The 268,777-nt window shown below is 39.4% G+C and overlaps 1 protein-coding gene across 3 annotated transcripts; it reads left to right on the forward strand.

Moving 5' to 3' along the window:
- Positions 1–10,164: 10,164 nt before the first annotated feature.
- On the forward strand, positions 10,165–243,058 carry ORY (Occludin-Related Y). Of its 3 annotated transcripts, XM_070210994.1 has the most exons (4): positions 10,165–10,403; positions 10,478–10,827; positions 242,007–242,630; positions 242,680–243,058. In XM_070210994.1, the coding sequence occupies exons 1-4, from the start codon at positions 10,251–10,253 to the stop codon at positions 243,041–243,043; spliced, it is 1,491 nt and encodes a 496-aa protein (XP_070067095.1). In that variant the 5' UTR covers positions 10,165–10,250; the 3' UTR covers positions 243,044–243,058. The 3 variants fall into 3 exon arrangements, with proteins under 3 accessions (XP_070067095.1, XP_032289243.1, XP_015023623.1); XM_032433352.2 differs by lacking the exons at positions 242,007–242,630; positions 242,680–243,058 and adding an exon at positions 22,898–23,036 and having other exon boundaries at positions 10,178–10,403; XM_015168137.3 differs by lacking the exons at positions 242,007–242,630; positions 242,680–243,058 and adding an exon at positions 10,891–11,389 and having other exon boundaries at positions 10,182–10,403.
- The last annotated feature ends 25,719 nt before the right edge of the window (positions 243,059–268,777 follow it).

Below are 268,777 nucleotides of genomic sequence, written 5' to 3' on the forward strand. Positions count from 1 at the left end.
AATTACTAAAACATGACTATTTGTTGCATGTTAATTCTGATAATATCACATATTCCTCGAAAAATAATAAAAGCCCGGTATTCGAAATAATTCCATACCCAGATGATAATAATAATATATTGACAGAAATAGCTTATAAAAAATATTTTACCCAAGACAAAAAAGTTTACAGCTAAGAACAAAATTGATAATGAATGTTTGACAGGAATTTTAAACCAAATAACATCAGAATATAGTCATACTACAACTTTGAAAAATTCAAATCAGCCATGTAGAACCAAATAAATTTTGGAATTTACCAAAATATATATTATACCACAATTGTATAAATAACGAATTAAAAATAGACGGAAACAATATAATAAAAATCTTTAATTGTTCACTGCAAATTAATGAAGTATCAATTTCAAACTATATGTAAGATTATACCGAAAGCATTTACGTAAGCAATGATGTTATAAAATTAGAACCACTTTCGTTTGTACAAACTAATCAAATTATAAATGAACACACAAAATTTAACAATGTATTCCAGATAATTACAATAACCATATTTGTAATCATATCAATAAGTTTAACACTGTATTTAAAATATAAGTTCATACATAAGAAATTAATTGAAAAATATAAAAAAAAATATTAAAATGTAGAAAAAACACATACAATAATAGAAGATACACCAATTGTAATAGAAGAAAATGTTACTCTATACCCAAACTTAAACACCCGAGGACAGGTACTTTTCTAATGGTTGCGGGAGTGAGATATCCATAGTCGCACCCACCCTTTAATATAACTTAGCACATGAGCGTAAGTATAAACATTTCTAATCTTGTAAACAAAGAGCCTGGTGATAACATCGACATTGGCCAAGTTCAAACTGTCCACCTTTGGTAGACATAAACGATTCACCCTAAGTATCACGCCACTCTCAATGATCCCATCAGACAATTTTCCCACGCATAATTGCTGACGCAGCTCAAACTTCACTTAATTTTGAATCAAGCTCTCTCAAAGCGAACTTTGCTAAGCGACCGCAACAGTTAGATAAATCAGTTCATATTCGGGAAAATAATAAATTGAAATATATTTTTTTAAAGTAACTAAACGTGTAAAACTTTATTATATATATGTTGATTTGAAGTAAATAAAATTTGAATTCAATAAACAATGCTACGGTTTCTTTGAATGTTTCAAACTGAACTGAATATCTTCTTATTGTTCGAGCTTCCGTAAAGCTAAATGTATACTACTACTAAATGGTTTTCTTAAAAGCTAGCATGTCAGCGTGGTCAGCATTGAAACATACTGTCACAATGCTGTGTTACCGCCGACGTTTCTCGGCGGCTTGTCTGATGGAACCGAATCGTATATACCCTATATTGTGTACTGGTAACTCCTTCATGTGTTCTACGTTTAAGTTTTTGTAAATGTTATATTTATAATTTGCAATGAAATTATTAATTATACCCTGTTCTTGGTTAATATGTTCGGTAATGTTTTGAAGGTTTAAAATAGCTTCTTGATTATTGATTTGCTTATTGACATTTTCAGTAATTTTATTTTCGTTTTCTTTAATAACATTGAATTTATCAGCAATAGATTTTGGGTGTTGATTTCGTATAAAAGGTGTTTATATGATTTTATGACTTTTGCGGTCCCCAGTTTTTTTTTTGCGAGTGTGTCGTGCACCCCCAGCTGTTGTACTTTAATAATCTGTTCTGTCGCACAGAATCTTTTCTAAGAATTGTGACGCCATTATTGTGGGTTTCTGGGGGATCTCAGTTTTCGTTTAGTTTTGTTATTCTATTTTTCGTTTTATTGTCTATGCTCTCCTTTATCTCCGGGTAGATGATATTTCGGATTTCGTTAAATTTTGGATATAGGGGGATCTCTGTTTTCGTTTAGTTTTGTTATTTTATTTTTCGCTTTATTGTCTATGCTCTCCTTTATCTCGGGGTAGATGATATTTCAGATTTCGTTAAATTTTGGATATAACCGTGTTCGTTATTTCGGGAAGCGTTTTGCGATAGTATGTGCAGACTTCCGTGGAAGATCTCATACGGTACATATTTTGTCGTTGAATGGATAAAGTTATTGTATGTTGTCAGTGTCAAGGAAAATGTCTTCATGGTCGCAGTTGACTTTTTCTGTTTTTCTTTTGGTTAAAATTTTTCTGTATATCTCTTTTAGAGAAGAATGGAGTCTTTCCACTGGGAAGTTACTCGAAGATTATTGAAATTAAGTAAAATGCACTAATATGTTATATTTTTTCGGGATCCCGAGTGTAGAGAGGAAATTCCTCATTGATTTAACTTTGTTTAAACTATCTCTGGTTGGAATTGTAAAGTCTGAAGCAAATTTTGAGAATTCGTCAATGATAGTCAAAATGGATTTTCCGATAATTGTATAAATTTCTGTGTGTATTATCTGCATAGGGCATGACGGGATTTCAGAATATTCTAGTTTCTGTGGTTGCTTTTTGTACTTGAGTGTTTGGCAGATATCGCATTCATTATTAATATGTGAAGTTTTGGTCTTTAATAATGGGAAGAATATGGATCCTTTTAGGTAAGCTACCGTCTCGTCTATTCCCCTGTGGTTGTTTGCCACGTGGTATTGGCGTATTTCTAGTTCTTGTTCGCTTGTGTTGGTTATGTCTCTTAGTAGTGTGACACACCTAATGATATTATATAACTTAGTTGGTTGGAAGAAGTCTTTTAAGGTTTCCTCGATAGTTTTAAAAATATTGTCAGGTGTTTAGGAATCTTTTTAAAAAAATTATTCGAATTGTTTTTATCGTACTATGTTTTTGATATCGTTCTTCTGATTTTGTTTTTGAAAGGTGCGGAAGTCAAGATTTCACCATGTTTTCCCACTTTGAATACAGTCTGTAGATTGAATTCGGTTAAAGGCTTGGAAATAGGAATCATATTAATGTTATTCTTGCCTATGGGGAGAACAACGTCGTTAACATTTACGTCGTCAGTGACGCGGCTAAGGGCGTCGGCTACTACGTTTTGAGGTTCTTTCTTTTATATTATATCGTAGTCGAATAGCTGCAGTTTCCATCGAACCAATTTTAATTTGGTTCCTTGAAGTTCATAAGCCAAGTCAATAGCCTATGATCCGTAACTATTTTGAATTTTTGTCGGTATAAATTGGGGCGAAAACGTTTTGTAGCCCAGATTAAAGCTAACATTTCTTTTTCTACACTTGAATAATTTACCTCTGTGTAGTCGTATATTCCTCACTTATTTCATTCTGTGGCTTTGCCCTTATATTGTTGTGACACTACACTGATTGCTTCGAAATCCCAGTCCTAGAAAGGATTTGATTTATCGTATGGTTTTTGGTATAGGGAATGCTTTAGTGGCAATTAACTTGTTGGAGTTAGGTTTTATACCAGAATCGGTTACTAAGTGTCCTAGGTACTCGATTTCTTTTCTGAAAAATTCAGATTTTTCTGGTCTAAGCTTTAAATTTGCTCTATTTAACCTGTCGAATACTTACTTTAGTTCTAATGCCGTAAAGTGTTTGGATCTACCTATCCTGCCACGAACATCGTTGATGTTTGGCGTGAGGTACTTATCTTTCACGGTTTTTTCGTTTAGTTTTCTATAGTCACTAATCTTCATTTCTTATTTTTGAAACTAGGAAAATTGGTGCGCTCCATGGGAAGTGACTGTGTCTGATTATGTCTTGTTCTAAAAGTTTTGTGATTTGTCTCTGAATTTCTTTTCTTTCTATAAGGCCGTATCGGAATGGTTTTGTATGCAATGAAATTTCCTCTGAAGTCTGTATTCTATGTTTGACCAGGTTAGTGAAGGTGAGGTTGTCTCCCTATCGAAAGTTAAGGGAATTTTTGGCAAGGTCCTTTAGCGCTGTTAAGTCTTCAGCGCTTAGATGGTCTGTCCGCCGTTGGGTAAGTATGTTAATACCGTCCTTTGGTTTTTTATTAATAATTTCGGATATGGCATTTACCTCAATGTAATTGTTCTCGATGTATTCATTGACTTGTAATTCTGAGTCGAGGCATAATTTCTGTTTGAATTGTGATTAATTGATTACTTCCATAAGACTGAAATTGTTCTTGGCTAGTCCTAGTGACATCTTCGGAAATCTATGTGGTTTCGCACCAAAATGCGCCTTTAGCGATGCTGTCTGGTAGTTTTACTATATTCTTGGACGATTCTTCCAAAATGTGAAGTTCTGAAGTTGTATGTTCTCCATGTGCATCTTAATATTGAAAAGTTGAGTCTTTAGTAATAATTTGGAAATATTGTCTACCGCTTTTAACTGTTGTAAAATATCGATTCCAATTAATCCGTCGAAGTATGGGTGGAATTGAAATAAGATTAGTTGATAATGTGTATTATCTGAAAATTCCATAAACAGAGGCAGAATTGTTTTTTGATTGGTATGTACGTTAAGTACTGTTTTGATTGAAATTGGGTTTGTTAGAGTGATTTGGTCTGGATCAGTGACGATCAGTGACCTGGATTTTAAGCGGATTACAATTTATAGTAAAGGTAAACTTGGTTTTTTTTAACTAATTAAATGATTGTTAATGGTTAGATATTTCTTTCTCGAGGCATTTTGTTGAAAAATTGAGTCCTCATCTATATTGTCTAGTCGAGTACTATGCGCATAATCCGTAGAAGTCAGTTCCATGTTATATACGGTACCTCTAGTTCTGTTCGAGTTGGAGTTTTCATGTTTTCTCTGTTCGTTCTGGTGGTCTCTTGGCATTATTGCCGGTACGTTATTTTTTTAATGTTGGTAATTGTCCTTTTCATTCGGGGCGTACTGTCGATTGTCCCTCTTCCGTGCTTTTGGTTTGTAACCGTTACTTTGGTTGCCCTGGTATCCCTTTTGCTGTCCGTCAGATTGTCTATTCTGTTTTCTGTTTCTAGTTTCTTGCTTCAACCTATTTTCTTCGAAATAAATGTCCCTTTCTTTAATAGCCCATTCGAAGTCTTCCAGAAGGTTAGTGGGTCTCATCGATCTTGCCTTTAGTCCTAGTGGACTTCTGAGTCTAAGAACTTATTTAAACAAGTGTTTGCGAACAATTCTTTCTTTGTTTTAATCAATATTTATTCGCATTCTTTTGTATCTGTCAATTTAAAACGGGCTGTTCTAATATCGCAAATTTTAAAATAATTCGAACATTAAAGCATCTTTGATCTCATTTCAATTAAGGCCGGCTCCAGATGTGTGGACCGCATCATCACCCTTGCTTCGATTTTCTGCCTAATTGGCCTTAGGAGCATTTGAACATATGGGGAGATGGATTTCTCCTACAATATTTATAAAATCGCTTTGTTTTTTAGGATTACCGCCAAAAGGAGGTAGGAAGCGGATGACGTCCGGGATTCTAAGGGACGAAACTAAGTTCAAATGGTTTGCTGTTATAGCACCTTGGTTGCGTGGAGCGGAACTTGAAGTCGACGTCACTGACGCTGTTGAGTGTATTCTTGTTACAGTTAGTAGTTGTTTGTCTGGATCTTCTCCAATGTCCGATTAACCAATGCTAATCCTGATCCTACTACTGGTGCTTGGGATAATGCCCACCATATTGCAGTGTATACAATATGTAAAGTGGTCATATGCCCAATCTCAAAGTTAGAGTATCAAGCGCATTGTTTACATAATACAAATACCGCCAAGTGCTATAATATGATCAGCCACTTATATGTGGACTGGCCTGCAGCGGGAGATCTGCAGCGTAAGCACTATGACGTTTTGACCGTTCGCTCCCAAGCGCATTTCAATGTATATGCCTTCTGCATGTACATATAACAAGAGATATATACAAATACATATGGCATGCTATATACTCCAGTTCTGTCGCTCAAAGCTCTATTATGTTCTTTAGGCTACGTCCATTTTAAATAAAGAGAGACGAATTCATTCTGAAAACTAAAGTCAAACGGCACAGACGTGCCAGTGTATTCAATTAAATTGTATATCGGTAACGACATTACATGGCAACCGTGACAATGGTCTCACTAACCTGCAGTGAATTAAATTTGAAGTGAATACCATACCAAAAACTATTGGAAAGGCAGTCAAGAGGGCTGACAATAAACAACAACAAACATCAACAAAAACAACAGCAACAGCAAATGACATTTACTACAATTGGCAACAAATAAAAAGACAGCAGCGATGGAGGGAAAGCTGTGGACGATAAATAAATATCTGAGCGAGTAGAGTGCGGATGAATAAAACAAAGAAACAGAAAAAGCGCGGCGGGGTCAAACAAAGTCTGACGTCTGAAATTGACCGTCTCAGCCAAGACTTGAACGATCAAGATCACCCGCAAGCATAGAACGATTCTATTTCCATGCATGAAAAGCGGTCGTTTCGTGAAGTACAACTAGTGCAATTAATAAACAAAATGCATCCGTCTCCTTTCTGAGTTTGATGGATTATTTAAGTGCCTCAATAAAAGTGCACTAACATCAAACCGAACAAAAATAAAACATGTTCAAGTTCTAGTAGAATCATACAACAAAGTCTTTGACATTGTAAATAACAATGAATGTAGGTTAAGCGATTTACATTTAACACAATCAATTGACGTGCTTAAAAGGCTGCGTGAAAATATTAGACATATTTCGGAAAGACACAATTTTCAAATAATTGTTCCGAATGCGCTAAATACACCAGTAGCATTCGAAATCACTGATTTAATGGAATCAGTAGAGGGAGAACTTGGACAAAAGAAAGACATATCGAAATAGTCCACATGGCCAAACACCAGTAGATTTTCTTAAGTTAGCCTCATCGCTCTTAGCAGAGTTTGATGGCAAGGCAGAAAATTTCAAAAGGTTTATAGATGCTTTGAATCTGGTAGATTCTCTAAAAGAAACACACGAAGCACTTGCTGTAAGTCTTATTAAGACAAAATTATAAGGACATGACAGGATAAGTGAAGAGAACACTATAGCAGCTTTCATATCGAAAATATCAGACAAAGTAAAAGGATAGTCAGTAGAAGTTATTTCTGCTAAACTTCTAAACTTACAACAAAATGTAAGGCAGGCAGGCAGGTACATTCAGTAACATGAATGTACCATTTCAAAGTTTGTTAACAATTGAACAGAAGCAACTGGTCAAACAAACACTGTTTTACACTACCGACAACGACAAAATTACTATAATAATAGTCGTGGTCGTTGTCGTGTCGGTAATAAACGCGGTAGAGGTTATTACCAAAGTTACAATAACAGAGGCCAATATAATAATAATAACCGAGGAGGTTATAGATCTTACGGTCAAAATAGGCCGAACCAACCGAAATCAAAATAAATATAATAATGTGAGAGTAGCACAAAACAGTTCGGAAAACTCTCAAAACCCTTTAAGTACCACACAATAATCAATAAAACATACTCAATAAATTTTAATCTCAATATCTTTGTAAAATTTTGTAACAATGTTACAAAAACAATTCTAACATTTTTAATCGACATTGGTGCAGACATATCAATTCTTAAGATTAATTCTGATCACATCGATACAATTTCTGAAGATAAAACTATAAACATTCAAGGAATAGGACAAGGGTCTGATGTTAATTAACGAAATTTTGTGTTGTTAAAAGAAATTAAGTTATTTAACTTAATTCGACTTAACGACACATATATATAGTTGTGTGTGTAATGTGGTAAGTGTATATTGTAAAGCTTATTTATATAAATGTGTGTGTGTGGAGTATTGTAGCTGTGAACGCTTCTTTTCCTTGGTGTTGTGTAATTGTGTATTAATATCTGTAATTATTTGTGATAGTATTAATTTTTTTATAAATTTTGTAACAATATTTATAAGTTCTGTTTCGGCTGTTGTACAATATTTAATAGCATCGTTTGAATTTGAAAAATAGAAAATGTGCATATGTATTTGGGTTATTTCTTTATTTGCCTTATTAATTTATTTCATTTTTTGGAGAAAATTTGTTTTTTTTTTTTTATTTAGTTGCCCAAATAATATTGGTAGTACTGATTGTGTGGCGTAGCTATGCGCTTAACCGTACGCTTCAGTGACCTATTCGAAACAGTCTAAGTTGCGTGCACTGTGTCGATGCATATGATCGACATGCCTCAGTTACCTATTTAACATGAACTTCTCCGCGTCCAGCGTTTCGATGTAGCTCGCACCTGTCATTTATTTCAATTATTTATATTCATTTTCTTTTTTTTCTGTTATTTGTTTTTTATACCCTTGCAGAGGGTATTATACTTTTGTCGTGAAATGTGTAACGCATTGAAGGAGACATCTCCGACCCCATACAGTATATATATTCTATAACCATGTCCGTCTGTCTGCTGCTATGCCAACTAGCCTCTCAGTTTTAAAGCCATCTTAATGAATCTTTGCAGAAGTCCCTTTTTCTGTTGCACGCAGGACATATGTCAAATCCAACGGGATCGGACCACTATATCATATAACCGCCATAGGAACGATTGATCGAAAATTTAATTGTTGTATGAAAAAACATTTTGTTTTTCAAGATATATTGACCAAACTCGACATTTATTAGTTTAACTTTACTCCTCATATACATGCAAATCCTATTCAGATCGGACCACTATATCATATAGATGCTCTAGGAACGATCGGTAGAAAATTTAATTGTTTGAAAAAACAATTTGAGTATTACCGAACGCTTCAGCGACCTGTTCGGACCACTATATATATATGATAATTTATATATATATATGTTGATTTCATGTAAAAGAAATTTGATTTTAATGAACGCTGCAACGTTTTCTTTGAATGTTTCAAACTGAACTGAAAATCTTTTTATTGTTCGAGCATCATAAGGCTAAATGTATACAATGATTTTCTAAAAAGCTAGCAACATGTATCTGCCGTCTGCCGAACGAGAACTGTCGCAACCAACATCCTGTTAAAGTGCTGGATCATCATTGCAACATATCGTTACAATGCTATGCTGCCGGCGGCTTGGGGGCTGAAACCGATTCATATATACCCTGTATGGTATATTCGGCGCACAACAAAGCGACGTTTGTTTAATGTGGTGCATAAGACGTTTTTGAAAAGTTAGTTTTTTTTTAAATTGTTATTTGTTTTTTATTTTCCATGTAAAGCTGATTGTCACTTGTTCATTATGAACTACACACAAACGACGGCGAATGACAACGTCCTGTCACGGTCGCCATGTAAGCTCGTATGGTTCTTGTATTTAAAACAGTGTGGTGATGTAGCGTCTGCTCCATTTGACTTATGTCTTTGTTCTGAATTCTTATTTACACATGTTATGAGCTTAAGCTAAATATATATTATGTTCTTATTCTATGTAGTCGGTATATGTGTTTATGCAGAAGGCATAAACATAATATATACGTATAGCGCAACCATTGTCGCTGTCAAGATGCATGCTCAGCGTTTCTCATACGCCTGCATCGGTATGCTGTTCGAGTTACAAGAGCGCTGAAGTGCTAATATGTTTATGTGTGGTTAGCTTTATATATATTTATTAATGCATATTGCGAGTATACATACTGCAATAGCACATATAATTTTTAGCTGCTTTCACATATAAGCCCTTCTAAATATTAATTATGCAAACCAATAAAAATTTCTAACTAAAACCCTTAGAGGCCCGAAAATAAATTCTTGGTAACATTAATAATTTTGGCGAGGGACCAAGTATTCGCACAATCGTTATTCCCACCTAATTGCCAAAGCAGCTTAAATTCAGGATGTGAGAATATTCCCAAATAAAGACGAACAATGGAAACATTTTCCAAATTGAGAAAGCTTCTTATCTTAAAAGTCCACCTCAGCGTCGACCTCAGTTTTCGAGATTGAGTTTTACTGACGCGCTTGAACTACCAAGTCAGATATAATCTGTTTTAAGTCCTCCGTTAAGTTATGTCTTTCGGGTGAAATTTCACACTTTTATAGGAAAGAATTCCACCTTTGGTTATATGAAAGTTTTTTGTTTTCTGTCCGTTTCAAGATAATTTTTGAGGATTTGAGACTTTATTTTATTCGAGTCAAGGGCTAGGCCGGGGACGATCCGCTGGTTTTATAAAAGAACCATATCAAAACTAATTGCAAGTTAATGCATGTTCTAGAATCTAGGATGCCTCTGCTATTAATGTCAAGCAATAAGATGGGATGCTGAAATATACAATATAATATATATACAATCGACATATTTACAATTTATTTTGACGAGCAAGTATATTTTTGAAACCCATAAAATTATTGAAATGCCGCCGAAAAAGGGAAAGAAATTGAAAAAGGTTAAGCAATGGGAAAAGAAATCAGAATTAATATTCGAGGAAGGGACAGATGAAACTGATGTTCTAGAACTTAACTTATATACGGATATAAATGATAACTTCTTTAACGAGGCCAGCCGGGTAAGCATTTATATTTTGATGTTATGAATCTGTATTTTAATTAAATGTTTTTATTACCACATTGTGTTTTAAAGATTGTTCAGTTCTTAATGGAGGCTGAGCGGTTTTTCGAGGCATCCCGTATTAAGCGGTATGCTGATATAATATTTAATTTACACCGTCGTTATGTGGAGGAAGTAAATGACAATGAAGTGCTGCGTCCTCAAATAATTTCTACCGAAAACAAATTGCGTCTGGCACTTGATTTGACCGCAACATCTGAAGAGGCTTTACAAAAACTAAGGGATACCCTTGGCGACGCCTGGAAAGAGTCTGACGCTGCCGCACTTCGAGAACAGTTGGTGCAAGAGAAACTTCAAGAAGTTTTAATAAAATGTGAAGGGCTCGGCGATCGAGACACTGGCAAAACGGATGACGCAGCAGAGTAAGTATAAAACAAGAAAGTTTTCCTTCGGCATACCCTTGTACAGATAAGTTGTTTTTTTAGCTTTGTTTCTTATATATTGAATCCAACACTAGAAAAGAGTTGTTTCGGAAAAGAAAATAGCTATTAAATCGAGCTACACTAATGATCCAATTCAACACGTGAACTTAAAGTGGAGAGTGTACCAATCGTTAGGTTTTATTATTTGACACTTTGAGGAGTGCAAGATCGATTTCCGTCTAATTGCGTGCAAGAATAAATAAACCAATCCTAACGAAGGAGGGGAGAACTACATGATGATTCACACCGTCATTATAAGATGCATTATTTAAGTGCACATCTTAGATTATATAGTATACAAGAGTCGAGATATCCAAGTTGGTTTATTTCGTGAATGCTGTAAAGGTGAGGATAGGAAATTTGTCTCGGTAGTCTGTAAGCTACCTATATTCTTAATAAGCTGTAGTATTTTAATCTAAGACTGTTTGAAAGCTGCTATATTTCAAGCTAAATAAAATGTTTTGTAAATTGCAAGTTGGCTTGACAGAACTATGCTTAACATAAATACAGAAAGCGAAAGTGTGCTTACTTTATATGTACGAGTGGCCGGTTATATATTTGATCGAAGGGGTGACATTTGAGTATTTCTGATTTTAACAGTTGCAATATGTACACGACATTCATGTAAATACCTTTACAGATTATTTGTTGTGTACCCTTGCAGATGCTATCATATTTGTCGTGAAATATGTGTGCTCCTCATATACAGTTGCCATAGGATAGATTGTTCGAAAATTAATTTTTATATGTATTTTTGTTTATCAAGATATCTTTTAGTGTGTACTGTGGTGAAGTTAGTCTAGCAATACAGTTTTGGACCTACGACGACGGCGGTGTTTAGCCAATCCACTAAATAATTTGAGAAGTATTCACGGAGACTCCTGCGAGTTGAGTTAGCACGGCAGATCGGAATCCTCTAGTTCCCTAGCTCTTTCGGATGGGGAGGGGTTCTTTTTGCGATGTCTCGACCCGCATATACAATTTTATTTTAGGTTCCCTTCAGAACCTAAATTTAGGTGCTATACTCCGAGGAAACAAAAATCTGAAACAGGCACAGGCACAACTAACCAAAACAATGTTTCATCAGCGGCATGTATATTCCGTAAACACGTGGCCTAAGATGTAAGCTGTCATGATCTTCAGTGTTGAAAAAATAGCTTAGCAATCCATTTTCAAAAACATTATTTAATGAGTTTTTATCCTTCATTTTTTTTTTTTTGGCGTGCCCAATAAATGCACATTGAGAACTTTTGGAAGTCAGTCAAGTTAATATAGTCGTAGCTCTATTTTATGCTACTTATCTAAACCTTATTTCGTATTAAGTATTTGTCTATAATAAATACAAGGCCTAAGATATATTTAAAATACATGAGCCTCCTTGGTGACCTACAAGTTCATATTAACAGTATTAAAAAGGAGAGGAAGCCAAGTGATTTTTTTTTTTTTTAATTTATCTTTATTCAGGGCAAGCTATGCAACGCGTTGTGAACTGAGGCACACTTTGCATAGAAAGTCGCCGTAAGAGTTCACCATCATCCAAGATTGAACCAAGTTACAATTAAAACAATTAAATACAGTAGTGAATGAGTTTAAACGTAGAACATATTCGTAAATGTTGTGATGTCATATGAGTAAATTTATATAAAGAGAGAGAGCAATGTAAAGTGTCAGTGAGACAGCATCAGACCCTCAGTAACAGCGTAGTTCCAAGAAAAATAATTATGGTGAGATCTGGTCCTTGTGTGTATGCATTGTTTAAAGCGACGCAGACAGAAGGAAAGAGAAGATAGGATCAGAGTTGGCGTATTGCGGTTAAGCAAGTGGATGAAAGCAGCTGGTCATCTATCAGGGCCAGTTGGCCAAGGCATGAAATTGACAGCAGCTATTTCTTGTTTCGCAAGCATGATGATCGTTAATGGTTAGGCAGTCAGATGAGCCAGTGCAAATAATGTTTCGAATAAGTGTTTAACGTTTCAATCGTGCGGTGAGCTACAGCTACATGCAGAAGTAAATTATTTATTTTTGCGCCGAAATTAGAGAGTGGTGTGTTTTACGTAAAAATCATATATTACAATTAGCCGTAAAATTCTATAAAGAAGAGGTCGTCCTTCGGCATTGTTGGACTTAAACTACAAAAGCGAGCAAACGCTGCGCCTTTGATAGTCTACTCTATTGCTTACTCTACGAGATGTTGAGAGTTGCGTGTATAAATTTAATATAAATTTAATTCGAGTAATATTGAACAGAGGCTTAATAATTTAGGATACAGATTTATAACTGTACATTCGATTTGTAGCGATTTATAGTTATTTGCCAAAAAGTTGCTTGAGGTTGCTGCTAAATCTTACATATGTAGCTAGTGGGGTATTATTAACTAGGCAGTGCTAAAAAACGAATTGAAAAATAAATTTGAGGGAATAATATCATCAGCAGAAGCTCAAAGACGTTTGGTAGAACGCCCATAGACGTTTGGGAGAACGGCAGCAGATGTGAGTTGATGGAAATAAAAAAAAAAAGTAAAATTGCAAAAAATATTTAATAGAAGGTATACCAAATTCTAAAGAAAACAAGTCGCTGTTGGTTCTTGGTCATCAAGTCCAGTCCAGTAAATCTGGATCGACAGTTGTTATGAAAGGTTCTGCTGTAGAAAGTTAACCAGATATTTTAACGGGTAGATGATAGCCACATTCTGACTCGGAGGCTTTATTATACTCGTCAAGACTGATAATTATTCAAATGAAAGTCGAGTTTCATTTACTAGATGGGGACATAAGTATTGAAGCAATTCTTTACTGAACCATTTTAAATTAGGGTAACTTGCAAGTGACCAAAAGGGGGACGGCATAATCCTTGTGTAGAAAATAAAATCTACTTTCGAACTATTTAAGGAGCTTAAACTTGCTCGTTAACTTTGGAACATACTATCGATTTTGGAATAAGTTGCAGCAAAAATATATTGGGCAACTGGTACATGCTTATAAATCAATTAGAAATCCTACAATACTCAATTGAGTACATCAGAGATGTAAAGTTTTCAGAGTTGTATAGCTCAGGTAACCCGTTTCCATCTGCAAGGGAGGGCCGTAGGGATCGCTCCGCAGTGGTGTAGATTAGATCAAGTTGGGCTGTTTTACTGGAAGGGATAAATAAACAGGAAAATTTGATGAAGGGTGCGATAGTAGTCCCAGTAGAGCCCGTACCTGCTCTCATCCCAGATATCCAAACTGCCTCAGCTCCGTCAGCTCCTGACCGCAATGGTAGACCTGCGCGTCATCTTGCCCAAAATTGTTAAAAACAATCATGGCTCCTCTTTAGCACCTCGAAACTCCTGTATTTCCTGCAGCCCCATCAGCGCCTACTTTGACGGTTGTTGCCCCTCGTAGGCAAGTTTTTGTATCTCGACTTTCGTCGGACACCACTTCTGAGTCATTGGCAGCCTATATTGCTAGCAAATCTTCTGCTAGCGTGTCAATAACGAAGTTTAATTTCTCCACCCCTCGTGAAATAACATCATTCAAAATAAATGTTTCACATGATATGTTCCCAATCATTTGTGATCCCAAATTTTGACTTCCACACATGATTGTTCACGAGTTCAAGCCTAAAAATCGTAACCGGCCTGACACCCTTCCAGTCCCTTCAATACAGGGTACTATTATGCCTTAGCCTTAGCTTAGCATTTTCAGAAACACGGTTAAATTCAACCACATCTGACTGAGGTTTAATCGAATAATTTTGTTTTGCATAGAAATGATCGGCCGACTCGAGGTGGGGTGTTAATTGCCGTTAAAGCCACTCTCCAGTCTGAACTCTTCTGTTTTAGTACGATTACTGACGCTGAGATTGTCTCAGTTAAGGTGTCTTTCCTACACAGAATATCTATATTACATGCGCCTATGTCCCTCCTTCTTCTGATATTCAAGTTTATATGAAACATACTACTTCGATTTTCCTATTCCTATTTATGGTGTTGGGTGATTTTAATTTACCGAACATCTTAGTCATTATTCACTGTCGAAAATTATCTAGTGCCCTCACAAATGCATGATTTTATAGACTGCATGCTTGATCTTGCGTTGTTTCAAATCAATTCAATTTCTAATAGAACACTTGACCTTGTATTTATAAACGATTACCTTATTTCTAATGTGTCTAGGTCATCCCCGTTATCTCTTCCTGAGGATGTATATTATCCTACTCTAGATATTGCAATGCTCAATTGTAATCGTTTTCTTTTTATATGACTCGGTTAATATAAATACTGATATTAAATTTTTTTTATATCACCCTAAACTCCCTCTTAGATGTGTGTATTTCCAAGTCAATTCCTCCAACTACTTTTTCAAAACCACCTTGGTTTACTCCCAGATTATCACATCTAAAAAATAAAAACCTCGATATTTTACTTTTTAAACTTGACCGAATAGGTTTCCCTCCATTTCTTTTGCTTTGGATTAATTCTTATTTAAAAGATAGGACCCAAAGAGTAATGCTGAGGCTGACTACCTCTAAACAAGTTCACGTTACTTCTGGTGTTCCTCAAGGTAGTCATATTGGACCTTAACTCTACTCTTTTTATAAATGATCTCCACTTTGTTATATCATATGCTCGTGTACTCATGTATGCGTACGATGTGAAACTTTTTCCATCATACACTAATTTCCCACATCATTCTCGTCTACAAGGCGATTTAAACGCTATGCAGCTTTGGTGTTCGGCCATTCAATTGCATCTGAATTGTATCTTTTGACTCTTAATCGTACAACACCTTATCTCCCATCGTTATACAATCAAAAATATTCCTTAGCAACGTATACTAGCAGTTAAGGATCAAGGCGTTATTTTTGATTCTAAAGTTTCCGCAGTGTAACATAAGCCAGGATCGCATTGAATCTGTTCAAAAGCAATTTCTGCCATCCTACTCCAGCAGGCTTCTTCTTCTTAACCTTCCGTCGTTAACCAACCATAGAACAATTTTCGGTGTTGTCCTTCAACATAAGTGGATTAGGGCGTCTTCAATTCTCTGTTCCGGCTAGACAAACCAGAAATTATCGCCCCTTATTCCTATCTACGTACACAACAGACTACGCTATGCACAAATCTACTGACAAAATTAGCTGTGAAAAGGGGCACAGCTGGCCGGACTGGCAATAAAAACACCTCCATCGGTCGGTGATGCTATTTAGAAAATTTAGTTCTTTCACTAGGCTTTTAGCATTTAATTACATTATCTATTGTATAATTATTGAATAATGGGGAAGACACTAGTTTTGTCGACCATTAATAAATAAATAAAATAAAATAAAACGAGAACGGCACGCAGAAGATCTAATACCCTTGCAGACCCAACCTTTTGATAATACTTATAGTGCTTTGCCCGTATCTAAGAAGCACAGGAAAAATAGTTAATGTCGAGTTTGGGCAAGATATCTTGATAAACAAAAAAGATTTTTAATCAAAAACCTCCTATGGTAGATATACGATATAGTAGTCCGAGTTAAACAAGATTTTGCAAAAATGAAGGGAGAATAGTGACATCTTTAAATGCCGTGTTTAATTTTCGACTGATGGTTTCTATGGCATATATATGATATAGTTGCCTATATATGAGGAGTATGTAAAACTAATAATTGACGAGTTTGGTCAATATATCTTTAAAAAGAAAATGTTTTTTCATACAACTTAATTTTCAACCGATCGTTCCTATGGCAGCTATATGATAGTGGTCCATTCTTAATATGGTTTGCCTATATATGCCGAGTTTGACTAAGATATCTTGAAAAACAAAATGTTTTTTCATACAATTAAATTTTCTACCGATCTTACCTGTGGCAACTATCTGAAGACGATTTTGCATGTATATGAGGAGTAAAGTAAAACTAGTAAATGTCGAGTTTGTTCAAGATATCTGAAAAACAGTCTGTTTTTTCATACAACAATTAAATTTTCGATCGATCGTGCCTATTGCAGTTATATGATATAGTGGCTTTTGACATATGTGCTTCGTGCAACAAAAAAAAAACAAGTAAGAGGTTCTAGTCGGGAGCTTCCGATTGGGGGATACCCTGAACCCTCTTATTCCAACACCAAATAAATTAATAAAGAAAAGTTCATGTCAGAGCTCGAATTTGCAACTAACCGCATTACTTACTGTCGACTCTACTCAACAGCCACACCTGCAAAAAAAAATAATACTTTCCCCGGTAGGGCTCGAAATCGCGACAGACTGCACCACTTGCTATGCCTCTACTCAGCAGCCACACCAACAATTAAGTACTTATGATAAAAAAGGAACTTAAATAACATTACAAAAAAAAGATGCAATTACCATGCTGTTAGAATGCGAAGCAGACGCGCATGAATGTGTGTGTGTACATGTATACAGAAATTCTTAAAGCTGCTGCCCCATTCAATTGCGCAGTTGTATATAACTTTGGTTTTTCTTAACCGATCTTTATGAAATTTTCTACAGTATATCTCATTGTACCATATAATATTTGTGTGTTCTGAAAAGTCAATTGCATTTAACTTGTGGTTTAAATTGGTTGGCAATAAAAGTTGGGTTATTAACTTGGTCTATAGCTCTCTAACTTGTGGTTTAAATTGGTTGGCAATAAAAGTTGGGTTATTAACTTGATCTATAGCTCTGGGGTGGTAGCGGGGAGGTGGCGATAGGTATGAAATGAAAGATACTTGAAATATCTATAATATTATAGAAGCAACATATCATGTTTGGTGGCTCTAGCTCTTATTATTTACCCAATTTGCTAAAAAAAAAAAACAGGATGTCGATATCGATATTTTTATCGTTTGCTTGGAAACGGAGTAAGTTATCGATTATCGGAAACAAACTCGATCTGCGCGGGAACTAGGAGCATCTACATCTAAAATTTCAAGTCTCTAGCTCTTATAGGTTCTGAGATCCTTGAGCTCATACATACGGACGGACAGACGGATATGGCTAGATCGACTCGGCTATTGATGCTGATCAAGAATATATATACTTTATGGGGTCGGAGATGCTTCCTTCTGCCTGTTACATACATTAGGATTTTGCACAAATACAATATACCCTTATACCCATTTTTAATGGCTGTGACTCAACTTCGCATCGGTTGTTTTCTGTTTTCTTTCTAATCTTTTTAGCCCAGATCCGATCCAAGTATAAAAAAAATATAACAACTTCAGCTCATGACTCGGTTTGACTAATAGGTCTGGTAATCGCTAACACTAATATTTTCTTGCAGCAGATATGGATGGAACTGCTTTATTGGGACCCGGAAGGGAACCTACACATGATAAGCACGAGCTTGGTATGTTTTGCGTAAATAGTGCGCTTCAAAACCTTCATTCGCAGATATGATCGCTATCATTTTTCGTCTATCCCTCAACAAAAGTTTTATTTCCGTCCGTTATTTTTTGGTCTCCACTTTGTTATTTATACGTCTGTTGTTGCGCCACTTGCCGGACTGCACGTGTGGATTGGCTGCCGACACCGCAGTAGGGTTCTAACTCTTCCTTTTTCCGATGCAACAATCATCAAACTTTTAAGCAGCTGCTGCGTTCTAGCCTAAATGTACTCTGGTGTAACTCTCGTGGGTCTTAAGGTCATGTTAGTGCCACGACTTTCTAAACCTCGTATGCGTGCTTCACAACAATGTTGCCTAATTAAAGGATAAAGAAAGCCGCAGCGGTCGCTCCGCCGTGGTGTTGGCTAAAGTTAGCGGTCGTGATGGGTTCTGGTGGCATCTCTTCTCCATAGCTGAACGATCAAACAAAAACTAAAAGCAATTTTTAATTGTATTCTATTGCTATAAGTCTTTTCCAAACTTTGTAAACGCGGCCTAGCTTTCCTAATTTTTACTGTGGCGGTTCGTACGTCCGCTTCCGATTTTTGTTTTTACTTTCATTAAATTTTGAATTTTAATCGATTTATATTTAAATTTAAAGCATCCTCTATGTCTTTAGTCTAATTATTAATGATTAGCTTAGTTCTAGTTTCTCGACATACCTCCGCTCGACTCCATTTCTCGTTTTTTGAAAAATAGTATTTATATATGTTTTTTAATGTGACAGTTATTCTTTCATATTTATTTCTTTATTGTTGCACTATTGTGACCCTACGTCTTATTCCTCGACCTCCCTTCCCAAGGCGGGATCTAAGGTCCTGGGAGCCAGTAGTGGTGGCGAGTCGCCCAATATGATGTCGAAGGTTTTAGGGACCAGTCGGTCGAAACGAGTCGCTAAATCTTGAGTCGGAATCGTCATTTTCCGTTGCGACCTCGACGAGCTCCTGTTGTGGCCCCAAAGCAACACATCGGAATCGCTACCGACCTCTCACTCCATCAGGTCGCCGCTTCTTTTTCTGGAGTTGTCCATTGCACCTGTAGAGATATTGATAATTGCTGTTCGGAAAATTCGGAAAATTTCATTCCCACCAATAATGCCCATCAGCTCTGTTTTAAATCATTTACTCGACTGACAAATCAACTCGACAATATCAAAATATATTTAAGCAAAAATACTCAATAGCCCTGATATCGTTAGTTAATATTATGTTAGCTCCCCGCCTTGGAAGCTCCTTCCAATATACCAATATTATTGTGGACTCCTGTGGCAACGGACAGATTCTATGTACATTCAGCTTAAGAAACCCCGTCTTGGACTTCATTCTGACACTTTTGGTAGTAGCCATTGTCCAGGGTGCGTTGTCTTCCATTATGAGTTTTCTTGCATCAAGGTTTCCAAGTTTTCCAACGACAAAAAAAACCTATTGGGTATGTGATCAGGAGTGGGTGCTTCCTAGTCAATTGGATAAGATGATAAAGGTTACAACGGTCTCGGATTCGTCCCCACTTCCACCTGCGATAGATCCTCGTAGTTGAGTGCCGTGCTGTTTGCCCTCTTGCCCTCGTCGACTGCAAGTTAGATGGGCGCTTCCCTCGAACGCTAAAATGAATTCGCATTGATTCGGCGAAGTCTAGTTCTGCCTTTCTGTCAGCGGTCCCATTACTTGATTGCCCAAGACAGTTCGAAGCCGAAAGCAGATAATGCTACTTAATACCGCATTGCTAGACTATTTTCTGCAATTGATGATCAAATGATTGATTGATGCCACAAGAAGTCGCATAACGATTGATCCTCGGCATGTACATTGCTCCGATGTGTGTAATTAATTAGTGCATTAATGTCAGTTGGTAGATCGGCTTTTAGCAATTTAGCATTCTTCCTCTACGGCACCTATAAACGTAGCTAAGCACGCGCTGAAGTTTCAAAAGTTGTTCGTAAATTTACATTCCACGATAAAGTGTGTTTAAAAAAGTACCCTTCAACTCTTCAGGTGTTGCTTAGAAGCTTTAGCGCCATTGCGAGTTATCTCAATCATCTACTGAAAGCCTCAAAAAATCTGGGTCCGTCTACGATAAGGTTGCATTGTTTTAGTCCGTTAGACACAATTCTCTGGATACAATAGAAGATTGTTTAACTTTTCTATTTCAGCCACCCGGTTGGTTACGAAAGTCGACATCGGCTTGCATGTGACAACAACCAATAAGGAAGCTACTCTGACGGGAGACACCTTGGACTTGAGATTTACTGGGTGCAGTGAAACCGCTCCGACATTATTAGGCACACGAGCATAAATTACTCCACCGTAAGCTGAAAGAGAACGTGACGAGAATCTGTTACTAAAACTTTGTTATACATCTTGGATAAATTGGTTGTTAGGGCAAACATATGAGCGAAATCTCAAAGATCGGGCTGCAAGGTCGGCCCAACAAGTAGTGTATTGTTCAGTGAGACTCCATTACTAGATTTGGACGATCCCAATTTGGCCTTCAAACTGTCCGGCTTGAGAACAGGATAATGGGGCATAAAGTACAAGTGCCCTTTACCCTTTAATGTCCCTGACCACTAATATTTCCAAATGGCACGGAACTGATTTTTATAGAAGGATCGCGATTCAACTGCTAAAAATCTAATAAGGCCAATCTGGTATATATCCCCTAGTACTATCTTTTGACTCGGATAATATATGTGCTAATTTACTTCGCTGATCATGGCGCAAAAGCAAATACATTATTGGCACGCGTCTGACGCGCGCCTTTCTTTTTTATGATTTTGATGAATGAAATTTGTGTTAAAATAAAAATCTTTAAAATATTAAAATATACCAAATTAAAAAAAAAGGAGCGATTATATATTTATAGTTTTAATAATTTAGGTGATCAGTAACTTGACCTCCATATGAAGGTACTTGCCAAAAGTTGACCCATTCGGCCCAACGGGCTGCTGCAAGTAATAAGGGGTCAACATTCATTCATGAAAATCTTGAACAAGAAGGGCGCGCGTAAGACGCGTGCCAATAATGTATTTTCTTTTGCGCCCATGATCAGCCCATTCACAGACATTTGTATGTGTGTGTCTGTGTGTAGAGGTCGAAAATCAGAAATCCTAAACTCTTGTTAAATTTGCATCCGGGACAGGCAGGCAGGCAAGCAACAGGCACACAAGCGCATAAATGCCTCTAATCATATACAAAATATGCAAGTATGCGTGAATAGCGAGTCCAAAATATTTTAAATGCACACATGGCAACGCTTGGGTACCCTTACCAACGATAGCGAGCTAAAATGCAAAAATTTCGCATCGACGTGGCAAACCCTTTCTCTATTTCATATTAGCCGTACCTTCAAAAGGGTAGAAATGCCTCAGCACTTGAGAAAAATTGAATTTGTGCGCAGTGTGGTTGTAGGTCACATACACACACAAACACATTTAAACGATTCCTAAACATAGAGAGAGCATTGAGAGCTGAGAGCAAGTGCGAGCGAGATAATAGTTAACAGCGTTGCCGTTCTATCGCATAAATCATATGGAAGAGAGTGCGCCAAGCACTTTCCTGTTGAGTAAGCGGTTCAAAAATACATCATATGTATATCTTACTCCCTTACTCGCGATTTTGGACCAGATGCTTCCAATACTTTTTGTGACAACGTTGTTTGTATGTGATGTCCAGTCTATATTATGTTTGGTTAGTGCTGTGATTGGACCCTATCATCTACGCTATCCCAGACATTACGAGGAAAAAATTCATGATAAGGTTTGTTGCATATGGCTCAGCGTAAGCTATTGCAAGCTAACTCGTCGAAAACGTCTTGCTCACAGCCGAGAGACAACTGCGAATTTACTTTGTCTACAAGTACTCTGAGAGCCTTCGAGTAAATACTTGATACGTTTCAGATTAAAAGGCTCATTTATTGTAGATTGATCGGTAATTACCTTGTTCTCATAATTGTGCTTCTTAGTCTTCATGTGTGTCATTCAAGCATTATATATCTCAATATAATTTTTGTTGCGCATAACGGAATTGAATAATTGAATAGCAGCTGCTGCGTTCTAGCCTTAAATGTACTCTGGTGTAACTCTCGTGGGTCTTAAGGCAACCTTAGTGCCACGCCTTTGTATGCCTCGTACCCTCTCTACACAACAATGTAGCCCAATTAGAGGATAGAGAAAGTCAAAGGGGGGTCGTAGTGAAGGCTATGGTTAGTAGTCGATATGGGTACTGGTGTGGCATTGCTTCTACATAGCCGAACGATCAACGAAAAATGATATCCACTGTTTTAAAATGCGTTATTGCTATGCATGATAATGATACTTCGTATTCTCAGGAATGCCCCCTAGCACCCCTAATTTGTACTGTGTCTGTTCTCACGTCCTCAACTTCTGATGTCGTTTCCATAATTACAATATGAATGCTATCCAGCAATATGGTAAAAACATTTATCTTAAACATACTCATCTGCCCTTACTGTTACAATAGTAGGGAGTCAGACTTGCCTCTAAGCTTAAAAATTTATTCGACTTTCTATATAAATTCAAAACAACCTCTCTTCTAATTTGGTTTTAACATTACATATGGCGTTTCTTAACTTCATTAGTATTCATTATTTTCTCTTAATTATTTCTGTTGATGTTATTATTATCTTAACCCATTTCCATTCACAGCAAATCGATAATTAGGCGAAGAAGTATTGAGTTAAGCACAACTAGAGAAAATCCAGTAAGCCAATAAAGGACCACGGACGCTTCTTAAGAATCTAAGATACAACCAAATCTTTGAAGTTAACACATTAAACTATTCTATCATTTACTTATGTTTGTATAAGCGTATCTTACTTTAGAAAAAATGCAAAGAATTCTGGATGAGAAGTTTGCTGTGGGATATGTTCCCAAAGGTTTAAGTGACAAAGATTACTGCAAGCTGGGATAAGTTCTCCTGATCTTAACGTCATACTGTTTAATACGTACGTTTTCTGCAGCATCGGAGTATATATAACCATTGAATTTCACAACACACATTGCGATTGCTGTGGCGGAGACGCGATTGACAAAAGAGTTGGCATCATTATGTACGAAAGCTTCGAGAACAAAAATTAAAAAACAAAATAACAATTTTGGAAATATGCAATGGGTTTGATCAGCTAAAATTCCTGTTGTGACAGCGACAAAGCTATGGGGAAGAGGGAGGGGAGGATCACTTTATCAGCTACAAAATGAAATAGAAGGATTAAGTAAAATTTATAAGCACGCAATGCGCTAGTGTTAGTGGACAAATTTTGAGTTCGCAACCGCAACAACTTGGTGCAAGATACAGAAAGCGAGGTGGATGATGAGTATCAACAAAGCACAGCCACATGTCAAGCTTCGGTCAAGAAAATTGCTAACACGTTGCCCGAGATTAGAATGCCATTTCGGTCAATCAGTTTATTGATCGTGTCTACAAAGTAGTTGAGGCATATCACTGGAACAAGGGCTTGAGAAAAATTCAAAGCCAATGAACCCAAATGCAACACGCAAATGTTTTTATTGCAACGAGTTTGATTCCAAGTTTGCTAAGCTTCTTTCTAATTTTAAGTACGAAGCTGATAAATAGCTAATGCACACATTATTGGGTAAGTACTCTGATGTGTTTTCAAGTGGTCAGAATTACCCTTGAGGGAGGACATATTGTTTCTCAAGCATCTAACGCATAATTGAACCGAAGCGAGATATTGTCACCGCCATGATTGATGAACTCTTGCAAAAAGATATAATCGCAATGTCAACATCTGAATATGCCAGTCCTATTGTACTAATCAAGAACTGCTTCTTGGAGCTGAAAGAAAAACTCTCCAGTTCCCAACATGGAAGAGCGTTTACAAGAAGCCAAACGTTTTAAATGTTTCTCATCGTTAAATTCAAATAGCGGTTATTATCAGGTTGAAATAGCCCCTGATAATCAAAAGTCGTTTATTACCACAGATGGACTTTTTCAATTCAAACGCATGCCATTTGGATTGAAGAACTCGCCAGCTGTGTTCGTAAAGGTGATATGCTACACTATATGGATAACATTCGTATTGGAAGCAACTCATTGGACGATATGCATGAAAAGCTTGCGCGTGGTTACACGTTTTAAAAAAATATGCGGCTTCACACTGAATATCGACAAGTGTGGGTTATATAAGCAGACAATAACATTTTTAGGACATCAGATACATCCAAAAGGTATCAGTCCAGGTGACATAAAGACCAATCTCTATGTTTGCTAAGCCAAGTAACGTGAATAAATTAAGAAAGTTTTTGGGTCTCAGTGGATATTTTCGAAAATTTGTAGCAGGTTATGCTATATCTGAGCCCGTTACTTATGCTACTAAGTAAAAATCAGCAATTAATGTGGAATCAACAACAGAAGGGTGCATTCAACGAATTGAAGCAATGCCCCGTATCTAAACCAGTACTTGCAAGTGATACTTTCATGTCTATGAACTTGAAGCATTAGCAGTGGTCGAATGTTTGAGAGATTTTTTTTTTACTGATTGTAATTTAAGAACATCAATGGAAAAACAGGAGCTTATACCATAAATTGCACGATGATGGTTGCGTTTTCAAGAGTTCGATATCGAACTAATTCACAGCTCAGGCTCTAGAATGGAACAGGTCGATACCTTAAACCGTGCCATCATATGGAGCACGTGAGATGGAAACAACTAGCTTAAAGATATCCAAAACAATCATGGATAAAGCGGATCGATATACAACTTCAAGATGAAAAGATCCAAGACATATTATTCTTGTACTCATCCGTTTCGGCGCTCTCACTGGTACCGTAGACACGCTCTTATTGCCCGAACGCGCCTCTGGAATTCTCTCCGCTTGGCAGATTTTTTCACCTTCCCGAACGTTTGTCATCGCTTGCGGGTCCTCCAACTTTTGCCCCTTTCTGAGTTTTCTCCCTCCCAAGGATCACCTTGTCTTATGAAGCATAGGGTCGCGCCGCTGTCTATCTTCGCAGCATAATAGTCCTCACCGGTCATTGTTGTTGCGATAATACCCTGTTGACTTTGTGGACTTCGCTGGCGTTGCCACCCACTAACTGTCCGGGTAGCGCCTCTATCCTTTTCCCTGAGCCGCATTGCACACAGATTACTGATTACAGATTAATTACCTGGGCAGTCGAATATTCTCCTCTAGTCGAATATTCTCCCATTTGCAAGCAATCGACGACGCTTGACCGGTGTCTCCTGTTGTAAGCCGATCATCCTGTTGACTGCTTTTCCGCGTTGCATCCTACACTCCACTATTGTTGGACGTGGTTACTGAAACTTCTTGGAGTGGTGCTGTGTTTGCAATCTACGTTGTTAACTGTTGCTCACTGTATTTCTGCATTTCTTCCCGTTACGCAAACAAAAACATTTTGGGTTTATTTCACTCCACAATTCTCACTTCGTTTAATTGGTATATTCAATTTCTTCTGTTTATAGACAAGCACAACAAAATTTGTATAATATAATCCTCCTATTCTATATCTTCCATTGTCTATTGCGTCATCCTCGCTAATCAAAAGACACCAACATTTATTTTTCCAGCATAATTGATAAATTTGAATAAATGTTTAGAAATTCATATCGATACCCACATGATCTTAATAAATATGCTTCATATTCCTTATTATTCCTATTAAGTTGATCTTGATTGAACAATATTATTAAAATTGGCATCGCGCACAAGATGCTTTGGTATACGTGTATATGTTTGACATAAACAAAATGTGTCCATGTTTTTATATCGACCAATACAAAAGTATGAACGTATATTATCTTGTTTTTCACATGCTAAATCATCAAATATCATTATCGAGCTATCCTTAGCTTTCTCAGGTTGTATAACACCTTCGTTCATAGAAAACGTGAAATATCACTAGATTTTTTAAGTATTCATATTTTGGTTGAAATAATGATTTTGCGTATAAGTAAATAGTTTTAAATTTTAATCCGTTTGGATTCTCTATTAAGCTGATCATTAGATAGACCTACAATCGACGACGCTTGACCGGTGTCTCCTGTTGTAAGCCGATCATCCTGTTGACTGCTTTTCCGCGTTGCATCCTACACTCCACTATTGTTGGACGTGGTTACTGAAACTTCTTGGAGTGGTGCTGTGTTTGCAATCTACGTTGTTAACTGTTGCTCACTGTATTTCTGCATTTCTTCCCGTTACGCAAATAAAAACATTTTGGGTTTATTTCACTCCACAATTCTCACTTCGTTTAATTGGTATATTCAATTTCTTCTGTTTATAGACAAGCACAACAAAATTTGTATAATATAATCCTCCTATTCTATATCTTCCATTGTCTATTGCGTCATCCTCGCTAATCAAAAGACACCAACATTTATTTTTCCAGCATAATTGATAAATTTGAATGAATGTTTAGAAATTCATATCGATACCCACATGATCTTAATAAATATGCTTCATATTCCTTATTATTCCTATTAAGTTGATCTTGATTGAACAATATTATTACAATTGGCATCGCGCACAAGATTCTTTGGTATACGTGTATATGTTTGACATAAACAAAATGTGTCCATGTTTTTATATCGACCAATACAAAAGTATGAACGTATATTATCTTGTTTTTCACATGCTAAATCATCAAATAACATTATCGAGCTATCCTTAGCTTTCTCAGGTTGTATAACACCTTCGTTCATAGAAAACGTGAAATATCACTAGATTTTTTAAGTATTCATATTTTGGTTGAAATAATGATTTTGCGTATAAGTAAATAGTTTTAAATTTTAATCCGTTTGGACTCTCTATTAAGCTGATCATTAGATAGACCTACAATTAATCCTCTAATGAATTTATCATATCCTGTTCTAAATCTTCCATTCTCTATTGCGTCATCCTTGCTAATCAAAGCGAGCCCATAATTATTTTTCCGGGATAATTGACAAATTTGTAGAAATGTTTCGAAATTCATATCGACACCTACATGATCTTGATAAATGTGGTTTATATTAAGTTGATTTTGATGAAAAATTATTATTTTATTTATTTATTAATAGTTGACAAAACGAGTTTCTTTCTAATTGTTCATTACAATATTTATATATTAAAATTTAATGCTTAAAGCCTAGTTAAATTACACCATAAAGAACACAGTTTTCTAACAGTATCAACGACCGATGGAAACGTTTTATTTGAACGTCCGGTTACCTATTCCCCTTTTCACAGCCAATTTATCAGTGACCCTATTAGAGACGACTACAGCCACTACGCGGCTGTCCTGGCGGACAGTTCGCCTTGGCTTGACAAATAGCCATGGTTTCATGAACTCTCCACTATTAACGTTTTTCACGGGTCTTCTGTACCTACCGTTTTTTCTATCTCATACCTTTACTGATACCTTCCTACTTGAGCTTTAAGCCTGTACCATATGGGTTGGTACTATAACAAGCTTTCTGTTTGGGTCCTTAAACCAAACTTATTTTCTATGTAATATTCTTCATATGCTCTCTGTTCAACAAGACTACGTATAGTTTTCACCCATTTGTCCGATAATTGCGCTTCTCTTAACCGGTGTACGATAGTGCTAGTCAGCATATATCACGAAACATGGCTTAGAGCCTTATCTTTGAACCAGATCGATAGATAGTCCTGCAGGTGCATTGCCCAGCGCGCTACCCTCAGTGGACTTTATAACTTCAAAACAGGTTGGCTAGTCAAAGCAACCTTTAACTGCTCAAATGCAACCTGATATTGATCATTGAATTCAAACTTGGAGTCCTTCCGTAACAAGTCGGATAATGACTTAGCAATAACAGCATAGCCCTCAATAAATTTTCGGAAAAATGATGTAACTCCAAAAAATCGATGAATAGCTTTTTTGTCCCTTGGTATAGGAACATTAGCTACTGCCTCAGTCATTTCGTTAATTAGCCTAATTGAGCTGTCTACTACTTTTGTCTGCAACAACTGGCACTTGGTTCAGTTTATCCGCATTCCATTTTTAGCAGCCATTATGAAAACTTTTAGTTACTAGACTCCCTCGTTTATATTCTTACTTGGAATGATAACGTCATCCATGTATTAAACTGCGTCATAACTCTTAACTAAGTCGCGAAAAAAAGGCATTATCAATCGTCTAAATACTGCTGGTCAGTTTGAAATTCCAAGCGGTACATACAAAAATTCATATTGACCGGTCTAAGTAACAAAGGTAGTGTATTTTTGCAAGTCTGCATTTACTGGGACGTGAAAGAAACCATTGCTTAAATTAGTCGAATGGAAAATTATCTCAAACAATTTTTCGCTAAGCTTCCTATAGTCAAAACAATCATTGCTGCCCATTTTTCTTTGCAACCAAAACCGAATTCTATCAATTTAATCAATTTTAACGTTATTGTTTGATTCAACGAACAAACTGCGTTCCGTTTTTAGTGACCTGCATGTCAATATGTTAAAAGGTTAGATCTTCCCGAAATTGTTCCAAACATAATGTCCTCATCTGGAATAACGAGGAAATCCATCTGCATTTCAATCATGTCAATGGTTACAGGAATGGTAATTCTTGCAAATGCTAGAGCTTGACTTTCCCCCATGCCAGGTAAACGTTTTGAAAAGCCACTTACTCTTAAATTTACATGTTTTAGGAATACGCTTCTGTGAAGTAAACACAAATCGGCACCTGTATCCACAAGACCTTTGAATTTTACATCTACATCCGCACCTTTAAGCTCAAGTCCTGTTGAAGTAAAACTGCTATTAGGCTATTTTCATGTCTTATCGCAATTTTAACTTTGCAGCTTGCGGGAAATCCCCTGGCTGTCCGCACTTAAAGCAATTAATAGAAACTTTTTTGCAGTCTTTTTTAGAATAAGAATCGTCTCCGACCATTAATACAATTATTTCATCCACCTGCATCGTTACAATATTTTAAATATTAAGTTAAAATTTTCAGATCTTAATGCAATAAAATTATCAGTAGCTTATTTCTAACATCCAAAATACAACTGCATGCGTTTATCGGATAATATTTATATAGCTTTTAAGTGTTAATTCAGATAAATCGAACAGATTCTGTTTCTGCTAACCTCGACTTTCTCTCGTTGATTTTCCGCGGTGTCGACTATCGAACGCTTCTCCCGTCTTTAACACTAATTTGCTTTAACTCACAGCTCCGCGGTGCATAAACCTTCGTCGTTTCTGCCGTTTGCGCTGGAGTTATTTCGCATTCATTATCCGTTCGGAGAGAAAAAGAGGGTTTTGATTGAATTGCCTTTTGCAACGATTAAGAAAATAAATAAAAAGACAGCCACGTCAAGACTCGAACCAAAATTAGACTTAATATTTTATTTGGTTGAAAAGTGAACCAGGGAAGTTTTGAAGAATCAATTGATAAAGCAAGGAATAGTAGTTTCCTTTGCGAAAGTAACGGCGGTATAATTGGTAGCTGATGAATGCGAAATGAGACGATTCTAATTGAATGTTGCAACCCCTAAAATAGGATGATATACATCCTCAGGCAGATTTAATGGAGGTAGTCGTTGACAAATAAAAGATCAAGAGTTTTATTTAAATTATTAGAAAATGAATTGATTTGAAACAAACAAGGGTATCCAATCTATGAAGTAGTGCTGGTCTGAGGGTACTAGTTAAATTTTATCAGTGATTAATGACCGATGTTTGCTAAATTAAAATCACTAAACACTATAAACAGCATCAGTAGGCGGTGTAAAACAGAAAGTTTCTGACTGGAAAGTCGATTAAAAAGATTTTTAAGCTTTGAAATGAGCCTTTGACATTCTGAAAATGAATGTAAAATTGGTTGGAAGACGAAGTATGGGAAGGGTGATAAGGAAAGGCTGGTTTCGCTTTTTTTTGCTTAAACTCGTGAAGTGTTGGATCACAAATGATTAAGAACAGATCCTGTAAAGCATTAATTTTGATGCTATATAAAAGGGGTGAAGAAATTAAATTTGGTTATTCACACGCCTATTGAATGTTTGCTAGCAATATACGCTGCTAATGACTCACAAGTGGTGTCAGACAAAATTTGAGACACAAAAACTTGCATACGATTTTTTTGAGGTTTTTGGACACACGGACACACGGGCATCTACAAAAATTAGGGCTCTAATCGTCGATTGGGTGGAGACTCGAATTTATATTTAATAAGCAGCTGAAAACTCGAGAGCTGCAAAATCAAGAACCTACTTGAAAGTGCACAAAAAGAGATCAGCGAATCGCTCAAATCGCTAAAACAAAATAATCAAAACTGACTATACCAATACGGAAATACGCCGCCTTCAATAAGTGCAATAATTAACACTTACGCTGCAGATGTGCGTAGTGTTTGCCTAGTCCCTGTGGCTCACCGTTTGTCTTGTACTGCCCTAGCCGTTGAGCCGGCTAAAGATATCTACCGGAGTATAGAAGACTTCAGGGGTCGTGCCCTTGTGGTCTGAACTGCTTAAGCTCCTCGGATGGGGGTTGGATTTTTTCCTTGTCACACAATATATATATAAAAACTGTGAAATTGATTATAATAAATTCCTTATTTCATTGCAAGTCAAACCGTGATTTGATATCATTGTCAATTGATTATAGCAAAAGAGCAAAGAGAGCTTTCGTACCGTAGCGGTTGCGCAGGACGGCATCAAGTAAGAGCTTGTAGGTCTCACCCTTCAAGTTACGTGTACGTGTTCATCTCACTGAATCCGTGGCTCTTCCAGATAAAACAAGTAAGAGGTTCTAGTCGGGAGCTCCCGACTAGGGGATGCCCTGAACCCTCTTCTCCCAACATGGGACCGAATAAACCGAATACTACAGAATAAGTCTCAAATATAGATTTAGCGACAGTGTTTTTTATTTGGGATCGGAGTGGCAACTAGGTATTTTGCTAAATCACTAATCATTGCAACTGCATACTTCTCTGATCTTGGTAATGGACCTATAGTGTCAACAATTACCCTGTCGAAATCGTTTGTTGGTGTCTTAGTGTGCTTTGTTGTTTAACTTTTTGACATTTCGGACAGTTAGGTACCTACTTTGTTATATTTTTCCAATGTCATATTTTTCCAATAGTAACGTCTTTATATTTTTGATATCGTTTTTGAAATGCCTGTGTGACCACCATGAATAGGATCATCGTGGAATGTAGACATTATTGCTTCTTTTTCTGTTTCTTTATTTATTTGGGTTACCGGCTTGAGTAGCGCTACCCTTAAGTTCTTTAAATATATATTGTCCATATTTTTGAAAGTATCTATTGAAGTGTTTTCAAAGATTTTTGCGCTCGGTACCACTTTGAGTTGGCTGATTCCTAATATACCGCCTCCTTTTTCAAGCCTTTGGAAAAATTGACCTAAGTCGATAGTTCCGTTAGTATAAAGGTCGCTAATCTTAATTCTTGCAACAACCTTTTTACCAGGTTTTTAAATATATAGCGTATTTGTTATGTGCAATGTCACTAATTTTCGCATATCGTCGTTTTTAATGATGTCGTATACGTTGGGCTTAGAATCTTTATCAAGATTTTGCCTTAGCAAACTTTCTTGTTCTTTTCGTGCGCAGGATATGTTTTGTCTATATTGTAGTCTTGTAGTGACTTTCAAAACATTTTTATTAGTACTTTTTAATTCTTGGATGGTTATTCTTGATAATGCATCTGCAATGAAAATATTTTCTACCTTAAGGTGTTCTACAGTAAAGTCATACTCTTCTAAATCTAGTCTCTTTGTCGTTAATTACGAAGTTGGATTTACCGTTGAAAGCAGATATGTCAATAGTCTATGGTCTGTTTTAATTGTGAAATATTGGCCATATACGTATGGTCGAAAATGCGTTATTGACCAGTGGATTACTGCCAACTCTTGATCGGTTGTACTTTTATTGCATTCTCCTTTTGTAAATGAACGAGAAGCATATGCTACGGGCAATTGTTTATTTCCATACGTTTGAGTCAAAGCTGCTCCGCAGGCCAGTTTACTGGCATCTGTTATGATGCAAAATTCTTTGCTAAGATCTGGGTATTTTAGTAAAGTAGGCTTCATAAGAGCCTTTTTACACATTCGAAAGCTTTTTGGCATTCATCGGACCACTCAAACTTGACAGTCTTTTTATATAATCTTGTTACGTGACGTGAATAATATGCAAGGTTTTTATAAAACGTCTCTAATATTTGCATAATGCATCGAATCTTCGAGCGCTATCAGCGTCCAAAATACAAAATAACTTGATCAGTACACTTATGTTCTAGAAAAGTCACTCCGTGCATGAAAAATGAACATTTTTCTGGATGTAATTTAAGGTTGTGTTGCCTACACAAGTCAAACCAAACATAAGATCATGTAGAATAGAATTCCTCAGCATCAGTAGGCGGTGTAAAACAGAAAGTTTCTGACTGGAAAGTCGATTTTACGGTGATTCATACCCCACCTCCTCGAGTCGGTTGCTCGAAAAATCTTTAAAATCAGATATGGTTGAATTTAAGCATATTTCTGAAAATGCTTTTATATCTGAATCGAAGGAAGTGACAGCCTTAAAAAGATTTTTTAGCTTTGAAATGAGCCTTTGACATTCTGAAAATGAATGTAAAATTGGTTGGAAGACGAAGTATGGGTTGGTGCTGTTATGGTACCTTGTATCGAGGGGACCGGAAGGGTGATAAGGAAAGGCTGGTTTCGCTTTTTTTTGCTTAAACTCGTGAAGTGTTGGATCACAAATTATTAAGAACAGATCCTGTAAAGCATTAATTTTGATGCTATATAAAAGGGGTGAAGAAATTAAATTTGGTTATTCACACGCCTATTGAATGTTTGCTACCAATATACGCTGCTAATGACTCACAAGTGGTGTCAGACAAAATTTGAGACACAAAAACTTGCATACGATTTTTTTGAGGTTTTTGGACACACGGACACACGGGCATCTACAAAAATTAAGGCTCTAATCGTCGATTGGGTGGAGACTCGAATTTATATTTAATAAGCAGCTGAAAACAAGAGAGCTGCTAAATCAAGAACCTACTTGAAAGTGCACAAAAAGAGATCAGCGAATCGCTCAAATCGCTAAATCAAAATAATCAAAACTGACTATACCAATACGGAAATACGCCGCGTTCAATAAGTGCAATAATTAACACTTACGCTGCAGATGTGCGTAGGGTTTGCCTAGTCCCTGTGGCTCACCGTTCGTCTTGTACTGCCCTAGCCGTTGAGCCGGCTAAAGATATCTACCGGAGTATAGAGGACTTCAGGGGTCGTGCCCTTGTGGTCTGAACTGCTTAAGCTCCTCGGATGGGGGTTGGATTTTTTCCTTGTCACACAATATATATATAAAAACTGTGAAATTGATTGAGCTTGTAGGTCTCACCCTTCGAGTTACGTGTACGTGCACATCTCACTGAATCCGTGGCTCTTCCAGATAAAACAAGTAAGAGGTTCTAGTCGGGAGCTCCCGACTAGGGGATGCCCTGAACCCTCTTCTCCCAACATAGGACCGAATAAACCGAATACTACAGAATAAAAGTCTCAAATATAGCTTTAGCGACAGTGTTTTTTATTTGGGATCGGAGTGGCAACTAGGTATTTTGCTAAATCACTAATCATTGCAACTGCATACTTCTCTGATCTTGGTAATGGACCTATAGTGTCAACAATTACCCTGTCGAAATCGTTTGTTGGTGTCTTAGTGTGCTTTGTTGTTTAACTTTTTGATATTTCGGACAGCTAGGTACCTACTTTGTTATATTTTTCCAATGTCATATTTTTCCAATAGTAATGTCTTTATATTTTTTTGATAGCGTTTTTGAAATGCCTGTGTGACCACCTTGAATTGGATCATCATGGAATGTAGACATTATTGCTTCTTTTTCTGTTTCTTTATTTATTTGGGTTACCGGCTTGAGTAGCGCTACCCTTAAGTTCTTTAAATATATATTGTCCATATTTTTGAAAGTATCTATTGAAGTGTTTTCAAAGATTTTTGCGCTCAGTACCACTTTGAGTTGGCTGATTCCTAATATACCGCCTCCTTTTTCAAGCCTTTGGAGAAATTGACCTAAGTCGATAGTTCCGTTAGTATAAAGGTCGCTAATCTTAATTCTTGCAACAACCTTTTTACCAGGTTTTTAAATATATAGCGTATTTGTTATGTGCAATGTCACTAATTTTCGCACATCGTCGTTTTTAATGATGTCGTATACGTTGGGCTTAGAATCTTTATCAAGATTTTGCCTTGGCAAAATTTCTTGTTCTTTTCGTGCGCAGGATATGTTTTGTCTATATTGTAGTCTTGTAGTGACTTTCAAAACATTTTTATTAGTACTTTTTAATTCTTGGATGGTTATTCTTGATAACGCATCTGCAATGAAAATATTTTCTACCTTAAGGTGTTCTACAGTAAAGTCATACTCTTCTAAATCTAGTCTCTTTCTCGTTAATTACGAAGTTGGATTTACCGTTGAAAGCAGATATGTCAATAGTCTATGGTCTGTTTTAATTGTTAAATGTTGGCCATATACGTATGGTCGAAAATGCGTTATTGACCAGTGGATTACTGCCAACTCTTGATCGGTTGTACTTTTATTGCTTTCTCCTTTTATAAATGAACGAGAAGCATATGCTACGGGCAATTGTTTATCTCCATACGTTTGAGTCAAAGCTGCTCCGCAGGCCAGTTTACTGGCATCTGTTATGCAAAATTCTTTGCTAAGATCTGGGTATTTTAGTAAAGTAGGCTTCATAAGAGCCTTTTTACATATTCGAAAGCTTTTTGGCATTCATCGGACCACTCAAACTTGACAGTCTTTTTATATAATCTTGTTACGTGACGTGAATAATATGCAAGGTTTTTTATAAAACGTCTCTAATATTTGCATAATGCATCGAATCTTCGAGCGCTATCAGCGTCCAAAATACAAAATACCTTGATCAGTACACTTATGTTCTAGAAAAGTCACTCCATGCATGAAAAATGAACATTTTGCTGGATGTTATTTAAGGTTGTGTTGCCTACACAAGTCAAACCAAACATAAGATCATGTAGAATAGAATTCCTCAGCATCAGTAGGCGGTGTAAAACAGAAAGTTTCTGACTGGAAAGTCGATTTTACGGTGATTCATACCCCACCTCCTCGAGTCGGTTGCTCGAAAAATCTTTAAAATCAGATATGGTTGAATTTAAGCATATTTCTGAAAATGCTTTTATATCTGAATCGAAGGAAGTGACAGCCTTAAAAAGATTTTTTAGCTTTGAAATGAGCCTTTGACATTCTGAAAATGAATGTAAAATTGGTTGGAAGACGAAGTATGGGTTGGTGCTGTTATGGTACCTTGTATCGAGGGGACCGGAAGGGTGATAAGGAAAGGCTGGTTTCGCTTTTTTTTGCTTAAACTCGTGAAGTGTTGGATCACAAATTATTAAGAACAGATCCTGTAAAGCATTAATTTTGATGCTATATAAAAGGGGTGAAGAAATTAAATTTGGTTATTCACACGCCTATTGAATGTTTGCTAGCAATATACGCTGCTAATGACTCACAAGTGGTGTCAGACAAAATTTGAGACACAAAAACTTGCATACGATTTTTTTGAGGTTTTTGGACACACGGACACACGGGCATCTACAAAAATTAAGGCTCTAATCGTCGATTGGGTGGAGACTCGAATTTATATTTAATAAGCAGCTGAAAACAAGAGAGCTGCAAAATCAAGAACCTACTTGAAAGTGCACAAAAAGAGATCAGCGAATCGCTCAAATCGCTAAAACAAAATAATCAAAACTGACTATACCAATACGGAAATACGCCGCGTTCAACAAGTGCAATAATTAACACTTACGCTGCAGATGTGCGTAGGGTTTGCCTAGTCCCTGTGGCTCACCGTTTGTCTTGTACTGCCCTAGCCGTTGAGCCGGCTAAAGATATCTACCGGAGTATAGAGGACTTCAGGGGTCGTGCCCTTGTGGTCTGAACTGCTTAAGCTCCTCGGATGGGGGTTGGATTTTTTCCTTGTCACACAATATATATATAAAAACTGTGAAATTGATTGAGCTTGTAGGTCTCAGCCTTCGAGTTACGTGTACGTGCACATCTCACTGAATCCGTGGCTCTTCCAGATAAAACAAGTAAGAGGTTCTAGTCGGGAGCTCCCGACTAGGGGATGCCCTGAACCCTCTTCTCCCAACATAGGACCGAATAAACCGAATACTACAGAATAAAAGTCTCAAATATAGCTTTAGCGACAGTGTTTTTTATTTGGGATCGGAGTGGCAACTAGGTATTTTGCTAAATCACTAATCATTGCAACTGCATACTTCTCTGATCTTGGTAATGGACCTATAGTGTCAACAATTACCCTGTCGAAATCGTTTGTTGGTGTCTTAGTGTGCTTTGTTGTTTAACTTTTTGATATTTCGGACAGCTAGGTACCTACTTTGTTATATTTTTCCAATGTCATATTTTTCCAATAGTAATGTCTTTATATTTTTTTGATAGCGTTTTTGAAATGCCTGTGTGACCACCTTGAATTGGATCATCATGGAATGTAGACATTATTGCTTCTTTTTCTGTTTCTTTATTTATTTGGGTTACCGGCTTGAGTAGCGCTACCCTTAAGTTCTTTAAATATATATTGTCCATATTTTTGAAAGTATCTATTGAAGTGTTTTCAAAGATTTATGCGCTCAGTACCACTTTGAGTTGGCTGATTCCTAATATACCGCCTCCTTTTTCAAGCCTTTGGAGAAATTGACCTAAGTCGATAGTTCCGTTAGTATAAAGGTCGCTAATCTTAATTCTTGCAACAACCTTTTTACCAGGTTTTTAAATATATAGCGTATTTGTTATGTGCAATGTCACTAATTTTCGCACATCGTCGTTTTTAATGATGTCGTATACGTTGGGCTTAGAATCTTTATCAAGATTTTGCCTTGGCAAAATTTCTTGTTCTTTTCGTGCGCAGGATATGTTTTGTCTATATTGTAGTCTTGTAGTGACTTTCAAAACATTTTTATTAGTACTTTTTAATTCTTGGATGGTTATTCTTGATAACGCATCTGCAATGAAAATATTTTCTACCTTAAGGTGTTCTACAGTAAAGTCATACTCTTCTAAATCTAGTCTCTTTCTCGTTAATTACGAAGTTGGATTTACCGTTGAAAGCAGATATGTCAATAGTCTATGGTCTGTTTTAATTGTTAAATGTTGGCCATATACGTATGGTCGAAAATGCGTTATTGACCAGTGGATTACTGCCAACTCTTGATCGGTTGTACTTTTATTGCTTTCTCCTTTTATAAATGAACGAGAAGCATATGCTACGGGCAATTGTTTATCTCCATACGTTTGAGTCAAAGCTGCTCCGCAGGCCAGTTTACTGGCATCTGTTATGATGCAAAATTCTTTGCTAAGATCTGGGTATTTTAGTAAAGTAGGCTTCATAAGAGCCTTTTTACATATTCGAAAGCATTCATCGGACCACTCAAACTTGACAGTCTTTTTATATAATCTTGTTACGTGACGTGAATAATATGCAAGGTTTTTTATAAAACGTCTCTAATATTTGCATAATGCATCGAATCTTCGAGCGCTATCAGCGTCCAAAATACAAAATACCTTGATCAGTACACTTATGTTCTAGAAAAGTCACTCCATGCATGAAAAATGAACATTTTGCTGGATGTTATTTAAGGTTGTGTTGCCTACACAAGTCAAAACCTTTTGTTGAGTTTTTGATCGTGTGGTTTTCGGAACAACCGATGACGACTAAGTCGTCCATGTACATGTATTTGGTGAAAACCGCACATTAAATCTAAGCATGAGGAATATTTTGCTCTGCCTAATTGGTTAAGAATATCATCTATTCTTGGTAGCGGAAATTAGTCTGACAAGAGCTTTTTGTTGATTTCACGATAATCTATAACTAATAGCCCTCTCTTAGTATCGCACCCTGGTATATATTATTATATTCTGATAAAGAGGGCTCTAATATTTTATCTAGAATGAGTTTTTCTGTATGTTAGTTCGGTTTCGAGTCCGAAAGTCTGTAGTTGGTGCTGAGGTCATTAAATTGTATTTTAAACAATGAGAATTCACCGATTATGTGAAAGTCATGTGGAATGACATATTTTCTGGTAGATAATTCTACAGATGGGATATTTGGGTTGATATGATTAGATTAACATTTGAAAATATATAAACATTTTCTTTTAATAGGGATATGTCTGCACCAGTATCCAGCAATAGAAAAAATGCCTTGCCACTTTCATTATAAATTTTAATAAGCTGCTGCTTTTCTTTTTGGTTTGATATTAAACAGCTTCGCCCTTAGAACGTCCGGGAATTCACCTTTTACGTTACCCTTCAATTACTGGATTGTAGCAGATATTGTTCTTTTATCTTGTAATTTGTACAAAATTGGACCAGTTATCTTTAATTTCATTAATTAGACGGCTAGGTCTTCTTGATCACCTTTTGTTCTTTTAACTATGCGCGATGCTGTTCAAAAAAAAAAAACGATTTAGTAACTGTTTGAACCGACACATTTCAGTTACATATTGCCCTGCGAGGCAAGCAAGCAACTATTTTGTTTTGTTTGGCGCTTCTCGCATGTCATAAAACAGCTAAATATTATTTGTTGTTAACTATCTAGCTCTTATCGCTTTGCGCTCATCGTAGTTTCTGCTATCGCGCTCTTACCTTTTGCACTTTGTCTTAAGCGGGTAGCGCATCAATGCTAGCGACGCCGCAATGCACAAGTATAAGGAGTCGTTTTTTAAATTTAAATTTCGAGAGCTGCAAAATCAACAACCTACTTGAAAGTGCACAAAAAGCGATCAGCGAATCGCTCAAATCGCTAAAACAAAATAATCAAAACTGACTATACCAATACGGAAATAAGTTCAATAAGTGCAATAATTAACACTTACGCTGCAGATGTGCGTAGTGTTGCCTAGTCCCTGTGGCTCACCGTTTGTCTTGTACTGCCCTAGCCGTTGAGCCGGCTAAAGATATCTACCGGAGTATAGAGGACTTCAGGGGTCGTGCCCTTGTGGTCTGAACTGCTTAAGCTCCTCGGATGGGGGTTGGATTTTTTCCTTGTCACACAATATATATATAAAAACTGTGAAATTGATTATAATAAATTCCTTATTTCATTGCAAGTCAAACCGTGATTTGATATCATTGTCAATTGATTATAGCAAAAGAGCAAAGAGAGCTTTCGTACCGTAGCGGTTGCGCAGGACGGCATCAAGTAGGAGCTTGTAGCTCTCATCCTTCGAGTTACGTGTACGTGTTCATCTCACTGAATCCGTGGCTCTTCCAGATAAAACAAGTAAGAGGTTCTAGTCGGGAGCTCCCGACTAGGGGATGCCCTGAACCCTCTTCTCCCAACATGGGACCGAATAAACCGAATACTACAGAATAAAAGTCTCAAATATAGATTTAGCGACTGGTTTTTTATTTGGGATCGGAGTGGCAACTAGGTATTTTGCTAAATCACTAATCATTGCAACTGCATACTTCTCTGATCTTGGTAATGGACCTATAGTGTCAACAATTACCCTGTCGAAATCGTTTGTTGGTGTCTTAGTGTGCTTTGTTGTTTAACTTTTTGACATTTCGGACAGTTAGGTACCTACTTTGTTATATTTTTCCAATGTCATATTTTCCAATAGTAATGTCTTTATATTTTTGATAGCGTTTTTGAAATGCCTGTGTGACCACCTTGAATAGGATCATCATGGAATGTAGACATTATTGCTTCTTTTTCTGTTTCTTTATTTATTTGGGTTACCGGCTTGAGTAGCGCTACCCTTAAGTTCTTTAAATATATATTGTCCATATTTTTGAAAGTATCTATTGAAGTGTTTTCAAAGATTTTTGCGCTCGGTACCACTTTGAGTTGGCTGATTCCTAATATACCGCCTCCTTTTTCAAGCCTTTGGAAAAATTGACCTAAGTCAATAGTTCCGTTGCTAATCTTAAATCTTGCAACAACCTTTTTACAAGGTTTTAAATATATAGCGTATTTGTTATGTGCAATGTCACTAATTTTCGCATATCGTCGTTTTTAATGATGTCGTATACGTTGGGCTTAGAATCTTTATCAAGATTTTGCCTTGGCAAAATTTCTTGTTCTTTTCGTGCGCAGGATATGTTTTGTCTATATTGTAGTCTTGTAGTGACTTTCAAAACATTTTTATTAGTACTTTTTAATTCTTGGATGGTTATTCTTGATAACGCATCTGCAATGAAAATATTTTCTACCTTAAGGTGTTCTACAGTAAAGTCATACTCTTCTAAATCTAGTCTCTTTCTCGTTAATTACGAAGTTGGATTTACCGTTGAAAGCATATATGTCAATAGTCTATGGTCTGTTTTAATTGTGAAATGTTGGCCATATACGTATGGTCGAAAATGCGTTATTGACCAGTGGATTACTGCCAACTCTTGATCGGTTGTACTTTTATTGCTTTCTCCTTTTATAAATGAACGAGAAGCATATGCTACGGGCAATTGTTTATCTCCATACGTTTGAGTCAAAGCTGCTCCGCAGGCCAGTTTACTGGCATCTGTTATGATGCAAAATTCTTTGCTAAGATCTGGGTATTTTAGTAAAGTAGGCTTCATAAGAGCCTTTTTACATATTCGAAAGCTTTTTGGCATTCATCGGACCACTCAAACTTGACAGTCTTTTTATATAATCTTGTTACGTGACGTGAATAATATGCAAGGTTTTTTATAAAACGTCTCTAATATTTGCATAATGCATCGAATCTTCGAGCGCTATCAGCGTCCAAAATACAAAATACCTTGATCAGTATACTTATTTTCTAGAAAAGTCACTCCATGCATGAAAAATGAACATTTTGCTGGATGTAATTTAAGGTTGTGTTGCCTACACAAGTCAAAACCTTTTGTTGAGTTTTTGATCGTGTGGTTTTCGGAACAACCGATGACGACTAAGTCGTCCATGTACATGTATTTGGTGAAAACCGCACATTAAATCTAATCATGAGGAATATTTTGCTCTGCCTAATTGGTTAAGAATATCATCTATTCTTGGTAGCGGAAATTTGTCTGACAAGAGCTTTTTGTTGATTTCACGATAATCTATAACTTATAGCCCTCTCTTAGTATCGCACCCTGGTATATATTATTATATTCTGATAAAGAGGGCTCTAATATTTTATCTAGAATGAGTTTTTCTGTATGTTAGTTCGGTTTCGAGTCCGAAAGTCTGTAGTTGGTGCTGAGGTCATTAAATTGTATTTTAAACAATGAGAATTCACCGATTATGTGAAAGTCATGTGGAATGACATATTTTCTGGTAGATAATTCTACAGATGGGATATTTGGGTTGATATGATTAGATTAACATTTGAAAATATATAAACATTTTCTTTTAATAGGGATATGTCTGCACCAGTATCCAGCAATAGAAAAAATGCCTTGCCACTTTCATTATAAATTTTAATAAGCTGCTGCTTTTCTTTTTGGTTTGATATTAAACAGCTTCGCCCTTAGAACGTCCGGGAATTCACCTTTTACGTTACCCTTCAATTACTGGATTGTAGCAGATATTGTTCTTTTATCTTGTAATTTGTACAAAATTGGACCAGTTATCTTTAATTTCATTAATTAGACGGCTAGGTCTTCTTGATCACCTTTTGTTCTTTTAACTATGCGCGATGCTGTTCAAAAAAAAAAAAACGATTTAGTAACTGTTTGAACCGACACATTTCAGTTACATATTGCCCTGCGAGGCAAGCAAGCAACTATTTTGTTTTGTTTGGCGCTTCTCGCATGTCATAAAACAGCTAAATATTATTTGTTGTTAACTATCTAGCTCTTATCGCTTTGCGCTCATCGTAGTTTCTGCTATCGCGCTCTTACCTTTTGCACTTTGTCTAAAGCGGGTAGCGCATCAATGCTAGCGACGCCGCAATGCACATGTATAAGGAGTCGTTTTTTAAATTTAGCGATGGAAGCGACATTACCAAAACCTTGGGCCTTGCGTGGGATAAATTAATGTTTTCTCTCACAGCTGCCAATCAGACACTTAAACCTTGAGATCTGTTCTGTTCGCCATAGCTTGTTTTTACGATCCACTATGAATTATTGGACCAGTCATCGTTAAGGCCAAAATCTTTATGCAGCTTCTTTGAAAGGAAAAATTGGATTGTGATGAGTCTTCCAATTTCTCTAAGTACTGCCTTACAGAAAAGACTTTCAGGTATGTCCAATTATCCACTTCTCCCCGGTTGGTTGGCAATACAATGTGCGACACTAGCATCACCACGTACGGAGCTTGTATTAAGTGGTTTCAAAGGGACATCATTCATCACGGCTATTCTGTCCTAAATCCGCTCCACTTTAAAATCTTACGGTATCAAAACTCGAGCTTTGTCGCGCACTTTTGGTAGCCTAATTGACGCAGGAAGAAGCTAAAATGAATACCGGTACATTCCATTGTTGGTCAGATTCATCAATATGTCTTTCATGGATCCGAGATGAATCGTCGAAGTTCAACGTGTTCGTTGCAAATCGGATTTTCATACTTTTACGTAACGTTCAAAAGGGCTCTCTTTGGGATGATATAAAGAACGTGCAATCAAAGGGGTTAGTCGCTCGTTCCAGTATACTTTCATAATTGTTGCCCTTTCAGGATGAATTTGGTATTCTTCGAGTTGGTGGGTGCCTCGAAAAGTCAACCCTTCCTTATGAGGCCCGTCATCCTATTATACTGGCTAGACAACATCCAGTTACCATCGCCATTGTCACTCACTTTCATGAGCGGAATCTCCATGCTGGACCACGAGCCTTCTTGGGAGCAATTTGTCTGCAATATTAGCCGGTTGGCGGCCGCAGAACAGTTTCCAGCATTGTAAACAAATCAGATGTTTCCGGAGCAAGCACGTAATGGCTTATTTTCCAAAGGAGCGATTTGTTGAAACTCGAGCGTTTGATATAACTGGTGTGGACGTTTGCCGATCATTCTTCTCCAAACCTGACACTCGAAAAAGGCTCCTATAAAATGCTACATCAGTGTATTTATTTACTTCGCCACGAAAACCATTTATTTGGAGTTGGTCAAGGATTTATTTACGTGTGCATTTCTCAATGCTCTAAAGCGCTTTATATGCACGCGTGGCAAGCCACGTCAGATTTGGTCTCACAATGCCATCAACATTGTTGGCGCCAAAACGAGCGATTGGAGCAAAAAAAATTTCTGCCTGAGTAGCTGTTTTCAAAAGGCTATGCTTTTGCTTGGCGGACACAATTAACTGGCGCTCCCCTCACTTTGGTGGCCTTTGGGAGGCGGCGGTAAAACTGCAAAACATCACTTCTATCGGGTTGTGGGGTCAACTGGGATTCGAAGAGCTTCGTACCCTTGTGTGCCACATAACGGCCGTCATTAATTCTAGACCACTGCTTCCCATTTGAGAAGATCCAGAAGACCTTGATGTTCTTACGCCGGCTCATTTTTTGGCTGATAGTCCACAAGCCACGTTCACAGAACCAGATGTGTCAGTGCTCAATTTTAATCGTCAAGATAGCAGGCAGCAAGTGCCCATCAGTGTGGAACAGCGTTCCAATTGGCGGACTCCCAAACCAGGTGTGGCTCTCAATGACATCGTTCTTGTCAAAGACAAGAACTTACCTCATTTGAAATGGCCACTGGCTTGATTGGTTGAATTGGTCAAAGGAACTGATGACATCACACTCGTTGGAGACCTCAAGAGAGTTAGTGGAATCATAAAGCGAGCAACCAATAAGCTGTGTCGGCTTCCCCTTAACGATCCTGTTCGGCTAAGCAGCTAAAAATTAAAATTGTATTATGTTAGCATAATATTTCAGTTACATATTGCCCTGCGAGGCAAGCAATGTCACTATTTAATTTTGTTTGGCGCTTCTCGCATGTCATAAAACAGCTCAATATTATTTGCTGTTAACTATCTAGCTCTAATAGCTTTGCGCTCATCGTAGTTTCTGATATCGCGCTCTTTTACCTTTTGCACTTTGTCTTAAGCGGGTAGCACATCAATGCTAGCAATGCATTTCTTATCTCGTATGTTTGCTATATCAGATCTCTTATCGATCGCTTCGCTAAAAATTGTACATTTTCGCATATTGTCAATACTTTTGCTATAAGCATATGAATAAATCAACCCGTTGCATGAACTTATAAGAAAACGTGGAGTTTTTATAACATCCTTAAATTCTCGCTATTAAGTGCTAATAAAAAAGCTTGTTAGCCCAACAGATTTTTATTTTTATTTTTGTGTATTTTTTACCCTTGCAGAGGGTATTACAATTTTGTCGTGAAATGTGTAACGCATAGAAGGAGACATCTCCGACTCCATAAAGTTTATATATTCTTGATTAGCATCAACAGCCGAGTCGATAGAGCCATGTCCGTCTGTCCGTCTGTCCAGACGTCCGTCTTTCCGTCTGTCTGTTTCTATGCGAACTAGTCTCTTCTTTTTAAAGCTATCTTAATGAAATTTTGCAGAAGCTCGCAGCACATATGTGAAAACCAGCTGGATCGGACTACTATATCATATAGCTGCCATAGGAACGATCGGTCAAAAATTAAGTATTAATATGAAAAAACATTTTGTTTATCAAGATATATTGACCAAATTCGGTATTTATTAGTTTTACTTTACTCCTCATACATATGAAAAATTATATTAAGATCGAACTACTATATCATATAGCTGCCATAGGAACGATCGGTCGAAAATTAAGTTGTTGTATGAAAAAACATTTTGTTTTTCAAGATATCTTGACTAAACTCGGCATTTATTAGTTTTACTATGCTCCCCATATATATGCAAAATCCTACTAAGATCGGACCACTATATCATATAGCTGCTGTAGGAACGATCGGTCGAAAATTAAGTTGTATGAAAAAACAATTTGTTTATCAAGACATCTTGACCAAACTCGGCATTTATTAGTTATACTATTCTTCCTCATATATATGCAAAATCATATTAAGATCGCACCACTATATCATATAGCTGCCATAGGAACGATCAGTCGAAAATTAAGTTGTTGTATGAAAAAACTTTTTTTTTTCAAGATATCTTGACCAAACTCGGCATTTATTAGTTTTACTATACTCCTCATATATAGGCAAAATCATATTAAGATCGGACCACTATATCATAAAGCTGCAATAGGATCGATCGGATGTGAATTAACTAGTTGCTTAAAAAAGAAAATGTTTTTCAAGTTATCTTGACCAAAGTCGAAATTTATTAGTTTTACCTTACTCCTCATATGCACTCAAAATCCTATTCAGATCTGACCACTATATCATATAGCTGCATTAGAAACGATCGGTAAAAAATTTAATTGTTGTATGAAAAAACATTTGTTTTTCAAGATTTCTCATATATAGGCAAAATCATATTAAGATCGGACCACAATGTCATATTTTTATTAAAAACCTTTTTTGCTTATCAAGATTTCTTGCCCAAACTCGGCATTAACTATCTTTCCTGTGCTTCTTTGATACTGGCAAAGCACTATAAGCATTATGAAAAGGTTGGGTCAGCAAGGGTATTAGAAGATGGCCTTTCTTTCTCGTTTGTACTTTTTTTCGTGTTGGAATAAGAGTGTTCAGGGTATTCCCTATGCCGAAGCTCTTGACTAGAACTTCATACTTGTTTTAAATTTATTTAATTACACAATTTCGAAAATTTGTTCACTTGGGGACACCTATAATTAAGCAATTTTATATATTCCGAGTCTTAAATTAAGCCATTGATAAAATTGAAGTAGAATTCGTTTTTCTCTTTTAAGTAAACAATTTAATTTACGGAATCTTAGTTTCACAAATTTCTTTTCATCGTTATTACTAACGACTTCATAGACATTGGGTTCTCCTAGATCTCTTGATTGTTTTGTATTTTTTTTTTTTGTCTGTTGCGCAGATGTTTTTTTTTCTTTTTGATGATGTTGTTTGAGCCATTTATAATTTCCTATTTATGTCAATATGGATTCACATGTTTATCCGGGATAATGCATCCTCTACATGGTTATCATTCCCCTTGAAGGATTACCGTGAATTGGTATTCTTCTAGTCTCATCCTGGTTAATTTTTATGTGATTTTTAATAGAAAATAAATAAGTTAGGGGTCTATGGTCTGTTTTAACTAAAGGCTTACCATAAACATAAATAAATGTAAAGCATCTAGTTCTTGTTCTTAGTTGATTTATTGCTTCCCTCTGTCTGAAAGCTCGGGATGCGTATGGAATTGGCAATTACGCACCGTTGTACTCATGGGATAGTACAGCACCACATGCATGTTCATTTGCATCTGTGGTTATGCAAAGTTCTTTGCTGATTTCAGGGTATTGCAAATATATTGGTTTTAATAATGCCTATTTTAAATATTTAAATGCATCTTCGTATTCTTGTGTCCATTCGAATTGCACATTCTTTCTGCACAATCTAGTCAAATGACGCGAATAGTGTGCGAAGTTGATTATAACTCTTCTGAAGTGATTACTGAAAGCGACTATGCGCGTCAGTAGGGGTTGGATAGTTTTTTATAACATCATACTTTTTGTCATCTGGAAGGATGCTATGGTCTGTACACCTATGCTCGAGGAATGTTACCTCGTGCATGAAGAACACACATTTCTCTTGGTTTAATTTTTAATTATGTTTTCGACAAACATCAAGTATGCTTGTAAAGTTTGGTGCCATACTTGATATTTATCTGCTAAAAGCTTTTTGTTAATTTGGCGATAATCAACTACTAATCGCCATTTTTATCCTTTGAATTTGGGAGAGATTTCTTGGGTACCAATAGAAGTAGGCTATTATATTCTGAGAGATGGTTCTACTATACCATCTTTTATTAGTTTTTCGACCTGCCTGTTAATTTCTGGCTTTTCTTTTTCTGCATTTCTGTAGTTTTTAATATATACGGCTGTTGTTTTGTCTGCTAATCTTAATTTTTGTTTCTAAACATAATGACTTGCAATGTCTTCTGTTTCTAGACCAAATATGTCACTGTATTTGTCACATGAATCAGTAAGCTTTTTTTAAATTTATCAGGGAATTTTAATTTATTTATGACCATTTGTTCTCTTGCTGGTAATAAAGTTTTTTATTTTGATTTCATATTCTTGTAGTGACTAAAATTTAATTTTGGGATTTTGAATTTTAATGTTTTTACTAGTTATATTTAAAATACGGACTACATCGCCATTACTTGTTACGATTCTGTTTGCTTTTATTACCCCAGTATGTATTTCTTGGTTTGGTATAAGAACTGTATCTTCATTTGTTAGAAAAGAAGTTTTTTCCTTTCATTACCTCTAATCTAGCTGGTAGTACGATTGAGTTATTAATATCATTATATAATAGCGGTTCATGGTTTCATGATGAATTCATCATGTTGGTAAGGTATGGGAATTTTATTGTGGACTATTTGGAAATTGTGACTGATGACGAAGTAATCGAAAAGTAGATCAACTGTGGATTGTCCAATTGACTTTATTGTTCCCTGTCCGATTCGTTTGATACTTGTTTTAGAGTCTTGATTTATATTTGAATCTGTTTTATTGTTCTTTAAAATAGACACATTTACTCCTGTGTCTACTAGCAGAGTTAATGATATATTATTTTGCCCATTGTGTATTTTAATAAAACTACTGAGACTCAGATTTATATGCAACATTTTTATTTTTCGTTGCGTTGGGGGTTTATTGGGTTTCCCAGTTGCCTTATGTAACTCCGATCTGGTCTTGCTGTCTGGGTCCTCTGTTTGGTTGCCTCGAGGATTGCCTCTATTATAATTGTTTCTATTGCCATTATTGTTGTTATTTCTGTAGGCGTCTCTGTTGTATTGTCGGCCTCTATAATTACCTTATAATTACCTCTGCCGCGATAGAAAAGACACTTTAATGGAGATAATCTCAGCGTCAGTAGGCGTGCTAAAACAGAAAAGTCCTGACTGGAGAGTGGCTTTAACGGCAATTAATACCCCACCACCTCGAGTCGATCGAGCCTGTCTATGCAAAATAAAATTGTTGGAAAAAACCTCAAAATGATATGGTTGAGTTTAACCATGTTTCTGAAAATGCGATTATATCCGAATCGAAGGAAATACTGTCCATGAAAAAATTTGTAAGTTTAGAACTGAGGCCTCTAAGATTGGCCTTCATGGCCCTTACAGCTTGGGCTGTGGTACATTTGGTGGCTAAGTCTGTATTTAAGTCGTCGTTAATTTATAAGTGTTGGCGTTTTTGCTCTTTTGCTGTAGGCTTAGGAATTTTGCTGATAGTACTTCAACTGATTCTCTTTTTACCGTTCTATAAGTCTAAGAATCAAAGCAGCTTCGAAGCTTCAAACTCTGGTAAGAGCGATGAGGCTAGTTAGTTATAGCTGTTTAGGCCACTGAGTTGTCAATTGCTTGGATATTTACTTTAGGATCGGATAGTATAGTATAGATAATATAGCTTCTCGTCGTATGACGCTGAAGTGTTAAGAGAATTTGTAATTTCGTTTAATATTTTCTGTTAACTTTGTGTCGTTTATAATCGGTACACTTTTGTTAAGTGCCTTAACGATTTATCAAACTTCTCACGTTGTTCCCTAAGAATGTTTAAAATCTGCGTCCATTCCATTTATAGGCATTTTTAATTTATCTGTGTCTTAGGTCCTAAAATTGAATGTTCAAATTGTTTTTTTTTTTCTTAATACTATAAAATATTTAATCTATGTATTAGAAGTGAGTGATGAAGATTGAAAGCATGCATATATAGATACATAAGTTCTTATAAACTTATTGGAGTTGCAGTTACTAATTACTGAACTCTCTCTCCCTAAAATAAGGATCTCGTAAATAAACTTCAGCTATCGCTTTGTTCGTAGGCATTGAGTTTATTTAGGTGAGATCAAATATAAAAGGATATTATCGTTTTTATACCCTGAACCCATGAAAATTAGGTAAAAAGGGTATATTGTAATGCAAATGTATGTAACAGACAGAAGGGAAGCATCTCCGACCCCGTAAAGTATATATATTCTTGATCAGCATCAATAGCTGAGTCGAAATGCTGGCCATGAACAAATTTGTAAGTTTAAGTTTCAAGTAGAAATGAAGCCTCTGACATTCTGATAATGAATATAGACTTGGTCAGAAGACGAAGTTAGTTTTTGGGGCAGAAGTAGTAACTTGTATTGAAGGGACTGGAAGGGTGACAGGGTGCTTACGTTTTTTTGCCTTGAACTCGGGAACAATCATATGCGGAGTCCAAAATTTGGAATCACAAATGATTGGGAACATATCATGTGAAACATTTATATTGAATGATGATATTTCACGAGGGGTGAAGAAATAAGCTTTGGTTATTGACACGCTAACAGAAGATTTGCTAGCGAGATACGCTTCCAATGTCTCATAAGTGGTGTTCCACGAAAGTCGAGACACATAAACTTGCCTACGAGGGGCAACAGCCGTTAGAGTAGGCGCTGATGGGGCTGCAGGAAATACAGGAGTTGGAGGAGCTAATGCGGCACAATGATTGTTTTTAACAATCTGGGCAAGATAGCGAGCAGGTCTACCTTTGCGGACAGGAGCTGACGGAGCTGAGGCAGTTTGGGTAACTGGGACAGAATCAGGTATGGGCTTTACTGGGACTTGCTACAGGGGTTGAAACAGGGATAATTGTCACAGGCAGTCGCTCGGAGAAGGTGACATTGGAGATAAATCCAATTTGCCAGGTAGGGACTTGTCCCTTTCTCGAAAGGCGTGGGTGTCTGAACAGACATAGAGGGCAATTTCAAAAGTTGAGGCTCCAACCGGAAACTCAAAACTCGAGTCAAAATTACTCGAGAGCTGGCTTAGCCACATTATTCAATTATAAGAATTGATTTCTTACAGACACTTTGTGGAGAAATCAATTAGCTTGTCAGTGCAATCTGGGCACGACCAACGCAAGCCGCCACAGCCCTTCTTGGCAATTGCAGCGATCTTGTCACGCCCAATGAGATCTGCACGTTTACCATGCATCATATTCTCACTCAGCCAGCTATTAGCAAATTGCCGCAGTGCATAATTACAGCACGACATAATTATTATAAGCGTAGGAAAGTTGCGAGAGCGCAGAGCAAAACGAAAACAGTGAGAAAGTCAACACTCAAAAAACAATTATTCATACACAAATAAATTGTTTGGAGCGAAAAGCAATAGCAAAAATTTGCTGAAGCGCGATGCATAAGCAGATATATATGCACCGGAGAACACACGCACAAACATGTATATGCACAGAAGAGCACCAAAGCAAAGGAATCAACAATATATATATGTCATCTTTCATTTTATACCTATCGATACTTCGCTTGCTAGCGAGCCTTGCGCTTGCCTCGGCCGCTCAATTTGGCCGCGAGCTTTCGCAGCCTCGCATCGGAGCTATCGCTCTTCGCCGCCGAATTCAAGCTGCGCTCTCGCGTGTTGAGCAACCGACCATCAACGCATTAGGGACAATAGAACGAAGTCATCGAACAATTAATGAATACATTCGTTTTTACATCTCTGCAGACAAAAACAAAAGATAAAGTACTTATAAGAAACGAAACAGGGCACAAATTAGACTAAGTATATTTAGGACCATATATAGTAAAGAAAATAAAAAATAATGACAACATTTTTATTAAAGATAGTAAAGATAAGAAACAAAAAGTACATAAGGATATTAGGCTAAAACATTTTGTTTTTAAGATATCTTGGCCGAACTCGATATTTATTAGTTTTACTTTACTCCTCATATTAATGCAAAATCCTATTAAGATCGGTGCACTATATATATGATAATATATAATAATATCGCCGATATAGGCACGATCGGTCGAAAATTAAGTTGTATAGTAAACTTTTTGTCATTCAAGATATTTTGATGAAACACGGCATTTAAAGATTTTACTATGCTCCCTTCATTTTTGCAAAATCGTATTTACATCGGACTACTATTATATCATAAATCCGCCATTGGAACGATCGGTCGAAAACTAGGTTTATGATTAAGAATCTGTTTTGCTTATCAAGATATCTTGCCGTCTAGTGTCTATTTCAAACGGCGTTTCACGATTAAGTTTGTTATTTTATGAAGTTTTTTTACTTGAGTATTATTTTCGGGGGTTCCGGCATATATAAAAATCGGCTAGTGTTCTGCCAGTTGTATTATGTTTTGTCTTATGATTATACGTATAAAGTATCGTTTCAAATTATGTTAATTCATTTTCCGGATAAGACCCGCTGTTAATTATTCTTAGCTTTTTTAACTGTTTTATGAAATCTCTTAATATCAGAGATTACATTTTTGCTAGTGGTTATAGGTGCTTGGACCTTTTCGTACTGTAACCATAATTGGACTCCTGCGCACAATATTGCTGAATCCTTATCTGCTTTGATTTCTATTGGTTTACCCATAAGGCTGAAAATTTGGAGGATTGCTCGTTTTGTTTCGAGTCTATGCAAGATATATAAACTGTCTATTGTCAATGATATAAAAATCCATGACGCATTTCTCTCGGGGGTTACACGTTTCTGGAGTCGTTTGAAAAGGAAGTTTAGTATTTCTATATTCTGTTTTGGATATATTGCATGTTTCGCTTTCGTTTGTGATAATTTGTATCAACTTTAGGTGGTCAGGGTAACAGTATTATAAAAAGGTCTGTGACCTTTTCTATACCTGGATGCAATAAGTCCTTATGACATTTAAGGATGATTTCCTTGATAATCTTCATATATATATATGTTTTTCACTTGGGAAATTTTAAGAATTTCTGCCGTCCAATTCGGAGTATATCCCTTCTCAAAGATATGTTTGTACTTGCTAATGCAATATTTTTTTTTTTACTGCAGACTGAATCGTTCAACTATGGAGGCTTTTAACACATTATATGTTGAGTAATGAGTAATAATAAATTTATTCATTAAATGCTTAAAGTTCTTGTTTAAAAATTCCTTTTCATCATCCGTTTTCAAATTTTTATTATGGGGTCGGAGATGCTTCCTTCTGCCTGTTACATACATTTGCATTTTGCACAAATACAATATACCCTTATACCCAGTTTATTTCCGATAATCGATAACTTACTCCGTTTCCAAGCAATCGATAAAAATCGATATCAATATCCTGATTTTTGGGCAATTTTGGTAAATAATAAGAGCTAGAGTCAACGAACTAGACATTTAGCTTCTAAAATAGAACATATATATGCATTTGATGTTGGTAGAAGAGGGTTCAGGGTATCCCCTAGTCGGGAGCTCCCGACTAGAAACTCTTACTTGTTTTTATTTTAAAGCTTTTATCTGTGGAAATGTTCGAATTGTTCAGCTTCCTAATTATTTTGTTATAAGTTTGTTCTGTTTTAGCTATATTAACAGATAATGGTATTCGTAGTTTACGGGTAAAAGTGTATTACTCCTGTCTTAAAGATTAAGTAGCCATTTTTAGATTGGGTTAGATTGATTTCTAAGCTTTGTGGTTGGACTTCTCGGATGATGGTGCTTATTAGGAAAAACAGTAAATATGCTGTCAGTTTAAGTTTGGTTTTCTTAGCCAGTTGATCTGAAATTATCGTATTTCCTAATATTAATTTTCTTTTTAAATCTTTTAAATTTAAATAGATTTGTAATGTATAATTTTTCTACCACTATTAGTTTCTACGTAATGCTTATCATCTATTTGTTTGAGGTTTCCTGTTTTCTTGAATGGGGTTGTAGTTTTAGATCTTACTAGGGGTGATTCCTTAAATCTAGTGTCTATTTCAAACTCTTGGCGTTTTTCATTTAAATTTATTATTTTATTATGTTTATTTTATTGGGTATTATATGCGGGTTTTCCGGCATATATGAAGGTATCGGCCGGTGTTCTGCCAGTTGTATTATGTTTTGTCTTATGATTATACGTATAAAGTATCGTTTCAAAATTTGTTAATTTATTTTCTGGATCGGATTCGCTGTTAATTATTATTAACTTCTCGTTAACTGTTTTGCGAAATCTCTCAATATCAGAAAGTCAATTTTTACTAGTAGTTATAGTTATTTGGAACTTTTCGGAGTGTAACCATAGTTGGAGTGCTGCGCACAATAATGCTGAATCCTTATCTGCTTTGATAACTATTGGTTGAACCATTAGGTTGAAAATTTGGAGGATTGCTCGTTTTGTTTCGAGCCAATCTCTGCTGTTTAACTCTATTAATGCTGCGTAAATGTCTATGCCAGATATATAAACTGTCTATTGTCAATGATATAAAAATCCATGACGCATTTCTCTCGGGGGTTACACGTTTCTGGAGTCGTTTGAAAAGGAAGTTTAGTATTTCTATATTCTGTTTTAGATATATTGCATGTTTCGCTTTCGTTTGTGATATTTTGTATCAACTTAAGGTGGTCAGGGTAACACTATTTTTCTTTAAAAAGGGCTGTGACCTTTTCTATACCTGGATTCAAAAGGTCGTTATGACTTTTAAGGATGATATCCTTGAGGTTTGCATAGGTTTGGACATCTATAACTTGTTTAGTTGATTTCATCACTTTTCTTAAGTTATTGGGGTTGATAGTTTCAACATAGGCTTTTTGGAAAATAATGAAGTAAATTACACTTTTCTTAATGCATAGATATTCTTTAATAATTTCTTTAGCGTATTCATTGGTCATTTCCTGATAAATTTTAATTTTATTTTTGTGAAAGTCGTGTATAGTTTCTACTGTGTTAATATTAGCTTTTATGAACTCCAGTTGCCTGTTATAATAATTAATAGGTCTTTCTGTGATAGGAATATGGTTTTCATTGTCTTCCTGTTCACTGTGTATGGTTGCGGCTATGTAATCTGAAGTTTCGCCTAATAAATTTTACTCTATTTCAATACGTGAAAAAACGTCTGCTATATGATTTTCTTTTCCGGGGGCATATTTGATATGGTAAGCAAACTCATTTAGCTTGATTTTACACCTTTGTAGCTTCATATTTGGTTCTTTCATGTTATTTAACCAAACTAGGGGCTTGTGATCCTGTATTTGGTGGCCCAGTCAATAGATAAAAGTTCTTTTCCTATTGCAGAATAAGAAATTTCGTGTTCGTTTAGTGTTCTATGCAAGATAGCAGATCGGTTTGTGCTGTTGTGATAATAATGCTCCTATAGCAATTTATTACAATTTCTGGCATCTGTGGTTTGTAAAAATAGTTTCTCGAAATTGGGATACACAAGCATCACATTGGACACTATAAGTAATTTGAACTTCTCGAATGATTCGATGTATGGTTTATCTTTTGTGTTTATGACTGCACCCCTTTTTAGTTTAGCTGTCAATAGTGTTTTTATTTTCGCAAAATTTGGTATGAACTCTCGGTAATATCCGCAAAGACATAAAAATGATTTGATACCCTTCGTTGTCTTCGGTATTGGGAATTTTTGAATCGCCTCAATTTTGGCTGGGTTAGGTTTTATACCTTTGGTTGTTAATGTATGGCCTAGGAATTCGGTTATTTCCGATGTTTAGTACAAATATGACCGCCCAAGAATATAACGATCAGCATTTCTCTTCATCACTTTGATTGTATCCACCTTATTACTAGTTTTCTTAACTTATACCCTCCTGGGGCTTCTAAGCTAAGGCCCTGCCGACCTGCCTTGGAACCCCAGCGCTCCGCTGTACACCTCACTGTTATCACTCGCGTTCCTTTTCTCGACACGTCTACTCAACCTGATCGTTCTCCAAAAAGTGCCAGCTTGCTAGCTAGCGAGCCGTGCTCTTGCCTCGGCCGGTCAACTTCGCTGCAAGCTTTCACAATTTCGCCTCGGAGCTTTCGCTTTTTCCGCCGAATTAAAGTTGTATACTCGTAGGCGGTGATCAGCAACGCACGGTTGCAACGACGGCCGGCGGTTAAATTCAAATTATGAAAGGCTACTTGCCATAACTATGTACTTATTTAAATAATACACAGATTATGCGGTTAACGGCTCCTTGCCCCTTGCCTTGCCCCCGTTATTTAAATAATACACAGACTATGCGGCTAACGGCTCCTTGCTCCTTGCTCCTTTAATGTTACTTTAACTTAATTAATTAATCGACGGCTTCTTGCCTGTTATAAATCTATTACCGTATACTACTACATTTGATGCTTATAAACTATAAGAATTATCAAAAAATACTGCTTAGAAACGGAGTAGGTTATCGATTATCGGTAAACTCGATCTGCGCAGGCACAAGGAGCAAGGAGTTCTGGGATCCTTGCGTTCTTACATACGACAGACGGACAGACAACAGACGGACATGGCTAAATCGTATAGGCTATTGGTGCTGATCTAGAATATATTTACCTTATGGGGTCGGAGATGCTTCCTTCTGCCTGTTTGGATTTGGATTTTGCACAAATACAATATACCCTTATACCCATTTTAATGGGTTCAGGGTATAAATATAATTTTATTTCAACACGATGCAACTTGACGGCTTAACGTCATCAGCAAAACCACTAACCATTAAATGTATAGTCCAAATGGCCCTATTTATCGAAACAAAAAAAAATCGAAACGAGGCGACCCCAAGGGTACCTGCGAAGTGCGATCCACCTATTTCTTGCAAGTGCATCGTAGGCATCCCAAAAAAAAACAATGACGTGCCAGTCGCCCAAATGTACTCACCCATTGATTGTCATTGTCATTGGTTTTGCTATTTTCGCAAAATTTGGTTTAAAGTTTCGGCAATATCCGCAGTCCTAAAAATGATTTGATTCCCTTCGTTGACTTAGGTATTGGGAATTATTGAATTGCCTCAATTTTGGCTGGGTAAGGTTTTATACCTTCGGTTGTTATTATATGACCTCGGAATTCAAATTGTTATACCCTTGCCGAGAGTATTATAATTTTGTCGTGAAATATGTAACGCACAGAAGACAGAGACATCTCCGAACCCGTCAACTATATATATTCTTGATCAGCATCAACAGCCGAGTCGATATAGCTATGTCCATCTGTCCGTCTGTCCGTCTGTCTGTTTCTATGCAAACTAGTCCCTCAGTTTTAAAGCTATTTTAATGAAACTATGCAGAAGTCCCACTTTCTGTTGCACGCAGGACCACTATATCATATAGGTGCCATAGGAACGATCGGTCGAAAACTAAGTTGTTGTATAAACAAACATTTTTTTTCGAGATATTCTGACCAAACTCGACATCAAATAATTTTACTATACTCCTCATATATAGGCAGAATCATATAAAGATCGGACCACTATATCATAAAGCTGCCATAGGAACGATCGGTCAAAAATTAAGTTGTATGATAAAATATTTTGTTTTTCAAGATATCTTGACCAAACTCGACATTTATGAGTTTTACTATGCTCTTCATATAAATGCAAAATCCTATTAAGATCGATACACTATACCATGTAGCTGATAGGCACGATCGGTCAAAAATTAAGTTGTATGGAAAACTTTTTTGTCATTCAAGATATTTTGATTAAATACGGCATTAAAAGATTTCACTATGCTCCCTTCATTTTTGCAAAATCTTAATTACATCGGACTACTATATCATATATCTGCCATAGGAACGATGGGTCGAAAACTCAGTTTTTGATTAAAAACCTTTTTTGTTTTTTAAGATATTTTGTCCAAACTCGGCAATAACTATTTTCAATATGATTCTTATATATAGGCAAAGCACTATAAGCAGTAGGTTGGGTCTACAAGGGTATTAGATCTTCGGCGTGCCGAAAATAGCCTTTCTTTCTCGTTTTTTCATGAATCCATATTTTTCTAGCTTTAATTTTAGATTTCCTTCCCTTAATATAAAAAGGGTCTTCATGTTTGGTATTGGATATCCGTCACTCCAGGCGGAATTCGTTGAGTTCTAAGAGTTCGTTGTTGATGGCGAACACAAATTGTTCGTCATCTGATGGGGGCGGTATGAGATACTAGATTTTTGACTCATTCACTGGCAATTCTAGTTTCGAATGCTTTTGCATGGTAAACGTATATTCATTCATCCGTATGATTTTATCTTTGTAGATTATTAGGGCTTGAGTACTCTAAAAAAATTATGTAAATACAATTTCTGATGAGTGCGGCAAAGTTTACTGGGTTTCAGCGAATTATTTTTATTTACTACTATTGTACCATTAATTGTTTGAATTTGTTTCTTTTATTGTTTTCTTTCATTAAGTTAATCGACGACCCCGTATCTATTCCACATTTTAGAATTTTATTGTTAATGGTTAGTTTGATAAATGGGTTGGTTCTTCTTCGGTTTCCGAGGAAATTTAAAGAAAATTTACGCTCGTGTGTATTACCGCTTTCGCGGTGCCTTTTTGTTGGCGGATGGGGGGCGGATGAATGTTTTTGCGGATTTTGGTAATTAAGAGAGTTTTGTGCCCTGTCTTTGATTAGATTTTGATTAAACTCTAAATTGATCTGTGGACTAAAGTCGACTTGGGATTTTGGTTTTCGTGTAGTATTACTATAAGTTGATTGTTTGACTGTAATTTTGAGTTTTCCCCTTTTCATTGTTAATTTGATTTTTATTGGAATTAGCTGGATTGTTTTGTTTTTAGTTCTATCGAACAATCCTAAATCATAGATGCCTTCTCTTTGAGCTTCCTGTTTTAACTTTCAAACTGTTGTGATCAATAATCTGTCGGGCAACTTCCTCACAATAACGTCTTTAACTGTGTTCTTGTATGCATTTGTATACAACATGGTATACATCTGACTGTCTCCTAGTATTAACTTTTTGGATATGACAAATTACTTATATTCTAGTTCTTCTACAAGCTTACGAATACTTCCGGCAAATGGCGTATTGAGCTCTTCGCTCTTCCTTCTTAAGAGCTCTTCGCATGACCTCAAATCGGTCCAGGTGTTGGCAGCGGATAGCGGGCCCTCTGCGCGTCTCGTCCTATTTGCATTTCGATGGCTCCGAACAGTCTTATGCGGGCGCTTAGCTCCTCGCTGGATCCATAAAACGTTGGCACTTGCCTTATTTGGCCTGGTGATTGTGAAAGGTGTTGCTCACTAATTTGCAATACTGGCTCATTTGCTTGTGCCCTGATGTTCACTTTCACTTTATTTGTTGTTATTATTCTTGATGTAGTCTTCTTGTTTGTAGTAGTCTTCTTGCTCGTTACCACTGGTTGTCACTTTCAGGAATCAAAGGATATTCAAGACCAAGGGCACACTCACTGTTGTGTAGTGAATAAAATTCACTATCTAGTAACTCTGATTGATGAAATTGTAATGTCGGGTTTTTGTTTGACTTGGGATATTTTAGTCCGTGAAGGGTCAATAGGCATTCGCGGCAAGTTTCGCGGGTGTCCTTTTGTGGATCCGATCTTCGAATGATTGTGCGTTCGCGTCGATCACCAGCGCCGACTACGATTGCTTTTAAAACCTGGGACAGCGGTTGTCCTCTAATGGTCTTATATCGCGTATCCTACCGGCTGCGCCAATTACATAAGCCAAGACGCGTAGTTTAAATATATATTACTTTATTTAGACCAGCGTGGCTGATTGGAATTTGTGCACGATGCAACTTGACGGTTCAACGACTTCAGTAAAACTCCACTTCTATAATTTTGTCAACGCTTGGCCTAATCAGCCAAAACAAAAAAATAAAATATAAACAAGTTTTTATATATTTTTTAGACTTTCACACTTTCAAAAAAATAAACAATCAATTAAAAATAACTACATTATAATAAGTTATGGAGGTCAAGTGTGTATATGCCTTAAAGTGTGCGCCACTTTGTCGCATACAATAACAATTATACATTAAACAAGCACAGACCCACTTTATATATTGTCTATGGATCAAATTACGCAGCGTGGTTACTAGACTACGCTGCACATCCCATGCTCCGTCTAAGCGCATTTTAAAAGCAACCAGCTAGTGTAGCTGGTGCGAGGCTACTGCCCGCTAGAATGGTAGTACAGGGCTGTGACCTAGTGGAGTAGTTGTTGTAGACATAGAGAGAGAGGTCGAATTTGGTCGATACGTCAGTGGTCGATACGTGCGCGCGCCAGACGGGCGACAGCCGTCGTGTACCGAGACGCGCGCCGCAGCCGACGTTGGCGTCGAAGGGCCGTTAAGGTGTTTCGACAGAGGCTGTACAGTGGGACGAATTAAACTCGCTTACGGTGAAAAGTTGAATACGTCAGTACATCCAGGGCAAGCAATGAGAACGGGAGTGTTTAAAACTGAACAAAAACGAAGTGAACTATAAAATAATGAAGTATGAGACAAGCAGGACAGGGAGTCAGGTGGTCGCGGGCTCAAGTAGCGTCGAGTGGGAAAGGACGGTACAGCCCCTGGGGAGACACCTTAACCCATTCCGGTCTACTCCCATCGGATCCGGCGCGATCGTTGTGGATCGACAAGCCTCCGCCCCGCCGGCGGAAGTGGTCCACCGAATGATGAACCAAGAGGCTGAAACCGGGTATGATCCGCGACGAGCATGTCGTAGGTGCGCACAGGAGATGCATTTTGCCAGGGAATGTCCCAACGCGCCCCCCTTATTTTGGGTATGTGGGCACCGTTCCCAGGATTAATCACATCCTTGAACGGTTGTATCACGCCCGGCTCATTTCCACTCTGGATTTTAAGCCGGGTACTGGCAGATACCGATGGCACCCGATAGTCGGGAATGTACGGCATTCACGGACCACGGAAGAGGTCTTTTCCAATGGCGGGTGATGCTTCCAGCGAGCCTTAGACACAGTCATAAGGCCGCAAATGGAGCCTCATGCGTTCGCCTACCTAGACGACATCGTGGTAATAGGGGCAAAAGAGCAACATATAGAGAACTTGAGGGAGGTGTTCCACCGTTTAAGCCAAATGCGCTTCTGTTCAACGCCACAGAACGAATTAGCACTGAACGAATTCTTCAGCGCTGGTGAGATGATCGATCAGCTTTGACGAGGCCGATCTGATGGTGCGTATGGAATCTGCGGAGAGCATGAAGGCCGAGTTTGATATCAGCCAAAGGCTAGAAAAATTAGATTTGCTCGAACTTTCAACGGACGCACGCTCAGACTTCGAGAAGGTTTACTAGAAGATCAAATCCAATCTCGCTCCTCAAATGGATGTAGTCACTAAGGGACGGTTGACTGACGCCAATTCAACAACTATCCCACGCTTTACTGAAAGTACGCACACATTTGCTCACTTGTTCAACCGTAAGTCTCGCCTACCGGAATTGCAGCTGCCCAGGTTCAGCGGCTCCTACGAGGATTGTCCGGATTTTTACGCCATGTACAAGACTGTCATTGGCAGCAATGAGAACCTAAGATTATGAAATTGCAACATTTACGTGCGTGCTTGGATGGTGCTGCTTTCAATACAATCAAATCGTTAGAGCCTGTCGGCGTGCTGGATATAGTCGGACTGCCAGGTGTTGAAAAGGGATCAGCAGAGGCGTTGCGTGAGTTGAGTGACTAAATTTACTCGCATCTTCGGGCGCTTAGCAACATGTCAACAACTGAGGAGCTGGTTGACGGATTACATACACACAATATCGCACAAGCTCGATCACCACACCCAGGAAAAGTGGCAGGAGGCGCTTGCAACGGATAAGCTACCCAGGTGGACGGATATGTCGGCGTTCTTAGAGAAGAGATGCCGCATGATGGAAAACTTGAAAGGCGCTACGGCACCTACGCCTAGAAATGTACAAAAATTGAATCGTAACACATTCATTGCATCCTCATCTAACAATTACCAGCAAAATTGTAATTTTTGCGACTCAACAGATAATTTTCTTGTTAAATACCCGTTGTTTTTGAATCTGTCCCCAAGTTTGCGCCACATGGAGGCCAAGCGATTGCATCTTTGCCTAAACTGCTTGCGCAAAGGCCATGGCTTGCAGCAATGTCGCTCAGGTCACTGCAGGCATTGTCAACAAAAACATCATTCGTTGCTGCACATGAGCCCCATCACAACTCAATCATCATGCGGTGGCATCGCATCCAGATCAATTCCTGCAATGCATCTTATGGCGTGATCACCAAAATGAAAGCATAAGGACGTATACCCTGGATACAGGTACGTATGGAGCCAAACCCGCTGCGTTTCACTTGGTTTAGCTTGGAGCCCTAGATCTGAGAGCCTGCTTTTCAACTTTGCGGAGATCGTACCCGAAGGATCAGTCACAAAGCGGAGCATATTATCAATGATAAAGGTATTTCTCCAAGCACTGTGGAAGGAAAGGGTCAATTGGGACGAATGCCTGTCGCAGTCGCTGCACTTCGAATGGATCAATCTCATATCGCAACTTTCATTTGTCAGTAGCTTGAAATTCTCCCGTTTTGTGTTGATGCCGCTGGCTACGAATGAGCTGCATGGATTTTTCGACTCCAGCACAGCCGCTTATGGTGCTTGCGTATTTGTCAAATCCGAAATGCAAGGGGTATTTTCATCACATTTGCTATGCTCTAAATCAAGGGTCGCCCCATTAAAGACGTTGACAATCCCAAAGCTTGAACTGGCAGCTGCACTTTTATTATCAGAGCTCATAGGCATCATTGCCACGTGCATTCAGTTCGAATGCAGATATCATTGCTGGACCGACTCAACAGTAGCGCTTGCATGGATTCGTGATTTACCTTCAAAGTTTAACGTCTTTGTATCCAACAGGATACAGGAGCGGACCAAGGGCATGACCTGGCATTATGAACCCTGCGGACATGGTATCACGTCGATGCATAATGGACCCCCATTCATACAGGCCGCTAGCTCGACTTGGCCTCAAAACGTCGCCTATTCCTTTGAACTTCCAGATCGACGACAGAAAGTGCTGATAGTATCAACGAAGACGGACGTATCGGCATCTTGTAAGTTCAACAACACATTTGCCAAGTTACAGCGCACTTTCGCAAAGGTCGACACACTCCAGATGATATTAAGTGCGGAATTCAACATTCAACTTACGCACTTTGCGGAAGACTACAAAGCCCAAAGCTTAAGAAGGCCGCTTCCAACAAGACGAAAACTTCGTTCATTGTGCCCACTGTTGGACGCTACGGCACTCTTGGGCATCGGCGGGCGCCTTGAGAACTCAAACTTGGAATATGATGCAAGGCATCCGTTATTGTTGCCTAAACGCCACCCAGTCACCGCAGCTATGATCACATATCATTTGGAATTTCTTCATGCTGGTCCGCAATTCCTACTAGCAACACTCCGCCAGCGATACTGGCCCAACGGAGGTCTCAAGGCTGTCTCAAATATCATCAAAAGGTGCGTGCGCTGCTTTCGAATGCGACCTAAATTTCTGGAGCTAGTCAAGGCCCCGCTACCAGCTGAGCGTGTGCAGCCAAGTCCAGTTCACGTAACTGGCATCGACTTTTGCGGTCCTTTGTACGTCAAATCAACAAAATGCTACATCTCAATTTTTATAGTTTTTATAGAGTTGGTAAAGGACCTGTCCACGTCATCGCTTATCGCTGCCTTGAAGAGATTCATCAGCCTTCGAGGGAAACCGCATACAATATGGACAGACAACGCCACAAATTTCGTGGGTGCTCGAAATGAGCCGAATGACTTGAAGATACTCACGCCTGAGCACTTCATCTGGGGCAAAGCCAATGCTACTATCGACGAGCCAGACATAACTCACCTAAGCATAGGTCGCCTCAGCCGTTGGCAGCGAATATGTCACATGCAGCAATAATTTTGGAAGAAATGGAGTACATCGTATTTGTCGTTGCTCCAAGAGCGCGGGAAACGGTGATTGTGCTGCTCAAGGAGTAGAATACACCACCACTCAGGTGGCCGCTTGGTCGAGTCGACAGCGTCATCACTGGTGACGACGGCATTGTGAGAGTAGCAGTCATTAGTACACAAACGGACTCTTTTGTTTTGCTGCAAGAGTTTCTGTTATTGCCTAAGATTTTGCTGAGTCGGCTTGCCGACCATAACATTGTGGCGTGATGCGAGTTTTGGCTTAGCTTAAGTAAAACTTTCTGTGCATTAAGTTTCTTTAGTTTTGAATTCAGCGCTCTTCCAAAAAGTCGCTTCAATATTCACTCTGGCACTTGGCCGTTAAATAATTTGTTTTATTGTCTGAGCCCGAGGCCAGCAATAAGAGGCACAGTCGCCTCTCAACCTAATCTTCAGCCACTACAGGACTGAAGGATGTTAATTGGCACCCAACTAGTGGTCGGACTCCACAACCAAAACAAGTAAATCAGCAGCACAGGAGCTGCAACAACCAACAACAATAAAGACAGCAGCGCGGGAGCTGCGAGTGACCAATTTTATAAAGAAAATTTTTTTTGTTTTAATTGAATCATGTAAATGGATACTCTAGCCAAAATCTTTCTTCAAACACAAAATTTTTTTTTATTTTAGTTAGTACTAGTGTGTATTTTATATTGCAACAGATCATATAAAATTTTTTTTTTAAATAATAATAATCAGAACCAAGTTTCTGAAACACGTGAGAGTGACTGCTTTGAGAATTTTAGTATCTATGTGTCTAAAATTGTGCCATAACAATACATACAGTTCTCGTGGTTCAGTGCCGCGACGTAATTCGACCCATCTTTTGACGACCCGTTTTATTTTTCGCGGCCACTGGCCTGCGCATGTCACGGTTCATAGAAACCCTCGTAAGCAGTCTAGCGACTCAGATTCCGACTGTGACATTCGCATCAGAGTCCCGGCTACAAGACTTCTCCCTGCAGTACCCACACCATCAGGTAAAATGGATCCAGATCAGCTTAGGGAAGTAGTAAGGACGGCTATCAGCAATGCCTTAGCCGAACAGGCCGCTGCAAACCAGCAGAGGGAGCAAGCGTTGACTCAAACAATTAATGAGTTAGCTGAACAAATAGGAGCAGCAAACGTTGCCGCCCCACAATAAGTAGCATATGCTGCTATAGGAATTAGAAACGACATTCGCTGTGACGAGCCGCTAGATGCCGTCAAGTGCTTACCTGTGTTTGCAGGAGTACAGGAATCTTATGTATCTTGGAGGCAGGCAGCATTAGCCGCTTACGAGATCTTCAGACCACATAATGGCAGTTCTCGTCATTATCAGGCTGTTATCATCATAAGAACAAGAAGCAAGGGGCCGCGCAGACGCGGTGCTGGCTTCATTTGGTACTGTATTGAATTTTGATGCGATAATAAATCGCCTAGATTTCACATACAGTGACAAGAGACCAATTCATGTCATTGAACAGGAATTAGGTAACTTGAGGCAGGGTGGCCTGTCCCTGCTTCAATATTACCATGAGGTAGAGAAGAAACTCACTCTTCTCACTAACAAAGTTAACATGTCATATGAGCCGGCTTTAGCAAAGGGCCTATGTGAAAAATTCCCAGAGATTTGCCTTCAGCGCTAGCTCCCGCGCAAGAAGTCGGGCAAATCATGAAAGGTACGCATTCGCGGCTAATTTCGCAAGAAGTCTATAAGACAAAGAGCGCAAGCCGCATGCAAAAGCGCAGGTTCACCAACAGGAGAGGCATTCGCAACAAGCCGAAGCAGAAGCTAGCGGTACAAAGAATCCGCACTTTAGCAAGCAAAGCGAGGCCCCAGTGCAGACTGACCAACGAAGCAGCAGGCAGCACAATAATAATGGCGCACCGGTGCCCATGGAGGTCGATCGTTCCTTCTCAAGGGTCTTGCAGCCCACTCAGGTCCCTGCTTACGCGAATAGGAAGCACCCCGCATCTGACCGCACAGGCGGTCAGAGAAATCAGCAGAGGTTTAATCACGTCACGCAAGACGCGGGACAGGGGGCAGAGGCGTATGCTGATGCCGCCTCCAGCGCAGCGGCACAAATCAATGACGATGCTAGTTATGACTCTGATGCCCTCAATTTTTTAGGAGCAAATCCCTGCTACCTGTCATCAGACGAAGAGTAGTAGGGACTCACATGCGATTCCTCATAGGCACGGGCGCGGCCAAGAATTTCATTCGGCCATATGAAGGGTTGACCGCCCGCTCGGTAGAGTCCCCCTTCAAAATTCATTCCATTCACGGCGAGACACAAATTACACACAAATGCTTTGTTTCAATGTTTGGGTTAAAGGCAACCTTTTTTATTCTGCCGGACTTGTCAACTTTTGATGGGATTGTAGGCCTTGACCTGCTAAAGCAGGCAGCTGCTTCGCTTTGTCTAGCTTCAGGACAACTTAAGTGGGGTACGGAGGTCGAACAAATCACCTTCCACACGTGCAAAAATGTAAATTTCATAAATGTAGACTGCGCACAGGCATCCCCATTAGCTAGAAGTTCTTTTTTGAAAATGCTGAAGACCAGACAAAAGGCCTTTGCAGACCCAGACGAGGCGTTGCCGTATAACACATCAGTCGTGGCTACCATTAGGACCACAGATGAGCAACCGATCTATGCCAAGCTTTACCCATATCCAATGGGAGCAGCTGATTTCGTTAACAAAGAAATCAAGGATCTGCTATAATGCAAAAGTCCGTCTCTCCCTACAATAACCCAATATGGGTAGTAGACAAGAAGGACACTGATGAAGCAGGCAATAGAAAAATGAGGTTGGTAATGGACTTTCGTAAACTTAACGAAAGAACCGTGCCTGACAAATACCCTATGCCAAATATATCAATGATATTGGGGAATTTGGGGAGAGCCAAATTCTTTTCAAAATTAGACCTCAAGTCTGGTTATCACAAGATCATACTCGCTGAACGCGACCGTGAAAAACCTCTTTCTCTGTGAACGGGGGGAAATACGAGTTCAAAAGACTCCCCTTTGTATTAAAGAATGCAGCAAGCATCTTCCAAAGAACCATCGACGACATACTGCGAGAGCAGATTGGCAAATTTTGCTATGTTTATGTCGATGACGTAATCATCTTTTCAGAAGATGAGGAATCCCACATTAAACACGTGGGGTCCTAAAAAGCTTACACGAAGCAAACATGAGGGTCTCAGTCGAAAAGTCACGTTTTTTAAGAAAAGCGTGAACTTTCTTGGTTTCATAGTCACCAGCACTGGCGCCACGACGGATCCTGAAAAGGTCAGGGCAATACAGGAGTATCCAGAACCTAAAACACTGTTCGAGGTCAGATCATTTCTAGGCCTCGCAAGTTATTACAGATGTTTCATTAGGGACTTCGCCGCAATAGCAAGACCCATCTCGAATATCTTGAAAAGTGAAAATGGAAAAGTCAGTAAGCATAGGCCCAGAAATATAAAGGTTCAATTCTCTGAAGTGCAGCAAAGGGCGTTTCAGAAGTTGCGCGATATTTTGTCATCCGAGAATGTAATGCTCGGGTACCCCGATTTTAAGAAGCCATTCGATCTAACGACCGATGCTTCGGCTCACGGCATAGGTGCAGTTTTGTCTCAACAGGGTCGTCCTATAACAATGATTTCAAGAACATTGAAGGACAGCGAGGTTAACTATGCAACAAATGAGAGAGAGTTATTAGCCATCGTATGGTCACTTGCCAAGTTAAGGCACTATTTGTATGGGGTGAAAGACATTTATATTTTCACTGACCATCAACCCTTAACCTTCGCAGTTTCGGAATCCAATCCAAATGCGAAGATTAAAAGGTGGAAAGCGCGCATTGACGAGTCTAATGCACGTATCTTCTATAAGCCTGGCAAGGACAATCTGGTTGCGGATGCCTTGTCAAGACAGCAGCTCAACGCTGTAAATGAACAAGAAGTTGAGTCCTGCGCAGCAACGATCCACAGTGAGGTATCTCTCATCAACACCATTGAGACAACAGACAAACCCTTGAATTGTTTTCAAAACCAAATAGTGCTAGAAGAGGCGCGTTTCTCCTTAAAACGAAGTTTTATTCTTTTTGGAAATAAGAAACGCTACTTGATCAGCTATACTTGCATTGAATCGCTGCTAGACGAGCTCGAAGATGTAAATGTAAATGCTCTCTACTGTAATTTACACACGCTTGCAATGATACAAGATGCATTGGTTCGAAGATACCCGGCCACATCTGGCACTGCAAAAATCGCGTAGTGGACGTATTTGCGGTTGGAGGAAGAAGGGAAATCCTCACAGCCGAGCATAATAGGGCCCATAGGTCTGCACAGGAAAAAATTAAGCAGTTACTCTCAGAGTACTACTTTTCAAAGATGGCAAAAATAGCCAATGAAATATTACAAAATTGCTAAACATGTGCTAGGCCTATATATGATAGACACCTCAAAAAACAAGAGCTTGGGGAGACACCGATCCCCTCACTGACAGGAAATATATTCTCACTTGCATCGACAAGTTCTCTAAGCTTGCTATTGTCCAACCGGTCCCTTCAAGAACCATTGTGGATCTGAAGCCAGATTTAATGCAACTAATTTTTTTCCAAAAGCCAGATCCATTTACTATGACAATGAACTGTCATTAAATTCAGAGACCATCGTGACTTTGCTCGCATACAACTATGGTGGTGGGCAAACCTCTTTAAAAAAGAAAAAAAAAAGTTGCTAAAAAGAAAGAAAACAACTTCATTTCACAGGCTTGGATCCATATTACTCCTTTCCTTATCAGTGGCTTCGGCGCATGTCACCGACTACTCGCGTGCCAAGTGCATTCCCATCGTCGACGCTGAAATCGTAATATGGCAAACCTCTCAGAGTACGTGCGAATGGTGGAAGAAACGGTCAAATTAATTTACATGTTCCCGCTATCCCACATGAAAAAACTTCTAAGTGTGGACACGGCACATCTACAAGACCTATTGGAGGCGTTAGGCACACACCATAGAGTCGCCAGAAGCTTAGATTTCCTAGGATCCTTACTGAAGGTTGTGGCGGGTACACCCGATGCCGGTGATTTAGAGCAGACTAGGTTCACTGAAAGGCAACTAATAAATGCCAACAATTGACAAATAGAAATAAACACTAGAGTTCAAGACCAGCTTAACCAGTTAACAATCACTGTCAATAAAATTCTCAAGATAACCAAAAACTCACAAGTTGACACTAGCCATTTATTTGAAACACTACTGAATAGAAACAGAATGCTGATGATGGAGTTGCAAAATTTTATGCTTGCTATTACTCTTGCGAAGGCTAACATTGTTAGCCCAAACATTTTGGACCACTCAGATTTGAAATCAATTTGGCTAGAGGAACCCACCAACACCCCCATAGGAGATCTTATGTCCGTTGCGTCCGTTAAAGTTCTTCAATCCATTAACACTATACATTTTATAATTAAATTCCCAAAGATTAAAAAAGCTTGCAGAAAAATTACGATTTATCCTGTCGTCCACAAAAACTTCATATTGCGATTGTTTGACAACGTCATAGCCGAATGCGATGGAGAAACCCACACACTGCAGAGTTGCGCCGCTTAACCTGGAGCCACATTTTGTCGTCTGGCATTAGAGAGTTCATGTGCCAAAGAGCTCCATGCATCTGGATCTGTGGATCTGCATCCAGCCGAGCAACCTGGAAATAATCACCCATGTAGATGACGGAATCATCATCCTCAACGACGGGTCCGCAAGAATTCAGGTGGACAACGGCACTGAGATCCAGGTACAAGGTACGCATCTCATCACGTTCGGAGACCGAGTCGCAATTAACGGGACTCTGTTTTACAATCACAACAACGTACGCAATATAGTCCCGGGTATTGCCAATTCTCCCTTGCAGAACATCACTGCCAGCCAAGATGTCCGCAGCCTCCCTTACCTTCATCGTTTGACTGAACGTAATTTGGAGGTGATACAGCAATTCAAGAAAGACGACGGAACTGATCAAGCTTATCGTGTGGCATTCATCATTGGAGCCATATGCTGTGCTTTAATCTGCATTGGCCTCACTCTTTGGCGGATCATCGACGCAAAGAAGTCTGCGAAGCAGTTACGAGAAGTCGTCGCCGGGATTGGGTCGGCCGAGGACGGCCTTATAATTAAAGGGGGAGTAGTTAACACATAATATTTAATATAGGATATTTCATAAGTTATAATCAACCCTCGCTATCGCGTGCTTCATAAGTTAAGGAACAGCCCCCGCAATTGCGACACTGCATACTTTGTATCAGCGCGCAATAGCTGCAATGGTCAGCGGCGGTAACCGGACACTTTTGTTTTGCTGCAAGAGTTTCCGTTATTGCATAAGATTTTGCTGAGTCGCCTTGCCGACCATAACATTGTGGCGTGATGCGAGTTTTGGCTTAGCTTAAGTAAAACTTTCTGTGCATTAAGTTTCTTTAGTTTTGAATTCAGCGCTCTTCCAATAAGTCGCTTCAATAAATATTCACTCCGGCACTTGGCCGTTAAATAATTTGTTTTATTGTCTGAGCCCGAGGCCAGCAATAAGAGGCACAGTCGCCTCTCAACCTAATCTTCAGCCACTACAGGACTGAAGGATGTTAATTTATATATATATATATATACATATATATATATATAATATATATAAATAATATACAACTTCATTCTTGTTTATCCAGGAGTTGTGCTCATCAGAGAACCCCAATCATTTAACACATACCTTATAACATTTCATGTGTTTGGGAAAGGGAGTTTTCTTTAATTCGTGAGAATAGAGTCCTTTAAGTGCCGTTCCTTGATAATCTTCATATATATATATGTTTTTCACTTGGGAAATTTTAAAAATTTCTGCCGTCCAATTCGGAGTATATCCCTTCTCAAAGATATGTTTGTACTTGCTAATGCAATATTTTTTTTTTACTGCAGACTGAATCGTTCAACTATGGCGGCTTTTAACACATTATATGTTGAGTAATGAGTAATAATAAATTTATTCATTAAGTGCTTAAAGTTCTTGTTAAAAAATTCTTTTTCATCATCCGTTTTCAAATTTTTATTATGGGGTCGGAGATGCTTCCTTCTGCCTGTTACATACATTTGCATTTTGCACAAATACAATGTACCCTTATACCCAGTTTATTTCCGATAATCGATAACTTACTCCGTTTCCAAGCAATCGATAAAAATCGATATCAATATCCTTATTTTTGGGCAATTTTGGTAAATAATAAGAGCTAGAGTCAACGAACTAGACATATAGCTTCTAAAATAGAATATATATATGCATTTGATGTTGGTAGAAGAGGGTTCAGGGTATCCCCTAGTCGGGAGCTCCCGACTAAAAACTCTTACTTGTTTTTATTTTAAAGCTTTTATCTGTGGAAATGTTCGAATTGTTCAGCTTCTTAATTATTTTGTTATAAGTTTGTTCTGTTTTAGCTATATTAACAGATAATGGTCTTAAAGATTAAGTAGCCATTTTTAGATTGGGTTAGATTGATTTCTAAGCTTTGTGGTTGGACTTCTCGGATGATGGTGCTTATTAGGAAAAACAGTAAATATGCTGTCAGTTTAAGTTTGGTTTTCTTAGCCAGTTGATCTGAAATTATCGTATTTGCTAATATTAATTTTCTTTTTAATTCTTTTAAATTTAAATAGATTTGTAATGTATAATTTTTCTACCACTATTAGTTTCTACGTAATGCTTATCATCTATTTGTTTGAGGTTTCCTGTTTTCTTGAATGGGGTTGTAGTTTTAGATCTTACTAGGGGTGATTCTTTAAATCTAGTGTCTATTTCAAACTCTTGGCGTTTTTCATTTAAATTTATTATTTTATTATGTTTATTTTATTGGGTATTATATGCGGGTGTTCCGGCATATATGAAGATATCGGCCGGTGTTCTACCAGTTGTATTATGTTTTGTCTTATGATTATACGTATAAAGTATCGTTTCAAAATTTGTTAATTTATTTTCTGGATCGCATTCGCTGTTAATTATTATTAACTTCTCGTTAACTGTTTTGCGAAATCTCTCAATATCAGAAAGTCAATTTTTACTAGTAGTTATAGTTATTTGGAACTTTTCGGAGTGTAACCATAGTTGGAGTGCTGCGCACAATAATGCTGAATCCTTATCTGCTTTGATTTCTATTGGTTAAACCATTAGGTTGAAAATTTGGAGGATTGCTCGTTTTGTTTCGAGCCAATCTCTGCTGTTTATCTCTATTAATGCTGCGTAAATGTCTATGCAAGATATATAAACTGTCTATTGTCAATGATATAAAAATCCATGACGCATTTCTCTCGGGGGTTACACGTTTCTGGAGTCGTTTGAAAAGGAAGTTTAGTATTTCTATATTCTGTTTTAGATATATTGCATGTTTCGCTTTCGTTTGTGATAATTTGTATCAACTTAAGGTGGTCAGGGTAACACTATTTTTCTTTAAAAAGGGCTGTGACCTTTTCTATACCTGGATTCAATAAGTCCTTATGACTTTTAAGGATGATATCCTTGAGGTTTGCATAGGTTTGGACATCTATAACTTGTTTAGTTGATTTCATCACTTTTCTTAAGTTATTTGGGCTGATAATTTCAACATAGGCTTTTTGGAAAATAATGAAGTCTGATTATGGAAGTAAATTATACTTTTCCCAATGCACAGATATTCTTTAATCATTTCTTTAGCGTATTCATTGGTCATTTCCTGATAAGAAATTTTAATTTTTATTTTGTGAAAGTCGTGTATAGTTTCTACTGTGTTAATATTAGCTTTTATGAACTCCAATTGCCTGTTATAATAATTAATAGATCTTTCTGTGATAGGAATATGGTTTTCATTGTCTTCCTGTGATCTGTGTATGGTTGCGGCTATGTTATCTGAAGTTTCGCCTAATAAATTTTCCTCTATTTCAATTCGTGATAAAGCGTCTGCTATATGATTTTCTTTTCCGGGTACATATTTGATATGGTAATCAAACTCATTTAGCTTGATTTTCCACCTTTATAGTTTCATTTTTGGTTCTTTCATTTTCTACCGAATAGATAGGACCTGAAGTATTTGGTGGCCCAGACATTAGCTAGGAGTTCTTTTTCTATTGCCGAATAATTAATTTCGTGTTCATATAGTGTTCCGCTTGCGTAGCAGATTGGTTTAGCAATATTACTGGCATCTGTAGTTAGTGAAAATAGTTTCTCTAAATTGGGATATGCAAGTATCGGGTCGGACATTATAAGTAATTTTAACTGTTCAAATGATTCCGTGTCTCTATTGCTTATAATATTTTCATTTTTTTTTAGTTTTGCTGTAATTGTTTTTGCCATTTTCGCAAAATTTGGGATGAACTTTCGGTAAAATCCGGAAAGTCCTAAAAATGATTTGATTCCCTTCGTTGTGTTAGGAAATTTTTGAATGACCTCAATTTCGGCAGGGTTAGGTTCTATATCTTCAGTTAATAACACTGAACTGAAACCAAAAGATTGTTCATTCAGCGTTGGAACGTTGCAGGTGCATTTTTCAAACCATTCGAGTGTACTCGTTTTGTCGATTTTTAGTTGAAAAACTTGAACTTTCGTCCATTTTGATTTGTTGAAAGCCCTTGGCGAGTAAAATACTGACATTTACAGAGTTTGTCTAATACACTATATATTGGTGGTATAGTGTATTTGTCATAAGTCCTTACGTCGTTAAGATTTCGATAGTCAATGACTATCCTGAATTTTTGTTTGCCTGATGCATCCCTCTTTTTGGGTATGATCCAAATTGGCGAACAGTAAGGGGATTTCGACTTGCGAATTATCCCTTGTTTGATCATAACTTTGATCTGGTTTTCGACTTCTTGATCGAATGTTTGAGCATATTTGTATGGTTTTTTATAAACCGGATCTTCGTGTATGGCTTGGATGACATGTTTAACCGTACTTGTGAAGGTCAAATTTTCATCTTCTCGGTATTGGATATCACCAAATTCATGTAAGATGTTTGTTAGTTTACCTTTCTCCTCATCGTTTAGATGATCAAGGCGGAATTCGTTGAACTCTGAGAGTTCGTTGTCATGGCGAACACAAATTCGCCATCTGATGGGGCGGAACGAGGTACTCAATTATTGACTCATTCGCTGCCAATTCGATTTTCGAATTGTCTTGCATGGTAAATGTATATTCATTTATCCGTATGGTTTTATCCTTGTAGTCTATTAGGGCTTGAGTACTCTCTAAGAAATCTCTACCTAATAATACGTCATAATGTTGTAAAAATTAAGTAAAGCAAATATCTGATTTGTGGTTCAAAGTTTGCTGGGTTTCAGCGAATTCCTTTTATTTAATACTTTTGTACCATTTATTGTTCGAACTTCCAATTGGCAAGTTCTTATGGGGAAATTTAGAAAATTTTCTTTCATTAAGTTAATAGACGACCCCGTGTCTCTTACACATTTTAGGATTTTATTATTAATGGTTAGTTTGATAAAGGGGTTGGTTCTTCATCGGTTTCTGACTCCGAGGCAGTTTGAAGAAAATTTTCGGACGTGTCCCTTTTCATTTGACCACTACCGATTTAGCGTTGCCTTTTTGTTGGCGGATTGGGGGCGGATAAATGTTTTTAGTGATTTTGGTAATTAAGCGGGTTTTTAGGAAATCGTGTCCGACTATGTGAAAATCGTGTGGAATGACATATTTTCTGGTATATACTTCTACGAATGCTAAACCTTCCCCGATTCCAGATATTTGAGTTATATGCAATAGCAATAGGGTAAATACTTTACCTGTTTTTTCGTCATTTATCTTAATGTGTGTACCTGTGTGTACTTTGGTGTTTTTTGTTGCATATCTTAAGGATTTTGTTGGTTTTCTGAGTTAGTCTCAGTAACTCGGACATTATTGTTGTGGCCTCAATTCGAGTTCCCACGGCATATAAAGTTTCCTCTATTTTGACCTTGTCCTCTATTGTTATTATGTATGGCTGTTGTTGTATGGTCGCCCTCCATAATTACCTCTACCGCAGTTTGCACTACGATGAGAGTATTTTTGCAATAAAGGACAGTATTAGTTTGTCCGGTTGCTTCTGTGCAACTATCGACAAACTTTGATATAGCATCATTCATGTTATGGAATGTGCCTGCCTGTATGATAAGTTTTACCTTATCTATAGTGCAGTTCTTGATCATGGCTTTTACAGCTTTTGCTGTGCTGTATTTGGTGACTAAATCTGAAGCTGTCGAATGAAGCTGAATGTGAAAGGAATATTGTTATATTATACCTTCCCGAAATTCGTTTAATTATTTCCCTTAACGTGCTTAATAGGTGATATTTTAATATTGCGATATTGTAGGAGTCTATAAAAATTTTAAAGTGCTTTAACTTTGTCTCGTTTGAGACAGGTGCGCTTTTGTTAAGGCACTTGAAAGATTTATTAAACTCCTCACGTTGTTCCCTAAGAATGGTAACGATTTGCGTCAATAATAATGTCATTCGGTCCTAAAATTGAGTGTTTTAATTGTTGGTCTTACGTATATTTAAGCAGCTGCTTAGACCTTGTCTTAGTCGACTCATGTAACACTATCTCAGTGATTTTTTATGGAGAAGACATATTTTCAGAAGAATGTTTCGGAAGCTATTACAATGAGAATTGTTAGCAGTATGCTTGTTAACTGCACGTGGGGAGAATCGGATGGTCGTCAATAATATTACATTAATTAGACAATATTATTCCACACTCTATTTTGAAACATGAATAGAGTGGGCTTGTTGTTGTGCCACATCTTTTTATATATTCGGATTCGAACTCATATACTAATATGAATTCTCTATGCCTTTGCAAAATTTGGCTCGCATACGAAAGACTGTGTAGGGGTTGTATACTTTGCTAATTTTGTCTTCAATCATGACTAATTTATGTACATAATTGTTGAGACACCTAATGAAACTAACGAGGCATTTATTACTGTTAAGTTTTCTGTTTTATTTTTTTATTTGAATGTAAAAAATAGTTTTTCCAAGTTTTGTAAATAATATCTTTTTCTTTTTACTTTCATAAATTTTCTTAAGTTTTTATTTAAATTTTGAAATTTTTTTTTGATAATCTAAGTTTTAAAATGAGCCTATTGTAACCTACATGCAATTATACATCCGGTGTTGCAGTTGGAAAAAGTCGGTTAGTTGTACATATGATTGGCTTACATGTTTTTCGTTACACAATTCTATGCCAATCATATGGTATATAGCCTAGCAGAGGTTAGCAGTTTCCAAGTTGCACTTTGAGGGTGCTTCAACTTGTTTGTAAGAATTTAAAGTAAAGGCTAAGTGGGGCATTCGCATTCCTGCAGCCCTTTTTGCGTTACTTCGCACCATTGCGAAGTTGTTTATTTAGCTCGTCGATACGCTCTTGGCAGCGTTGTCGGTCTTCCGCGTTGGTGAAGGTTTTCTTATCCGTCCACAACGCTTCGTCTCCTTTGGTGGTTTCTTCACTTGTCTTGCCCTGTACTCAGCTACTGTGAATGGGCGGGGTCCATCTTTTGGATACACCTCTAAACCTCAGCAAGGCTCGGTGCATCCCTTTGCTCAACAGGAGCACTATCCTCTACGCTGACGGAATCCACGTTGTTGGTTTAAATGTAAAGTTGATTTAAATTTGTTATATTCTGGGTTTTCTGCTGCAGTAGTCCGGGGCCTATGGGCTCAGGCTTTGCCGGTGCTGGTCATCGCACAGGTCAATTCCGATAGTTGCTACGACTGCGGAGAGGTTATATTATATACTTATATATGTGTGTACAGCATTAAGAGCCATGCAGAGAGAGAGTATGTCATGTGCACTTATCTATTGTAGTGCGCAGCCGGCGTGGGAAACGCTGACGCTGCGTTATTACCTATACACATATATGTGTGGTCATATTTTATATGTATGCACTTAAAATGTTCATATGTAAGCACTGCAACAAAGTGTTACAGTGTGACAGTTAGATGTATATTGACTACAGTGTGTACTCTATATGTGCGCATATCACACCCTTGTCAATAGCTTATCAGCTGCTCTAACCACTTGCATAAACCTTTTCCCTTGAGCAACATATATGCTCACTAACACAGGCATATGCAAGGTACTCACTCTCCCTCTCTTTGTAGCTGTTAACCAATAACAGCATATACATGCATACATAGGCTAAGCGAAATACTTTACTTTGAATAAATTAACTCTAGAAACCCAAGTCTATAACAACTGCCGTCGTAACTTGGACATTGAAACATCCCGTATTCTGAGTGAGTAGAGAATGAGTGTTATGGTTCATAAACGCGGTGGCTTAAAAAAATAAAATGAATAAAAGAATAGCGCACCTAAGGTGGCTGCTATACACAAAACAACCAACACCCGCATGGTCTCAGAAGTCACAAAATGAGCTCGACTATCTGTGCGAAGACCAGCACCGGTACCGCCACCACAACAAGCTTTGCCATCGGAATAAGTGCGAGAGGCACGCCGCCACTTGAGCATACGAGGGAGCATCAGCGTGCCACATCCGGCGACGCCCAGCTGATGCAACGATGACCAACAGTTGCAGCTATATCCTTATTATTATCCCGATTAGCAGCATAGCCCGTAAAGATATGCGAAATGATAGTATTTTGTGTTATTATAAATAAAAACATGATATGAATTTAAAATCATTATATCATTTTTTGTAAGGAATTTTAATTAAAATGGGTTCGAACGAATCCAAAGTTGAAAAATCAGCCGCAAATGTTATAAATAACGTAAAAATAATTGACCATAAAGAAAATTTAGAAAATATTACTATTTTGCTAATTATAATTACTTCAGTATCTCTTGTATCACTAGCATTGAAAGTGTATGCAATGCATACAAAGAAAATTAAGAAACGCTATAGCAGTAGAGCAGATAAGGTATGAATATATTTGAATATGTAAGATATAGAGGCAATCATTAGGTTTACGTATAGAGATGAGCCAAACTTTCGTACTCACGCACTAAACGTACTGCGATTACATAGAGATTTTTTAAAAGTGTGTGGTTTCGAATAAGAATACATGGACATGTTCAATACTCATATGGGTCCATTGATACATTGTTCAAAAATCGTAAAGGGAATCATACTAAGTACGTTGCCATATGTCTCAGTAAAACTAGTAACTGAAGAACACCCAATTTTGGGACCAGCAACGATACTAATGGTGCGACTGCATCGATAGATATCTATTATAATAATATTGAATAGAGTATATTAGTGAAAAATATCATTGACTTCAAAGACCAATTTGACAAGTCATATAAATGCATCAATAAAGGCATACCTATAAAGGTAGAACACTAATGTACCATGTACAAATATTGATAAAACAATATAACAATATAGTACATGCAGTAGATTCCATTAAAGATAAACTAACACAAGAACATGGCAAACAATGCCTTGGTGATACAATCCTTAAATACAAGATTGAAAAGCATTGGCATTAGACAGAATATCATAATAAACGTTCCAGAAGATGTATTTTTACCGGCAAAGTTTGAACCAAACCAGCTGCAAGATCTGAATGAGTCGAAGCCAATTACCGATATATATGTCGATATCGACATTGACAACACAATGGCCCAAACAGCTATAACTTTTCTCAAACAAGCCTCATCGCTCTTGCCAGAGTTTGATGGAAAGGCAGAAAACTTACAAAGCTTCAAAGATGCTTTGAGTCTTATAGACTCACTAAAAGAAGATCATGAAGCAACAGCTGTCAGCCTTATAAAAACAAAACTTAAAGGCCATGCAAGAAATCTAATAAGTAATGAGCAGACAATTGCTGCAATCATTACGCAACTGTCAAATGCAGTAAAAGGAGAATCGGTAGAAGTTGTATCTGCCAAGCTACTTAATCTGCAACAGAAAAACAAAACGGCTAACCAATACACCCAAGAGACGGAAAAACTGGCAAAGGCCCTTGAAGGACCGTATATCAGTGAAAGTCTAAGCTAACCATTTGCAAACAAATACAGCACTACAACAGCTGTAAAGGCTATGACTCAAAATTGTTCGATTGATAAGGTAAAACTTATCATGCAGGCAGGCACATTCAGAAATATGAATGATGCCGTCTCCAAATTTGTCAATAGTTGCACGGAGGTTACAGGTCAAAGTACCACTGTCCTGTATTATCAACGAGGTGCAAATCATAATAATAGAGGAGGTCGAGGTTATAATTTTAGCAGAAATTACAACCACAACAATTACAACCGAGGCGGTAATAACAACAACAACTACAATAATAACAACAGACAGAGAGGCCAAAATAGAGGAAACTCTAGAGGCCGTGTCAACTCGAACCGAGAGAAACCAACAATCCCCTTTAGATACACAGAATTAATAAAGGTTCATTCAATAAACTCAAATCTGAAGTCTCCTTTTATAATGTAGAATCAGGAAAAAAACTGGTATTGTTAATAGATACAGGTGCAGATATTTCAAATTTAAAAGAAGATTCTGATGTCTTCAACGACATCCAGTTGAATAACACTGTTCACGCCAGTTCAGTGCTAGTGTAAGCACAGCATTGACTGAGCCTCACTCAGTGTGAGAGACTCACTCAGTGAGACAGACTCACTCACTGAGAGAGACTCACTCACTAGTTTGATCCCAGATGCGCTCAGCACTCTCCTTGTGGTCTCCTTTCCACCTCCATTACTCCAACCAAAAATATGTAAAATCACTTAACCAGCAGAGTTTGTTACATGCAGCAGAAAATTCTAATAAAGTGCTTTTTCACCAATAACAATCGATTATTTATGTGACGCCACCCCCACAAACATTGGTGCTTCGAGCCGGATATATATATAAACCGATCGCCCCTACACAAGTTTTTTGGCAAAGATAAGTAAATAAAAAATTTGCTTTCTATATATATTCGGCAATATCCGCCATATTTTTCCGCCATATTTTTTTCTTTAAGAAAACTGATTGCAATTTTCTGAATACATATATTATATATATATACAAATATATATAAATTATCCGACCACAAAACTAAAAACAGTTTAGTTAAATTTTGTGTTAGTTACTTCCAACTACAAAAGAAATTCACTTCAACATTTTTTGTATGTACATACGTACGCACTCGTGCACTTTCCTAACTATAAAAAAAAAAATTTTTTTTTTTAATTAGGTGTCCGCACTTAATCCAACAATTTGCTTCACAATATTGTTTCCTAATTAATATTGTTAATTCATGTTCTTGGTCCGATACACAAACATACACCAGGTTCACCAGCACGTATTGTACATACATACACACATACATACATATATTTAATCCGAATATAACTGCCCATATGCATTTTGAATAGACACTATATTTAAGCTTATTATTTAATAAACATAAACACAAAATCCAATTCATTCTCTTAACTTATAATTTATTGCACCTTGTATTACTTAATAAAAATAAACACAATCAATTCAATTCTTAATTTAGAATTGTGCATAGTGCAAACGAATATAATTGTGCAACCACATAGTACATACATCCGATAAATAAATCCATAAATTATATGTACTATGTGTGTCCACATATAATATTTTTTAGTGCACATTCCACAGCAATATTATAACACAGCAATATTATAGTAATAAATTGCAATTTTAACCGGCGTATGTGCGGATGTACACACCTCACACATATGTAAAAACCACAGCTGCCGATCCGTACTCCAATTACACGTTTTTTTGCAATTGCACACATTCCCAAACAATTACTCTTGTTCCGAGACGCACCAAATAAAAACACAACAATCATAATTAATAGATTAATAATACTACTAATTTATTGTAAATAAACAAAAACACTACACACTAACTTCGAAGTTCTACATTTGTCAGCGGTGAGTAAAAATAAACCAACCGTTACCGTATTCAAAGACTAATATAATAATAAAATTATCGAAAACGAGCATCGAATTCTTTATTATTATTTACCGTGTTGAATAAATAATCGTATTTTTTAAATTACCAAGTCAAATTAATTTATTAATTAAATTAATTAAATCAAATAAATTTTGATTTTAAACAAAATTATTTAAATATTCCGCAATCTCAATCGAATTATAAGCTCGATTATTTACCTGTACCGGCATTCCAGTGTTTCTTTGTTTTAAGCATCGCAGCCTCTACTACTAGAAACGAGCACCTTTGTTTTCCTACCCAAACGCTTCCGCCTAGTATGCCAACTGGCTAAGGGGAAGAAACAAAGCATCAATTAGCAGTTCTGTCCGCAAGCACCTCCAGAACTTCTCCGTTTCCAACAGCAGCCCTTAGAGTCGAAAGGGAAACATCGTCCCGGACTAAAAGCGAATCATCCGCATCCACGCCAAGGGGAACTGTTAAGGCACCTCTTAGTTCGAGGCCAAGTCCACTGATAAAAATCAGTCGCCCGCCGTCCAAAGCTAAAAGCGGAGCATCCCTGACCACTGCAGTCGGACGCACTTAGGCAACCATTAGCACAAGATCTAGTCTGATTTCCACGCGAGCTAATACCAAAACGACCCAAAATATGACAGACGCGGCCTTAATCAAGTTTATTGCTGACACTGATGAAAAAACACTCCTGGAGGCTCTGACCCGTCTCTCTATACGTGCCAGGTCAATCGGGACCAAGTGCGAGCCTTGTGGGACAAGGTTGAAAAAGAGTACGAGGTCGGCTCAACAATAATCTCGGAAGCCGGTTCACTGGAAACCATTTCAGTTATGCAGTTCAAGTACGACTATTGTTACATGGTATATGAGAGATCCGGTTTTATACCTTCAGTTAATAACAACTGAACTGAAACCAAAAGATTGTTCATGCAGCGTTGGAACGTGTTAAGATTTCGATAGTCAATGACTATCCTAAATTTTTGTTTGCCTGATGCATCCCTCTTTTTGGGTATGATCCAAATTGGCGAACAGTAAGGGGATTTCGACTTGCGAATTATCCCTTGTTTGATCATAACTTTGATCTGGTTTTCGACTTCTTGATCGAATGTTTGGGCATATTTGTATGGTTTTTTATAAACCGGATCTTCGTGTATGGCTTGGATGACATGCTTAACCGTACTTGTGAAGGTCAAATTTTCATCTTCTCGGTATTGGATATCACCAAATTCATGTAAGATGTTTGTTAGTTTACCTTTCTCCTCATCGTTTAGATGATCAAGGCGGAATTCGTTGAACTCTGAGAGTTCGTTGTTATGGCGAACACAAATTCGCCATCTGATGGGGGCGGAACGAGGTACTCAATTTTTGATTCATTCGCTGCCAATTCGATTTTCGAATTGTCTTGCATGGTAAAGGTATATTCATTTATCCATATGGTTTTATCCTTGTAGTCTATTAGGGCTTGAGTACTCTCTAAGAAATCTCTACCTAATAATACGTCATAATGTTGTAAAAATTAAGTAAAGCAAATATCTGATTAGTGGTTCAAAGTTTGCTGGGTTTCAGCGAATTCCTTTTATTTAATACTTTTGTACCATTTATTGTTCGAACTTCCAATTGGCAAGTTCTTATGGGGAAATTTAGAACATTTTCTTTCATTAAGTTAATAGACGACCCCGTGTCTCTTACATATTTTAGGATTTTATTATTCATAGTTAGTTTGATAAAGGGGTTGGTTCTTCATCGGTTTCTGACTCCGAGGCAGTTTGAAGAAAATTTTCGGACGTGTCCATTTTCATTTGACCACTACCGATTTGGCGTTGCCTTTTTGTTGGCGGATTGGGGGCGGATAAATGTTTTTAGTGATTTTGGTAATTAAGCGGGTTTTTAGGAAATCGTGTCCGACTATGTGAAAATCGTGTGGAATGACATATTTTCCGGTAGATAATTCTACGAATGCTAAACCTTCCCCGATTCCAGATATTTAAGTTATATGCAATAGCAATAGGGTAAAAACTTTACCTGTTTTTTCGTTATTTATCTTAATGTGTGTATCTGTGTGTACTTTGGTGTTTTTTGTTGCATATCTTAAGGATTTTGTTGGTTTTCTGAGTTAGTCTCAGTAACTCGGACATTATTGTTGTGGCCTCAATTCGAGTTCCCACGGCATATAGAGTTTCCTCTATTTTGACCTTGTCCTCTATTGTTATTATGTATGGTTGTTGTTGTATGGTCGCCCTCCATAATTACCTCTACCGCAGTTTCCACTACAATGAGAGTATTTTTGTAATAAAGGACAGTATTAGTTTGTCCGGTTGCTTCTGTGCAACTATCGACAAACTTTGATATAGCATCATTCATGTTATGGAATGTGCCTGCCTGTATGATAAGTTTTACCTTATCTATAGTGCAGTTCTTGGTCATGGCTTTTACAGCTTTTGCTGTGCTGTATTTGGTGACTAAATCTGAATCTAAGTCATCATTAGTTGATGTTGCTCAACTTCTTGTGTATAAATGTTGGCAGTTTTGCTCTTTTGACAATTGAATGGATATTTATTTCAGACTCAGATGGTATAATATCAGCTTGCAGTGAAAGTTGTTTCTTGTCGAATGAAGCTGAATTTGAAAGGAATATTGTTATATTATACCTTCCCGAAATTCGTTTAATTATTTCTCTTAACGTGCTTAATAGTTGATATTTTAATATTGTGATATTGTAGGAATCTATAAAAATTTTAAAGTGCTTTAACTTTGTCTCGTTTGAGACAGATGCGCTTTTGTTAAGGCACTTGAACGATTTATTAAACTCCTCACGTTGTTCCCTAAGAATGGTAACGATTTGCGTCAATAATAATGTCATTCGGTCCTAAAATTGGTTGTTTTAATTGTTAGTCTTATGTATATTTAAGCAGCTGCTTAGACCTTGTCTTAGTCGTTTTCAGAAGAATGTTTCGGAAGCTATTACAATGAGAATTGTTAGCAGTATGCTTGTTAACTGCACGTGGGGAGAATCGGATGGTCGTCAATAATATTACATTAATTAGACAATATTATTCCACACTCTATTTTGAAACATGAATAGAGTGGGCTTGTTGTTGTGCCACATCTTTTTATATATTCGGATTCGAACTCATATACTAATATGAATTCTCTATGCCTTTGCAAAATTTGGCTCGCATACGAAAGACTGTGTAGGGGTTGTATACTTTGCTAATTTTGTCTTCAATCATGACTAATTTATGTACATAATTGTTGAGACACCTAATGAAACTAACGAGGCATTTATTACTGTTAAGTTTTCTGTTTTATTTTTTTATTTGAATGTAAAAAATAGTTTTTCCAAGTTTTGTAAATAATATCTTTTTCTTTTTACTTTCATAAATTTTCTTAGGTTTTTATTTAAATTTTGAAATTTTTTTTTGATAATGTAAGTTTTAAAATGAGCCTATTGTAACCTACATGCAATTATACATCCGGTGTTGCAGTTGGAAAAAGTCGGTTAGTTGTACATATGATTGGCTTACATGTTTTTCGTTACACAATTCTATGCCAATCATATGGTATATAGCCTAGCAGAGGTTAGCAGTTTCCAAGTTGCACTTTGAGGGTGCTTCAACTTGTTTGTAAGAATTTAAAGTAAAGGCTAAGTGGGGCATTCGCATTCCTGCAGCCCTTTTTGCGTTACTTCGCACCAGTGCGAAGTTGTTTATTTAGATCGTTGATACGCTCTTGGCAGCGTTGTCGGTCTTCCGCGTTGGTGAAGGTTTTCTTATCCGTCCACAACGCTTCGTCTCCTTTGGTGGTTTCTTCACTTGTCTTGCCCTGTACTCAGCTACTGTGAATGGGCGGGGTCCATCTTTTGGATACACCTCTAAACCTCAGCAAGGCTCGGTGCATCCCTTTGCTCAACAGGAGCAGTATCCTCTACGCTGACGGAATCCACGTTGTTGGTTTAAATGTAAAGTTGATTTAAATTTGTTATATTCTGGTTTTTCTGCTGCAGTAGTCCGGGGCCTATGGGCTCAGGCTTTGCCGGTGCTGGTCATCGCACAGGTTAAATCCGATAGTTGCTACGGCTGCGGAGAGGTTATATTATATACTTATATATGTGTGTACAGCATTAAGAGCCATGCAGAGAGAGAGTATGTCATGTGCACTTATCTATTGTAGTGCGCAGACGGCGTGGGAAACGCTGACGCTGCGTTGTTACCTATATACATATATGTGTGGTCATATTTTATATGTATGCACTTAAAATGTACATATGTAAGCACTGCAACAAAGTGTTACAGTGTGACAGTTAGATGTATATTGACTACAGTGTGTACTCTATATGTGCGCATATCACACCCTTGTCAATAGCTTATCAGCTGCTTTAACCACTTGCATAAACCTTTTCCTTTGAGCAACATATATGCTCACTAACACAGGCATATGCAAGGTACTCACTCTCCCTCTTTTTGTAGCCAATAACAGCATATACATGTATCCATAGGCTAAGCGAAATACTTTACTTTGAATAAATAGACTCTAGAAACCCAAGTCAATCACGTGCTTTGTAAAATCTTTATTGAAAACCAAACATTGCATGACGACCGTGACTTGGTCACGCATCCCCGCATGGAGGCAGTTAACCAATTGGAAAAGGAACTTCAGGAACGATCAACGAGAGGCCATCTATAACAACTGCCGTCGTAACTTGGACATTGAAGCATCCCGTATTCTGAGTGAGTAGAGAGTGAGTGTTATGGTTCATAAACGCGGTGGCTTAAAAAAATAAAATGAATAAAATAATAGCGCACCTAAGGTGGCTGCTATACACAAAACAGCCAATAACCGCATGGTCGACAGCTCAGAAGTTACAAAATGAGGTCGACTATCTGCAAAATGAAATTAAGCAGAGAAAACCAAACACCACTACTCACTCAAATATAAAAGCTCTAATAAACCAAACAACTAATAAAGTTACACTCATTGCCGCAACCACCCTACCAAAAGAAAAACGAATGTGCCCACAGGATTGCGAAGGCCCACTCGACAGCCCCTTCTGTGAATATACGTGCAGACACTGCACAGCCAGCACCAAACATTACATCACATCCAACAAATAAACACCTGTGCGAAGGCCAGCACCGGTACCGCCACCGCAACAAGCTGTGCCATCGGAATAAGTGCAGCTATATCCTTAATAACTTATAATTAAATATAAAAAAAAAAGTTTTACAATTGAGCGGAAACAACCTCGCCCGATTATCGAAACCAAAAATCGAAAAGGGAATCATACTAAGTACGTTGCCATATGTCTCAGTAAAACTAGTAACTGAAGAAAACCCAATTTTGGGACCAGCAACGATACTAATGGCGCGACTGCATCGATAGATATCTATTATAATAATATGGAATAGAGTATATTAGTAATAAATATCAATGACTTCAAAGACCAATTTGACAAGTCATATAAATGCATCAATAAAGGCATACCTATAAAGGTAGAACACTAATGTACCATGTACAAATATTGATAAAACAATATAACAATATAGTACATGCAGTAGATTCCATTAAAGATAAACTAACACAAGAACATGGCAAACAATGCCTTGGTGATACAATCCTTAAATACAAGATTGAAAAGCATTGGCATTAGACAGAATATCATAATAAACGTTCCAGAAGATGTATTTTTACCGGCAAAGTTTGAACCAAACCAGCTGCAAGATCTGAATGAGTCGAAGCCAATTACCGATATATATGTCGATATCGACATTGACAACACAATGGCCCAAACAGCTATAACTTTTCTCAAACAAGGCTCATAGCTCTTGCCAGAGTTTGATGGAAAGGCAGAAAACTTACAAAGCTTCAAAGATGCTTTGAGTCTTATAGACTCACTAAAAGAAGATCATGAAGCAACAGCTGTCATCCTTATAAAAACAATACTTAAAGGCCATGCAAGAAATCTAATAAGTAATGAGCAGACAATTGCTGCAATTATTACGCAACTGTCAAATGCAGTAAAAGGAGAATCGGTAGAAGTTGTATCTGCAAAGCTAATTAATCTGCAACAGAAAAACAAAACGGCTAACCAATACACCCAAGAGGCGCAAAACTGGCAAAGGCCCTTGAAGGACCGTATATCAGTGAAGGTCTAAACTAACCACTTGCAAACAAATACAGCTCTACAACAGCTGTAAAGGCTATGACTCAAAATTGTTCGATTGATAAGGTAAAACTTATCATGCAGGCAGGCATCCAGTTGAATAACACTGTTCACGCCAGTTCAGTGCTAGTGTAAACACAGCATTGACTGAGCCTCACTCAGTGTGAGAGACTCACTCAGTGAGACAGACTCACTCACTGAGAGAGACTCACTCACTAATTCGATCCCAGATGCGCTCAGCACTCTCCTTGTGGTCTCCTTTCCACCTCCATTACTCCAACCAAAAATATGTAAAATCACTTAACCAGCAGAGTTTGTTACATGCAGCAGAAAATTCTAATAAAGTGCTTTTTCACCAATAACAATCAAGGATTATTTATGTGACGACACCCCCACAAACATTGGTCCTTCGAGCCGGATATATATATAAACCGATCGCCCCTACACAAGTTTTTTGGCAAAGATAAGTAAATAAAAAATTGCCTTTCTATATATATTCGGCAATATCCGCCATATTTTTCCGCCATATTTTTTTCTTTAAGAAAACTGGCAATTTTCTGAATACATATATGTGGGTTGGGTAAATGCTGTATACCCAAATCCCACTGTGCACAACCAACAGCACAAGAATCCCTAGACAACGAACACGCTAAAAGACGAACGACGAATACACGACGCGTAACAACGAGCAAAGAAGACGGCGAATTCGCAGACGGCGAGTTATCCAAAAACGACGATCAACGAGGACAGTGCAAAGCCACGAGGGCAACGTACTGGACGTAGAGCAGAAGATGTTTGCTCGTTAAGACGAAAAGTTCAACGCTGGACCTGTGTGGTATGAAGGCTGAGAACAAAACGACGAAACGACGTGTTACTTTGATTCGAATGATAATCATCCTAAGCAATACAATTTGTTAAATCAACAATACACTTGTTTATAATAAACTTTTAATATAAAACCCCACATTTTGGGCGCTCGTCCGAGATTGAGCAAGATTGAGCGAGATTGAGCAAGTGTGAGCAAGATTGAGCGAGATTGAGCAAGTGTGAGCAAAAGTGAGCGAGATTGTGCAAGATTGAACAGGAGTGAATAAAGTTGAAAACGATCTTACGTTACAACAACAATTGTGCAAAACAAAAAAAAAAAAAAAAACTATTCAAAAAAAAAAATGTCGTGCCTTAATGATTTAATAAGTGCTAGCTTACGCTCAAGCAAAAAAGGGAGCATAACTGCGTTGCACAAGTTCATCTTTGAAAATGAGGGAGACAGAAATAATCGCAAACGTCTACGCGAATTTTCTGGCTTCGAGTATACAGAAAATGACGCAGAGTATAGTGCGAAGAAGGAATACGCATTGAACAATTTAACGCAGGCTGACCTTGTATCAATATGCAACATTCTAGGTATAGAATATGTTCACGCAGATTTGCATGGACACATTTTTCGTAATCTGATGAAAAACAATTTGATGGAATTCAACGAAGTAGACGAAGAAGCAACTGACGACGAAAATGAAATAGAAGAGGAAGCAGACAACGCTTCATTCCAGACCGCTGACCTTCGAAATAGGGAAAACTCGAAAACTAGGAGAATTGCTGAAAATTACGAAATTGCTCCTCGCTTTGCGATCAGCTTTCGCGACGTGGAAGAGAGCATTCGTTGTTTTGACGGCACAAACACTATTCCAGTAGAAGTGTGGATAGAAGAATATGAAGAGCAGGCAACACTCACGCATTGGAACGATTTCCAGAAGTTTCTGTTCGCAAAAAAGGCACTTAAAGGAATAGCGAAACTCTTCGTATTGAGTGAGAGAGGTTTAAGCACTTGGAACTCTCTCAAACGAGCACTCTTGGCAGAATTCAGTTCAAGTGTAAGCAGCAAAGAAATTCACGAACAGCTCGCGCAGACGAAACGCAGCAACAACGAGTGTGTATTCGAATTCTTTTATAGAATGAAAGACATTGCTTCTCGAGGTAAAATTGCAGATGACGCTTTCATACAGTATTTAATTGACGGAATAGATGAGAGAGGTGGAAACAAATCCATATTATACGGTGCGAAAAATTTAAATCAATTCAAAGAAAAGTTGAAATATTATAAAACAATGATTGAAAAAGAGTGTCGAGTCGAAAAGGAAAAAACAAAGCGTAACGATTGCAGTGTTAAAGAAAGAGACAAAAAAGCTTTCAACGTAAGCAAAGATGCAAAAAAAGATGTGAAATGCTTTAACTGTGGTGAAAAAGGGCATACGTCTAATTATTGTCAAAATAAAAATAAAGGAAAAAAATGTTTCAGATGCAATCAATACGGTCACATCTCGAAAGATTGTGAACAAATTGAGAAAAGTGAGGCCGTAATATCAAATACACGCAGTTTGCAAGCCAAAAACGATTTATCCTGTAAAGAAGTATGTTTCTCAAATAAGAAATGTGTAGCGTTATTTGATACTGGCAGCAAATTCAATATCATCCGTGAAGACTTTTATTGTGAAATTGGCAAGCCGAAGCTAGAAATCTGCAATGTTTTTCTTATTGGATTCGGCAGTGAGCGCAGTGAGAATAAAATAAAACCAACTGGACATTTTAAACATCTAATTCTTATTGACGATGAAGAGTTTATACTTGATTTTTACGTGGTTCCAATTAAATGTATTGATGTCAAAGTTATTCTTGGCGAAGAACTATGTTTACAGGCTGAGATTGTATTTAGTCGTAACGGTTTACAAGTTCGCAAAATGTCAAACAGTGAAGAGATAAATATACTAAGAATTTGCCCTGAAGACTTCGACTGCGTATACGACATAGAAGACACAGCAAGTGAGTATGCTAAACAAGAAGTTCGAGAACTTATTTCGAACTATGAACCAAATAAGACGAAGACAACAAATGTAGAGATGCGCATTGTAGTAAAAGATGAGGCACCAATATTTTCACGGCCGCGCAGATTGGCGTTTACGGAAATGAGTATTGTCGATGAGCAAATTGATGAGTGGCTTGAAAATGGCATAATTGAAGAATCTACATCCGAGTTTACTAGCCCGATAGTACTTGTTAAAAAGCGCAATGGTTCAACCCGGCTATGCATAGATTATAGAAGAATCAACAAGGTAATTGTTAAAGACCATTTTCCTTTACCACTAATCGAGGATCAGCTGGATCGATTACAAGAAGCGAATATTTTTAGTACAATTGATCTAAAAAATGGATTTTTTCACGTACCAGTGGCAGAATCAAGTAGAAAATATACTTCGTTTGTAACACATCGAGGACAATATCAATTTCTGAGAGTGCCGTTCGGATTTTCAAACTCACCAGGTGTTTTTCAACGCCATGTTAACGCGATATTTCGTCACCTGTCACGCAGAGGAATTGCTTTGCCATATGTAGATGATATTATCATACCAGCCAAAAACGAGCTAGAAGCGGTGCAACATTTAAAGGAAGTTATTGGCACATGCAAGGAGTATGGGTTGGAGCTTAACATTAAAAAATGCAATTTTTTAAAGAAACGTATTCAATTTCTTGGTCATGTGATCTGTAATAAAAAGATATTCCCATCACCAGAAAAAATTGAAGCTGTATCTAAGTTTAAGATGCCACAAACAATAAAGCAGGTAGAAAGTTTCTTAGGCTTGACAGGCTATTTTAGAAAATTTATACCAAATTATGCTACAATAGCTAGACCTTTAACGGAGATGACCAAGAATAAAGCGAAATTTAGAATTGAAATAGCAGAAGAGAATTCGGTTAACTTATTGAAAAAGCTTCTTACTGAAAACCCTGTGTTAAGTATTTACAATCAAACGTGTGAGACAGAGGTACACACAGACGCATCGATTGATGGCTTTGGAGCAGTTTTATTGCAGAAAAGCCCCGAAGATTGTCAACTGCATCCAGTTTACTTTATGTCAAAAAAGACTACAGATGCCCAACGTAAATACAGCAGCTATGAGTTAGAAATTTTGGCAGTCATAGAAGCATTGACGAAGTTTAGAGTGTATCTTCTAGGTATTCATTTTAAACTTGTAACAGACTGTAATGCATTTGCAAAAACTCTAGAGAAACAAAGTTTATGCACCAGGGTGGCACGCTGGATTATGTTCCTACAAGAATACGATTATACAGTAGAACATAGAGCTGGCACAAGAATGAAGCACGTCGACGCTTTAAGCAGATACCCAGTAATGATAATCAACGAAGATAGTATCAGTATTGCTATGAAAGATGCACAAGCCCGAGACGAAAAGATAAAAGCAATTAAGGAAGTTTTAACCGATAAAAATAAAGCATACGACGACTACTTCATAAAATCAGGTATTCTATACAAACTTATAAAAGATGATGAGTTAATAGTAGTACCCAGTGACATGCAAAAAAGAATTATTGGCTATGCTCATGACAAAGGCCATTTTGCAGCAAAAAAGACCAAAGAGTTAATTTGCCGAGAATACTTTATTCCTAACCTCGAAGAGAAGATAAAAAAGTATATAGATTGTTGCGTTCCCTGCATTTTAACAAATCGCAAAAGAGGCAAACAAGAAGGGCTGCTACACCCACTACAGAAGGAAGACGTTCCCCTACACACTTACCACATCGATTTCTTGGGTCCACTTGAGTCAACGCATAAAGACTACAAACACATTTTGGCGATTATTGACTCATTTACCAAGTTTTGTTGGCTGTATCCAACGAAGTCTACTAATGCAAACGAGGTCATTACAAAGTTAACTAATCAAAGTATTGTATTTGGTAACCCAGCATTTATCATTACGGATAGGGGCTCTGCCTTTACTTCGCAAGATTTTGTTAAATACTGTGACGACGAAGGCATAAAACTAGTTAAGACAACTACAGGCCTACCAAGAGTGAACGGTCAAGTCGAGAGGCTGAATGCTATAATTATTTCAGTACTCTCAAAATTGAGCATTGATGACCCAACAAAATGGTACAGACACATCAACCAAGTACAGCAGGCAATTAATTCGACATTTTCCAGAAGTATTGATGCGACACCTTTTGAGCTTTTAGTTGGTGTAAAAATGAAAACAAAAGAAGATCGGAAGATTCGAGATATAATCAATAAAGAAACAATAGCTTTATTTAATGACGATCGAACCGAATTAAGAGCAAAGGCAAAAACACAAATTTTAAAAATTCAAAATGAAAATAGAAATACATACAATTTGAGACGAAAGCATGCAAGACGTTATAATGTTGGCGACCTTATTGCCATAAAACGCACACAGTTTGGTAGAGGCCTAAAATTAAAGCCTAAGTTTTTGGGGCCCTATCAAGTCGTTAAGATTAAGCATAACAACGCGTATGATGTCCAGAAAGTAGGTAATTGCGATGGGCCGAAGAATTCTGCAACGTGTGCCGAATATATGAAGCCATGGTCCATTGGCAGCGATGATGAAGATGACGAGGAAGCATTCGGGCCGAACGCTTAGTCAGAATGGCCGAATGTGGGTTGGGTAAATGCTGTATACCCAAATCCCACTGTGCACAACCAACAGCACAAGAATCCCTAGACAACGAACACGCTAAAAGACGAACGACGAATACACGACGCGTAACAACGAGCAAAGAAGACGGCGAATTCGCAGACGGCGAGTTATCCAAAAACGACGATCAACGAGGACAGTGCAAAGCCACGAGGGCAACGTACTGGACGTAGAGCAGAAGATGTTTGCTCGTTAAGACGAAAAGTTCAACGCTGGACCTGTGTGGTATGAAGGCTGAGAACAAAACGACGAAACGACGTGTTACTTTGATTCGAATGATAATCATCCTAAGCAATACAATTTGTTAAATCAACAATACACTTGTTTATAATAAACTTTTAATATAAAACCCCACATATATTATATATATATACAAATATATATAAATTATCCGACCACAAAACTAAAAACAGTTTAGTTAAATTTTGTGTTAGTTACTTCCAACTACAAAAGAAATCCACTTCAACATTTTTTTTATGTACATACGTACGCACTCGTGCACTTTCCTAACTATAAAAAAAAAAATTTTTTTTTTAATTAGGTGTCCGCACTTAATCCAACAATTTGCTTCACAATATTGTTTCCTTATTAATATTGTTAATTCATGTTCTTGGTCCGACACACAAACATACACCAGGTTCACCAGCACGCATTGTACATACATACACACATACATACATATATTCAATCCGAATATAACTGCCCATATGCATTTTGAATAGACACTATATTTAAGCTTATTATTTAATAAACATAAACACAGACTCCAATTCATTCTCTTAACTTATAATTTATTGCACCTTGTATTACTTAATAAAAATAAACACAATCAATTCAATTCTTAACTTAGAATTGTGCATAGTGCAAGCGAATATATTTGTGAAACCACATAGTACATACATCCGATAAATAAATCCATAAATTATATGTACTATGTGTGTCCACATATAATATTTTTTAGTGCACATTCCACAGCAATATTATAACACAGCAATATTATAGTAATAAATTGCAATTTTAACCGGCGTATGTGTGGATGTACACACCTCACACATATGTAAAAACCACAGCTGCCGATCCGTACTCCAATTATACGTTTTTTTGCAATTGCACACATTCCCAAACAATTACTCTTGTTCCGAGACGCACCAAATAAAAACACAACAATCATAATTAATAGATTAATAATACTACTAATTTATTGTAAATAAACAAAAACACTACACACTAACTTTGAAGTTCTACATTTGTCAGCGGTGAGTAAAAATAAACCAACCGTTACCGTATTCAAAGACTAATATAATAATAAAATTATCGAAAACGAGCATCGAATTCTTTATTATTATTTACCGTGTTGAATAAATAATCGTATTTTTTAAATTACCAAGTCAAATTAATTTATTAATTAAATTAATTAAATCAAATAAATTTTGATTTTAAACAAAATTATTTAAATATTCCGCAATCTCAATCGAATTATAAGCTCGATTATTTACCTGTACCGGCATTCCAGTGTTTTTTTGTTTTAAGCATCGCAACCTCTACTACTAGAAAAGAGCACCTTTGTTTTCCTACCCAAACGCTTCCGCCTAGTATGCCAACTGGCAAAGGGGAAGAAACAAAGCATCAATTAGCAGTTCCGTCCGCAAGCACCCCAGAACTTCTCCGTTTCCAACAGCAGCCCTTAGAGTCGAAAGGGAAACATCGTCCCGGACTAAAAGCGAATCATCCGCGTCCACGCCAAGGGGAACTGTTAAGGCACCTCGTAGTTCGAGGCCAAGTCCACTGATAAAAATCAGTCGCCCGCCGTCCAAAGCTAAAAGCGAAGCATCCCTGACCACTGCAGTCGGACGCACTAATGCAACCATTAGCACATTAGGCCTTAATCAAGTTTATTGCTGACACTGATCGGCTGTCAGTTTGAGGCAAAAAAAAAAACACTCCTGGAGGCTCTGACCCGTCTCTCTATACGTGCCAGGTCCATCCAGGTTGAAAAAGAGTACGAGGTCGGCTCAACAATAATCTCGGAAGCCGGTTTACTGGAAACCATTTCAGTTATGCAGTTCAAGTACGACTATTGTTACATGGTATATGAGAGATCCGGTTTTATACCTTCAGTTAATAACAACTGAACTGAAACCAAAAGATTGTTCATGCAGTGTTGGAACGTTGCAGGTGCATTTTTCAAACCAAATGACATTCGAGTGTACTGGTTTTGTCGATTTTTAGTTGAATTAGGAATTAAACTTTCATCCTTTTTGATTTGATGAAAGCCCTTGGCGAGTAAAATACTGACATTTACAGAGTTTGTCTAATATACTATAAATTGCTGGTATAGTGTACTTGTCATAAGTCCTTACGTCGTTAAGATTTCGATAGTCAATGACTATCCTAAATTTTTGTTTGCCTGATGCATCCCCCTTTTTGGGTATGATCCAAATTGGCGAACAGTAAGGGGATTTCGACTTGCGAATTATCCCTTGTTTGATCATAACTTTGATCTGGTTTTCGACTTCTTGATCGAATGTTTGGGCATATTTGTATGGTTTTTTATAAACCGGATCTTCGTGTATGGCTTGGATGACATGCTTAACCGTACTTGTGAAGGTCAAATTTTCATCTTCTCGGTATTGGATATCACCAAATTCATGTAAGATGTTTGTTAGTTTACCTTTCTCCTCATCGTTTAGATGATCAAGGCGGAGTTCGTTGAACTCTGAGAGTTCGTTGCTATGGCGAACACAAATTCGCCATCTGATGGGGAACGAGGTACTCAATTTTTGATTCATTCGCTGCCAATTCGATTTTCGAATTGTCTTGCATGGTAAAGGTATATTCATTTATCCGTATGGTTTTATCCTTGTAGTCTATTAGGGCTTGAGTACTCTCTAAGAAATCTCTACCTAATAATACGTCATAATGTTGTAAAAATTAAGTAAAGCAAATATCTGATTAGTGGTTCAAAGTTTGCTGGGTTTCAGCGAATTCCTTTTATTTAATACTTTTGTACCATTTATTGTTCGAACTTCCAATTGGCAAGTTCTTATGGGGAAATTTAGAAAATTTTCTTTCATTAAGTTAATAGACGACCCCGTGTCTCTTACATATTTTAGGATTTTATTATTCATGGTTAGTTTGATAAAGGGGTTGGTTCTTCATCGGTTTCTGACTCCGAGGCAGTTTGAAGAAAATTTTCGGACGTGTCCATTTTCATTTGATTACTACCGATTTGGCGTTGCCTTTTTGTTGGCTGATTGGGGGCGGATCAATGTTTTTAGTGATTTTGGTAATTAAGCGGGTTTTTAGGAAATCGTGTCCGACTATGTGTAAATCGTGTGGAATGACATATTTTCCGGTAGATAATTCTACGAATGCTAAACCTTCCCCGATTCCAGATATTTGAGTTATATGCAATAGCAATAGGGTAAATACCTTACCTGTTTTTTCGTTATTTATCTTAATGTGTGTATCTGTGTGTACTTTGGTGTTTTTTGTTGCATATCTTAAGGATTTTGTTGGTTTTCTGAGTTAGTCTCAGTAACTCGGACATTATTGTTGTGGCCTCAATTCGAGTTCCCACGGCATATAGAGTTTCCTCTATTTTGACCTTGTCCTCTATTGTTATTATGTATGGTTGTTGTTGTATGGTCGCCCTCCATAATTACCTCTACCGCAGTTTCCACTACAATGAGAGTATTTTTGTAATAAAGGACAGTATTAGTTTGTCCGGTTGCTTCTGTGCAACTATCGACAAACTTTGATATAGCATCATTCATGTTATGGAATGTGCCTGCCTGTATGATAAGTTTTACCTTATCTATAGTGCAGTTCTTGGTGATGGCTTTTACAGCTTTTGCTGTGCTGTATTTGGTGACTAAATCTGAATCTAAGTCATCATTAGTTGATGTTGCTCAACTTCTTGTGTATAAATGTTGGCAGTTTTGCTCTTTTGACAATTGAATGGATATTTATTTCAGACTCAGATGGTATAATATCAGCTTGCAGTGAAAGTTGTTTCTTGTCGAATGAAGCTGAATTTGAAAGGAATATTGTTATATTATACCTTCCCGAAATTCGTTTAATTATTTCTCTTAACGTGCTTAATAGGTGATATTTTAATATTGTGATATTGTAGGAATCTATAAAAATTTTAAAGTGCTTTAACTTTGTCTCGTTTGAGACAGATGCGCTTTTGTTAAGGCACTTGAACGATTTATTAAACTCCTCACGTTGTTCCCTAAGAATGGTAACGATTTGCGTCAATAATAATGTCATTCGGTCCTAAAATTGGTTGTTTTAATTGTTAGTCTTATGTATATTTAAGCAGCTGCTTAGACCTTGTCTTAGTCGTTTTCAGAAGAATGTTTTGGAAGCTATTACAATGAGAATTGTTAGCAGTATGCTTGTTAACTGCACGTGGGGAGAATCGGATGGTCGTCAATAATATTACATTAATTAGACAATATTATTCCACACTCTATTTTGAAACATGAATAGAGTGGGCTTGTTGTTGTGCCACATCTTTTTATATATTCGGATTCGAACTCATATACTGATATGAATTCTCTATGCCTTTGCAACATTTGGCTCGCATACGAAAGACTGTGTAGGGGTTGTATACTTTGCTAATTTTGTCTTCAATCATGACTAATTTATGTACATAATTGTTGAGACACCTAATGAAACTAACGAGGCATTTATTACTGTTAAGTTTTCTGTTTTATTTTTTTATTTGAATGTAAAAAATAGTTTTTCCAAGTTTTGTAAATAATATCTTTTTCTTTTTACTTTCATAAATTTTCTTAGGTTTTTATTTAAATTTTGAAATTTTTTTTTGATAATGTAAGTTTTAAAATGAGCCTATTGTAACCTACATGCAATTATACATCCGGTGTTGCAGTTGGAAAAAGTCGGTTAGTTGTACATATGATTGGCTTACATGTTTTTCGTTACACAATTCTATGCCAATCATATGGTATATAGCCTAGCAGAGGTTAGCAGTTTCCAAGTTGCACTTTGAGGGTGCTTCAACTTGTTTGTAAGAATTTAAAGTAAAGGCTAAGTGGGGCATTCGCATTCCTGCAGCCCTTTTTGCGTTACTTCGCACCAGTGCGAAGTTGTTTATTTAGCTCGTTGATACGCTCTTGGCAGCGTTGTCGGTCTTCCGCGTTGGTGAAGGTTTTCTTATCCGTCCACAACGCTTCGTCTCCTTTGGTGGTTTCTTCACTTGTCTTGCCCTGTACTCAGCTACTGTGAATGGGCGGGGTCCATCTTTTGGATACACCTCTAAACCTCAGCAAGGCTCGGTGCATCCCTTTGCTCAACAGGAGCAGTATCCTCTACGCTGACGGAATCCACGTTGTTGGTTTAAATGTAAAGTTGATTTAAATTTGTTATATTCTGGTTTTTCTGCTGCGGTAGTCCGGGGCCTATGGGCTCAGGCTTTGCCGGTGCTGGTCATCGCACAGGTTAATTTCGATAGTTGCTACGGCTGCAGAGAGGTTATATTATATACTTATATATGTGTGTACAGCATTAAGAGCCATGCAGAGAGAGAGTATGTCATGTGCACTTATCTATTGTAGTGCGCAGCCGGAGTGGGAAACGCTGACGCTGCGTTGTTACCTATATACATATATGTGTGGTCATATTTTATATGTATGCACTTAAAATGTACATATGTAAGCACTGTAACAAAGTGTTACACTGTGACAGTTAGATGTATATTGACTACAGTGTGTACTCTATATGTGCGCATATCACACCCTTGTCAATAGCTAATCAGCTGCTTTAACCACTTGCATAAACCTTTTCCTTTGAGCAACTTATATGCTCACTAACACAGGCATATGCAAGGTACTCACTCTCCCTCTTTTTGTAGCCAATAACAGCATATACATGTATCCATAGGCTAAGCGAAATACTTTACTTTGAATAAATAGACTCTAGAAACCCAAGTCAATCACGTGCTTTGTAAAATCTTTATTGAAAACCAAACATTGCATGACGACCGCGACTTGGTCACGCATCCCCGCATGGAGGCAGTTAACCAATTGGAAAAGGAACTTCAGGAACGATCAACGAGAGGCCATCTATAACAACTGCCGTCGTAACTTGGACATTGAAGCATCCCATATTCTGAGTGAGTAGAGAGTGAGTGTTATGGTTCATAAACGCGGTGGCTTAAAAAAATAAAATGAATAAAAGAATAGCGCACCTAAGGTGGCTGCTGTACACAAAACAGCCAATAACCGCATGCTCGACAGCTCAGAAGTTACAAAATGAGGTCGACTATCTGCAAAATGAAATTAAGCAGAGAAAACCAAACACCACTACTCACTCAAATATAAAAGCTCTAATAAACCAAACAACTAATAAAGTTACACTCATTGCCGCAACCACCCTACCAAAAGAAAAACGAATGTGCCCACAGGATTGCGAAGGCCCACTCAACAGCCCCTTCTGTGAATATACGTGCAGACACTGCACAGCCAGCACCTCCAAACATTACATCACATCCAACAAATAAACACCTGTGCGAAGACCAGCACCGGTACCGCCACCGCAACAAGCTGTGCCATCGGAATAAGTGCAGCTATATCCTTAATAACTTATAATTAAATATAAAAAAAAAAGTTTTACAATTGAGCGGAAACAACCTCGCCCGATTATCGAAACCAAAAATCGAAAAGGGAATCATACTAAGTACGTTGCCATATGTCTCAGTAAAACTAGTAACTGAAGAACACCCAATTTTGGGACCAGCAACGATACTAATGGCGCGACTGCATCGATAGATATCTATTATAATAATATGGAAAGATAAACTAACACAAGAACATGGCAAACAATGCCTTGGTGATACAATCTTTAAATACAAGATTGAAAAGCATTGGCATTAGACAGAATATCATAATAAACGTTCCAGAAGATGTATTTTTACCGGCAAAGTTTGAACCAAACCAGCTGCAAGATCTGAATGAGTCGAAGCCAATTACCGATATATATATCGATATCGACATTGACAACACAATGGCCCAAACAGCTATAAGTTTTCTCAAACAAGGCTCATCGCTCTTGCCAGAGTTTGATGGAAAGGCAGAAAACTTACAAAGCTTCAAAGATGCTTTGAGTCTTATAGACTCACTAAAGGAAAATCATAAAGCAACAGCTGTCAGCCTTATAAAAACAAAACTTAAAGGCCATGCAAGAAATCTAATAAGTAATGAGCAGACAATTGCTGCAATTATTACGCAACTGTCAAATGCAGTAAAAGGAGAATCGGTAGAAGTTGTATCTGCCAAGCTAATTAATCTGCAACAGAAAAACAAAACGGCTAACCAATACACCAAAGAGGCGCAAAACTGGCAAAGGCCCTTGAAGGACCGTATATCAGTGAAGGTCTAAACTAACCACTTGCAAACAAATACAGCACTACAACAGCTGTAAAGGCTATGACTCAAAATTGTTCGATTGATAAGGTAAAACTTATCATGCAGGCAGGCACATTCACAAATATGAATGATGCCGTCTCCAAATTTGTCAATAGTTGCACGGAGGTTACAGGTCAAAGTACCACTGTCCTGTATTATCAACGAGGTGCAAATCATAATAATAGAGGAGGTCGAGGTTATAATTTTAGCAGAAATTACAACCACAACAATTACAACCGAGGCGGTAATAACAACAACAACTACAATAATAACAATAATAGAGGAAATAGAGGAATAGGAGCAAAATAGAGGAAACTCTAGAGGCCGTTTCAACTCGAACCTAGGGAAACCAACAATCCCCTTTAGATACACAGAATTAATAAAGGTTCATTCAATAAACTCAAATCTGAAGTCTCCTTTTATAATGTAGAATCAGGATATTTCAATTTTAAAAGAAGATTCTGATGTCTTCAACGACATCCAGTTGAATAACACTATTCACGCCAGTTCAGTGCTAGTGTAAACACAGCATTGACTGAGCCTCACTCAGTGTGAGAGACTCACTCAGTGAGACAGACTCACTCACTGAGAGAGACTCACTCACTAGTTTGATCCCAGATGCGCTCAGCACTCTCCTTGTGGTCTCCTTTCCACCTCCATTACTCCAACCAAAAATATGTAAAATCACTTAACCAGCAGAGTTTGTTACATGCAGCAGAAAATTCTAATAAAGTGCTTTTTCACCAATAACAATCAAGGATTATTTATGTGACGACATCCCCACAAACATTGGTCCTTCGAGCCGGATATATATATAAACCGATCGCCCCTACACAAGTTTTTTGGCAAAGATAAGCAAATAAAAAATTGCCTTTCTATATATATTCGGCAATATCCGCCATATTTTTCCGCCATATTTTTTTCTTTAAGAAAACTGATTGCAATTTTCTGAATACATATATTATATATATATACAAATATATATAAATTATCCGACCACAAAACTAAAAACAGTTTAGTTAAATTTTGTGTTAGTTACTTCCAACTACAAAAGAAATCCACTTCAACATTTTTTTTATGTACATACGTACGCACTCGTGCACTTTCCTAACTATAAAAAAAAAATTTTTTTTTTTAATTAGGTGTCCGCACTTAATCCAACAATTTGCTTCACAATATTGTTTCCTTATTAATATTGTTAATTCATGTTCTTGGTCCGACACACAAACATACACCAGGTTCACCAGCACGCATTGTACATACATACACACATACATACATATATTCAATCCGAATATAACTGCCCATATGCATTTTGAATAGACACTATATTTAAGCTTATTATTTAATAAACATAAACACAAACTCCAATTCATTCTCTTAACTTATAATTTATTGCACCTTGTATTACTTAATAAAAATAAACACAATCAATTCAATTCTTAACTTAGAATTGTGCATAGTGCAAGCGAATATATTTGTGAAACCACATAGTACATACATCCGATAAATAAATCCATAAATTATATGTACTATGTGTGTCCACATATAATATTTTTTAGTGCACATTCCACAGCAATATTATAACACAGCAATATTATAGTAATAAATTGCAATTTTAACCGGCGTATGTGTGGATGTACACACCTCACACATGTAAAAACCACAGCTGCCGATCCGTACTCCAATTACACGTTTTTTTGCAATTGCACACATTCCCAAACAATTACTCTTGTTCCGAGACGCACCAAATAAAAACACAATCATAATTAATAGATTAATAATACTACTAATTTATTGTAAATAAACAAAAACACTACACACTAACTTCGAAGTTCTACATTTGTCAGCGGTGAGTAAAAATAAACCAACCGTTACCGTATTCAAAGACTAATATAATAATAAAATTATCGAAAACGAGCATCGAATTCTTTATTATTTACCATGTTGAATAAATAATCGTATTTTTTAAATTACCAAGTCAAATTAATTTATTAATTAAATTAATTAAATCAAATAAATTTTGATTTTAAACAAAATTATTTAAATATTCCGCAATCTCAATCGAATTATAAGCTCGATTATTTACCTGTACCGGCATTCCAGTGTTTTTTTGTTTTAAGCATCGCAACCTCTACTACTAGAAACGAGCACCTTTGTTTTCCTACCCAAACGCTTCCGCCTAGTATGCCAACTGGCAAAGGGGAAGAAACAAAGCATCAATTAGCAGTTCCGTCCGCAAGCACCTCCAGAACTTATCCGTTTCCAACAGCAGCCCTTAGAGTCGAAAGGGAAACATCGTCCCGGACTAAAAGCGAATCATCCGCGTCCACGCCAAGGGGAACTGTTAAGGCACCTCGTAGTTCGAGGCCAAGTTCACTGATAAAAATCAGTCGCCCGCCGTCCAAAGCTAAAAGCGAAGCATCCCTGACCACTGCAGTCGGACGCACTAATGCAACCATTAGCACAAGATCTAGTCCGATTTCCACGCGAGCTAATACCAAAACGACCCAAAATATGACAGACGCGGCCTTAATCAAGTTTATTGCTGACACTGATCGGCTGTCAGTTTGAGGCAAAAAAAAAACACTCCTGGAGGCTCTGACCCGTCTCTCTATACGTGCCAGGTCCATCTGGACCAAGTGCGAGCCTTGTGGAACAAGGTTGAAAAAGAGAACGAGGTCGGCTCAACAATAATCTCGGAAGCCGGTTCACTGGAAACCATTTCAGTTATGCAGTCCAAGTACGACTATTGTTACATGGTATATGAGAGATCCGGTTTTATACCTTCAGTTAATAACAACTGAACTGAAATCAAATGATTGTTCATGCAGCGTTGGAAAGTTGCAGGTGCATTTTTCAAACCAAATGACATTCGAGTGTACTCGTTTTGTCGATTTTAAGTTGAATTAGGAATTGAACTTTCATCCTTTTTGATTTGATGAAAGCCCTTGGCGAGTAAAATACTGACATTTACAGAGTTTGTCTAATATACTATAAATTGCTAGTATAGTGTACTTGTCATAAGTCCTTACGTCGTTAAGATTTCGATAGTCAATGACTATCCTAAATTTTTGTTTGCCTGATGCATCCCTCTTTTTGGGTATGATCCAAATTGGCGAACAGTAAGGGGATTTCGACTTGCGAATTATCCCTTGTTTGATCATAACTTTGATCTGGTTTACGACTTCTTGATCGAATGTTTGGGCATATTTGTATGGTTTTTTATAAACCGGATCTTCGTGTATGGCTTGGATGACATGCTTAACCGTACTTGTGAAGGTCAAATTTTCATCTTCTCGGTATTGGATATCACCAAATTCATGTAAGATGTTTGTTAGTTTACCTTTCTCCTCATCGTTTAGATGATCAAGGCGGAATTCGTTGAACTCTGAGAGTTCGTTGTTATGGCGAACACAAATTCGCCATCTGATGGGGGCGGAACGAGGTACTCAATTTTTGATTCATTCGCTGCCAATTCGATTTTCGAATTGTCTTGCATGGTAAAGGTATATTCATTTATCCGTATGGTTTTATCCTTGTAGTCTATTAGGGCTTGAGTACTCTCTGAGAAATCTCTACCTAATAATACGTCATAATGTTGTAAAAATTAAGTAAAGCAAATATCTGATTAGTGGTTCAAAGTTTGCTGGGTTTCAGCGAGTTCCTTTTATTTAATACTTTTGTACCATTTATTGTTCGAACTTCCAATTGGCAAGTTCTTATGAGGAAATTTAGAAAATTTTCGGACGTGTCCATTTTCATTTGATTACTACCGATTTGGCGTTGCCTTTTTGTTGGCGGATTGGGGGCGGATCAATGTTTTTAGTGATTTTGGTAATTAAGCGGGTTTTTAGGAAATCGTGTCCGACTATGTGTAAATCGTGTGGAATGACATATTTTCCGGTAGATAATTCTACGAATGCTAAACCTTCCCCGATTCCAGATATTTGAGTTATATGCAATAGCAATAGGGTAAATACCTTACCTGTTTTTTCGTTATTTATCTTAATGTGTGTATCTGTGTGTACTTTGGTGTTTTTTGTTGCATATCTTAAGGATTTTGTTGGTTTTCTGAGTTAGTCTCAGTAACTCGGACATTATTGTTGTGGCCTCAATTCGAGTTCCCACGGCATATAGAGTTTCCTCTATTTTGACCTAGTCCTCTATTGTTATTATGTATGTAAATCTGAATCTAAGTCATTATTAGTTGATGTTGCTCAACTTCTTGTGTATAGATGTTGGCAGTTTTGCTCTTTTGACAATTGAATGGATATTTATTTCAGACTCTGATGGTATAGTATCAGCTTGCAGTGAAAGTTGTTTCTTGTCGAATGAAGCTGAATTTGAAAGGAATATTGTTATATTATACCTTCCTTAAATACAAGATTGAAAAGCATTGGCATTAGACAGAATATCATAATAAACGTTCCAGAAGATCTATTTTTACCGGCAAAGTTTGAACCAAACCAGCTGCAAGATCTGAATGAGTCGAAGCCAATTACCGATATATATATCGATATCGACATTGACAACACAATGGCCCAAACAGCTATAAGTTTTCTCAAACAAGCCTCATCGCTCTTGCTAGAGTTTGATGGAAAGGCAGAAAACTTACAAAGCTTCAAAGATGCTTTGAGTCTTATAGACTCACTAAAAGAAGATCATGAAACAACAGCTGTCAGCCTTATAAAAACAAAACTTAAAGGCCATGCAAGAAATCTAATAAGTAATGAGCAGACAATTGCTGCAATCATTACGCAACTGTCAAATACAGTAAAAGGAGAATCGGTAGAAGTTGTATCTGCCAAGCTACTTAATCTGCAACAGAAAAACAAAACGGCTTACAAATACACCCAAGAGACGGAAAAACTAGCAAAGGCCCTTGAAGGACCGTATATCAGTGAAGGTCTAAACTAACCATTTGCAAACAAATACAGCACTACAGCAGCTGTAAAGGCTATGACTCAAGATTGTTCGATTGATAAGGTAAAACTTATCATGCAGGCAGACACATTCAGAAATATGAATGATGCCGTCTCCAAATTTGTCAATAGTTGCATGGAGGTTACAGGTCAAAGTACCACTATCCTGTTTTATCAGTGAGGTGCAAATCATTATAATAGAGGAGGTCGAGGTTATAATTTTAGCAGAAATTACAACCACAACAATTATAACCGAGGCGGTAATAACAACAACTACAATAATAACAATAGACAGAGAGGCCAAAATAGAGGAAACTCTAGAGGCCGTGTCAACACGAACCGAGGCCACAACAATAACAACAGAATCAATGTTAGGGTAGCCCAAATTAATTTGGGAAACCAACAATCCCCTTTAGATACACAGAATTAATAAAGGGTCATTGAATAAACTCAAATCTGAAGTCTCCTATTATAATGTAGAATCAGGAAAATAACTGGTATTTTTAAAAGATACAGGTGCAGATATTTCAATTTTAAAAGAAGATTCTGATGTCTTCAACGACATCCAGTTGAATAACACTGTTCACGCCAGTTCAGTGCTAGTGTAAGCACAGCATTGACTGAGCCTCACTCAGTGTGAGAGACTCACTCAGTGAGACAGACTCACTCACTGAGACTCACTCACTAGTTTGATCCCAGATGCGCTCAGCACTCTCCTTGTGGTCTCCTTTCCACCTCCATTACTCCAACCAAAAATATGTAAAATCACTTAACCAGCAGAGTTTGTTACATGCAGCAGAAAATTCTAATAAAGTGCTTTTTCACCAATAACAATCAAGGATTATTTATGTGACGCCACCCCCACAAACATTGGTCCTTCGAGCCGGATATATATATAAACCGATCGCCCCTACACAAGTTTTTTGGCAAAGATAAGTAAATAAAAAATTTGCTTTCTATATATATTCGGCAATATCCGCCATATTTTTCCGCCATATTTTTTTCTTTAAGAAAACTGATTGCAATTTTCTGAATACATATATTATATATATATACAAATATATATAAATTATCCGACCACAAAACTAAAAACAGTTTAGTTAAATTTTGTGTTAGTTACTTCCAACTACAAAAGAAATCCACTTCAACTTTTTTTGTAAATACATACGTACGCACTCGTGCACTTTCCTAACTATAAAAAAAAAAATTTTTTTTTTTAATTAGGTGTCCGCACTTAATCCAACAATTTGCTTCACAATATTGTTTCCTTATTAATATTGTTAATTCATGTTCTTGGTCCGACACACAAACATACACCAGGTTCACCAGCACGCATTGTACATACATACACACATACATACATATATTCAATCCGAATATAACTGCCCATATGCATTTTGAATAGACACTATATTTAAGCTTATTATTTAATAAACATAAACACAAAATCCAATTCATTCTCTTAACTTATAATTTATTGCACCTTGTATTACTTAATAAAAATAAACACAATCAATTCAATTCTTAACTTAGAATTGTGCATAGTGCAAACGAATATATTTGTGCAACCACATAGTACATACATCCGATAAATAAATCCATAAATTATATGTACTATGTGTGTCCACATATAATATTTTTTAGTGCACATTCCACAGCAATATTATAACACAGCAATATTATAGTAATAAATTGCAATTTTAACCGGCGTATGTGCGGATGTACACACCTCACACATATGTAAAAACCACAGCTGCCGATCCGTACTCCAATTACACGTTTTTTTGCAATTGCACACATTCCCAAACAATTACTCTTGTTCCGAGACGCACCAAATAAAAACACAATCATAATTAATAGATTAATAATACTACTAATTTATTGTAAATAAACAAAAACACTACACACTAACTTCGAAGTTCTACATTTGTCAGCGGTGAGTAAAAATAAACCAACCGTTACCGTATTCAAAGACTAATATAATAATAAAATTATCGAAAACGAGCATCGAATTCTTTATTATAATTTACCATGTTGAATAAATAATCGTATTTTTTAAATTACCAAGTCAAATTAATTTATTAATTAAATTAATTAAATCAAATAAATTTTGATTTTAAACAAAATTATTTAAATATTCCGCAATCTCAATCGAATTATAAGCTCGATTATTTACCTGTACCGGCATTCCAGTGTTTCTTTGTTTTAAGCATCGCAACCTCTACTACTAGAAACGAGCACCTTTGTTTTCCTTCTCCGCTTCCGCCTAGTATGCCAACTGGCAAAGGGGAAGAAACAAAGCATCAATTACTTCTCCGTTTCCAACAGCAGCCCTTAGAGTCGAAAGGGAAACATCGTCCCGGACTAAAAGCGAATAATTCGCGTCCACGCCAAGGGAACCGTTAAGGCACCTCTTAGTTCGAGGCCAAGTCCACTGATAAAAATCAGTCGACCGCCGTCCAAAGCTAAAAGCCAAGCATCCCTGACCACTGCAGTCGGACGCACTAAGGCAACCATTAGCACAAGATCTAGTCCGATTTCCACGCGAGCTAATACCAAAACGACCCAAAATATGACAGACGCGGCCTTAATCAAGTTTATTGCTGACACTGATCGGCTGTCAGTTTGAGGCAAAAAAAAAAACACTCCTGGAGGCTCTGACCCGTCTCTCTATACGTGCCAGGTCCATCGGGACCAAGTGCGAGCCTTGTGGAACAAGGTTGAAAAAGAGTACGAGGTCGGCTCAACAATAATCTCCGGTTCCGGTTCACTGGAAACCATTTCAGTTATGCAGTCCAAGTACGACTATTGTTACATGGTATATGAGAGATCCGGTTTTATACCTTCAGTTAATAACAACTGAACTGAAACCAAATGATTGTTCATGCAGCGTTGGAACGTTGCAGGTGCATTTTTCAAACCAAATGACATTCGAGTGTACTCGTTTTGTCGATTTTAAGTTGAATTAGGAATTGAACTTTCATCCTTTTTGATTTGATGAAAGCCCTTGGCGAGTAAAATACTGACATTTACAGAGTTTGTCTAATATACTATAAATTGCTGGTATATTGTACTTGTCATAAGTCCTTACGTCGTTAAGATTTCGATAGTCAATGACTATCCTAAATTTTTGTTTGCCTGATGCATCCCCCTTTTTGGGTATGATCCAAATTGGCGAACAGTAAGGGGATTTCGACTTGCGAATTATCCCTTGTTTGATCATAACTTTGATCTGGTTTTCGACTTCTTGATTGAATGTTTGGGCATATTTGTATGGTTTTTTATAAACCGGATCTTCGTGTATGGCTTGGATGACATGCTTAACCGTACTTGTGAAGGTCAAATTTTCATCTTCTCGGTATTGGATATCACCAAATTCATGTAAGATGTTTGTTAGTTTACCTTTCTCCTCATCGTTTAGATGATCAAGGCGGAGTTCGTTGAACTCTGAGAGTTCGTTGCTATGGCGAACACAAATTCGCCATCAGATGGGGGCAGAACGAGGTAATCAATTTTTGATTCATTCGCTGCCAATTCGATTTTCGAATTGTCTTGCATGGTAAAGGTATATTCATTTATCCATATGGTTTTATCCTTGTAGTCTATTAGGACTTGAGTACTCTCTAAGAAATCTCTACCTAATAATACGTCATAATGTTGTAAAAATTAAATAAAGCAAATATCTGATTAGTGGCAAGTTCTTATGGGGAAATTTAGAAAATTTTCTTTCATTAAGTTAATAGACGACCCCGTGTCTCTTACATATTTTAGGATTTTATTATTCATGGTTAGTTTGATAAAGGGGTTGGTTCTTCATCGGTTTCTGACTCCGAGGCAGCTTGAAGAAAATTTTCGGACGTGTCCATTTTCATTTGACCACTACCGATTTGGCGTTGCCTCTTTGTTGGCGGATTGGGGGCGGATAAATGTTTTTAGTGATTTTGGTAATTAAGCGGGTTTTTAGGAAATCGTGTCCGACTATGTGTAAATCGTGTGGAATGACATATTTTCCGGTAGATAATTCTACGAATGCTAAACCTTCCCCGATTCCAGATATTTGAGTTATATGCAATAGCAATAGGGTAAATACCTTACCTGTTTTTTCGTTATTTATCTTAATGTGTGTATCTGTGTGTACTTTGGTGTTTTTTGTTGCATATCTTAAGGATTTTGTTGGTTTTCTGAGTTAGTCTCAGTAACTCGGACATTATTGTTGTGGCCTCAATTCGAGTTCCCACGGCATATAGAGTTTCCTCTATTTTGACCTTGTCCTCTATTGTTATTATGTATGGTTGTTGTTGTATGGTCGCCCTCCATAATTACCTCTACCGCAGTTTCCACTACAATGAGAGTATTTTTGTAATAAAGGACAGTATTAGTTTGTCCGGTTGCTTCTGTGCAACTATCGACAAACTTTGATATAGCATTATTCATGTTATGGAATGTGCCTGCCTGTATGATAAGTTTTACCTTATCTATAGTGCAGTTCTTGGTGATGGCTTTTACAGCTTTTGCTGTGCTGTATTTGGTGAGTAAATCTGAAAGTTGTTTCTTATCGAATGAAGCTGAATTTGAAAGGAATATTGTTACATTATACCTTCCCGAAATTCGTTTAATTATTTCTCTTATCGTGCTTAATAGGTGATATTTTAATATTGTGATATTGTAGGAATCTATAAAAATTTTAAAGTGCTTTAACTTTGTCTCGTTTGAGACAGGTGCGCTTTTGTTAAGGCACTTGAAAGATTTATTAAACTCCTCACGTTGTTCCCTAAGAATGGTAACGATTTGCGTCAATAATAATGTAATTCGGTCCTAAAATTGGGTGTTTTAATTGTTGGTCTTATGTATATTTAAGCAGCTGCTTAGACCTTGTCTTAGTCGACTCATGTAACACTATCTCAGTGATTTTTTATGGAGAAGACATATTTTCAAAAGAATGTTTCGGAAGCTATTACAATGAGAATTGTTAGCAGTATGCTTGTTAACTGCACGTGGGGAGAATCGGATGGTCGTCAATAATATTACATTAATTAGACAATATTATTCCACACTCTATTTTGAAACATGAATAGAGTGGGCTTGTTGTTGTGCCACATCTTTTTATATATTCGGATTCGAACTCATATACTGATATGAATTCTCTATGCCTTTGCAAAATTTGGCTCGCATACGAAAGACTGTGTAGGGGTTGTATACTTTGCTAATTTTGTCTTCAATCATGACTAATTTATGTACATAATTGTTGAGACACCTAATGAAACTAACGAGGCATTTATTACTGTTAAGTTTTCTGTTTTATTTTTTTATTTGAATGTAAAAAATAGTTTTTCCAAGTTTTGTAAATAATATCTTTCTCTTTTTACTTTCATAAATTTTCTTAAGTTTTTATTTAAATTTTGAAATATTTTTTTGATAATGTAAGTTTTAAAATGAGCCTATTGTAACCTACATGCAATTATATATCCGGTGTTGCAGTTGGAAAAAGTCGGTTAGTTGTACATATGATTGGCTTACATGTTTTTCGTTACACAATTCTATGCCAATCATATGGTATATAGCCTAGCAGAGGTTAGCAGTTTCCAAGTTGCACTTTGAGGGTGCTTCAACTTGTTTGTAAGAATTTAAAGTAAAGGCTAAGTGGGGCATTCGCATTCCTGCAGCCCTTTTTGCGTTACTTCGCACCAGTGCGAAGTTGTTTATTTAGCTCGTTGATACGCTCTTGGCAGCGTTGTCGGTCTTCCGCGTTGGTGAAGGTTTTCTTATCCGTCCACAACGCTTCGTCTCCTTTGGTGGTTTCTTCACTTGTCTTGCCCTGTACTCAGCTACTGTGAATGGGCGGGGTCCATCGTTTGGATACACCTCTAAACCTCAGCAAGGCTCGGTGCATCCCTTTGCTCAACAGGAGCAGTATCCTCTACGCTGACGGAATCCACGTTGTTGGTTTAAATGTAAAGTTGATTTAAATTTGTTATATTCTGGTTTTTCTGCTGCAGTAGTCCGGGGCCTATGGGCTCAGGCTTTGCCGGTGCTGGTCATCGCACAGGTTAAATCCGATAGTTGCTACGGCTGCGGAGAGGTTATATTATATACTTATATATGTGTGTACAGCATTAAGAGCCATGCAGAGAGAGAGTATGTCATGTGCAATTATCTATTGTAGTGCGCAGCCGGCGTGGGAAACGCTGACGTTGCGTTGTTACCTATACACATATATGTGTGGTCATATTTTATATGTATGCACTTAAAATGTACATATGTAAGCACTGCAACAAAGTGTTACAGTGTGACAGTTAGATGTATATTGACTACAGTGTGTACTCTATATTTGCGCATATCACACCCTTGTCAATAGCTTATCAGCTGCTTTAACCACTTGCATAAACCTTTTCCTGTGAGCAACATATATGCTCACTAATACAGGCATATGCAAGGTACTCACTCTCCCTCTCTTTGTAGCTGTTAACCAATAACAGCATATACATGTATCCATAGGCTAAGCGAAATATTTTACTTTGAATAAATTCACTCTAGAAACCCAAGTCTATAACAACTGCCGTCGTAACTTGGACATTGAAACATCCCGTATTCTGAGTGAGTAGAGAGTGAGTGTTATGGTTCATAAACGAGGTGGCTTAAAAAAATAAAATGAATAAAAGAATAGCGCACCTAAGGTGGCTGCTATACACAAAACAGCCAACACCCGCATGGTCGACAGCTAAGAAGTCACAAAATGACCTCGACTATCTGTGCGAATACCAGCACCGGTACCGCCACCGCAACAAGCTGTGCCATCGGAATAAAGGCGAGAGGCACCCGCCACTTGAGCATACGAGGGAGCATCAGCGTGCCACATCCGGCGACGCCCAGCTGATGCAACGATGACCAACAGTTGCAGCTATATCCATATTATTATCCCGATTAGCAGCATAGCCCGTAAAGGTATGCGAAATGATAGTATTTTGTGTTATTAGCAATAAAAACATGAAATGAATTTAAAATCATTATCATTTTTTGTAAGGAATTTTAATTAAAATGGGTTCGAACGAATCAGCCGCAAATGTTATAAATAACGTAAAAATAATTGACCATAAAGAAAATTTAGAAAATATTACTATTTTGCTAATTATAATTACTTCAGTATCTCTTGTATCACTAGCATTAAAAGTGTATGCCATGCATACAAAGAAAATTAAGAAACGCTATAGCAGTAGAGCAGATAAGGTATGAATATATTTGAATATGTCAGATATAGAGGCAATCATTAGGTTTACGTATAGAGATGAGCCAAACTTTCGTACTCCCGCACTAAACGTACTGCGATTACATAGAGATTTTATAAAATTGTGTGATTTCCAATAAGAATACACGGACATGTTCAATACTCATATGGGTCCATTGATACATTGTTCAAAAATCGTAAAGGGAATCATATTAAGTACGTTGCCATATGTCTCAGTAAAACTAGTAACTGAAGAACACCCAATTTTGGGACCAGCAACGATACTAATGGTGCGACTGCATCGATAGATATCTATTATAATATATGGAATAGAGTATATTAGTGAAAAATATCATTGACTTCAAAGACCAATTTGACAAGTCATATAAATGCATCAATAAAGGCATACCTATAAAGGTAGAACACTAATGTACCATGTACAAATATTGATAAAACAATATAACAATATAGTACATGCAGTAGATTCCATTAAAGATAAACTAACACAAGAACATGGCAAACAATGCCTTGGTGATACAATCCTTAAATACAAGATTGAAAAGCATTGGCATTAGACAGAATATCATAATAAACGTTCCAGAAGATGTATTTTTACCGGCAAAGTTTGAACCAAACCAGCTGCAAGATCTGAATGAGTCGAAGCCAATTACCGATATATATGTCGATATCGACATTGACAACACAATGGCCCAAACAGCTATAAGTTTTCTCAAACAAGCCTCATCGCTCTTGCCAGAGTTTGATGGAAAGGCAGAAAACTTACAAAGCTTCAAAGATGCTTTGAGTCTTATAGACTCACGAAAAGAAGATCATGAAGCAACAGCTGTCAGCCTTATAAAAACAAAACTTAAAGGCCATGCAAGAAATCTAATAAGTAATGAGCAGACAATTGCTGCAATTATTACGCAACTGTCAAATGCAGTAAAAGGAGAATCGGTAGAAGTTGTATCTGCCAAGCTACTTAATCTGCAACAGAAAAACAAAACGGCTAACCAATACACCCAAGAGGCGGAAAACTGGCAAAGGCCCTTGAAGGACCGTATATCAGTGAAGGTCTAAACTAACCACTTGCAAACAAATACAGCACTACAACAGCTGTAAAGGCTATGACTCAAAATTGTTCGATTGATAAGGTAAAACTTATCATGCAGGCAGGCACATTCACAAATATGAATGATGCCGTCTCCAAATTTGTCAATAGTTGCACGGAGGTTACAGGTCAAAGTACCACTGTCCTGTATTATCAACGAGGTGCAAATCATAATAATAGAGGAGGTCGAGGTTATTATTTTAGCAGAAATTACAACCACAACGATTACAACCAAGGCGGTAATAACAACAACTACAATAATAACAATAGACAGAGAGGCCAAAATAGAGGAAACTCTAGAGGCCGTTTCAACTCGAACCTAGGGAAACCAACAATCCCCTTTAGATACACAGAATTAATAAAGGTTCATTCAATAAACTCAAATCTGAAGTCTCCTTTTATAATGTAGAATCAGGATATTTCAATTTTAAAAGAAGATTCTGATGTCTTCAACGACATCCAGTTGAATAACACTGTTCACGCCAGTTCAGTGCTAGTGTAAACACAGCATTGACTGAGCCTCACTCAGTGTGAGAGACTCACTCAGTGAGACAGACTCACTCACTGAGAGAGACTCACTCACTAATTCGATCCCAGATGCGCTCAGCACTCTCCTTGTGGTCTCCTTTCCACCTCCATTACTCCAACCAAAAATATGTAAAATCACTTAACCAGCAGAGTTTGTCAATAGTTGCACGGAAGTAACAGGTCAAAGTACCAGTATTATTAGTATTAAGTATTATCAACGAGGTGCAATTCACAATAGAGGATGTCGAGGTTATAATTTTAGCAGAAATTACAACCACAACAATTACAACCGAGGCGGTAATAACAACAACAACTAAAATAATAACAATAGACAGAGAGGCCAAAATAGAGGAAACTCTAGAGGCCGTGTCAACTCGAACCGAGGCCACAACAATAACAACAGAATCAATGTTAGGGTAGCCAAAAATAGTTCGGGAAACCAACAATCCCCGTTAGATACACAGAATTAATAAAGGTTCATTCAGTAAACTTAAATCTTAAGTCTCCTTATATAATGTAGAATCAGGAAAAAAAACTGGTATTTTTAATAGATACAGGTGCAGATATCTCAATTTTAAAAGAAGATTCTGATGTCTTCAACGACATCCAGTTGAATAACACTGTTCACGCCAGTTCAGTGCTAGTGTAAACACAGCATTGACTGAGCCTCACTCAGTGTGAGAGAGTCACTCAGTGAGACAGACTCACTCACTGAGAGAGACTCACTCACTAATTCGATCCAAGATGCGCTCAGCACTCTCCTTGTGGTCTCCTTTCCACCTCCATCACTCCAACCAAAAATATGTAAAATCACTTAACCAGCAGAGTTTGTTACATGCAGCAGAAAATTCTAATAAAGTGCTTTTTCACCAATAACAATCAAGGATTATTTATGTGACGCCACCCCCACAAACAATGGTCCTTCGAGCCGGATACATATATAAACCGATCGCCCCTACACAAGTTTTTTGGCAAAGATAAGTAAATAAAAAATTTGCTTTCTATATATATTCGGCAATATCCGCCATATTTTTCCGCAATATTTTTTTCTTTAAGAAAACTGATTGGCAATTTTCTGAATACATATATTATACATATATACAAATATATATAAATTATCCGACCACAAAACTAAAAACAGTTTAGTTAAATTTTGTATTAGTTACTTCCAACTACAAAAGAAATCCACAACATTTCTTGTATCTACATACGTACGCACTCGTGCACTTTCCTAACTATTAAAAAAAATTTTCTTTTTTTAATTACGTGTCCGCACTTAATCCAACAATATTGTTTCCTAATTAATATTGTTAATTCATATTCTTGGTCCGACACACAAACATACACCAGATTAATACAATTACTCTTGTTCCGAGACGCACCAAATTAAAACACAAAGGGAAACAACGCCAAGGGGAACTGTTAAGGCACCTCTTAGTTCGAGGCCAAGTCCACTGATAAAATTCAGTCGCCCGCTGTCCAAAGCTAAAAGCGAAGCATCCCTGACCACTGCAGTCGGACGCACTAAGGCAACCATTAGCACAAGATCTAGTCCGATTTCCACGCGAGCTAATACCAAAACGGCCCAAAATATGACAGACGCGGCCTTAATCAAGTTTATTGCTGTCACTGATCGGCTAAGTCAGTTTGAGGCAAAAAAAAAACACTCCTGGAGGCTCTGACCCGTCTCTCTATACGTGCCAGGTCCATCGGGACCAAGTGCGAGCCTTGTGGGACAAGGTTGAAAAAGAGTACGAGGTCGGCTAAAATAATCCTAGGTTATCAGAGGTCGAGAAATTATTCCATCTCAATTCGAAAACCAGCGGTGAGGCTCAGGCGAGTGTATCGAAGTCACCTTTGACTAACGATGAAAACCGAAAATTGTTAGTCAACAGCCAGCTCAAGATTCTTTTCAACCTGCAGCCAATCTCCTTAGAGTCTGGAACGGCAATTAAGGAACTTCAGATCACCATTCAAGGTTGCTTAACAGCTCTGGAGTTATCCGAAATCAACATAGAAAACTGGGACTGTATCCTCTTGTTCCTATGTTCATCCAAATTACCCAAATTAACACTCTCCTTATGGGAACAGTCCATCTCCAGAAAAAACGACAACTCATCTTGGCTTGAGATGAACGCCTTTCTCTTGGAACGCTATCGCACTCTAGAAGCGATAGAAGAGCTTAAGCCAAGCGCAAATACTCCAGCACACTACAGAATTGTTCGAACGATTTCTTCAAATGCCCGTCAGCGAACGGGCAACTCACATCAAACAGCAAAAACTATGTTTGAACTGTTTCGCTAGGGTTCATCAGTTAAGGGATTGCAAAAGTGCTCACAATTGTTTTACGTGAAAGGGTCGTCACAATACGCTCTTGCATCGTAGTGACACTCCACAATTGAGCCCTACAGTAGTCTCCATGCCACAGCAACATCACCCTCCAATCAATCCATACAGTCCACTCCATCCCAACAAACGAATGTTCACAATTCTGTTGCAATTAACACCCACGGTGTTCTCCTAAGTACGGCTGTCATATATGTTCGCTATTTGGGTGTAAATTATACAGCTCGACTCGGGATCAGAGGCAACATTTATTTCCGAGCGACTCTTCCACCTGATAAAGCTGCCGTACAAATCCGTACAGGCACAAGTATTGGGATTAAATCAAGCTGTTGCAGCCCAGCAAGCTCTGCCATTTTAATATTGGCTCTCCTTCCAAGCCTCGTATCCAAATCGAGGCATCAGCCTACGTCCTACCACATTTGGCAGGGAATCTTCCATCATGTTCGATCCCCCAAAGTTTATTGACAACCCTGCCAAAACTCCAGTTAGCGGACCCTAATTTCCACAAGAGTTCGCAGATAGATGAACTGATTAGCGCTGATATCCTACCGTCCATACTAACGGGCGGCTCCCATCCTAATATATGTGGCACGTTGCTGGGCCAGGAAACTATTTTCGGGTGGATTTTAACAGGCCCAGTCTCAAAGACCGCATCCACCGCAATCTCGTCATTCTCGACTCGAATATCTGTCTCTCACGAAGAGCAATTAGACGTCATTCTCACAAAATTTTGGGAGGTGGAGGACATTCCAGTCAAACTGGTAAAGAGCTCCGACTCCTTTTGTGAGAGTAATTTCATCCGAACAACAACAAGGAACGAGAATGGCAGATATCAAGATCTATCGCACTATCTCAGTTTCTAAAGAACGAGAATCGCTTAAAAAGAAACCCTCCTTTGAAAGAGTCGTACGACTCCGTGATTCGGGAGTACTTCGACCTAGGTCATATGACACAAGTCTCTCCAAACAGCAACCCCAATAATTTTTACCTGGCGCATCATGCTGTTTTTAAGCCCGACAGCACGACAACAAAGGTTCGCGTTGTGTTAAACGCCTCCTCCTAATATCCTACACACGGGACCAGTACTCCAATCCGATCTGACGATTCAGATACTAAAGTGGCTATTCCACCGCTACGTTTTCAATGCCGATATAACCAAGATGTATCGGCAAATCCAGGTCGATCCAAGACATACGCCCTACCAACGAATACTATTTCGCAATGAGAACGAAGAACTTTGCGACTTCGAACTCAATACAGTTACCTTTGGGGTAAACTGTGCCCCATGCCTCTCAATCCGGGTCCTCCGTCAACTTGCTCGTGATATACGAGAACATTGTCCCATCGCATCCGACATAATTGAAAATTATATGTATGTCGATGATGTTCTAGCAGGGGCACACACGAAGCCACAAGCAATTTCAGCCATTGCAGAACTCCGCATGGCACTCGACAGAGCTGGGTTCCCTCTGAGAAAGTGGACATCCAACACAAAGGAAGTGGTAAAAAGAATAGCAAGGGACCACTTTCTGTGTGCGGATTTCTTAGAAATCGAAGAGGCCAGCGTCGCTAAAACGCTAGGCATTCGATGGCAAGCCACAACAGACCAGTTTTTCTTTGCTCCGTCTAAAATGGTATCTCAGCCTTCGCTCACTAAACGTGAGGTACTATCACAGATTGCGAAATTGTTGGATCCTGCTGGATGGCTAGCTGTGATAGTTCGAGCAAAGATTTTCATGCAAGAGATTTGGCTCCAAGAGCTGGGGTTGGATGATTCCCTGCCGGAAGATCTCGTTCAACGTTGGCATGACTTCCTAACCGACTATCCCTCTCTCGAAGAGATCCGTATTCCACGATGAGTCGATTTTCAGCAAAAGGCAAAGGTGCAGTTTCACGGCTTCTGCGACGCACTTTATTGCGCGTCGAGATCAATGGATGCATCTCCACTCACCTTCTCGCAGCAAAAAAGAGAGTCGCGCCAGTTAAGACGGTATCACTACCACGCTTAGAGCTGTGTGGCGCCGTCCTTCTTTCGGAGCTCACCACGGCTCTTATTCCTTAGCTCCCCATCCAGAGTAAGGAAAATTTCAATTGGACATACTCCTATTATTCTTGTCTGGTTGCATAAACCTCCATGCAAATGGTCTACCTTTGTGGCTAACCGGGTACTCAAGATAACATCAACCAATGGCAAATGGTCCCATGTTCGATCCGAACATAACCAAGCTGACCTAGCTAGTCGGGGGGTTTCTCCTCGGGACCTATTGGGCAGCACTTTGTGGTGGCATGGACCGGAATGGTTACAACTACCACAAAACCAATGGCCAATTCCTGTTACGGTACTTGAGACAGAGATTAAACAACGCGCAGTGAAGTGCAATGTCTCACAATTACCCTCCTATAACCTTCTGGAACGATTCTCCAGATTCGACAAGGCATTGCGAGTTATTGCATATGTCTGTCGCTTTATCCAGCGCTGTAGAAATCCAGCGATCCACTTTCCCGCCGAGCTCCGTAATGAAGAACTTACGAGAGTTCAGTTCCGACTTATCGAGTATACTCAACGCCAAGCTTATCCTAAGGAGTATAGCTGTTTGCTCGATAAGAAGCCAATTCAAGGATCAAGCAGCATTCGCAATTTAACCCATTTCATCGATCAAAGGGGTATTCTGCGATCCTGTGGACGGGTGAGAGCGTCAACCTCATTTTTTTTCACGGAGGCAATCAGTTAGTAATGCGCCTCATAAGAGCCAAATACTGGATCCCAAAGCTCAAGGTCCTGGTAAAATCTACCATAAACTCCTCCAAGGTCTGTGTAATACACCGTAGACGACTCCAGACCCAGCTTATGGGCGAACTGCCAAGGGCGAGATCAACCTTTTCCCGACCCTTCACACATACGGGTGTAGACTTTGCCGGACCTACATTGGTCGAGCATGCATAATTAGCAAGGGATATGTCTGTGTCTTCGTGTGTTTCAGCACGAAAGCAATCCATTTAGAAGCCACCACAGATCTAACCACGGAGAGATTCCTGTCCGCATTTTCGCGATTTATCGCAAGACGTGGCCTTCCACAATAGATGTACTCAGATAATGGGAAAACATTTGTGGGAGCGTCATCCGTTCTTTCGTGAGATTTCTTGCAGAGCTCATCGTAACCAAGCATAGCCATCAAAACTTGTGTTGGCATTTCAATCCTCCTTGCGCTCCTCACATTGGCGGATTGTGGGAAGCAGATGTCAAAAGCTTAAAGACCCACTTCTACAAGCCCACCGCATCCTCAAAATATACATTTGAGGAGTTCTCGACTCTTCTCTCCAAGATTGAAGCCTGCCTTAACTCCAGGCCAATCTCTCCAATGTCGGAAGATCCGACTGATTTATTGGCTCTAAGTCCAGGCCACTTCCTAGTTGGTGGCCCTTTTCTGTCAACTAACGAGCCTGTAATCAAAGAAGACGCCATTTCTATAACTAACCGCTGGAAGCGACTCAAAGCGCTCCACGAGAAATTTTGCTTACGGTGGAAGAATGAGTATTTGAAAGAGCTCCATAAGCGAAACAAATGGCAGTCCCCTACAAGGGACCTCCAAGTCGGTGATATGGTGACTATCAAGGAAGATAACATACCAATAAATGAATGGCGCCTTGGCCGAGTCCAGCTGGCTTGCCCAGGCACAGATGACAAGGTCCGCGTAGTGGACGTGCTTACCGCTCGTGGTGTCATCCGAAGGCCAATAGCCAAATTGGTCGTTCTTCCTACTGAGGCAAATAGCACCACCGACTAATCCCTAAAAGCAACTAATCCCTCTTTCAAAACAAAATCATCATATAAAAACAGCTGTCCTACATCTTATTCTCCAGGTCACTCCTCTATAGAGAACTAGCATGGCACCGTCAACGAATGCATCCAATCAACGTCAAGGAACTGACTCTTTTAGATGCCGGGTGTGTAGAGGCATCCATGCGCTACGCAAGTGTCAGCGCTTCTTGAAGCTCACGCCCGAGAAGCGTCTGCGAGTCGTGTTAATAAACAAATATTGCTCCAACTGCCTGGCTCATCAGCATTCAGGGTAATCATGCCGCACACCTTACTCCACATGCGTGATCCCCGTAGCGCTCGACCCTCTCGGTCAGACAACAGGCCCACAAGAAGAGCTTCTGGCTCCTCGCCCTCCAGCGGCACATCACCCCCAAGCCAGAGACGTGCTACTATACGGACGTCGCTTACGTCCCTTCTCCAGCACAAGGGGGGTCAGTATATTGCCCACCGACACTGTGCTGCTCGCCAGTTTAGTGGTAGTGTGAACACAGCATTGACTGAGCCTCACTCAGTGTGAGAGAGTCACTCAGTGAGACAGACTCACTCACTGAGAGAGACTCACTCACTAGTTTGATCCCAGATGCGCTCAGCACTCTCCTTGTGGTCTCCTTTCCACCTCCATTACTCCAACCAAAAATATGTAAAATCACTTAACCAGAAGAGTTTTTTACATGCAGCAGAAAATTCTAATAAAGTGCTTTTTCACCAATAACAATCAAGGATTATTTATCTGACGCCACCCCCACAAACAAACACTATAGACATTCAAGGTTTAGGTCAAGGAATTATAAAATCTAAAGGCCTCGCCCCAATTGAGCTACAAGCTGACAACTATATAATCCCTCGCAATTTACATATAGTCGATGCTAAATTCGCTATACCGTCTGACCGAATAATAGGCACATATTTCATAAAATAGACCTAGAACCGTCCGAAGATTGGTTTATAATTAGACCAGCAATATAAATAACATACAGTTCTGGTAACAATTCAATACTTATACCAGCAAGATCAGAAGTTGTCCGAAAAATTAAAATAAACACAAGTGAAGATAGTATATTCATTCCAAATCAGAAAATTCAACCTGGTATCTACGTTGCAAACACAATTTCAACACAACAAATACATTTGTCCGATTTCTTAATACGACCAATAAAGACCAATTAACTAATATAAATAACCTAAACTTTGAACCACTTTCAAACTACGACGTAGTTCAAACCACTCCAGAAAATAGAAAGAACACAGAAGCTCAATTAAGTAACAACTTTCCAAACCTATTTAAGCCACAATTAAAAAAATTATTCACCAAGTATAGTGATGTATTCGGACTTGAAACCGAATCAATAACAACAAATAATTTGTATAAACAAAAATTGAGATTGAAGGATACTGAACCAATTTATATTAAAAACTATCGAAGCCCGCATAGTCAAGTAGAAGAAATTCAAAAACAAGTAGGCAAATTAATCTACGATAAAATTGTCGAACCATCAGTGTCAGAATACAACAGCCCACTTCTACTAGTCCCAAAGAAAGCACATCCAGGCTCAGAAGATAAGAAATGGCGATTAGTAATTGACTATCGTCAGATAAATAAAAAACTGTTGTCCGATAAGTTTCCACTAGAATTGATGATATTTTAGATCAACTAGGTAGAGCAAAATACTTTTCATGCCTTGACTTAATGTTAGGTTTTCACCAAATTGAATTTGAAGAGAGTTCAAGAAATATAACGTCTTTTTGAACGAGCAATGGCTCATATCGCTTTACGCGATTACCTTTTGACTTAAAAATAACGCCAAATTAATTTCAGAGAATGAGGACTGTTGCGTTCTCTGGACTAGAACCTTCTCAAGCATTCCTTATATGGATGATCTAATAGTTATAGGTTGTTCCGAAAAACATATGCTTAAAAACTTAACTGATGTTTTTGAGAAATGTAGGAAATACAACCTTAGGTTACATCCTGACAAATGTTCATTTTTAATGCATGAAGACACATTTCTGGGACACAAATGCACCGATAAAGGAACCTTGCCAGACGACAAAAAATTTGACGTCATTAAAAAATATCCAGTTCCACACGATGCGGACAGCGCTAGAAGATTCGTTGCATTTTGCAATTATTACAGACGTTTTATAAAAAATTTTGCCAACTGTTCTCGTCAAATAACAAGATTATGTAAAAAGGATGTTAAGTTCGAATGGACAGCCGACTACCAGCATGCATTCGAACATCTTAAATCGGCACTAAGAAACCCTATATTATTACAATATCTAGATTTCAGCAAAGAATTTTTCATAATAACTGATGCAAGTAAGCAAGCTTGTAGAGCGGCTTTAACTCAAAACCATAATGGACTCCAACTTCCAATTGCTTATGCATCACGTTCATTTACGTAGTAATAAAAGTACAACAGAACAAGAATTAGCAGCAATTCATTGGGCAATAACACATTTCAGACCATATATTTATGGTCGACATTTCACTGTCAAAACCGATCATAGACCACTTACATGTTTATTTTCAATGGTCAATCCAAGTTCCAAATTAAAACGTATGCGGCTCGAATTAAAAGACTACGATTTCAAAGTAGAGTATCTAGAGGGTAAAGATAATTTTGTAGCCGATGCATTGTCACGGATAACAATATCTGAACTTAAAGAAATACAAAATAAAATCCTGCGAATCCCTACCAGGTATCAAAGTAGACAAAAATTCTGCGCAGAAATCAATAAAGTAGAGATGCCAAGGCAATCTACTGAAACAGCTTCTCAGCCCAACGTATACGAAGTCATTAATAATAATGAAGTACATAAAGTAGTGACCTTGCATATTAAAGATATGCTATGTTTCTTGCTATGTAAGAAAATTATAGTAAAAATTGATATTGGAGATTTATATACTAATAATGGAAATATTGACTTAGGACGACTATTTCCAAGGCTCGAAAAAGAAGCCGGTATATTAAAAATCAGCCAACTAAAAATGGCACCATGAGAAAATATGTTTGAAAAAGATTCAATTGATAATTTCAAAATTATGGGCAATAAAATATTGAACACATTGAGAGAAGCGCTACTCAACCCGGTGACCACATTAACAAATGTTAAAGAGAAAAAAGCTATATTGTCTACACTACATGATGATCCAGTACAAGGAGGTCATACAGGCATTGCAAAAACCTTGGCCAATGTCAATAGACACCGTTACTGGAAAGGTATGGCTCGTGACATAACAGAGTACATCCAGAAATGTCAGAAATGTCAAAAAGCAAAAACAACAACAAATATTAACACCCCTTTAACAATTACTGAAACCCCGATAAAGGCTTTCGACAGAGTGATAGTGGATACAATTGGTCCACTACCAAAATCAGAACAAGGCAATGAATATGCAGTCACGCTCATATGTGACTTGACTAAATATTTAGTTGCTATACCTGTCGCAAATAAAAGCGCAGCAACAGTAGCAACAGAAATATTTGAATCTTTTATTCTCAAGTAGGGTCCAATGAAGACGTCCATTTCGGACATGGGAACGGAATATAAGAATTCAATTATAAATGATTTGTGCAAATATTTAAAAATAAAGAATATAACATCAACTGCACATCATCATCAAAATGTTGGAACAATAGAAAGAAGCCACAGAACATTAACGAATATATACGATCCTATATATCAGTAAATAAAACAGATTGGGACGTATGGCTTCAATATTTTGTTTACTGCTTCAATACAACCCCCTCTATGGCACATAATTATTGTTCATATGAGTTAGTATTTGGTAAGACTAATAATCTGCCAAAGTATTTTAAAAGCATAAGTAATATAGAACCTATATATAACATAGATGACTACGCTATAGAAAGTAGGAATAGATTAGAAGTAGCATACAAAAGAGCAAGAAATATGCTCGAATTAATTAAACAGAAAAATAAGGATATATATGATTTAAAAACTAGGAACATAACTCTATCAATAGGAGATAAAGTTTTACTAAAAAATGAAGTGGGCCATAAGCTAGATTTTAAATACACAGGGACCTATAGAGTTGAAAAAAAAGAAGATAATGATAATATAGTTATTTCCGGAAATAAGAGTAAAGAAAAAACAAACAGTTCATAAAGATAGGTTAAACATTTTTAATTCATAACAGACACAAAAAAAAATTTATTTCCCAAGGTATGCAAAAATATATGTAAAAAGAAAAAAAAATATTTTAAAATACATTAAATACATTATAAATATTTTACAATTATAATAAATCAAAAAAGTTATATACAATAAAGTAAAGTAAAATAACTACACTTAGTTCCGTTATGTTTCAAAAGGAGGGAGTTGTAGTATGTGCATATATCAAGGGTACACTGTACTAAGAAGCATAAATATAACAGCAACACTTTGTTGCATTTAATAAACAAAACCAATTCAAGTGAGCGTGTAATATGATCGCCCACTTATGAGCTTCGCTAAGTCAGCAGTCCCACGCTATATACATACATGCAAATATGTACATAAGACTCTCTCTTTCCCGATTATGCTGATAAGACAAAATATGTATGAAGCCGCTCCGGTCTTAGCCATAAGAATATATTGAATAAAAACATTTCAAAAAGCTAAAGTCAAACGGCAGAGACGTGCCCGTGTGTTAAACTATTTGAAATAGATAATATTAACTATAACAACACTGTTCCCCAACACTTACGACTCGAAGTAGCCAACCGCACACTGAGCACGGAGCTAGTGCAGCAGTTGTCGGCAGACGAGGTGTTATCGGCAAGCAAAAAACTAGGTGACAACTACGCTCCAGGACCAGATGGGGTGCCAAACAAGGCGCTAAAGTTGGCAATTCTAAAAAAAACAGACGCCTTCGCTGAGACATATACTATATGTCTACAGGACGGTGTATTCCCTAAGAGATGGAAGCGACAGAAACTAATCCTACCGAAAGGGGACAAGCCAATAGAGCAATCCTCGGGATACAGGCCAATCTGCCTACTGGACACGGCGGGAAAGGATTGTGTATGACCGACTACTTAGTGTCGTCGAAGAGAAAAAAAATTGCTAAAGCAATAGAGGGAACCAGATGGAGGTGGGGAGACAAGGAGTATTGCGCGGTGATTACGTTGGACATCCGCAATGCCTTTTACTCAGCAAGCTGGTCGCGTATACTGGAAGCCTTAAACCGAATAGGGATACCGTCCTCCCTTTTCCGTATAATATCCAACTACCTGTCCGATCGGGTATTGAGTTATGATACGGATGAAGGTGTTAAGAGTTACACGGTCTCAGCAGGGTTGGAACATAATGTACCACGAGGTGCTCAGAGTGCATATATCATAGGATTCGCGGATGACCTAGCTCTAATAGTGGTGGGCAAAGAAATAGAAGACGTGGAAGCGGCAGCGAATGCAGCCATAAGGATCGTGGCCAGCTGGATGCGTGGCGCTAGCCTGGAGCTGGCAGGCCATAAAACAGAGGCGGTCCTCATTTCAATCCGCAAAATAGTCGAGTTTTCTAGATTTCAGGTAGACAGCGTTAGTATTGAGTCAAAGGCTTTCATTAAGTATCTGGGGTCATGTTAGACAATAGGCTTAGCATTCGACCGCACGTAGATTACGTTAGCCAGAAAGCAGCCAAAATGCAGGCGGCCCTTTCGAGGATGCTACCCAACATAGGAGGACCTAAATCAGGTAGACCGATATGGTCAGGAGCACCGATATGGGCTTCATCGGTTGCAGGCCAGAAAGGCCTCCGAAGGAAGATGTCAATCCCCTATAGGCTCAGTGCTCTACGCACCATTTCTGGATTTCGGACGGGGTCGGACGACGCAGCCACAGTATTGGCAGGAATGCTGCCGGTAGATATACTGGCCAAGGAAATGGAGAAAATTTACATGGCCCGATTAGCCACGGGAGACGCTGTCTCAATGGACGTCATCAGGTCGGAGAGAGCAACATCAATGGCAACTTAGCCGGAGAGATGGAACACGGCGAACAAGGGGAGATGGACACATAAACTGATCCCCAATCTGGAGCAATGGATTAGGAGACGGAATGGCGAAATGACCTTCTACCTAACACAGTTTTTCACTGGACACGGCGGGTATAGGAAGTATCTCCATAGGTTCAGGCATGAGGACTCTTCAGAGTGCCCGAACTGCCCAAATCTGGACGAATTCCCGGAACAGGTGCTGTACCAATGCTCGAGGTACAGAGAGGTAGTGGACTCTGTACCTCCACCGGTGGGACTGGTAGCGTTCATGCTGGAAGGAGAGGACAAGTGGAGAAATATAAGCCAGCTCATAATAGGCATCCAGAGGGATCTGAGACGATGCAAAAAGGAGCGGCGACTAATGGATACTGCCTAAAATAGGCAACCCATTCCAGCGAAGTAATACTTTGTGGTGATCCCGCGGGGAATGTGGTGTGTGAGTGGGCGGTGAGTTTAGTACGTAGGTGCTGACGGAGTCATCAAATCGTGCATATGGTTGGCCCGGGCCAGCAGTATCTTACGAAGAATTTCACCTCCGTGCCGTTAGCAAAAAAAAAAAAAACACACACACACACACACGGGACTGGTGGTACAGGACTGCAGGACTGTGATGGTGAACTCGAGAATGGAGCAGGCCCGCGCACTCAACTGGATGACTGGGTGATGGCAAGGACTACCTGATTGTGTATATCAAACCCTAAGCCTGATCCAAGTGGGTTGAGCGCTTTCTTCGCGAACTTATCATGGCGACATTGTTTATGCTCATGCACATGAGCAAGACAAAAGTTCTGGACAGCTGGTTGGTTGTACAGTGCTGCCAACCTGAACTGAAGTAGATGCGTCAACGTAAAAAGCAAACACGCGCGAAAGTATGCCACGCTGTGTGGGTATACATGAAGTCAACTCGTGCCGCATAGCGGTGTACTTAAAAGGGGCGCTGGCAACCGCACTGGAGCGGTTAAACTCCCATCTGTCAAACGCCAGTGGCCATTGGCCACCGTTGGAGCCACAAATCAGCAGCGATGAGCGCCACAACTGGCAGCACGCCCGTCAACTGCATGCAAGCTAAACTCCACCCCCACACTGAGCCCAGTAAAGTTGGAAGCGACCCACTGGACCCCCCTTACGTAACTGTAGACATGGGCTGACGAGTCGTGCATTCTAGGACCTTAATAAGCAAGCTGACACCTTGTCGAAATGCTCCTAGGCTAATGCTCGCCTCGCCCTCGTCCCGCTAAAACCTTGCCAGGCCTCGTAGAACGCTTATCGTATGTCGCCATTCAGTTGGCCGTGCAGGCTCAGTTGATATTCCCTGACCAGCACTGATCTGGCTCTGAACTCCGTCTCCCATAAGAGACCGGAGTCAACCCTCTCGTGGACCTCACTCCATGGAAAGGCAACCACGGGATCGCGAAGGTGACTGCACAATACACACGACAACAACGGCTTCGAGTTGGGACCCAATTAATCACAATGATGAACCAAAACAACAAAAGCACCACCCCACTAGGTGGACAAGAGGAAGAAGGAATACGCCAGGCCGACCCGTTCGCTAGGCGATCATGCCTGGCGAGCACGCCCCCAGCTACACCAGTAAGGGCCCCTCAGCACTGCACCATGCAGGGAAATTGAAGAGAAAGAGACCCCGAAAAGGCTTAGGGACCCGGCGAGCCCTACGAACAAGCCACGGAGCACCCCGCCCAAGAAGAGCAAGGCAAATATCCAGGAGATCGAAGAGGTTGGCTCGATACTGGACGAGCTACTGTTCATGTATCATGGCAAGCAGCCAGCGATGAGGCACATAAACTTGGCCACTAAGAGCATGCTAGTGAGACTAAAAGAGCTGCAAGAAGCAGTCAAAGCGCAGCTCACGGAAAACCTGTGCATGCGATGCAGCGAAGAGGCCCATAAGCGGATGAGCCATGCTGAAGAAAGCGCCGGAAGCAATTCTAAATGCGACACGGCAACGCAGACGGAAGAAAGCGGTGCAGGCAGTAAGCCACCGACAGCGGCGCAAAAATCGACGGACGAGATTACAGAAAAAAATCAGATCTTGGCCCCAAGCAACGCCAAGCCGGCACCAACTCGCAAGCAGCAACGTTCACAGCCGGCAGAGGGCAAGGTACCGACCCAAGCGCGAGAGGCAAAAACACCGGTCAAAAATACCCGAGAGGTAAAAAATAAATGGACTGAGGTGAAGGGCAAGCTCACCAGGCGGAAACAGCCCAACCGACCGGATGCGATCCTGATCAAGTGTACAGAGAGCATGCCATACGCAGATGTGCTCAAAATGGTGAAAACAGCTCCCGCACTGCAGGCGCTCAAAAATAATTTACAGGGCATCCACAGGCTCCAGAAGTCATCGGACCCAGCAACCGACCAGTTGCATGTGGCAATCAGCAGCGCACTGGCTGGAAAAGCTGCCGTTAGAACCTTGCAGGAAACGGTGCAAATGGAGATTCTAGATATCGATGAGTCCACGACAGCAGATGAGGTCTTCACAGCTCTCTTTGCCTCGGTGGAAGGAGACATACCAGTAGAAGCGACGCCCACTATGAGGGCGGCCTACGGAGGAACACAGATCGCATCGCTGGCCCTGCAACCGAGCCTAGCCACGAAACTGCTCGAAACCGGCAAGGTCCGCATAGGGTGGGTTATATGCCGAATACGTCGAAAGATCGAGCCAAAGAGATGATTCAGATGCATGGGATACATCCACCACGGGCACTAGCCAAGCCGCGCACTCAACTCTGAGCAGGAACTGCCCAGAGTATAAGAAGGCCTACAAAGCGTTAAAAAATGGTTAAGTTCCTGCAACTTAACCTAAACCAGTGCAGCGCAGCCCACGATCTGCTCGCACAAACGTCCCGGGAGAAGAGAATTGATGTATCCATCATTAGCGAACCGTATACACCCAAACATATCGGAGTGTGGCACGAAAGCTTAGACGCTCACTCAACGGATGGCTCGCAAAGGGTTTGCTACGGAAAAATGTCGCATATACGTTTATAGCTGCTACATACCACCAAGCATACCCCTGGCAAAGTACACAGCCATTATTGAAGACATCGCACAGGACGCGCACAGAAAATCTCCAGTGATAATCGCCGGGGACTTCAACGAGTGAGTCACAGAATGGGGCAGCCGCAGAACGACACCAAGGGGAACCATCCTGCTGGACATACTTGCATCGCTGAATGTCTGTCTGCTGACCATCGGCACAAGAAGCACTTACAACAAAGCGGGTCGCGAGTCGATCATAGACGTGATACACGCACAGCGACCACTTTGCGGTGATATCGGACACCTCTCAACCTGGATGCAGAGGCGCCAGTAGAAGGCTCCAACACACTCGATACAAGATGGACTCTATGGACCTGGAAAGACTCCCTATGGTAGGACTTGGCATAAGAGGCGATGCCAACAGCTCTGCTGACGCGATAGCAGAGACTATCACCAACGCATGTGACGCTATACTGACCAAAGTTCGCAAGACCGGTAGCCTGGTGGAACGAGAACATAGCCAAAGCGCGCAAAGAGTGCCTCGCAGCTAGACGGAAGAGCCAACGGTCAAGACCGTCGCCCAATTTTGAGCACCATCTGCAGAGCTTCAGAGCCAAGCAGAAATTACTCAAGGAAGCTCTAAGACGCGCAAATCCCGATACTTCCAAGAGCTTTGCGACGCTGCGGACGCGGAGCCCTTTGGACTAACTTACAAGCTAGTCATGGGAAGGCAATGCGAGCAACCAATGCCAACAAGCCCGGAACAGTTGAAAAAAATAGTTCTAACGCTCTTTTTTCGACAGACCCTGGAATTGCACTGCAACTACCAGCAAATGAAATAAACGACTGTGCACCCACCGACGACAATGAGGTACTGAGCATTGCTACGAGGCTAAAGGCCGACAAATCCTCTGGACTAGACGGAATACCGAACGGGGTAATAAAAGCTGTCATTGCTGCTCACCCCAGAAGCTTCGTGGAGTTGTACAATCAATGTATAGAGGAATGCACAGTACCACGTAAATGGAAACTCCAGCGACTTGTGCTCATCCCGAAGTCCGGCAAGGAACTGGATAATCCCTCCTCATACCGCCCCCTGTGTATGCTGGACACGATGGGAAAAATATTTGATCGGATAATTTGCAATCGCCTAGAATGCAAGCTTGCTGAAGTGCGCGGTCTGTCTGAACGTCCATTTTGCTTCAGAAAACACAGGAGCACCGTGGATGTTATCAGGGCCGTGGCTGAACTAGCAGAAGACGCTATCCAAGGCACAAGATGGACAGGTGGCACCAAACAGTACTGCGTAGTCTGTAAGCTGGATGTCAGGAACGCGTTCAACACATCCCGAGCCAATTAATAAGGTCAGTGACCAGCTACTTCCAGGACAGAGTGCAAAATTACGACACGGAAGACGGCTAACGACAGTACAGGGTAACTGGAGGCGTTCCCCAGGGCTCTGTTCTCGGGCCGCTACTGTAGAACGTCATGTATGACGGAGTACTGCACCTTTGCCTACCAGAAGGCAACACAATCATTGGGTTTGCCGATGACATCGCTGTTACTCTTGCAAAGAAACTCGATGAGGTCACTCTTAGGGCCAATGCGGCTATCGACAGGATAATTGAGTGACTATCCAAGAACGGACTCGCGGAGCAGAAGTCGGCGGCAGTCTTAATAAGCAGCAGAAAGATAGTTAAGACGACATCGTTGCGCGTTGGCAGTGCTATCATTTAGTTCAAGCCCGCCATCAAATACCTGGGCGTCATGATAGACCACAGACTGTCGTATAAACAGCACCTGGAGTATATTAGCCACAAAGCGGCCAGTGTTACAAAAGCCATTAGCCAAATGTTGGCGAACGCCAAAGGACCAGGGCAGAGGAGCAGAATGCTAATCGCTGGAGTGGTGACGTCCACAATCCTCTTATCCAACATATGGGCCCCCGCAATGGAGGTTGCATCTTACAGCCAAGGATGCATAGCTGCATAGCGAGGATGTGCATTGCGTGTAGCCACCTGCTTCCGCACTGTATCGGAATACGCGGCCTTAGTTCTGCCAGGCATGATCCCACTCGGCCTGATGGCGGCCGAAAGGCAAAGTAGGGAACGACCAACAGGCAACTGCGGGACAACACCATCGAACAATGGCAAAGCAAATGGGATGCGAGCTCAAAATGGACCCACAGACTAATCCCAAACCTGAAGCTTTAGCTACAGCGGCGACACGGCAATGTAGACCACTACCTGGCACAAATATTGACTGGACATGGCTGCTTTAAAGCATAACTGCACAGGTTTAATCATGAGGACGACCCCTCTTGCGAGCACTGTGGGCACGGTGTGATTAAAGACGCGGAGCACGCCTTCCCACAATATGAAAACTCCAAACGCACACACACACAGACACACACACACAGACATAGACACACAGACACACACACACAGACACACACACACAGACACACACACACAGACACACAGACACAGACATACACACACAGACACACACACACAGACACACACACACAGACACACACAGACAGACACACACACACAGACACACACACACAGACACACACACACACACACAGACACACACACAGACACACACAGACACACACAGACACACACAGACACACACAGACACACACAGACACACACAGACACACACAGACACACACAGACACACACAGACACACACAGGCACACACAGACACACACAGACACACACAGACACACACAGACACACACAGACACACACAGACACACACAGACACACACACACACACACACACACACACACACACACACACACACACACACGCACACACACACACACACACACACACAGACACACACAGACGCACACACGTCAAACCAAAGATGACTACATACGCACACGGAGAGACGCAGGTGGCACGACTGGCTCGACTGGTGGTACACCTGCAAGACTGTGGAGGTGAACACGAGAATGGAGCAAACCCGCGCACTCACCTGGATGACGGGATGATGGCGAGGACTACCTGATGGTATATATCCAACCCTAAACCTGATCCAAGTAAGCAAGTTGAGCACTTTCTCAGCGAAACTATCATGGCGACATTGTTTATGCTCAAGCACATGAGCAAGACAAAAGCTCTGGACAGCTGGTTGGTTGTACAGTGCTGCCAACCGAAGTACATGCGTCAACGAAAAAAGCAATTACGCGCGAAAGTATGCCACGCTGTGTGGGTATACATGAGGACAAAGGAAGATATTGCATGCTTTTAGGCTTTTACGTTTTACTCGCATTGCAGCTGAAGACTCGAGGCAAGAAATTGTACAGAAGGCCACGGATCCGACCAAGTCAACTCCTGCCGCATAGCGGTGTACTAAAAAGGGGCGCTGGCGACCGAGCTGGAGCGGTTAAACTCCCATCTGTCAAACGCCAGTGAGAAACCATTGGCCACCGTTGGAGCCACAAATCAGCAACGATGAGCGCCACAACTGGCAGCACGCCCGTCAATGCAAGCAAGCAAACTCCACCCCCACACTGAGCCCAGTAAAGTGTGGAAGCGACCCACTGGACCCCCCTTACGTAACTGTAGAAATGGGCTGACGAGTCGGGCATTCTAGGACCTTAATAGGCAAGCTGACACCTTGTCGAAACGGCTCCTAGGCTAATGCTAGCCTCGCCCCCGTCCCGCTAAAACCTTGGCAGGCCTCGTAGAACGCTTATCGTATGTCGCCATTCAGTTGGCCGTGCAGGCTCAGTTGATATTCCCTGACTAGCACTGATCTGGCTCTGAACTCCGTCTCCCATAAGGACCGGAGTCAACCCTCGCGTGGACCTCACTCCATGGAAAGGCAACCACGGGATCGCGAAGGTGACTGCACAATACACACGACAACAACGGCTTCGAGTTGGGACCCAATTAATCACAATGATGAACCGAAACAACAAAAGCACCACCCCACTAGGTGGACAAGAGGAAGAAGGAGTATGCCAGGCCGACCCGTTCGCTAGGCGATCATGCCTGGCGAGCACGCCCCCGGCTACACCAGTAAGGGCCCCTCAGCCCACTGCACCATGCAGGGAAATTGAAGAGAAAGAGACCCCGAAAAGGCTTAGGGACCCGGCCAGCCCTACGAACAAGCCACGGAGCACCCCGCCCAAGAAGAGCAAGGCAAATACCCAGGAGATCGAAGAGATTGGCTCGATACTGGACGAGCTACTGTTCATGTATCATGGCAAGCAGCCAGCGATGAGGCACATAAACTTGGCCACTAAGAGCATGCTAGCGAGACTAAAAGAGCTGCAAGAAGTAGTCAAAGCGCAGCTCACGGAAAACCTACGCATGCGATGCAGCGAAGAGTCCCATAAGCAGATGAGCCATGCTGAAGAAAGCGCCGGAAGCAATTCTAAATGCGACACGGCAACGCAGACGGAAGAAAGCGGTGCAGGCAGTAAACCACCGACAGCGGCGCAAAAACCGACGAACGAGGTTACAGGAAATAATCAGATCTTGGCCCCAAGCAACTCCAAGCCGGCACCAACTCGCAAGCAGCAACGTTCACAGCCGGCAGAGGGCAAGGTACCGACCCAAGCGCGAGAGGCAAAAACACCGGTCAAAAATACCCGAGAGGTAAAAAATAAATGGACTGAGGTGAAGGGCAAGCTCACCAGGCGGAAACAGCCCAACCGACCGGATGCGATCCTGATCACGTGTACAGAGAGCATGCCATACGCAGATGTGCTCAAAATGGTGAAAACAGCTCCTGCACTGCAGGCGCTCAAAAATAATGTACAGGGCATCCGCAAATCAGCAGCAGGAGAACTGATCCTCAGGCTCCAGAAGCCATCGGACCCAGCTACCGACCAGTTGCGTGTGGCAATCAGCAGCGCACTGGCTGGAAAAGTTGCCGTTAGAACCTTGCAGGAAACGGTGCAAATGGAGGTTCTAGATATCGATGAGTCCACGACAGCAGATGAGGTCCTCACAGCTCTCTCTGCCTCGGTGGAAGGAGACATACCAGTAGAAGCGACGCCCACTATGAGGGCGGCCTACGGAGGAACACAGATCGCATCGCTGGCCCTGCAACCGAGCCTAGCCACGAAACTGCTCGAAACCGGCAAGGTCCGCATAGGGTGGGTTATATGCCGAATACGCCAAAAGATCGAGCCAAAGAGATGCTTCAGATGCATGGGATTCGGCCATACATCCACCAGGTGCAAGAGCCAGCATCCGGTTGGAAAGGAGACATGCTTTAAATGCGCAGGTACGGGGCACAAGTCTGGACAGTGCACGCATGAGGCAAAGTGCATCCTCTGCACAAGAATGGGCACGGGCACTAACCAAGCCGCGCACTCAACTCTGAGCAGGAACTGCCCGGAGTATAAGAAGGCCTACAAAGCGCTTAGAAATGGTTAAGTTCCTGCAACTTAACCTAAACCACTGCAGAGCAGCCCAGGATCTGCTCGCACAAACGACCCGGGAGACGAGAATTGATGTAGCCATCATTAGTGAACCGTATACACCCAAACACATCGGAGTGTGGCACGAAAGCCTAGACGCTGGAGCAGCACTATGGAGCTGCGGACAGGCACCATACCAGCTCACTCAACGGATGGCTCGCAAAGGGTTTGCTAGGGCAAAATGTGGTCGCATATACGTTTATAGCTGCTACATACCACCAAGCATACCCCTGGCAGAGTACACAGCCATTATTGAAGACATCGCACAGGACGCGCACGGAAAATCTCCAGTGATAATCGCCGGAGACTTCAACGCGTGGGCCACAGAATGGGGCAGCAGCAGAACGACACCAAGGGGAACCATCCTGCTGGACATATTTGCTTCGCTAAATGTCTGTCTGCTGAACATCGGCACAAGAAGCACTTACAGCAAAGCGGGTCGCGAGTCGATCATAGACCTGACGTTTGCCAGCCCAGACGTTGCCCGAGACGCCAAATGGCATGTATCGGATGTATACACCCACAGCGACCACTTTGCGGTGATAACGGACACCTATCAACTTGGAAGCAGAGGCGCCAGTAGAAGGCTCCAACACACGGGATACAAGATGAACACTATGGACCTGGAAAGACTCCTCCCTATGGTAGAAGGACTTGGCATAAGAGGCGACGCCAACAGCTCTGCTGACGCGATAGCAGAGACTATCACCAACGCATGTGACGCTATACTGACAAAAGTTCGTAAGGGTGGTAACGCACATAGACCGGTAGCCTGGTGGAACGAGGACATAGCCAAAGCGCGCAAAGAGTGCCTCGCAGCTAGGCGGAAGAGCCAACGGTCAAGACCGTCCCCCAATTTCGAGCACCATCTGCAGAACTTCAGAGCCAAGCGGAAATTACTCAAGGAAGCTATCAGACGCAGCAAATCCCGATACTTTCAGAAGCTCTGCGACGCTGCGGATGCGGAGCCCTTTGGACTGGCTTACAAGCTAGTCATGGGAAGGCTATGCAGGCAACCAATGCCAACAAACCCGGAACAGCTCAAACAAATAGTCCTAACGCTCTTTCCTCGACAGACACCTGGAATTGCACCGCAACTACCAGCAAACGGAATAAACGACTGTGCACCCACCGACGCCAATGAGGTACTGAGCATTGCTGCGAAGCTAAAGGCGGACAAATCTCCTGGACCAGACGGAATACCGAACGGGGTAATAAAAGCTGTCATTACTGCACAGCCCAGAAGATTCGTGGAGTTGTACAATCAATGTATAGCGGAATGCACAGTACCACGAAGATGGAAACTCCAGCGACTTGTGCTCATCCCGAAGCCCGGCAAGGAACTAGATGATCCCTCCTCATACCGCCCCCTGTGTATGCTGGACACGATGGGAAAAATATTTGAGCGGATAATATGCAATCGCCTAGAATGCAAGCTTGCTGAAGTGCGCGGTCTGTCTGAACGACAATTCGGCTTCAGGAAACACAGGAGCACCACGGATGCCATCAGGGCCGTGGCTGAACTAGCAGAAGACGCTATCCAAGGCACAAGATGGACAGGTGGCACCAAACAGTACTGCCTAGTCTGTACGTTGGATGTCAGGAACGCGTTCAACTCAGCCAATTGGACAAAAATACTAGAAGCGCTAACGGCCAGACACATCCCGAGCCAACTAATAAAGTTAGTGACCAGCTACTTCCAGGACAGAGTGCTAAATTACGACACAGAAGACGGCCAACGACAGTACAGGGTAACTGGAGGCGTTCCTCAGGGCTCTGTTCTCGGGCCGCTACTGTGGAACGTCATGTACGACGCAGTACTGCGCCTTTGCCTACCAGAGGGCAACACAATCATTGGTTTCGCCGATGACATCGCTGTTGTTACTGTGGCGAAGAAACTCGATGAGGTCACTCTTAGGAGCAGTGCGGCCATCGACAGGATAATTGACTGGCTATCCCAGAACGGACTCACGCTAGCGGAGCAGAAGTCGGAGGCAGTCTTAATAAGCAGCAGAAAGATAGTTGAGACGACATCGTTGCGCGTTGGCAGTGCTATCATTAAGTCCAAGCCCGCCATCAAATACCTGGGCGTCATGATAGACCACAGACTGTCGTATAAACAGCACCTGGAGTATATTAGCCACAAAGCGGCCAGTGTTACAACAGCCATTAGCCGAATGTTGGCGAACACCAAAGGACCAAGGCAGAGGAGCAGAAGGCTAATCGCTGGAGTGGTGACGTCCACAATCCTCTACGGATCCAACATATGGGCCCCCGCAATGGAGGTTGCATCTTACAGCCGAGGATGCAATGCTGCATACCGACGATGTGCATTGCGTGTAGCCACCTGCTTCCGCACTGTATCGGAAGACGCGGCCTTAGTACTGGCAGGCATGATCCCACTCGGCCTGATGGCTGCCGAAAGGCAAAGTGGGGCAACCACCAACAGGCAACTGAGGGATAACACCATCGATCAATGGCAAAGCAAATGGGATGCGAGCTCAAGTGGCAGATGGACCCACAGACTAATCCCAAACCTGAAGCTTTGGATACAGCGGCGACACGGCGATGTAGACCACTACCTGGCACAAATATTTACTGGGCATGGCTGCTTTAAAGCGTACCTGCACAGGTTTAATCATGAGGACGACCCCTTTTGCGAGCACTGTGGGTACGGTGTGATTGAGGACGCGGAGCACGCATTGTTCTACTGCCCACTCTATAGTCGCGAGCGAGACAAAGCGACGGCGGGCAGAAATGATTTGTCTCCGGAGAATCTCGTGACGCGAATGGTGGCCACTGAAAATGGATGGACAGCCGTTGCTAACATGGCATCGGCTATAATGAAGGAGCTGCGACGACAGGAGAGGATCCGACGCGGCATCGACTGATGAGCGGCTGATATACAGCCGTACCCCGCCCTGCGAAGTAGTACTTTGCGGTTGTCCCGCAGGAGCGGGTTACAACTTTCTACTCCCCACAAAATACCCTTTCCTTCTTTGTTTGTCTTAGTTCCCCCTTGTAAAATGTTAAGCCGTTATTTTCTTTTCTTCCAAAATAAAAAAAAAAAAAAAAAAAAAAAAACACAGACGCACACAGACACGCACACAGACACACACAGACACACACAGACCCACACAGACACACACAGACACACACAGACACACACAGGCACACACAGCACACACAGACACACACAGGCACACACAGGCACACACAGACACACACAGGCACACACAGACACACACAGGCACACACAGACACACACAGGCACACACAGACACACACAGACACACACAGACACACACAGGCACACACAGCACACACAGACACACACGCACACACACAGGCACACACGCACACGCACCGCACACACGCACACGCACACGCACACGCACACGCACCGCACACACGCACACGCCCACGCACACGCACACGCACACACACACACACACGCACACACACACACACGCACACACACACACACACACACACACACACACACACGCACACACGCACACACGCACACACGCACGCACGCACGCACGTACGCACGCACGCACGCACGCATGCACATAGACACACACACACACACAGACACACACACACACACAGACACACACACACACACAGACACTCACACACACACACAGACACTCACACACACACACAGACACTCACACACACACACAGACAGACACACACACACAGACACACTTGCAAGGGAGGACTGAGTGAAAGTGAAAGTGAGTTGACGCGTCTCGACTGTCGCTCCGGCTGTTCTCTGTCGTGGGCCGCAGCTCCGGCAGGGAAAGCAAAGCGATGATGTGCAATCCATTGGCGAAGGGGCTGAGCACGTGGAGACCCACGCTCACATACGCGATTCGCAAGCGGCGGATGCCAGGGTGCGTCAAACCAAAGATGACTACATACGCACACGGAGAGACGCAGGTGGCACGACTGGCACGACTGGTGGCACACCTGCAAGACTGTGGAGGTGAACACGAGAATGGAGCAAACCCGCGCACTCACCTGGATGACGGGATGATGGCGAGGACTACCTGATGCGAAACTATCATGGCGACATTGTTTATGCTCAAGCACATGAGCAAGACAAAAGCTCTGGACAGCTGGTTGGTTGTACAGTGCTGCCAACCGAAGTACATGCGTCAACGAAAAAAGCAATTACGCGCGAAAGTATGCCACGCGGTGTGGGTATACATGAGGACAAAGGAAGATATTGCATGCTTTTAGGCTTTTACGTTTTACACGCATTGCAGCTGAAGACTCGAGGCAAGAAATTGTACAGAAGGCCACGGATCCGACCAAGTCAACTCCTGCCGCATAGCGGTGTACTAAAAAGGGGCGCTGGCGACCGAGCTGGAGCGGTTAAACTCCCATCTGTCAAACGCCAGTGAGAAACCATTGGCCACCGTTGGAGCCACAAATCAGCAGCGATGAGCGCCACAACTGGCAGCACGCCCGTCAATGCAAGCAAGCAAACCCCACCCCCACACTGAGCCCAGTAAAGTGTGGAAGCGACCCACTGGACCCCCCTTACGTAACTGTAGAAATGGGCTGACGAGTCGGGCATTCTAGGACCTTAATAGGCAAGCTGACACCTTGTCGAAACGGCTCCTAGGCTAATGCTAGCCTCGCCCCCGTCCCGCTAAAACCTTGGCAGGCCTCGTAGAACGCTTATCGTATGTCGCCATTCAGTTGGCCGTGCAGGCTCAGTTGATATTCCCTGACTAGCACTGATCTGGCTCTGAACTCCGTCTCCCATAAGGACCGGAGTCAACACTCGCGTGGACCTCACTCCATGGAAAGGCAACCACGGGATCGCGAAGGTGACTGCACAATACACACGACAACAACGGCTTCGAGTTGGGACCCAATTAATCACAATGATGAACCGAAACAACAAAAGCACCACCCCACTAGGTGGACAAGAGGAAGAAGGAGTATGCAAGGCCGACCCGTTCGCTAGGCGATCATGCCTGGCGAGCACGCCCCCGGCTACACCAGTAAGGGCCCCTCAGCCCACTGCACCATGCAGGGAAATTGAAGAGAAAGAGACCCCGAAAAGGCTTAGGGACCCGGCCAGCCCTACGAACAAGCCACGGAGCACCCCGCCCAAGAAGAGCAAGGCAAATACCCAGGAGATCGAAGAGATTGGCTCGATACTGGACGAGCTACTGTTCATGTATCATGGCAAGCAGCCAGCGATGAGGCACATAAACTTGGCCACTAAGAGCATGCTAGCGAGACTAAAAGAGCTGCAAGAAGTAGTCAAAGCGCAGCTCACGGAAAACCTACGCATGCGATGCAGCGAAGAGTCCCATAAGCAGATGAGCCATGCTGAAGAAAGCGCCGGAAGCAATTCTAAATGCGACACGGCAACGCAGACGGAAGAAAGCGGTGCATGCAGTAAACCACCGACAGCGGCGCAAAAACCGACGAACGAGGTTACAGGAAAAAATCAGATCTTGGCCCCAAGCAACTCCAAGCCGGCACCAACTCGCAAGCAGCAACGTTCACAGCCGGCAGAGGGCAAGGTACCGACCCAAGCGCGAGAGGCAAAAACACCGGTCAAAAATACCCGAGAGGTAAAAAATAAATGGATTGAGGTGAAGGGCAAGCTCACCAGGCGGAAACAGCCCAACCGACCGGATGCGATCCTGATCACGTGTACAGAGAGCATGCCATACGCTGATGTGCTCAAAATGGTGAAAACAGCTCCTGCACTGCAGGCGCTCAAAAATAATGTACAGGGCATCCGCAAATCAGCAGCAGGAGAACTGATCCTCAGGCTCCAGAAGCCATCGGACCCAGCTACCGACCAGTTGCGTGTGGCAATCAGCAGCGCACTGGCTGGAAAAGCTGCCGTTAGAACCTTGCAGGAAACGGTGCAAATGGAGGTTCTAGATATCGATGAGTCCACGACAGCAGATGAGGTCCTCACAGCTCTCTCTGCCTCGGTGGAAGGAGACATACCAGTAGAAGCGACGCCCACTATGAGGGCGGCCTACGGAGGAACACAGATCGCATCGCTGGCCCTGCAACCGAGCCTAGCCACGAAACTGCTCGAAACCGGCAAGGTCCGCATAGGGTGGGTTATATGCCGAATACGCCAAAAGATCGAGCCAAAGAGATGCTTCAGATGCATGGGATTCGGCCATACATCCACCAGGTGCAAGAGCCAGCATCCGGTTGGAAAGGAGACATGCTTTAAATGCGCAGGTACTGGGCACAAGTCTGGACAGTGCACGCATGAGGCAAAGTGCATCCTCTGCACAAGAATGGGCACGGGCACTAACCAAGCCGCGCACTCAACTCTGAGCAGGAACTGCCCGGAGTATAAGAAGGCCTACAAAGCGCTTAGAAATGGTTAAGTTCCTGCAACTTAACCTAAACCACTGCAGAGCAGCCCAGGATCTGCTCGCACAAACGACCCGGGAGACGAGAATTGATGTAGCCATCATTAGTGAACCGTATACACCCAAACATATCGGAGTGTGGCACGAAAGCCTAGACGCTGGAGCAGCACTATGGAGCTGCGGACAGGCACCATACCAGCTCACTCAACGGATGGCTCGCAAAGGGTTTGCTAGGGCAAAATGTGGTCGCATATACGTTTATAGCTGCTACATACCACCAAGCATACCCCTGGCAGAGTACACAGCCATTATTGAAGACATCGCACAGGACGCGCACGGAAAATCTCCAGTGATAATCGCCGGAGACTTCAACGCGTGGGCCACAGAATGGGGCAGCAGCAGAACGACACCAAGGGGAACCATCCTGCTGGACATATTTGCTTCGCTAAATGTCTGTCTGCTGAACATCGGCACAAGAAGCACTTACAGCAAAGCGGGTCGCGAGTCGATCATAGACCTGACGTTTGCCAGCCCAGACGTTGCCCGAGACGCCAAATGGCATGTATCGGATGTATACACCCACAGCGACCACTTTGCGGTGATAACGGACACCTATCAACTTGGAAGCAGAGGCGCCAGTAGAAGGCTCCAACACACGGGATACAAGATGAACACTATGGACCTGGAAAGACTCCTCCCTATGGTAGAAGGACTTGGCATAAGAGGCGACGCCAACAGCTCTGCTGACGCGATAGCAGAGACTATCACCAACGCATGTGACGCTATACTGACAAAAGTTCGTAAGGGTGGTAACGCACATAGACCGGTAGCCTGGTGGAACGAGGACATAGCCAAAGCGCGCAAAGAGTGCCTCGCAGCTAGGCGGAAGAGCCAACGGTCAAGACCGTCCCCCAATTTTGAGCACCATCTGCAGAACTTCAGAGCCAAGCGGAAAGTACTCAAGGAAGCTATCAGACGCAGCAAATCCCGATACTTTCAGAAGCTCTGCGACGCTGCGGACGCGGAGCCCTTTGGACTGGCTTACAAGCTAGTCATGGGAAGGCTATGCAGGCAACCAATGCCAACAAACCCGGAACAGCTCAAACAAATAGTCCTAACGCTCTTTCCTCGACAGACACCTGGAATTGCACCGCAACTACCAGCAAACGGAATAAACGACTGTGCACCCACCGACGACAATGAGGTACTGAGCATTGCTGCGAAGCTAAAGGCGGACAAATCTCCTGGACCAGACGGAATACCGAACGGGGTAATAAAAGCTGTCATTACTGCACAGCCCAGAAGTTTCGTGGAGTTGTACAATCAATATATAGCGGAATGCACAGTACCACGAAGATGGAAACTCCAGCGACTTGTGCTCATCCCGAAGCCCGGCAAGGAACTAGATGATCCCTCCTCATACCGCCCCCTGTGTATGCTGGACACGATGGGAAAAATATTTGAGCGGATAATATGCAATCGCCTAGAATGCAAGCTTGCTGAAGTGCGCGGTCTGTATGAACGACAATTCGGCTTCAGGAAACACAGGAGCACCACGGATGCCATCAGGGCCGTGGCTGAACTAGCAGAAGACGCTATCCAAGGCACAAGATGGACAGGTGGCACCAAACAGTACTGCCTAGTCTGTACGTTGGATGTCAGGAACGCGTTCAACTCAGCCAATTGGACAAAAATACTAGAAGCGCTAACGGCCAGACACATCCCGAGCCAACTAATAAAGTTAGTGACCAGCTACTTCCAGGACAGAGTGCTAAATTATGACACAGAAGACGGCCAACGACAGTACAGGGTAACTGGAGGCGTTCCTCAGGGCTCTGTTCTCGGGCCGCTACTGTGGAACGTCATGTACGACGGAGTACTGCGCCTTTGCCTACCAGAGGGCAACACAATCATTGGTTTCGCCGATGACATCGCTGTTGTTACTGTGGCGAAGAAACTCGATGAGGTCACTCTTAGGAGCAGTGCGGCCATCGACAGGATAATTGACTGGCTATCCCAGAACGGACTCACGCTAGCGGAGCAGAAGTCGGAGGCAGTCTTAATAAGCAGCAGAAAGATAGTTGAGACGACATCGTTGCGCGTTGGTAGTGCTATCATTAAGTCCAAGCCCGCCATCAAATACCTGGGCGTCATGATAGACCACAGACTGTCGTATAAACAGCACCTGGAGTATATTAGCCACAAAGCGGCCAGTGTTACAACAGCCATTAGCCGAATGTTGGCGAACACCAAAGGACCAAGGCAGAGGAGCAGAAGGCTAATCGCTGGAGTGGTGACGTCCACAATCCTCTACGGATCCAACATATGGGCCCCCGCAATGGAGGTTGCATCTTACAGCCGAGGATGCAATGCTGCATACCGACGATGTGCATTGCGTGTAGCCACCTGCTTCCGCACTGTATCGGAAGACGCGGCCTTAGTACTGGCAGGCATGATCCCACTCGGCCTGATGGCTGCCGAAAGGCAAAGTGGGGCAACCACCAACAGGCAACTGAGGGATAACACCATCGATCAATGGCAAAGCAAATGGGATGCGAGCTCAAGTGGCAGATGGACCCACAGACTAATCCCAAACCTGAAGCTTTGGCTACAGCGGCGACACGGCGATGTAGACCACTACCTGGCACAAATATTTACTGGGCATGGCTGCTTTAAAGCGTACCTGCACAGGTTTAATCATGAGGACAACCCCTTTTGCGAGCACTGTGGGTACGGTGTGATTGAGGACGCGGAGCACGCATTGTTCTACTGCCCACTCTATAGTCGCGAGCGAGACAAAGCGACGGCGGGCAGAAATGATTTGTCTCCGGAGAATCTCGTGACGCGAATGGTGGCCACTGAAAATGGATGGACAGCCGTTGCTAACATGGCATCGGCTATAATGAAGGAGCTGCGACGACAGGAGAGGATCCGACGCGGCATCGACTGATGAGCGGCTGATATACAGCCGTACCCCGCCCTGCGAAGTAGTACTTTGCGGTTGTCCCGCAGGAGCGGGTTACAACTTTCTACTCCCCACAAAATACCCTTTCCTTCTTTGTTTGTCTTAGTTCCCCCTTGTAAAATGTTAAGCCGTTATTTTCTTTTCTTCCAAAATAAAAAAAAAAAAAAAAAAAACACACACAGACACACACACACACACACAGACACACACACACACACAGACACACACAACACACACAGACACACACAACACACACAGACACACACAACACACACACACACACACAGACACACAGACACACAGACACACAGACACACAGACACACAGACACACAGACACACAGACACACAGACACACAGACACACAGACACACAGACAAACAGACAGACAAACAGACACACAGACACACAGACACACAGACACACAGACACACAGACACACAGACACACACACACACAGACACACAGACACACAGACACACAGACACACAGACACACAGACACACAGACACACAGACACACAGTCACACAGACAGAGAGAGACAGAGACAGACAGAGACAGACACAGACAGACAGAGACAGACACAGACAGACAGAGACAGACACAGACAGAGACAGACAGAGACAGACAGAGACAGAGACAGACAGACAGACAGACAGACAGACAGACAGACAGACACAGACAGACACAGACAGACAGACAGACAGACAGACACAGACAGACAGACACAGACAGACACAGACAGACACAGACAGACATACACAGACAGACAGACAGACACAGACAGACACAGACAGACACAGACAGACAGACACAGACAGACAGACACATACAGACAGACACATACAGACACAGACAGACACAGACATACACAGACAGACACAGACATACACAGACAGACACGACAGACCAGACAGACAGACACAGACATACACATACATACAGACACAGACACAGACAGACAGACACAGACAGACCAGACAGACAGACACATACAGACAGACACAGACAGACACAGACAGACAGACACAGACAGACAGACACAGACAGACAGACACAGACAGACAGACACAGACAGACAGACACAGACAGACAGAGACAGACAGACCAGACAGACAGAGACAGACAGACACAGACAGACAGACACAGACAGACAGACACAGACAGACAGACAGACACACAGACAGACAGACCGACTGACCGACAGACAGACAGACAGACACAGACAGACAGACAGACACAGACAGACAGACAGACACAGACAGACAGACAGACACAGACAGACAGACAGACACAGACAGACAGACACACACAGACAGACAGACAGACAGACACAGACAGACAGACACACACAGACAGACAGAGAGACACAGACAGACAGGACACACACAGACAGACAGACAGACACAGACAGACAGACAGACACAGACAGACACACACAGACAGACAGACACACACAGACAGACAGACACACACAGACAGACAGACACACACAGACAGACACAGCAAGCTGGCCTAGCTATGATTGACCTAGCTGCGCCCCTAATTTTATTTCTGACGACTGTTACCGCTTGGTAGTGCGTGCAGCTGCCATTAAATGGTTTGAACAGCTCGTACGTGTTTACGGCCGATTGTCTCCATGCTACATTTTCGACAGATCCCCCATTTAACTCGGGAACTGATTTTATTATACCGAGAAGAATATAACATCTGATTTCTGAGTTCACCAAAATTCTCTGATAAACTTTCACATGTGGCGCATGAATGCAAAAATTGCTAATCTTCCGCTCATCTCACTTAACTGTGCCTGGAGTCTCTGTTCCTGCTACTTGATCTAAATTCATTTCGTTTTGTTTTTCAAGATATCTTGACCAAACTCGGCGTTTATTAGTTTTACTATACTCCACATATATAGACAAAATCATATTAAGATCGGACCACTATATCATATAGCTGTCAGAGGAACAATCGGTAGAAAATTAAGTTGTATAAAAAAACATTTTATTTTTCAATATCTTGACCGCTCTTGAATGCGTGGGACTGGATAGTGATGAGTCGACAAATTCCTCCCTGCCGCGGCGACTTTTCGCCAGCCTTATATATATATGTAAAAATTTATACATAAGCTGACCGCTCTTCTGCCGGCGTCATTGGCTGCGCAGCAACGCAGTCTTAAGCTGTATGATACGATTTTTAGATAACCAACACTCAAAAAATAAATGCACCTATAAAAAACGGTCTTCTTAAGTAAATTAAATAATTAGATGGCGACCGTGATTGAGTGAACTAAATAAGCGAAACCAAAAAAAATAGAAATAATCACCGAAATACATGGCAAAGGAGCTAATTGTGTCTAAATAAATAAATAAAAACGCCGCTTGCCGCATGTTCAACTGCACAAAAACAGATTTTCTAAAACCAGCTAAAGTATAAATAATAAAAGAAGCGAACATAGCCAATCCTCCATCTTCCAAGCCATTACCGAGAAAGCCGGGCAGGTGCCCGAACGACTGCCCTGGACCCCTCAGCAGCGTAGAATGCAAATCAACGTACATGAAATGAAGAAGAACAAGAAAAAGTACGAAGACTGGCACCGGCCACGCCTGAGCCCATAGGTCCAGGACATCTTCAGCTGAGAAACAAAAAACGCTAGAGGCAACCCGCCACTTGCGCAAACAAGGGAGCGGCGGCAACCAACTGACACGCTGGAGAACTGTAACATGGAGAACTGATGGCAGCTGAATCATTAAATTAATTCAAAATTAAATATATAAGATAAATTGTAAAATTGTGCAGCATTTTTTCCGCTCAACTAGAAGAATAGCACGTAAAGCTATACGAACAAATAGGCAGAATACTGTAAAACTAATTAAAAAGAAAAAATACAAATTTTAATTGTATAAGTAAATTTGACAATGGTATAGATGACACACCCAAAATTGGGTTAATTGACACTAAAACAGTGGACTCTAATGCCAATGTCATTAACAAAATCGAATCAACAAAAATTAATAAATATATTATTATCAATAATTGTTTGTATTATGTGCGCATAAATTCTGTATAAAATAAATAAGTGTGTAATAATAAGAGCTTTAGACCAAGCTAACGATCTAGACAAGATCTAATTTGATAATAGTGCAAACAGTTGTTCTAAAAATATATTCCAAAATAATATATGATACATATGTGGGTGTGTATTACCCAAGGCAGGCCATTGCCCACTATCGACGTACTCATAACAACGAGATCCCTAGACGAAGGCAAATTCGCCATTCGGCGAATCCGCTAAAACAGAAGACGAAAACGTGCACGATGCAAAAATGAGCACCGTGCCGAAAACGACGAAGACTTAATCCAACTATTTGTAACCTTAAACATTACAATAACATTTGTATAACCTTATCCAAAATAAAACCCCACATATTTGGGAGCTCATACGGGAGAAAAGAAGTAGTGGTTAAAAGGCTCATCAAGGACGATTAACGAAGTAAAGTGATTTGTGATAGTGAACCTTTTTTGTAGACAACGTAAGAAGTGGAAGGCTGCAAAATTGTTTAAGAGTTGTAAAAGAGGAAAGACTGAAGTGTTGAAATCAAATTTAAACGAGTTAATTCCAAGAAGTTTGAAAGCAGCGACAAAGACAGGAATAACAGACGCCGTCTGCGTGAATTTGTTTTTAAATATAATGAAAACGACGCAACGATTGCCGACAAAGCGTCAACGAATTGCAAACACAACGCTTTGCTATAAGTTTCCGCGACGTGGAAGAGTCCGTTCGAGTATTTGATGGTAGTGAATCGTATACTAACAGTTAAGGATCTAGGCGTTATTTTTGATTCTAAGCTCTGTTTCAATCTTCATATAGATACCATTGTTAATGAGGCAAAAGGTGTACTGGGATTCATTAAACGATGGTCTAAAGAGTTTAATGATCCTTTTATAACAAAACTTCTGTACATCTCTCTTGTTCGCCCTATCCTTGAATACTGCTCTTGCATCTGGTCTCCACAGATTAACAACAGCCAGGATCGCATTGAATCTGTTCAGAAACAATTTCTGCTTTTTGCCTTACGAGGTTTAAATTGGTACCCTAATCTTCGGTTGCCGTCCCACTCCAGCAGACTGCTTCTTCTCAACCTTCCGTCGTTAACAAACCGTAGGACAATTCTCGGTGTTGTCCTTCTACATAAGTAATTATTGGCAACATAGATTCTCCTTTTCTGCTAGGGCGTCTTCAATTCTCTGTTCCGGCTAGACCAACCAGAAATTATCGCCCCTTATTACTATCTACGTGCACAACAGATTACGCTATGCACAATTCTTTTCGCGTGCTATGTAAAAATTATAATAGTTTGCATCACGTTTTCTCTACCGAACTGTCTCTACCCCTAATAAAATCATTGCTTTCAGGATACCTGCGGGAAGTCGCTGACCATTCCCAGCTATGAGCAGGGGCATAGCTTGACGGACAGGCTGAAAAATTTTCCCTCACCGGGTCGGTGATTTCCCATTACTTTTCTCTTTTTCCTATCTACTTAACACTCTTAATCTAACTTACATTGCTTTACTTTATTAACAATCTTCTTACTCTCTTTTTTCCTATTTATTGTATTTTGTTTATTAATATAGCAAATTAAGATTATTTTTAATTTTACTTGAGATCACTTTTTCCTACTTACAACCTTCTGCTTAGATGTAGGCTCTAATAGCGTCACTGACAAAATTAGCTGTGAAAAGGGGCACAGCTGGACGGACTGGCAAATAAAACACCTCCATCGGTCGGTGATGCTATTTAGAAAATTGTATCCTTTAACTAGGCTTTTAGCATATAATTATATTGTACAATTTTGAATAATGAGGAAGACACTCGTTTTGTCGACCATTAATAAATAAATAAATAAATAAATATAGGAAGGATTACAGCCACCCATGCCGCGTCAGTCATTGAGTCAGGTAGAAATCAGTCGACCGTGCTTCCTACTCACCCAAGGCTGTATGTTAGGGATCAGTAAGTAGTAGCTCTCCAACTCGCCTGCCATTCATCCATGGTTTTGGCCCGCTTTGTAGCTGTTGCTCGTTGTCTCCGTTGGCAAAATCTACCGGGCCCATTCCGGGCAGCACGAGTGCTGCATCTTCGAAGACAGTACGGTAGGAGCTGAGGCATCGTAGCGCGCACTTACGGTATGCAGCCTTGCTGCTTCGGCCGCAAGCTGGTACCCTCAGTGCCGGCGCCCAGAATATTGCGGCATACAGTGTTATATACCTGCTCTTCTGCCGCGGGCCCGCAATGTTTGCCATCATCCTGGCTACGGCATTCACTGCTTTCACCGTGTTTCCCCTAACGAACTCCAGATGATGCTTGAAAGTAGGCCGGTGGTTAAGCTTTACTAACAAGTACCTGATGGCTGTCTGTATATGGGACAGTTGTCGACGCATATTATGGCTGTTTCCACTGCTTTACGACTGCTGACCAGTACTACCTCCGCCTTATGGGCAGCCGGTTTTAAACCATTGGTCGCGAGCCAGTTCACTACATGGCAGATAGCGGTGTTCGTTTTTTCCTCGACCGCAGGCTGCTCCTTGCTGACCGTAACCACCGCTATATCCTCCGCAAAGTCAATGATACGAGTGCCTGCAAGGATGTCCAAGTGGAGAACAGCGTCGTACATAACATTCCACAACCTAGGTCCCAGGACAGATCCTTGTGGAACGCCGCCAGTTAATGGTGGACTGCCGCTGTTCTGCTCCTGGTTGCTTGGCCACTATTAGATTTAGCGATTTTGCTGGAACCCCGTCAGGTCCAAGGGCTCTTACATTCTTACATTTGACTAGTGTGGCATCTGGTGTGCTTCTTCTCGGCTACAGTGTGTTGGGCTTTTTGTTGTTTGCATTTGTTGTATGCATAAAAATAGGGAAATAGTAAATAAAACAAACTGGTAAAAAATATCAAAATTATTGATCAAGTCACGTTCGAATTTAATAGCCGTCAAAGAAAGGTATCATTTAGATATATTTATACCAACGATCCTTAATATCCCTTTGAGAATAGATCATAGGGAAGAGCAGAAAACAGAAAAGCGAGGGAACTGATATAAAAGAAACAGATCTAAACGACCTGACAATTCCTGCGCTAATACCATGATCGGAACACGATGAAGAAATAGAACAGGAAGAAGTATTATATTCATACACAAGTAGAATTGACATTAAAGAAAACATAATGACAGACCCAAGTGCGCACGGTCATACATAAAAGTCATTTCGAATGCCATTCCAGAACTTAATGGACAAACATTACATCTTCAAGTTAGTAAATTTAACAAAAGGCACATTCGAAGAAATAGCTGTTGAGGTGATTAAATCAAAAATGATTGGCCCAGCACTATACAAGGTCCAAAATGAAACGACCATCAATGCAATCATAAAAAATTGCAAGATACTATAGTTGGTTAAACATACGACGTAGTAAATGCCAAATTGTCAAAAGCCACACAGAAAGGGAAAACTGCCGAAAAGTTCACTACAGAAATTGACAATTTACGAAGGCTCTTGACGTGGTATATTGACGAGGGCCTATCGGCCGAACATGGTGATAAATTCAGCACCAAAGAAGCCATTAGCACAATGGTTAAAAAATGTGAACATAGAAAACTAAAAACAATTCTTGAGGCAGGAAATTTCACAACTATGATCGAAGTCATCACCAAGTACTTACAATGTAGTACTGAAATGACAGGCAATGCAAATACAAGATTTTACACCATAAGAGGACAAACTTATCGAGGTAATAATAACCAAGGTAATTTTCGTGGTAGACGACATGGCCGTAGTAACCATCAGTACAACGGTCACTGCTACTCCTGAAATAACGGCTACAACCAAAATTATAATAACCAGACCACCTATAATAATAGAGGTCGTGGAATTTATAGAGGAAACAACCGTGGCGGAGCCAACAATGATAACAACAATAACAACAAATACAAAGGTAAAATTACTCAAATATCAGGTGTTGGCGATGGAACAATAAACTCAAACTTTCAAATAGTAGACTTAAAACCAGAAAACGATTGGCGTATACTAAGGCCCGACAATCTCGATCACCCAATAAATCATACCCTTCAAAACAATTTGACAACTCTACCAGCATAGTCCGAAGTTGTCCGAAAAATGAAATTATCCACATAATATTTTTAAACGCTCATATGCGCTACTGGTTTAAAACGAAATTTTCATGTTGCCGCGAAATGTAGTTCTTAAGTATGAAGCACGAATGTAAATATTTATTTGTGTTTGTTTTTTTACGAATGGCTTGATATATTCAAAATACACTTTTGCTGTAAAAAAATTTGTAACAAACTTTCATAGTACGGGACATGGTTGGTTGTGCGCCGGTTATTTGATTTATCAATAACAGATGTTGATGTTGTAACAAACAAGTTGCGAGCTTACCTTTTAGGCATCCCTTTTAAGTTGATCACAAACCAATGCATTCACAAACACGTTAGAAAATCAGAATCTGTGCACAAGGGTGGCCAGGTATTGTTTTTAAAAGAGTTGAACTATGAAGTCGAGCACCGATCCGGTTCACGCATGAAACGTAGCTGCGCTCTCGAGATATCCAATAATGACAATAAATTATGAAAGCATATCGATTAGGATAGTGAATGCACAAAAATAAAATGAATAATTGAAATCAATCATAAAAATATCGATGACGAAAAGAATTATGAAGATTATTTCATAAAGGCAGGCATTCATTCTTTACTCATGGTAGTTAAAAAAAAGTTTGTAACACCGATGGCCCAAGTAACTCTTCGACTTGTGCAAAGTATCTAAAGCCATGGTCGATTCCGGAAAATTCGCCAGTCGGCAAATCCGCTAAAACAGAAGACGAAAACGTGCACGATGCAGAAAAGAGCACCGTGCCGAAAACGACGAAGACGAGAGTTGGAGTTTGGCCTTAGACGAGAAAGGTTGTGAGAGCTGCTTCCCAAACGAGGAAAGACGACGATTCCTATAACTTAACCCAACTGTTTGTAACTTTAAACATTACAATAATATTTGTATAACCTTATCCAAAATAAAACCCCACACTGCTGATATATATAGAGAAGAGAAATAAATTGAATATGAATACATGCACAGGTATGACCTAGCTTTTTTCCACAGTAAGAAATTGTAGAGTATTCTTCGAAAAATACATAGACGAATTGTTAGGACAAATTATTGTACTAAAAATTATGAACAAAAAATAAAAAAAAAATTATAAATCTTTAGTATGGAATGGGAGCAACTAACTCTCCATATCCGTGAAATTAAAGAAACTTCTGATAAGTTTTACAAATGTGTTGGCCAGAATAGGGTAAGACACGATAAATAAACATGCAAAGATTGTTGTCGATTGCTTTAACGAGGCAGCACCGATGGGTATCAGTTCACGAGGGGGAGATGGCATGAAAGCCTCAGCTAGATTCTCATGATTGACGATTGCCATCTTCTTTTTTTCTTGGGATGGATAAAGCTAGCAATGACACTTATTCTGCTCTTTGCTAATTTTTTCCAATCAACTTACTCTTCAGTCTGTCGTAATACTAATTCTTACCCTTATACTATTTCTTCCGCTAGTTCTATACCTCCTCCCATTATTTCACACTCCTCTCTCCTATTAGCTATAAACTCTTTAAAATCTTCTTACTCTCCTTGGCCGGACAATATTCCTAGTTGTCTACTCAAGGAGTGTAGTTCTTCCCTTTTTTATCCATTGCTAAAGCTTTTTAAAACTTCTGTCTTTCCATCTCTTTGGAAAGAATCTTATATCATTCCTCATCACAAGAATGGTGGGAAGTCTGATATACAGAATTACAGGGGCATTCCAAAACTGTCCGCTATTCCTAAATTTTTTAAAAAAATAATCACTTCGAATTTGCAGCATTTGTGCAAATCAGTTGTTTCCCCTGTTTAACATGGATTCGTAAAGAATCGGTCAACTACGACCAATCTGCTTGAGTTTACTTCTTTGGTAAATGATGCTTTCCTTTCGAAAATGCAAACTGATGTCATTTACACTGACTTTAGTAAGGCGTTTGACTCTGTGCACCATGACATTTTACTTTTTAAACTTGACCGAATAGGTTTCCCTCTGTCCCTTTTACTTTGGATTAATTCTTATTTAAAAGGTAGGACCCAAAGAGTAAACTGAGGTTGACTACCTCTAAAAGGGTTCACGTTACTTCTGGTGTTCCTTAAGGTAGTCATCTTGGACCTTTACTCTTTATTTTTTTTTATAAATGATCTTCCCTCTGTTATATCACATGCCCGTGTACTCATGTATGCGGACGATGTCAAACTTTTTCTATCATACACTAACCCCCTACATCATTCTCGTCTACAAGACGATTTGAACGCTATTCCACTTTGGTGTTCGGCCAATCAATTGCATCTAAATTGTTCAAAGTGTATGTTTATGACATTTAATCGTACTACATCTTATCTTGTCAGTTATACAATCGACAATATCCCTTTGAATCGTATACTAACAGTTAAGGATCTAGGCGTTATTTTTGATTCTAAGCTCTGTTTCAATCTTCATATAGATACCATTGTTAATGAGGCAAAAGGTGTACTGGGATTCATTAAACGATGGTCTAAAGAGTTAAACGATCCTTTTATAACAAAACTTCTGTACATCTCTCTTGTTCGCCCTATCCTTGAATACTGCTCTTGCATCTGGTCTCCACAGATTAACAACAGCCAGGACCGTGTTGAATCTGTTCAGAAGCAATTTCTGCTTTTTGCCTTACGAGGTTTAAATTGGGACCCTAATCTTCGGTTGCCGTCCCACTCCAGCAGACTGCTTCTTCTCAACCTTCCGTCGTTAACAAACCGTAGGACAATTCTCGGTGTTGTCCTTCTACATAAGTAATTATTGGCAACATAGATTCTCCTTTTCTGCTAGGGCGTCTTCAATTCTCTGTTCCGGCTAGACCAACCAGAAATTATCGCCCCTTATTACTATCTACGTGCACAACAGATTACGCTATGCACAATTCTTTTCGCGTGCTATGTAAAAATTATAATAGTTTGCATCACGTTTTCTCTACCGAACTGTCTCTACCCCTAATAAAATCGTTGCTTTCAGGATACCTGCGGGAAGTCGCTGACCATTCCCAGCTATGAGCAGGGGCATAGCTTGACGGACAGGCTGAAAAATTTTCCCTCACCGGGTCGGTGATTTCCCATTACTTTTCTCTTTTTCCTATCTACTTAACACTCTTAATCTAACTTACATTGCTTTACTTTATTAACAATCTTCTTACTCTCTTTTTTCCTATTTATTGTATTTTCTTTATTTATATAGCAAATTAAGATTATTTTTAATTTTACTTGAGATCACTTTTTCCTACTTACAACCTTCTGCTTAGATGTAGGCTCTAATAGCGTCACTGACAAAATTAGCTGTGAAAAGGGGCACAGCTGGCCGGACTGGCAAATAAAACACCTCCATCGGTCGGTGATGCTATTTAGAAAATTGTATCCTTTAACTAGGCTTTTAGCATATAATTCTATTGTACAATCTTTTGAATAATGAGGAAGACACTCGTTTTGTCGACCATTAATAAATAAATAAATAAATAAATATAGGAAGGATTACAGCCACCCATGCCGCGTCAGTCATTGAGTCAGGTAGAAATCAGTCGACCGTGCTTCCTACTCACCCAAGGCTGTATGTTAAGGATCAGTAAGTAGTAGCTCTCCAACTCGCCTGTCATTCATCCATGGTTTTGGCCCGCTTTGTAGCTGTTGCTCGTTGTCTCCGTTGGCAAAATCTACCGGGCCCATTCCGGGCAGCACGAGTGCTGCATCTTCGAAGACAGTACGGTAGGAGCTGAGGCATCGTAGCGCGCACTTACGGTATGCAGCCTTGCTGCTTCGGCCGCAAGCTGGTACCCTCAGTGCCGGCGCCCAGAATATTGCGGCATACAGTGTTATATACCTGCTCTTCTGCCGCGGGCCCGCAATGTTTGCCATCATCCTGGCTACGGCATTCACCGTGTTTCCCCCAACGAACTCCAGATGATGCTTGAAAGTAGGCCGGTGGTTAAGCTTTACTAACAAGTACCTGATGGCTGTCTGTACATGGGACAGTTGTCGACGCATATTATGGCTGTTTCCACTGCTTTACGACTGCTGACCAGTACTGCCTCCGCCTTATGGGCAGCCGGTTTTAAACCATTGGTCGCGAGCCAGTTCACTACATGGCGGATAGCGGTGTTCGTTTTTTCCTCGACCGCAGGCTGCTCCTTGCTGACCGTAACCACCGCTATATCCTCCGCAAAGTCAATGATACGAGTGCCTGCAAGGATGTCCAAGTGGAGAACAGCGTCGTACATAACATTCCACAACGTAGGTCCCAGATCCTTGTGGAACGCCGCCAGTTAATGGTGGACTGCCGCTGTTCTGCTCCTGGTTGCTTGGCCACTATTAGATATAGCGATTTTGCTGGAACCCCGTCAGGTCCAAGGGCTCTTACATTCTTACATTTGACTAGTGTGGCATCTGGTGTGCTTCTTCTGCCTCCGCCTTATGGGCAGCCGGTTTTAAACCATTGGTCGCGAGCCAGTTCACTACATGGCGGATAGCGGTGTTCGTTTTTTCCTCGACCGCAGGCTGCTCCTTGCTGACCGTAACCACCGCTATATCCTCCGCAAAGTCAATGATACGAGTGCCTGCAAGGATGTCCAAGTGGAGAACAGCGTCGTACATAACATTCCACAACCTAGGTCCCAGGACAGATCCTTGTGGAACGCCGCCAGTTAATGGTGGACTGCCGCTGTTCTGCTCCTGGTTGCTTGGCCACTATTAGATATAGCGATTTTGCTGGAACCCCGTCAGGTCCAAGGGCTCTTACATTCTTACATTTGACTAGTGTGGCATCTGGTGTGCTTCTTCTCGGCTACAGTGTGTTGGGCTTTTTGTTGTTTGCATTTGTTGTGTGCATAAAAATAGGGAAATAGTAAATAAAACAAACTGGTAAAAATTATCAAAATTATTGATCGTCACGTTCGAATTTAATAGCCGTCAAAGAAAGGTATCATTTAGATATATGTATACCAACGATCCTTAATACCCCTTTGAGAATAGATCATAGGGAAGAGCAGAAAACAGAAAAGCGAGGGAACTGATATAAAAGAAACAGATCTAAACGACCTGACAATTCCTGCGCTAATACCATGATCGGAACACGATGAAGAAATAGAACAGGAAGAAGTATTATATTCATACACAAGTAGAATTGACATTAAAGAAAACATAATGACAGACCCAAGTGCGCACGGTCATACATAAAAGTCATTTCGAATGCCATTCCAGAACTTAATGGACAAACATTACATCTTCAAGTTAGTAAATTTAACAAAAGGCACATTCGAAGAAATAGCTGTTGAGGTGATTAAATCAAAAATGATTGGCCCAGCACTATACAAGGTCCAAAATGAAACGACCATCAATGCAATCATAAAAAATTGCAAGATAATATAGTTGGTTAAACATACGACGTAGTAAATGCCAAATTGTCAAAAGCCACACAGAAAGGGAAAACTGCCGAAAAGTTCACTACAGAAATTGACAATTTACGAAGGCTCTTGACGTGGTATATTGACGAGGGCCTATCGGCCGAACATGGTGATAAATTCAGCACCAAAGAAGCCATTAGCACAATGGTTAAAAAATGTGAACATAGAAAACTAAAAACAATTCTTGAGGCAGGATATTTCACAACTATGATCGAAGTCATCACCAAGTACTTACAATGTAGTACTGAAATGACAGGCAATGCAAATACAAGATTTTACACCATAAGAAGACAAACTTATCGAGGTAATAATAACCAAGGTAATTTTCGTGGTAGACGACATGGCCGTAGTAACCATCAGTACAACGGTCACTACCAAAACAATTGCTACTCCTGAAATAACGGCTACAACCAAAATTATAATAACCAGACCACCTATAATAATAGAGGTCGTGGAACTTATAGAGGAAACAACCGTGGCGGAGCCAACAATGATAACAACAATAACAACAAATACAAAGGTAAAATTACTCAAATATCAGGTGTTGGCGATGGAACAATAAACTCAAACTTTCAAATAGTAGACTTAAAACCAGAAAACGATTGGCTTATACTAAGGCCCGACAATCTCGATCACCCAATAAATCATACCCTTCAAAACAATTTGACAACTCTACCAGCATAGTCCGAAGTTGTCCGAAAAATGAAATTATCCACATAATATTTTTAAACGCTCATATGCGCTACTGGTTTAAAACGAAATTTTCATGTTGCCGTGAAATGTAGTTCTTAAGTATGAAGCACGAATGTTAATATTTATTTGTGTTTGTTTTTTTACGAATGGCTTGATATATTCAAAATACACTTTTGCTGTAAAAAAATTTGTAACAAACTTTCATAGTACGGGACATGGTTGGTTGTGCGCCGGTTATTTGATTTATCAATAACAGATGTTGATGTTGTAACAAACAAGTTGCGAGTTTACCTTTTAGGCATCCCTTTTAAGTTGATCACAAACCAATGCATTCACAAACACGTTAGAAAATCAGAATCTGTGCACAAGGGTGGCCAGGTATTGTTTTTTCAAGAGTTGAACTATGAAGTCGAGCACCGATCCGGTTCACGCATGAAACGTAGCTGCGCTCTCGAGATATCCAATAATGACAATAAATTATGAAAACATATCGATTAGGATAGTGAATGCACAAAAATAAAATGAATAATTGAAATCAATCATAAAAATATCGATGACGAAAAGAATTATGAAGATTATTTCATAAAGGCAGGCATTCATTCTTTACTCATGGTAGTTAAAAAAAAGTTTGTAACACCGATGGCCCAAGTAACTCTTCGACTTGTGCAAAGTATCTAAAGCCATAGTCGATTCCGGAAAATTCGCCAGTCGGCAAATCCGCTAAAACAGAAGACGAAAACGTGCACGATGCAGAAAAGAGCACCGTGCCGAAAACGGCGAAGACGAGAGTTGGAGTTTGGCCTTAGACGAGAAAGGTTGTGAGAGCTGCTTCCCAAACGAGGAAAGACGACGATTCCTATAACTTAACCCAACTGTTTGTAACTTTAAACATTACAATAATATTTGTATAACCTTATCCAAAATAAAACCCCACACTGCTGATATATAGAGAAAAGAAATAAATTGAATATGAATACATGCACAGGTATGACCTAGCTTTTTTCCACAGTAAGAAATTGTAGAGTATTCTTCGAAAAATACATAGACGAATTGTTAGGACAAATTATTTTACTAAAAATTATGAAAAAAAAATAAAAAAAAAATTATAAATCTTTAGTATGGAATGGGAGCAACTAACTCTCCATATCCGTGAAATTAAAGAAACTTCTGATAAGTTTTACAAATGTGTTGGCCAGAATAGGGTAAGACACGATAAATAAACATGCAAAGATTGTTGTCGATTGCTTTAACGAGGCAGCACCGATGGGTATCAGTTCACGAGGGGGAGATGGCATGAAAGCCTCAGCTAGATTCTCATGATTGACGATTGCCATCTTCTTTTTTTCTTGGGATGGATAAAGCTAGCAATGACACTAATTCTGCTCTTTGCTAATTTTTTCCAATCAACTTACTCTTCAGTCTGTCGTAATACTAATTCTTACCCTTATACTATTTCTTCCGCTAGTTCTATACCTCCTCCCATTATTTCACACTCCTCTCTCCTATTAGCTATAAACTCTTTAAAATCTTCTTACTCTCCTTGGCCGGACAATATTCCTAGTTGTCTACTCAAGGAGTGTAGTTCTTCCCTTTTTTATCCATTGCTAAAGCTTTTTAAAACTTCTGTCTTTCCATCTCTTTGGAAAGAATCTTATATCATTCCTCATCACAAGAATGGTGGGAAGTCTGATATACAGAATTACAGGGGCATTGCAAAACTGTCCGCTATTCCTAAATTTTTTGAAAAAATAATCACTTCGAATTTGCAGCATTTGTGCAAATCAGTTGTTTCCCCTGTTCAACATGGATTCGTAAAGAATCGGTCAACTACGACCAATCTGCTTGAGTTTACTTCCTTGGTAAATGATGCTTTCCTTTCGAAAATGCAAACTGATGTCATTTACACTGACTTCAGTAAGGCGTTTGACTCTGTGCACCATGACATTTTACTTTTTAAACTTGACCGAATAGGTTTCCCTCTGTCTCTTTTACTTTGGATTAATTCTTATTTAAAAGGTAGGACCCAAAGAGTAAACTGAGGTTGACTACCTCTAAAAGGGTTCACGTTACTTCTGGTGTTCCTCAAGGTACTCATCTTGGACCGTTACTCTTTATTTTTTTTTTATAAATGATCTTCCCTCTGTTATATCACATGCCCGTGTACTCATGTATGCGGACGATGTCAAACTTTTTCTATCATACACTAACCCCCTACATCATTCTCGTCTACAAGACGATTTGAACGCTATTCCACTTTGGTGTTCGGCCAATCAATTGCATCTAAATTGTTCAAAGTGTATGTTTATGACATTTAATCGTACTACTTCTTATCTTGTCAGTTATACAATCGACAATATCCCTTTGAATCGACAATATGCCTTTTTGATTCTAAGCTCTGTTTCAATCTTCATATAGATACCATTGTTAATGAGGCAAAAGGTGTACTGGGATTCATTAAACGATGGTCTAAAGAGTTTAACGATCCTTTTATAACAAAACTTCTGTACATCTCTCTTGTTCGCCCTATCCTTGAATACTGCTCTTGCATCTGGTCTCCACAGATTAACAACAGCCAGGATCGTATTGAATCTGTTCAGAAGCAATTTCTGCTTTTTGCCTTACGAGGTTTAAATTGGGACCCTAATCTTCGGTTGCCGTCCCACTCCAGCAGACTGCTTCTTCTCAACCTTCCGTCGTTAACAAACCGTAGGACAATTCTCGGTGTTGTCCTTCTACATAAGTAATTATTGGCAACATAGATTCTCCTTTTCTGCTAGGGCGTCTTCAATTCTCTGTTCCGGCTAGACCAACCAGAAATTATCGCCCCTTATTACTATCTACGTGCACAACAGATTACGCTAAGCACAATTCTTTTCGCGTGCTATGTAAAAATTATAATAGTTTGCATCACGTTTTCTCTACCGAACTGTCTCTACCCCTAATAAAATCGTTGCTTTCAGGATACCTGCGGGAAGTCGCTGACCATTCCCAGCTATGAGCAGGGGCATAGCTTGACGGACAGGCTGAAAAAATTTTCCCTCACCGGGTCGGTGATTTCCCATTACTTTTCTCTTTTTCCTATCTACTTAACACTCTTAATCTAACTTAAATTGCTTTACTTTATTAACAATCTTCTTACTCTCTTTTTTCCTATTTATTGTATTTTCTTTATTAATATTAATTAAGATTATTTTTAATTTTACTTGAGATCACTTTTTCCTACTTACAACCTTCTGCTTAGATGTAGGCTCTAATAGCGTCACTGACAAAATTAGCTGTGAAAAGGGGCACAGCTGGCCGGACTGGCAAATAAAACACCTCCATCGGTCGGTGATGCTATTTAGAAAATTGTATCCTTTAACTAGGCTTTTAGCATATAATTCTATTGTACAATCTTTTGAATAATGAGGAAGACACTCGTTTTGTCGACCATTAATAAATAAATAAATAAATAAATATAGGAAGGATTACAGCCACCCATGCCGCGTCAGTCATTGAGTCAGGTAGAAATCAGTCGACCGTGCTTCCTACTCACCCAAGGCTGTATGTCTCCAACTCGCCTGCCATTCATCCATGGTTTTGGCCCGCTTTGTAGCTGTTGCTCGTTGTCTCCGTTGGCAAAATCTACCGGGCCCATTCCGGGCAGCACGAGTGCTGCATCTTCGAAGATAGTACGGTAGGAGCTGAGGCATCGTAGCGCGCACTTACGGTATGCAGCCTTGCTGCTTCGGCCGCAAGCTGGTACCCTCAGTGCCGGCGCCCAGAATGTTGCGGCATACAGTGTTATATACCTGCTCTTCTGCCGCGGGCCCGCAATGTTTGCCATCATCCTGGCTACGGCATTCACCGTGTTTCCCCCAACGAACTCCAGATGATGCTTGAAAGTAGGCCGGTGGTTAAGCTTTACTAACAAGTACCTGATGGCTGTCTGTATATGGGACAGTTGTCGACGCATATTATGGCGGTTTCCACTGCTTTACGACTGCTGACCAGTACTGCCTCCGCCTTATGGGCAGCCGGTTTTAAACCATTGGTCGCGAGCCAGTTCACTACATGGCGGATAGCGGTGTTCGTTTTTTCCTCGACCGCAGGCTGCTCCTTGCTGACCGTAACCACCGCTATATCCTCCGCAAAGTCAATGATACGAGTGCCTGCAAGGATGTCCAAGTGGAGAACAGCGTCGTACATAACATTCCACAACCTAGGTCCCAGGACAGATCCTTGTGGAACGCCGCCAGTTAATGGTGGACTGCCGCTGTTCTGCTCCTGGTTGCTTGGCCACTATTAGATTTAGCGATTTTGCTGGAACCCCGTCAGGTCCAAGGGCTCTTACATTCTTACATTTGACTAGTGCGGCATCTGGTGTGCTTCTTCTCGGCTACAGTGTGTTGGGCTTTTTGTTGTTTGCATTTGTTGTGTGCATAAAAATAGGGAAATAGTAAATAAAACAAACTGGTAAAAAATATCAAAATTATTGATCAAGTCACGTTCGAATTTAATAGCCATCAAAGAAAGGTATCATTTAGATATATTTATACCAACGATCCTTAATACCCCTTTGAGAATAGATCATAGGGAAGAGCAGAAAACAGAAAAGCGAGGGAACTGATATAAAAGAAACAGATCTAAACGACCTGACAATTCCTGCGCTAATACCATGATCGGAACACGATGAAGAAATAGAACAGGAAGTAGAATTGATATTAAAGAAAACATAATGACAGACCCAAGTGCGCACGGTCATACATAAAAGTCATTTCGAATGCCATTCCAGAACTTAATGGACAAACATTACATCTTCAAGTTAGTAAATTTAACAAAAGGCACATTCGAAGAAATAGCTGTTGAGGTGATTAAATCAAAAATGATTGGCCCAGCACTATACAAGGTCCAAAATGAAACGACCATCAATGCAATCATAAAAAATTGCAAGATACTATAGTTGGTTAAACATACGACGCAGTAAATGCCAAATTGTCAAAAGCCACACAGAAAGGGAAAACTGCCGAAAAGTTCACTACAGAAATTGACAATTTACGAAGGCTCTTGACGTGGTATATTGACGAGGGCCTATCGGCCGAACATGGTGATAAATTCAGCACCAAAGAAGCCATTAGCACAATGGTTAAAAAATGTGAACATAGAAAACTAAAAACAATTCTTGAGGCAGGAAATTTCACAACTATGATCGAAGTCATCACCAAGTACTTACAATGAAGTACTGAAATGACAGGCAATGCAAATACAAGATTTTACACCATAAGAGGACAAACTTATCGAGGTAATAATAACCAAGGTAATTTTCGTGGTAGACGACATGGCCGTAGTAACCATCAGTACAACGGTCACTACCAAAACAATTGCTACTCCTGAAATAACGGCTACAACCAAAATTATAAAAACCAGACCACCTATAATAATAGAGGTCGTGGAATTTATAGAGGAAACAACCGTGGCGGAGCCAACAATGATAACAACAATAACAACAAATACAATGGTAAAATTACTCAAATATCAGGTGTTGGCGATGGAACAATAAACTCAAACTTTTAAATAGTAGACTTAAAACCAGAAAACGATTGGCTTATACTAAGGCCCGACAATCTCGATCACCCAATAAATCATACCCTTCAAAACAATTTGACAACTCTACCAGCATAGTCCGAAGTTGTCCGAAAAATGAAATTATCCACATAATATTTTTAAACGCTCATATGCGCTACTGGTTTAAAACGAAATTTTCATGTTGCCGCGAAATGTAGATCTTAAGTATGAAGCACGAATGTAAATATTTATTTGTGTTTTTTTTTTACGAATGGCTTGATATATTCAAAATACACTTTTGCTGTAAATAAATTTGTAACAAACTTTCATAGTTCGGGACATGGTTGGTTGTGCGCCGGTTATTTGATTTATCAATAACAGATGTTGATGTTGTATATTCATCTCCACGTCACAGGTGTTGAGATTGGTAAGGTTAAGTTCCTTGTAGATTATGTTCGGAAAGCAACTAGCTTTCCAAATCACTCGCCTTATGCCTCATCAATAAAACAATTAGTATAACAGATTGATGAAAGCAAGTGCCGGAGCAGTATATTGTTATTACAAAGTTGGTTACAAAACTGAACAAAATTTAAAAGATTGAATTGGATCTGAACCCAAAAGCTAGGCGCATAAGTCTCAGCTGCTATATCCGGCAAGCCGACAACATAGGCAAGTGTCAGGTTACCGCTGATAGCCACAGTGGCCGGGGACTGAACTCATGCGTCAGCAGAATGTCGCAATGTAAGCAAAGTGCACTGCAACGTTCTTGAGCTCTTATAAACAGAAGTGTGTTCTTATGACCTAAACATAAAGTGAAATTCTTATGTGTTAACTTGTATATGAACTTTTTGCACAGAATCATCTAAATTTTCGTGTATGTATGTATATACACATTTGTACTCAGAGTAACAAATTCAGGTACAATTATATGGACTTTCACGTGAATGTGTGTAAGTTAACAACCAACTCCCAACTTGGGCTGAGCAGGCCAATTCATATTCCCTTTATTAATATTAATCACTTTTATTATATTATTATTGCACTTCTTATACCACTCATGTATGGTCCACCTTAATTTAGTTCCACCCTAATGGGCCCGAGTGCTGAGCCAACATATTGTGCCGTTATGGGCCGTGGCTTTGTCCCATTGGCTGACAGCGATCGTATGACTTCTGCAAAATGTGCATGGTCAGCGGTCTGCCACGGGCATCCGGTCATGCATGAGCCTTTGTTAATTCTTAAGTTCAGTTCATATTTTGATATTCAATAAATCAAGAGCACCAACTCCTATTCATGAAACTCCGGCACTTAGCCGTTAAATCTTTAATTAACCAATATACCGACTGAGTCTCTAGGCCAGCGGTATCGAAGGACAGTTTCCATTCCACCCTAATCTCCCTATCTCAACATAGGAGCAGTGCGGCCAACCGGCTACGCACTATTTGGAGACAGCAATCTCCCCTTCGCTACAAAAGAGCAGCACGGCCAACCGGCCGCTAATTATTGAAGACAGCGGCGAGGGACCCCGCATCGACGGTTCCCCGCAACACCCGCTCATTAATTGGCGCCCAACTACTCTTCGAATCTCACCCTGAGGAACACAAAATGTAAGTGACTGTGCGCCTAAGATAGGTCACCCAGGTCAATACGTAATATTGTGACAAATAAGTGCCCACACGAATTCTCCATATTTACTTACAAACTTGTGCAATACACAAAGCAATTATATGAAATATATATTTATTTGCAATTTTAAGTGGTGATTACGCGTGGAAAATTTTCCCCTCCACTGTTCCCTTGATTATTCTATGATTATACTCGATTTGCATGCGTTTATTTAAAAAAAGAAAAACCAGAAATTTTGTGTCCAGTGTGCCTGTGTGATTACTAAGCCTGTTGCTTCGCCCCAACCATTTCCCAACCGGAATTTTTCTTGAGATATATAAATATATAAATTATAGTTTCTCTTCAAATTCGTTGTGCTTCACCCACCGCGCAGTTACTCCTCTAAATAATTGTCCATCGTCGCCCTTATTACTGCCGATTTACTCACTCAGTCCCATTTGCGGCCGATGAGTTGGGAATATAGGGAAGTAAAACAAGAAGTAGAGAGCGACGATAGTGAAGAAATCGGATTTTGCCCCACAACGACACAACCAGACTCAGAAATGAACCCAGAAATGATACAAGCCCTCATAACAAATGCTGTCAACGCCGCGCTAACCGCACAGGAGCAGCGCTGGCGAGCAGAAATTGAATCAGTTAGAAATCAGGTCAGCTCGTTAACTGTGCAGGCACCCCAAGTAGAAGTTTATGAAAGGGTAACACCGGACCCCGCCATAAAGTGCGATGTCAAATTAGACATTGTAAAATCGCTCCCAACCTTTAGTGGCAGCCACGATGAATACGTGTCGTGGAGGCAGGCCGCATCAGATGCGTATGAGGTATTCAAGAGATACAAAGGCAGCGAGGCCCACTATGAAGCAGTGGTTATTATCAAAAACAAAATTTGTGGTAATGCGCGATAGCTCCTCACGTCCCATAATACAGTGCTAAATTTCGATGCAATTCTGGCTAGGCTGGATTGCACATACGCGGACAAATCGTCCCTACGCGTACTACGTCAGAATCTGGAGATGGTTCAACAACGCGATGCCGATCTCATGGCATATTATGACGAGGTCGCGAGGATACTCACGCTCGTCACGAACAAAATAGTTATGTCGCACACTGCGAACACGGCAACCATCCTGAATAAGAGGTTAGGGACGACGCCTTACACGCATTTATTGCTGGACTGAAAAGACCCCTTAAAGCACTGGTGCTGCCAGCGCAGCCAAAAGACCTTCCGTCTGCGCTTGCGCTAGCGCGGGAGGCCGAAAATAGCATTGAAAGAAGTGCATTCGCGGTTTCCTACGCAAAAGCAATAGAAGACAAGTCCCTTGTCCACGATGGAAACAGGCGAAACAATAAATTTCAGGGAAAGCAATGGAAAGGAGAGGATAAAAATCCACACTTCGTTCCGAAGCAAAGCCAAAGCAAGCCCCAGGACGACAGCCCCTGGCAGAAGCGCGGGGACCCCGAAGTTACAGACCATAACAAAGTACAGCCTATGGAGGTCGACCCTTCCACATCAAAGTTTAGGCAGGAGACTAATTGGGGAAACTCTCAGAATAATAACAATCACAAAAGACAGAATTCATCTCAGCGTTATTAGGGGCAAAGACGCCAGCGCGTCAATAACATAACCCAGTCCCATGAGCAGGAGGAGGCAGATTACGCCGCCGCAGCTGAAGCGGAAGTCGCCAGCATTGAAGAAGGTAATGACTCCGACGAACTTAAGGACCTGCTACATTTTTTAGGGAGCGCTCCCGACTGCCGTTCATCGAACGACAGTTGGCTGATAGAACATTAAAAATACTTATCGACACGGGGGCGGCAAAAAATTATGTCCGTAAAGGAGCTAAAAAACGTAATGCCGGTCGAGAACCCCTTTACTGTGAGCTCTATTCACGGCTCCAGTAGCGTCAAGCACAAATGCATGATGCGCATTTTTGAGCTAAACGCCCCATTTTTTTTGTTAAATACGCTAAGCACGTTCGATGCCATAATTGGCTTTGACTCGCTAACGCGAGCAGGGGTCGCATTGGACTTAGGCAATGGCGTAATAAAATTCGCAAACTCTACGGAAAAACTCAAATTCTTTGACTGCGAAAACGTGAATTTTACAAAAATCGACGACAGAGTGGTACCAAATTCGGCGAAAGCCGAATTCAAAAAAGTTATTCTGAAAAGAATAAAGGTGTTTTCGACCTCTAACGAGGCCCTAACATTCAACACCTCGGTCATCGCCACTATTCGAACTAAGAGTGACGAACCCTTCTACTCCAGGTTATACCCCTACCCCATGGGGGCAGCATACTTTGTTAACAACGAAATCAAGGAACTGCTGAGCAATGGCATAATCAGGCCTTCCAGATCCCCGTACAACAGCCCTACTTGGGTAGTTGACAAAAAAGGGACTGACGATAATGGCATCAGGAAGAAACGTTTGGTAATCGACTTTAGGAAACTAAACGAGCAAACAATTGCCGATCGCTACCCTATGCCAAGCATTCCCATGATTCTAGCGAACTTGGGGAAAGCCAAATACTTTACTACCCTAGACTTGAAGTCAGGGTATCATCAGATATACTTGGCCGAGAAAGACCGGGAAAAACCTCGTTCTCAGTTAACAGAGGAAAATACGAATTTTGTCCACTACCTTTCGGATAAAAAACGCAGGTAGCATATTCCAAAGAGCCATCGATGATGTACTGCGGGAAGAAATAGGCAAGATATGTTACGTGTACATCGATGACGTTATTATTTTTTCCGAAAACGAAACCGAACATGTTAAGCACATCGATATAGTGCTTAAGCGACTGCTCGACGCCAACATGAAGGTGGCTCGAGAAAAGACTAAATTCTTAAAAGAAAGCGTAGAATTTTCGGGCTTCATAGTTACTAGAGGGGGAAAAACCCAGCGCAATGCGTTTGACCACCTGCGCAATATCCTGGCATCAGAAGATGTCATTCTAACGTACCCCGATTTTAAATTACCATTCGACCGACGCTTCAGCCAGTGGAAAAGGCGCGGTATTGTCCCAGAACAAGAGGCCCATTACAATGATATCGCGCACGCTTAAGGATTGCGAGCTAAATTACGCCACCAACGAAAGAGAATTGTTAGCGATAGTTTGGGCCATAGGCAAACTACACAACTACCTTTACGGCACTCAGGAGGTTAGGATCTTCACAGACCACCAGCCGCTGACTTACGCGGTATCTGACAGAAACACCAACGCTAAAATCAAGCGATGGAAGGCCATTATAGACGAAAACAACGGGAAGGTGTTTTACACGCCAGGGAAGCAAAACCTTGTAGCCGATGCGCTGCCTCGGCAACACTTGAACAATCTAGAGGTTGAGCCTCAGTCCGACGCTGCCACGGTGAATAGCGAGCTTTCGCTCTCATACACCATCGAGACTACGGATAAACCCCTAAACTGCTTCAGAAACCAAATTATTTTGGAAGAGGCAAACCAACCACTTCGGCGAGACTTCATTGTTTTTGGCAATAGAACTCGCCACGTCATTTACTTTAATAACAAAAACCTACTTGTCGAATCTGTTAAAGAAATCATCAACGCCAACGTCGTAAACGCGATCCACTGCGACTTTCCGACACTAGCTTGTGTTCAGCATGCCTTGAGGCAGGAGTTCCCTGCAACGAAATTTTGGCATTGTAAAAACTTTGTAACTGACGTTACAAATACCAATGAACAGCTGGAAATTGTTAATGCCGAACACAACCGCGCCCACAGGGCTGCGCAGGAAAACGCCAAGCAAATTCTTCGCGACTACTATTTCCCCAACATGTCAAAACTGGCCAGCGAAGTCGTCGCGAATTGCAAAGTCTGCAATAAAGCCAAATACGATCGCCACCCCAAGCGACAGGAGTTAGGAAGCACCCCAATTCCTTCATATGTAGGGAATATGTTACATATTGACATTTTTTCTACCGAAAAAGATCTTCCTAACTTGCATCGATAAGTTCTCAAAGTTCGCCATCGTACAGCCCTTATCTTCTAGGGCAATAGTTGATGTAGGGGCCCCTATACTCCAATTGGTAAATTGCCCCTATACTCCAATTGGTAAATTTCTACCAAGTGGAAAGATTCCACAGTACCCTGGCAGAAATAGCCAGGTGCCTCAAAATCGATAAAAAAGTTGACGACACTGTGGAATTAATTTTGAGGGCTACAGTAGAATATAATAGATCGTTGCACTCAGTCACGGATTGTAGGCCAGCGGAAGTTATCCATGCCAGCAGCGACGAGGTTAACTCGGCTATTAGAGCCAAGATTGACAAGGCGCAACAAACCAACCTCGATAGAATCAACACTTCACGACAAAACAGAGTCTTTGAAGTTGGGGAAAAGGTCCTCGTGCGCAATAATAAAAGACTCGGAAATAAGCTGACGCCGCTCTACTCAGAAGAGCGCATAGAAGCAGACCTAAAAACGTCTGTTCTCATTAAAGGGAGGGTGGTCCATAAGGACAATATAAAATAAACACCTCCACCATCCATACTCGCCCTTATGTTATTCAGAACTCAACATTACTACAATCTCCACAGGCTGGCCGTTATACTCATCTTACTGCTGTCCATAGCGAATGCGAGAATTACCGACTTCTCTCACGCGAAGTATATTCCGGTACTGGACGGGAATGTCTTGGTGTGGGAACAATATGGCCTAGTTAGGCACTCGACAAATTTGTCTGAGTTCTCCAGCATAATTGACTCTACGGTCAGAATGCTGGAGCTGTTCCCACAGGCGCATTTGGGGAATTTATTGGAAGTGGACGTCGATCATGCCCAGAACATTCTGGATGAATTAACCGTGCACCATAGAATGGCCAGGAGCCTAGATTTCCTGGGCACTGCACCTAAGGTCTTGGCAGGCACGCCCGACGCGGAGGACCTCTATAGAATTAAAACTAACGAAGCAGCGCTGATCGAAGCAAACAATAGGCAGGTTGTAATCAATACAGAAACACAGAAACACATTAGCCAACTTACAGATACAGTAAATAAAATCCTCAAGGAAAAAAGGACGGGTTAGTTGATTCCGGCCACCTTTTCGAAACACTTCTAGCCAGGAATAGAATCCTTATTTCAGAATTACAGAATTGCATGCTCACAATCACACTTGCCAAGAACAACATTATAAATCCGGTTATATTTAATCACAATGACCTTAAATCTATCTTTGACGAACAGCTCACAGAGGTCCCCATAGTTCGTCTTATGGCTGTATCTAAGATTAAAATTTTTCAATCTAATGTTTTTATCCATGTCTTAGTTCAGTATCCTAGAGTTAAGCATATTTGTAAAAAAGTCCTGCTCTTCCCGGTCGCGCACTACCATACTATTCTACAAATAGAAGATAACATCGTGGCGGAATGCGACGACGAAGTCCTAGCAGTTTCCGACTGCGCCTCCACCAACTTGGCCACATTTTGTAAAAAGGCGCCCCACCACACCTGCGCCAAGCAATTACCTGCAGGCGGGGCAGCTACATGCCGGACGCGGCCCAGTAATCTGGAACCACTTACAATCGTGGACGACGGAATAATGATCGTCAATGAAAAACTCACGAGGATCACCATCGATGACGGTCCCCCAACAACCATAATAGGGACCCACCTTATTACTTTCGAAAGGAAGGCGGTGGTTAATGACTCCGTGCATTTGAACCTCGGCTTCTCTGTGAAAAAGAGCCCAGGGATCGCGGCCTCCCCATTAATCAACATCACGGGACATGATCATATATTGAGTTTGCCATTACTACAACGTATGAACGAGCACAACCTGCGTCTGATGCAGGAACTCAGAGATGACGTGTCGGCGGGAGGTGCACCTAAGATGTGGTTCGCCGCGGGAGTTGCCGTCAGCTTTACATTATGCGGCCTGGTCCTGCTCCAACATCACTGCAGACGCAAACGAGAGGCATCCCGATTACGAAAGTCCATCGACGAATTGGCTGTCACCGAGGACGGCGTCTAATTTAAAGGGGGGAGTAGTTAACAACCAACTCCCAACTTGGGCTGAGCAGGCCAATTCATATTCCCTTTATTATATTATTATTGCACTTCTTATACCACTCATGTATGGTCCACCTTAATTTAGTTCCACCCTAATGGGCCCGAGTGCTGAGCCAACATATTGTGCCGTTATGGGCCGTGGCTTTGTCCCATTGGCTGACAGCGATCGTATGACTTCTGCAAAATGTGCATGGTCAGCGGTCTGCCACGGGCATCCGGTCATGCATGAGCCTTTGTTAATTCTTAAGTTCAGTTCATATTTGATATTCAATAAATCAAGAGCACCAGCTCCTATTCATGAAACTCCGGCACTTAGCCGTTAAATCTTTAATTAACCAATATACCGACTGAGTCTCTAGGCCAGCGGTATCGAAGGACAGTTTCCCTTCCACCCTAATCTCCCTATCTCAACATAGGAGCAGTGCGGCCAACCGGCTACGCACTATTTGGAGACAGCAATCTCCCCTTCGCTACAAAAGAGCAGCACGGCCAACCGGCCGCTAATTATTGAAGACAGCGGCGAGGGACCCCGCATCGACGGTTCCCCGCAACACCCACTCATTAATTTGTATGCATGTTCAATTTATATGTTATGCATATATGTAAGTATGCAGCATATCAAATCAAAAAACAAAATATGAAATATGTCCATATATACATAAATGTGTCCATAAACTCACTATAAGCTTTGAGCAGCCGATGTTCTGCATCTTCCCCCTGCAGACTTTCGAAATTCGTTTCTTTTACATATAAATTTATGTTTAATATATTGCCACCTTATATCGCCAACGGACTTATTTCTGGTTGGACTGATAATAGGCTGAATGTTCATAATGATATATGTATATACATACACACATATATGATATTATTATCTTAACAACATTTTTTGTGTCGCTATGTCAACTCTCAAGCGCGAGTTACCAGTATCGTCAATTCGATAAGGTTAAACTATTTTAAGAAATCGAAAAACACTACAGTTTTCTTTGAATATTCCAAACTGAACTGAATATCTATTTATTGTTCGAGGTTCAGCGTAACCAGCCTGTCACCCTTCCAGTCCCCGGAATATCTATATAACATGCTCTTATGTCCCTCCTTCTTCTGATATTTAAGTTTATATGAGACATATTACTTGTATTAAAGAAGATTCTTCACACGTGCGTGATGATGACTTATTTATAGTGTTGGGTGATTTTAATTTGCCGAATATCTCTTGGCTATTATTCACTGCTGAAAATTATCTAGAGCCCTCAGCACAGCACGATTTTATAGACTGCATGCTTGATCTTTCGTTGTTTCAAATCAATTCAATTTCTAATCATTTGAATAGAACTCTTGACCATGTATTTGTTAACGACTACCTTATTTCTAATGTGTCTAGGTCCCCTCCTTTATCTCTTCCTGAGGATGTCTATCATCCTACTTGCAATGCTCAATTGTAATCCTTTCCTTTCGTGATCATCAGCCAATAAGCCCCGCTGTTGCTTCCGCAAAGCAAATTATTCTTTGCTGAAGCAGCTTATTTATGCAACCGATTGGCGTTTCTAATATGATTCGGTTAATATGAATTCTGCCATTAATTTTTTTTATATCACCCTAAGCTCCCTCTTAGATGAGTGTATTCCTAAGTCAATTCTTTCGACTACTTTTTCAAAACCGCCCTGGTTTACTCCCAGATTATCACATCTAAAAAATGTAAAATCCAAATATTTTAAAAAGTTTAAAAAGTCTGGTTCGTGTACAGACTTGGCTAAATATTCCATAGCCAAGTCGAACTTCTTTCTTCTTAATTCTCAATGCTATGACAATTGTCTAACTCGTTGTGAAAGGCAATTCGCCCGAAATCCGAGACAGTTTTATAATTTTGTAAACTTGAAGCGTAAATCTTCAAATTTGCCATCTTATATTTTTCTTGGGATGGATAAAGCTAGCAATGACACTAATTCTGCTAACCTCTTTGCTAATTTTTTCCAATCAACTTACTCTTCAGTCTGTCCTAATACTACTTCTTACCCTTATACTATTTCTTCCGCTAGTTCTATACCTCACCCCATTATTTCACACTTCTCTCTCCTATTAGCTATAAACTCTTTAAAATCTTCTTACTCTCCTTGGCCGGACAATATTCCTAGTTGTCTACTCAAGGAGTGTAGTTCTTCCCTTTTTTATCCATTGCTAAAGCTTTTTAAAACTTCTGTCTTTCCATCTCTTTGGAAAGAATCTTATATCATTGCTCATCACAAGAATGGTGGGAAGTCTGATATTGTAGCATGCGTACATATGTATATACATACATATGAATAAGGCTGCAACACTTTGTTGTTATGCCAACAGAATGCAAACATAAGCAGCGACTTTGTCGCAGCGCGCCTAACGATAAGTGCCCTCTGCGCATATTCAAGTGCAGACGAAATATGATCCGCACTTGATAACAACGACCGCCCAAATAGCTAAGTCAGCGTTCTCACGCTGACCGTCGTTGTGTATACATATGTGCGCGCATGACTCTCTCTGACTCTCTTGCTGTATATAATAAGCCAAAAAACCATGTATGTAAAACGGCTGCTTACTGCTTCACGGTGGACAGCTCGAACTCGAAAAGAAAACATATAATAAAGAACCATCAAGAAAGACGGACGTCTTTTAATCTTGGAACCATTACATGGCGACCGTGACAGGACGTCACAAAAACATGAAAACGTTAAGATACATAACTTCAACTCTAATTTTAAACCAGTCATAAAAGTTATTAAAGAAAGTAAATTTAAAGGAAATAACACTCAAAAACAACTGAAACAACGAAGCATCTGGAACGGCACACACCCTGGAGAATCAAAAATTAACTGAGTGAGTACAGGGGGCATGAGCTCTAAAAATACTTTAAAGCTAAAAAGGCGCAGAGGCATTAAAGAGCGGATCAGGCAAAGAAAGTCTGAGATCGTAAGACTCTTATATAAGTCCCAAAACCCAATACCTTGGGAAACTGCAGTCAAGCTACATGACGAACTCAAACATCTTGAGTCGTTAAACAAAGTAAAGAGCCCCCCCTGTCCTTCAGAGGAAAAACTTATTAATCCAGATACACATCGACCACAGCCACAACCGATCCCGAGAAGGCAACGTGAATGCCCAGCAGACTGCGAGGGACCGCTTTACAGCCAACATTGCCTGGGCACATGTCAGCGGCCACCCACGAGTAAAAACTAGTACGAGAGGCAAACCGCCCCTTGTACCAACGCTGGAACAAGAAGAAGTACGAGAGGCAGACCGCCCCTTGTACCAACGCTGGAAAACACCAAGGGTGAACTGACCGACAGGGCCACAGAGGGCGCACAGCAAAAAAAATGCCCACGGGCATAAATACAAAAAATTTTAAATATAAACTCAAACTACAAACCTTATAAAGTTAATGAATAGCGTTAACAAAACTATAAGTTCATATATAAATCAAGGACCCAAGTATATATTAAGAATAACAACCCCAAATATGGGTTTGGTAGACGTTAAGACTGTTGACTCGACGGCTAACGTAATAAATAAAGTTGAGGTCAGCAACACAGATGTAAAATTGATAACGTATCATAATAAATGCATAAAAAAGAGATACCAGAGTCACGCAAATGACCTGGATAAAATCTAAATTTTTCTTGAACAATGTAAAGCGACAAAATAAAATAAATAAATAAAATGAAATTTCGAGAAATATATATATATTCTTATTACCAGAAATGCCTATTAATAAGTTTGCGATAGAAGTATATTTAGAAGCAATATATAATAGCGACGCAGACTTTAGAATTCGTGCATTGAATATTCTACAACAATAAGATAAAAGGCATAATTTTAAATACACTGCCATATGTTGGCATTAAAGAAATACTGGTCCAGTGGACGGCGAGTGCCCAATTATAATGGTAAAACTTCATAAATAGAGAACTATGGAATGGAGTGAATTAGCGAAAAAAATAAATAATTTCAAAGATAAATTCGAAAAATCTTATAAGTGGGTTAATAAGAACGCACCTATAAGGGTTGAAACGCTAATTCACCACATAAACATATTAGTGCTAAACTATAATAACATAGTTCAACTTTATTTAAGTAAAGAAAATAGGCTCACAGAGCAGCATGTAAATCATCAATGTAAGAAAATAATCAAATCACTTGGGACTAGAATATCGAATATCAGCACTAGGCACAACATAGTAATAGATATCCCAACAGATTTAAAATTAATGGCAACCTTTGACCCTGATATTGAAGCTGATAGCGACATTGAGCCACTTGAATTAACAGAACCAAACATGGCAGTAAATCAAGTGGCCTTAGACCGCGAATATGTAAGACAGGTATCGTCTACAATTCCGGAATTTGATGGCAAAAAGCTATCACTGGCCAGATTTCTAACGGCTTTAAGACTAGTCGATCGTACTAAAGGTACACAAGAAGACTTAGCCGTAGAAGTCATAAAGTCTAAAATAATTGGCCCAATTTTGTACAAAGTACAAAATGAAACATCCATTATTGGTACTATAAATAAATTAAATACCAATATCAAAGGCGAGTCAACTGACGTTATCAAAGCTAAGTTGCTTAACATAAAGCAGAAAGGCAAGTCAGCCTCGCAATATACAACTGAAAATGACAGTTTGCGTAAGCAACTGGAAGCAGCCTATATTGACGATGGACTAGATTTTGATAACGCAGAGAAATTTTCTACTAAAGAAACAATATCTGCCATGACAAAGAATTGCGAATACGAAAAGCTTCGCATAATATTAGAAACGGGCAATTTCAGCAATTTCAATGATGCTATGGGTAAATATATCCAATGCAGCACTGAAATGACTGGATGCCCAAGTACAATATTGTACTACAAAGGCAGAAACGATCGTGGAAATTACAGCCGTAACAACCAAAGAGGTAGAGGCAATAGCCGCGGCAATAGTAATTTCCACTATAATGGTAATAACAACAATAGGGGTAATTTCAGAGGAAATTACCGAGGTGGCAACCGAGGTAGAAACAATTCAAACCGAGGTGGCTACCAAAACCAGAACAGTAACAATAGAGGTAATGTCCGAGTAACTCAAGGTAACTCGGAAAACCAACAGACCCCCTCAGATGTTCAAAGCCAATAAATGGCTCAATAAAAACCATCAACCTTAATCTTAGCATGTTTGTAAAAATTAAGAATGAAAGAACAGGTAAATCAATTACACTGTTAGTAGATACTGGTGCAGATATATCCATATTAAAAGAAAATACAGATATATTCGAAAATGTAAACGAAACAATTACTACCCAAATATCGGGTATTGGCGAAGGCATAATTCCTTCAAAAGGCTTAGCCTTTATAGAACTCACTACAGGCAAATATATAATTCCACATAACTTTCATTTAGTCGAACAAAACTTCCCAATACCGAGTGATGGCATACTAGGCATAGATTTTATAAAACAATATAATTGCCAACTAGATTTCACTCAAAGTGGCGACTCACTTATTCTTCGCCCAAACAAGTTAAATTATCCAATTCGATTAAAAATACTTCATACTTGTGACAATAATGCCACAGTACTCCCAGCTCGTTCCGAAGTTGTCCGTGAAATACAAATTCCCTCAATACAAAATCAAATTCTTATATTAAATCAAGAAATTGATGAAGGAATTTACATCGCAAACACGATATCCAATCACAAAAATACATATGTTCGTAATATAAATACAACAAATGCCAATAAGATAGTAAACTTAAATAAAATAAAATATGAAACTTTGAACAATTATGATATAGTAAAAGAAACCAACGAAGGAAGAGACAACTTCGTTATGGAAAAATTAATCAAAAACTTTCCACCTTTATTTAAAAACCAATTAAAAGATTTATGCACCAGATATACCGACATATTCGGATTAGAAACCGAATCGATAACAACTAATAATTTTTACAAGCAAAAGCTTAGATTGAAGGATGATGAGCCCGTATACATAAAAAATTATAGAAGTCCTCACAGCCAAGTACAAGAAATTCAAGCCCAAGTGCAAAAACTAATAGACGACAAAATAGTCGAACCATCAGCCTCAGAGTATAAGTATATTTTATTAGTTCCGAAGAAGTCCCTTCCAGACTCTGACAAGAAGAAATGGCGATTAGTAATTGACTATCGTCAAATTAATAAAAAGCTATTGTCCGATAAATTTCCGCTACCGAGAATTGATGATATTCTAGATCAGCTAGGTAGAGCAAAATATTTTTCATGCCTAGACTTAATGTCTGGCTATCACCAAATCGAACTCGAAAAAAGTTCTAGAGATACGTCATTTTCAACGAGCAATGGCTCGTATCGCTTTACGCGATTACCATTTGGCTTGAAAATAGCCCCAAACTCCTTTCAAAGAATGATGACAATAGCATTTTCTGGTCTCGAACCATCTCAGGCCTTCCTTTATATGGATGATCTGATAGTAATCGGTTGTTCCGAAAAACATATGGTCAAAAATTTAACTGAAGTTTTTGACAAATGTAGGAAATTCAACCTGAAACTACATCCAGAAAAATGTTAATTTTTCATGCATGAAGTCACATTTTTGGGACATAAATGGACTGATAAAGGAATCTTGCCAGACGATAAAAAATACGACGTCATAAAGAACTACCCAGTCCCACATGATGCGGACAGCGCTAGGCGATTCGTTGCATTTTGCAATTACTATAGGCGCTTTATTAAAAATTTTGCCGACTATTCACGTCACATAACAAGATTATATAAAAAAGACGTTAAGTTCGAATGGACATCTGAATGCCAGAATGCCTTCGATCACCTCAAAATGGCTCTTATAAACCCAACCTTGTTACAATATCCAGATTTCGCTAAAGAATTCTGCATAATAACTGATGCAAGTAAGCAAGCGGGTGGAGCGGTTTTAACTCAAAACCATAATGGACTCCAACTTCCAATTGCATACGCATCAAGATCCTTTACTAAAGGAGAAAGTAACAAGAGTACTAATGAGCAAGAATTAGCGGCTATTCATTGGGCAATAACGCATTTCCGACCATATATTTATGGTAACCATTTCACGGTTAAAACTGACCATAGACCGCTAACCTACTTATTTTCAATGGTAAATCCAAGTTCAAAGTTAACACGTATGAGGCTTGAATTAGAGGAATATAATTTTACGGTAGAATATCTGAAGGGTAAAGATAATTTCGTAGCCGATGCGTTATCAAGAATAACCATAAAACAGCTACAGGAAATAACAGGGACAATCCACAAAGTCACTACAAGATATCAAAGTAGACAAAATTCCTGCGCAGGAAAATATCAGGTAGAATTGCCAAGGCAATCTACAGAAAAAGCTTCACAGCCCAACGTATACGAAGTCATTAACAATGACGAGGTACGCAAAGTAGTGACCTTGCATATAAAAGATACGCTTTGTTTCTTTAAACATGGCAAGAAAATTATTGCAAGAATTAACATTGGTGATCTATATCCAAATGGAAATATTGACTTAGGTCAACTATTCCCAAGGCTCGAAAATGAAGCCGGTATATTGAAAATAAGCCAATTGAAAATGGCACCGTGGGAAAATATCTTTGATACAATTTCAATAGATAATTTCAAAAATATGGGCAATAAAATATTGACTAAATTAAGGGTAGCGCTACTCAACCCGGTGACCACAATAACAAATAATAAAGAAAAAGAAGCTATATTGTCTACACTACATGACGACCCAATACAAGGAGGTCATACTGGCATTACAAAAACCTTGGCCAAGGTCAAACGACATTACTTTTGGAAAGGTATGACTCGAGATATTACTGAGTACATACGTAAATGTCACAAATGCCAGAAAGCTAAAATAACTAAGCATAGTAAGACCCCATTAATTATAACTGATACACCTGTACATGCGTTCGATAGGGTTATAGTGGACACAATTGGTCCGCTACCCAAATCTGATAATGGTAATGAGTACGCAATCACATTAATTTGTGACTTGACTAAATACCTAGTCGCGATACCAATACCAAACAAAAACGCTAGTACAGTAGCCAAAGGTATATTCCAATCTTTTATTCTAAAGTACGGTCCAATGAAGACGTTCATTACGGACATGGGAACAGAATACAAGAACTCAATTATAAATGATTTGTGCAAGTTTATGAAAATAGACAACATAACATCAACTGCACATCATCACCAGACAGTTGGAACAGTGGAAAGAAGTCACAGAACTTTTAACGAATACATACGATCTTATATATCAGTTGATAAAACTGATTGGGACGTATGGCTCCAATACTTTGTCTATTGTTTTAATACGACCCCTTCTACGGCACATAATTATTGTCCGTATGAATTAGTATTTGGTAAGACATGTAATCTACCGAAATACTTCAATAGCATAGCAAACATAGAACCAATATATAACATAGATGATTATGCTAAGGAGAGTAAGTATAGATTAGAAGTAGGCATACAAAAGAGCAAGAAATATGCTAGAATTAAATAAGATGCAACAAAAGAAGCGATATGACTTAAATAGTAAGGAATTAAAATTATCCATAGGAGATAAGGTTTTATTAAAAAATGAAGTAGGACATAAACTAGATTTTAAATACACAGGGCCCTATAGAGTAGAAAAAATAGAAGATAGGGATAATATAGTTATTTCCGGAAATAAGAATAAAACGCAAACAGTCCATAAGGACAGATTAAAAATTTTTAATTCATAATCATGCATGCAAAAATACAAAAAAAAAAATATATATATATATAAAAAAAAAAAAAAAAAAAAATAATATATAATAATAATAGAAATAAATAATTATTAAGGAAAATAACTCCATTGTATTACGTTATTTTTTAAAAGGAGGGAGATGTAGCATGCGGACATATGTATATACATACATATGAATAAGGCTGCAACACTTTGTTGTTATGCCAACAGAATGCAAACATAAGCAGCGACTTTGTCGCAGCGCGCCTAACGATAAGTGCCCTCTGCGCATATTCAAGTGCAGACGAAATATGATCCGCACTTGATAACAACGACCGCCCAAATAGCTAAGTCAGCGTTCTCACGCTTGACCGTCGTTGTGTATACATATGTGCGCGCATGACTCTCTCTGACTCTCTTGCTGTATAAAATAAGGCAAAAAACCATGTATGTAAAAAGGCTGCTCACTGCTTCACGGTGGACAGCTCGAACTCGAAAAGAAAACATATAATAAAGAACCATCAAGAAAGACGGACGTCTTTTAATCTTGGAACCATTACAATATACAGAATTACAGGGGCATTGCAAAACTGTCCGCTATTCCTAAATTTTTTGAAAAAATTATCACTTCAAATTTGCAGCATTTGTGCAAATCAGTTGTTTCCCCTGTTCAACATGGATTCGTCAAGAATCGGTCAACTACGACCAATCTGCTTGAGTTTACTTCCTTGGTAAATGATGCTTTCCTTTCGAAAATGCAAACTGATGTCATTTACACTGACTGCAGTAAGGCGTTTGACTCTGTGCACCATGACATTTTACTTTTTAAACCTGACCGAATAGGTTTCCCTCTGTCCCTTTTACTTTGGATTAATTCTTATTTAAAAGGTAGGACCCAAAGAGTTGACTGAGGTTGACTACCTCTAAAAGGGTTCACGTTACTTCTGGTGTTCCTCAAGGTAGTCATCTTGGACCTTTACTCTTTATTTTTTTTTATAAATGATCTTCCCTCTGTTATATCACATGCCCGTGTACTCATGTATGCGGACGATGTCAAACTTTTTCTATCATACACTAACCCCCTACATCATTCTCGTCTACAAGACGATTTGAACGCTATTCCACTTTGGTGTTCGGCCAATCAATGCATCTAAATTGTTCAAAGTGTATGTTTATGACATTTAATCGTACTACATCTTATCTTGTCAGTTATACAATCGACAATATCCCTTTGAATCGTATACTAACAGTTAAGGATCTAGGCGTTATTTTTTATTCTAAGCTCTGTTTCAATCTTCATATAGATACCATTGTTAATGAGGCAAAAGGTGTACTGGGATTCATTAAACGATGGTCTAAAGAGTTTAACGATCCTTTTATAACAAAACTTCTGTACATCTCTCTTGTTCGCCCTATCCTTGAATACTTACATCTGGTCTCCACAGATTAACAACAGCCAGGATCGTATTGAATCTGTTCAGAAGCAATTTCTGCTTTTTGCCTTACGAGGTTTAAATTGGGACCCTAATCTTCGGTTGCCGTCCCACTCCAGCAGACTGCTTCTTCTCAACCTTCCGTCGTTAACAAACCGTAGGACAATTCTCGGTGTTGTCCTTCTACATAAGTTAATTATTGGCAACATAGATTCTCCTTTTCTGCTAGGGCGTCTTCAATTCTCTGTTCCGGCTAGACCAGCCAGAAATTATCGCCCCTTATGACTATCTATGTGCACAACAGATTACGCTATGCACAATTCTTTTCGCGTGCTATGTAAAAATTATAATAGTTTGCATCACATTTCTCTACCGAACTGTCTCTACCCCTAATAAAATCGTTGCTTTCAGGATACCTGCGGGAAGTCGCTGACCATTCCCAGCTATGAGCAGGGGCATAGCTTGACGGACAGGCTGAAAAATTTTCCCACACCGGGTCGGTGATTTCCCATTACTTTTCTCTTTTTCCTATCTACTTAACACTCTTAATCTAACTTACATTGCTTTACTTTATTAACAATCTTCTTACTCTCTTTTTTCCTATTTATTGTATGTTCTTTATTAATATAGCAAATTAAGATTATTTTTAATTTTACTTGAGATCACTTTTTTCCTACTTACAACCTTCTGCTTAGATGTAGGCTCTAATAGCGTCACTGACAAAATTAGCTGTGAAAAGGGGCACAGCTGGCCGGACTGGCAAATAAAACACCTCCATCGGTCGGTGATGCTATTTAGAAAATTGTATCCTTTAACTAGGCTTTTAGCATATAATTTTATTGTACAATCTTTTGAATAATGAGGAAGACACTCGTTTTGTCGACCATTAATAAATAAATAAATAAATAAATATAGGAAGGATTACAGCCACCCATGCCGCGTCGGTCATTGAGTCAGGTAGAAATCAGTCGACCGTGCTTCCTACTCACCCAAGGCTGTATGTTAGGGATCAGTAAGTAGTAGCTCTCCAACTCGCCTGCCATTCATCCATGGTTTTGGCCCGCTTTGTAGCTGTTGCTCGTTGTCTCCGTTGGCAAAATCTACCGGGCCCATTCCGGGCAGCACGAGTGCTGCATCTTCGCAGATAGTACGGTAGGAGCTGAGGCATCGTAGCGCGCACTTACGGTATGTAGCCTTGCTGCTTCGGCCGCAAGCTGGTACCCTCAGTGCCGGCGCCCAGAATGTTGCGGCATACAGTGTTATATACCTGCTCTTCTGCCGCGGGCCCGCAATGTTTGCCATCATCCTGGCTACGGCATTCACCGTGTTTCCCCCAACGAACTCCAGATGATGCTTGAAAGTAGGCCGGTGGTTAAGCTTTACTAACAAGTACCTGATGGCTGTCTGTATATGGGACAGTTGTCGACGCATATTATGGCTGTTTCCACTGCTTTACGACTGCTGACCAGTACTGCCTCCGCCTTATGGGCAGCCGGTTTTAAACCATTGGTCGCGAGCCAGTTCACTACATGGCGGATAGCGGTGTTCGTTTTTTCCTCGACCGCAGGCTGCTCCTTGCTGACCGTAACCACCGCTATATCCTCCGCAAAGTCAATGATACGAGTGCCTGCAAGGATGTCCAAGTGGAGAACAGCGTCGTACATAACATTCCACAACCTAGGTCCCAGGACAGATCCTTGTGGAACGCCGCCAGTTAATGGTGGACTGCCGCTGTTCTGCTCCTGGTTGCTTGGCCACTATTAGATTTAGCGATTTTGCTGGAACCCCGTCAGGTCCAACGGCTTTATTTTGCTGTACCCGGAACAGGGCCAGTATCGCCTCCTCTGCGTCCGTCCTCTTTACCGTCGAATTAACCGCGTTCGTAGTGAAGATCGCTACTAGGTGGACCTGTGGGCATTGGTATTCTGCACATTCTTCCCACGACCACGAACATATTGGCGTACTCCTCCGGGTTCTTACATTTGACTAGTGTGGTATCTGGTGTGCTTCTTCTCGGCTACAGTGTGTTGGGCTTTTTGTTGCTTGCATTTGTTGTGTGCATAAAAATAGTAAATAAAACATACTGGTAAAAAATATCAAAATTATTGATCAAGTCACGTTCGAATTTAATAGCCGTCAAAGAAAGGTATCATTTAGATATATTTATACCAACGATCCTTAATACCCCTTTGAGAATAGATCATAGGGAAGAGCAGAAAACAGACAAGCGAGGGAACTGATATAAAAGAAACAGATCTAAACGACCTGACAATTCCTGCGCTAATACCATGATCGGAACACGATGAAGAAATAGAACAGGAAGAAGTATTATATTCATACACAAGTAGAATTGACATTAAAGAAAACATAATGACAGACCCAAGTGCCCACGGTCATACATAAAAGTCATTTCGAATGCCATTCCAGAACTTAATGGACAAACATTACATCTTCAAGTTAGTAAATTTAACAAAAGGCACATTCGAAGAAATAGCTGTTGAGGTGATTAAATCAAAAATGATTGGCCCAGCACTATACAAGGTCCAAAATGAAACGACAATCAATGCAATCATAAAAAATTGCAAGATACTATAGTTGGTTAAACATACGACGTAGTAAATGCCAAATTGTCAAAAGCCACACAGAAAGGGAAAACTGCCGAAAAGTTCACTACAGAAATTGACAATTTACGAAGGCTCTTGACGTGGTATATTGACGAGGGCCTATCGGCCGAACATGGTGATAAATTCAGCACCAAAGAAGCCATTAGCACAATGGTTAAAAAATGTGAACATAGAAAACTAAAAACAATTCTTGAGGCAGGAAATTTCACAACTATGATCGAAGTCATCACCAAGTACTTACAATGTAGTACTGAAATGACAGGCAATGCAAATACAAGATTTTACACCATAAAAGGACAAACTTATCGAGGTAATAATAACCAAGGTAATTTTCGTGGTAGAGGACATGGCCGTAGTAACCATCAGTACAACGGTCACTACCAAAACAATTGCTACTCCTGAAATAACGGCTACAACCAAAATTATAATAACCAGACCACCTATAATAATAGAGGTCGTGGAATTTATAGAGGAAACAACCGTGGCGGAGCCAACAATGATAACAACAATAACAACAAATACAAAGGTAAAATTACTCAAATATCAGGTGTTGGCGATGGAACAATAAACTCAAACTTTCAAATAACTATGCCATTCCACATAATTTCCACCTAGTAACAACATATTTTCCAATTCCATGTAATGGAATAATAGGCATCGACTTCATGGAAAACTATAATGTTCAAATAGACTTAAAACCAGAAAACGATTGGCTTATACTAAGGCCCGACAATCTCGATCACCCAATAAATCATACCCTTCAAAACAATTTGACAACTCTACCAGCATAGTCCGAAGTTGTCCGAAAAATGAAATTATCCACATAATATTTTTAATCGCTCATATGCGCTACTGGTTTACAACGAAATTTTAATTTTGCCGCGAAATGTAGTTCTTAAGTATGAAGCACGAATGTAAATATTTATTTGTGTTTTTTTTTTTTACGAATGGCTTGATATATTCAAAGTATACTTTTGCTGTAAAAAAATTTGTAATAAACTTTCATAGTACGGGACATGGTTGGTTGTGCGCCGGTTATTTGATTTATCAATAACAGATGTTGATGTTGTATATTCATCTCCACGTCACAGGTGCTGAGATTGGTAAGGTTAAGTTCCTTGTAGATTATGTTCGGAAAGCAACTAGCTTTCCAAATCACTCGCCTTATGCCTCTTCAATAAAACAATTAGTATAACAGATTGATGAAAGCAAGTGCCGGAGCAGTATATTGTTATTACAAAGTTGGATACAAAACTGAACAAAATTTAAAAGATTGAATTGGATCTGAACCCAAAAGCTAGGCGCATAAGTCTCAGCTGCTATATCCGGCAAGCCGACAACATAGGCAAGTGTCAGGTTACCGCTGATAGCCACAGTGGCCGGGGACTGAACTCATGCGTCAGCAGAATGTCGCAATGTAAGCAAAGTGCACTGCAACGTTCTTGAGCTCTTATAAACAGAAGTGTGTTCTTATGACCTAAACATAAAGTGAAATTCTTATGTGTATATGAACTTTTTGCACAGAATCATCTAAATTTACGTGTATGTATGTATATACACATTTGTACTCAGAGTAACACATTCAGGTAAAATTATATGGACTTTCATGTGAATGTGTGTATGCATGTTCAATTTATATGTTATGCATATATGTAAGTATGCAGCATATCAAATCAAAAAACAAAATATGAAATATGTCCATATATACATAAATGTGTCCATAAACTCACTATAAGCTTTGAGCAGCCGATGTTCTGCATCTTCCCCCTGCAGACTTTCGAAATTCGTTTCTTTTACATATAAATTTATGTTTAATATATTGCCACCTTATATCGCCAACGGACTTATTTCTGGTTGGACTGATAATAGGCTGAATGTTCATAATGATATATGTATATACATACACACATATATGATATTACTATCTTAACAACATTTTTTGTGTCGCTATGTCAACTCTCAAGCGCGAGTTACCAGTATCGTCAATTCGATAAGGTTAAACTATTTTCTTTGAATATTCCAAACTGAACTGAATATCTATTTATTGTTCGAGGTTCAGCAAAGCTAAATAAATACAATGGATTTCTTAAAAGCTAACAACATGTATCTGAAAAGTTTCCATTGAAGCGGTTCAAGTGTCTTGCACGAGAACTGTCGCAACCAACACCCTGTTAAAGTGCTGGGTCAGCATTGCAACGTAGTGTCACAACGCTGTGCTGCCTCCGCTGTTTCTCGACAACGGAATCATATATACCCTATAGTCGATAACTTCTTCCCCCTGGAGTGACGGTCACATCGATGGAATGGCCGGAATGCAAATCGCTGGAGGCTCCGCCGGGGTGAAAATAATGTTTCTTCTGAGGGTCAAGATGCATTCTGCAGATATTGTCAGTATAGTTTGAAATATGTACAGTGTGAAAAGATGGTTGGTCGCTGTCATCTTCATCATAATTTTCATCATAATTATGTTCAATTGTTTGAACGATTCTATGGACAGTTATGTCCTTTGTTCGAAATCTATTACAGTATCATCGTATGATAAGCCGTTGATTATGACCGTACATTTGTCAAATGTTGATTGTGAAGAGTCTATGACATGAAGACCTGACATTGGTGTTTATGTCGAATGTTGCCGTTTCGTCGAAGAGAATGCCCGTAAGGCAGCGGATATTGACTAAGTTCGTTTATGTAAATGCGTTTTCGCATATGAATAGACATTCATCAGACAATAGACTTTGGGACATTTATTTTCAAGTTAGAAGATTTGACCGTTTTGGTCGTACATAATGTAGTTTGGTACTATCAGGAATTTCGTGTGGTGTAACGATAGGGGGACAATGTTTGTTAATTTATATACATGTTTGTTAAATATTGGATTTTTATATGGAATGTTATGTTAAAGTTATTTATGTAAGTGTCTAATGTTAACATCTATATATGAATTTCATTATACTTTACATTGAATGTTTTGTAAATATTATACTTATTACCCGTCCACAGGGAATTATAATTTTGCCATGAAATGTGAAAAGCATAGAAGGAGACATCTCTGACCGCTTGAAGTATATATATTCTTGATCAGCATCAACAGCCGAGTCGAAATAGCCATGTCCGTCTGTCTGTTTGTATGCGAACTAGTCTCTCAGTTTTAAAGCTATCTTAATGAAACCTTGCAGAAGTCCATCTTTCTGTCGCACACAGCACGTATGTCAAGGCCAGCTGGATCGGACCACTATATCATATTGCTGCCATAGGAACGATCGGTCCAAAATAAGGTTTTTGTATGAAAAAATATTTTGTCTATCATAGTATCTTGACCAACCTCGATATTTATTAGTTTTACTTTACTCCTCATATACATGAAAAATCTTATTAAGATCGGACCACTGTCATTAGCTGCCATAGAACCGATCGGTCGAAAATTAAGTTTTTGTATGCTAAAGCTTTTTAAAACTTCTGTCTTTCCATCTCTTTGGAAAGAATCTTATATCATTCCTCATCACAAGAATGGTGGGAAGTCTGATATACAGAATTACAGGGGCATTGCAAAACTGTCCGCTATTCCTAAATTTTTTGAAAAAATAACCACTTCGAACTTGCAGCATTTGTGCAAATCAGTTGTTTCCCCTGTTCAACATGGATTCGTAAAGAATCGGTCAACTACGACCAATCTGCTTGAGTTTACTTCCTTGGTAAATGATGCTTTCCTTTCGAAAATGCAAACTGATGTCATTTACACTGACTGCAGTAAGGCGTTTGACTCTGTGCACCATGACATTTTACTTTTTAAACTTGACCGAATAGGTTTCCCTCTATCCCTTTTACTTTGGATTAATTCTTATTTAAAAGGTAGGACCCAAAGAGTAAAACTGAGGTTGACTACCTCTAAAAGGGTTCACGGTACTTCTGGTGTTCCTCAAGGTAGTCATCTTGGACCTTTACTCTTTATTTTTTTTTATAAATGATCTTCCCTCTGTTATATCACATGCCCGTGTACTCATGTATGCGGACGATGTCAAACTTTTTCTATCATACGCTAACCCCCTACATCATTCTCGTCTACAAGACGATTTGAACGCTATTCCACTTTGGTGTTCGGCCAATCAATTGCATCTAAATTGTTCAAAGTGTATGTTTATGACATTTAATCGTACTACATCTTATCTTGTCAATTATACAATCGACAATATCCCTTTGAATCGTATACTAACAGTTAAGGATCTAGGCGTTATTTTTGATTCTAAGCTCTGTTTCAATCTTCATATAGATACCATTGTTAATGAGGCAAGAGGTGTACTGGGATTCATTAAACGATGGTCTAAAGAGTTTAACGATCCTTTTATAACAAAACTTCTGTACATCTCTCTTGTTCGCCCTATCCTTGAATACTGCTCTTGCATCTGGTCTCCACAGATTAACAACAGCCAGGATCGTATTGAATCTGTTCAGAAGCAATTTCTGCTTTTTGCCTTACGAGGTTTAAATTGGGACCCTAATCTTCGGTTGCCGTCCTACTCCAGCAGACTACTTCTTCTCAACCTTCCGTCGTTAACAAACCGTAGGAAAATTCTCGGTGTTGTCCTTCTACATAAGTTAATTATTGGCAACATAGATTCTCCTTTTCTGCTAGGGCGTCTTCAATTCTCTGTTCCGGCTAGACCAACCAGAAATTATCGCCCCTTATTACTATCTACGTGCACAACAGATTACGCTATGCACAATTCTTTTCGCGTGCTATGTAAAAATTATAATAGTTTGCATCACGTTTTCTCTACCGAACTGTCTCTACCCCTAATAAAATCGTTGCTTTCAGGATACCTGCGGGAAGTCGCTGACCATTCCCAGCTATGAGCAGGGGCATAGCTTGACGGACAGGCTGAAAAATTTTCCCGGTATGCAGCCTTGCTGCTTCGGCCGCAAGCTGGTACCCTCAGTGCCGGCACCCAGAATATTGCGGCGTACAGTGTTATATACCTGTTCTTCTGCCGCGGGCCCGCAATGTTTGCCATCATCCTGGCTACGGCATTCACTGCATTCACCGTGTTTCCCCCAACGAACTCCAGATGATGCTTGAAAGTAGGCCGGTGGTTAAGCTTTACTAACAAGTACCTGATGGCTGTCTGTATATGGGACAGTTGTCGACGCATATTATGGCTGTTTCCACTGCTTTACGACTGCTGACCAGTACTGCCTCCGCCTTATGGGCAGCCGGTTTTAAACCATTGGTCGCGAGCCAGTTCACTACATGGCGGATAGCGGTGTTCGTTTTTTCCTCGACCGCAGGCTGCTCCTTGCTGACCGTAACCACTGCTATATCCTCCGCAAAGTCAATGATACGAGTGCCTGCAAGGATGTCCAAGTGGAGAACAGCGTCGTACATAACATTCCACAACCTAGGTCCCAGGACAGATCCTTGTGGAACGCCGCCAGTTAATGGTGGACTGCCGCTGTTCTGCTCCTGGTTGCTTGGCCACTATTAGATTTACAGATTTTGCTGGAACCCCGTCAGGTCCAACGGCTTTATTTTGCTGTATCCGGAACAGGGCCAGTATCGCCTCCTCTGCGTCCGTCCTCTTTACCGTCGAATTAACCGCGTTCGTAGTGAAGATCGCTACTAGGTGGACCTGTGGGCATTGGTATTCTGCACATTCTTCCCACGACCACGAACATATTGGCGTACTCCTCCGGGTTCTTACATTTGACTAGTGTGGCATCTGGTGTGCTTCTTCTCGGCTACAGTGTGTTGGGCTTTTTGTTGTTTGCATTTGTTGTGTGCATAAAAATAGGGAAATAGTAAATAAAACATACTGGTAAAAAATATCAAAATTATTGATCAAGTCACGTTCGAATTTAATAGCCGTCAAAGAAAGGTATCATTTAGATATATTTATACCAACGATCCTTAATACCCCTTTGAGAATAGATAGGGAAGAGCAGAAAACAGACAAGCGAGAGAACTGATATAAAAGAAACAGATCTAAACGACCTGACAATTCCTGCGCTAATACCATGATCGGAACACGATGAAGAAATAGAACAGGAAGAAGTATTATATTCATACACAAGTAGAATTGATATTAAAGAAAACATAATGACAGACCCAAGTGCCCACGGTCATACATAAAAGTCATTTCGAATGCCATTCCAGAACTTAATGGACAAACATTACATCTTCAAGTTAGTAAATTTAACAAAAGGCACATTCGAAGAAATAGCTGTTGAGGTGATTAAATCAAAAATGATTGGCCCAGCACTATACAAGGTCCAAAATGAAACGACAATCAATGCAATCATAAAAAATTGCAAGATACTATAGTTGGTTAAACATACGACGTAGTAAATGCCAAATTGTCAAAAGCCACACAGAAAGGGAAAACTGCCGAAAAGTTCACTACAGAAATTGACAATTTACGAAGGCTCTTGACGTGGTATATTGACGAGGGCCTATCGGTCGAACATGGTGATAAATTCAGCACCAAAGAAGCCATTAGCACAATGGTTAAAAAATGTGAACATAGAAAACTAAAAACAATTCTTGAGGCAGGAAATTTCACAACTATGATCGAAGTCATCACCAAGTACTTACAATGTAGTACTGAAATGACAGGCAATGCAAATACAAGATTTTACACCATAAAAGGACAAACTTATCGAGGTAATAATAACCAAGGTAATTTTCGTGGTAGAGGACATGGCCGTAGTAACCATCAGTACAACGGTCACTACCAAAACAATTGCTACTCCTGAAATAACGGCTACAACCAAAATTATAATAACCAGACCACCTATAATAATAGAGGTCGTGGAATTTATAGGGGAAACAACCGTGGCGGAGCCAACAATGATAACAACAATAACAACAAATACAAAGGTAAAATTACTCAAATATCAGGTGTTGGCGATGGAACAATAAACTCAAACTTTCAAATAAATATGCCATTCCACATAATTTCCACCTAGTAACAACATATTTTCCAATTCCATGTAATGGAATAATAGGCTTCGCTTCATGGAAAACTATAATGTTCAAATAGACTTAAAACCAGAAAACGATTGGCTTATACTAAGGCCCGACAATCTCGATCACCCAATAAATCATACCCTTCAAAACAATTTGACAACTCTACCAGCATAGTCCGAACTTGTCCGAAAAATGAAATTATCCACATAATATTTTTAATCGCTCATATGCGCTACTGGTTTAAAACGAAATTTTCATGTTGCCGCGAAATGTAGTTCTTAAGTATGAAGCACGAATGTAAATATTTATTTGTGTTTTTTTTTACGAATGGCTTGATATATTCAAAGTATACTTTTGCTGTAAAAAAATTTGTAATAAACTTTCATAGTACGGGACATGGTTGGTTGTGCGCCGGTTATTTGATTTATCAATAACAGATGTTGATGTTGTATATTCATCTCCACGTCACAGGTGCTGAGATTGGTAAGGTTAAGTTCCTTGTAGATTATGTTCGGAAAGCAACTAGCTTTCCAAATCACTCGCCTTATGCCTCATCAATAAAACAATTAGTATAACAGATTGATGAAAGCAAGTGCCGGAGCAGTATATTGTTATTACAAAGTTGGATACAAAACTGAACAAAATTTAAAAGATTGAATTGGATCTGAACCCAAAAGCTAGGCGCATAAGTCTCAGCTGCTATATCCGGCAAGCCGACAACATAGGCAAGTGTCAGGTTACCGCTGATAGCCACAGTGGCCGGGGACTGAACTCATGCGTCAGCAGAATGTCGCAATGTAAGCAAAGTGCACTGCAACGTTCTTGAGCTCTTATAAACAGAAGTGTGTTCTTATGACCTAAACATAAAGTGAAATTCTTATGTGTAGATGAACTTTTTGCACAGAATCATCTAAATTTACGTGTATGTATGTATGTACACATTTGTACTCAGAGTAACACATTCAGGTAAAATTATATGGACTTTCATGTGAATGTGTGTATGCATGTTCAATTTATATGTTATGCATATATGTAAGTATGCAGCATATCAAATCAAAAAACAAAATATGAAATATGTCCATATATACATAAATGTGTCCATAAACTCACTATAAGCTTTGAGCAGCCGATGTTCTGCATCTTCCCCCTGCAGACTTTCGAAATTCGTTTCTTTTACATATAAATTTATGTTTAATATATTGCCACCTTATATCGCCAACGGACTTATTTCTGGTTGGACTGATAATAGGCTGAATGTTCATAATGATATATGTATATACATACACACATATATGATATTATTATCTTAACAACATTTTTTGTGTCGCTATGTCAACTCTCAAGCGCGAGTTACCAGTATCGTCAATTCGATAAGGTTAAACTATTTTAAGAAATCGAAAAACACTACAGTTTTCTTTGAATATTCCAAACTGAACTGAATATCCATTTATTGTTCGAGGTTCAGCAAAGCTAAATAAATACAATGGATTTCTTAAAAGCTAGCAACATGTATCTGAAAAGTTTCCATTGAAGCGGTTCAAGTGTCTTGCACGAGAACTGTCGCAACCAACACCCTGTTAAAGTGCTGGGTCAGCATTGCAACGTAGTGTCACAACGCTGTGCTGCCTCCGCTGTTTCTCGACAACGGAATCATATATACCCTATAGTCGATAACTTCTTCCCCCTGGAGTGACGGTCACATCGATGGAATGGCCGGAATGCAAATCGCTGGAGGCTCCGCCGGGGTGAAAATAATGTTTCTTCTGAGGGTCAAGATGCATTCTGCAGATATTGTCAGTATAGTTAGAAATATGTACAGTGTGAAAAGATGGTTGGTCGCTGTCGTCTTAATCATAATTTTCATCATAATTATGTTCAATTGTTTGAACGATTCTATGGACAGTTATGTCCTTTGTTCGAAATCTATTACAGTATCATCGTATGATAAGCCGTTGATTATGACCGTACATTTGTCAAATGTTGATTGTGAAGGGTCTATGACATGAAGACGTGACATTGGTGTTTATGTCGAATGTTGCCGTTTCGTTGAAGAGAATGCCCGTAAGGCAGCGGATATTGACTAAGTTCGTTTGTGTAAATGCGTTTTCGCATATGAATAGACATTCGTCAGACAATGGACTTTGGGACATTTATTTTCAAGTTACAAGATTTGACCGTTTTGGTCGTACATAATGTAGTTTGGTACTATCAGGAATTTCGTGTGGTGTAACGATAGGGGGACAATGTTTGTTAATTTATATACATGTTTGTTAAATATCGGATTTTTATATGGAATGTTATGTTAAAGTTATTTATGTAAGTGTCTAATGTTAACATCTATATATGAATTTCATTATAGTTTACATTTAATGTTTTGTAAATATTAAACTTATTACCCGTCCACAGGGAATTATAATTTTGTCATGAAGTGTGAAAAGCATAGGAGACATCTCTGACCGCTTGAAGTATATATATTCTTGATCAGCATCAACAGCCGAGTCGAAATAGCCATGTCCGTCCGTCTGTTTGTATGCGAACTAGTCTCTCAGTTTTAAAGCTATCTTAATGCAACCTTGCAGAAGTCCATCTTTCTGTCGCACACAGCACGTATGTCAAGGCCAGCTGGATCGGACCACTATATCATATTGCTGCCATAGGAACGATCGGTCCAAAATAAGGTTTTTGTATGAAAATATATTTTGTTTATCATAGTATCTTGACCAACCTCGATATTTATTAGTTTTACTTTACTCCTCATATACATGAAAAATCTTATTAAGATCGGACCACTATGTCATTAGCTGCCATAGAACCGATCGGTCGAAAATTAAGTTTTTGTATGAAAAAACATTTTGTTTTTCAATATACCTTGACCAAACTCGGCATTTATTCCTTTTACTCTACTCCTCATATATGGGCAAAAACCTATATCATACAGATGCCATAGGAACGATCGGTCGAAAATTAAGTTTTTGTATGAAAAAACATTTTGCTTATCAAGATATCTTGACTAAACTCGGCATTAATTAGGTTTTACTATACTCCCCATATATACGCAAAATCATATTAAGATCGGACCACTATATCATATAGCTGCCATAGGAACGATCGATCGAAAATTAAGTTGTATGAAAAGTCTTGGACTAGTTTATCATATACATCGGTACCTTGCCTTAACTATTCTTATAACTGATACAATGCTTATATACTATACAATGCTTTTACCTTAAAATTATAATTATGAACTGTGGGGTGGCTAGCTTAGTGCCATCTCACACCCCCCTTACTTCGACGAGGATCCCGTCGCTTCCTCGACGGCGTTTATGCCGACGACATCTGGGTCTTCAACTAACTTATCGCTTATCCGTTTCTTGTGCTATTCCCTGCCCTAGCAGTGCATCTCACAATTTAACTTGCTTTGCGGTTATTTAGTAAGGTCTCCTGCGTACGCTCTTCTTCCAAATTCATTGGGTCCGATTACCCTCCGTTTTCGGTCATCTCTTTGTAAAACGGTTTCAGCTGCGAGATATTGGCCACCCTCTACTTTCGTTTTCCTGGCCTCTCTAGGCGCACAATATAAGGGGATATGAATTTGACGACACTATAGGGCCCTTCAAACTTGGGTGGCACCTTCGCAGCGAAACCCTCAGCGGCGTTGGATAATGGACTCCAACTTCCCATTGTATATGCATCAAGAGCTTTCACTAAGGGAGAAAGTAATAAGTGTACTACTGAGCAGGAGTTAGCAGCAATACACTGGGCAATATTACATTTTTGACCATATATTTATGGAAAACACTTTACAATCAAAACAGATCACAGACCATTAATATATCTATTTTCAATGATCAATCTAAGCTCTAAACTGACACGTATGAGGCTAGAATTAGAAGAGTATGACTTCACAGTCGAATACTTAAAGGGAAAAGGCAATCATGTAGCTAATGCGCTATCAAGAATATCCATTAAAGAACTACAAAATATTACTGGAAATATAAAGAAAGTCACTACTAGATATAAAAATAGACAGAAATTCCGCGCGGAAAGCAAAGAAATAGTATTGCGTACGAAATCTATAGAGAAAGCTTCTAAGCCCAAAGTATATGATGTCATAAACAATGACGAAGTAAGTAAGGTAGTGACCTTGCATGTAAAAGATATGCTATGTTTATTTAAACATGGTAGAAAAATTACTGCAAGATATGATGTTAGCGATTTATATACCAATAGAATTCTAGACTTAGGTCAATTTTTCCAAAGGCATGAAAAGCAAGCCAGTATAAAGAAAATCAGCCAACTTAAAATCGCACCGTTGGAAAATATCTTTGAACATGTTTCAATAGATAATTTCAAACAAATGGACAATACAATATTGAATACATTAGGAGAAGCGCTACTCACCCCGGTGACCCTTGTAGAAAAACAAGATGAGAAAGAAACTATACTGTCTATATTCCATGACGATCCAATGCAAGGAGGTCATACAGGCATTGCAAAAACCTTGGCCAAGGTCAAAGGACATTATTTTTGGAGAGGTATGACTCGAAATATTACTGATTACATACGAAAATGCCAGAAATGCCAAAAAGCTAAAATAACTAAGCATAATAATTATAACTGATACGCCTATAAATGTTTTCGACAGAGTGATAATGGACACTATTGGTCCGCTACCATAATCAGAAAAGAGCAATGAATATGTAGTTACTCTAATATATGACTTAACTAAATATTTACTTGCCATACCAGTTGCAAATAAGAACGCGAGCACAGTCGCTAAAGCAATTTTTGAATCATTTATTCTGAAGTACGGTTCAATAAAGACGTTCATTACGGACATGGGAACAGAACATAAGAATTCAATTATAGATGATTTGTGCAAATACCTAAAAATTAAAAATATATCATCTACGGCACACCAACACCAGACAGTTGGAACAATAGAAAGAAGTCATAGAACTTTCAAAGAATACATACTCTCATATATATCAGTTGATAAAACTGATTGGGACGTATGGCTTCGTATTTCGTTTTTTGTTTCAACACGACCCCCTCATGGCACATAATTATTGTCCATATGAGCTAGTATTTGGTAGAACAAATAATTTACCAAAACAATTTAATAGTATCAATAATATAGAACCCATATATAATGTAGGTGATTATGATAAAGAAAGTAAATATAGATTGGAAGTAGCATACAAAAGAGCTAGAATAATGATAGAAGAACATAGGAAACAGAATAAGATACTATATGACCACAAAACAAATAACATCGATATATCAATAGGTGATAAAGTCTTACTGGTCCGTATAATGTAACGTAAATAGGATAAAGTATGAGGTAACGGAAACAAACAGTTCATAAGAATAGACTAAAAATTTGTATTTCATTATTATATTTATTTTGTCCATACCTAGACTATATATTTTTCATGATATCTTTTTTTGTCATTATTAAGTACGATTATAAATACGAGAAATAACAATAATAACAGTCATCTCATGGTAACCCGGTTCATCTGCGAGACCCTATAGGGGCCGTCAAACTTGGGTGCCAGCTTCGCCGCGAAACCCTCAGCGGCGTTGGATAGTTGGTACTGCCTTATCTGGACCATCGAATCCAACTAAGGTCGCCACTTTCGTCTCCGCTGGTTGTAGTGTCTGCCCTGGTCCTTCGCTGCGCTCTGGAGATTGCTGTGTACGATATAAAATGTTTATTTTAACCTATCTGCCTTTTTCCTAGGGTCAAACTCACTGGTTGCGGGCCCGAAGTCACCAGATCATATTCAGCAGCCGGTAACCGTGGTTCCCTGTATAAGGAAAGCGGACTGAATCCGCCACACTTGTGTTGACGGTAGCGATATTTCCCATCCCGCCGGTTTGAGTTGCTCGCTCTTGACTTTTTGGCAGGTTTCGCAATACTTCACGTACTTGGCGGCGTCACGGAGCATACCCGGCCAGTAGTACCTTTGGGTTAGCCTCGACACTATTTTTCTAACGCCTTGATGCCCGGCCGTGGGAGAATCATGGCAATCCGAAAATACCCTCTGTCGTTGACCATGCTTTGACCAAACCACACCTCGCACTACTTCTACTACTACCACAATACTTCAATCGCAGCATCTATGCTATCGGGTTAGGGTGAACATTGGTTCTTTCCGATGTTTAGCACAAATATGACCGCCCGAGAATATAAAGATTTGCATTTCTCTTCGTTTCTTGGACGACATTTACTTTAATCATCTATTTTAGTAACTTCTACCCTACTTAGTTTTCTAAACTAGGGGCCTGCCGCACTGTCTTGGAGCTCTAACGCTCCGCTAAACACTTTTCTGGGATCGCTCGCGCTCCTTTTCTTGGCACGTCTACTCACCCTGATAGCTCTCCAAAAAGTCCCAGCACGCTCGCTAGCAAGCAACTTCGCCGCGAGCTTTCGCAACTTCACCTCGGAGCTTTCGCTCGAAGGTAGTGTTGAGCAACAGATCAGCAACACACAGTTGCGACGGCCGTCAGTTAAACTCAAAGTTTATTCAAATTGGGCTTCTTGCCATTAACTAGCTTCAATATATCGGCACCTTGCCTAAGTTGTGTCAAGGGCTTAGTGATTGCTGCGAACCGAGCAGTTCTAGGAAGGATTTGATATGACGTGTGGTTTTTGGCGTATGGAATGCCTTAATGGCAATTAGCTTGTTGGTAGGGTTAGGTTTTATAACAGAATCGGTTATAACGTGTCCTAGGTATTCAATTACTTTTCGGAAAAATTCGGATTGATCTGGTTGAAGCTTTAAATTTGCTCTATTTAACCTGTCGAATATTAACCTTAGGTCATTGACATGTTCTTGGAGTGAGATGAAAAGACTATAATGTCGTCAAGATAGATTGAACAACACTTGCCGTTAAGGTCTGACAAGATGTTGGCCATCACTCTTTAAAAGAGGTAGCTGGGAATCCATCTCAAAGGATGGAGCAATGGAGCTTCGTTTGTCGTCTGTGTTCTATTCATGACCAAGTTAGTGAAAGTGAGGTTGTCTACCTCTTAAAGAAAAAGCTTTGGTAATTTTTTGCAAAAATGGTAGATGGTCCGTTCGTAGTTGGGAAAGTATATTGATACCGTCCTTTGGTTTATTATTAATAATTTTCGGATTGCGCATTTATATCAATCTGATCGTTCTTGATGTATTTATTGACTTGTAATTCTGAGTCGAGGCAGAATTTATGTTTGTCTTGTGAGTAATTGATTACTTTCATAAGGCTGAAATTGTTTTTGGCTTGGTGTAGTCCTCCAGATATGAAGACATCTTCGGACATCTTTTGGTTTCGCACCAAAATGCGCCGTTGGCGATGCTGACGGGTAGTTGTACTATATTCTGGGACGATTCATCCAAAATGTGAGTTCTGAAGTTGTATTGTTTTCTAATTGCATCTTAATGTTGAAACGTTGACTCTCTAGTGTTAATTTGAAGATATTGACTGCCGCTTTTAACTGTTGTAAAATATCGATTCAAATTAATCCGTCGAAGTATGGGTGGAATTGAAATAGTATTAGTTGATAGTGTGTATTATCTAAAATTCCTTAAAAAGGAATTTTTTTTTTTTTGATGAAGGGTATTTACGTCAGATTGGCTATTCTGTTTTCCGTTTCTAGTTTCTTGTTTTGACCTATTTTCTTGGAAATAAATGTCCCTTTCTTTAATAGCCCATTCGAAGGCTTCCTGAAGGTTAGTGGGTCTCATCTTACTTACTTACTTACTCTATTTAAAGTGCTTTTATAAATTGTGCAAAGTGTTATCTGTCGTGCAACGTCTGTTAATTATTGCATTTATAAAACGGGGCATCAGTTCCGTGTTGTTGTTATTGCCCGTTTTGATTCTTTTGCTTTGGTGCTCCCCTGTGCAATGTGTTCGCTGCTTATTTCTGGTTGCATCGCGCTCTCTCAAATGTTTTTCATTGGTTTTCGCTCCACACAATTTGTTTGTGTACGAATAATTGTTTTTTGAGTGCTTACTTTATCTCGTGCACCGTTTTCGTTTTGCTCTGCGCTCTCGCAACTTTCCTACGATTATAATAATAATGTCGTGCTGTAAGAAACCTTGCACGTTCAAGCAGGCCGATGATTCTGTGTGAGAATATGATGCATGCTAAATGTGCAGGTCTCACTGGGCGTGACTGTGATAAGATCGCTGCAATTGCCAAGAAGGGCTGTGGCGGCTTGCGTTGGTCGTGCCCAGATTACATCGACAACCAAATTGATTTCTCCACAAAATATAATTCTGTACGAAATCAATTCTTAAAATTGCAAATGCCCTCTACGTCCGTTCTACCACCTACGCCTTTCTTGTCCCTTCCTAGCAACTTAGACGTACCTGTAATATTGTCTTTAGCCCTATCAACCCCTTTACTAGTCCTTATAGAGCCCGTACCTGATTCCGTCCTAGTTAATCAAACTGCCTGCCCCGTCAGCCCCTGACCGCAAAGCTAGACCTGCGCGCAATCTTGCCCAGATTGTTAAAAACAATCATTGTGCCTCGTTAGCTGCTCCAACTCCTGTATTACTTACAGCCCCATCAGCGCCTACATTAACGGTAGTTGCCCCTCGTAGGCAAGTTTTTGTGTCTCGACTTTCTTCTGATAGCATGTCAATATCATCATTCAAAATAAATTTTTCACATGATATGTTCCCAATCATTTGTGATCCCAAATTTTGGCCACCACACATGATTGTTCATGAGTTCAAGCCTTAAAGGCGTAACCAGCCTGTCACCCTTCCAGTCCCTTCAATACAGGGTACCATGTCTGCCCCAAAAAACTAGCTTCATCTTCTGACCAAATCTTTATTCATTATCAGAATGTCAGAGGTCTCATTTCAAAGCTTAAAAATCTTTTCATGGCCAGCACTTCCTTCGATTCGGATATAATAGCATTTTCAGAAACATGGTTAAACTCAACCATATCTGATTTTGAGATTTTATCGAATAACTTTATTTTGTATAGAAATGATCGGCCGACTCGAGGTGGTTGGGTGTTAATTGCCGTTGAAGCCACTCTCCAGTCTGAACTATTCTGTTTTAGTACGCCTACTGACGCTGAGATTGTCTCAGTTAAGGTGTCTTTCCCTCTTTAGCTCTTCCAACTCCTGTATTGCCTACAGCCCCATCAGCGCCTACTATAACTTTAATCTTCTGCTAGCGTGTCAATAACCAAACTAATTTCTTCACCCCTCGTGAAATATCATCATTCAAAATAAATGCTTCACATGATATGTTCCCAATCATTTGTGATCCCAAATTTTTGCCTCCACACATGATTGTTCACGAGTTCAATCCCAAAAAGCGTAACCAGCCTGTCACCCTTCCAGTCCCCGGAATATCTATATAACATGCTCTTATGTCCCACCTTCTTCTGATATTTAAGTTTATATGAGACATATTACTTGTATTAAAGAAGTTTCTTCACAAGTGCGTGATGATGACTTATTTATGGTGTTGGGTGATTTTAATTTGCCGAATATCTCTGGGCTATTATTCACTGCTGAAAATTATCTAGAGCCCTCAGCACAGCACGATTTTATAGACTGCATGCTTGATCTTTCGTTGTTTCAAATCAATTCAATTTCTAATCATTTGAATAGAACACTTGACCTTGTATTTGTTAACGACTACCTTATTTCTAAAGTGTGTAGGTCCCCTCCTTTATCTCTTCCTGAGGATGTCTATCATCCTACTTTAGGGATTGCAATGCTCAATTGTAATCCTTTCCTTTCGTGCTCATCAGCCAATAAGCCCCGCTGTTGCTTCCGCAAAGCAAATTATTCTTTGCTGAAGCAGCTTATTTATGCAAAGGATTGGCCTTTCTAATATGACTCGGTTAATATGAATTCTGCCATTATACATTTTTTTGTATCACCCTAAACTCCCTCTTAGATGAGTGTATTCCTAAGTCAATTCCTTCGACTACTTTTTCAAAACCACCCTGGTTTACTCCCAGATTATCACATCTAAAAAATGTAAAATCCAAATATTTTAAAAAGTTTAAAAAGTCTGGTTCGCGTACAGACTTGGCGAGATATTCCATAGCCAAGTCGAACTTCTTTATTTTTAAGTCGCAATGCTATGATAAATTATCTAACTCGTTGTAAAAGGCAATTTGCCCAAAATCCGAGACAGTTTTATAATTTTGTCAACTTGAAGCGTAAATCTTCAAGTTTGCCATCTTCTTTCTCTCTTGGGATGGATAATGCTAATTTTCTTCCAATCAACTTACTCTTCAGTCTGTCCTAATATTATTTCTTACCCTTATACTATTTCTTCCGCTGGTTCCATACCTCCTCCCATTATTTCACACTCCTCTCTCCTTTTAGCTATAAACTCTTTAAAATCTTCTTATCTTCTCTCCTGGGCCGAACAATATTCCTAATTGTCTACTCAAGGAGTGTGATTCTTCCCTCCTTTATCCATTGGTAAAGCTTTTTAATCTATCCCTTGAAACTTCTGTGTTTCCATCTCTTTGGAAACTTTCTTAAATCATTCTTCTTTATAAGAAAGGTGGGAAGTCTGATATACAAAATTACAGGGGGGTTGCAAACCTGTCCGCTTTTCCTAAATTATTTGAAAAAATAATCACTTCGAATTTGCAGCATTTATGCAGAACAGTTGTTTCCCCTGTTCAACATGGGTTCGTAAAGAATCGATCGACTACGACTAATCTGCTTGAGTTTACTTCCTTGTCTATTAATTCAACTTAAAAAACTTTCCACCACAATTCAAGTCACAACTTTCAAACTTATACACCAAATTTAATGATATATTCGGATTGGAAACAGAACAATTAAGCACAAATAATTTCTATAAACAAAAACTGAGATTAAAAGATGATTAACCCGTGTATTCAAAAAACTACAGAAGGCCACACAGTCAGATGAGCGAAATACAGAAGCAAGTTGGAAAATTGATTACCGACGGGATGGTTGAACCATCTGTATCTGAATATAATAACCATTTATTACTTGTCCCAAAAAAACCATCTCCAGGTTAAGAAGACAAGAAATGGCGAGTTATGGGTTAATCACTAGTAACTATCGTCAAGTTAATGAAAAATTATTGTCCGATAAATTTCCACTACCTAGAATTGATGATATTTTAGATCAACTAGGTAGAGCAAAATACTTTTCATGCCTTGATTTAATGATTGAACTTGAAGAGAGTTCAAGATATATAACGTCTTTTTCAACGAGCAATGGCTCATATCGCTTTACGCGATTACCTTTTGGTTTAAAAATAGTGCCAAATTCATTTCAAAGAATGATGGCTATTGCATTCTCTGGACTAGAACTATCAGAAGCATTCCTTTATATGGATGACTTATAGGTTGTTCCAAAAAACACATGCTTAATAACTTAATAGATGTTTTCGAAAAATTTAGGGAATACAATCTAAAGTTACATCCAGAAAAATGTTAATTTTTTATGCATGGATGCCTTTTCTCGGTCATAAAGGAACACTTCCAATCGACAAGAAATATGACGTCATTATGAATTACCCAGCGCCGCACAATGCGGACAGCTCTAGACGTTTCGTAGCATTTTGCAATTATTATATACGTTTCATAAAAAATTTCGCCGAATATTACGGCACATAACAAGATTATGTAAAAAGAATGTTCCTTCTGAATGGACAGATGAATGCCAAAACGCATTCCAATATTTAAAAACAAAACTAATGGAACGTACTTTGCTACAATATCCCGATCTCAGCAAAGAATTTTATATAATTACTGATGCAAGTAAGCAAACATGTGGAGCAGTTTTAACTCAAAACCATAATGGTTCCCATTGCATATGCATTGCATAATTGCATTGCATAATAAGTGTAATACTGAGCAGGAGTTAGCAGCAATACACTGGGCAATATTACATTTTCAACCATACCCTTTACAATCAAAACAGATTACAGACCATTAATATATCTAAGTATTTTCAATGATCAATCTAAGCTCTAAACTGACACGTATGAGGCTAGAATTAGAAGAGTATGACTTCACAGTCGAATACTTAAAGGGAAAAGGCAATCATGTAGCTAATGCGCTATCAAGAATATCCATTAAAGAACTACAAAATATTACTGGAAATATAAAGAAAGTCACTACTACATATAAAAATAGACAGAAATTCCGCGCGGAAAGCAAAGAAATAGCATTGCGTACGAAATCTATAGAGAAAGCTTCTAAGCCCAAAGTATATGATGTCATAAACAATGACGAAGTAAGTAAGGTAGTGACTTTGCATGTAAAAGATATGCTATGTTTAAGATATGATGTTAGCGATTTATATACCAATGGAATTCTAGACTTAGGTCAATTTTTCCAAAGGCATGAAAAGCAAGCCAGTATAAAGAAAATCAGCCAACTTAAAATCGCACCGTGGGAAAATATCTTTGAACATGTTTCAATAGATAATTTCAAACAAATGGGCAATAAAATATTGAGTACATTTAGAGTAGCACTACTCAACCCGGTCCTTGTAAAAAAACAAGATGAGAAAGAAGCAATACTGTCTATATTCCATGACGATCCAATGCAAGGAGGTCATACAGGAAATGCAAAAATCTTGACCAAGGTCAAAAGACATTATTTTGAGAAAGGTACGACTCCAAATATTAATGATGAAACGTTGACTCTCTAGTGTTAACTTGGAAATATTGACTGCCGCTTTTAAGTGTTTTAAAATATCGATTCAAATTAATCCGTCGAAGTATCGGTCGAATTGAATTACTATAAGTTGATAATGTGTATTATCTGAAAATTCCTTAAACAAGGGTAGCATTGTTTTTTAATGAACGGTATGTACGTTGAGTACTGTTTTGATTGAAATTGGGTTTGTTAAGGTTTAGACAGGGTTGCACTTGTGTCTATTAATAACTTTAGGGGGTACCCGAAATTTAAATGTATTACGATGTATCGTAAAGGTGAACCTGTTTTTTTTTAACTAAGTATGCTGATTGATTCTCGAGGCATTTCGTTGAAAATTTGAGTTTTCATGTTTTCTCTGTTCGTTCTGGTGGTCTTTTGGTATTATTGCGGTACGTTATTTTTCTTATGTTGGTAATTGTCCTTTTCATTCGGGGCGTACTAGTCCCTCTTCCGTGCTCTCTTAGTTTGTAGCCGTTACTTTGGTTGCCCTGATATCCCTTTTGCTATTCGTCAGACTAGTCTGTTTTCTGTTTCTAGTTTTTTGTTTCATTTTTAATTGTTTTTTCTTGGAAATAAATGTCCCTTTCTTTAATAGCCCATTCGAAGACTTCCTGAAGGTTAGTGGGTCTCATCGATCTTACTGAGAGAGTTCTCAGTTGAGAGTGATTGACCTATTTTACTTGTGCTCCAAGACTTTTATATATTTTTGCGTTTTAATTCTTTATATTTATAAATTTTTCAATATTGGTGCTTTATTTAAAAAGTATTTGTAAATTATGCAGTGTTATCTGTTGTGCAGTGTAAGTCTGCTAATTTTGCATTTATAAAACGCGGCGTCAGTTGATTCTCGAGGCATTTCGTTGAAAATTTGAGTTTTCATGTTTTCTCTGTTCGTTCTGGTGGTCTTTTGGTATTATTGCGGTACGTTATTTTTCTTATGTTGGTAATTGTCCTTTTCATTCGGGGCGTACTAGTCCCTCTTCCGTGCTCTCTTAGTTTGTAGCCGTTACTTTGGTTGCCCTGATATCCCTTTTGCTATTCGTCAGACTAGTCTGTTTTCTGTTTCTAGTTTCTTGTTTCATTTTTAATTGTTTTTTCTTGGAAATAAATGTCCCTTTCTTTAATAGCCCATTCGAAGACTTCCTGAAGGTTAGTGGGTCTCATCGATCTTACTGAGAGAGTTCTCAGTTGAGAGTGATTGACCTATTTTACTTGTGCTCCAAGACTTTTATATATTTTTGCGTTTTAATTCTTTATATTTATAAATTTTTCAATATTGGTGCTTTATTTAAAAAGTATTTGTAAATTATGCAGTGTTATTTGTTGTGCAGTGTAAGTCTGTTAATTTTGCATTTATAAAACGCGGCGTCAGTTCCGTGCTGTTGTTATTGCTTGTTTTGATTCTTTTGCTTTGGTGCTACCCTGTGCATACACTTGTTTGTGCATGTGTTCGCTGCTTATTTCTGCTTGTGCATCGCGCTCTCCCAAAATTTTCCCATTGATTTTCGATCCAAACAATTTGTTTGTGTACGAATAGTTGTTTACTTGCTCTATCTTGTGCACCGTTTTCGTTTTGCTCTGCGCTCTCGCAACTTTCCTAACCATTTAATAATTATGTCGTGCTGTAACAAACCGTGCACGTTTACGCAAGCTGATGATTCTGCACTGCCGCAATTTGTTAATTGCTGGCTGTGTGAGAATATAATGCGTGCTAAATGTGCATTTCCTACTGGGCACGATTGCGACAAGATCGCTGCAACTGCCAAGAAGGGCTGCGGCGGCTTGCGTTGGTCGTGCCCAGAATGCATCAGCAAGCAAATTGATTTATCCAGAATGTATAATTCTGTGAGAAATCTATTCTGAAAATTGAATGAAGTGGCTAAGCAGCTCTCGAGTAATTTTGACTCGGGTTTTGAGTTGCTTGGCAAATATAAATTCGAGTCTCCATCCAAGACAAGATCGCTGCAACTGCCAAGAAGGGCTGCGGCGGCTTGCGTTGGTCGTGCCCAGAATGCATCGGCAAGCAAATTGATTTATCCAGAATGTATAATTCTGTGAGAAATCTATTCTGAAAATTGAATGAAGTGGCTAAGCAGCTCTCGAGTAATTTTGACTCGGGTTTTGAGTTGCTTGGCAAATATAAATTCGAGTCTCCATCCAATCGTCGGTTGGAGCCTCAACTTTTGCAATTGCCCCCTACGTCATTTCAGACACCTACGCCTTTTTTGTCTCTTTCTAGCAACTTGGATGTGTCTCTAATATTTATCTTTATCGCCTTCTCCAAGCGACTGTCCAATTACCCATGTTTCAACCCCTGTACTAGTCCCAGTAGAGCCCGTATCTGATCCCGTTCCAGTTAACCAAACTGCCTCAGCCCCGTCAGCTCCTGGCCGCAAAGGTAGACCTGCGCGCAATCTTGCCCAGTTTGTTAAAAACAATCATTGTGCCGCTTTAGCTCCTCCAACTCCTGTATGATCTACAGCCCCATCAGCGCGTACCTTAACGGTATTTGCCCCTCGTAGGCAAATTTTTGTGTCTCGACTTTCGTCGGAAATCACTTCTGAGGCATTGGCAGCCTATATTGCTAGCAAATCTACTGCTAGCGTGTCAATAACCAAATTTATTTTCCCCACACCTCGTGAAATATTATTTTTCAAAATAAATGTTTCAATCATTTGTGATCCCAAATTTTGGCCTCCACACATGATTGTTCACGAGTTCAAGCATCCAATACAGAGTACCATTTCTGCCCCGAAAAACTAACTTCATCTTCTGACTAAATATCTTTTCATGGCCAGCACTTCATTCGATTCGGATATAACATCATTTTCAGAAACATTGTTAGTCTCAACCATATCTGATTTTGAGGTTTTATCGAATAACTATATTGTGTATAGAAATGATCGGCCGATTCAAGGTGGTGGGTGTTAATTGCCGTTAAAGCCACTCTCCAGTCAGAACTCTACTGTTTTAGTACGCCTACTGACGCTGAGATTGTCTCAGTTAAGGTGTCTTTTCCTACACGGAATATCTATATAACATGCTCTTATGTCCCTCCTTCTTCTGATATTCAAGTTTATATGAAACTTATTACTTGAAGAAATTTCTTCACACGTGCGTGATAATGACGTATCTCTTGGTCATTATTCACTTCTGAAAATTACCTAGTGCCCTCAGCACAGCACGATTTTATAGACTGCATGCTTGATCTTTTTTTCCAATCAATTCAATTTCAAATCATTAGAATAGAACACTTGACCTTGTATATGTTAACGACTGCCTTATTTCTAATGTGTCTAGGTCCCCTCCTTAGCTTTTCCTGAGGATGTCTATCATGCAACTATAGAGATTGCAATGCTCAATTTTAATCCTTTCATTTCGTGCTCATCAGCCAATAAGCCCCACTGTTGCTTTCGCAAAGCAAATTATTCTTTGCTGAATCAGCTTATTTATGCAACCGATTGGTCTTTCTTATATGACTCAGTTGATATGAATACTGCCATTAATTTTTTTATAACACCCTAAACTACTCCCTCTTAGATGTATGTATTCTCAAGTCAATTGCTTCGACTACGTTTTCAAAACCACCCTGGTTTACTCCCAGATTATCCCATCTAAAAAATGTAAAATCTAAATATTTTAAAAACTTTAAAAAGTCTGGTTCGTGTACAGACTTGGCTAAATATTTTATAGCCAAGTCGAACTTTTTTCTTCTTAATTCTCAATGCTATGAGAATTATTTAACTTGTTGTAGAAGGCAATTTGCCCAAAATCCTAGACAGTTTTATAATTTTGTAAACTTGAAACGTAAGTCTTCAAGTTCGCCATCTTCTTTTTCTCTTGGGATGGATAATGACACAGATTCTGTTAACCTCTTACTCTTCAGTCTGTCCTAATACTTATTCTTACCCTTATTCTATTTCTTCCGCTGGTTCCATGCCTCCTCCCATTATTTCACACTCCTCTCTCCTTTTAGCTATAAACTCTTTAAAATCTTCTTACTCTCCTGGGCCGAACAATATTCCTAGTTGTCTACTTCTTTATCCCTTCTTTGTCCATTGCTAAAGCTTTTTTATCTATCCCTTGAAACTTCTGTCTTTCCATCTTTTTGGAAAGAATCTTAAATCATTCCTCTTCACAAGAAAGGTGGGATGTCTGATATACAAAATTACAAGGGCGTTGCAAACCTGTCCGCTTTTCCTAAATTATTTGAAAAAATAATCACTTCGAATTTGCAGCATTTATGCAAAACAGTTGTTTCCCCTGTTCAACATGGATTCGTAAAGAATCGATCGACTACGACCAATATGCTTGAGTTTACTTCCTTGGTAAATGGTGCTTTCCTTTCGAAAATGCAAGCTGATGGCATTTACACTTCAGTAAGGCGATTGACTCTGTGCGCCATGACATTTTACTTTTTAAACTTGACCGAATAGGTTTCCCTCCGTCTATTTTGCTTTGGATTAATTTGTATTTCAAAGGTAGGACCCAAAGAGTAATGCTGAGGTTGACTTCCTCTAAACGGGCTCACGTTACTTCTGGTGTTCCTCAGGATAGTCATCTTAGGCCTTTACTCTTTACTCTTTTTATAAAAAATCTCCTCTCTGTTATGTCACATGTAATCATGTATGCGGACGATGTCAAACTTTTTCTATCATACACTAATTCCCCATATCATTCTCGCCTACACAACGATTTGTACGATATGCAACTTTGGTATTCGTGCAATCAGTTGCATCTAAATTGTTCAAAGTGTAAATTTATTACATTTAATCGTACTACACCTTATCTTGTCAGTTAAGCAATCGACAAATCCCCTTTACAGTGAAGTAAATAGGCGTTATTTTTTAATCTAAACTTTCTTAAACTTAAACTTAATGAGGAAAAATGTGTACTTAGATTCATTAAACGATGGTCTAAACGATCCTATAACGATCCTTTTATAACAATCGGAATATCTCGAATGTCAAAAAACTTCAACTTAAATTTTGATCGATCGTTTTTATGGCAGCTATATGATATAGTGGTCCGATCTTAATAGGATTTTGCATATATATGAGGAGCATAGTAAAACTAATAAATGCCGAGTTTGGTCAAGATATCTTAAATAATAAATAATAAACAGCTGTTAACTACGAACAAGGTTGGCAAGCCACTCTTGCACTTGTCACGGCTTCTAAAAACTCGCATATTCCCTTTTATCTGATCAGATCATCGTTGATCGAGGCGAAGCGAAGAACTATTTCTGAGCCACGATAAAATAAACTGAATTATACGTGTTATTGTACAATGCCAAATATTTCTTTCTTTCTTGGTTTAGATTCAAAACAGTTGCTAAAAAACATTAGTAATTCAACATTTGGAGGCCCTGGCGAGATTTTACATTGCAGTGTATATAAGGAAAATAAATCAATTGCAAAATTAAAATTGTGATTAGTCAAATAAAACAATCATCGTAAATTGTTATAATTAGGCAAGTACAAACCGCCTGTGTGAGCTGACCATTTACAGCTCCCAAATATTCGCATATACATAAACGCCGCTAGTTGACTTTCGCGCTCTTCCCCTTGCGCGGTCATTCGCCGGCTCAGCTTATATACATACGCTTGTACATAAGCAGCAGCACAATTCATCTCATGTAGTGTGCTCAGATCGGTTTTCTGATTTTGTGCTTGTGAAAAAATTATGCAAGGCGAGAACACAGATGATATGCAGTCAGAAAGGGTGTCTTTTCTTAAGCGCAAAGCGGTAGCATTGTACGAGCGAACTAAATGTATTGAAAATGAATTATCTGCGGATAAAATTAACAACTCTTGTTCCGTCGACTTAGAAATGAGCATTTTGCTAATTTTACAAACTAAGTCTGCCCTTAATACCGCACATAACTCGCTAGAGGAGCTTAATTTCGATGAAATTGGCAGCAAACTACGTGATGATTTTGACGAGTTGATCGCCATAGTTGAAGCTCGCTTTCGCGTAAATATTCAGCGTCGTCAATTTAACGGTTCCGCCCCACTCAACCTTTCTTCGTCATAAGGATTTGCCAAACCAAACCTTGATCTTAGCCAACAGAACGCGCCTTCCCGAGCTCAAATTACCAACATTATCCTGTGGTTATACCGAATATTCGGACTTTATCGCGACGTTTGAGTCAGTTGTCGACAAGGATACCGACCTGTCTAACATTGAAAGGTTGCAGCATCTTCGTTCAAGTTTGTCTGGCCCTGCGTTGGATTCGGCTCTGGATATCCTAAATAGAAAATTTAGTAACAAACGTCTTGTTTTCCAGGTAAACTTCAATGAGATTCTTGGGTTCAAGAGGGTAGATTAGGAGTCGGCTTCAAAACTGCGTGAGTTTTATAACCATTCGCATATGAGTTCGTTGCAGACTTCAGGAACCTTCGAGCCAATCTCCAAGCTTCTGCATAATAGTGCGCACCCAGGATCAGAACAAACGGGAGGCGGCCGCAAGAATTAACTATGTCCCAACAGCCGATAAGTTCTTCTCATTTCCGGAAAGGCGTAGTCAATGGTTGGAGAGGGTGCAACGCGACATGTCATCCAAGGTAACCACTTCTAAAAATTCAACCTAACTGCTCACGCCACTAAAAATGTGCTTGTGCCCAACCAAAATAACCAATGATGTGATGTATCTGGCAACACGATCTACACATCAGGAATCTGGGATATATGTCTCCTTCCCGTTGGCATCAGGAACTTAACAAATTGTTATAATTATGAAAGGGACATAAAAATCGGTCTTGCAGTGGTAGTCAATGTAGTACTTGTGGAGGAAAGCAACAAAACCTGCAGAATTTTTCTATATCTCCAGAAGACAAAGCGTCGGCACCATGATATAGATACTTCATTTCGACTCACTCTCACTTCACCAGTTCTTTTGCTGTCCTAGGCTTTCAGAATTTGGGCAGTTTGGAGGGAATTGCGGGGTGCATAATAGTCCACACGCTGCTTCAAAGGTTGGACACCCAGACTCAGACCAAATGGGAGGAGGCCGCAGGCATTGACAAAATCCCGACAGCCGATGAGCTCTTCACATATCTGGAAAGGCGTAGTCAAAGGCTGGAGAGCGTGCAACATGCCATGTCATCCCATATACCCAATTATCAGGTGGGCTAATCCAACCATAACACTAACCACAGCAAAAGAGTGCTAGTAGCTGAGACTAACCAAAATGGGTGCAGTTTTTGTGATGCGTCTGGTCACGGGATCTACACATGTAGTAAATTCGGAAATTTGTCTCCATGCCTTCGGCATAAGGAAGTCAAGAAACTGGCCCCTTGTTATAACTTCCTAAGGAAGGGACACCAAACTCGATCTTGCAGTAGTAGTCATTGTCGTACTTGTGGAGGAAAGCATCATAAACTGTTACTTTTTGCCACTTCAAGAGAAGCTGACGCGCCGACAACATTACATACATCGGCTGATTTGGGCGCTGCCTCTTCGACGCAGTCTCACTCCACTACCTCTCTTGCTCACCAAGGTCTTCAGTCTGGTGTTGTGCTCCTGGCCACTGCAGTGGTACTGGTAAATAATAGTTCTGGTTCCTTATTTCCCTGTAGGGTCTTATAAGACTCGGGCTCGCAGTTGCACATGGTAACATCCCGTTTTGCACAGAGCTGTTAGGATTAACATGAAGTCACAAGACTCAGATTATTCAGTCACTTTTGATGCTCTTGTGACTCCAACAATTACCGATAGTCACCCGTCATCGATACATCAGACTGGAAAATTCCCTCGAACATAAGGTTGGCTGATCCTGCGTTCAACAAACCACAGCGAGTGGATCTCTTAATTGGAGCGAGCCTTTTCTATGAGCTTTTGACTGTTGGGAAAATTGTGCTTTTGTCAGGATTACCTCTTCTGCAAAAAACTCGTTTGGCTGGGTCGTGACCGGTGGATTTAAGAGACCGCGCAGTACCTCGTTAATGGCTGCCGGCCGCACTCCTAATAGCGAAGCTAGTCGGTTGGACGTCCGTCTGGATGAGTTGGTTCGGCGTTTTTGGGAAGTTGAAAACTAGAAAGAGCCTACAATAACGGCCACCAAGGAAGAGTCAGAGTGCGAACAGCATTTTGCCAATAACTTCTCCCGTTAAACATCTGGCGAGTATTCAGTGCGGTTGCCGCTGAAGCGGAGTGCAGAGCTTCTAGGAGAGTCTTATGGCCAGGCTCATTTTCGATTTCGCAGTCTTGAGCGAAAATTGGGTCAGAATTCGCTTATGAAGGAGCAGTATTCGGCATTCATCAAAGAGTTTCTGGATCTAAATCACATGTCCCGAGTTAGTCCAGAGTTGAGTGGCTGTTGTAAGTACTTACTCCCAGATCATTGCGTCTTGAAAGAAGACAACACCACAACCAAGTAGCGTGTTGTGTTTGATGGCTCAGCAATTACTGATTCTGGACATTCTCTTAACGATGTACTGATGATGTATCGTTGTGTCCCAGTGACTTCGCTTGGTAGTTACTTAAGGACAACTAAATCTTTAAAATAGATACAGTAACATATAGGACCAAATCAGCATCATTTCAGTCCGTGCGCGCAATGCACCAGTTAGCCTTTGATGAGCGGGATACATTTCCAATTAAATCGGATGTAATTAAGCAGGAGTTTGACGTTGACGATATGATATCCGGAGCCAACTCAGTTGCTGAAGCCAGAGAGAAAATTCGTCAGACGGCTGGGATATTGTCTCGTGGAAACTTCGAAAGTAATCAATAGAATAGGTTATGAAGATAGGGAACAGTACTTAAAGTTCGATGATGGAAGCGATGTCACCAAGGCCCTTGGTCTTGTATGGGATCCAGCGATCGACCAGTTGCTATCTTCATTTTCTTTTCTAGATTGTAATATTAAACCCTGCAGGCGAACAGTTCTGTCTACTTTTGCCGTGTTTTATGATCCGCTTGGACTTTTGGGACCAGTCATAACTAAGACAAAGATATTTCTTCAACAGCTTTGAAAGGATAAATTAACTTGGGATAAAAGCTTGCCGATTGCACGTGATACGACCTGGAGGGAGCTATGCAGCAGTTTTCGCAACATTCGCCATGTGAAGGAGCTGATGTTGAAATACATGGATTCTGCGATGCCAGTGTGGAGGCCTATGGAGCCTGCATCTACGTAGTGGCCAGGAGTCCACTAGCCACAAGTCGTATCCTTTGTTCCAAGTCTCGAGTTGCGCCATTAAAAACATTGACTGTCCCAAAACTTGAATTGTCTGAAGTGAAGCTGTTGGCTAGTCTAATGCATGAAGTTAAGCGCACAGGCATTTTGTCGGTCGGTTTTATTGCTGGTGCGATTCGTCCGTTGTCCTATCCTGGATAAGAGATGAGCCTTTCAAGTTTAACGTTTTCGTGGCAAATCGTGTGGCTGCCATACAAGAACTCACTGCCAGTATGGAGTGGCGATATGTTCCGACGGACCGAAGTCCAGCTGACATTCCTTCCAGAGGCACAGTTCCCGACGTCCTAGCCCACTCGGAGCTCTGGTTTCATGGCCCATCGTATCTATTAAATGAAGCTCCAACGATTGGATTGAGGAAAAGAGTACTAATTCTTAAGTCTCCACATGCAGATTTAACTCTAGGCTGCAAGCACGCCAACTGTTTTGGTTCCATGCAGCGAACATTCGGCTATGTGTACAAATTTATGAAGCGTATAAGCCATCAAAGACTCACTGTTGCAGAGAGGAATCTACACCCTGGTCCCCGTGCACTTTCAGCCAAAATTCGACTTAAATATTGGCCGATTGGTGGATTAAGAACAGTCTCTAAAGCAGTTAGTAGATGTGTGAGGTGCTTCAGAGCGAGGCCCATTTTTGTCGAGCCTATGATGGCAAGGCTTCCAAGGGAACGTCTGGAAGTCGTTCGAGCCTTCACCGTAACTAGAGTCGATCCGTTTTCTTCGTTCGTACGAGGCCATCCATCAAGTGCTGTGTCAGCGTTTTCATTTGTTTCACCAGCAGGGCAATGCACCTAGAGCTAGTCAAGGACCTATCGACTTCTACACTTTGGAGTGCCCTGAAGCGATTCATCGCCAGTCGTGGCAAGCCCAGTCAAATTAGGTCCGACAACGCAACAAACTTCGTCGGATCGAAGAATGAGCTGGTGGAAACGTCTCTTGCTTAGCGATCCCCACATGGAAGCAGTTCGCAGTTCTGCCTCGCCGATGACATCGAGTGGATATTCAATCGAAATTTATAAACGAATATGTTCGTTAAATGGTCGATGACTTCATTCTACTATTATTTATATTTTATATACTTGCACAAGTCATATACTATATTATGTATTCAGAACCTTAAAGTAACAGCGTATTCGTTGCAATTCTTTTTACGAGGTAATGGACCGATTGTGTCTATTAAAATAGTGTCAAATGCAGTATTTTAAGTATTCTTTAGTATTATTGGGGCTTTAGTATGTGTTGTGGTTTTTGTATGGGTTCCTTCTATTAGGATCATCATGATATTATGAAGGTATTACTTATATTTGACATTCGTCAATGTTATACCCTTGCAGAGGGTCATTGTCGTACTTGTGGAGGAAAGCATCATAAACTGTTACATTTTGCCACTTCAAGAGAAGCTGACGCGCCGACAACATTACATACATCGGCTGATTTGGGCGCTGCCTCTTCGACTCAGTCTCACTCCACTACCTCTCTTGCTCACCAAGGTCTTCAGTCTGGTGTTGTGCTCCTGGCCACTGCAGTGGTACTGGTAAATAATAGTTCTGGTTCCTTATTTCCCTGTAGGGTCTTATAAGACTCAGGCTCGCAGTTGCACATGGTAACATCCCGTTTTGCACAGAGACTTAAGTTAAGGAAAACCGTCTCTACTGAAGGATCAGCTGTTAGGATTAACATGAAGTCACAAGACTCAGATTATTCAGTCACTTTTGATGCTCTTGTGACTCCAACAATTACCGATAGTCACCCGTCATCGATACATCAGACTGGAAAATTCCCTCGAACATAAGGTTGGCTGATCCTGCGTTCAACAAACCACAGCGAGTGGATCTCTTAATTGGAGCGAGCCTTTTCTATGAGCTTTTGACTGTTGGGAAAATTGTCCTTTTGTCAGGATTACCTCTTCTGCAAAAAACTCGTTCGGCTGGGTCGTGACCGGTGGATTTAAGAGACCGCGCAGTACCTCGTTAATGGCTGCCGGCCGCACTCCTAATAGCGAAGCTAGTCGGTTGGACGTCCGTCTGGATGAGTTGGTTCGGCGTTTTTGGGAAGTTGAAAACTAGAAAGAGCCTACAATAACGGCCACCAAGGAAGAGTCAGAGTGCGAACAGCATTTTGCCAATAACTTCTCCCGTTAAACATCTGGCGAGTATTCAGTGCGGTTGCCGCTGAAGCGGAGTGCAGAGCTTCTAGGAGAGTCTTATGGCCAGGCTCATTTTCGATTTCGCAGTCTTGAGCGAAAATTGGGTCAGAATTCGCTTATGAAGGAGCAGTATTCGGCATTCATCAAAGAGTTTCTGGATCTAAATCACATGTCCCGAGTTAGTCCAGAGTTGAGTGGCTGTTGTAAGTACTTACTCCCAGATCATTGCGTCTTGAAAGAAGACAACACCACAACCAAGTAGCGTGTTGTGTTTGATGGCTCAGCAATTACTGATTCTGGACATTCTCTTAACGATGTACTGATGATGTACACACATATCCTGTTGCTATTACAGCTGATATTTGCAAAATGTATCGTTGTGTCCCAGTGACTTCGCTTGGTAGTTACTTAAGGACAACTAAATCTTTAAAATAGATACAGTAACATATGGGACCAAATCAGCATCATTTCAGTCCGTGCGCGCAATGCACCAGTTAGCCTTTGATGAGCGGGATACCTTTCCAATTAAATCGGATGTAATTAAGCAGGAGTTTGACGTTGACGATATGATATCCGGAGCCAACTCAGTTGCTGAAGCCAGAGAGAAAATTCGTCAGACGGCTGGGATATTGTCTCGTGGAAACTTCGAAAGTGGTGTTCCAGTCACCAAGAAGTAATCAATAGAATAGGTTATGAAGATAGGGAACAGTACTTAAAGTTCGATGATGGAAGCGATGTCACCAAGGCCCTTGGTCTTGTATGGGATCCAGCGATCGACCAGTTGCTATCTTCATTTTCTTTTCTAGATTGTACTATTAAACCCTGCAGGCGAACAGTTCTGTCTACTTTTGCCCTGTTTTATGATCCGCTTGGACTTTTGGGACCAGTCATAACTAAGACAAAGATATTTCTTCAACAGCTTTGTAAGGATAAATTAACTTGGGATAAAAGCTTGCCGATTGCACGTGATACGACCTGGAGGGAGCTATGCAGCAGTTTTCGCAACATTCGCCATGTATCGTTTCCCAGAGCTGATGCTGAGCTGATGAAGGAGCTGATGTTGAAATACATGGATTTTGCGATGCCAGTGTGGAGGCCTATGGAGCCTGCATCTACGTAGTGGCCAGGAGTCCACTAGCCACAAGTCGTATCCTTTGTTCCAAGTCTCGAGTTGCGCCATTAAAAACATTGACTGTCCCAAAACTTGAATTGTCTGAAGTGAAGCTGTTGGCTTTGGTCGGTTTTATTGCTGGTGCGATTCGTCCGTTGTCCTATCCTGGATAAGAGATGAGCCTTTCAAGTTTAACGTTTTCGTGGCAAATCGTGTGGCTGCCATACAAGAACTCACTGCCAGTATGGAGTGGCGATATGTTCCGACGGACCGAAGTCCAGCTGACATTCCTTCCAGAGGCACAGTTCCCGACGTCCTAGCCCAGTCGGAGCTCTGGTTTCATGGCCCATTGTATCTATTAAATGAAGCACCAACGATTGGATTGAGGAAAAGAGTACTAATTCTTAAGTCTCCACATGCAGATTTAACTCTAGGATGCAAGCACGCCAACTGTTTTGGTTCCATGCAGCGAACATTCGGCTATGTGTACAAATTTATGAAGCGTATAAGCCATCAAAGACTCACTGTTGCAGAGAGGAATCTACACCCTGGTCCCCGTGCACTTTCAGCCAAAATTCGACTTAAATATTGGCCGATTGGTGGATTAAGAACAGTCTCTAAAGCAGTTAGTAGATGTGTGAGGTGCTTCAGAGCGAGGCCCATTTTTGTCGAGCCTATGATGGCAAGGCTTCCAAGGGAACGTCTGGAAGTCGTTCGAGCCTTCACCGTAACTAGAGTCGATCCGTTTTCTTCGTTCGTACGAGGCCATCCATCAAGTGCTGTGTCAGCGTTTTCATTTGTTTCACCAGCAGGGCAATGCACCTAGAGCTAGTCAAGGACCTATCGACTTCTACACTTTGGAGTGCCCTGAAGCGATTCATCGCCAGTCGTGGCAAGCCCAGTCAAATTAGGTCCGACAACGCAACAAACTTCGTCGGATCGAAGAATGAGCTGGTGGAAACGTCTCTTGCTTAGCGATCCCCACATGGAAGCAGTTCGCAGTTCTGCCTCGCCGATGACATCGAGTGGATATTCACCCCCCCCCCCCCACCCCCTTTCAAAGAACCCAGCAGATCTAGATGTCCTGACACCTGCTCATTTACTGCTTGGTGGTCCTCCATTAGCCATCATCGAGCCAGACTTGACCAAATTAAACTACGACCGTTTGGATGGCTGGCAGCGTGTGACGCAGCTCCAACAGGTGTTCTGGGCTTGATGGCGTGAAGAGTACCTCACCTTGCTACAACAACGAGCTAAATGGCGCACTCAAACACAAGCGTTGTGCATCAACGATATGGTGCTCGTTAAAGACGAAAATCTGCCTCCCACGCGGTGGCCGCTTGGTAGGATAGTTAACTTGATTCCTGGGAAGGATGGGGTAAATAGTGTAGCTGATGTGAAGACCACGGCTGGAATCATTCGAAGAGCCGTAAACAAGCTGTGTCTGCTGCCCCTTAAGGATTCTGTTAAAAGTCAGGCTTCCAACGGAGGGAGTATGTTGGATTCTGCAGCAGCCTCATAAAATTGGCATAAGCAAACATTCTTGTAAACGTAAGTGGTCTGTTATAAACAAGGTTGGCAAACCCTTCTTGCACTTGTCGCAGCTGCTATAAATTGCATATTCCTTTTTTGTCTTCTCTCTCAGTTCGTTGTTGATCGCGGCGAAGCGAAGAACCAATTTTGAGCCACAGCCAAATAACCTAAAAATCTACATTAATTTGCCTAATAAACTGAATTATAACGTGTTGTGAAAGGCCAAAATTTACTTATTTCTTGGTTTAGGTTCTAAGCAGTTGCTAAAAAACATTAGTAACTCAACAATTATATTCATCGAATAGTCTAGGTAATCTACCATAAACCAGTTCGTATGGACAGTATATAATGTACTGTCGATGGTGTTCAAACAATATAAGAAATAATTCAACAACATGTCCCAATCGTCTTTGTCAATCGAAATTTATAAACGAATATGTTCGTTAAATGGTCGATGACTTCATTCTACTATTATTTATATTTTATATACTTGCACAAGTCATATACTATATTATGTATTTAGAACCTTAAAGTAACAGCGTATTCGTTGCAATTCTTTTTACGAGGTAATGGACCGATTGTGTCTATTAAAATAGTGTCAAATGTTAAGTATTCTTTAGTATCATTGGGGCTTTAGTATGTGTTGTGGTTTTTGTATGGGTTCCTTCTATTAGGATCATCATGATATTATGAAGGTATTACTTATATTTGACATTCGTCAATGTTATACCCTTGCAGAGGGTACTATAATTTTATATATAAAATAAAATATATATATTCTTCATCAGCATCAACAGCTTAGTCGATAAAGCCATGTCCGTCTGTCCGTTTGTCTGTTTGTATGCGAACTAGGCTCTCAGTTTAAAAGCGATCTTAATGAAACTTTTCAGTCCCTCTGTTGCACAAAGCATATATGTCAAAGTCAGCTGGATCGGACCACTATATCATATAGCTGCCATATGAACGATCGGTCGAAAATTAAGTTGTTGTATGAAAAAACATTTTCTTTATCAAGATATCTTGGCCAAGCTCGGCATTTATTAATTTTACTTTGTTCCTCATATATATACAAAATGCAATTCAGATCAATTAAGTTCGTCGTGCCGAAGATAGCCTTTCTTTCTCGTTGTCTATTTGTGTTACTTTTGATAGTATTTCTTTTACTTTATTTAAATATTTATTGCACATGTTTTTAAATTCATTAAATGATACAAATTCGAAATTTGTTCATTTGATGACAATTGTATGTTAACATTCCGGCTTCTGTATTAAGCCTTTGAAAGAAGGTACACTTAATACCTTTATTGCATCCTTGCCTGTATTTTAAAATTCATTTAATGATACAAATTCGAAAAGTTGTTCATTTGATGACAACTGAATGTTAAGATTTTTATGCATTCCGGCTTCTGAATTTAGCATTGCAAAAATCGTACAAATCGTTACCTGAAAACTGTGAAATTGTTAGTTTTCCATGTTAAACACACATTTCATACACATTTCTGAAAATGTCACATTTTTGGGATATGTGAAACTAGCCAATTTTTCAAAAATGTAAATTCGCCCTAACATTTCGTGTTTTTTGCGATGATAAATCGACATTACTATCTATGTTGTGATGGTTAAGTTTTATTTGAAGTAAACTTAACCTTTCATTTTCCCTACTGTCACGCGGTACTCCAGACATTTATAGCTGCCTGAAGCGTGGTCCGATGACTTTCTTCTTTTTCGTAGCCTTTATCCCCACATCTTAATCACATTTTAGAACGGGTTTTGCAGTGAGTACCGCCGCGCAACTTTTGGTGTATTAGGCCTATGCCACAGATCACTTCGCAAGTGCATTAAGTTTACTACAAATTTCGCGGGAAAACCACTGGTTTGTTTATTTACAGGGAGAGAGAGAGATAGAGAAAGTCCCCAAGATCTACTAAAAGGTTTCTATAAGAAAGTAGTGAGGAGGTAGAGTTAATAGCATTTAGATGAGTTTGATAGGTGGACGTTAGATAGAGAAAGTTCCAAATGCAACTCTTACAGCCACCAACTCAGTCTCTGAGATGGGAAGATCAAAACAGGCTTTATGTGCGATGGCAAGACCTCTCTACCCTATCCTAGCTAACTCAACTGCCCGTGGAATACGAGACCGTCGTGAGGCAGAGGGCGGAGTACTCAGGCAGCCAACCCGTAGCCCCGGGTGTCTCGAGTTGAAATACTGCAGAGTGGGCGAGGACGGCATAGTCCCCGGGGGGACATCTCAATCCGTTCCGGTCTGCTCCCTGCGGATCCGGAACGACCTATGCGGACAATAGGGTCTCCGCCCCACCCGCTGCAACTCACGCAGAGGTGACCCATCGGATGATGAGACAAGACTGCGTACGCAAGTGGACGCTTCGGGGAAGAGCGGAGGAAATACAGGCACGCATCCGCCTGGCGAAAGGGTCCACCATAGATGTGGAGAAAGCCTTGAGAGTAGACGACAGCTTAGGGGAAAAAACGATCAGTATGACGAAGCTCATCATGCTCTCAATGTTGGACCACGTCATACTGGGTATGGATTTCTTGGGTGCAATGGGCACAACAATACGCTGCGCCAAGGCAGAACTGGTCCTAGAAGCAGTGACATCACCGGGCGTGGGGCCAGGAACGAGCGAGGAGTCGGAGAAAGGCCTCCCAGTTCATGAAAGGGGAGCACCTGCTCGGCTACAGAGAGAGTCGGAGAAAGGCCTCCCAAGTCACGAAAGGGGAGCACCTGCTCTGCTACAGAGGGGGCTGGAGGAAGGCCTCCCAGGTCATTAAATTGGAGCATTTGCTCGGCGACAGAAGGAGGAAGGCCTCACAGGTAATGGAAAGGGAGCACCTGCTCGGCACCCGAAAGAAAAGGTCAGGAAAAGGGATATTAAGTCCGGCTCAAATCGAGAGCCTGAAGAACCCAAGATGCGGTGCGTAGAGCTGCAAAGGCATACATATGTTGGCTACGGAAGCGGCACGGCGGGAACTTGCCAGGGAAAGGACGGAGTAGGAGCAATGGCCAGAATCCACACGAACACAGACAGCCGGGAGCGACTGCCAGAATCGAGCGGTCATGGAGTTCTGTCTGGAGTCGAAGTGGTGCCAGGAGGGGACGAGAACGGCATCGAAGCGGAGGAGTGGCCAGCGGATCTGGATCCAGAACTAAGGGAGTTTCTGGAGTCAGAGTTGGCTCTCTTCGAGGGTCAGCGGGGAGTCTCACACATAGCGGAGCACAGAATCCGGATGAAGGATGACAAGCCGTTGAAACAGAGATACTATCCCAAGAATCCGGCCATGCAGAGGGTGATCGATGAGCAAGTGGATGAGCTGATCCGGGCAAATGCCATCGATCCGTCGCGTAGTCCGCACAGCGCCCCGATCGTCTTAGTCAAGAAGAAGACTGGTGAGTGGCGTATGTGTATTGACTACCGACAACTCAACGCGCATTCCATTCCGGACGCTTATCCGGTGCCTCGTATTAACCACATCCTGGAACGGTTGCGTCACGCCCGGTTCATTTCCACTCTGGATTTGAAGCACGGGTACTGGCAGATACCGATGGGAGCCGATAGTCGGGAGTGTACGGTGTTCAGTCCCTGGAAGAGGTCTTTTCCAATGGCAGAAGATGCCATTTGGTCTACACTCGGCGTGTGGGACCTTTCAGCGAGCATTGGATACAGTAATAGCAATTGTAAATGGAGCCCCATGCGTTCGCCGGCTAAGGGCGGCCAATCTCAGGTTGAATAGGAAAAAATGCAGCTTCTTCTGGGAGACGTTAGTCTACCTAGGACATGTGATTTGCGGGGAAGTAATACGTCCTGATCCGGAGAAAAAGGAGGCGATACGTAGCCTGAGGGCCCCGACAAATTGCAAAGAACTGCGGCAGTATCTCGGGATGGCCAGCCACTCACAGCGCTCTTAAGGAAGGGTCAGAAATGGGCATGGGAGCAAAAACAGGAGGAGGCATTGCGTCAATTGAAGGGTAGCTTAACGACTGCCCCTGTGTTGGCTTGCGTCGACTTTTCCACCAAGTTCGTCTTGCAGACTGACGCGAGTGAGTATGGCCTCAGCGCAGCGCTGACGCAGACAATTAATGGCCAAGAGCGAGTGATAGCGTATGCGAGCCGGAAGTTGGTGAAGGCCGAGGTGAACTATGCCGCCACTGAGAAAGAGTGCCTGGCAATAGTGTGGTCGATCTGGAAGTTGCGCTGCTACTAAGAAGGGTGCCGGTTCGACGTGATAACTGACCAAGTAGCACTCAAGTGGCTCAACTCGATCGCGAGTCCGTCCGGAAGAATCGCGCGATGGACGTTAGAACTGCAACAGTTCCAATTTGACGTTCATTATCGACGAGGGAAGCTCATCGTCGTGGCCGATGCGCTATCGAGGCATCCTCTAGAGACCTGTCAGCAAGCAGTGGTGGCCGAGGCCCCCTGCAAATGGGTCGCGGGTATGTATTACATCGAGGAAAACAGACAGCTATATAGGCATTTGGGTCACCGGATAGACGATGAGGACTACATCCCCTGGAAACTATGCGTAGGCAGTGGTCAACGCCAGAGGGTACTGAGGGAATGTCATGATGCTCCCGCGGCCGGACATCAAGGTGTCAGGAAAACGATGTCGAGGCAGGGACCCTCGGTTACCCGCAGCGCGATCTGTACGATCAGGTGACTACAGGGTCCGCAACTAGTGCGCTCGACCCTAGGACAAAGGCGGATGGGCTAAAAGAAATTTTGATTACGTACACAGCAACCTACAGCGCGCATCAAAAGACCAGGGCCGGTATTACAACTTGCGAAGACGTGAGTGGCGGCCTTCGCTGGATGCGATGGTCCTGTTGAGGCAGCACCAGTTGTCCAACACAGCCGAAGGTTTCGCCGCAAAGTTGGCACCCAAATTTGACGGCTCCTACAGGGTCGTTAACAAATAAGTAAGGAATAAGTTAACCAAGAAACTGAATTTACAGATGGAACTGATCGCAAGAGAGGTGCGAATCCGCCCCATTTGTTTCCACGTATCCCACAGGGAGCGCGACTATAGCGTTACGTTGAACGCGAGAGGCGACGTGACCGTCACCTACTCGAAGTGAGGGGGGGTGTGAAGCGGCTACTAAGGTCCATGGCCAAATCACGGCGAGGAGCCGCTGGCGGGATTAGTTATATAACAGGCAAGAAGCCGCCAATGTTACAAGTAGCAATTGTATTAGTTATATAAGAGGCAAGGAGCCGACAATATTTTAAGCCGCAGTGTATTAATTATATTATTATAATCAATTATATTAGTGAGTGAAGAGGCAAGGAGCCACGAAAGTTATTAGATTGAATTTGAATTTAACCGCCGGCCGCCGCTGCAACCGTGCGTTGTTGATCGGTTGCTCAACACCGCATTCGAGAGCGCAACTCCAATTCGGCGGCGAAGAGCGAAAGCTCCGTGGCGAAGTTACGAAAGCTCGCGGCGAAGTTGAGCGGCCGAGGCAAGCGCATGGCCTGCCGTCGATCGCGCCGGGACTTTGGAACGAACGTTAAGAGTGAGTAGGCGTGCATTGTGAGACGAGGAAGGCCATAGAGTGTAAAGCGGAGCGCTAGGGCCTTAGAAAATAGTGCGACAGGGTTTAGCTCGTGAGGTACGATAAAGTAGCAATAAGCGAGGAGTGAATAAAGTACATATGTTATAATTGTCGAGAAGAAACGGGATAATTCTTTGTATTCTGGTAACCTGGCTTACCTTAATATCAGAATTAACCCGTGTTTGACCTAACCTCGATTAGGAGCATGTGGTAGGAGATTGTGGACCCGGGGTGGGCATTACCGGTTGGTGTTTCGATAGAGTAGTGGTACGAGGCCACGGCCCGATAGAGCGTTTGGGAAGTAGAGTTGGCGCAAGGTTCCGGCCCGATAGAGTAGTGGTACGAGGCCACGGCCCGATAGAGAGTTTGGGAAGTGGAATTGGCGTGAGGCCACGGCCTGCTAGCATAGTTGGTACGAAGCCACGGCCAGGTAGTGTAGGCGTGCAGAAATAGAGCTAGGCTTGGTCTGGTCATACTCACCCCCCTCCCCCTTAAGCCCACCCTCCCAGCGAAATTATAAATATCTTGTAACTCGCTAGACCCGGTAAGACTGAGAGTTATACCCCAGCCAGTAGCATCTTTACAAGTGGCGCCCGAGCAAGGACAGAGGCGTCTAGGGGTGTGGTATGTCAGCGGAATAAAGCCCGCAAGCATGCCCAAAAAGGTATTTTCAAAAAAAAAAAGCGTTTTTTTTAAAAAGGTGTATTTTTTGTCGGGTCTACCCTAGAGGGAAAGTACCCTAGCGGAGAACAAGAGAATGTGGATATGGTATATGTGTGAAATATAGAACTAGGGGATTAAGAAGTCCCCGGCCAGTAGCATCTTTACATATCATTTCAAATATGGTTATTGTAATTATCTGGAATACAATGCTAAATTTTGTGTGTTCATTTATAATTTGTTTCGTTTGTACAAACGAACGTGGTTCTAATTTTATAACATCATTGCTTACGTAAATGCTTTGAGTATAATCGAACATATTGTTTGAAATTGTAACTTCATTAATTTGAACTAAACAATAAAATATTTTTATTATATTATTTCCTTCTATTGTTAATTAGTTATTTATACAATTCTGGTTTAATATAGTTTTTGGTAAATTCCAAGTTAAAATTATATTTGGTTCTACATAGTTGATTTGAAAATTTTTCAAAGTTTTAGTATAACTACATTCTGGTGTTATTTGGTTTAAAATTCCTGTCAAACATTCATTATTAATTATTTTTTTTTTTTTTTTTGCTGTTAACTTTTTTGTCTTGGGTAAAATATTTTTTATGAGCTATTTCTGTCAAAATGTTATTATCATCTAGGTATGGAATTATTTCGAATACCGGGATTGTTATTATTTCTCGAGGAATGTGGGATATTATCAGTATTTCGTTTGTATCTGATTTCAACCAAGTGGAAGTTTTTATATTCAATAATTTTTCAGAGTTAACACGCAACAAATAGTTATGTTTTAGTAATTTCGGGTTAAAAATGCATAATCTTGTGAGCTGCATCCCCATCTCAAGTAAGTTAAGTACAAGGATATCTAATTTCTTTCCTTTTTGTGTCTCTTGATTTAGTCCGTTCATGCTTTATATTTCTTTGTTTATAGCTTCCATTATGTGATTTAATTCGTTAACCTGAACGCTGTTTTCTGCTAAGCTGTTTATGTTTTGTTCAATTTCTGTTTTGCCTTCTTGGTTTAACGTTCCAAGTAGGTATTTATATAATGTCCCTACTAAATACCTAATGTCCCTTAACTAAACCTATGTTTATTTGTAAGCCGTATATTTCTCTGTTTAATTTTTCTAATAGATATTCGGTTTGTATTAGGTTATTAGTTAAGAACTTTGTTGTTTGATTGAAAATTTTTATTATAGCTCGTTTGGTTTCTAACCAGTCTCTACTTCTTATTTCTATTAATGATGCAAATTTTGAATAGATATCAGTGCTAGGTAAAAATTGTTTATCTCCTACTATGTAGAATACCATTATATATTTTTCTCGGATATTAGCGATTTCCGGAGTTATTTCGAAACTTAATTTTGTATCCATGTGTTCTGCTTTTGAGATGTTGCAAATCTCACATTCGTTTATTAGTTTTGAATAAAATTTTGATAATCTGGGAAAAATAGTGGGTTTCTTTAAACCAATTGATAGTTTTTTCAATTCCTGGATGTGATAATTCTTTGTGTTTTTTATACCCTGAACCCAATAATAATGGGTATAAGGGTATATTGTATTTGTGCAAAATCCAAATGTATGTAACAGGCAGGATGTAGCATCTCCGACCCCATAAAGTATATATATGCTTGATCAGCATCAATAATCGAGTCGATCTAACCATGTCCGTCTGTCTGTCCGTCCGTCCGTCCGTATGTATGAACGCAAGGATCTCAGAACCTATAAGAGCTAGAGACTTGAAATTTATTAGATGTAGGTGCTCCTAGCGCCTGCGCAGACCGAGTCTGTTTCCGGTAATCGATTACGTACTCCGTTTCCAAGCAATCGATAAAATTCGATATCGCTATCCTGTTTTTGTTTTTGATATTTTCGTAAATAATAAGAGCTAGTCAACAAACTTGACATATAGATTCTCAAATAGAATATTTATATGCATTTGATGTTGGAAGAAGAGGATTCAGGGTATCCCCTAGTCGAGAGCTCCCGACTAGAACCTGTTGTTCAAATTCTATTTGTCGATAATAGTTATTTAGGGGGCTTTCTGTGATTTGTAAGTGGTTGCTGTTGTCTTTTTGAGCATTATGTATGGTTGCTCTTCTGCTAATTGTATTTTCGCCTAAGAAATTTTCATTAATTGGATTCTGGACAAAGCATCTGCCACATAATTTTCTTTTCCTGGGACGTATTTAATTTGGAAATTTCATGTTAGGCTCTTTCATGTTATTTAACTAGACGAGTGGTCTGTGATCACTAAGAATTTGAAATTGTCGACCAAAAAGATAGGACCTTAAATATCTAGTGGTCCAAACGATTGCTAATAATTCCTTTTCAATCGTTAAATAATTTATCTCATGCTCGTTGAGAGTTCTACTTGCATAGCATATAGGCTTATGCTCTTGCGAAAGGACGGCCCCTATTGCCAAATTACCCGCGTCTGTAGTTAATGAAAATGATTTTTCGAAGTTAGGGTATATTAAAATTGGGTCAGATGTTATAAGTACTTTTATCTTTTCAAACGCTAATTCGTAGTCTTTGTTGATATATGTTGATTTTTGTTCCCTTTTTTAATTTAAGTGTAAATGGTTTTACTATATAAGCGAAATTTGGTATAAGCTTCCTATATAAACTGCATAAACCAAGAAACGATTTAATTTCTTTTGCGGTTTTTGTAATTGGGAATTTGACAAGTGCTTGTATTTTGTTGGGACTTGGTTTTATACCCTCAGTTGTGATGATGTGACCGAGAAATTCAGATTATTTTCTCATAAACTCGCATTTATCCAACTGTAGTCTTAAGTTAGCTTCTCTAATCTTCACAAATACTTTTTGTAGCGACAAAATAATAATGTCTTCTACGTAGACCAGACAATCTTACAAATTAAATCTTCTTAGAGATTGTTCATCAAACGTTGCAACGTTGCAGGTGCATTCTTAAGACCAAATGGCATGCGGTTGTACTCGTAATGGCCATGTTTAGTCGAAAATGCGGACTTGGGTGTTGAACCAGGATCCATTTGGATTTGGTGGAAGCCTTTGGGTAAATCAATGGTTATAAAATTTTGAAATTTTCCAAAATTTTTTTTATATTTCATTCATGATCGGGATATGGTATTTTTCATTAATAGTTGGTTCAATGATATTGTGGTAATCTCTGAGTAACCGGAATTTTTGCTTTCCAGTTTCCGTTTTTTTTTTTTTTTGGAAGGATTATTGATCAATAACGAGATTTGGACTTACGTATGATATTTTGTTTTATTTACTTCATCTTATATTTGAGGATATTTGTATGGACGCTTGTAAACTGGGTTCTCATGTTTTGTTAGAATTTTGTGTTTAATTGTAATAGTGAAAATCAAATTGTCACCTTCATGGTATATAACGAAATTCATGTAACACATTTTTTCTTTTTTTTTTTCTTTTGAGTTTAGATGCGCTAGCCTACAACTGTGCTAAGTTTGCCCCTCGCCGGCGTTCTGCGCAAGCGAGAGGTTGGTACCCTTAATTCTTATCTTTTGATCTGGAAAAGTGGACGACAATTGCATTATTTGACTAAATAATAAAAATTAAAGCTAAGCCCCGAAACTCTACGATCTCAAATCCGCGGTAGCGTGTCATCCATTTCTGCGGAAAACAATAGCTTATGCCAAATCGAGTGATAGCTGGCCCGACGGCAACAACAAGCACTGTTACCAGACTTACCTGCACTATCTCTATGTCGCAAGCAAGTTTAACATCTACATCTACGTATACTGTAGCGGCAACTGTGGGGACTAACATATCCTGGACAACATATTGGGTGAATTCTTGTTAGCGGCATCTCGTAAGACGAAGTGCTCGTTTCAAGACCGTGCCCTGCCTGCTATTAAAAAACATAAGGGAGCTATAATCACATCTAAATCTATACAGAAAGTTAAGTCGAAGCCCGCTGAGCTACACAAGGAATTAGCCAAAGACACGGCATCCACATCGACTGCAGCAACACTTAGTAAAAACCGTTTGGCAGCTCTGAACGAAGAAGCGGACAACATGATGGAGCAAGGATTGTCAAAAAGCGGTTCTGACGACGAAGATGAAGCTCGTGCTGTTGGAAATGGGAACAAACAATCCTCAAAAACGCTCTCAAAGCCTTCGGAAATATGTAGATCACAAGTCAACAATCCCTTAGGTATGGAACAAGCACTAGACTCGTGCGTGGGATATACGTCACGGATATACACCGCAAAGTCTGACGCCTTCCGAGCAGCTGTAAGACATTTGATCAAATTTAACTGTCAATTGTGGCACCATCAACTTAGGCAGGAAAAGTCATACAGGGTTGTCGTCAAGGGCGTTAATGCCAACATCCTCAAACCACAAATTGCGCAAGCTTTTACTTACCAGAGTTTCGAAACTCACAGTATATACTGCCCAAGAAAGGCAGATTGGCGCAACGTTCAGGTCAACGAGACAGACGATGAAGCGACTAGACTAGGCAATTTTTTCTGTAGCAAAAAAGAGTATGCGGTCGCTGTCTTCCTGGACATACAGCAAGCTTTCGACAGAGCGTGGGGCCCTTTACAAAGCCAAGAGCCTGATAACCCAACTGTTCCAGGTTACAAAATGCTTCTTAGAAGGGCGCACATTCAAAGTGACTGACAATGGGTGCAAGTCCTCCATTAAATCTATCGAAGCTGGCGTTCCCCAGGGCAGTGTTCTAGGCCCCACATGGTATTCAATATTTTCAGCGGATATACCAAACCATATGGCAATCACCTCAGTTGATAAAGGCGATACGCTAATAGCGACCTACGCCGACGACACTGCTGTTCTCACAGAAAGCAGTTGCATACTTCTAGCCAAAAGTGCATTGCACGAGTTTTTAGACGCATTCGAGGAGTCGGCATCGAAATGAAATGTGTGCATAAACGCAGGTAAATGTGCAAATGTGACTGATTGGTCAAGTGACCGCTAGATATAACAGCGACGGCTGCGTGCAGTAACAGTAGAAGACAATTAACATAATTACAGCTTAAGAGCAAATGATGTTTGCTCTTTCTAAGTTGCTCCCTACTCTCTTCATCGGTCCTTTGCCTCCTGCATTGACGCCCGCTGCCCATCGTTGAACACAAAGCAGTGCTAATTAATTAGTGACAAAAAGGCTTGTAACTACACATTTTGGTGACCCCGACGTTTTTTTTTTTCTTATTTCTTTATTACTCCTTCGTTTCCCTTCTGTTCGCATTTTGTTTTATAATTTCATTGCGCATATTTACAAAAGGTTGTGAGTTAAGGGCCTTGAAGTGATCAATTTAACCAAGTCTCTCTAATAACTGTAATTAACCGCATGCTTGTGCATATGCATACAGTTTGTCGTTGTACATAGACGCCGTAGCAAAATCGCCGTTTATCGTTGCGCGCCTTAACCGGCTATACGCTATCACGCTTGAACAAACACTTGTGCGCGCAAATTTTGTAGTGTCGTTCGGCTGTGTGACCTTTGTTATGCGCCATATTAACATTGTTTGATGAATGTGCAAGTGCAAATGAAAATGAGGCGACATCTGCTAATCAAGTGGTGACTGCAACACAGGCTGCAGTTCATAAAGTAAAGATTGAGAATTTAAGTGATCGAGTCAATAGATTGCCCTCTGAACTTGATCCCGTGCGACTTCGCGATGTTGATAACTACGAGCTGCAAGATTACATATGCATGGCATCTGACTTGCAGGCGAAGTTTGAATCAATCTATAATAGTTTGAGGGATGTGAGTCAGGCCAGCATTGAAGAGGTTCTTCAGTCAAGCTTTGAGTCAACCATTAGGCGGCTACGAGTGTCCCTTCAACGCGAGCGCGGAAATCGAATCAAGATTCAGTAGACTCCACATTGCCGCTTTCAATTCCGCCGCAGCCGATGATCCGCGCTCTACTTTTGTTGTTCCAAACCACTCTCGATTGCCTCAACTTAAATTGCCGGAGTTTAGTGGAGGCTACACAGATTGGTCCGACTTCTCGATTATGTTCACCACGGTCATTGATAAGGATCCATATTTGACCAACATTGAAAAACTTCAGCATCTACGGTCATGCCTTAAAGGAACAGCGCTGAATTCAATTCGCTCGTTGAAAATGTCAAACGCTTATTGTGCTGCCGCCTTAAAACTGCTTGATAAGCGTTTTAATAACAAGCATCTTGTTTTCAGGCATATATTGCTGAAATTTTGGGTTTAAGAAAGGTGGATAAGGGTGCGACGACACAACTGCGCGAATTCTCAGATTAGTTAGTTGCCTTGTAAGGTAGCAGCAACTTTATCTTTTGTTAAATATATTTCTTTTTTTTTCATCTCTAAAAAATAAGTGCTGTTTTGAGGGTGGATCAAGAAACTTTTGTGCGGTCATGTCCTCTTCGACCTTTTCGTCATTATATTTAAAACAAAAGTTAAAGTCTTCTAAGGTTAAGGATACTTCTGCATAGTCTATTTTTGCTTGACATGCTTCAAGGTATTCTCTCCCAATCAGAACATCATAATGCTCTGAGAAGTTGTGAATATGGAATTTTTGTTTACTCGCACAAACCTTGCTTGCTCCTAATCGTATGCTTTGTTTTAATTCAATAACACCATTTATGGTGTGAACCTTTAATTTTTCGTTGTAAATTGGAAAATTTAAGCGGGTTGTTTTCATTAGATTTATGGTTGAACCTATGTCAATGACACATTTTAAAACTTCGTCATTCATAATCAATTTTATGAATGGATTTCTTCTGTTTGTTCCAAGGCTTGTTTATGAAAATTTTCGGATGTATCCATTTTCATCTGTCCACTGTTACTATCTCTTTGACGTTTAGTCGGAGGGTTTGGCGCATTCAAGCGTGAATGGGACTGATTTTGGTAATTTAAGGGATTTTGGGATCTTGACTTAATTTCTGTTGGAACTCGTGGTGAGCTTTCTGATTGTCTTCGGACTTATTGTGCTGTTTATTTTGTACGTGATAACTCTGATTCGTGTTGGAATAACCACTTGAACTGGTGGTTGGATTAGCATTTTGCTGATAATTTCCCATGTTTCAACGATTGTTATTTAGATTTCAATGAACATTAGTTTTAGTTTTATCATTTACGCTATTTTCATATAATCCCTTTCTTTGCACTACTTGTTTTTGTTTTTGTGTCGACGTGATGTCGTATCTGGCTAACATCAAAAAAGCCTATCGGGTAATTTTCTTGTAATTACATCTTTGATTGTGTTAACTTATTTAATATAACATAAGATTTATTTTCGAGATCCTCGATGAACTTACGGACGATTCCCTGGTAATTCGTGTTGTATAGGCGTCGAAGGAGTTCTTTAAATGGTGTTTACACTTTATACTCTTCAACCAATGCGTTCCTTAGCTCCTGCCAAGTGTTGGCTGGCTGTCCTTTGTGAGATTCTCTGAGCATTTCCAGTGACTTGCAATTCGATGGCTCCGTATAAGATGCTGTGTTGTCTAACATCTCGGGTTGGATAAAGGTGTACGATGTAATCGATCCTTTTAATGAAAGCATTGAGATTTTATGTTATTCCGTCAAAACTTGGCTCCTGTCTTAGTTATTAGAGGGCGTGGTTGAGGTTCTGTTCTGATAATTCCATGGTCATCTTAGTGTAATACACTTTTTTTTGTGTTGGATGATTTTTTTTAATAGTTTTGAGTTTGCAGTTTTGATTTTTTTTATTCTTTGAATTCGCATTTTTATTTCTTTGCACTTTGTTTTTGTACTTTGTACATATAATTTAGTTTATTGTGTGTGATTGGTTATTGTTTTAATGTTTTTTTTGTGTGCGTGTCTTAAAAATACTCAGTAATAACGTATTGCAGGGATCAAAAGATATGCAAAGTCTGTCTTTATTAACTGTAGTAGCTTTATTGCCCAAGGGGTCAATGTTATTAAACTACTAGTGACCCGAAGTTTCTTGTTCGGATACTTATTCGAGAAAACATTGTTACACACCGACAACAATTTCGGTCGCGATTCTGTGTGGATCTGGGAATTAATTATCCTTTAGCGATCTTTACTTTTTCCCGACGCATCCTAAAGGCAGCACCAATTAAGTTTTACACGTTTAGTTAAAAAAATTTATTTCAATTTATTATTTTCACTAACGGCTACTTCTGTTGAGTACATTCAGATTTGCCTGCCAAATTTGAACTAATTTATCTAACTGTTGCGGTCGCTTAGCAAACTTGGCTTTGAGAGAGCTTGAGTCAAAATTGAGTGAAGTTTAAGCTGCCTCAGTAATTATGGGTGGGAAAATAATCTGATGGGAACATTGAAAATGACGTGGTATTTAGGGTGAATTGTCTATGTCTACCAAAGGGGGACAGTTTGAACTTGACCAATGTCGATGTAATCACCAGGCTCTTTGTTTACAAGATTAGAAATGTGTATACTTGTGCTCATAGACTAAGTAATATTAAAGGGTGGGTGCGACTCACTCCCACAACCATTAGAAAAGTACCTGTCCTCAGGTGTTTAAGTTTGGGTATAGTGTAACATTTTCTTCTTTTACAATTGGTGTATCTCCCATTACTGTAGGTATTTCTTATACTTTAGTGTTTTTTATTTATTATAATAAATTTCTTAGGTATGCTTTTGAACTTATATGTCAAATACAGTGTTAAACTTTTTAATATGATTACAAATATGATTATTGTAATTATCTGGAATACATTGTTAAATTTTGTGTGTTCATTTATAATTTGTTTCGTTTGTACAAACGAACGTGGTTCTAATTTTATAACATCATTGCTCATGAGTATAATCTAAAATTGTTTGATATTGAAACTTCATTAATTTGAACTAAACAATAAAATATTTTTATTATATTATTTCCTTCTATTGTTAATTAGTTATTTATACAATTCTGGTTTAATATAGTTTTTGGTAAATTCCAAGTTAATTATATTTGGTTCTACATAGTTGATTTGAAAATTTTTCAAAGTTTTAGTATAACTACATTCTGTTGTTATTTGCTTTAGAAATCCTGACACACATTCACTCATTTTTTTTTTTTGCTGTTAACTTTTTGTCTTTTGTAAAATATTTTTCAAGAGCTATTTCTGTCAAAATGTTATTATCATCTAGGTATGGAATTATTTCGAATACCGAGTTTTTATTATTTCTCGAGGAATATGTGATATTAAAATTTATTTCTTTTGTATCTGATTTAAACCAAGTGGAAGTTATTATATTCAATAATTTCTCAGAGTTACAGGCAACAAATAGTCAGGTTTTAGTAATTTCGGGTTAAAAGTGCATAATCTTGTGAACTGCATCTGCATCTAATGATATCTAATTTCTTTCCTTTGTGTCCCTTGATTTAGTCTCTTCCTGATTTCTATTCCTTTATTTAATTCGTTAACCTGCATGCTGTTTTCTGCTAAGTTGCTTATTTTTTGTTCAATTTCTGATTTGTCTTCTTGGCCTAATGTTGCAAATAAGTATTTAAATACCGTTCGTACTTTGTTAACTGAACCTCTTTTGCTGCGTTTGGATATTTTTAAGCCGTGTATTTCTCTGTTTAATTCTACTAGGTATTTGATTTGTATTGGGTTATTAAATGCTTTACTTCGTTCAATTAAGTTGTTGAAAGTTTCTGCGGTTTTTGTTATGTTAACCGTTAAACAGTAGAATTCGTTATCTGTCTATGTCTTTAAATATGAGATTGCCGTTATGGGCTTTAGTAGATTTAATTTCAATGATTTGTGCATTTATATGGTTTACAATTATTGATAGTAATAATATATCGCTGTCTGTTGTTGAGCTGTAATTGTTATATTTGCTTTGATTGGTCTTCTAATCTACCCTTGCAGAGGGTATTATAATTTTGTCGTGAAATGTGTAACGCATAGAAGGAGACATCTCCGACCCCATAAAGTATATATATTCTTTATTAGCATCAACAGCCGAGTTGATATAGCCATGTTTGTTTCTATGCGGTATAGTCTCTCAGTTTTAAAACTATCTTAATGAAACTTTGCAAAAGTCCCTTTTTCTGTTGCACGCAGCACATATGTCAAAACCAGCTGGATCGGACCACTATATAAGAAAAACATTTTGTTTTTCAAGATACTCGGCATTTATTAGTTTTACTAAACTCCTCATAGATATGCAAAGACCTATTTAGATCGGACGACCATTTAATATAGCCGCCATAGGAACGATCGGTCGAAAATTATGTTGTATGAAAAAACATTGTTTTTCAAGATATTCTGACTAAACTGGGTATTTATTAGTTTTACTATACTGCTCATAGGCAAAATCCTATTACGGACCATTATATCATATAGCTGCCATAGGAACGATCGGTCCAAAATTAAGTTATTGTAAGAAAAAATTGTTTAGCTTTCACGATATTTTGAACAAACAAATTTTTTTCCTGTGCTTCTTAGATATGGGCATTATGAGTCGTCAGTGGAATGATAACGTCGGAGTAATATTAGCTCTTTTTTTTATTGCTACAAGTGGTTGATTTAGAATGTGTTCAAAAAGGAGGCTAAAAAGCATACGTTTTTCAGCAAACAAGTTGAGCTTAAGTTAAATATTCGCAAACGTTTGTGAAAATTCCGGTTTTGTAGTTATATTGAAGAAGAATAATTTAATTGTAAAAAAGATTGGTATTTATTATGTTACCTTAAGCATTTCAAATATAAATAGTTATGCCCGCACTATTCAGTATTAGAATGAGGGTTTTCAATAGAGAGTACCACTAACCATACAATATATAGACCTGCGATCTTTTTTGTGGCAAGACAGAGTAAAACTGCTGAGAGTGGCAGCCAAACGCCGGCCTCAAAAGCCGTTCAGTATGAAACCGCATCTCGCTGATGCGTTTTCTTGATATATGTATGTATGCCATTTTTAAATCCTTACAGCCCAAAAACATGTATGAATGCATTTGCCTCGCTCTCACTCATTGCTTCGCGCACTTGCTTCCATCTCTTTCTCCCTGCATAGCTTCCAACAAAACCCCGAAATATACAAACTGTCATATGTTTGTGTTGTGTGGATGTGCGCACAAGTATATCGCGGCGTTTGTCGCGAGCCAGAGGTTACTTCTTCAATTGTGTACCCTTTGTGCCCGTGTTAGCAATAGGCACTCACATATAAATGCTCTATCATGTATTTCTTCGTTCAGTCAGGCATGATAAGAAGAATTTGATATAATTTTATTTAATACTCAATTAATGGACCCAAATGATATATGTATATTTATTTTCTGTTTACTGTGGGGACCTATTCTGTAATACAAAAATATCTAAGTCGTATTTCTGCAAGGGTAATTCATCGTCGTCTCGTAAGAAAAGACCAAAAATTGACAATGTGGATTTTTTGTGACTTGCTGCTTGTGCACACACACACTCTTTCGAGTAAGCAGCTGTGTGTTTGGCCTGATCATGTGCAAGTTCCCATGTTTGTTGAAAGGGTAAGGATACCTCAAATTTGGCATGTCTGCATAATAACTTTTTCAACGGTTAGTGCAAAAATGTTGTCGTACTTGGATCTCCGTCTAAAGCAAATTTTTAAAAATTATACATACTTTGGCGAATTTCAATATTGGCATTTGGTGATCTAAAGCAGCTTCCACCAGTTGGCGATAGATGGATTTTGCTGCAAGCTCGAGAGACCCATATAGCATAATTTTGGGAGCACTACTTTGGAATTTATTTCAATATTTTGAATTGACCGAAATACTTCGGCAACGTTAGGATTGCTCCTTTGCCATCGCATTAAATATTATGTCAGAAGGAAAAATGACTAACACGGACAAGCTGCTTATTCAACAGAAAATTCTTTTGCCTTCCGAAATAAATAATATTCCCAACGATGCTATAAGGTTGTTCTACTCAAATCAGAAAGCGAGAAACTACAATAATATCCGACTAAGCCAAATTATTACAGAAGAATATACTTTAAAATCTAAAGATATGCTTAAGGCCAAGTCAATATCTAAAAGGAACAAGCTACATATTTTAGAAATTATTAAGGCATTCAAGACTTCCGAAACCCAAGGCCTTTCCTATCTGCTTTTGCTCAAAACCACAGCTAAATATATGACTACCATCAATATAAATACCAATGATGGTTTGGAGCAAGTGGACAACTTATGCATAATGACTATACAGCCAGCGAATCTGATGTGTTAGTTTCGACGCTTTAGCTTAAATTTACTGAAGCGACTGTGGGAGCGCAAGCAAGAGCAAAAAAAACAAATCCTTTGCACTCTGGTTGGACACCAGTTGATAAAGTTTTAAGAACATTTCACTATTGGAAAAATGACCAAGTATCAATTGAACGCTTGCAATAACCAGTGGTTCCACAAGAGTCAAGGAGCAACCTACAAAAAAGTTGTTGTGCATTTGCAATATAAATAGTTATGCCCGCACTATTCAGTATTAGAATGAGGGTTTTCAATAGAGAGTACCACTAACCATACAATATATAGACCTGCGATCTTTTTAGTGTGGCAAGACAGAGTAAAACTGCTGAGAGTGGCAGCCAAACGCCGGCCTCAAAAGCCGTACGTTCAGTATGAAGCCGCATCTCGCTGATGCGTTTTCTTGATATATGTATGTATGCCATTTTTAAATCCTTACAGCCCAAAAACATATGTATGAATGCATTTGCCTCGCTCTCACTCATTGCTTTGCGCACTTGCGTCCATCTCTTTCTCCCTGCATAGCTTCCAACAAAACCCCGAAATATACAAACTGTCATATGTTTGTGTTGTGTGGATGTGCGCACAAGTATATCGCGGCGTTTGTCGCGAGCCAGAGGTTACTTCTTCAATTGTGTGCCCTTTGTGCCCTCTGATGTGTTAGTTTCGACGCTTTAGTTTAAATTTACTGAAGCGACGGTGGGAGCGCAAGCAAGAGTAAAAAAAACAAATCCTTTGCACTCTGGTTGGACACCAGTTGATAAAGTTTTAAGAACATTTCACTATAGGAATAATGACCAAGTAACAATTGAACGCTTGCAATAACCAGTGGTTCCACAAGAGTCAAGGAGTAACCTACAAAAAAGTTGCAGTGCATTTGCAAGATGGCATAAGCCGTGCGGCACTAGTCGTAGCTTGTAGCATCTGGGCTTTTCCTTATAGGACAGTTAATTTCGCCTAGAGAAATACAAGCTACCGAACCCGTCTTTATTGAGTTGGAAAAACTCTGGGGCGAGAAAAAACCATCAGATATATTTTGAGAGAGTAGAAGGATATATATTGCCATAATCAATTCAGGGTTTGTATAATCAGAGTTTGGACATTTCAAATGATTTTATAATAAACGCATCAGATATTTTATGTTTCGTAGAGATTGCCAAGTATATAATACAGACGGCTTTGACATACTCGGTCGAATCGATGGTAGTGTGTGTACAGGTAGTACTAGACCACCATGTGGTATAATTGTTTATGCAAGGTCGTACATTGCACTAAGTTCTGAAATATTGTCTATAGTTAATATTAATCTGGAACATAATAAAGTTTGCCAGATCCTTATAATTTCAACACTTAGATACCAAATATGTAGTTGTTTATAGAAACCCGTCCTTCTCCTTTTCCGATTTTCGTAAATTAGTTATTTTGGGAGATTTCAATTCATGCCGGGCTAGAGTTCGAGTTAGACATTAGATTGAACGAGCTTGGTATATCATCTCTTTTGCGTGGGGTACCTACAACAAGCTAACTGAAATAGATTGGGTATTTTCGACTAACGGACTGGACAATAAAAGAGTAAGGTGTATGAAACGGCATATAGCTAGCACGATGGTATTTTCGTTTTCAATAGCTAGGAAACTCTTGATAAATTTAACTTTTGCGTGATGGATCAAAAACATATGTATATATATATATATATATTCGCACTTAATAGAAAAGCTTCGGTCTGCAAGGGTATTAATTCTTCGGCGTGCCGAAGATAGCCCTTCTTTCTCGATTCTTTTGATGCCTCATCCAACGGTATTTGCCAATTAGCATTTTTCAGATCCTATACCCGTAATGAAGAACGTATCTTGCAATCGACTAAGTAATTCGTTGATGTGCGGAAGTGAATATGCATCTTTCTTTGTAATAGAGTTTAAGCGACTAGAATCTACATAACCTGACCTATTCTGATTTTCTAATTAATACCAAGGGACTGCCGCAAGGAGAGTTACTTTCTTCTATTATTTCCAATACTAACATCCCATCTAAGGATAGTGCTTGAGCTTAAATGGCTCTAATTTTTCTATATCAATGTCATGGATATCCAAATTTATACGACCTAATCCTTATTTAGTATTCGACAACAATTTGCTTGCAATCATTGAAACTTACCGGTTACACTTCTAATTCCGAAATCAATTTCGGTGCTATATAAAACTCTTTCCAAAAATTAACTACTAAATAAATTTCTTGTTGTAGTCTCGGTACTAAATAAAATAAATATTGGTTTAATCCATTGTAAGGAATCACTGTTTCTAAACGTAATTTACATAATTCATTTACATTAAATTCACCCTTATTTAATTTTTTAATAGGGGTTCTTTCTCTCCACAACGGTAGCAGAAAAGAATCCTTGTTTCAGACCGACAGTCATAAATCGAGTGACCATTTTGTTTAAAGTTCCAATACTTATTATTGGACTAATCTCCTGCTTTGTCAGAATTTTTCTCAAACTTCTTACAAGCAGCTAATTCTAATTCTTTCTCAATGTCAGGTTCTTCTTTCTTTAACTCTGATACTTCTATTTTGTTTGAAAATTTACCGCTTGTCTGCTGCAAGCGCCTACTTTGCTTATGACCCATGAACTTTTCAGACGTGAATTCTTTGTGACTACATCCATATAAAATCCATCAAACGTTTTCTTAAATTTCTACTGTCTCACAATAACACGAAACAATCTTTCAGATTCGTTGTCTCTTTCTCCGAAAATAGCTAATTTTAAATCTTTGAAAGTAGCTTCTGGTTCTTTGCTTCAGATAGAACCAGCACAATTTTTCGATTTTTCCTCGTAAAAATACATGAAATTCTGCTTTCAATCGAGATTCCGAGCAATTTCGGCTTTTTATTAAGGTTACCACGTTAAATACAAATTTTGCTACATCATCGTTTTCATCATTAGAAATATTCCACTTGTCCACTTGTACCTATTCACTGCCCACTATGGGAAAATAATTGGTATTATTCAAATAAAGTGACTGGTTACAACTAGAGGATTATTAAAATTTTCTAAAGAAGGTCTCTTTCTTACACCGTGCTTAAAGTTTCACCTCTTGTACTCTCCGCCACACAAGGTTTGGAAAAATTTCTACATCGACTGCAGGCCATTCTTCTGAGCTCGGGCTATGTATGCGCCGTCTTGTTCCTTGCGCGTTTCCTTCCTCTTCAAACGTGTATTTTACTGTGATTAATTGATCTGAGTACTTTTTGGCTTGTTCTCATAATCTAATTTCTTAATCTTGAATTTTTAATAACAGTTTTTTTAATATATTGTATTATTTCGTACTATTATACAGACATACAGACTGGTATCGTGTCAATAAGTATTTCTGTCGATGTCGTTATGGTAACCTTGTTTCTGATTCCTTCAAATGACAAGGGACTCATATGACAACACCAGGGAATTGCTTCAAGAAAAACAAAATATTCACTATTCTTGGACATATTCAACTACAGTAACATACAGCATTTATACAATGTTATTTGTTGCAATTGAGTAACAGTGTTTAACACTATCGGGTCTAGACTTACATTTTCTGCGAACTGAAGGTTTGTGTTAGTTTTAACACGACCTGAGCGCGAAGTACACAAAAACTTGAAATACGAATAGGAAATCTAATTTATGCCTAAAACAGTCTCTCATTTGACCATGCGGTTGGGCGCCATATGTATTGTAACGAGGGTGGCTGTAGGCTAGGATAGTGCACTGATTTACATGTGATAACTATGGCTCTTTTCCTGATTCGTGATCTATTCTTTAGTGAACGTTCAGACCAAATCCTACCTCTCTCTCTATGTCTACAACAACTACTCCACTAGATCACAGCCCTGTACTAGCTATATAAAGCGGGCAGTAACCTCGCACCAGCTACACTAGCGGGCTTGGGCCACGCACCAGCTACACTATCGGACCTTGGCCTCGCACCAACTTCACTAGCGGGCCTTGGCCTCGCATATCCTGCAGTATCGGGCTCCAGCCACGCGCCTCGTGCACTAGCGGGCTACAGCCTCGCGCCTCCTGCACTAGCGGCCTTAGCCTCGCACCAAATACGCTAGCCCTCTAGGTGAATCTCGGATATTTCCGATGTTTATGTAGGTAACCGCCCGAGGATATAAAGTCAGCATTTTCTGTTCATCACTTGATTGTCTTCAATTTATTGCTAGTTTTATCCACTTATTCCTTACGAGTTTTCTAAACTAAAGCCCTGCCGCACTGCTTTGGATATCTAGACCTCAGCTGTATACTTATTCGCTATCACTCGCGCTGCTTGCTCGACACGTCTACTCACCGTGATCTTGGTCCAAAAAGTGCCGGTTCGCTCGCTAGCGAGCAGCCTCGCTTTGGAGCTTTCGCTCTTGTTGCCGCTCTCGAAGGCAGTGTTGAGCAACCGATCAGCAACGCACGGTTGCAGCGGCCGCCGGCAGTTAAATACAAACTAGGCTCCTTGCCCTTAATTAGCTTCAAAACCTCGGCACATTGCCTTAACTGGTCTTATTACTAATACAATGTTTACATACTATACAATACTTTTATCGTATAACTATAATGATGAACTGTGGGTTGGCTACATTAGTGGCCTCGGACTGGCTCTCCTGAGAGGGACTAACTCCACCCATTTCGAGAAAGCGTCAAGGAACACCAGTAACATGGTAGCGGCGTCACTGAACATTCCCGGCCAATAGGACCTTTGGGCTAGCCTCGACATTGTTTTCCTCACGCTTTGATGGGAGCATCATGGTAGTCCGCCAATACCCTCTGGCGTTGACCACTGGCCACACATAGCTTCCAGGGAATGTAGTCTTCGTCGACCGTCCGGAGGTTCAAATGCCTATATAGTTGCGCATATTCTTCTATGTAGTCCTATGTAGTTCTATTTGGCCGGCTCCTCGGCGATTCTAGCACGCATACTCGCAACCCACTTGTAGGGTGACTCGGCTACCACTGCTTGTTGACAGGTCTCTAGAGGATGTCTTGATAGTGCGTCGGCCATGACGTTGAGCTTCTCTCGACGGTAGTGGACGTCGAATTGGGACTGTTGTAGCTCCAGTGCCCATCGCGCGATCCTGCCTGAAGGGCTCTCGATCAAGCTGAGCCAGTTAAGTGCCAGGAGATCCATTATTACATCGAAACGGTACCCTTCTAGGTAGCAACGCAGCTCCCGTATCGACCAAACGATTGCCAGGCACTCTTTCTCGGTGGCGGAGTAGTTCACTTCGGCTTTCAGCAACTTTTTACTCGCGTACGCTATAACCCGCTCCTGCCCTTTTATCGTCTGCGTCAGCACTGCGCCGAGGCCGTACTCGCGTCAGTCTGTAGGACGAATCTGGCGGAAAAGTCTGGACAAGCCAACACCGGAGAAGTCGTCAAGCTATCCTTCACGCACCGTAGACGCAATGCCTCTTCCTGTTCTTGCTCCCATGCCCACTTCCGCCCCTTAAGAGCGCTATTAGCGGCTGTACCTGAGTTACGAAGTTGCGAACGAAGCGCCTATACCATGACGCTATCCCGAGACACTGCCGCAGTTCATTGCAGGCCCTCAGGCTACGTATCGTCTCCACGGATCAGTACGTATTCCTTCCCCGCAAATCACATGTCCTAGGTAGACTAACCTCTCCCGGAAGAAGCTGCATTTTTGTTCTATTTAACCTGATATTGGCCGCCCTTAGACGGTGGAATACCTCCCTCAAATTCTCTACATGCTGTTCTTTCGTTGCTCCTCTTACCACGATGTTGTCTAGGTAGGCGAACGCATTGGGCTCCATTTCCGGTCCTATTACTGTATCCAATGCTCGCTGAAATGTCGCACACGCCGAGTGTCAACCAAATGGCATCACCCGCCATTGGAAAAGACCTCTTCCAGGGACTGTGAACGCCGTATACTCCCGACTATCGGCTGCCATCGGTATCTGCCAGTACCCGTGCTTCAAATCCAGAGTGGAAATGAACCGGGCGTGACGCAACCGTTCCAGGATATGGTTAATACGAGGCACCGGATAAGCGTCCGGAATAGAATGGGCGTTGAGTTGTCGGTTGTCAATACACATACGCCACTCGCCAGTCTTCTTTTTGACTAACACGATCGGGGCGCTGTGCGGACTACGCGATGGCTCGATGGCATTTTCTCGGACTAGCTCATCCACTTGCTCGTCGAATCCGGCATGGCCGGATTGTCATCCTTCATCCGGATTCTGTGCTCCGCGATGTGTGAGACTCCCCGCAGCCCCTCGAAGGGAGCCAACTCTGACTCCAGAAGCTCCCTCAGTTCTGGATCCAGATCCACTGGCTACTTCGCCTCTTCGATGCCGTTCCCGCCCCCTGCCGGCACCACTTCGACTCCATCCAGAACTCCATGACCGCTCGATTCTGGCAGTCGCTCCTGGCTCCCTGTGTCCGTGTGGATCCCGGCCATTGCTCCTACTCCGTCCTTTCCCTGTCACGTTCCCGCCGTGCCGCTTCCGTAGCCAACATAAGTCTGCCTTTGCAGCTCTACGTGCCGCCTCCTGGCAGCTCACCTGCCTCCATCCTTTATTAAGTACCTTCTTGGGAGCCGACGTCGCTCTCTTCCTGTTTTAGGGGTTCCGTCGGTCCCTTTATTATTTCTCTCCTTTTTAGATCAGTTGGTGTCTTTGTCACTTTTACGCCGATCTTACTCAGCCACTCTTGTTCCTTTTAGTTTTCTCTTTATTTTGCCTTTATATCTTCCACCAAACAAAAATACAAAAAAATTCACTTTTTCATTCGCATTCAATCTTAAAATGCGACCATCCTCACCGCCCCCGACAACTGTACTGACGAGTTCAACTTTTCACGCGTGAGTTGAATTCGTCCCACTGTACAGCCGCTGCCGCGACGCCTTAATGGCCCTTCGACGCCGACGTTGACTGCGCCGTGCGTTTGTGCACCCGTTTGTGAGCGTGATTTCGACGTCGCCCGTCTGGCGCGCGCGTGCTGTACTTTTACGACCGACCGTTATGTTTTCGTTTCCTTGCTTTGCGTTCTAGATTTTTGCAAGCATTTTTGTCACTAAAATTCTGCACGTGTTAATTTTTCTGCCTCTGCCTAACACAGGGTAAAAAATTTTCGCTGGGGTATACTGGACTTCTTAATCCCCTAGTTCTATATTTCACACATACCATATCCACATTCTCTTGTTCTCCGCTAGGGTACTTTCCCTCTAGGGTAGACCCGACAAAAAATACACCTTTTTAAAAAAAACGCTTTTTTTTTTTTGAAAATACCTTTTTGGGCATGCTTGCGGGCTTTATTCCGCTGACATACCACACCCCTAGACGCCTCTGTCCTTGCTCGGGCGCCACTTGTAAAGATGCTACTGGCTGGGGTATAACTCTCAGTCTTACCAGGTCTAGCGAGTTACAAGATATTTATAATTTCGCTAGGAGGGTGGGCTTAAAGGGGAGGGGGGTGAGTATCCCGACCAGACCAGCTCTATTTCTGCATGCCTACATGCCGTGGCCGTGGCCTCGTACCAAATACACTAGCGGGCCGTGGCCCCGCACCAAGACACCCGAGCACTTGTAAAGATGCTACTGACCGGGGTTTAACTGTCAGTCTTACCAGGTCTAGCGAGTTACAAGATTTTTATAATTTAGACGGGAGGGCGGGCTTAAGGGGGAGGGGGTGAGTATCCTGACCAGACCATGCCTAGCTCTATTTGACTGATTTTAAATAATATGGTTCTTTCATCCAAAAAAAGGACGATAGCTATAATTCTAAAAGATTATATTAAATAGATAGTATATAGATAGACATGGATATAGCGACGCGACTGTTGATATTAATTAAGGATGTTTTCTACAAGGGAATTATATGCCGAGGGTCAAAAATAATATATTTTTAGATTTATTAATGTCTTTAAAACTGTAGATTTGGCTATTTAGCAAAGTACAAAAATATCATACTTCGCGAACGTGATCGATTAGCTGGTGAAGTAATTGATATGGAAAAGAGGCTGGCCACTAATCGTTACTATTCAGAGAACCTAGAGTATATAATTCGAAATAATGAGGACGCCTTAAGTAAAATGGCTTCGAGGGCTAAATTTTCAGAAGGTGAACGAATAAATGTTGAATCCAAACTACGAGCTCTTATGAAGACCATGGAAGAACAGAAAGAAGCGCATGGTAAAACAATGAACAAGCTTGAAATAGCCAATCGAGATTTAGCAGAGACATCTCGTAAGTTAGGCCAGAAAATAACTGATTTCGACCGGCAGAAAGTACAAGTGGACAAATATAAAAGTGAAGTCAACGCACTTAACAAAGCAATGCATAAATACGAGGATGATATTACAGAATTAACGAAAAATCAAAAGAATAACGATGAGATTATCAAGCAGTTAAGACTAATAGAAAAAGAGAAATCAAACGCAGTTATTCAGTTGACAAGTAAACTAAAGAAGTCAGTGGAAGATCAAAATAACGCAAGCACTCGATTGTATAAGCTAAACCGGAAAGTGATGATACTTAATAACGAAATAATGCGGCATAAGTAAATATGTAATTATAACTTACTTCTATCACCCATTTTTTTTTTCTAGAAATAACATTAATTCTCTTGAAAAAGATGTACTAAATGCAAGTGGACGGGCAGATGATATTCGCCGTATTAAGGACTCCTTACAGAAAGAGCGTGATAGCTTACGCAGCGAAATTATCAAATTGAACAACTCTATCGCAGACTTAAGACATGATATGATGCTGAAGACAAACATGATCAGCTCCTTAAATTTGGATTTAAATAAGTTGAATATTAGGCTAGATGAAGCATATATACTTAAGTCGAAGGCTGAAAAAGAAAGAGATGAAATGGCCCAGGAAATGGAAACACTACACGAGAGAATAGAAAGTTATCAAGGTAAGTGTGAAGCTAATCAAAAAACAATATTTATTATAATGTGTTAAAAATATTTCTTTCGTGTTCGTATCGTTTTTACGCGATTTACACCGAGAATATCTTATACTGTGTAAAATTGTTGTCAATTAAAAGTGTGGTTTGTTCAATGTATAAAAATCTGAATACACCGATGATGGTTGATTAGGTATACGGTAATGAACGTAATGTAGTCGTTGTGTATAGGTGGGATTAAAACAGGACCTTACTGCTCATTAGTTTGGATCTTTCTAATTGTATTAAGATTTATTCAATTGTTTATTTTTTTCAATTAAATTATGTAACACAAGTGATTGTATGCTCAGTTCCTTAGAATGAATTTATTCAAATCCAATTTAATGCAGAGAGAGAGAGCGAGAGAGAGAGAGCGTGTGTACTCATATATTTAGGCACTCACTCTGGTAGCGATTAAATGACTACATTTTGTGTTGAATTGTTAAGATATTTGAATTTTTTAGTTGTTAAATGGCTGATCAAGCCTTGAATAAAAAGTATGTTCATGCTAAATTATTTAAATAATTTTAACCTTTTGTTATTTACCACATGTGGCTTATTTTTTCCCACATCTAGGTAATATTGTTTCTATCTTCAATGCTTATAACCTTATATGGTCCTAAATATTTACTTTTTAGCTTATGTGCAATTTCATTATTTACCATATGCAAAGTTCCTTTTTCTAGTCATCTATATTGTAAATTTGATACATTTTTGATAAGTTATTAAATTCGTCGAATTGTCTAGGTAATCTACCATAAACAAGTTCGTATGGACAGTATTTAATGTACTGTCGATGGTGTTGAAACAATTAAAATATATAAGCGAATAAATTCGTTGAATGTTTGATGACTTCTTTCTACTATTATTCATATTTTATATACTTGCACAAGTCATTTATTAACTCTTTTATGTATTCAGTACCCACGTACATCAATAACGATATATTAACAGCGTATTCGTCTTACGTGGTAATGGACCGATTGTGTCTATTAAAACAGTGTCAAATGCAGCGGAGCGTCCTTATACACATTTTTTCTTATCAGCAAATTCGGGAGAGTCTTATGTACATATGTATGTATGTATATATATGCTACGAATGGTCAGCATGGGACTGCTGACTTAGCGTAGCTCATAAATGGGCGATCAAATTATACGCTCACTTGAAAAGGTTTTGTTTGTGTACGGCAACAATGTGCTGCTGATTTATTTATGCTTAAACGATGTTACTTTATTGGTACAGTGTACCCTCAGTATATGCACATACTACATCTCCATCCTTTTGAAAAATAACGTAACTAAGTGGAGTTATTTATTTAAATTTATTTTATATTAATTTTTTTTTAATTTGATGATTTATTATATTTGTAATGTATTTATAATGTATTTAGTTTTTTTTTTTTTTTAGTTTTTTTTGAGTATATATATATATCTTTGCATACCTTGTATGATTAATATTTTTGTGTGTGTCTTTTATGAATTAAAAATTTTCAACCTATCTTTATGAACTGTTTGTTTTTTACTCTATATTATCATTATCTTCTATTTTTTGAACACTATTGGGCCCAGTCTATTTAAAATCTAGCTTATGGCCTACTTCATTTCTTATTAAAACTTTATTTCCTTTTGACAGAGTTATGTTCCATATTTCATGCTCTTTTGTATGCTACTTCTAATCTATACCTACTTTTTTTAACGTAGTCGTCTATGTTATATATATAGGTTCTATATTACTTATGCTTTTAAAATACTTTGGCAGATTATTAGTCTTACCAAATACTTACACATATGGGCAGTAATTATGTGCCATAGAAGCGTTGTATGAAGCAGTAAACAAAATAGTGAAGCCATACGGTCCCAATCAGTTTTATTTACTGATATATAGAATCGTATATATTCGTATATATTTCGTATATATTTGTGGCTTCTTTGTATTGTTCCAACAGTTTAATGATGATGTGCAGTTGATGTTATATTCTTTATATTTAAATATTTGCACATGTCCGAAATGAACGTCTTCTTTGGACCGCACTTGAGTATAAATGATTCAAATATTGCTGTTGCAACAGTTATATAGTATAGCAACTAAATATTTAGTCAAGTCACATATGACTGACATTAAGTCAAGGCAAAAGAAATATGTTGCTCTTCCTAGTTGATCTAGGAAGTGGAAACTTAACGGATAGTAATTTCTTATTAATTTGGCGATAGTCAATTACTAATTGCCATTTTTTCTTTTAGTTATCTATGGATTTCTTTGGTACTAGTAACAGTATACTGTTGTATTTTGAGGCTGAGGGTGCAACTATTCTATCTTTAATTAGTTTATCAACGTGAGCTTGAATTTCGTCTTTTTGACTATGACGATTTCTATAACCAGGTTCATCATCTTTTAATCTGAGTTTCTGCTTATAAGAATTATTGGAAAATTTTTAGCAAACTTTGACATAACATCGTTCGTTCAAGTTTCATTGTTTATTTCGGATATATCATAATTTACTAATGGTTCATAATTCAACTTATTTATATTAATCATTTGATCGGTACTAGTTGTATTTAGTAAACGGACAAATGCTACTGCAGTTGTTACGACTATGTTTGCTGCATATATACCAGCTTGAATTTTCTTGTTCGGAATTAAAATGCTATCTTCATTTGAAGTTAACTCAATTTTTCGGACAACTTCGGATCTTGCTGGTAAGACTACTGTATTGTTACCAGAGCTGTAATTTATGGAAACATATATAGGATAGTTTAGATTGTCTGGTCTTATTATGAGCAGATCTTGTGTGGTGTGTGTGTATATTTAGTTTTTTGTATTTCTAAGCTTGCCAGTCCTTTAGATTGAATGTGAATGTTACGAATATATTTATACTAATGAACATTTTTACTGTCTAGGGCTGTTGTGAGTTTCCCGAAGCATTCTGGGCAGCTCTCACATTATAGTTATTGTCATTATTATTGTTGTGGCCTCTGTTTTAGTTACCACGGCCTCTAGAGTTTCCTCTATATTGGCCTCTATTTCTATTGTTGTCATTATTATTATAATTATTATTATTATTATATCTATTACTATTATTTTGGTAATTTCCACGGTAGTTTCCGCAGATATAGTCTCGGTTAGGTCTATATCTTTGTTGCTGCGCAGAAAATAGGACTGTATTTGGGTGTCCTACTATCGACGAACACAGTTGTAATCTCAGTTATTGTATTGAAATTTCGTGATTTCATTACAGACCTAACTTTGTCAACTGTGCTGTTTGCTATGCTTGATTTTACAGCAACTTGTAGCCTCAGTTCTTTGGCATATTCTTGCCATACACCGTTAATCATATGTGCTGATTGTAAAGCCCTTGTCAACTGTTCAACTTCTGGAATATATTGACTTGCTGTCTTTTGGTTTTGCTGCCGATTAAACAATTTAGCGAATAAAGCATTAGCTGATTTGCCTCTTATCCGCATTTAGTTTGTCTGTTATGGACACTATTGTTTGTGCAGTATGGATTAAGTTTCGAACACGGCCTTTGAGTCTAGTTTTTATTAGGTTGACTGCTGTAGTTTCATGTCTTCCTTTTAGTGAATCCACTAAACTAAGAGCATCAAGTTTTTTCTTCAGTAATAGACTCTGGTTCAGACTCACATAGTTCGGCTAGTGTGATTACCGCTGGTATCGTAAGACCGCTTAGATCTTCTTCTTTTATATGTTTATCTGAACCGCTTTCGATTTCAAATTCGCTTACTGTCTGTGTTTGTTTCTTCCTCGACTAAAACTGGAGTATTCAAAATCAAAGGTATAGTTATGTCTAGCGAATATTTTTATTTAATGCCATTTAGGTTTGTTGTTAATCGATGCAAAAATCTTAATTCATACGACCAATGCTGTGTATTTAACTTTTTTTTATTGTCGTGTATCAGGGAACGAGCTTGGTTAAAACATGCAACTAGTATTGCTGTGTGTCTGCTTATAGTCACGTTTGAAATATTCCTATTTTGTGCTAGACACTTGTATGATTTATCAGTTTTCTTTTATTTTAATTAATGCTGCAATAATGATGTACCATTTAATTTTATATTAAAATAAATTATTAATATGTGCAAATAAATATAAATTTTCAATCAAATAATTATATATTTTAAATTAATTTATTTTTTTTTTTCAATAATGTTTGTATGCAATCTTTGTTGCTGATTACTAGTAATTTTATTTTAAATTTTACTTCTTAATGCATTTTTTATGGTACTTATAAAATTTGTATAATAGATGTGCTAGTATGCAATCTTTGTTGCTGATTACTAGTAATTTTATTTTAAATTTCACTTCTTAATGCATTTATTATGGTACTTATAAAATTTGTATAATAGATGTGCTAGTATTATAATAAAAATTGTAACATTAAGTATTGTTATTAGTCTTAGATCGGTGTTATCGACTTCGACTTTGTTTATTACGTTAGCTGTCGAGTCTAGTGAGTGTATGGCTTGTATTTTTTATGTATTCAACTTCGGCATGTAATTTGACCGAGTTGTCCAAACTTATGACATTTTTGCTGTTTGACAGCTTCAACAACTCTGCCTTTCTGGCCTTAAGTCTCTTTACCACACCGCTTCGCTTTGCACTCATCACACTCTACTCACTTCCTGCCGTAACTGTTGTTGCTGTTGTTACTGCCGATGCTAATGCTCTTCCATGTCCAGGTCTGTTTTGATCTAGGTCACGATCGCCATGTAATCTCGAGGGTACGAGGTAATGAATCTACAACGTCTGTGCTGTTTGAGTTTGGTTTTTAGAATGTTTTATTCAATTTATTCTTATGGATAAGACGGCATAACTGCACTGCCGGTCGCCAGCAGCGGAAACGCTTCATACATATCTTGTCTTATCAGCATAATCGGGAGAGAGAGAGAGTCGTATGTACATATTTGCATGTATCATGTATGTATATATGTGCTACGAATGGTCAACGTGGGACTGCTGACTTAACTTAGCTTATAAGTGGGCGATTATATTACACGCTCACTTGAAAAGGTTTTGCTTGTGTACTGCAACAATGTTTTTCTGATTTATATATGCTTAAACGATGTTACTTTATTGGTACAGGGTACGCTCAACATATGCAAATACTGCAGTATAGCCTCCTTAATACATCTTAATGAAACTTTGCAGAAGTCCCTCTGTTGCACGCAGCACATATGTCAAAGCCAGCTGGATCGGACCACTATATAATATAGCTGCCATAGGAACGATCGGTCGAAAATAATGTTGTATAAAAAACATTTGGTTTTTCAAGATATCTTGACCAAACTCGGCATTTATTAGTTTCACTATACTCCTCACATATATGCAAAATCCTATTGAGATCGGACCACTATATCATATAGCTGCCATAGAAATAAGCAGTCGAAAATTAAGTTCGGCGTGCCGAAGATATCCTTTCTTTCTCGTTGTCTATTTGTGCCACTTTTAATAGTAGTACTTTTACTATATTTAAATATTTTTGCCAATATTTTTAAATTTATTCAACTGTATGTTAACAATCCGGCTTCAGAAATAAGCCTTTAAAAGAATTACGCGTAATACCTTTATCGCCTCCTTGCTATATCTTATATTTGACCTTCATCACTTTTGTGTATATGTGTCACGTTTGTTGGTAGCCCTACTCTTAATATATTTAAATATTTACTGCTTATATTTTAAAATTTATTTAATGATACAAATTCGAAAATTTGTTCATTTTGTGTATGTATGTTTTAAATATTCAGGCTTCTGAATTAAGCTTTTCAAAAAAATGGTACAATTCTTTACCTGAAAATTGGCCACAGAACATATGTCTTACACATTATTTTGAAACATGTACGCTTGTACGCGTCCTTATAAGAAAATACACCAATTATTCAAAAATGTAAATGCACTCAAAATATTTCGTGTTTCTTGCAATGATAAATCGATATTTTTATCAACGTTGTAAAAAATGTAAAAGTATCTGACCCGTAAACAGCATATATATTAACGCGCGCAAGAGGTAAATTTATATAAGACATTTAAAATTCCTAATAATTCTAATGCCACAGTTTTCAGCATTTAAACATGGCGAAATATCGGAAAGAGTATGCAAAATGGAACCCTTTCTTCAGCAGTATATTTAAAGAAGCGGTTCTTTTCCCACTCGCATTTTTGATAAGCGGTGGGATATATGCGGATGCGAATCAGAATGTGAAACAACTTATGTTGAATGATTGGTTCCGCCATCAGTACATCATTAAGAGAATATCCAGAATCAGTAGTTGCTAAGCCATCAAACACAACACGCAACTTGGTTGTGGTGCTGTCTTTTTTGAAGACGCAATGATATGGGAGGAAGTATTTACAACAGCCACTCAACTTTGGACTAACTCGCGACAAGTGATTTACATCCAGATACTCTTTGATAAATGCCGAATACTGCTCCTTCAGATGCGAATTCCGACCTAATTTTCGCTCAAGACTGAGAAATCGACGACAAGCCTGGCCATAAGACTCTCCTAGAAGCTGTGCACTCCGCTTCATAGGCAACCGAACTGAATACTCGCCGGATGATAAGCGGGAGAAGTTATTGGCAAAATGTTGCTCGCACTCTGACTCTTCCTTGGTGGCCGTTAACGTAGGCTCTTTCTAGCTTTCAACTTCCCAAAAACGCCGAATCAACTCATCCAGACGGACACCCAACTGACTAGCTTCGCTATTAGGAGTGCGGCCGGCAGCCATTAACGAGGTACTGCGCGGTCTCTTAAATCCACCGGTCACGACCCAGCCGAAACAAGTTTTTTGCAGAAGAGGTAATCCTGACAAAAGCACAATTTTTCCAACAGTCAAAAGCTCAGAGGGAAACAAGGAACCAGAACTATTATTTACCAGTACCACTGCAGTGGCCAGGAGCACAACACCAGACTGAAGACCTTGGTGAGCAAGAGAGGTAATGGACTGAGAGTGCGTCGAAGAGGCAGCGCCCAAATCAGCCGATTTATGTAATGGTGTCGCTGCTTCATCGCGGTGAAGTTCGGTGTAGTCACAGGTAAACTTTGGCCAAATACGGTATGATTTGGCAAGTCCACTTGACGAAGGAATGTTTAGTGGGGCAGCCAGTTAGATTGACGACGCTGAATATTTACCATGGCAATCAACTCGTCAAAATCATCTCGAAATTTGCTGCCAATTTCATCAAAATTTAGCTCCTCTAGTGAGTTATGCGCGGCATTGAAGGCGGACTTAGTTTGTTCAATTATCAACAGACGCACTTTTAAGTCGACGGCGCAAGAGCTCCTAATTTTATCCTCAGATAATTCATTTCAATACACTTAGCTCGCTCGAACAATGTAGACACCTTGCGATTAAGTAAAGACACCCTTTTTGCCTGCATATCATTTGTGTTCTCGCCTTGCATCATTTTGCACAAGCACAAAAACAGAGCACCAAACCGAGCACACAACATACGACGAAATGTGCAGCTGCTTATGTACAAGCAATGTATGTATATAATCTGAGCCGCCGAATCACCGCGCAAGAAAAAGAGCGCGATAGTCAACTAGCGCCGTTTATGTGTTTGCGAATATGTGGGAGCTGTAAATTGTAAGCTCACACAAGCAGCTTGCACTTGCATAATTGTAACAAGTTACGATGATTGTTTTATTTGACTAATCACAATTTTAATTTTGCAATTGATTTATTTTCCTTATATACACTGCAATGTAAAATCTCGCCAGGGCCTCCAAATGTTGAATTACTAATGTTTTTTAGCAACTGTTTTGAATCTAAACCAAGAAAGAAAGAAATATTTGGCATTGTACAATAACACGTATAATTCAGTTTATTTTATCGTGGCTCAGAAATAGTTCTTCGCTTCGCCTCGATCAACGATGATCTGATCAGATAAAAGGGAATATGCGAGTTTTTAGAAGCCGTGACAAGTGCAAGAGTGGCTTGCCAACCTTGTTCGTAGTTAACAGCTGTTTATTATTTATTATTTAAGATATCTTGACCAAACTCGGCATTTATTAGTTTTACTATGCTCCTCATATATATGCAAAATCCTATTAAGATCGGACCACTATATCATATAGCTGCCATAAAAACGATCGATCAAAATTTAAGTTGAAGTTTTTTGACATTCGAGATATTCCGATTAAACTCGGCATTTAAAGATTTCACTGTGCTCCCTTCATTGAAAAATCTTATTTACATCGGACTTCTATATCATATATCTGGAAACGATCGGTCGAAAACTAGGTATGTGATTAAAAAACTTTTTTTTTTATTAAGATATCATGCCCAAGCTCGGCATTAACTATTTTTCCTTTGTTTGAGCCACCTCTATATGAATCTCTTCGAGAAATATCTCTGTTATTGAATATATTGCCATTATTTTTTATCATATCTGCAGCATAATATATCTGGGCTAAGTTAATTCTCAGTGAAAGCAAGGAATTAACTTGCAAACGGACAAGTAAACTTTAGAATTTAATTACTTAATTTATTTCCCATTTTTTTTTTTGGGGCCTTATATTCTTTAACTATGAGTTGTTCTGGCCAAACATGAAATTTTGATGAAATATCCTTCGCGTGACGGTGGTGGTGTGTACAATAGTCGGTAGTCAGTACGAGGGACCTTTTAGATGTACAATTTAATTGTTGCTGCCGGCCTGTAGGAGTTACTACGACAGTGGACAACTTGAATAAACGATTGGTTTTCCTCGTACCTAATGGTCCCGCATTGCGGAACTGAAATCGTGTCCACAATAGACCTCACAGCTGAGGAATAACAAAAGAGATAGCTGCTGTGTGATCAGAGTGGTAAGCGGCTGAACTGAAATTAGAGATTAAAGAGGATTTGGTAACGGCAAGACATGAGATATCCAATTTGTAGACCCCGAGTCTATAGTGCAGGGCTGATCATTTAGTTTGCGAAAACCAACATTCGGACTCCTAAGTCGCATAAGGTGCACATCAATTTCCCTACACGAGTCGCAAATATAGTGCAAACCATTCCTGTGCTCAATAAAATCCTCCAGTATACTCTGCGCAGTCAAAGAGTTTTACTATCCTTTTATAACAAAACTTCTGTACATCTCTCTTGTTCGCCCTATCCTTGAATACTGCTCTTGCACCTGGTCTCCACAGTATAACAATAGCCAGGATTAAATCTGTTCAGAAGCAATTTCTGCTTTTTGCCTTGCAAGGTTTAAATTGGGACCCTAATCTTCGGTTGCCATCCTATTCCAGCAGGCTTATTCTTCACAACTTTCCGTCGTTAATCAACCGTAGGACAATTCTCGGTGTTGTCCTTCAACATAAGTTGATGATTGGCGACATAGATTCTCCTTTTCTGCTAGGGCGTCTTCAATTCTCTGTTCCGGCTAGACCAACCAGAAATTATCGCCCCTTATTCCTATCGACGTGCACAACAGACTACGCTATGCACAATCCTTTTCGCGTGCTATGTAAAAATTATAATAGTGTGCATCACGTTTTCTCTACCGTACTTTCTCTAACCCTAACAAAATCGTTGCTTTCAGGATACTTTCGGAAAGTCGCTGAGCATTGCCAGCTATGAGCAGGGGCATTGGTTGCCGGACAGGCTGAAAAATTTTCTTCCATTGGGTCGGTGATTTCCTATTACTTTACTTTTCTTATTGTCCAATCTACTTAACACGCCTAATCTAGCTTACATTTCTGTACTTTATTAACAATCTTCTTACTTTGTTTTTTTCCTATATATTGTATTTTTTATTAATATAGCAAATTAAGATTATTTTTAATTTTACTTTAGAACACCTTTTCCTACTTACAACCTTCTACTTAGATGTAGGCTGTAATACCGTCACTGACAAAATTAGCTGTGGAAAGGGGCACAGCTGACCGGACTGGCAAATAAAACCACTCCATCGGTCAGTGATGCTATTTAGAAAATTGTATTCTTTAACTAGGCTTATAGCATATATTTCTATTATCTTTTATATATTCTTTTGAATAATAAGGAAGACACTCGTAGTGTCGACCATTAATAAAAAAATAAATAAAATATGCTCAACATTTTCAAATATTCATCAATTATTGCTTGAATGACTAACAAAATTTGCTTTAGGCAAGCTTTTTCGAAGTAGGCACATTTATGATCGATTAATATGGGTTTCTGAAGTAAATGTGGGAAGAGTATGAAATTAAAAATTACTTGGATCGTTCACAATGACAACAAGCAAATTATATAAGAAGTAACGCTAATAACTTGTAGGCCATTCTACAGCAGGCTCTCAATTTCTGTGCACTTAGTGTTAGTGTGTAATGTGTAATGTGAAATTTTGAATAATGTATTGTTTTAAATATGTGGTGCTTATATTCTTAAACCATTGTTTTCAATCATTCTTTCTTCGTAAATTTATATAGATATCACTTATGGTTCCACTGGTTTTTATATTACCGCCGCTTCGACCTATTTGTCAAAGTTGAAATAAGTTGTATTCCAGAAATTAAAATAGACCGAATTCATGCTTACAGTTCAATTAATTGTTTGGAGAATATGAATGTTTGCTCTGTACCTTCTCTTCTTATATATGTCATGTCAGCCGGTGCACCTTTCTCTTTGAACTAATTCGCACAACCTATAGCACAAATACCCTGCAGTTCTATGTGAAATAATATACGGTAATCACCTAGCCTTATAGCCGCAAAATGGAATCGCTGACTGCATTTATAAGCACTTGGTCAGTTGGTAAGTCCACTTGGACTTGGGAATTTATGTAAATACTGCAACAAAGTGCTACAGTGTGTTTCTATATTATCAGTTGTATATAAGTCTAAATATTCGATTGTAATTGAGTACAGTGTAAAAAGAGCACTTATTGTCAATGAAAAAGGCCAGCACGTCAGTGCTGTTTAGTATCTTTGTTGAGAATTAATTTATTCAGTTTTTATAATGTTTGCTTAGCTTATGGATATACATATATACTTATGCTGTTATTCGTTAACAGCTACAAAGAGAGGGAGAGTGAGTAGCTCGCATATGCCTGTATTAGTGAGCATATATATTGCTCACGGAATGCGCTCAATCGGAGCGTGGGATATGCAGCATAAGCATAAACGGTCAGCTACTGAAGCTAGTGAACCGCGCTGCGTAATATGAGAACAACCCAAAAAATTATAATTTATTTTTTTTTTTTTTTTATATATACTTTATATTTAAGTACGGGGTATTCTGTAAGGGCATATACGCACTACACCCCCCTTTTTAGAGAAATAACGTAACATTATTAATGTGTAGTTATTAAATGAACTTAATTATTGAGGTTTTCTTTTCTTTTTTTTTTTGTAAAAAAAAAAAATATAAATTTCTTTTTTTTTTTTTTATATATGATACGAAAGTTTAAATGTTGGAGTATAAAAATACAAAATTATTTAAGGTATAAAAATTATAATTCGTTTATTTGTAAAGAAAATTTTTTAATTACTCTTTCGCCTGGTAGTGACTTTCAGGACTTTATGAGTTCTTTTATATTAATACGCGAAGGTGCGTCTGCTACGATATTATCTTTCCCCTTTAGGTATTCTACTGTGAAGTCGTATTCTTCAAGCTCTAGCCGCATGCGAGTTAATTTAGAACTGGGATTAGTCATAGAAAAAAGATATGTCAATGGTCTGTGATCCGTTTTAATAGTAAAATGTTTGCCATAAATATATGGTCTAAAATGGGTAATTGCCCAATGAATTGCCGCTAACTCTTGTTCTGTTGTGCTCTTATTGCTTTCCCCTTTTGTAAATGAACGAGATGCATAAGCTATTGGGAGCTGAATTCCGTCACGGTTCTGAGTTAGAAATGCTCCAAAAGCTTGTTTACTGGCATCTGTTTTAATGCAAAATTCTTTGCGAAAATCAGGATATTGTAATAATGTGGGGTGCATAAGCTTTTCTTTAAGGTATTGGAATGCGTTTTGGCATTCACTTGACCATTCAAAAGGAACATTCTTAGTTATGTTCCGTGAATTATCGGCGAAGATTTTTATAAATCGACGATAATAATTGCAGAATGCTACAAATCGTCTCGCGCTGTCCGCATCATGTGGGACTGGATAATTTTTGATGACGTCAAACTTCTTGTCATCTGGCAATAATCCTTTGTCAGTGCATTTGTGAACTACAAATGTCACTTCATGCATGAAAAATGAACATTTTTCTGGATGCAACTTTAGGTTATATTTCCTACATACATTAAAAACATCAGTTAAGTTTTTAATCATGTGTTTTTTGGAACATCCTATCACCATTAAGTCATCCATATAAAGGAATGCCTGGGAGGGTTCTAAACCCGAGAATGCTATAGTCATCATTCTCTGAAATGAATTTGGTGCTATTTTAAGACCAAATGGTAATCGCGTGAAGCGATATGAGCCATTGCTCGTTGAAAAAGATGTTATATTTCTTGAATTTCCTTCAAGTTCACTTTGGTGGAAACCTGACATTAAGTCAAGGCATGAAAAGTATTTAGCTCTGCCCAGTTGATCTAGAATATCATCAATTCTGGGGAGCGGGAATTTATCAGAAAGTAGTTTTTTGTTGATTTGGCGATAGTCAATTACTAATCGTCATTTCTTTTCTTCCGAATTTGGTAATGATTTTTTCGGAACTAACAAGAGTGGGCTGTTATACTCGGATACAGACGGTTCTACGATTTTGTCGCTTATTAATTTCCCTACTTGTTTTTGAATTTTTTTAACGAGGCTATGTAGTTTTTAATATAAATGGGTTATTTGTCGCTAGTGGTTCGGTTGCATAATTCTGTTAGTTGACTTTTGAATTGTTCTGGAAAATTGTTCTTTAATTTTGAAAGTACTTGTTCGCTTCTATTTTCTGGATTAGTGCTATGAATGTCGTAATCAGTTAAACTTTCATATTGGATTTTGTTTACATTGACCAATTGGTCGAAATTAGTTGTGGTTAGAAGGTGAATGTATACATGTTTGGATGCTGCTATTGTATTTGCAACATAAATTCCATTATGTATTTCTTGATTAGGAACAAATATATAATCATTTACTGTATTAATGTCTATTTTTCGAATTACTTGGGTTCTGGCTGGCAAGAGAACTGTATTGTTGCCAGCACTATATGTTATCGGAACATGAATTGGGTAATTTAAATTTTGAGGTCTAATTATAAACCAGTCTTCACTTGTTTTGAAATCTAATTGACAATTGAATTTTTTAATAAAATCAATGCCTATTATTTCATCACACGGTATTGAAAAATCGGAATGTACTACATAAAATTAGTGTGGAATAATATATTTTGTGGATTGAAGTTCTATTGAAGTTGTTCCTTGAGATTTTATTACACCTTGGCCTATGCCTTGGAAGATTATAATTTTTTCTTCTTGAATTTTGAAATTGTTTGAATTTATTTTTAAAAGTGAGATATCTGCACCAGTATCTATTAGGAATGTGAGTTTATTTTCCGTTGAATGATTATAAAAAGTGACAAATATATTAAGACTGTAATTGATGGAATGAACCCTTACATTAACTGGTTGTTTCCTAAAGGGTTCTGAGAGTTTTCCGGCGTATTTTGCGCTATTCTCACATTGTTACTATTATAACCTTGGTTGGAGTTACCTCGGCCTCTTCCTTTATTTTGGCCTCGTCTTCCTCCACGGTTATTGTAATTATTGTTATTGTTGTTACCGCCTTGGTTATAATTGTTGTGGTTGTAATTTCTGCCACGATTATAACCTCGGCCTCCTCTATTATTATTGTTTGCACCTCGTCGATAATACAGGACAGTGTTACTTTGACCTGTTATCTCCGTGCAGCTATTAACAAATTTAAAGACTACATCATTCATATTTATGAATGTGCTTGCCTGCATGAAAAGTTTTACCTTATCAATTGAACAATTTTGGGTCATAGCTTTTACAGCTGTTGTAGTGCTGTATTTGTTTGCTAGTGATTGGCTTAGACCTTCACTGATATAGGCGCCTTCAAGGGCCTTTGCCAGTTTTTCCACCTCTTGGGTGTATTGGTTAGCCGTTTTATTTTTCTGTTGCAAATTAAGAAGCTTAGCAGATACAACTTCTACCGATTCTCCTCTTACTGCATTTAATAGTTGCGTAATGATTGCAGCAATTGTCTGCTCATTACTTGTTAAATTTCTCGCATGGCCTTTTAGCTTTGTTTTTATAAGGCTTATGGCTGTTAGCTCATGTGCCTTTTAAGGTTTCTAATAGATTCAAAGAATCTAGAATACTTTGTAGATTTTCCGGCTTACCGTCAAACTCTGGTATCAGAGATGTAGCTAGCTTGATAAATTCTACAACTGTTTGTGCTATGTTTACTAATTTTGTATCTTCTATCTGGTCGTTTGTCAGTAGTGACTTATCAAATGTTACCGGTGTATTTAACACCGATGGTAGATAAAGCTGGAGATCATACTTTTTATTTAAATTTACCAGATTATCCCTTAGACGCTGTAAAACGTCTGAAGTTTGGACTCTGTGTAAACTTGTCAGTTTTTTTTGACACTCGGTAACTAGACTCCTGATTTCATTGTACTCATATACAAGGATCTCAGTATGTTTAATTATGGTGGGTCTTAAAACTGATGCGCTTTTATTAAGGCACTTTTATGATTTATCGAAATTTTCTCTATGCCGCCTTATCTCTTCTACTATTTGGGACCAGTCCATGTAAACTTCCGGTACTTAAATATTTTATTTAAGCAGTGGCTTAGACATTGTCTAAGTCGTTGGCTCGACTCATGTAACGCTTCCTCAGTGATTTTTCATGAAGAAGATAAATCTTCAGAAGGATGTTTACTGAAGCTATTACAATGAGTATTATTAGCAGTATGCACATGGGGAGTGGTGTCTACGACTTCTACTACTTTAACTACATTGGCAGTGTTATCATCTGCCTTTGATTGTTTTCCCCCCATGTTCCTATATAAATACTCTTGCTTTTGATTTGACTACTACCTATGCAGACGTACTAAGACAATTGTTGTCTGCTCGTCAATAATTGTTTTTATTTTGACGTAGGGTAGTGTAGACAAGATTATTCCGCACTCTATTTTAGAACATGAATAGAGTGGACTTTTTACTGTGCCGAATGTGTCGGATTCGAACTCATATACTGATATGAATTCTCTTTGCCTTTGCAAAATTTGTATGGCTCGCATACGAAAGTCTGTATAGTCGTGATATACTTTGTTAATCTTGTCCTCGATCATGCTAATTCTTGATCATAATTTTGAATTACCTAATGAGACAAGCGGAGCACTTATTTCTTTATATTCCAACTGAACGAATTATAACTTATTAATTTCCTCTTTTTAATATTAATATTCATATATAGTATGGGATCATACATAAAATTAAAAAGGAATTATCTTAAAAAATTTACAAATGCGTAATGTTAAATTTGTTTTCGTTTACTTTTACAAGACAAGTTGTTGTTTGTATCGTATTTGAGTTTTTATTACATATATTTATTGAATTTTATGCTTTTATTGTTTACATGTCGGGTTTTGTTTTGCTTGTTTGTTTTCTGCTTAAAACGCATCTTAAAAATTTTTTTTTTTTACAATCTGTATTTTTCCTACCTATTGTTTCGAATGGCTGTACGGGCCAAACGTCTTGCCGGTCGACTCCATTGTCGTCGGGCATTACAATTTTTAAGTTTTATTTATTACTATTTAATTTAATATGTTGGGCGCTGCCGGTACTGTTGTTATAGGTTCTTCTTCTTCTTCCCACGTAGGCATAAGGGGCGGTTTGCCTCTCATGCAACTCGTCTTAGTTGCTTAGTATTCCCTCGTAGGCATAAGCGGTGGTTTGCCAGGTGACGGCTCCTTTTGGATTGTTGTTTTTTTGTTTTTTTTTGGATTTTTTTGGTTTCTCTTCTTTACAGGGATAAATGTAAGTTTTTCATCATCGCATCATCAACGTGGGTGGTGGCGTCTTTTGTTTGTTATCCATTTTTCATCGTTATATAATTAGTCGTGCAGTAATCGCCCCTCAAATAAGGAGTCCACATTTTCATTATAATCATCAGTCGTGCACAAGAATGTTTTTAATGCCCCTCTCATTAGGGACACACATTTTCAACATATATGTTTTTCTTCTTACCGTTTTCCATTCAAATTCATCAACATTCATTGGCGGTTGTGTATATATCATATCTTATCTTCCATTTCAACATTATACATTATCATTATACTTTCGTCCTTGTATTCCCATTTTGTCCACAATTAGTCGGGGATGTGATCAACCCTTGTTGCTGTGAGACGCTCGACCGCCCTGCACTATTTCTTTCTAACATGTTCGTGACACTTGTCACGGTCGCCCTGTAAAAAGAGCACTTATTATCAATGAAAAAGGCCAGCACGTCAGTGCTGTTAAGTATCTTTGTTCAGAATGAATTTATTCAGTTTTTATAATGTTCGCTTAGCCTATGGATATACATATATACTTATGCTGTTATTCGTTAACAGCTACAAAGAGAGGGAGAGTGAGTAGCTCGCATATGCCTGTATTAGTGAGCATATATATTGCTCACGGAATGCGCTCAGACGGAGCGTGGGATATGCAGCATAAGCATAAACGGTCAGCTAGTGAAGCTAGTGAACCGCGCTGCGTAATATGAGACCGAGCCAATACATAATGTGGTTCTAGGCTCGTTTACCATATTGTTATTGTATGCAACAAAGTGCTGCATACTTTATATTTAAGTACGGGGTATTCTGTAAGGGCATATACGCACTACAGCAGCTTTAAGATTTTCTGTATACATGTACACACATACATTTATGCACGTCTGCTTCGCATTCTAACAGCATGGTAATAGCGACTTGTTTCTGTAATGCTATTTTAGTTCTTTTTTTTAAATACTTAATTATTGGTTGTAATTTTACTTTAGAACACCTTTTCCTACTTACAACCTTCTACTTAGATGTAGGCTCTAATACCGTCACTGACAAAATTAGCTGTGGAAAGGGGCACAGCTGACCGGACTGGCAAATAAAACCACTCCATCGGTCAGTGATGCTATTTAGAAAATTGTATTCTTTAACTAGGCTTATAGCATATATTTCTATTATCTTTTATATATTCTTTTGAATAATAAGGAAGACACTCGTAGTGTCGACCATTAATAAAAAAATAAATAAAATATGCTCAACATTTTCAAATATTCATCAATTATTGCTTGAATGACTAACAAAATTTGCTTTAGGCAAGCTTTTTCGAAGTAGGCACTTTTATGATCGATTAATATGGGTTTCTGAAGTAAATGTGGGAAGAGTATGAAATTAAAAATTACTTAGATCGTTCACAATGACAACAAGCAAATTATATAAGAAGTAACGCTAATAACTTGTAGGCCATTCTACAGCAGGCTCTCAATTTCTGTGCACTTAGTGTTAGTGTGTAATGTGTAATGTGAAATTTTGAATAATGTATTGTTTTAAATATGTGGTGCTTATATTCTTAAACCATTGTTTTCAATCATTCTTTCTTCGTAAATTTATATAGATATCACTTATGGTTCCACTGGTTTTTATATTACCGCCGCTTCGACCTATTTGTCAAAGTTGAAATAAGTTGTATTCCAGAAATTAAAATAGACCGAATTCATGCTTACAGTTCAATTAATTGTTTGGAGAATATGAATGTTTGCTCTGTACCTTCTCTTCTTATATATGTCATGTCAGCCGGTGCACCTTTCTCTTTGAACTAATTCGCACAACCTATAGCACAAATACCCTGCAGTTCTATGTGAAATAATATACGGTAATCACCTAGCCTTATAGCCGCAAAATGGAATCGCTGACTGCATTTATAAGCACTTGGTCAGTTGGTAAGTCCACTTGGACTTGGGAATTTATGTAAATACTGCAACAAAGTGCTACAGTGTGTTTCTATATTATCAGTTGTATATAAGTCTAAATATTCGATTGTAATTGAGTACAGTGTAAAAAGAGCACTTATTGTCAATGAAAAAGGCCAGCACGTCAGTGCTGTTTAGTATCTTTGTTGAGAATTAATTTATTCAGTTTTTATAATGTTTGCTTAGCTTATGGATATACATATATACTTATGCTGTTATTCGTTAACAGCTACAAAGAGAGGGAGAGTGAGTAGCTCGCATATGCCTGTATTAGTGAGCATATATATTGCTCACGGAATGCGCTCAATCGGAGCGTGGGATATGCAGCATAAGCATAAACGGTCAGCTACTGAAGCTAGTGAACCGCGCTGCGTAATATGAGAACAACCCAAAAAATTATAATTTATTTTTTTTTTTTTTTTATATATACTTTATATTTAAGTACGGGGTATTCTGTAAGGGCATATACGCACTACACCCCCCTTTTTAGAGAAATAACGTAACATTATTAATGTGTAGTTATTAAATGAACTTAATTATTGAGGTTTTCTTTTCTTTTTTTTTTTGTAAAAAAAAAAAATATAAATTTCTTTTTTTTTTTTTTATATATGATACGAAAGTTTAAATGTTGGAGTATAAAAATACAAAATTATTTAAGGTATAAAAATTATAATTCGTTTATTTGTAAAGAAAATTTTTTAATTACTCTTTCGCCTGGTAGTGACTTTCAGGACTTTATGAGTTCTTTTATATTAATACGCGAAGGTGCGTCTGCTACGATATTATCTTTCCCCTTTAGGTATTCTACTGTGAAGTCGTATTCTTCAAGCTCTAGCCGCATGCGAGTTAATTTAGAACTGGGATTAGTCATAGAAAAAAGATATGTCAATGGTCTGTGATCCGTTTTAATAGTAAAATGTTTGCCATAAATATATGGTCTAAAATGGGTAATTGCCCAATGAATTGCCGCTAACTCTTGTTCTGTTGTGCTCTTATTGCTTTCCCCTTTTGTAAATGAACGAGATGCATAAGCTATTGGGAGCTGAATTCCGTCACGGTTCTGAGTTAGAAATGCTCCAAAAGCTTGTTTACTGGCATCTGTTTTAATGCAAAATTCTTTGCGAAAATCAGGATATTGTAATAATGTGGGGTGCATAAGCTTTTCTTTAAGGTATTGGAATGCGTTTTGGCATTCACTTGACCATTCAAAAGGAACATTCTTAGTTATGTTCCGTGAATTATCGGCGAAGATTTTTATAAATCGACGATAATAATTGCAGAATGCTACAAATCGTCTCGCGCTGTCCGCATCATGTGGGACTGGATAATTTTTGATGACGTCAAACTTCTTGTCATCTGGCAATAATCCTTTGTCAGTGCATTTGTGAACTACAAATGTCACTTCATGCATGAAAAATGAACATTTTTCTGGATGCAACTTTAGGTTATATTTCCTACATACATTAAAAACATCAGTTAAGTTTTTAATCATGTGTTTTTTGGATCATCCTATCACCATTAAGTCATCCATATAAAGGAATGCCTGGGAGGGTTCTAAACCCGAGAATGCTATAGTCATCATTCTCTGAAATGAATTTGGTGCTATTTTAAGACCAAATGGTAATCGCGTGAAGCGATATGAGCCATTGCTCGTTGAAAAAGATGTTATATTTCTTGAATTTCCTTCAAGTTCACTTTGGTGGAAACCTGACATTAAGTCAAGGCATGAAAAGTATTTAGCTCTGCCCAGTTGATCTAGAATATCATCAATTCTGGGGAGCGGGAATTTATCAGAAAGTAGTTTTTTGTTGATTTGGCGATAGTCAATTACTAATCGTCATTTCTTTTCTTCCGAATTTGGTAATGATTTTTTCGGAACTAACAAGAGTGGGCTGTTATACTCGGATACAGACGGTTCTACGATTTTGTCGCTTATTAATTTCCCTACTTGTTTTTGAATTTCTTTAACGTGGCTATGTAGTTTTTAATATAAATGGGTTATTTGTCGCTAGTGGTTCGGTTGCATAATTCTGTTAGTTGACTTTTGAATTGTTCTGGAAAATTGTTCTTTAATTTTGAAAGTACTTGTTCGCTTCTATTTTCTGGATTAGTGCTATGAATGTCGTAATCAGTTAAACTTTCATATTGGATTTTGTTTACATTGACCAATTGGTCGAAATTAGTTGTGGTTAGAAGGTGAATGTATACATGTTTGGATGCTGCTATTGTATTTGCAACATAAATTCCATTATGTATTTCTTGATTAGGAACAAATATATAATCATTTACTGTATTAATGTCTATTTTTCGAATTACTTGGGTTCTGGCTGGCAAGAGAACTGTATTGTTGCCAGCACTATATGTTATCGGAACATGAATTGGGTAATTTAAATTTTGAGGTCTAATTATAAACCAGTCTTCACTTGTTTTGAAATCTAATTGACAATTGAATTTTTTAATAAAATCAATGCCTATTATTTCATCACACGGTATTGAAAAATCGGAATGTACTACATGAAATTAGTGTGGAATAATATATTTTGTGGATTGAAGTTCTATTGAAGTTGTTCCTTGAGATTTTATTACACCTTGGCCTATGCCTTGGAAGTTTATAATTTTTTCTTCTTGAATTTTGAAATTGTTTGAATTTATTTTTAAAAGTGAGATATCTGCACCAGTATCTATTAGGAATGTGAGTTTATTTTCCGTTGAATGATTATAAAAAGTGACAAATATATTAAGACTGTAATTGATGGAATGAACCCTTACATTAACTGGTTGTTTCCTAAAGGGTTCTGAGAGTTTTCCGGCGTATTTTGCGCTATTCTCACATTGTTACTATTATAACCTTGGTTGGAGTTACCTCGGCCTCTTCCTTTATTTTGGCCTCGTCTTCCTCCACGGTTATTGTAATTATTGTTATTGTTGTTACCGCCTCGGTTATAATTGTTGTGGTTGTAATTTCTGCCACGATTATAACCTCGGCCTCCTCTATTATTATTGTTTGCACCTCGTCGATAATACAGGACAGTGTTACTTTGACCTGTTATCTCCGTGCAGCTATTAACAAATTTAAAGACTACATCATTCATATTTATGAATGTGCTTGCCTGCATGAAAAGTTTTACCTTATCAATTGAACAATTTTGGGTCATAGCTTTTACAGCTGTTGTAGTGCTGTATTTGTTTGCTAGTGATTGGCTTAGACCTTCACTGATATAGGCGCCTTCAAGGGCCTTTGCCAGTTTTTCCACCTCTTGGGTGTATTGGTTAGCCGTTTTATTTTTCTGTTGCAAAATAAGAAGCTTAGCAGATACAACTTCTACCGATTCTCCTCTTACTGCATTTAATAGTTGCGTAATGATTGCAGCAATTGTCTGCTCATTACTTGTTAAATTTCTCGCATGGCCTTTTAGCTTTGTTTTTATAAGGCTTATGGCTGTTAGCTCATGTGCCTTTTAAGGTTTCTAATAGATTCAAAGAATCTAGAATACTTTGTAGATTTTCCGGCTTACCGTCAAACTCTGGTATCAGAGATGTAGCTAGCTTGATAAATTCTACAACTGTTTGTGCTATGTTTACTAATTTTGTATCTTCTATCTGGTCGTTTGTCAGTAGTGACTTATCAAATGTTACCGGTGTATTTAACACCGATGGTAGATAAAGCTGGAGATCATACTTTTTATTTAAATTTACCAGATTATCCCTTAGACGCTGTAAAACGTCTGAAGTTTGGACTCTGTGTAAACTTGTCAGTTTTTTTTGACACTCGGTAACTAGACTCCTGATTTCATTGTACTCATATACAAGGATCTCAGTATGTTTAATTATGGTGGGTCTTAAAACTGATGCGCTTTTATTAAGGCACTTTTATGATTTATCGAAATTTTCTCTATGCCGCCTTATCTCTTCTACTATTTGGGACCAGTCCATGTAAACTTCCGGTACTTAAATATTTTATTTAAGCAGTGGCTTAGACATTGTCTAAGTCGTTGGCTCGACTCATGTAACGCTTCCTCAGTGATTTTTCATGAAGAAGATAAATCTTCAGAAGGATGTTTACTGAAGCTATTACAATGAGTATTATTAGCAGTATGCACATGGGGAGTGGTGTCTACGACTTCTACTACTTTAACTACATTGGCAGTGTTATCATCTGCCTTTGATTGTTTTCCCCCCATGTTCCTATATAAATACTCTTGCTTTTGATTTGACTACTACCTATGCAGACGTACTAAGACAATTGTTGTCTGCTCGTCAATAATTGTTTTTATTTTGACGTAGGGTAGTGTAGACAAGATTATTCCGCACTCTATTTTAGAACATGAATAGAGTGGACTTTTTACTGTGCCGAATGTGTCGGATTCGAACTCATATACTGATATGAATTCTCTTTGCCTTTGCAAAATTTGTATGGCTCGCATACGAAAGTCTGTATAGTCGTGATATACTTTGTTAATCTTGTCCTCGATCATGCTAATTCTTGATCATAATTTTGAATTACCTAATGAGACAAGCGGAGCACTTATTTCTTTATATTCCAACTGAACGAATTATAACTTATTAATTTCCTCTTTTTAATATTAATATTCATATATAGTATGGGATCATACATAAAATTAAAAAGGAATTATCTTAAAAAATTTACAAATGCGTAATGTTAAATTTGTTTTCGTTTACTTTTACAAGACAAGTTGTTGTTTGTATCGTATTTGAGTTTTTATTACATATATTTATTGAATTTTATGCTTTTATTGTTTACATGTCGGGTTTTGTTTTACTTGTTTGTTTTCTGCTTAAAACGCATCTTAAAAATTTTTTTTTTTTACAATCTGTATTTTTCCTACCTATTGTTTCGAATGGCTGTACGGGCCAAACGTCTTGCCGGTCGACTCCATTGTCGTCGGGCATTACAATTTTTAAGTTTTATTTATTACTATTTAATTTAATATGTTGGGCGCTGCCGGTACTGTTGTTATAGGTTCTTCTTCTTCTTCCCACGTAGGCATAAGGGGCGGTTTGCCTCTCATGCAACTCGTCTTAGTTGCTTAGTATTCCCTCGTAGGCATAAGCGGTGGTTTGCCAGGTGACGGCTCCTTTTGGATTGTTGTTTTTTTGTTTTTTTTTGGATTTTTTTGGTTTCTCTTCTTTACAGGTATAAATGTAAGTTTTTCATCATCGCATCATCAACGTGGGTGGTGGCGTCTTTTGTTTGTTATCCATTTTTCATCGTTATATAATTAGTCGTGCAGTAATCGCCCCTCAAATAAGGAGTCCACATTTTCATTATAATCATCAGTCGTGCACAAGAATGTTTTTAATGCCCCTCTCATTAGGGACACACATTTTCAACATATATGTTTTTCTTCTTACCGTTTTCCATTCAAATTCATCAACATTCATTGGCGGTTGTGTATATATCATATCTTATCTTCCATTTCAACATTATACATTATCATTATACTTTCGTCCTTGTATTCCCATTTTGTCCACAATTAGTCGGGGATGTGATCAACCCTTGTTGCTGTGAGACGCTCGACCGCCCTGCACTATTTCTTTCTAACATGTTCGTGACACTTGTCACGGTCGCCCTGTAAAAAGAGCACTTATTATCAATGAAAAAGGCCAGCACGTCAGTGCTGTTAAGTATCTTTGTTCAGAATGAATTTATTCAGTTTTTATAATGTTCGCTTAGCCTATGGATATACATATATACTTATGCTGTTATTCGTTAACAGCTACAAAGAGAGGGAGAGTGAGTAGCTCGCATATGCCTGTATTAGTGAGCATATATATTGCTCACGGAATGCGCTCAGACGGAGCGTGGGATATGCAGCATAAGCATAAACGGTCAGCTAGTGAAGCTAGTGAACCGCGCTGCGTAATATGAGACCGAGCCAATACATAATGTGGTTCTAGGCTCGTTTACCATATTGTTATTGTATGCAACAAAGTGCTGCATACTTTATATTTAAGTACGGGGTATTCTGTAAGGGCATATACGCACTACAGCAGCTTTAAGATTTTCTGTATACATGTACACACATACATTTATGCACGTCTGCTTCGCATTCTAACAGCATGGTAATAGCGACTTGTTTCTGTAATGCTATTTTAGTTCTTTTTTTTAAATACTTAATTATTGGTTGGCTGCTGATTAGAGGTATAGCAAGTGGTGCAGTCTGTCGCGAGTTTGAGCTCTGCCAAAGGAACTTTGTTTTTCTTAATTTAATTTGGTGTTGGAATAAGACGGTTCATTAATACACTAAATAAATGATTAAAGAAAATCTATCCGCTGTGAAAGAAAAGTGTAATTTACTTCCATAATGATGCAGACTTCATTATCATCCAAAATGCAAACTTAAAATATATCGTCCTAAAAAGTCGTAATGACTTATTGCATCCACAGCCCTTTTTAAAGAAAAATAAAATACTACCCTGACGACCAAAAGTTGATAAAAAAAAAAAAGGTCATAAATGAATGTCTTGTGTGAGCGTCGATGGGGTCCGGTATTGAAGACGAGGCATCACCTGCAGGATGCCCTCTCGCTGGCGGCTGGAGGTCCTGGAACGGATGACTGCCGAACAAGCGCTGTCTGTACCGATGCGGGTGACAGATAGCCCGAAGGCCTTTGCCAAAGATGCGTCGATAAGACTTACCGGTCAGCGAGGGTCCAAAAGAGCCGAGTGAAGAAGGTTCAAAATATAATAACATTAATTGTGCGGCTTTATACGGATGGTCCACAGACCTATCGATCTAAATTTCTAGTCTACACTGAAGATTCTAATTGATAGAAAATGGAGAATAGGTTCTATCGGGAGCAGGCTGTTAGCAAGTCGGCCACTCGGACTCTTTGGTCTTCGCTAGGATAGGTCGTTTAGATTCGACCCAGACGCCGGTCATTAACTGGAAGATTGTCTTCTTTAATAGTGACTGGATCGTCCCGTTGTAAATCGCGTTGGAGTTTGCCATCTTTCTTTTTTATTTCATTAAGCCTTCAAGCGCTGCCAGCGGTTGATGATGGACGTGGCGTTTTCCTTGATCTCTAGCTCTGCTGCGGAAAGTAGAGGACTTGCGACTAGAAAATGACCGGCAGTCAGAGCTAAGAGATCAGTAGAATCTTCCGACATTGGAGATTTCGGTCTTGAATTCAGGCATGCTTCAACTTAGGATAGGAGGGTGGAAAGCTCTTCGAAGGTGTATTTCGAGGTCGATGTAGACTTATAAAATAGAGTTTTAAAACTCTTTACACCTGCCTCCCACAGGCCGCCCATGTGTGGCGCAGGAAAGTTTCTGGAGACTGTAGTTGGCCTGGAGTTACCTCTTAAGCGTTTCCACAAAGTCGCGCGCAAGAAATTTGGGCGCTCCGACGAAAGTTTTGCCGTTGTCGGAATGCATATGACTTTGACACCCTCGTCATGCCACAAATCTCGCAAATGCTGCTAAGAATTTTTCTGTGGTCAGGTCAGATGTAGCTTCTAGGTGGATGGCTCTGGTCCTAAAACACATAAAGACGCACACGTAGCCTTTTGAAATAAGACAGGCGCGACCTGTGTAATTTTTAGGATCGAAGGGGCCTGCAAAATCGACTCCTGTGTGAGTGAATGGCTGGGAGAATGTGACTCGCTCCACAGGCAAGTCGCAAATGAGCTGCGTTTGCAGTTTCTTTTTTTTTGATGACGCAGATTTTGCAAAAATGGTTTGTGCTTTGGAATCCAGCACTTTGATCGTATTAAGCGTATCATGAGCTGGTTGCCTCCATGTAAGGATATAAGATGATTGAAGGCGGTCACTCTTGACCGCGAATACGCACATGTATATGGGAGTATTATAGGATGCCGCTCATTGT

The sequence above is a fragment of the Drosophila virilis genome, unplaced genomic scaffold (assembly GCF_030788295.1).
Source record: "Drosophila virilis strain 15010-1051.87 unplaced genomic scaffold, Dvir_AGI_RSII-ME tig00001701, whole genome shotgun sequence".
NCBI lineage: Eukaryota > Metazoa > Arthropoda > Insecta > Diptera > Drosophilidae > Drosophila > Drosophila virilis.

What these genes read in the sequence shown, in the direction of transcription:
- ORY (XM_070210994.1), top strand. Translation starts at nt 10,251, where the DNA reads ATGCCGCCGAAAAAGGGAAAGAAATTGAAAAAGGTTAAGCAATGGGAA. An exon ending in AAAACGGATGACGCAGCAGA is followed by an intron (nt 10,828 to 242,006) that starts GTAAGTATAAAA and finishes TTAAAACTGTAG; the next exon opens with ATTTGGCTATTTAGCAAAGT. An exon ending in AACGAAATAATGCGGCATAA is followed by an intron (nt 242,631 to 242,679) that starts GTAAATATGTAA and finishes TTTTTTTTCTAG; the next exon opens with AAATAACATTAATTCTCTTG.